Genomic DNA, 282,893 nt, shown 5'->3' on the forward strand with positions numbered 1-282,893 from the left:
GGCAAACATAAATATGGAAGTCCCAGCAACAACAAGTCAACTGGAAAGTGGCTTTCCTCCACATTTTGCTAAAATTGCAGATAGTACAAAGACCACCTTTGGGCTGGAGAGATGGCTCAGCGTTCAAGAGCACTGACTGCTCTTCCAGAGGTCCTGAGTTCAAATCTCGGCAACCACATGGCAGCTCACAACCATCTGTAATGGGATCTGATGCTCTCTTCTGGTGTGTCTGAAGACAGCGACATCATAAAGTCAGGCTTGGAGTGAATGCCTGCTGTCCCTGCACCTAGGAGGCTCAGGAGGCAAGAGGTGCATGGCGGAGGCCTGCCTGTGTAACAGAGTTCCAGAATAACGTATCTTAAGAAGACGGAGACAGGGTGGGAAGAGAAACAAGAGGAGCGAAAAGGAGGTGGAGGAGCAAGAAGAACAAAGGAGGGCTGGAGAGATGGCTTAGTGGTTAAGAGCACTGACTGCTCTTCCAGAGGTCCTGAGTTCAAATCCCAGCAACCACATGGTAGCTCACAGCCATCTATAATGAGATCTGATGCCCTCTTCTGGTGTGTCTGAAGACAGCTACAGTGTACTTATATATAATAAATAAATCTTAAAAAAAAAAAAAGAAGAGCAAAGGAACTTTCTCTGTTTTTGTTTGTTTGTTTTTTAATTTTTGAGGCAAAGTCAAAGGTTTACTTTGTAGCCCTGGCTATCCTGGAACCCAGTAAGTAGACCAGGATGGCCTTGAACTCCTGCCTCTGCTCCTGAGTACTGGGATTAAAGGCATTCATTACCACTGGAGCACACTTTCAATAAAAGAAAGTGTTTCCAAAAATCTGGGCAGGACCAGGACCTGGCCACCCGGGACCCGCAGTAAACACTAAATGGAAGCACGCACTGGGAAACACACAGCTGGATGTAAGTTCAATGCTGTCACTGTCATCCCTTAAGGCGATTAGGAGGCCTTGGAGGCTCAGCTGTGTTTTACGTGACATCTTATCGGGTGCACTCCTGAGTTCTTAATATCAGGAATTTGGGCCAACTGCACACAATAACAGTTTTGGAGAAAACAGCTGGAAGGGAGAAGGGCCGTCTAGAGTCCAGCTGTGGAACAGAGTGAAAGAAACCTAGAAATGGCCAGGAGCCAGAGACAGGAGGTCGCGGACTCCTACAGTGACAATGACTACAGCCAGCGTGTACGTGTGCACACAGTCTGTGGATGCTTTGGATATATGGGCCACATATTTCTTTAGCTCTGTCTACGTGCCCTCTGGACATTTATTTTTGGCCTGGATTTTTGAAACTTGTAAGTTTTCTTGAGTCCAAAGCTACACACATTCATCCTCTACTCATTGCAGACCTCCCAAGGCCGTCCCATATCGCAGACAGACAGAACCAATCAAACACAGCACGGGTTTATAGGCTTGAGCCTGGGTGGGATGCAAGTACAGTGCCCGGAGCTCACAGTTAAGGAAGAGCTCAGCCATTCTGATCCAGGTCTCAATAAAGAAATAAATGGAATAGCAGTAAATACATCGTAGCTGGTGTGTGCTGTGTGGGAATCAATCCTAGCCCTTGAGAGCAGGAGGTAGAGGCAGCAGCTTTCTGTGAATTCGAGGTCACGCTGGTTTTCATGGCAGGTTCTAGACTAGCCAGGGTGACACAGAGATCTTGTGTAAAGAAACGCGCACACATGTGTTACATTCTCAAATAATAAATATTCTAAAATGCCAAGAACAATTTAGTAATAATATTCTTCTTTTATTCTTGTTTTTCATGAGAAGTTTCTCTGTGTAGCCCTGGCTCTCCTGGCACTCACAGAGGTCAGCCTGCTCTCCCTCCTGAGTACTGGGATTAAAGGTGCGTGCCACCACTGCCAGGCTAAGGATAATAAATTTCAATGAGGCCCAGCTCAGTGATTACATCTGATTGTGTCTGCTATCCTAGCTGATGTCTTTGGAAGTGATCAAGTCCCTTGGTGGAGAGGGGAACTGGTGATCCCAATGCTTGGGGCATCTCCAGAGACACTAACACTAATAGTAACACTAAAGGACCCCCTATTCACACAGCACCCACCTTGTGAACTCCTGACCCTAGCTTTGGCGCTAGGGTGAAAAGGATGTGTCCTTTTTAAGGCTAAGATTGTGTCTTTACGCCCGTGTTTGTGAGTGTACGTGCCACGGTGCACCAAGGACCTCAGAGAGAAACCTTTGTAGGAGTCATTTCTCCCCCTTCACTAGGTGAGTCCCATGCATGGAAATCTGGTGCTGAGTATGGGTGGTCAGCACCGTTACTAATAAACTACTCGCCAGTCCTAGTTTGCTTTTTGTGGAGATAGGGCCCTCACTCTGTTGCCTAGATTTGCCTCGAACTCACAGCCATTCTCCTGCCTCAGCTTCCACAAGCGTGGGATTCAAGGGGGTGTGTCAGAGCTCCTGACTCACCTTGAACATCTCTCTCTATGGGGGCCTGAGGACTGCCTCTGTGGCTCTGACACCCTTGAGACCCTCGGGGACGCACTGCTTGTCTAAGGGATAGGGCTGTTGATCTGATTGTCAAGCCCAGGGTAGGGCACCTCCTCATCTAGAGATTCAAGATGGCACATGGGGGCCACAAAGCTGCCTTGGCAGCTCAGATCACCAGCTGCTCTTCCAGAGGACCTGAGTCTAATCCCCAGCACCCACATGGCAACTCACAACGGTCTGTAACTCAAGTTCCAGGGGACACTGCACACATATGTTGTACAGACACATGCAAGACATCTTTAAAGTAAACACAGTAATTTTTGGTTGCTTTTGAGACTGGGTCTTTCTAAGTAGCTCTGGCTGTCCTGGATCTCACTCTGTAGACCAGGCTGGCCCCGAACTCACAGAGATCTGAATGCTTCTGCCTCCAGAGTTCTGGAATTAAAGTCAAGTACCACCATAACACCACTGCTGGCTTTTTTCTTTTCTTTTTTCTTTTTTTATTTATTTTTTATTTTTTTAGCAATTGAGAGGAAGAGACAGGAGGATCACTGTGAATTATAGTCCAGTGAAGGGTACACAGTGTCTCAAACAAACACCAAAGATGAAATAAAAACAAAGTCAAGAAAGATGGCTCGATGAGTCAGCTCTTGCTGTCAAGGCTAGATACACGAGTTCAATCCCTGAGACCCACATGGCAGGAGAGAACCGACTCCCACAGGTTGTTTTCTGACTTCCACATATGTGCTGTGGCATGTGTATGTCTTTAAGGTATGTGTGAACCAGTACAAACACATACCCTGACAAAGATAAAATATAAAAGAAGAAAAGGAAAAGCAAAGCATTCAGAAAGGAACAGCAGCAAAGGAGGGTTAGAGGATGCCTTGGAAGGCATGCGTGCTGGGTGGGAATTAATGGCTGCCCAGGACAAGAGCAGTGGCCTCCATAGAGGGCCGAGTGGGGCCTGTCTACAAAACAATAATCACACAAAACGCAATACCCCAATGCATACAGACTCCAAGGCCTGGGTCCGGGAGGTCTCAGAGGCACTGGGTTCCAGTCAAGCCCAGCCCAAGGCCACTGCAAAGAAACAGAAGTCCACTGGGTTGGGTTGATGATCGATCCTAGGGCTGACAGGACCCAGCAGAGGTTAAACCAAGGAAAGGAAAAACCTGAGGTCGGACTAGGCCAAAACTAAAAATGAAAGCCAGGTTCATGGTGGCGCCTGCCATCCCACCACTGGCTGAGGCTGGAGAGTCAGGAGTTCAAGATACTGGCTAGTGTAGCAAGTTCCAGGCCAGCCTGAACCTCTTGACACCCTGTCTTAAAAGAAAAAGAATCTAGGGCCAGCGAGCTGGGTCATGGGGTTAAGGCTTTAGCTACCAACTACGTTGACCCAATTTCAACTCCAGAGCCCAGACAGTGGAAGAAGAGACTTGACTTTACAAAGTCAAGTATGTACACACACACACACACACACACACACACACACACACACACACACACACACACACACACACACAGGCATGCACAGGCACACACACACTGAAAAAAAATGAATAAATGTAATGGACAAAATTAAAAGACATTTTATTTTAAATGTGCTCTTTAAATAATGCCCTTAGGAGAATTTGAAGGCTGGCCACCTACTAAGAAAAAAATCTTTCCAAACCTGTGGATGGAGCAGGGCCATAGATTCAGACAAAGGATTTAAAGTGCCTCCAGGAGCAAACAAAAAACGACCCACCTGAAACTATTCAGAAGACCTCCGCCGGCAAAGAGCACAGGAGAAGTGCAAAGAAAAGATATGCAGAAAGAGAAAATACACATTTCAAAAGTTCCCCCAGCCATAGGTGATATGCAAATGAGGACAATAAGTACCTGTGCGGAAGAAGAAATTCCCAGATCTCACAGGCAAGAGGTGGTCCCTGCCTGGGAGCCTGCTAGGCACTTCTGGACCCTGACAGAGCTTTGATCTTTTTAACTGTGTGTGTGTGTGTGTGTGTGTGTGTGTGTATGTGTGTGTGTGTGTGTACACGTGCGCGCGCACTCGTGCGTGCACTTGTGTGTGGAGGTCAGATCACTACAGCTCCATGGTGTGGGCCTCCGGGGATTGAACTCAAACTGTCAGGCTTAGTTTGAAAGCATCCTTTTGACTCATCTGCCCAGCTTTGGCTCTGAGCCACTGATCTTCTGACCATGGCCTCAACTCAGCGCTGGGCCAACAGACTCTTGTGTTATTTAGTATGCAGTCACTTGGTGGTTCCCTGAGGGAATCTATTCTAGTGTTCGTGAATACCAGGGTCCCCAGATACTCAAACCACTTAGTAAAGGCCACGAATGCCCTGGAGTTGAGGTTACAGCCCCATGTGGCTGTGTAGAACCACTCGTAAGCACTGAACCAGCTCACCACTGGGTGGGTTATAACCAATGCCACAGGACAGCTTTGATATCCTTATTCTGTGTTAATTAGGAATATAAGAAAAAGACTTCTTGTGTTCAGACTTAGCCCCCTACAGATCCCCAGGACAGGTGGTGTGGCCTGTGATATCAGCACCTTGGAGGCAGAGGCAGGAGGATTACCATCCTGGGCAATATAAGAAAAACTTATTACACACACCCCACAAATGAAAACAAACGGAACTCCCTCCTCATCACTTCCTCCAGAATCCTGAACCTTGGACGAAATGACCCAAATCTTATCTTTTGCTCCTTATGGTAAATGGAAACTGAGGCACACACAGGTGCTCAGACCTGAACACACGGCATGACTTTTGCTCCGAGTGAAACACACGCGGTATTCTCCCCTTTGTGGTGAGGGGCTGAGGTGGGTCCTCAGTCCTAGAGGACTTCTCGTCAGACCTTCCTTAACCAAGCCAGTGTTTCAGTCTCACACGCTGCCTCCACACACGGCCATAGAGATTTGGAGCAGATGTGTGATGTCTGCTCTGACGTTTTGTGGGAAGGACCTGAGGACAGTTGGGGCTGATGTTACAGACCAGTGTCTGTAATTCACCAATGTTGGGAAGAGCAGAGTTTCTGCTCAAAGTCACAGCAGTGGACAAGGGGCTGGGCGTGGGACCTGTTGCCTCCCGTCCCTGCTGGGCTCCTTGGTGTCACTGTACCCAGGTACACAGGCTGACTGCATCCCTCTACCTCCTGGCTTCCGGTCACAGCTTCAAACAATGCCCTTCCTCTCTCTCTGGCTTTCTCCAGATCTTGCCTCAACGTTAGACTCCTGGGTGAAGGTCAAAAATTGCACCACCGTCCCTCCCCAGTCCCCACCACAAACTTCCTCCTCTTCCATTGTTCCCTTTTCTCTTTTCGGGCCCTGTGGGTATTATGCATATTTATTTGATGCGCCCATCCCCCAGTGAGTACCCCTTGCCCTTCTAGTCAGACTGACAACCCTTCCCAGAACCCTGGGCCCAGCTTCCCTGCACTTGAAGGGTCTATCTGAGGTTTATGTGGGAAGTGAAAAGATCCCAAAGACCCAGTACTTTGTTTCTATCTATCTATCTATCTATCTATCTATCTATCTATCTATCTATCTATCTATCTATCTATCTATCATAACTTTTATTACATTGCTACCGTGTGTGTGTGTTTGTGTGTTTGCATGTGTGCCGTGGAGGTCTGAGGACGACTTATGAGAATGGATTCTCTCCTTTGGGGAATTGAACTCTTGGAATGAGGCTTGTAAGCAGACGTTAAGCCATCATGCCTGCCTCCAACGTTTGTTTCTTTTTCGAGCCAGGTCTCTTGATCCTAATGCTTTCAACCTCCCAAATGTTCTGAAGACAAGCATATACCACCATGCCATGGTTTCGGTCGGTCGGTCTCTCTCTCTGTCTCTGTCTCACTGTGTGCGCGCGCGCTCGCACGCGTTCATGTGGGCGTACATGTGTGTATTAAGGGGATACGCTGCTCCAGGCTGGCCTCAACTCCCTTTTAGGCAGGCCCCAAACTCTTCATCCTCCAGTCTCAGTTTCCAAGGTAGCTTAAACAAGGATTTCACAGAGCGTTCCTCGGGTGAGCACAGTAGTGACTCCAGACTCCCCATGCATCGGTCCAGGTTTCCCGGGGCCTGAGGCTGGGGAGACACCGGGGAAGCCTTGTCACACCGTGTTCTCCGCGGAGTGCCAGGTGCCACCCCCGCGCGCTAACTATGCTGTTTTGCCTGGCTTGTTGACGCCGTCGCCAAGGGGACGGACGGGGCGGGGCCCGGGCCCGGGGGCGGGGACTGAGGCGCGCAGCCCGGGGTCCCGTAGTGGCTGCCATAGCCGCCGCCGCCAGGCTTATATACCGCGGCTAAATTTAGGCTGAGCTCGGAGCTCGTCCCCATCCGGGACGCGTTTCCGTCGACGCCTCCTAGCCCCGCCCTCTGTGTCTGCCGCGCCTATAAGGCCTGGGTGGGCCCGGCCACAGCACACACAGTCCCTGCCATGGCGCTCAGCGAGCCTATCTTGCCGTCCTTTGCCACTTTCGCCAGCCCCTGCGAGCGCGGCCTCCAGGAGGTGAGGGCAGCGAGGGTCCGCGGGCGGCGGGGTATCAGGGTATCAGACCATAGGGTGCAGGAGCGAGTACTGGAGATGACAAGGTCCGGGGTGCGGACCGCTGGCGGCGGTGGGAGACCGACCTCAGGGCGCCGGTAGTTAGATTGTCATCCGTGAGGACTTAGACCTCAGGCTGTGGGGCAGGAGGGAGGGTGCAGGGACGGAGGACACGCGCGCCGAGGGATGCCGTGCACTGGGTGCAGACCCCAATGGCCTAGGAGTTAGACTTTGGGGTGCAGGGTAGCAGGAGGAAGCCCCGCTCTCACGTCCCGCGCCCTGTCTCCTGCAGCGCTGGCCGCGAAATGAGCCCGAGGCGGGCAGCACGGATGAGGACCTAAACAGCGTGCTGGACTTCATCCTGTCCATGGGACTGGACGGTCTGGGCGCCGAGAACCCTCCCGAGCCCCCGCCGCAGCCCCCGCCGCCTGCGTTCTACTACCCGGAGCCGGGTGCCCCTCCGCCCTATGGCACCCCGGCGGCTGGCCTGGGAACGGAGCTGCTGCGCCCGGACCTGGATGCGCCTCAGGGGCCGGCTCTGCACGGCCGCTTCCTCCTCGCGCCTCCCGGGCGGCTGGTGAAAGCCGAGCCCCCGGAGGTGGACGGCGGCGGCTACGGGTGCGCAGCCGGCTTGGCTCGCGGACCGCGCGGGCTGAAGCTCGAGGGCGCCCTGGGAGCGACAGGTGCATGCATGCGGGGTCCTGCTGGCCGTCCCCCACCGCCCTCGGACACGCCGCCGCTCAGCCCCGACGGCCCCCCGCGCCTCCCGGCGCCCGGTCCCCGCAACCCGTTCCCGCCACCCTTCGGCCCCGGCCCCAGCTTCGGCGGCCCCGGCCCCGCGTTGCACTTCGGGCCGCCCGCGCCCGGCGCCTTCGGTCTCTTCGACGATGCGGCGGCGGCTCTGGGTCTTGCTCCCCCTGCCACGCGCGGTCTCCTCACGCCGCCCTCGTCCCCGCTGGAGCTGTTGGAGGCCAAGCCCAAGCGCGGCCGCCGCTCCTGGCCCCGCAAGCGCGCCGCCACGCACACTTGCAGCTACACCAACTGCGGCAAGACCTACACCAAGAGTTCGCACCTAAAGGCGCATCTGAGGACGCACACAGGTGGGCGCCTGGCCTCACTCCCCGGAGCTGCAGCAGTGGGATGGATGGGAGCGAGTTCAGGAACAGGCTAGGTTAGAGAGGGAGAGCCTGTCCATCCTCCGGAAGGGAAATGGATACTGTCCCCAGAGTCTGGCTCTGGCAAGGGGGAGCGGCAGTTTAACGGATTGGCTACGGGGAAGGGACTCGGTTCTCAAGAATTCTGGACAGTGCAGGTGTAGTAGGGTCTGTGAGGGACATATTTAAAGAAGCTGGGGAGGGTTGGGCTGGGGCTAAGCTGGACGACTAACACCCCCAGCACTGCATATAAAACCCTGGCATGGTGGCCTGAGCCTGTCATCTCGGCACTGAGCAGAACAGGAATTCAGACCTAATCTCAGAATGTTAGGGAAGGAGTGCGCCCGAGCCTGTTTGTGGTCAGCTTCAGGAGCCCAAGGGTCTCTGTTTGGATTAGATGTGGGTGGGGATGAGATTGGAGAGGGAGGGGGTCAGTGCTATCAGGTGCTGCCCGCCCGGAATAGGCTTTCGGGGAAACTGAGGCTTAATGTCCTTCCTTTCTGCCATAGGTGAGAAGCCTTATCATTGCAACTGGGACGGCTGCGGCTGGAAGTTCGCGCGCTCTGACGAGCTTACCCGCCACTACCGCAAGCACACGGGTCACAGGCCCTTCCAGTGCCACTTGTGCGACCGGGCCTTCTCCAGGTCCGACCACCTGGCCCTGCACATGAAGCGACACATGTAGCCTGGGTCGACTCGGCCAGCCCATGAGCGACTGTGGCGGGTTCCACGCGCCGGGCACGGCCCCCTTGCAACAAACTGACTGTTATTTATTGGACCCTGAGGACGGAGTCGGACAAGAGTGGCCACAGGAAAATGACTTTGCCACCAGTTCCGGCTCCCACCGTGACTGAAGGCTCCAGGGAAGAAGACAGGAGCCTGTGAAGAATGTTTTCAAAATGGTGCAATAATTGACTTCTTTCTCTCGGGTTCCCACTAGAGGATCGAGGCTAGCCTTGTGAGAAATGCCTTTGAGTTTACTATCCCCAACTATCCCCAACGTTGTTTTTATAATATTGTATATAAGTGACCGTGGCAATCTGTATGACTATAAGGGAAACGATGGCATCTCTTCGCCTGCTTCGTTTTTATAAGACTCTTTTTTTAATTAAAAAAGTTTTGGATCTTTGGAGGAATCATGGTAGTGCTGTGGCTGGGGATGGAGGAGGGGCTGCGGGTTCTGTATAAATGTAAACATAGTGTTTGAGGATTGGGCACAGGCTATTTTAAGTCTGCTACTTTGAGCCGTAATTTTCCCCCTTGTATCCCAGAGCTGGGAAAGCGTTGGTTCCACTGATGTGGCCATCCCTTTTTTAGAAAGAAAAAAGAAAATTAAAAACCTTTTCCTGGTATCTTCTCCGGGCTGAGCCAAACTTAGGAGCATGCCGGTGGGGTGTGTGTGTGTGCGTGTGTGTGTGTGTGTGTGTGTGTGTGTGTGTGTGTGTGTGCGCGCGCGCGCGCGCGCGTGTGTGTGTTTCCAGCAGGATTTCTCTGTAGCCCTGACTGACTGTCCTGGAGTTCAGGCTGCCCTTGAACTTACAGAGATCCGCCTGCCTCTTGGGTCTGCCTCCTGAGTGCTGGGACTAAAGACGTGCTCGCCCTCTGCTTCACTCATTACTTTTTTTCTAATATGTAGACTATGCTAGCACAACCTCAGATCCTTACCTCTGCCTCTTAGATATGGGTATCCGTCTTTTTATAGGGGTAAAAATCCGCGGTATAAGCTTTTCCCCCTTCACTTTCAGGGTTTCCCCCCTCCTTGTACTACGCTTATTTTTCTGTATTTTAGAGGGTTGCACAGGTTGCAGTGCAATCCGGACAGAGGATGACGAGAGCTGCGCTGCTCCATAGCTCCTGGGATTCAACTCTGGCCTTTATGCATGGCTGCAGGCACCCTTACCCAGTTGAGCCGTCTCATGGTCTGTGCACGGAGAGCGGTTACATGTGAGCATGGTGACGCGCGACACCTGACTTTCCTTTCTGTTATTTTGGACAGGCTGGGATGATCTGTCCCTTATGCCGGGGGGCACAGTGGTGGTGGTGGTTTTGTAGTAACCCACCTGGGTTGTGTTGGAGAACGAGACCCAACTGCAGCGCCTGTGGGCATCCAGCCCCTCCACCCTCCAGTCTCCCTCTCATTGGCAGGTGCCTCTTCTGCCCAGGGCCCCCGTAACCATGGCTACTGACAATTGCACTTTACTTCCGGAAAGTGAAAATCGCCCTTGGGTAGAGCCCAGTTTTAAGCCACTCTCACCCTAGTTGCGACAGAAGCAGGGGTTTCCTCCATCTTTCCATCCTCCCCCTCCCACGGTGGCCCTGGAAACAGCTGACAACTCTGGTAATCTGTGAAAAGCAGAAACGAGGATGATAATGTGATTCATATTTTGAGAGTAAATACTGAGGCTCACTTCCGCTGCAGAGGGAGGATGGGTGAGCTCTCGGTGCCCTTTGTGAACCACTTCTGCAAAACTCCCAAACCCCAAGGCAGCCCCTCAGCCTGGGCCGGAGCGGGGAGCAGAACTCCTCGCTGGAGCTTGCCCTGGGCTGGGGGCACCTCTCAAGGGAGTTAGTGTTTGTTTTTGTTTGCTTTTTACCTTTTGTGCAATGTGTGTGGGTGCTGCGGTGGTAGTCGCGCCAGGATACTGGCCCTGGGACTGCACCACTGTGTCCCCATGGTTTAATGATCTGGGCTGTGTTGATTTGGCCTCTTTGCTGGGGCAGAGAGTGGTCTGCCCCTGAGTCATACCCTCAGCCTGTAAATAACCACTCGCACAGCCCCGCAGCCTTCCCTAGAAACTGCTGCCTGAAACTAGACTCACGCGCCATTTTTTTTTTTTTTTTCCCTATTTTGCTCTCAGGTAGCCAAGGTTGGTCTCCAATTTACTACATTGCTCTATCCTCAGCCTAAGGGACAGTCAATATTTTTTCTTGGAGAACACCTCCAGCTGTCCCTGGGAGGGTTCTGAGGCTAGTTACAGGCCAATTGGGAAGCTGCACTGCGCAGGACAGTTTGCTTCCTGTGCGCTGCCAAGGACAGAGGGAGAGGTACCTCCTTCGCGCTGATTGGGCAGCAGGGCCACACGGGCAAACCCAGAGGCATCTGGCCTCTCTTCTCCCCACTCAGACAAGGGTCAACTTGTGTGTACTCTGGAAGTCTAGCTTGGGACTCTGAGGGATACCCACTGAAGACATTTTCGATTGTCACCCTGGAGGTTCCAGCTAGATGGTATCTAAATGATGAATAGGGCAGCCCCCTGCCTTCCTCAGAGACTTTCAGTCCCTGCTGTGAGTTGTGCTGGGGCAGAGCACCCTGGACGTCATCCAGAGAGGTGTGAAGAAAATTTGAATGACTATTCTTGGGAATTCCGGGAAAAGATAGGACGTTCGACAATTTTCTTCCCTCTGGAAAAGCTAATCACAGCCTTGAGTCTGTTTTTTGTTTTATTTTGTTTGAGACAGGGTCACTCTATGTAGCTCTGATTGGCTTGGAAGTCACTACAGCAGGCTGGACAGGACAAATAGATCTACCTGCCGGTGCCCCTAGAGAGCTGTGACTAAAGGCAAGTGCACCAGGCAGGGCCATCCATGGCCTTAGAGGAAGTGTGAACTATTGGGTCAGTGAGATGGCTCAGTGGACAAAGACGATTGCTGCCAAGGCTTGTCCTGCCTGAGTTCCATTCCTGGGACCCACGCAGTGGGAAGAGCAAACTGGGTTCTACAGTTACCCTCTGGCCTCCACCCCTATGTCCACACAAAATATATAAAACATAAAATATTAACTATAAAAAAAACCGTCACGCTTTACAACCCACCCGACCCAACAGTTCTTATTTTGTGGGTGGGTGGGGCAGGCCCTGGTTCGTGGCTGAATTGTTTTCACAAAGCTGTAGTTACTGGCGTGACCTTTCTTCCCTTCAGAACGATAAGCAGTTTTTATGTTTTTCACCTCTGTCTCACCCCCCCCCAATCCTTCGTAATATTCACTTAGGTATTTTGGAGAGTGCTTATGCAAATAGACGCTGAGGTTACGTTTTCTTCTTTCTAGTATTCTCTAATACAACCGCACACGCGGCATTTATAACGTGTCAGCTATTCTAAGTCACGTGCACGTGCATGGGGAGGCCTGAGGTCCACGTCGGAATCCTCATATCTCCACCTTCTTCAATGAGGCAGGGTCTCTAAATCAACCCCCGATCTCCCTGTGGCTAGTCTGGCTAGCCAGCTTGCCCTGGGAATCCCCTGTCTCTTCCTTCTGTGGCTAGAACTGAAGGCGGGTTACCACCCCCACGCTGCATTTACACCAGTGCCGGGCATCTCATCGAAGTTAGCTTGCTTTCACCTCTGAGCCATCTCCTCAGCCCCCACGACACCACTTTATAGCAAACGTTTGAGAGCCCACAGGAGGCAGCATGGACAGAGGGGCCCTGCAAACTGACCCTCTGTGAGTATCTAGGGCTGGGTTTGGATGGTTCCCAGGGCAGGGTCACACAGGAGAGAAGGGAAGAATCCTTTAATAGGCTTCTACCTCCAGCTGCATTTCCTGACTTTATGGGGCCCTGAGGGGTGTTGTCAGCAGGGAGAGCCCCTGACTCAGCAGGGAGCCCAGCAACTCTGGAATCACCCACAGCTCAAGCTGGCTGGCTGATCAGAAGGTACAGGTAGTGTCTGGTCGCCTGTGCCTGTCTATGCTAGTGACTCTCCATCGAAGCTTGATTGACAGGGGACTCTATGTTATCTCTGGGACCTGAGTGTTGAGCGGAGCCCCTGTCCCCCTCCCCTAGCCTCTCCCCCAGTCCTTCATCCCAGCCACCTATCAGGTCCCCAACTCCATCCCCCAGACCCCCACAAGCTATCCCCTGCCATCCCAGGTACCAAAAGGTGGCATCTCCTATCCCTTAGGGGTTGGATGGAATCTTCAGGGCTGTAACAGAAGGGTTAGGAGTGGACCCACCATAACTTGACCTGCATAGATGAATGACCAGAGTTGTGAGTGAAGCAGTAGGATTGCTGCAAGTTCAAAGCGAGCCTGGGCTACAGAACCTGTCTCGAAACAGAAGAGCCAGTGTGGTGATCTCACTTTTCCCTCCAACACTTATGAGACAGAGCAGAGAGTCACTTCAGGGCACCCTCAACTGCATAGAGAGGTCCGTCCGTCCGTCCATCCGTCCCTCTGTCTCTCCCTCCCTTTCTTCAGGCAAGGTGTCTCAGGCTTGCCTCAGACTCAGCTATCCGTCCTCAGCCTCCCATGTATGTATGAGGAAGAGCGGCCTCCCTCTCTCCCCATCCACTCACCCACTCTGCACTTATTCCCAAGGCCTTAGCCTCGTGTCTCCTGTAGCCATCCCTGAAAGTCAGGAGTAAGGGCAACCTGTGCCAAGTGCCCTCCTGTGACTGACCAACTCACACCTACCTGTGGCCTCTCCACACTCCTCCTGGCACAGACTTCTTCAATGACCCTACTTCTGTCCTCCCAGCAAGCCTAGGAAAAGGTACACAGCTCTCGCTGTGGAGAATGTAACCCTGCTCTCACTGTGCAGTCCTGAAACTCACCCTGTCAACCGGCCGGCCTCCATCTCCACATCTCTGCCTCTTCAGTGCTGGGATTGAAGGCGCACGTGTGTGTGAGACCAGAGAGTCCAGAGAGAGCACTAGATCCCCTGGACTTGGAGTCACAGATGTTGTGACCAAACCTTAGCTGCCAGTTCATCTCTCTAGCTCCAGTTAATTTTTGAGACATGATATCAGACTGGCTTTAAACTTGCCATCCTCCTGCCTCAGCTTTCTGAGTGCGAGTTGGCAAGTATGTACCACCATATCTGGTCTCCCTCTATTTTATTTTATGGATTTATTTTTGCTTTTCTCTCCCCACCCCTCTCTGTAGGTTTGGCTGCAAGCTCCTCCTTCCAACAGGGCCATCTTGCTGACCCCACTCTAGTACTGGGTTTAGAGGACAGCCATAGGCTGTAGGTGTGAAGGTGGGTGGAAAACCCAGAACTCTGGCTCGGCTCTCAGTCAAGCCCTCTGCACATCCCTTCCCAGGCTTAGAAACATCCAGCTGTTCAGACACCACACCAGTTCATGTCCCCATTTCCTGGAAGCCCCACCCCTTCCCCTCCCTGTGTGCTCTTTCCAGACTCTGAATGCCCAGCAGATGTGCATTTTCCAGGAAATTTTCTACCAGGACGGCACAGACTGAGAGGCCATGATCCTGGGTCCCTGGGGCACCTAGGCCTCAGAGCATTCCCTGGAAAGCAAAACAGTGCAGTGAAGGTGTGACTCAGATCTCAACCCCAGACACCTGCCAGTTCGAGTCCTGGACAGAGCCATCCAAATAGCCCAAAGTTAGGAATGGCCAGAGGGCTCTCTGTCCAGGAATGCAGACACCTACACATCCCAACAGCCAGAACCACTTTTTTCTTTCTTTTTTCTTTTTTTTCTTTTTTTTTTGGAGCTGGGGACTGAACCCAGGGTCTTGCGCTTGCTAGGCAAGCGCTCTACCACTGAGCTAAATCCCTAACCCCCAGAACCACTTCTTTATGACTCACCAGGACACCGTGCCTCAATGGCTCCCCTTGCAAGGATGTGTGAACTTTCCAGCCCCTGGGACACTAGCACTGCCTCCAACCTGTGCCGTTTGTCTGATGAAGTCATGGCTCTTGACTTCTCACCCCAGGACCTTTGACCTCTCACCCCAGGACATTTCTGGTTTCCCCTGTTCTCCATGCCAGTCTGCCGACATATTTACCGAGTACACAGTGGACTACACAGTGGGTCCCGCAGTCTCTTTGAGTCTCTCCGTCCACGGAGCAGTGGTCTGTGCTTCCTGGGGTAGGGTGTCAGGGTGTCAGGGGAGAGGTCTGTTTGTGGGATTTCAGGGAGGGAGGTCAGCTCAGCAGGAATGTATTCCAAGGGAATGGCTGCGGAAGTGGATGGCACTAGGAAGCAGTAGAGGGACAAGGGCAGAGGGTGACCATCAGCTTGGTGTCCAGCTTGGTATTCTGGGATGGCCTTTAGCTGGGAGGGGCCCTGCCTTTCCTCACTGGGCCATGGCACCCTTTCCCTTGTATCAAAGGGTCACATACTCTTGATTTTTGGGAGAACACCTTGTGGGTTCTGTGGAACTCTGTGAGTCTACACCAGGCCAAGTTCCTGCCAACACAGAGAACAACTGTGCAAAGAATTCTGAAACTGGGGAGGAGCTAGCTAGGGGTGAGGACACAGACCTCTCAGCTTGTGCCTATGAAAACCTTCTCTTTTTGAAAATTAATTTATCTATTCACTTTTCCTCCCAATATCTGTCCCCCCTCTCCTCCCAGTCCCTACCATCTCTTGCAGCTCCTCCCTCATTTTTTAAAAATAGACTAGGGATGAACCCAGGATGTTACTCATGCTCCACAGGTGCTCTGAGGCTGAGCCATGTCCATAGCCCCCCACTGGGGGATTCTAGGCAGGGCTCCACTCCTGAGTCACGGCCCCAACTTTTTCACTTTTAAATGAACGGGGTTTATTTTTACTTTTACCCATGGATGTCCAGAAAGTGGGGTCTCATCCCTCAGAGCTCAAGTTACAGGTGCTTTTGAGTTTCCAGATGTGGGTGTTAGGATCGGAACTCCAGTCCTCAGATAGAGCAGAGGTTTACCAGCTGAGCTGCAAGCCTGCACCTCTTCCCTTTTTATCCTGAAAGAGTTCTGGTCTTGAACTCCTTTCCCTTTCCGTTCCTTGCCTTTCTCTGCTGTCCCGGTTTGTAGCCAGTCTTTTGCTACTTGTTTCTTTTTTTCTTCCGCCTTTCTCCACTCTATTTCCTCTACCCTTTCAGCCCCCTAACACTACCTAGAAGAGAACAAAGGATAGAGGGGAGAGAGGAGAGAAATTCCTGAATAAAGTCAGGGGTAGGAAAGGAGGGACATTCTTATCCTTAGACTACTTCCTGCTGACTGGGGCATCGAGTTCCTTAAAGCAAGTCTGGTTTTCAGCATCCTGGTACCTGATTTCTTCTTGTTGTTGTTTCTTCTTTGCACACAAGTACTTAACAAACTGCAACCAGTAACAACAAGGAATGAGTCATCCCTGTCAGGGCCCTAACATTGATACACCCTCCGAAAAGCCCCCAGAATTCCAAACGTCATGCAATCACAGAAACTCAGCTCAGCTGGCAAAATCACACCTGTGCTAGGGCACAAGGCAAGTCATAGTCAAGTGGACAGGATGAAGCAGCCCCAGCGCCCACTCCTGGGATTCAAAAGAAAACACATTCCTATCTCTGTTTTCAAAGAAACAAAAATGGAGAGAGGAAAGGGAGGAAGATGGAGAGAAGAGAGGAAGCTGCCAGGAGGAGGAGGAGATGGTCAATGAGCCCATGGCCAGGAGAAACAGCAAGTATCTAGCTCGCCGACTTTCGGGAAACCATTGCAAAGATGCTAGGATTTAACATGAAAACAGCAGACACGGATGTCATTAATCCGCTGACGCTTGTCGTCCAAATTTTATGAAATCTCTAACAGATCAGAGATGGCTTCTCACCGTGAGCCTGGGCAGGCCAAGCGAGCAAGTTCTGTTTATATATGCTAAGAAGTTACATACAGCTGTTTCCTACAGCACCCAGAACATAGCTACATTGTGAATAAAACTGGAAAGTTTCATTTAAAAAAAACAAAACAAAACAAAAAAAAAAACCGAAAACAAAAAGAAACAAAAATTCTCACTACACTGGTTAAAACCTGTATAAAAAACCCTGCCTGCTGCCTTTTTACTCTTCCCACGCTGGTGATGGAACCCAGGGCTTCCTGGGGACCCTTAACCATCCCCAAGTGCACACTTCCGTGGTGGTACTGAGCTATTATTACACAACCACCACCACCTTCCAGCTCTAAAACATTCTCACCTCCTAAACTGAAACTTTTTTTTTTCCATGCCAACCTTTCCCACAGCCCAGGCTGGCCTTGAACTCCAAGTCTCCCCTTAAGAGCTAGAACGACAACCAAGTCCAGATTCATTCAGTCTACCCCTCTCCAGCCCCAGGCAACCACCATGCTAGCTACTTCCTGTTTTTGTCAACATGCTTCTCCAAGGAGTACCTGTAGGAGGAGGCTGGGTATTTCTGTACTGAACAGAGTAACTAAGCACAAGAGCCCTGGTCTGTGTGGATCGTATTACGTAGACCAGGCTGGCCTCCCAGCACTAAAGGCATGCACTTGCTACCACACCCAATATGCTGAATATGTCAGAATATGGGCGCAGTCCTGGTGATGCACACCTGTCATTCTAGCACTGGGGAAACTGAGGCAGGGAGCTCAGGAGTCCAGTCCCAGCTACGTGAGAACCTGTTTCTAACAAGTCCACATAAAAGAGTAGATTTGGCCAGGTGGTGGTGGTTTGTGCTTTTAATCCCAGCATTTGGGAGGCAGAAGCAGGAGAATCTCTGTGAGTTCCAGGCCAGCCTGGTCTACAGAGTGCGTTCCAGGACAACCAGGGCTACACAGAGAACTTGTCTGAAATATTTTTTTAAAAAAAGAAGAAAGAAAAACGAGGTTTGTTGCTGGGTGAGGTGGCACAAGCTAATCATTTTGGTCACAAGCTCAAGTCCCTACCTGGACAATTTAATGTGACTCTGTCTCAAATTTTTTAATTTTAAAAATGTGCGTTTATTTATGTGCACATCTATGTAAGTCTACGCCCAGCGTGTGCAGGTGCCTGCAGAGGTCAGAGGTGAGTTACCAGACGCCCCTGGTGTTGGAGTCACAGGTGGGTATGAGGTGCCCTGTGTGGTGTGTGTGCACTTTACCCATGGAGCTGTCTCTCCAGCCCACGAACGATAAAAAGCTGAAACTAACTACAGCTTGGAAAGACAAGATGCAGCGCTGAGGCAGCCTGCCTGGGGCTCAATCTCTTCACCACCGACCAAAACACTTTAAAACCCAGACAGAAATAAGGTCCGGGGCTGGCTCGCTCAGTGGGTAGAGTCTTGGGGAGCACGCAGGAGACTCTGGGCCCAGCCCCAGCAGCACGTCTGTAGTTGTGGTGGCACTGGCCCATAATCTCGGCTCTCCAGAGGCAGAGGTGGCAGGGTAAGGAGTTCAAGGCTGTAGGGTGACTTTGCAAGCAGCCTGGGCTACAAAAGACTTAACAACAGACAACGGCTACACAGAGACATCTGACCAATCCTTTACCATTAACACCAAGTGACTTCAGCGTTAGGCCGGTCCCACCGCTCTAGGCCTTGGTTTCCTCTTCTATGAAATGGGGTAACAGCTAGGGAGGGTGTTGGAGGCCCTGGACAGCGGTACAGTTTCTGGGTGCCATCGCTATTACAGATTTGCAGCAGCTAGAGCTGGCGGAACTTGGGAGAGGCCTGTGGGGTAAGTGCTGTTTGCACCCAGCCCACTTGCCCTCCGCCTGCTCAGCTGGGCCACCATGCATGACAACCGCCTGAACGCCTCAAAAGATCAGGGTCACACACCACTGGAGCAACTGAGGGAGGCTCAGGAATACAGGCTGTGTCATCCTACAGCTTGAAGCAATGAGGAAGGAGGGTCACAAGTTCCAGGCTAGCCTGGACTAAATAACTGAGGACTTGCCTTAAAGAGAAAGTGTATCAGTGGCTGGGGCGGGGGCTGAGGCAGTTGAGTATGCAAGAAACCCTGTTTTTGGTGGCTCAGTGGGTATACCCAGTGAGGGGCTGGGGACATGGCTGGGGGGGTGGAGCCTCCTTCCTAGAATCTCCCAGTGAGGGGCTGGGGGCGTGGCTCTGGGGTGGAGCCCTGCCTAGAATCCCCCCAGTGAGGGGCTGGGGGCGTGGCTCTGAGGTGGAGCCCTGCTTAGAATCTCCCAGTGAGGGGCTGGGGGCGTGGCTCTGGGGTGGAGCCCTGCTTAGAATCCCCCCAGTGAGGAGCTGGGGGCGTGGCTCAGGGGTGGAGCCCTGCCTAGAATCCCCCAGTGACGGGCTGGGGGCGTGGCTCTGGGGTGGAGCCCTGCTTAGAATCCCCCAGTGAGGGGCTGGGGGCGTGGCTCAGGGGTGGAGCCCTGCCTAGAATCTCCCCAGTGAGGGGCTGGGGGAGTGGCTGGGCAGTAGTGCTAGGTCCTTTGGAACATTGAAGAAGCGCCTTTGCTAGCTAGTATCCTCCATGCAGCCTCACTTCCCATCTCATCCCCATTTCCGAGCTCCTCTGCTCTCCCCCAGGACCACTGCTCTTTGCACCACAAAGCCCTTCCCTGGGCCCATGGCCTGGCTCTGCATCCCTCACCTGGGAAACTGTGCTAGCCCAGGCACTTCAGGGAGAAGGGTCATGGTTATTTGATTCCAGCAGAGAAGGCTCAGTAGCATGGCCTACCATCGTGGTTTTGCCTCTGAAAGAGACAGAAACCCAGCACTCAAGACTTTTCTAGAGTGACAGCCAAGAAGCCACTGGATGTGTGTGGGAGTACCAGAGCCCTGTGGGGAAGCACCAGAATCCCAGCTTGGAGTAGAGTGGGGGGGGGCACACCAGAGTCCTATAAAAGCACCCGAGTCCCGTGGGAGCACACTAGCGTCCCGTGTGAGCACGGGAGTCGCGCGCTGCGGGCTTTTGGCTGATGTATGACAGTGGCTCACCGCTGCCAGCTGAGCGGCATTGCTTTTCCCACTTGAGAGCAGATGTCGCCCTGCTTGCAGGCTCCTATGACGCCTGCTATGGCACATCGTGAATTGCTCTTCGTTTCAATCAACCTTGCCTTCAACCTTAACCTTGGGTTGGCCTTTTGGGGACTGTCCCAAGATCACGCGAAACAAAGTCAGCAACCAGAGCCTTTGTGTTCTGCGTTGTTCCAGAGTGAAACGGGAAAATCCTGGGACGAGGAGCTGGGGTGACTCTGTCCCTGTCTTTGGCTCTAATGTGGACCCAGAACCATCCACGTGGGTTATGGGAACAAAACTCTCCATATTCCCAGAGCAGTTCAGTTGAACCCCAAAACCTCAAACACATCCTGACGCCTCATTTCCTCAGCATGGCCCCGGAGTGACTTAGGCCATATTGCCAGGGGCTTGGAGGATTGTTCTGAGTCATCCGTGAGTCTTTGAGGGAAGGCTTGTCATCTCAAGAGCTGGTGGCCACAGCAGCAGAGCCTGTTCTCACCAGCCAACAGCAGGGCATCCCTGCAACTCACTCTAGCCCCCACCCGAGAAGGGGTGGGTGTGCGCTGTGATGCGCTGCTGGATTGTGGAGGCATGTCCGGGAAGTAGGGCGATGAAGGGAAAGTGTGGCTGAGGGGGGAGGGGCAGGGGCAGGGGCAGGGGCAGGGGACCCTGGGAAGACAGACGGGCAGATGGGCAGAGGACCAGGGCTCCAGGGCGTTCAGTCTTGGGAGGGCTCCTTGTTGCGTGGAAGCCCTTAGAGTGACTGAGTCTGGGCCAAGCTGTGGAGAGGCTACCGGCTCTGGGGCTTATATATTCCAACTGCTCAAACTCAGGAGATTTTGCCTCTCTCTGAGCAGGACAGGCAGTTAATGGCTGTTGAGGAAGATTCATTTTATTCAGCCCTTTGGGACACATGCATTTGCCGTGTGTGTGTGTGTGTGTGTGTGTGTGTCCGCATGCCCAATAGAAGGAGAGATGGAAAGGGGATAACCAGAAGGGGGGGCATGTGAGGGTGACGAGGATGAGTATGGCCAAAGTCTGTTCCATGGGTGGGAATGTCACAAGCGGCTGGTGAGGCGCACTGGGCAGAGGTGTCTGCCACCAAGCTAGATCCCCAGATCCATAGGATGCAAGGAGAGAACAACTTCCCTCAGGTGTGCTCTGACCCCCGCACTCACGACTAAGGGAATGTGATGGCAGGAAAGTGATGTGAGTGGCCGGAGGTGGAGCCTGCTTCCCCGCAGCCCCGCAGCCTGCAGGAGCCAGGACATCCTACCTCAGGCCCTACTGCCCATACCTTGCTGCTTCCGTGGAAGCTGGTGTTTATGGCTGAACGACTGCTGCAAACTGTGACTTTTCGGGGGGTGGGGGGCTCCTAGGGTGAGAACCCTTGTCTTTGTCTTTACTACAGACATCAAGGCCCTCAAGTCACTTGCAAACCTAGTTTTTTTAAACACACTCACGCACGCGCACGCACACACACACACACTCGTGCACACATGCACACGTATGCACTCATGCACGCACACACAACTGTCTTACACACACACACACACACACACACACACACACACACACGTCTATGTTACGCCCTTGCTTATTTTGTGGGTGCTTTCCTTATGACTATCGTGGGGCTCTGGGGGCTCTGCACTTTCCTGGCAGGTGATGTGGGGTGAATCTGGTCTCTCAGGCACATGTGCCCAACCATGAGCTGCACTTAGCTGGGTTAATGCGTTCCATACACACACAGGGTGTGGGCTGTTTTGCTTTACTTTTACACTTATTTATCATGCGCACACTTGCATGCACGTGGAATGCAGAGGACAACTTGCTGGAGTCTCTCCCCTCTTCTTACCATGTGGGTTCATGGGATCAAAACTAGCCTTAGCAGCGACTGAGGGCCTTACAGGCCGAGCCAGGGTCTCTCAAAGCCCACACTGGCCTCTTGACTTGCTATGCAATTGAGAGTGGACTTGAACTCTGGCTCTCCCGTGGTCTTTTTTTTTTTTTTTTTTTTTTTTTTTGGTTCTTTTTTTTTTTCGAGCTGGGGACCCAACCCAGGGCCTTGTGCTTCCTAGGTAAGCGCTCTACCACTGAGCTAAATCCCCAGCCCTCCCGTGGTCTTTCTGCCTTTGGCCTCCCTTTAATTGTTATTAAAACAATGGACCCCAAGAAATCAGAGTTCTCCCAGTCAGAGTGAGGAGGTGGGGTTGGGAGGGCTGGAGTCCTGGGGCAGCTAGAGGAAATTCTCTCTTCAGGAGAGGCAGGGGGATCGTGAGTTCAAAATTATTCACAGCTATGTGTGTGCTGGGGCTAGCCTGGGCTAAATGACTGGGTTTTTTTGTTTGTTTTTTAAGTTAAAAGTCATAACCAGAATACTCCTCTACTTGGTCAAGCCTCACCCAGGAAGAAGAGCTCTAAAACACACTTACAAGCTATTGTCTTGCTTTAAGCTATTGTACTGGATCACAGCAAACCAGACTGAACAGGGCTGACTGGTCCCCGCCTTGGGAAGAATCCGGACTTAACCCAGTTGACATGACAAAGAGAGTTTCTTCAGTCTCGTGCCTCACACAAAAGAGGCCACCTACAGAGGCCAGGCCAGTCAAGCCCAGAATTTCTTTTTATTGTGTTTCTAGTTTGCAAAAGAGAGTGACTTTGAAATGACTGATCTGCATGTTTGTCCTAAAACAAAAACAAAAAACAAAACAAAAACCAGAAAAACAAAAAACCCAGTAGAAATCGGTATGGGCTGTGGCAGCCTGTTCCTACAGCCTCAGCCTCGGGAGTGCCCCGGAATGAGACTGAGGATGCCTCTCCCTGGGCCCCTATCCCCACAAACTCCACTTTTCTGTTTCTTCTTTTTATTGACTGATTTTTTTTAATTAATTAATTAATTTACTTACAATCTGGTCTTGACACAACCCCTCTCCTTCCAGTCCCACCCTCACAAATCCCTATGCCCATCCCCCCCTTCTCTGAGAAGAGGCTCCTTAGGAACCCGCCTGCCTCAGGACTAAGCACATCCTCTCCCACTGAGGCCCAACCATCAGTCCAGCTGGGGAGGAAGGTCTATGGCAGGCAACAGAGTCAGAGGTAGCCCCTGATCCAATTGTGTAAATTGTGATGTGAAATGAATGTGATGTGAATGAAAATGTGTAAGGGGCCTAGGTTCAGCTCATACATGTTGTTTGGTTGGTCTCTGTGACCCCTATGGACCAGGTTAGTTGACAATGTAGCTCTTCTTATGATTGTTTTTGTCGAGACAGAGTCTGTGTAGCCCCTGCTTTCTTGGAACTCGCCCTGTAGACCAGGCTGGCCTCCAACTCAGAGATCCGCCTGCCTCTGACTCCTGAGTGCTGAGAGTAAAGGCGTGCACCACGGCTGCCATCCACGCCCAGATTAACGTGTGTCACTGCTTTTTTTAAAAAAAGATTCATTTATTTATTTATTATTTATCTGTGAGTACACTGTAGCTGTCCTCAGACACCAGAAGAGGGCATCAGGTCCCATTACAGATGGTTGTGAGCCACCATGTGGTTGCTGGGAATTGAACTCAGGACCTCTGGAAGAGCAGCCGGTGCTCTTAACCACTCCAACCCCTGTCATTGGTTTTTAAACGTTGCATTTATTTATTTGTTTAAGGTATGTGTGTGTGCATCCATGGTCATGTGTAGTCAGAGGACAATGTACAGGGGTCAGTCTCTCCTTCCTCCTGGTCCTCAGGTTTGGCTGCAATCACCTTCACCCCTGAGCCATCTAACAGGCCATATGACTTGTTGTTTATTTAGAGCCAGAGTCTCACTGTGTAGCCCAGGCTGGCCTGAGTCTGCTACATAGACCAGAATGCCTCTGTCTCCCATGTGCTGTGATGAAGGCACGCACCTCCATCATTCGTTAGTCACCTACATTTATTGTCGTGTGAGACAGTCTTAAGCAGCCCGGGCTCCATATCTCCCTGCCTCCACCTCCCAAGTGCTGAGGTGATTGGCGACATGCACTGCTGTGACTAATGCAGATAGGTCTGAGTGAAATGATTGTGTTTACCACATTAAATCTCACCACGTCAGTCAAAGGCAATGTTTAAGCCAATGTTCACACCTCTCTCTCAGGCAGCCAGTGAAGTTAGTCTTGAGTATAAATGTTTGTTTTTAATGTGTGTGTGTATGGAGGGGCGCTTTTTTTTTTTTTTTGTTCTTTTTTTCGGAGCTGGGGACCGAACCCAGGGCCTTGTGCTTCCTAGGCAAGCGCTCTACCACTGAGCTAAATCCCCAACCCCTGGAAGGGCGCTTTTAAGATAACGGTCTTGCTATGTAGTCCAGGCTGGCCAGAGTCTCCCATGTACCCCAGGCTGACTTTGAACACGAGTTCCCCTTTCCTCAGCCTCCCAGATGCTAGGACAGTGTGCACACCACTACCCACTGACAAAATACACATTTAAAAGGTTTCCTCTTCTCTAAAGTTCTTGTTGTTGTTATCACATTGAAGACTGGTTGTGTGTGGCGAAGAATGTGCCACAGCCATAGCTTGTATGTGTGAATACATGTACCATAGCGCACGCGCACGCGTGTGTGACACACATGCCGTGGCTGACTGGATCCAGGCCCCGGACAGCTGTTGCCTTCGCACACTGAAGGAAACAGAACACCAGCCCCGACGAAGCATTTAACCAAGAGGCTAAACCTCAGGAGGTTGAATCGGGAGACTGGGAGTACAGGCCGCCTTAGCTACATGGAATGCTGGAGGCTACCTAAGCCCTCCCCGAGGCAAAACAAATCAAAGCCCACTCTAAGTAAAGTTCCACTCGGTGTGTACCCGCTGCCCGTCATGGCTTTGGGATAAACAGAGATAACAATCCTGTTTCCACTTCCTCTATTTTTTTTGCTTTTGTTTTCCAATCTCCCCTCCTGATACAATTTGTTCAGTTCCTAGGAACTTTTTACTGGAGAAGTTTTTTGGACAGAGGGCGGGCAGCCCACATTTGAAAGACACCAGATCTGATATGAAGTCCATTATTTTTGGTGGCAGCCGTTTATTTTCTGGCCGCTTCCTGTTTGGTCCTAAAATAGCCCTGCAGAAGGGGCTCAGGACATGAATGGCCTTCCCATAAAACCAGCTTTAAACCTGGGAATTCATCTCACAGCAGTCTGACCTCAGGGTGCTAAAAGCCACTTGGCAGGGGCCGTTCTGTCCCTTGACTCTTGACTGAAATCAAAGTGAGCTCATACCATCTGCAAGGAGAATCAGAATTTGCAATGTGAAGTCACCTCTTAAAAGAGTCCTGACTCCGGCCAAGCAGTGGTGCACACTCCCAGCACTCAGGAAGGCAGAGGCAAACAGATCTGAGTTTGAGGCCAGCTGGCCAGCCTGGTCTACAGAGTGAGTTCCAGGACAGAGAGAGACCCTGTCTTGAAAAACAAAACAAGGGTTTGGGGATTTAGCTCAGTGATAGAGTGCTTGCCTAGCAAACACAAGGCCCTGGGTTCAGTCCCCAGCTCCGGAAAAAAAAAGAAAAGAAAAAAGAAAAACAAAACAGAGTCCTGGCTCAAACCTCTGGGGTTGGTTAATTTCCCAGGATACCTTGGCCCAGACAGTGGCTCCCCACATCCTGCAGCCCTGAGGAAGGTCTGCTACCAAGACCAGCCCCCGACCCAAGACGAGACGGGATTGCCACCGGGCTCCACTCTAAGCCTTCTTTTTCCTGTTTGCTATACAATGTTACTTTTCTTGAGTCAGGGTCTTGGGTGGTCCAGGGTGAGTTTGAAATCCCTATCTGTGGGGAATTCTGTGGTGCCGGGATCACATCCCCTGCCTGGTTCTTGTGGACCTAGGGATGGGCTGCATGCTTTTTTGTTATTTATTTTTTTACGACAAGGCATTTCCATGTGGCTGCTTAGTTCTGCCTCAGCTCCTGGAGTGTTGGGTTAGGTGTGCTGTCCTTGGCTGGCTGGCTGTAGAGATTCTTTTTCTCCTGGGTGTGGCTTTCCTGCACCTTAGAGGTCAGATGATGTCACACTGATGTCAGGTTTTCACCAAACCTCGACTCGGCAGGATGAGCTCACTGGCCCGTGTAGCCTGTGAGCTTCAGGCATCCTCCTGTCTCTGCCTCCAGCACTGGGGTACGGGTACAGGTGTGGGTACAGGTACGGGTACAGGTGTGTACCATCCTGCCTGGTTTTATTTTACATAGCTTTTAGGGATTCAAACTAAGGTCTCAGGGCTTCCCGGACAGGTGCTTTCCTGACTGGACCATCTCCTAGCCCTTTAGATTCACTCCCTTCTGGGTATTTTTGCCCACATTTCCTCCTAAGAAGCTGTCACCTTTCTCTAGCCCTTTGAACAGGAATCCCAAAGAGGGAGGGACATGGCACAGCACATGGCTTCTCAAGCCTTAAAAGCCTCAGGGTTGGGGCTGGAGCACCAACATGGAGGCTTGGGCTTGGGACACGCATGCTGCATGAGCACCTGGAGGCCCAGGTCTACAGGAAGAAGGGCTGTGAACTTCCAGGGCTCAGGAGTGAAGGAAGCCGAGTTAAAGGTCCAAAGGGACCTGGAATAGAAAAAGCTGAGGGGAAGTGAAGGCGGCTGGCTGTGTAACTAAGGTGCAGGGAGGGACAGGCAGAGATACAAAGGGCTTCTGGAACTCTCTGTGTCTCTGTGATTCTAAATCTAAACTGGTCCTTCAAAAGGAAAAGTGAGGGGCTGGTGAGATGGCTGGCGGTAGGCTGCCTTCCACCAAGCCCGACTGAACTGTGTCAACTGGTGGGTGCAAGAGCAGTCTCATCTCAAAGGAGCCAGATATGAAGTACACATGCTCAGGTCACCTCAAAGTCCGTGCTTCAAGATGGAAGCCATTTTGTGAAGACTTTACAGTGACAAAGTTACAAACCAAGGGCTTTTCAAGTACCATGATGGAAATGTCCCACAGCTGCTTACAGCAACCTGGGGAGGACTTAGCTGCAGTTGCTGCCTGATGACTCCTGGCTTTCGGGCTGACAGAAGCTATGGAGGTTTCCAGTTTTTCTTTTTCTGTAAGTTGGTATACATCCCAGGAAGTTTGCTGCCTCTTGGTCAGAGGATGTTGGGTCCCACAAGGAGGTGGGCAAGCCATGGCTACTAAGGAGCTAAAACTAGCCCAAGATAAACTGTAATTAGGCTCTGGACCTGCAACATTCCCACCCCTCCACAATCCCTGTAGCTCTAATCAGCTGGCCAACCTCTGTAGATGCGGCTTCTTCCCAGGATTCTCCATCATGGTTAGAACCCTGGACCTGCACAGCAGAGAGTGCCACCCCACACGAAACATAAGGTAAAATATAGAGCTGGAGAGATGCAGATCAGGGGTCAAGAGTACACAATGGTCTTGCAGAGGACTCCAGTTCAGTTCCCAGAATCCATGTTGGGTGGCTTGCAACCACCTCTAACTCCTGGTCCAGGGGATCTGATGCCTTTATGTATCCCCCCATAGGTACTACACACTCATGACACACCACACACGTGCACATGGGCACTCGTAAATAAACTAGAAGCTTGGAAAGAAACTCCCTCCCTCCCCTTTCTGAGACGGGGTCTTACTGTGTAAATGAGGTTAGCCTAGAACTCACGAGACTTGTGTGCGTTTCCCTCTCTGGGGTGACGGGTGAGAGCCCCTGTGCTTAGCTGAGGTCCTTTTGAAATGTCTCACATAATGAGATGCTGGGCCTGGATCCAGGTCTATACCATACCCTGTCATGTTCTGTTTACACATAGCTGGGGGAAGGCCCATGGAAAGGCACCAGCCGGACAGGCTCCAGGCCCTGGCTTAGACCTTAATTCTTAGGACTTTTTTCTTTCTCATTTTTAAGTTTAAAATAGTGGTTTATTGCTTGCCTGTGCCTCTGCTTCCTCAGCACTAGGATCAAAAGTACGCACCACATCACGTCTGGCAAGGTTATTTAAACACTTTTTAAAAATGTGCATGTGGGGATGGCCACCAGGACACTGAGTCTTCTGGAGCTGGGACACTCACGGTTATGAACAGCCTGGGAAGGAAACTTGGGTCCTCTCCAAGAGCAGCAGGCATCTCCCCGTTTCTCACTCCAGCCCCAAGTTAGATTCTAAGGACATGAAGTAAAGTGTGAGCTCCAGGGAAACACAAGGACATCCCCGGCCATGGCCCGAGGCCCTTCACACAGGCAGTCAGCACCCAGAGCATTCCCACCTGCCCCAGTCAGCACCCAGAGCATTCCCACCTGCCCCAGTCAGCACCCAGAGCATTCCCACCTGACCCAGTCAGTCAGTCAGCACCCAGAGCATTCCCACCTGCCCCAGTCAGCACCCAGAGCATTCCCACCTGCCCCAGTCAGCACCCAGAGCATTCCCACCTGCCCCAGCTCTGGATGGTGACCACCTATGTCTTTTCTGCATGTACTCCCAGAGAAAGCTGCATATCCCAGGCACTTCTGACCTCAGGTGTAAGACCCATGTCACTTTGACACAGGGTCTTTCTGTGCAGCCCTGGCTGTCCTGGAACTCATTGTGTACCTCAGAGCAGCAAGCTGCCCTTGCTGCGTTTTGGACACTAAGAGGAAAGGGGTGTCCGGCAACCTGCCTGCCTTTAAAGCATTTCCCCCATGCAGAAGGGGAAGGGTGCAGTTTGGAGAATGGAAAAAAAAAGTGCCAAGCTGGCTTCTCTGTGGTGTAAGTTGCCTTAACATCTGAGTGGAATCTGAGAGATGGCTCAGGGATTAAAAGTGCTGACCACCCTTACAGAGGGCTGGGGTTCAGTTCCCAGTACGCATGGGTGGCTCACCACCATCTGTCACTCCAGTTCCAAGGAACCTGGCATTTTCGTCTGGCTTCCATGGATACCAGGGATGCATAGACAGACAAATAGTCATACACATTAAGTGCAAACAAACCTAAGCCACCATTACCCACAACGCAGTGCTCTGTGACATTCTCACTGGTCACGGTGCTTGCTGGCCTAGACTGTCAGGGTGAAGGCTGAACATGGCAGAGGGAAGAGCTGACCCCTGAGCACTCAGTGAGCCCCACTGTGCGTGTGCACAGCAAGTGTGATGACAACCAAGTAAAGGGAACGAAACGGAGCGAAAGCAGGCAGGCGCACACAAGGGCACTGCTCAGGAGCTGAGCACCCAGCGGTCACACTGGGAGGCTCCTGAGTGCCTGTGACCCCAGCTGCAGGGGACAGGACACCCCCTTCGTCCTCTGCCAGCACCTGTGCATACGTACACCACTCACACACAATTAAGACAATTAAGACAGCTGCTCTCCCCAGCCCTGATGGGGAGGGCCTGGCCCTCAGTGTACACGGCGTAGGGTCCCTCGCTGTTGACCCATGCTTCTTCACTAAAAAGAAGATAAGCCTCATGTTTGTATTAAAATATTTTATATTAATCATTCAAACTTCATTTTTATACAACGAATGCATACATCATGTGTGCAGGGTGTCTTGTGGATGTGAGGAAGGGTTGGGGTGGAGCTTGTCTGTAGCTAGGAGACTGGAGGCCTTCTCCGTCAGTCACTGAATGATTGGAAGGAAGAGCCTGACTGACACCTCAGAGACACCTCAGAGACAGGCAGGTTCCAGGCCTTTTACCGAAGGCCGCCTTCCTGGCCCACCCACAGGGGTGGGCTGTGTCTGCTACCTCTCAACAAGGTCCCTGTGGCCTGAGGCCCTGTGGCCAGCTGTCCTTGGCTGTGGCATGGCTTGGCTTGAAGGGGGCACGCTCTGAGCATGGTGTGGACATACAGACAGCTGCGGCTTCCCCTGTGTCACCTAGGCCGGCATATCGGCCTTGCTGAGGGCGATGGCCAGCTCCAGGTCCTCCTGTTCCTGTCGCCGAAGCCTCGCCAGCCGCTCCTGCTCCGCTTTCTCACTCTCCCGTTTGGCCCAGGCCAGCTGCTGCTCCTCATTGCCAAACTACAAAGGAAGAGGGGTTGGAAGTGAGAGGGGCGCAGAGCGGGAGCCCAGAGGAGCCGGAGCGCAGGCCCCAGACTGGCACAGTCAGAGGCCACCCCATGTAAGAAGAACCAGGGTGCGTCTGACCTGAGCTGCTTACTAGAGGGCCAGGCACCCATCCCTACAGAGAAAAACAGCTGGGCCTGGTGCTGGAAGGTTCTAGCAGGCAGATTCAATAACTCTAGGTGCATTCTAATTCTACAGCCTTTTCTCTGTCTCCTTTAGAAACAGTTTCCTTATGTAGCCCAGGTTGGCCTGGAACTATATAACCAATCCTCCTGCCTCAGTCATCCTACCTGGCTGTCAACACTCCCACACTCCTTAGGGCTGCAGCCTCACCCTACCAGATCCTTACTCTGTTACATGCCCTCTAGAAAAGGCCTCGAGCCCCAAGGAACCCACTGCTTTCCAGGGATGTCCACAGTCCCCTTAACCACCGTCTCTTCCAGGAAACACTTGTGACACTAAAGACAAGGTTCCAGTCCTCAGGAGCAGACAGACACCAGCAGTGAGTGAGACCAAACCTGCAGCCTCCTCGGGGAGGGAGCGATTGCAGGGCAGTGTGGAGGAATGAGGGTGGGTGCTTCTTCAGCCAGAGCATTCGGCCCTCAGAATCATCTGTCAACGACTCCAGTAACTGACAGTGTCCCCTCATCTGTTCCCACAGGTGGTTATAGATCACCCTGCCCCCCTCTCTGTCTTGGAGAAAAGCGAATGCCCAGACAAGCCTCCATCAGTGCCCAGTAGCAAGGCTCCTCCCTTACCCCAACTGTGTGGGGTGCTTCAGAGCTGGAGGGCGGGAGAGGGAAGCCCACACAGACCTGCCTCCTATACTCTACAAGCTCAGCAAGCACGTGGACTGAGAGAAACTTCTCAGTAGTTTACTGACTAGCCTGGTTGGAGGTGCTTGGAATGGGCCACCTCTGGTTCTCCTGGGTCACAGAAGGGGAAGAAGCTGAAACTGTGTGTCTTAGGTACCCCAAGAAGGGCAGCTTGGGTGCTGCTTCCCTTCTGTACTATCCCAGGGCCCAAAGCAGCTACAAGGAGTCCACCTTTTTCAGATACTATTGCCACTGAGAATTTGTTTCACAAAGTAAAAATTTTATTTCTAAAGCCTCTTAGAAATTTGGAGATGTCCCTGCATAGATGGCTCATGAAGGTGCTTGCAAAGCCCAGCCTAGCCAGTCTAATGTCTGCCTGCCTGGCTCTCAAGGAAGCTGTGCACACAACAGCAAGCTGTTCTGTTAAAAAACAAAATAAAACAAAGCACTGGACTGCTTTTAAGGAAGATCATACTAACAGCCTGAGGCTGTTTGCTCTTAGGGCCCTGAATTCCCTAGAACTCTGACAGGCACCACCATGCCCTGCTATTAAGCAGATTTGCCTGGATGTAAAGAAAATTATTTTTTGTTGCTTTTAAGAAAGCTTCTCTCTATGCACCTCAGGCTTCCCTTGCCTGCCGCGCCTCCCACGTGCTGGGACTACAGTGCTGGCTCCTTTATTCTTTTCTTGAGACAGGGTCTCTTGTAGCCCAGGCTTGAACCAGCTGAGAATGACCTTTAACTCCTCATCTGACAGGCCTGCACTACCAAGCCTGCTTTACACGATGCTGGGGATGGAGTCCTGGGCCTCGGGTGTACCAAGTGTGCATTACTGAGCTACAGTCACAGACCAGAAGCTTCTGTGAGTGGTGAGGAGCTGCTCAGGGCAGTCACCCATCACTAGAAAGCTCTGGGGAGCCACAGCAGGTGCCAAGCCTAGCAGTGGCCATCCTGCTTGGACGACATTAGTTTCTGGAAGCCCAAGATAAGCAGGTTGCTTTCCGTACATAATGACGGCTTTTTCTGAGTTTGCACAGTATTAAAGTCCCAAAGATCCTGGAAAGTAGGCTCATGGAGGGCCATCCCAAGTCCTGGGAGGACGGTATATTTATGGCCCAGCAAGGGGAGATGTGAAAGCCTATCAGGGTCCTGTTCCAGAGAAGACCCTGTGTACTGATGGGGACACAGGGCCCTTATAGTGGTGAAGGTGACAACTTCATACAAAATAAGGCCATAGGACAGGTCAGAATTTGGTTTCCCATCTGGAGATGTGGATGTTTAAATCAGAATTTAAACTGGAGGGCCTGGTTGGTGCAGTGCCTGACATCCCAGCACTTAGAAGCTATGAGTTTGAGACCAGCCTGGGCCAGTCCCTTTCTCAAAACCCAAACAACAAACAGATAAACTTGAAAAATAAAACTGAAGCCTGTAGCTCCTCTGGGGAGCGGAGTCGTTAGCCCAGTCACAGCTTGGGACCTGGTGCTCATGATAAAACGGCAGGGCTGGGGTGTTCTGCCTGTGTGGGTACAGGAAGTAAACTGGCTTTTCAGAAAGGCCAGTCATTTCTTTACATTGTGGTTCAGCTCCACCGCCGCTCTTCCCTGCCTGCACTGAGCCCTGGAGTCGCGTGCCAGCAGCTGTGCTGTTTGGTTTTTTAAACGGATTATTTTATTTTTATAGCCCAGGCTGAACTGGAACTCCTGATCCTGCTGCTGAGTGAGAAGGAGGCACAGGGGATGAACCCAGGGCTGGGCATGCCAGGTGCACACTGTACTCCCTGTACCAGCTCTGGCCTTGGTAGTGAGTTTCCACCAGAAAATAACCCTGGTGATGCCCAAACAACCCGTCTCTGGTTTTTACTAATAATGTTACTTTTTTGATGGCATACACTGTAGGTACTGTCAACAGAAATGAACAGACTGCAGGGTCAAATAGTCAGAGGTCCCCAGGGGTCAACATATTATCACTACTATTAATATTTTTAGACATCATCTCCTCTTGTATCTCAGGCTGGCCTCAAACTTGAGATCCTCCTGCTTCAGCCTTCCAGTACTGGGATGAGAGGTGAGTGCCACTGGGCCCAGCTCTGCCTTAGGCAATTCAAATTAAGCCACAGGACAATTGGCTAGGGAGGACCAGGGTATTTACTGTCCCCTGATACAAGTGGTTTTTGTTTTGTACTGGGACTGGAAGCTAGGGTCGTATGCAGGCTCTGCCTGTCCATCATCACTGAGCCACCCACTTCAGCCCTCCAGGCCTCTGAACCCTTGGAAAAGAGAAGGGGCTCTAGGGTGGTCATCTAGGTAGAGATATTTTTTCAATGTAGCTAATAAACAGAAATCAGAAAAAGCACAATGAACAGTAGCCAAATCTCCCATCTCTGGGCATCCTGCCTGGGCTCTTTTGCTCCCACTTCCATGATGCACGTGGGCAGGACCACTGACTCAAAAGGACTTTTTGAAGGCAGCAGAACCCTGGTGAAATGTCTGTAATTGGTCTTGCGAAGTGCCTGCCTGCTCCGCCTCCAGACGCAATGAACCAGCATGACAGTGCACACCTTCAGTCCCAACTAAAGGCAGAGGCAGGCGGCCTCTCTGAGTTCCAGGCCAGCCTGTGCTACTGAGCTAGAACATCCTCTGAGGGACACATATCACAACCCACTGAGCACTGAGGCATGCATGCTGTGTGTGCGCGCGGCATGTGTCTGTGTGTGCACACGTACGCGCAGTTCTCCCCGGAGAAATCTCATCTTCCTGCAGTCCATTAAACCGTGGCTCTCGTCTCTACCCACAGCCTATCTGCCTTACAGAAGCTAGCGCAGAATAAATAACAACCAGCAGTGGAGCGAAGCAGTGTCCATAGCGGCACAGAAATCCCCACCCTGAGAAGCTGTGTCCATAGCGGCACAGGAACCCCCACCCTGAGAAGCAGTGTCCATAGCTGCACAGGAACCCCCACCCTGAGAAGCAGTGTCCATAGCAGCACAGGAACCCCCACCCTGAGAAGCAGTGTCCATAGCTGCACAGGAACCCCCACCCTGAGAAGCAGTGTCCATAGCGGCATAGGAATCCCCACTCTGAGAAGCAGTGTCCATAGCGGCATAGGAACCCCCACCCTGAGAAGCAGCAAGCGAGGGGGAAGGTGGCCAAGGGAGGACTCAACTTACAGAGGTGAAGTCGGCAAAGCCGGAGGAAGAGGCCTTAGGAGGTTTAGCTGAAGAGGAAGGGGCAAATGGATCTTTGCCACTAAATGGGTCCCCAAACCCCTTTTTATTTTGGAACGGGTCGCCGCTGTCAGCCCCGAGTGGCTGGAATGGATCAGGGGATTCAGGGAAGGCTGAAGAACCCAGCTGGCTTACAGGTGTACTCTGACCTGGAAAGGTTAGGGGAAAAACACAAAACAAAAACAGAAAAGGAAAAAAAAAAAACAGAAAGAAACACAAGTTACTTACTAGGACAGGGTGGACTGCAGAGTGGGGACCAGCTGTCTCTCTGGGGAGAGCCGGGCATTCAGAGAAGGGTGGTCCTGGGGGTTCTGACTGGGGGGAGGGTCTGGAGTCCAGGACCCCATGCCCACTCTACTTACTATACAATGGAGTCACATTCTATAATAACCTGGAACAGAGGCGTAACAAGGCCACGAACAGTGCCAGAAGAGTGATTTCTTTTTTTTAAAAGCTGTTTTAAAGACAGGGTGGGCCTTGAACTCATCTTCCTGCCTCATGCTACCAAGTTCAGGGCTGACAGGTGTGTACCACCTGGGCCAAGCTCACTTCAGGTCACATAAACACCGACAGGCGTATGCCACCACACCTCCCCCAAGCTCACTTCAGGTCACATCAACCCACCAGCATCAAACACTGGACCTGTCCTTAGTAGTTATGGACACCTGGCTTTTGCAGTGTTTGGTTCCCAGTACCAACATCTTGGTTCTGAATGTCACTGGCCCACATTTCTCTATAGTTACTATGTATCCATTCAAAGAATACTTACAGAGTGAGACTGGCAGCCTGTTTCCTCATGAGCTTAGCCCAGCCCAGCCCATCACACCTTTCCCATCAAAGCTGAGCAGAGAAACACACTGAAAACTTCTAGGACAGCAAGAGGGGTAGGGAGGACTCCCTGGTGACCAGGCCACCAACTTATGAGAGCACAGGGCATGACTGCAGGTGACAAGCACCAGGAACACACCACAAAAGGATGAAGCCCCAGCCTGGTCTCCTGACTCCTGGTGGTGTGCCTGAGCACCCTGGGTCCAGCCATCCAGCATGGCTGACACATTAATCCTAAGGGCCAGGTCAGCATAGCTCCCTGTGTTAACTGAACTACCCACACCAGCTCTCATGGTTTCAAAGTCATTCAGAAAGAAACTACAGTGGTTGACCCTGGACACCTGGTTGTGGGGACAATGACCCATCCCAGGCACCAACATAGAAGGAGAGAAGCAGCCTGTAGGCTGTTCTGACTTGTTTGTACAATGACACTCATCCCGCCAATAACTGGGTAAACACAAGAAAAGGCCTTAGTATCGTGTTCTGCTTCCCCAAACCAATAAAACACCCCCCCACCCCAATTTCTGAGCTTCCAGACATCTAGGGCTCCATGCTCAGTTTGAACCTGCCACGTTCTGATCTGGGACTCATGGAGGAAAGTTCTGAGGGCTAGCTGGTCTCAATTTCCCCATTTGTGTGTGGTGCAGGAATGGGGAGACTGGGGTAATACTTAGCAGCTATCTGGTGATGGCATGTGCCTGACAGAAGGCTGCAGCTCTCTTCTGGAGGCGGCTGTGGCAGCTGGGGCACAGCTGTGAAGTGCAATAGGTTAGATCCAGGCTGTGTCTCAGCTTAACTTAGGCCAGAGGTACAGCACCACGAGAAATAAGTCTCATATCACAGTAACCTGGTGCCACCATGGAGATAAGAACCTGACAGGGTAGTCAAGGGCACCTGTGGTTGTTATAGTGATATATTTCATATACTCACAGGGACACATCTGGAGTGGGGCACTATGACACCAGAACACAGCAGATGTGTGGCCATGGTAGAGCCTGTCAAGTGTCACTATACTGTCCCTCTATTTTTCTTTTTTTTAAAGGCAGGATCTCACCTCGCAGAGCAGGCTGGCCTGGAATTCACTACCTGACTGCTGGGGTTAAAGGCATGTACCACCACGCCCAGTCTCCTCAGATTTCTGCCCAGGTCATGGTTACAGACCTGCAGACACTGTTAGAAGGGTGGGCACACACATGGCTCCTTAGAGCAGCCATAACCCCATGGCTTCTATTACCAAGTACTCCTGCTGCTCCCTGTCCGGCTGCCAACCTCCAGCCTCCTGCAAGGCAGTCCTCAGCAGGCCCATTCCAACAGTGATGAGGGAGCAGACCACAGACTGGGGAGGCTCACAAACACAGATACAGGTTTAACACCGAGACAGGGTATCGCCGCCGCCCTCAGTCCCCAGACTGCAGTGAACGTAACTATAAGCACATCCTATGTACCGAGAGCCTCAGCCAAGGGAAGCCAGGAGAAGGGACTGTGACATGGGCAAGGTGCCTGTCCTCCTTTGAGTGTGCTCTCTGCTCACTGTCTCTAAAACTTCCTTCCCAAGCAACTCCTCCTGCCAGGGGTCCTGCCAGAGACCTGCCCTCTCCCCAGCAGCCTAGCACGCTCATAGCCTCATCTGTGCTCTGCCAGGCCTCCCCCCATCTGCACAGCCCATCCAGCGCCAACTCACCGCCGGACTTACATAGCTCCCTGTCACTGCTGTGGCACTTGGGACTGAAGCCTGCTGTGTCTTCCCATTTTCTTCTCAGGGATGGAAACTTTGTCTAAGAGTCAGGACTTTGCTCTCCATCTCCAGTCCCCCACCAGGAGGTGGCAGGGAGGGCTTTGACTGAATGTGGCCCTCCATAGCACAAAATCTGAGTTCCCCAGGTATCTGAACATCAGAAAAGCCCAGGACCACACCAACTCTCCTCCTAGACTTCTGCAGTAACCCCCAAACATGGGCACTCTTTCCAAGCAGACGTCATCTTGTGCTACCACGGTTTCTGAAGCCCATCCGTACCATGTACAAACACACATGAACACTGCCTGTGCAGGTCTAGTACTGGGCCAGTGCTAGGTAAGAGGCTGCAGCAGCTGGACCCTGGAGGGTCACGAAGAGTGGAGGGACATCCCCACACATCCCCACCCAGCCTGCTCTCAGCCTGTCTCCACAGCCCACCATCAAGTCCGTACTTGACAGCTCTGACCCGGAGCTATGCAGAAGGTCACTATTAGAAACAGGATTCTTCTGTTTATGGAAAAAAGGTCTCATGTAGCCTTAAATATGCTATGTAGACTGTATCCCAGTACTCGGGAGGCTGAGGCAGGATTGGGTTTGAAGCTAGACTATATTACATAGCCAGCTTTGTTTCACAAATAAAAACAAGGGTAGGGTACTTGCTTAGCCTGGAGTGAAGCCCTGGGATTCATTCCCTACCCACGGATAACTAGGCATGGTCCATCATGCCTGACTCTGGCACAGGGAGGCTGAGGCAGGAAGACTAGGAGTTCAAGTTCATCACTAGCTGCCTAAAATGTAAGGCAAGCCTGGGTTACAGGAGAGCCTGTCTCCAAAACGATGAACAATAATTTAAGACCAGGACATTTCATGCGCTGTGGCAATGCTGGGCAGGTCTGAAGACACCTGAACGGGGACAGGAGATGACTACCACTTCTGAACCTCTCTCATCTTTTTGATGAAGAACTCTTCCCCCAGCTTGGGGGATTAAAAAATAAAGCGAAACAAACAGTTTTGCTAGGAGGGGCGCCTGGGCAGCCAGCTGGCTGCAGCCATGTGAGGCTGGGGCTTCTGAGAACACCGAGGGAATCAGAGATGAAAAGTCTTTGACACCGAGACGCGGTGCAGCTGAAACCGTTATTTAGAAATTGTGACTGCGCTCATGAAACCTGCCAGCGGCAACCGGTGTCTCTTGTTTTCAGAAGAGGATGACGGTTTTCTCTTGGGTGCTTGTTTTGTTTTTTTTCCCGTGCTGTCGAGCAGGCGTACAGGCGCTGTAGGTCCCTGCCACTCGCATGTTGGCATGGGACTTGAGCAATGGTGGAAGCCCCTAGCCGTGGCTTCCCATTTGGCACCCTGAGTTATTTTTGGTGGCTGTATTGTTTTAAGGCTGGGTCTAGTTCCTGCTTTTATGTAACCACTTCTGCTAACTCTGTAATTGCTTTCCCTATTTTCTGAGGTGGAGTTGATTCTGAGTGTGACAAAGTCACTCTGTCCGCCCCAGTCACAGGAGGAAGGTCACAGTGCTTTCGGCTCTCTGATAGGAGCATGGAGAAATGGCTACGGAGGCGGGATCAGAACAAACTAAAAACTGATGAGGGGGGAATCTGCAGTCTAAGGACAGCACGGGTGACATACCGAGGCTGTGTCTCAACGACAAAACAAGAGACTATTGAATGGCTCAGCAGACAAAGCTGCTTGCTCCCAAACCTGATCACCCAGGGTCAATCCCTAAAGTTCACACAATGGGAGAACTGACTCCTGCCAGTTTCTGTCTGACCCCCATCGTGTGCCAACGACTCATGGATGCACAGAGGCAAATAAATACAGTAAATTAGCACAAAGGCAAGAGACACACAAAACTCCTAAGTATAATGATTAATACTGTAACAATGATAAAGGAATTATTTGGCCAGGTATAAGGAATCTCTGAGTTTGAGGCCAGCCAGGGACTGGCTCTAAGACAGCGAGACCACTCTCAAAATAACAAACAATAAGAGTTACACGAGAGCTCCGAGGGCTGGTGCCCCAGCAAGCATGGCACCCCTGGCCCATGCCCTCGGTGCACTGGCTGAGGGACTGAAGAGGCGCAGTAGGCCCGTGTGGAAACCACAGCAGTTTCAACAGCCGCCCAAGCGGTGTACCGAAACCACACACGGCACTGACTTAGGCAAAAACAACACGAACTCCATGGTTTACCACAGCGTACTCTGCTAAAAAAAATTACTCAGTGGCCGGCCCCACCCTGGTAGGAATTTAATTTTTCTATCTCTCTGGTTTCCGAAGCTGTTTGTCTCTTCAGCAACAGGGCCAGCACATCCAGAGACTACAGGGGAGGGAGGTGCCTATCCCTTTCCCAGCTTGCTTTTCAGGGATTCCCCTGAATAGTTCCCAGAGCCAGGCTCAGAAAACGCATTGGAGTCACTAGTCAGCTCCGAGAGGGTAGACTCTCCATTCAAGGGGCTGATGCAGGAGGACAGTCAGAGATCAGGGGTCCTTAGAAATCTGACTACGAAGAATATCAAATGTCAGGACTGGGGCTCACTTAGAACACTCAACATGTTGGAGAACAGGGAGCCCTGGGCTCTGGCCAGCACCACATACATAAGGAATGGTGCACAGCTCAAACCTCAGCACCTCGAAGGCCGAGGCAAGGGGATTGTGAGTTCCAGGCAAGCCAGCCTGGGGTGCAGGGTGAGAGATTCTGTTGGGGTGGGGTGGGATGGAAATGCAAATAAAACAACATATGACCAAGAGAGAGCATGCGCTTGCCCGTCAGACTCTGAGTTCTGTGGACACAATTCATTGCTGTACTTAGAAAAACGCAGCTCTGCAGATGGGAGATAAATACAGGAAAACATCCCCCCAAAGACAACCAGAAAAACAAAGACTAAAGCTTTGTGGTCAGGGCAGCGGCCCCACCCTAGCCATTATCCTCTGCAACCCAGGCAGGACTCCTACACTGCTGCTGTGGACCCTGACATGGGCACCACACGACTGCCAGGTTTCCCAGAGGACACACACCTCCGGAGTCTTTACCCTCAACAGCACCAGTTGCTGACACACCAGGCTTCTGGGAGTCCTTCTGTCAGGAGCTGGGTGTGGGTGCAGGGACACACAGGGCAGGGACATCAAGAGGTCACTAGGGATCTCAGTCCATTCTGCCCTGGCCAACCAGCAAAACAAGATTAAGTGCTTGCAGAGAAGAAAGAGAAAACTCAGGTTGCCTGACTCAGACTTTCAACTGAGAAAGGGATCCTTTCGCCTATACCTCCGTCTTGCCAATGGCTCGTTCTGACAGCCTTGCTGGCCAGCCACTGAGGGCTGCAGGCAGGAGCCCTGAAGACCAGGCAGACTGGAGCACAGCAGAGCAGTGCAGCCCAGATGATACAAAGCTGAGGTCCTGGACCACATCATGGTGCTGACATTTCCCACCAAAAATATTTACCAATTTTTGAGAAGACCGGCTCAGCACACTGGAGGGGACAGGATGAGGTTCAGGTCTGAGCTGAGGAGAAAAGCTGAACAAATATTTGTTATCTCCACCTGTGCTGGGACTATTTTTGCCTGCTGTCAAGTGGGCAGGGGTCATGGGAATCTCTAGGGTTGGCAGGCTGGGTGGACAATGGTGTCACTCCTCCATGGCAAAGGAAGCCAGTGGCGACTTGCTCTGAGTCCACAAAGGAAACATGGATTTGAAGTCAGGAAAACAATTTTCTTTCAGTTTTCACACAAGGCTATGATTTCTGAGGAACTGATGAAGGGCAACATTAGCCTGCAAAAGAAAACGGGCAAGAGCAAGGCTGCCAGAAATCACCTGCTCTGTGTTCTGAAACAGGGCTTCACTCGGCAGCCCCCATGTGCTGGGATCACAGGCATGAGTCACCATACACAAGACACTGCGCCTTGCACCTGTCAGTCTTCACCGTGTCACCGACAGACACTTGCTCTCCAGTAGCACCTTTGTCACGATCCTTCTGTCCCAGTGGGTGCTCAGGGAGATGCTATCTACACAGAAGCCAGGCAGTGAGGGTAGCCCTGGGTTCTTGCATGCACAGCCACAGGGGCTGCCAGTGCCTCCCACTTTACCAGCATAACCAGAATGGTACCTCTACAAAGGGCAAGTAGACGCCCTGCCACGCTTTATAAAGTCTGTTTTTAGAGACTGCGATGTCTACAGTGGGAATGTGTACCCTGTGGTGGAAAGGGTCACAGGTCTGGAGAGGACCCTGGCTGTCTTTAAGGTCTGACCTCTACTGACTACAAGCTGTAAGCATCTATACTGGGGTCACCACAGGGTGAAACATACGTGTGAATAATTTATATACTTGGAGCCCCAGCCGGAGTCCTTCAGGTGATCAAAGGATGGACCTTCAGCAAGTTGTTGTTCTTGCCTACTCACTACCACAGAGGTCAGGTAGGAAGGACCCTGCAGGTCTCCCAGAGCCTCCACTGTTCAGATTGTGACCCACCCCGTTGGTGAGTTGTTTACTCGTTGAGTATCAGGTCACAGGACACCCAGTGGATCCGCCTTGCTGGGTGCAGAAGGGTGGGTGTGCTGAGGTACACACTGCTTCTACTTTCAAACTGTTCAGCTAACTCTGCCCTCAACGGCAGACAGCCTGCAGGCTGCTGAAACCAGCTGGATTAGCATGGGTTCCTCCACAGCCTGGGAAAGCAGCCCATACAGCAAACGGGTGCCTCGTCAGCATCCACAGCTGGGTTAGACCCGGCCCTGGGACAGACCTCCAGAGTTGCCTTGCCAATAGCAGGGCACTGGGTGCACTGAATGTGGGAGTTGGGAGACTGCTTCAATGCCAGAATCTTCCCGAAATGGAACAAGTACGTCCTTTCTAAACTCTCCAGTGTACCCAACGTATTATCTCTTTGCCACCATCGTGGGAACGGAATTAAAGTAGTTATATTCAGGGCAGAGGTGCTAACCACAGGCTCAGACAGCAATGCCATTTGACAATACCAAGTGACAAGCGGCTTGGGCACAGACAGGACTGCCAGCACCAGGGCCTTGACCGGCAGGTTCCGTCCTCTTCCTGGGATCTCACAGAAAGGTTGAGAGCATGGAGGAGTGGGCTGCTTACAATCTCAGCTGTCCCTGTACTGTGCCTGCAGACCAGTGAGACGGAGAAAGCCATGGCCATTCTGCAGAGACTGCACACGGGTGGGGGGGCGACTTGTCTGCTAGGAATGCCTTTTTGCGTCTGCTCTGGAAGAGGCATCCAGTTCAACACAAGGCTAGACCATTTTGTGTGCCTGGGTAAGGGCTGCTCACTCTCAGTAGCACTGTGGGGAAGGGGCAAAAAGCTACCATGACCTTACTCCTGTGGTATATCTTGCCTTGTACGGGGTGGAGAGGTCATGAGTAGTTATAAAGATGATCAGTAACTTAGGGAGAGGTTAAAGGTGACTGGCTGGTGAGTGGGTGTCGCTGGGGCAGCGGGTAGGTTCTGCTGGGAGCCGCAGGGCAGCACTGGCAGGAAGTGGTAGGGTGGGGCCCACCAGGATCCCGCTATCTCAGGCAACCCAATCACTGACGCCCACACAGCCGTTTCCTGAGCTTAAAAAAATCTGTTTCTCTCTTTGCAAATCAACAACTTTTACCTAGAAACTTCAGCGGTGAGTTCTGACTGATCTCCATCTCCGTCCGTTGCAGAAAATACACCACTGTTTACCTGAGGGAGGTGTGTGCTCACTCCAAACGGCAGGTTTCAGGGCTGTTTTGCGTGTGTCTGAAAGCAATCAGTTGCTTCAGTCCCAGACAGACACCTGCAAGCTATTCGATACCTTGATGGACCCTTCTAGAAAAGATCTCCAGGCACGAGAATGCAGAGCTCTCAACACATCCATTTCTGTGCACACCCAGCAGCCTACGGCTCACTATGAAGCTTCAAGGAGAAAACCCTTAGCATAAGCTGCTGGCCAGCTCAGGAGCTAACAGCAGCAGTGACTGTCCAGAGGCTTGGGAAGGGAGACACTGCAACAGACCAAGCTGATCTCTGTGAAGGCCCGGACTGAACTCCGAGACAGAACACGGCAGCAGAGTAGTGCATAACCAACCACACGCTTCCCAGACCCAACTGACACTCATCCCAGGTGATGACTCTCAGGGGACCCAGGGCTGGCTTTTAAGTCTGACACCTTAAACACCAACACTTTTCAACAGAAGACATTTTTCTGAACTATCACCTCATCTGGGTCAGGCCCAGGTAACACAGGTGGCTGTGGGGGGTGGACACACAATACAATGCAGGTCAAGCACAACGTCACCATGCCAATGCTTTACTTACATATTGGACTCAGGGCTGCCTAGGGACATCTGCCTGGGGCCTTCACACCCCTCGAAGCAGCCTGACTGAACAATCCCTTAGAGTTGGACAGGTGGACCACAGCCCACTAGCCACTTCCAGAAATAGGAATCCAGCAGGGTTTCAGCAGTCACTGTCCCTGGGCTAGAAAAGCCCAGGCAGGAAGGTGGTGGCCTAAGACCAATCTCACATGTGGGGCAGTGGGACTGCAGAGAAGTTCCTGTACCTCATGATTCCCGAGTCAGATATATCACAATGTCTGGGGAAGCACTCTGGGGGTGCTTGGGAGCAGGCACCCCCCACCTCCTCTATCCCCTCCTAGCCACACTGGGCCCAGCCCACTGCAGCGCTCTCAGTCTGATATCCCAAGGGTCTGAGCGATGGGGTATGATCAGCTAAAGGTAGTTACTGCTGTACTCTGGTCATATCGTTTTCCCCAATGGAAAATGGGTGGGGAGAAAAGCACCATCCAAAAACAGCCTATGGTGGGGCAGGAGGATGGCTGAGTCCCCAGTCGCTAGAGATCCTGTCTCAAACACCATAAAATAAGATAAAGGTCCCACCTTGGCTTTGCTATGTCTCCTAGTGCCCTGGCTTCTGAGCAAGTGCTGCAGCAGGAGCTGGTCAGTTTGCACTGTTGCCCATCGACCTGGGTAAATGGCTGTGGCTGATGATAAGGACAGGACAGGGCAGAAGTGCATGGCTGCACTCCAAATTCATGCATGAACCAGGGAGTTGGGGCAAAGAGCCAAATGCTTGTCCATCAAACAGGACTAGTTAGCAGGTCAGCTGAGGCAGGGGAGGTTCCTGAGCTGTGCACAGGTACCAAGTGGTGCCTGTATGGTTAGACACTAAGATGAGATCAACACAAGCACACCACGGGATGCTGGGCTGACGTGCATCCACCACACATCTGTACCTACCACCCAGCAGTGTGTACACAACCGCGCCTCTCTGTCCAGCTGCTGCTTCTGGGTAGAGTGAAATGAATAAGGCTTAGGCCCCTACAGGTGCTTTGCTCATGGGTTAGAATGCATGAAAGCCACGATTCTCAGGATGCTGGATTCTCCTGGCTAGGCTCTCCTGATTGCTGATATAAGAGCAAGAGGCAAGTGACAGAGACAAGAAATGGGCAGAATGGGGGGCCAAGGCCAGGTGCAGATGCCATCTTCCCTGTGACTCTCTGTGGTAAGTGGGCATCGTGTTGCCACATCTCATGGACTCATTAGCAGCAGAAGAGATGAGTGGCACCAAGCCTCCCAAGGTCACAATGGCTGTGACAGAGCCCAGCTTTGCATCAACCACTAAGGAGCCATTAGAGCGCCTCAGAAAGGGCTGGCTGATGGCCCTAGGGTCCCAATCCTGGACCTGTTCTTGAGAGATGTGGCTCTGACGCCACTGAGGGCTCACCCAGCATTTTATAGCTGTTTTTACTCTCTAAATCTAGCACAAGGAGCAGACATCAGAAGGCCATGGGAGGATGTGTGGGATGGTGTCCATACTGTTGGAGTGTGTCCCCATGAGAGATACACATGATGCAGGAGTGAGTGGACAGATGTGTTTACAAGCATGTAAGTGAATGAATGACATCTGACACAGGCAGTGTGGCGTACTAGGGGAATGCATTCTCATTTGACACTTGAACATTTGGCACCATGAGCACATATGCAAACCATGCACACAGGTGCACACATGTCCAAGTCTTTGCTTTCGAGGTCCATGTGAGCCTTGAGTGATGAAATATGCATGCAAGGGGCTGGAGAGATGGCTCAGCGGTTAAGAGCACTGACTGCTCTTCTAAAGGTCCTGAGTTCAATTCCAGCAACCACATGGTGGCTCACAACCATGTATAATGGGACCCGATGTCCTCTTCTGTGCCTCAAGACAGCTACAGTGTACTCATATACATAAAATAAAAAATATTTTTTTTTGGGTTCTTTTTTTCGGAGCTGGGGACCGAACCCAGGAATAAAAAATATTTTTAAAAGAGAAACATGTATGTGAGCACACATGTGATGAGAAGGCGTGTACACAAACACTGCCTGTGAATGAGGGGCATGTATATGTGGGTGTGTGTGCTTACATGAACATGCTTGTATTCTACCCTGGGCAGAGTTCCACTGCATGAGGCTACTGAGGTGACAGAGTGCAGGGTGCCATTCATAGCAGAAGGGCTCCCTTGCACTTTGGGGTCAACATCTTTCACAAGCGCCCTTCAGGCTCTTGAGCCTTTCCAGTACTTCACAGAGAATCTACTCTAGTCCCAGTCTGCTGGCCAGACCCCTGGGGACTCATCTGTAAGGAAGGCAGTGTGGACACTGTTCCTGAGAAACCCGGGTGTGCCTAGGTGATAAGAAGGGAGGAGAGCCTCCTCAGGATGTCCTTCTATCCATCCTATGCAGAAAGTGGTGATCATACGGACCGAGCAAGCTGGGGCAGGCTAGGTCCCTCGAAGGGCCACCTGCTCTTATTAGGGACTAGAAAGGAGATGTTGCACATTTGTGTCACCCAGATGTTCCTTCTTCAGTATTGGAGACCAAAGTGAGGGCCTTGGGCACACAAGGTAAGTGCTCCACCACTGAGTCAGTGAGCTCTGTCCCTAGCTCTTAACACAGAAGTCACAAGTACAGGGAGGGCACACTGGCCCTCTCTGGAAAGCAGGGCTCAGGATAGTGAGGTTACAGGGAAGAGGACGGGAAGCCCCTCGGGCAGCCTTATCTCAACCAGCAGAGCAGAATGAAGGAGAACCAGGCCATCCTGCTCATCCAAAATATCTACGAAAGCCACCACCTTACCCCAGTGCCCAGCCAGTCAGGGATACCCTGAGCCCCTGCTGTAGCCACCCCAGGCCCTCCCTGAGCCCCTTTGAAAAAGGCACGAGGCCAGGAGGCTGCTAGACAGACACTGAGGGACCGTGCAGATGGAAAACCACTCATGAGGACACCTTAAGTGGGGATCCATGCGTGGATACTGTCATAGCCTGACCACAGGACAGGGAAACAGCAGAGCACACACAGCACACTGGGGTGGGGGCGCAACAGGGAGGCAACTTGGCAGAGAGGAGGCAGAGAGGAGACGTCCTGCCCTGGGGTTTGCTCTACTCTGGGCTGCTCAATGGAGGGGCCCTGTGCCCGCCGCCCTGTCCCCACGGGCGGGTGCCGCGAGAGGAGGAAGCGTACTGACCGCTGGGCGGTTTGGGCCGTGGAGGAGCGGGCTTCTTCGGAGGCAGAGCAGGAGTGTCCTGTTTACTTTTAAAGGGGTCATCTGAGAATCCTGTGCCTCCCAAGGAGGAGGAGAAGGGGCCAGAAGGTGGGGGCTGTAAGAGAGGACACGAAAGAGGCAAAAATAGACATTAAAAAGAAGGCACTGAGCAAATGCTCCCGCACCAAAAGCCCTGGCAAGACCCGGGTCCTCTCAAGCCCCCGCTTTCCTCCACCCTCAGAAGCAAGGCCCTCTGCATTTAAGGAAAGCCACCAATACAAGCAGCAGAGAGTAACCCTGTCCTCCAGTGGCGTCTCTTGCTACATTATAGGTTCTTTCCCAACTCAACACTGGATATGGGTTCCCGGGACTTCTGTTCATGATCAGAGAGACATGCATGGTCTCAGCCCTCACCGGACTGGTGCTGGGACAGACCCTCTCTATGCCCCACCAGGTGATTCAGGTGATTCTGCTCCAATGGCCGCCCACCCCCATCTGCTGGCATATCCAGTACTATCTCCACCCACTGTTGGTAGCCATGTCAGCTTGTTTCCCTTGTCCAGTGTTCAGTTTAACTAGTCCCCACTTCCCTGCCTGAAATAAGACAGTTGAAATCAGATGGTGAGTAGGAGTAAACACGTGGACTGACAGGATGAAGGGACACATGGTGAGCAGGTATGTAGATGATGGGTAATGGTTAGATAGATGGGTGGGTTGATGGCTATGTGGATTAATGGATACATATGTGGGAGGGTAGACAGATGAAGGGATAAACTGATATGGGTAAATGGATGAGTAGTTGGATGGTTAGTTTAAACCCTCAACTTGACAGAATCTACAATCACCAGGGAAGAAAGTCTCAATAACGAGGGCTCAAAGTCTAGATAAGGTTGGCCTGTAGGCATGGGGGAGAGGACTGTCTTGATTACATGAATTGAGGTGGGAAGACCTGCCCACTGTAGGCGGCACCACTCCCTAAGTAGGGAATCCTGAAAGTGATAGAGCTAAATACAAATATACACGTGTTTATTCCCTGATCTCAAACAGTCGATATCACAGGGATGTGACTGGCTGCTCAAGTCCTACCTTGACTTCCACACAGGGATAAACTAACCTGCCCCTCTCCCTTAAAGTTGACAGAATATTTTATTAGCACAACATGAAAGAAACTAGGGCAGATGGATGGAATAACAAGTAGATGGACAGTGGGTAGACACAAGAATGAACTGATGAAGGAAGTATGGATGGATGAGTCAAGAGAAAGGGAGGACGGAGGGACAGGCGGGTGTGAGAGTAGAGAGGCTGCTGGTACAATGGTGGAGAGAGCAGCTGGTTGGGTAAACAGGAGATAACCAGCACCATGGGGCTGATGCAAGATCACATTCCAAGCACTTTTCAAGGCATACAGGGTCCCATCCTCCTGTGGCCTAGTCTTGGGCCTTATCCCCAGCCCATCTCCACAAACAAACAAACAAACAAACAAACAAACAAGGCTTGGTACGATGACCCATGGAGCTCTGAGAACGCCCCTGAGTACTCAGCCAAGACCTAGAGACCCCATGTGTAGTTCAACAGCTGGAGCCCACTCTGGCTGAGCCCTGCCTGTCGGTCATCACTCTGCCTGGGCCTCCCTCCTGTGGTACAGGCCTCTTCCACTTATGGTTCAGGGTCAGTGCAGAATGGTGGCTGGCAGGGGCCTGTGTGTCAGCATCATAGGGTACAGTGCCTCTGACCAATGGGGGACACAGCCTTGAGAGACAAGATCAACTGAGGTGCTCACAGGAAAGCTGGTTCCTTCCACATGAGAGGACAACGGCTGTGTGGGGAGGGGTGGGTAAGAAACACTGCTTTCTGGTGTTGGGTGGTCCTGAAGTTTCCTGATCCCCCTGCCTCAGTCTCTTGGGAGCTAGGAGGATAGGCAGGTGTTACCACACCTGGTGGAGAGCAAGCAAATAGGGAAGTGAAATGGGGCCGGCATGGACTGTCGCCAAGCCTGCTAACCTGAGCTTAATCCCTGGACCTGTGTGGTAGAAAGAGGAAACTCAAGTAATCACACACGCACATGGGCAGTCGACACATAGAGAAATAAAATAAAATATAGTTTAAAAGAATTAAAGTGAAACTGAGAGTGCTGGCTGCTCTTGCGGAGGTCCTGGGTTTGGTTCCCAGAACCCAAATGGCAGCTCAGAACTGTCTATAACTGCAGCCCTAGGGATCCTATTCTGTCTTTTGACCTCTAGCACAGGCATATATGCAAGCAGAACACTGATACATATAAAGTAATTTATAAACAAATTTTTTAGTGAAATATTTGAGAGGGTATGGTAGCACACACCTTTAATCCCAGCACAGGAGGATCTCTGAGCTCTAGACCAGTTAGGGTGATAGTGAGACCCTGTGATGGACAGTCTGATGTCACCTAGACACAGCTAAAGTCATCTGAGAGGGGAGGGAGCCGGGCAGCTGTGATAGACACCTTTAATCTTAGCACTCTGCGTTTGAGACCAGCCTGGTCTACAGTGCACGTTTCAGACAGTCAAAACTACAGAGAAACCCGGTTTGAAAAACAGATACACAGACATATACAGACACACACACACGGGGGGCGGGGAGGGTGAATAAGATCGGGATGCAGGTAAGTCTGTAGAACATTTTCTTATTACTGATTGATGGGAGGGCCCAGCCCATTGTGGGTGGAGCCATCCCTGGGCTGGTGGTTCTGGGTTCTACAAGAAAGCAGGCTGAGGAAGCCATGGGGAACAAGGCAGTAAGCAGCACCCTCCATGGCCTCTGCATCAGCTCCTGACTCCAGGTTCCTGCCCTGTGTTAGTTCCTGTCCTGACTTCCTTTGATGATGAACAGCAATGTGGAAGTATAAGTCAAATAAAGTTTCCTCCCCAACTTTCTTTGGTCATGGCATTTCATCATAGCAATGGTAACACTAAGACAGCCCCTTTCTCAAAAAGAGTGAAATGTTTAATAAAGTGGACAGCAACACGTTTTACCCAGCATACAAGATAATGAGCGAAGTACAGGTCCAATATATCCAGTGTTGCCAGGCACGATGGCACAGCTGCCATCCCAGGTGTCTACAAACACTGGGCAGAAGTGAAAATGAAGATGACACGAAGCTCCTCAGAGAGTGAGAGGAGTCAGTGTTTTCTGTTTCCTCCAACAGGGCAGGCCAAGGACAGAAAGTGAGCCCGAGAACTCAGGACCCATGGCAGAGTCAGACTGAAGGGAGACTGTGACTCAACCAGAGAAGCAGCCTGGCTCTGGCCACACACCGCCCCCTTGCAGGAGCGCGTGTCAGGGACTTGTAGCTTACGAGTATGGAATCCAAGCTGATAACAGCAGGCCTCTTGCCAGGCCCTTCAATGCTTTCTGGAAGCTCCTGGGCAGGAGATGGCTACTTTTACCTCCTTCCTAGGGGCCTGTGAGAGAATTCTACTACTACCATTACCCCTGCTTTACACACAGGCAGATTAAGGCACAGAAATCAATGTGGCTAGCCCAGATATACCTCGGATCAGTGTTGACCCAATACACCTTGTCCACTACCTAGGTCTGGATACCCTGGCACTGTCTGCAGGGTAGGCATAGGGCCACAACATGGAAACTATCCCTGTTCTCAGTCTGATATGCATGGCTTCAGGGGAGAAACAGCCAGGAGGGGACACAGGGAGAAGGTAGTTTCTCCAAAAGAGAACAGGGTTCTGGGGCTGGAGACACAGCCAATGGGTAAAGTACCTGAGCACCCTTGTGAAGAGCCGGGTGCTGCTGCTTCTGTGGTCTACGTCTACAGCCCTAGAGTCAGGGGGAGAGACAGGACCACCAGGGCTGGCTTGCCCGTCTAAGTGAAGCTGTGAGCTGCAGGTCAGTGAAAAGCATCTCAAACAATAAGATTGGTTAGAAGACATCTAACACGTATACGCACACATCATATGCACATGTGCACATGCATACCCAAGAAACCCGGGCTCTGTAAGCCCCAGATTTACAGGAAGTCTTTTTAAAAACAGATTTATTTATTATATATAAATACACTGTAGCTGTCTTCAGACACACCAGAAGAGGGCATCAGGTCCCATTACAGATGGTTGTGAGCCACCATGTGGTTGCTGGGAATTGAACTCAGGACCTCTGGAAGAGCAGTCAGTGCTCTTAACCACTGAGCCATCTCTCCAGCCCCTACCCCCACCCCTCTAGATTCACAGACCTAACCAGACCCCCCCTCCCCCGCCCCCAAATCCTTATTCTGTAGAGCTAGGAGCTTCATGCAGGAAGGCCTGGCGGGCTGTCAGGCTGCAGAGCAGGGAGGAGTAGAGACTCTACTAAGAACACTCTCAAGTCTTTATACACAAATGGCAGAATCTTAATTCAAAGCTTGTCCATGGAAGTTTCCAGATCATCCTGGTCAGGCTGCAGGCCCCTGTGGTCAGAGGTGAGTTGGGTTACTCAATCTGGGCTGAAATCCCAGTCCAACTGCCTGTGCCTTGCTTGATTTCCCATCTGTACTGTGATGGACAGACCAGCAGAGATGGCACAGTGAATACAGCTGCCCCACCTTGTCATGGTCCATCATGCTGAGAACATGAAGAGGAAAAGGTTCCAGAAAAACAGTTCCTGAGTCTGAAATAACTTTTACTGCAGCATGCTGTAACTCTTCCACTTGCCAACTGTTCCTTGTTTACAAGTCATGCTTTTCCAGAAGTGCAAAGGGAGCAGTGAACACAGGGTCAGGCATCCACTGGGGGAGGGCTCCCAAGATGGGTCCTCACAGGCTAAGAGGACACTTCTGTATCGTGAGGCATGTGGGCGATCCCACCTCTTTCTGAAGCTTATGTCTACAGACTCTCAACTCCTCCTGCCTTGGGGACTGGGAAGAGATAGAACAGGGTCATCTACAGGTTAGTGGTTGTTTTTGTTTTGTTTTGTTTTTTGGAGACAGGGTCTTGCTATAACCTGAGGCTGCCCTCAAATGCATGTTACTCTAGCCTCCAGACAAGACACAGGATGAGAGATGTGTACCACTCAGTATCTTTTGATGCTGGAGAGATGGCTCAATAAACTTGCAAGCAGGCCTAGTGACCTGAATCCCTGGGTTCACATGGTGGAAAAAAAATATTGACTCAAGCTTGGCACATGGGTGCCATGATACCCTGCCCCCAAAGAAATGCAATTTAATAAAGAAAACAAAAAGGTACTCGTTAGCTGACAGTGCGTAAGCCCTCAAGCCCATGTGTACTCAGTCCTGAGTCCAGGGTCTGAAATCCAGGAGCCTGACGGCAGAGAAGGCTGCAGTACAGATGAGGTTTCTTGGTCTTAGGATGTTTCTTGGGACAGGTCTCCTGAGTCACAGGCAGGAGGATGGGGGCCTAAGCAGTTCTACTTTCTAATCCACACAGGACCCAGTGTTGCTTGACTCTCCAGGTGGCTGCAATGTCCCAGGCCAGACAGATGTCACCTCCCCAGGGGGCTTAAGTCCACCGAACTATCTGTTACCTTGAAAGGGACAGGCTTGACTGTGTCAGCCTGGCTCCCCTCATACGGGCTCTGTCCACAACGCCAGGCAATATTCCACTCCAAGTTCACTTTATTATTTTCTTTCTTTCTTTTTTGGAAATGTCTCAGTGTATCCTTGGATGGTCTAAATCATTATGTAGACCAGGCTAGCCTTGATCTCACAGAGATCCACCTGCCTTTGCCTCCCAGGTGCTGAGATCGGGCCCCCTTGGAGCCGTTCTGACAGTATTAGGCTTCTCAGTCTCTGGAACTGGCTCTTTCCTACTCAGGCGCTGGATGTAAGGCTGCTGTTTTTAAAAGTCTTCCCACAGGGCCTGGGAGCTGGGGAAAAACAAGGTATGCTTTCACTGACAGCAAGGACTCAGAGGCAGGGGTGAGCTAACCACTGCTACTGCCTCAAAATCTTATCGACATAGGTTGTTCATACCTTCTTAAGAGCAGTGTCGAGGAATAGCCCAAAAGGACTGAAGGTGAAGCCCCTGCCCAGCATGCAGGGGGACCCTGTGTTCCATCAGCACCAATGCAAAGATTTTCAAAAAAGAAAAAGAAAACAACAACACCAAACCAAACCACATTCCGGCTGAAAGTCACTACTACTACACAGGTGGCCTTTCTTCTGGGTGCGGGTGCAGCGAGGGTGAGAAGCTAATTTGCATTCTCGAGTGCTCTAACACACTTTAGGGAACTCACTCACTTTGATCTCCTTTCTGGCTGCAGGCTGGGATGAACTCAGGGGCCTGACCATGCTCTGCAGGCCTAGGCCACTGACCACACCTGCTGCCAGGGAGCTCATTTAAAGCGAACAAATGCTATAGAGGCTTAGCGAGTGCCTAGAATACTCAGCTGGGAACCCGTGCTGGCCTCTGTCGAGATGATACAAGCTGAAGTCATCATTAGCGAGGAGGGAGCCTCAGATGAGGCAATGGGTCCAGAAGGGCATTTTTTCAATCAGTGAATTATGGGGGAGGGCCCAGCCCATTGTGGGTGGTGCCATCCCTGAGCTGGTGGTCCTGGCTTCTTTAAGAAGCAGAGTGAGGGCTGCAGAGATGGCTCAATGGTTAAGAGCACTGACTGCTCTTCCAGAGGTCCTGAGTTCAATTCCCAACAACCACACGGTGGCCCACAACCATCTGTAATGAGATCTGATGTCATCTTCTGGTGTCTGAAGACAGCTACAGTGTACTTTATAATAAATTAATAGATCTTAAAAAAAAAAAAAAAAAAAAAAAGCAGGGTGAGCAAGCCAGTGAATAGCACCCTCCGTGGCCTCTGCATCAGCTCCTGTCTCCAGGTTCCTGCCCTGACTTTCCTCGGTGATGAACAGTGATATGAAGTGTAAACCAGATAGACCCTTTCCTCCCCAAGTTACTTTGCTCATGGAGTTTCATCGCAGCCGTGGTAACCCAAAGACAGACTCTACCACAGGATGCCTGCTGGAACTAGCCTGCTGTCACCTTCCTCAGCACAGCTGTGCAGAGCTGGGACACTCTAATTCGAGGACTGAGGAACGGTACATATTGTTGCCCCACCCTGCTCAGGTGCGGAAGGGCTGGTGGTGATGGTTAAAAAAAGAAAAAAAGAAAGCTAAGAGGAAAAAAAAAGCCCTTGCCACTCTACTTTCATTTCCCTTCAAATGTATTTATACCGGGTGTTGTTCTTGAAAACTAGCAAGGTAACCAGAGAGGAAAATCAGTAGTGGGTGGGGGTAGGGCAGGCCCAGTCCTTACAACTGTCATGAAGTCAAGGAGCCCCAGGATGGTGCAAATACTGTATGAGACAAGGTCTTCCACAATCCTCCCCAACTCTGTCCTGGCCCAGAGCCTGGCTTTCCTACCCCAGTTGCATGGGGCCTGGGGGTGAGAGGACACCCAGCAACATAGGCTTATATTCCTGGGGAGAAGAGGCTATGTATCTGGGGGTAGCTGGGCAGAGACTGAGGAAGGACTAGGTAGGGATGGCAGCAAGCGCTTTCTCCAGCCTCGAATCTCCGCATATCAGGTGGAGAACAGCACAGACCCCAGCCCACAGCCATGTGCATGGCCACCCACTGAACACTCTGAACTTACTAACATTTTTACACATCTGTGATGTATTCCCATAGCTGTCATTCTCTCCAACTCCCAAGGAACCCTTTCTTCCCATGTAGTCCCCTCCTGTGTGTCTGGTGCTCTGGTTCTTTCTATGAGGTTCTTTCTTTTAAGTAGGGCAGCTTGTATCCATATAACCAGCCAGCCGGTGGCCACAGCACAGCAGAGAAACTCCTCCATCAGAACCTACAGCCTCAGACCCCATGTACACTTGGTCAGGCCTTTGCTGAGTCTGACAATGAGCCTAGAGAGCAGAAAGGAACCCACTGAAGACAGCTTGACACAACCTTGATCACCAGCCCTTGTAGGCTACTGCCCCCATGTGGCCGAAATTTCCTGTGCCCAGCGGCTGCCTCTGCCTAGTCAGTACCAGGTGCTGCCTAGGGGACTGGCTGCCTCTGGATCTGCACACAATGGGCTCCTAAGTGTGCCAGAGGCAAGCCTCCTGCCTGAAGCCATGCCTCCCCATGCCTCTGTGTGTGCTTGTCACTGTGCTGAAAAACGGTAGCATGTCAAGTGTTGCTCTTGCTGCCAGCCTTTGACACCTGAGAATGACTGGGCAGCTGAGACAGCATAAAGAGGGCATGCTGAGAGAGGGCACAGAGCCCAGGTTTGGGTGCTGGCTGCCACTTGTGCTTGGTCTCCATCTCTCGGGGTTCCACACCTGAATTCATTCAACCAACCTCAAACTGAAGAGAGAAAAACACTGACTCTGTACTGAGCACACCCAGGCAGCTTCTTTCCATCTGACTATGAAGGAAATAATTGCATGCAACTCGAGCCTGCAAGGCCCCTGACGCCACCCACAGTCCAGCCTGTCATGTTCACAGTGAACGAGTCATGCCACAGGAGAGATGCCATCTCCTGGGGCACCATGCAACCCATCTTTATGGATAAAGGGAATGTCCGCACCCTCAGAACTCCCTCCCACTGTCTCCTTCAGGTGGACAGAGCCAACAGGGGACAGGATTGCTGACCTATGACTCCCTCACCACCTAATGGCCCCAGTAGGAGGAAGGACTCTGCTGGGGAAACCATGCCCCATGAGGAGCATTTGTAAGGCACAGCACACCATTCTAAGGATAGATCTGTCCCTTGCCAGGAGAGCAGAGTAAACAAGGTGCTGGGTCAGACAAACAAGGGCTGAGACAGCATACCTGTGACACTGTCCTTAACTTACTTTGCTGCCACAGGCTGGCTTTACCTTTTTATTCATTGTCAAAGACGACACCAACATACATCAAACCAACTGACACAACGCACCTGGTGAGTTGGGCTAGGATCTAGGACTTAGTCCCTCTCACCAGGACCAGGTTAGCAAGGTCCTGATAAGGATGAACCCTCCTGCTTTCCTCTCCACACAGGTCTGTCTCCCTGTGGAGCCCAGGCTGGCCTCTAAGGCACAGCAGTCCTCCCACCTGAGCCTCCTAAGTACTGGAGGAAAGCCTACACCCAACCAGGTCGTCTGGGGGCGGGACTACCTGCCGGCTGACTTCTGGCAGAGTTCAAGATGTGGCTCTCTAATCATGTACCTTTCAATGAGTGACGCCAGCCACAGTGTATTCCAGAGCCAGAGCAGACAAGGAAGCCTTTCAGACATTTCTGTTCAAGACAGGGCTGTGGCTTCTGTCCCTAGGTAGTGCAGGCTCTTCCTGTGCATATTCATTCGCACTTGTTTTGCGCTCACCATCCAATACCCTTGAGAGTTTAGTCTATGGAGGCTTCAGGCATTTGTGTGGTCAACTTTATCCAGATACCTCAAGCCTCAGGCCTGTTATCCTGGCCTCCTGGGACCAACGAGTCTATCTCTTCCTTCCCTAGAGCCTTGGCAGACAGAAAAGTGTGCTTGGCCACAGAAATGCCAACTTCATATCCTCAGAGCTGATCCTTGTGTGACGCTAGTGAGAGCAAGATGGGCAATGGCTGACGGCACCTGTGGGACAGCTTGGCTACAGCAGTTTCCAGTGGACCTGTCCTCTCACTGCTGTGTACAGTTGTGCTCAAGAGTGTGACAAGTGCAGGCACACGCACATGTGACAGCACTCATGTCCGCCTACTCACACAAGCAGCATGTGGACACAGGCCATGGCTTGACCTTCTTGGGAGGGGCCTTACCTTGGACATCTGACTGAAGTCAGCGAAACCCTCGGCACTGCTGAAGGAGCTGCTTCCAAAGGGGTCTAGTGTTCCGAAGGGATCTGTGAGTAGCACCAACACAGTTGGGGTTATGGTCTGAGCAGATGCGCCTAAGAGTCAAGGGCAACCCTAAAGTTTGCCCTTGGAAATCCTAGAAGCAAGAGACTCAGGGCTGTGAATGTTTCCAGGAGGAAGGTTCCTATGAGGTCAGTGAATCACAGTGGGTAAAGGACAGATCAGCTCCTGCCTGAATCTGCCATCCCACCAGTCCAGGAGAAGCAGAGGAGATGAAGAGAATGAAGCATTTGAGAATGGCCATTTCTGTGTGTGGGGGCCTCCCTCTGCAGCCCAGGCCTGTCTGGGGCTCCGAGACCCTGCTTCTGACCCCAGAGTAGGATTATTAAAGGTGTGCACTACCACACCGGGTTCTGATGAGACTTAAGTGATCCTCAGTTTCCCAGTGCTAGGAAGATGTGGGTGCCATTAAGCTTGGAAAACTGTGGACTGTCCCCATTAAGAACAATGAGCCCCCACAGCACTGGTTATTAACAGAAAACCCTCCAGTCTGGAAGAAAGCCAGCTCCTGCGGAGAAAAACAGCCCTGTGAGGGGTGAGATGGGGGAGGAGGGCATTCACTTTAGCCTGAGAGTCTCAGGCAAAGACCTGAACGTCTCCCCGAAGGGCACACTTATCTGGGGACTGATGGTATTACTGAGGTGTGACGTGGTCAGGAGGACAGGAGCTTCAAGACTCTCTCACCTGAACCTTTCGAGGAGATGCTGGAGGATGAGAAGGGATCACTGGACTCAAATGGGTCGAGCTGAGGGAGGAGAGAGAAAAAGTTTACTCTGATATCTAGCCTCTAAACCATACTTTCCCTAACAGTTTTAAATGTCATGAACAATACTGCACCTCAGGGAGGGTGGGGTGACTAGACAAATCTGGGCAGTGGAGCAAAATCCTCAACAGATGCACTGATGAATTCTACAGTTCCCACAAATTACCAATGAACTGAAGGCCTGAGAAGCGAACCACAGCCAGACATAGACAACATTAAGATCTGACAGACAGGAAGAGGGTGGAGCCTAGGATTCCCTGGTGAGGGTTGGGAGCATGGTTCAATAAAGTGAGGAAAAGTCTGTTTTCCTGACATAGGCCTGGCCAATTCTAAGATCACTCAACAGGCTTGAAGGCACAACCCTTTACTCACAGCACTGGGGAGGCAGAGGCAGAGGCAGAGGCAGGCAGGTGTCTGAGTTAGAGAGCAGTCTGGTATCCTAGAGAAACCCTGCTTCAAAAAAGCCAAAACGAACAAACAAATAATAAAAATTTTATGTAAAAGTACCTAACTCGTTTAAACTCACACCTGTCATCCTAGCACACAGGATACCAAGGCAGGAGGATGCCTGCAACTTTGAAGCCAGTTGGGACTATCCAGAGAGACTATGCCTCAAAAAGGAATAGAGAAATGGAGAGAGAGAGCTAGATAAAAGGATCAAAACAAGAGTGACAAGGCTGCCAGGTGGGGACACAACAGATTCTCTGAGTCCCAGGCCAGCCAGGGCTACACAGAGTACCTGTCTCAAAACATAAAGTTCTGAGCTGGAGCTCAGTGGTTACAAGCACTGGCTGCCCCTCCTGCTGGCTCACAACCATATCTAACTGGAGGGTCAGGGATCTGATGCCCTCTTCTAGCCTCTATAGGCACCAGGTACTCACATTGTGCACAAACAGACATAGAGGCAAACACCTATACAAGTAAAATAAAAACTTTTTTAAAATCTTAAAAAAAAAAAAATCCCAACAGAAATACAATGTGTTTCATGCCCCAGCATGCACTCTACGGTTGTGCACACATAGTGAACTAACTGGGGATGGGACCCCAGTCTCACCATGAAAATCAGTTGTTTCTCTTGTGTGGGGCTAGGTTTATATGTGAAGGCCAGAGGTACCTAGTGTCCTAGTCCATCACTCTCTGCCTTGCTCCTTTGAGGCAGGGTCTCTCACTGAATATGGAGCTGGGCTGACAGCCTCAAGCCCCAGTGTCCTCTGGTCTTTCTGGCTCAGCAACAGGGTTGGCAGCTGTGCACGTCCAAGAGCACAGGCGGTTTGTTTCATGGGTCCTAGGGTCTGAGTGCAGCTCAGGCTTGCACAGTGTGCTCTTTAGCGCTATCATTCCAGGGCCCCCTCCCTGCCCTGTGGGCTTTTTTTTTTCTTCTTTGAGACAGCATCTCACTATGTAACCCAACTACTTGCTATGAAGACCAGGCTGACCTCAAACTGTTTCTTACACTCAGGACACAGCCTGAGGAGAAATTCACACAGCATTCTGAGTGCAGCTGCACTCTGGCATGTCTGACGCAGGAGATCAGGTGTGGGACTTTGCCTTTGTATCATGACATCATGTCTGGCATGGGCAGACTAGATCCTCTGAACGTTACACTAGAGGGAAAAGCAAGCATGCTTGGTCCCTTCAAGCCTTATCCTTTTTTCCTCTGGCTTCTGCAATGTTATTTTTCACACCAGAACCAGTGGCCATATTAGCTTCTGGAACTCTGAATCAAAAGAAAAAAAAAAAAAGCTCTTTGTTTTATTAAGTGTCCAGCCACTGGAATTATGTTAGAGTAACAGAAACCAGGTCATCACCCTTTAAGTTATCTAACTCAAATCTAATAGACACACCACACGCACACATATACTCACACACAGTATCGGGGATTTGTACTAAAAAGGTCCCAGAACATAGCTAGTGAGACTGTTCATTAAGTAAACATGCGTGTTATCAAGCCTGACGATCTGAGTTTGATCCCAAGAACCTACTTGGTGGAAGGAAACATCGATGTATGTTATCCTCTGACATTAACTTGTACTCTGGCACAAAGGCACGCGTGCACTCATGGGCTGTAGACACTTCAGTGGTCAAGAATCCTTGATGCTCTTGCAGAGTTTGGTTCCCAATATCTATGTCAGGCATTTCACAACAAACTGACCTGCTTTAGGGGATCTGATGTCTTCTAGACACGTGTCCCAGAGCACACGTGGTGCACATAAATTCATGTAGGTACATAATATATTATATACATATATACATATACATAATATATACATATATAAATATATATAAACAATGAAGTATATATCATATATCGATCTTTGAACTATAAATTAAAATAATAAATAATAAAATAATAAAGATGTGATTTGAAAGACAGCCTGTTTGACACAGCCTTACTGTGCTGCCCAGGATAACAAGTGTGGCCACCACGCCCAGCTCCATGAGGCACTCTCCTACATATAGCTGGAGGAAATGGAGCAGGAGTGGGATCAGAGGACCACAGCATGAGGAGACTGGAGAGGACCAGAGCTGTGAGAAGACGCCCTGGTCTGACTTGGTACTGTGTACACTGGCTCAGTGACAGTGTTGGATGCCACCTTTACCAGCCAGGAATGAGACCAGGCTTGTGATGACAGCTCCTGGCCAAGCCAGCCTCACCGGCACCATGAACCAATCCCAACACACGTCAGAGGCCCTGCAGAAACCACTCACCTTTGAAGGTAAGGAAGGGTTCTTTGTGAAGGGGTCTGAGGTAAACGGGTCATTCTTTGTCTGTTTCTTGAAGAAGTCATCACTGGTTGAGCTATGGAATGGGTCACTTTCTTTGAAAGGGTCCCCTCCAAATGGGTCTGGAAAAAGAGGGTACAACTGGTTGACCAATGGCAACAGGGAGAGAGGGCTCAGGATGAGGCAGAAATTGTGGTGACTACGAGGTCAGTTGTCAAGGAGTCAGAATGGGAACAATGGCCACAGGTTAGGGGACTCAGGACGATGGCTGTACTCCAACCTTCCACAATTCTATACATCTGTCAAAAGCTTTACTGGGGCAAGAGGGATAGCTAAGTAGATATAAGCATTTGCTGTAAAACCTGACAGCCTGAGCCACATGGAGAAAGATAACTGACTCCTGTAAGTTGTTCCTGGGCACACACACATGCAGACACATACTAATAATTAATAATTTCTTTAGACACACTTCTGTCTTTTGAGCTACCGAGTGCTGGGATTAAAGGTGTGTGACACCATGTTCGGCATACAAACTTTTTTAAAAGGAGAATTTTGTGGTGTATACATTACGCTCTGTAATAAAGCTGCATGTAAAAATAATAGCCACGGTGGGGGAGGCGAGGACAAGAGACATTGCTGTCACCAGGCACTGGGTAGGGTGGAAACTACTGTGACAGGTGGGGATCTCTGTGGGGAGGCAAATATTCCAAATCTTTTGTTTCTGTGGTACTAGGGAATCCAGGCTTTTAGACAGACTAAGGAAGCCAAAACACAAGAATAAAGGCCACAAAAAAAGCACGGGTAATCATGGCTGTCTTTTGCTATGACATGGGTGGTGGGGAGTCCCACCATGTGTGACAGTCACACTACATACCCAACACAGACAGCTAGGGCACCAGTGACCCTGCCCCCCAAATAAACTGAGTCTGGAGAGATGCTGGGCACTGTCAGGAACACAAGGAAGCTAGCCTTTACCTGTAGCTGCTGTCTGCTGCTCTGAGAAGGGATCACTCTGGAAAGGGTCACCTAGAGCAAAGAGAGAAGCAGTCAGGTGAGTGACAGCAGAGAAAAGGCCTGTTGCCTGGCTGAGGGGAAACAAGTGTCTGTCTCCTTGCACTTGACGCTGCTGTAGCCCAGGCAGCCCCAGGCAGGCAGTCAAGGTGAGCTGGGATGTTTGGCTGGAGGCAGAGAGAACTCACTACCTTACTCAGTAAGAGGACAGCGACACAGCAGCTGTCCTGGTCATGCCATGATGACCTACAATGATGCCAAGGTGCTGGATCTGCCCCTTAGACCTAAGATGCTACAATCAAAATCCAAAAGCTTCCCAGGCATGTACTCAGGAGGCAAAGGCAGGATCTCTGAGTTCAAGGCTAGACTGATCTACAGAGTGAGTTCTAGGACAGCCAGGGCTACACTGCTTCAAAACAAAGCAACCTCTGAAGGTTGGGGGCTGGAGAGGCGCCTCAGCAGTTGAGAGCATCTGTGAGTCCTGCTGAGGACCTGGGTTCAATTCCCAGCACCTGCATGGTAGTTAACAAACTGTCTGTAACTCTGGCTCTGGAGGATCTGACGCCCTCTTTTGCTCTTTGGGGGAACTGTACACAGATGATGCATGTGTAAGCAGACATAAAAAGTATCTTAAAAAGAAACAACAGTCCTTTAATGGGGACATAGGCTGGGGTGTACCTTTGAAGGGGTCAGCTCCTTTAAATGGGTCAGACTTGAAGGGGTCCTCCGCCTGGAAGGGGTCTGGATGCAGCTCTTGAGAGTTGTTGCTAAACAACAAGGCTTTGTTTTTGAAAGGATCATCCTAGGATGGTGAAGAAAGGACAGGCGCTGTTACTTCTCACTGAAGGCAAGTGCAGGATTCCACACTTAACTCAGATCTGCACTGGATGCAATGGGACCCAGAACAGAGAACCTGAAGAGGAGTCTCCCAGTGGAGACTGGAGCGAGCCTGGACACTGGTCTAAGTGCTAAGGTAAAAATGGAAACCAGGTGTGGCACACGGAGACACCGAACCACAACTTTGCAAGTTTTCAGTAAATCTAAAATGACTCTAATAGAGTCTCTGAGCAGAAGGACAGACAGAATCTACCCACCCGTGTGGTGAGACAATACTCAGCCCTGAGGAGGAAGAAAATTCTACCAAATGGAAAAGCCTTAAGGATGTGCAGCCACGTGAAGTACGACGTCAGTGACAGCAATAAACGTGGTGTGGCCCCTCATACCCTGAAGCTGACACATTCACAGGGGCAGAATGAAGGGGCCAGAGCCTAGCTAGGGGCCGGGAACAACCCCCACCCCCATGGTTCTATGTAAAGAAACAAGTGGGCCGTTTCCGCTCAAGTAGGAAGTGGAGCCTGAGGTTGACACGGGTGCAGGAGCTGCTAAAGCATGCAGGACACTTTGCATGTTTGTGAAAAGGCGCTTATTTCTAGAAACAGGCAAATGTACTCAAAAGCAGCAGGGAAAAAGACCGTTTTTTGAAGAGTGCTTTTCCATGGAGGGAATGACCTGAGGAGTGGGTGAGGCCTGCAAACAGAGTGAAGAATCAGGGATCCGTCCGTTCTGCTTAAGAAATAACCATGTACAAAAGGCTCTGGCGGTGGTAGACATGGCTTAAGAAACACAATCCTCCACAAAACAGGGCTCTTTACCTGAAATAGTTTTGCTTTTTGTTTTTTTGTGTTTTAAAGGCAGGGGCTTTATGACCAAGTCATGTCAAAGCTGGGGCATCTCTGAAAGCAGACAACAGTTTGGAAAAATGACATGAATACTCCAAAAGGCTATTAAACCCAAAAGTAAGTACAAAATTCTACTGAGGTGCCAGCACCTGGGCTAGGAATGAAGCCTGGGCAGGTCGGGGGAGGATGATTTAAGAGGAAGCCACCAGATGGGAACAGGAAGCACACTTGTTACCCTTGTTCTGGGAAGCCTGAGCAGAAGGAAGGGTCAACAGTTCCTGGCCAGCCTAGCCACACAGCAAGATTCATTCTCAGGAAATGAAAACAGAGAAAACATAGTAATAATAAGCAGTAATCACTGACTTGGGCTGTGAGTCGGTCAAGAAGTGGGTGGGCCATCTTCTTACCCGGAACCAATTCTTCAGAGCTTCTGGGTACAGGCCTTCCTAGGGAAACCAGGCCTGGTGCTCAGGGAGGTTAAACACAGACGCAGCTAGCACAGCAGCTGCTGACGACACTTGGGTACTGCCAGCCCCGAGATGGACATACCCTAGTGCAGCTGCTGGGGTTCAAGGACGGAGAGAGCCTCAATGGGAGAATGACCTAAGGAACCCCGTGCACTGGGGCAGGAGATAACCCGCTCTGCCACACCAGGGTCAAAGGAAGCACGCACGGCTGTCAGGGTCCAAGGAGAGAGAGACACTGGCAGAAGGGTCATGATCTAAGGAAACCCTGAAGCCGGCAAAAGACGATCCTCTTGTACTAGCCCTGGGCAAGGAATGGACTGTGTTCTAAAAGACAGAGGGGAGAGGGATGGAGTCAGCCTTAGAGAGGAAGCTCAGTTAGCTCTGAGGGAGTCTACGGACAAGGCCAGTTACTGACAACCTAGTGTTTCTATCACTGAAGGGAAGGAAGACAATGAGCAAATAGGCTTCAATGGCACAAACGTGCCTGGGAACTGCACCACCAACCCAGTAATGTCAGGAGAAATGCGTAATTCATGCAGGTATGGCTTCCTCCCCTAAGGGACCATAGAATAGCTGGGTGCAGCTGAGTGGCAAAGGCTTACTGAACATGCGTGCAACTCAGCACCGCAGCCAAGGCCCTGGCAGGACTCACATTAAGAGTAAGGAAAGGGGCTGGAGTGATGGCTCAACAGCTAAGAGCACTGACTGCTCTTCCGGAGGTCCTGAGTCCAATTCCCAGCAACCACATGGTGGCTCACAACCATCTGTAATGGAATCTGATGCCCTCTTCTGGTCTGTCTGAAGACAGCTACCTTGTACTCACATATATAAAATAAATTAATAAAAATCTTTTAAAAAGTAAGGAAAAACAGTGAAGTCCATGCCAGACTCAAAGCTGAAAAGAGCCTCCCACCCCTCCAAACATGAATACAGCCAGGAAACTGAAGAACATGTCACCCTAGGGGACAGAAATACAAGGGTAAGTATAGGCCCGTGGTTCTTCAGCAAAGAAGACCCCTTCTGTCACCATACAGACAAGCTGATAAACTTATTTTTTAAAGATTTGTTTATTAATTATTCATTTATATGTACGTGAGTACCCTGTCTTTGTCTTTAGACACAGCAGAAGAGGACATTGGATCCCATTACGAATGGTTGTGATGTAATGTGGGTGCTCTAGAAGAGCAGTCCCTGCTCATGAGTGCTGGGCCGTCTCTCCAGCCAGCTCTACTTATCTACAAGGTTACTAGTAGATGGCGTTTCCTCAGAGCACTGAGTCCTGTGGCTCCTCGGTGTCTAAGCACTATATAAAGGGAAATCCTACACTAGGGTGAGCCATGAGTACCATCACAGCGGGAGAACATGTCAACTCCTTTTATTTAACTACTAACTTGTACAGCACAAAGGATGGGACCCAGGGCTGAGCTCCCACTGCTAAGCCATACCCAGCTGCAGAAAACACTTTCAAATGTAGGGCAACAGCTAGCCCTAAACTCTGCCTATTTTTAGAATATAGACATGGCCACAAAGGATCCCCAAGAAGTTTCTGTGACATCCCTGGCTTTTACAGAGTGCTGGGGGTTGGTCATGGGGATGAACACCTTTTCACCTCTGCACTTGGAGACAGACGCAGATGGATGTCTGTGAGCCCAAGGCCAGCCTGGTCTTCATGTATGAGTTCCAGGACAGCCATGGCTACACCATGAGACCATGTCTCAAAAAAACAAACAAAATGAAGTGTGTTATGTAGGGCCAATGCTGGTGCTCCCACCAACTGTCCTGAAGTAAGTACTTCTGTCCTAGCACAAGTTGTTGCTAAGCAGCTCTTATTTCAGATCCTTGCTGGGAGGGCGCCCATAACCCTGGCTCCTCCATGTTCCTGGGGCTGGGAGTAGCCAAGTAGCCAATCTGTCCGATAAGTCAGAGTGACAAACTGGGATGGTGTATGGCTTTCTTTCTGCTGTGTGGGCTGGCTGGGAGTCCAGGAAGAGTCTTCTACCAGTCACAAGAAATAAACACGGTTTTGGGCTGGGCGCAAGGGTCAGTGGTGAGTCCTTGCTAACATGTGTGAGGCCTCGCTCAGCCTACAGCACAGTGAAAGAAAAAAGTAATTAAGGAGATACACAGAAGTGAACATGGCCAAGGATCCGATTGCCTCTTGGGCAACTGTACCATGGGAACTTAACATTCAGCTCAGTGGCTCAAGAATCACCTGTAGCAAGTTCCAGAGGTACGACTCTGGCTGCACAGTTCTTCGTAAGCACGGGTCCTAGCTGCACCCCACAAAGAGAACGGATGGACGGAGCACGCTCTGCTCCACAGCCCCAGATGGAACACTGAACAAAGACCTTGCTTCAAACTGTTTATTAAGAAATGGAAACAACCCTTTTTTTTTTTTAAATACAAGATGTGGGTTCCTTCAGAAACAAGTCTTGAGTCTCTAGGTTATCTGATGGTTACACTGTACAAATGACAGTTAGCCATGCAAACTCTACCTGGTTAGACAATGGACAAAAATAACCATGTACAAAAGGCTCTGGCGGTGGTAGAAATGACACCACCTGTAAACTGTCACCCACTGCTAAGATGCAGCCTAGGATGTGATAAAAGCTACAGGGGAACCTGGCACACAGCTTTAATCCCTGCAACTGGGATCTCCGGAGTCCCACCGCAGCCTGGGCTGCACAGTGATGCCGTCTCAGAAAGAGAAAAAGGAGGAGGGGAAGGGAGGAAGGGGAAGAAGAGGAAAGAAAGCAGACAGACAAACCAAGAAAGAAAGAGAGAGAGAGAGAGAGAGAGAGAGAGAGAGAGAGAGAGAGAGAGAGAGAGAAAGGCAGGCAGGCAGACAGACAGACCAGCCCACTGACTGACCGACCAAACAATCCACAAGGGGAGGCTTAGAGGGAGCATTTCCCTGGCCCAGAACACAGTGAGCCTCTGGTAAGCCAGCTGCACAGGGGACAGTGATGAGATGGAGCTGGAGACCGCAGTTGTAAGACGGAAACACGCATTGGCCACAGGCCAGAAAGCAAGGAATCCATGGGAAGTCCATGGACAGATGCCCATGGTAGGCAGGAGCCACCTACTTACGAGTTTAAGAGTGAAGGAGGCCTCCAGGTGGGCAGACACTAGAGACGGGCAGAAGTACAAACAGCACCTCCTAAGTGGTTCAGGGGAAGCACAGGCTTCTCCTGAGTTCTTGAATGGGAAAGAAAGAGAAGAGAGAGGGAAGGTGGCTGTGTTTAGAGTGCAAGGTGAGTGGCGACCACAGGAGGGAAGGGACGAAGAGAGAAAGCAGCAGGGCTAGAGCAAAGCAGAGCCCTGGAAGATGAGGCAGCCAAGAGGTTAAGAGTAGCATAATACCCCAGATACCAGGACCTGCAGGTTCAACCACAGACTTCCCTGAGTTGGGGCTGATGATTGCAACAAGGGGCACTGACAACCTTAGAGAAGGATCACATCGCCTGAGCATCGATGCAGTGTGGCCACACAGTGCTGAGGTCCTCCCAGAGGCCATCCAACAGTTGACCGCACAGCATCTGGAGGGCAGATGTGCTGTGGTGCTCAGTGAGTGGTGCTCACCACCCAGCTGCACATGCAGCCTGTTTCTCCATCTCAGAACCACTTGACGTGAATGACACACATTTACACCCAAGGCTGCATCAGTAGAGCACCGAGCTCCCATAGCATGGGACCACACTAGCTTTGGTTAGGTTTGCCCTCCACATTTGGGCAATTGGCCCAAAAGAAACACTTCTGAGGAGATGGAACTCCTGGGCCTCACAGTTTCTAGATGACAGGAGGAACTTGGCCACCAGCCCTGGGCCCTGCGCAGGCAGATAGCCAGACACTGTTGTGAGCAGATCTACAGCTGCAGCAGAGCCCACGTGGACCTGGAGACTCTTACTCGACCTTTACCATGGCTCCAAAGCCGCCCCTCTCTGCCAGCAAGATGCCTTCATTCAAGGTGGCCAGGTCAGGCAGGCTGGTACCAGAGACCCCATCAGGCACCTGGTCGTACTGTTCCAGGCTCCGGTGAGCTTCTAGGTGGCTCTCCTGTAGCCGGGACAGCTTGCTTCTTGCCTACAAGACAAACACCATGGATATCAAAGGAGCTGCAGGTGCAGCCAGCAAGATGCCTTCCTTCCCTGAGGGGTCAAACACATAGGGAAGAACTGCCCTGCCCAAGCTGTATCACTAGACAGGAGGCACTGGTCCTGTGAAAGGACCCCATGCCATAATGAAACTCACTGTATATATCTGCATGGCTGACAAAAGATAAGAGGGTGAGTAGGAACCAGAAGGCAGCCTAGGAAGGAAGACTGATCACGAGTTCAAGGCTGATGTGAGTTATGTGATGAGACCCTATCTCAAGAACAGTTTAAAAAAACCCATAATCCAAAAAACTGAAACCAAACCAAACCACCACCACAACAAAATGATACTGGCTATGGTCACATGCACCTCTTTCATCCCAGCATTCAAGAGGCAGAGGCAGGTGGATTTCTACGAGTTCAAGGACAGCGTGGTCTACAGTGAGTTCCAGACCTGCAGAGGTTACACAGTTGAGATCCTCTGTTACAACCAACAACCATTCCTTCTATTAGCAATGTCTGCAAGTATCTTAGGCCATCTCCAAGGAACAGTCTCTGAAGACCGGGAGGAAGAAGCCTGAAAATAACCCCATGGAAATATTGTCTACACAACACAACATAAGACATGAAGCCATCGAGATCAGAGAAGCGCTCACATTGCCCAGTCAGCTTGTCGTCTGAAGACAAGCAGACAGTTTCAGTTTACAGGACACTGGTTTCTTTGCTGTATGCTAAGGGCATCGACCCTGTCTGTAGCCTGCATCCCAGAAACCACATGCTGACCAATGACCACCATATTCAGAAGGACAGGGCAGGCTCAGAGCTTCTCCTGGTTTCCTGGAAAGGGCCAGCACTCACAGGACAGGGAGGCGGGCACCCTGAGCCACACTCTACACAGTGCTCAGCAGCTAACCGCACCCGCACTGCTGACCCATCCCTGTCAAAGTACCTGGTTGATGTCATCCTGTGTGCACTTCAGGGACCTGAGGATGGTCTCCAGCTGCGCGCGCCCAGCCTGGATGCTCTGCTCCAGCTGTGTCTCCTCCTGCTGCAGCCGATTCAGCTCTGACTTGGCCCGGTTCAGGTCATCCTCCTGGGACTTCAAGTCTGACTCCTGAGATTGGATCTGGGTTTTCAATGATGAGATCTGAAGTGAGAGCCAAAAGGACTCACAAGTCAGGGCACAGAATGACAGACAGACAGACAGACACCAAGCTTGCTTTCTCACTGTTGTAGAGCTAGGGAGATGGCTGGTGGGTAACGGTGCCAGATCCAAGCCTGAAATAAAACTGAGTGAGCATAAAGCATAAGGAGTCTGCACAGCCAGAGGTCGATGCACGTTTAGAGGAAGCAGATCACGTGTGATAAAAGGGGCCACAGCAGAAGGCGGAGGCACCCGCAGCCCTGTCCCCTACTGTCGGACCTCGGAGCAAAGCTACTAAAGTCATGCAGTTTTGCGACCTGATCCCTAGGGACAGAGGGGCTGACCACAGATCAGGCCTCAGGTGCACAGATGTTTCCCAGCTGGCATCTCGTCACCTGCTGGCAAGAGCTGTCAGGGACACTGGCCACACTGTGGACTCACCGTCTGGGTCTCATCCTGGCATTTCTGCCGCACGTCACTCAGCATGTCCCGCAGCTTAGCCTTCTGCTGGTCCATCTCATCCAGGCGGTCCTGAGCATCCTGTTTCTGAGCCTCAAGTTCCTGCAGACTACTAGTTTCTCGGTCCAGGTCATTTTGTAATTCCTATGGAAATGGGTGGGTGTTGACTGACACTGGTCTTTTAAATAAGAGATTAAAAGCAGACGCTGAGCTGGACTGTGGTTCGGCATGGTAACCTGTGTGGGGAGGGGCTCCATCCCTGTGCCCGCCAAGGGTAAGCATGAGGCCCTAGGTTCTGTTTCTGATACCTGAACACAGATGAGGCTTGGGGTTCTTCTACACTTGGTGCCGACCAGGTATGAGTGAAACCCCTAGTCCTGTGCCCAGTGCCACCAAGGAAGCAAAACACATCACAATCCCAAGGCTGTCCCAAGCACTGTCATGCATCCAGCACACGATTCTGACATTATCCTATTCCGTAGGCCTGAGCTGAGACATAGCAGCCACACCTGTACTTCGCTGGCTTTCTGTCTGATTGCCTCTTCCTTTTCTCTGATGTCTTGTTCCAGTGAATATTTCTCTCTGCAGGTTAGAAACAAGGCATGAAAAGAGTCGGCACTGCACAGCAGAGGTTTCATCCTGACTTTAGGCCTGAACCTACACATCCCCATACAGAATGGTCCCTCAGGCTTGCCACACAATGGTTCTATTTCACCAAGACACCATGTCTGAAGTCCTCACCAGAGGCCAGACAGATCAGCTTCTAAAACTAAGCTAAGGAAGCCCTTCTTTATGTAGGAGCTAGCCTCGGGTACTTTCTACAACAATTCTCCTAGACTAACAGTCTTCCCCACACTAGGACACGGCAGAACCTGCATGAGGCCTCAGTCACAGTGCTCACTGCACTAGAGCACAGCGTCATCACCATCTAACAGTCAAGCAGGAAAATGGAGGCTCCCAGGTAATAAGGGCTTGCCATTGCCAGCCTTTGCTGGCTCTGGAAGTTCAGGAGGCACGGGATGGAGCAAGAGTGGTCACGAGCATTAGCAAGGGGTCCCCAGCTGATATTCATGAAGGAAATGGCGAGCTTGGACCCAGAGCTGCCAGGACCCAGTGAGAAACTCAGGGATGCACCTTCCCCTTGGGCTCTAATGCCCGAAGACGGCTGGCACAGGCACCTGCACCCCTCCCTGTCACCACGCTGCTCAGTTGTGACTGTCACACTGAAACCACTCCCTACATCCCACACCCAGTCAAAGAAAGGCATTCAGTAGTCCACGCTGATGAGCCACTCAAGCAAGAGGGACGTGACACAGGACTAAGAACTGTAGGTGAACACCGTCCAGTACTACAGGGACAGTGGACTGTGAGAAGGATGTCCTGGAGGACAGGAATAGAAAGCAAAACTGGGATGGGGAGCCAGGTGAGTGTGGAGTGTATGGCAGTGGTTGGCTTCTGATAAAGAGGCAGTGAGGAACTGGCCCAGTGTGTACAGCAGGTCTGTCACCTAAACTATGTGCTGGACTCTCCTCTCGGCTGTTTGTATCCCTAGGCAGCTATGTAGCCACAACCTGTCTGAGGCTACCTGCATAATACAGACTCAGAGCAACAATGATCCAAACAGAAGCAATCCGAGACATGTTCTCCCCTCCCTCAAAGGCTTATTATGGGGGCACGGACACAAGGCTGCGGCACTGGACTCACCAGAAAGCAGGCAGCCACGTACCTCTGCAGCTGTGCGATCTCCTGGCTGATGTCATCCAGCTCTTTCACACCAGTGAACTCTCCTGACCCAAGAGCACTTGAACTGTCCTAGGATCAAAACTTCAGAGTCACAAGGTGCAGCGGCTTATACGTCAGGACCAGAGCACAGGCCACTGGCCCAACAATACTCCAGGTGACCCAATCAAAGGATCCCCTGCTCCCAGCACACACCCCCAAATGTGGCCTAGGAGAGTGAAGACTGGGAGGTGGGGGTGGGTCTTGGGGCACCAGTGCCACCTTCTAGTAGGTAGTGAAAGAACAGAAACAAGGATGCTGGACTACTCACTGGAATGGGAGTGCCTCTCTCCGAGGGCGGCACCATGTCAGGCGAGAGGACTTGAGGAGGGTCGATGCCTTTACTGACCTTCTGCTGAATGAAATACATTGCTAGCGCAAATTGCTCTTTGCTTAACTTGCCCGTTTGTCTTGTATCGGCCAGGGCCCTAGGAAAGATGTGGGGTGCAATTACACATCACAATTGCACTTGCCACCTACCCTGAGCCACCCCTGAGTATCAAGCCTAACAGGACCACGGCAAGCCCTGGCTACGCACTGCCTCCATGTTCCCATTAATGCTGATGACCTCCTTAAGGATGGCTACAGGTGTGTGGGAGCGACACTCTGGCCTACAGAACCTGCTCTCAGAAAGGAACCCTCCCCACAATACACACCCCTCCAGCTGACTCTGAGGGTCAAGGCTTTCTTGGTTCATCTTGTTCAAGGTACTCCAGAGATGCTAGTGCCCAGCACAGACCATCAGTCCCGGAGCAGATGGGGAAGGGATAGATACTGTCTCATCCGTATTTACTTTATAGATTTGGAGGCTGTGTATGGCCTCCGGTGAGAGCTGCACTCCAGAGGTCTCAAGATATACTCCCTGCCCACAATGTCTTCAACACTATGAGCTTGCCTCAGACCTCTCTGTGTCTCGTGTTGAACCAGGGAAAACGGGAGTACCCTAGACGAACTGGCAGTGCATGGCCTGGTGAGGGCAAGCACTTTGACTGCTGGTGTTAAACTGCAGTCAGAGATGAGCACAAGGCCTTCACAGGCCCACTCTGCAGCAGCTCCCTGCAGAGGATCATCACAAAGCAGGCCTGGGCTGCTAGCAGAGGCTCCTGCACTTTGGTGCAACAGTTTGTTCTGAAGAAGCAAGCAGCCTGGCTGAAGAGGAGACTGAGTGGCCCCTAACCCTTGGGGCTGGCTACCTACCTGGCTAGGATTACTCAAGATGGTTCTTTCTAGCTATCACGTGACTGGTTCAGTTCCCTGATCCAGTCAGAAAGCAGCCAGGTTTAAAACAAGCTAACAATAACCTGGATCATGCTAGTTACCTTCAGAAGGAGCCCCACTCTGAGATGTCAGCTCTGTTCAGCATTTAACAGAGGTAGGATGAAGGCAGCTCCCTTACCCAGCACCAAGTGTTTGTTATACAATGGCCACCACCTACATTACAACAGCTGTGACTACTTACAAGGGAACCTGGAGATCCAGCCTGATGGCTGGTGACTGTCCCTGTGCTGGCTGGCTTTGTGAATTTTGTAAACCTAGAGATATCTAGGAAGAGGGACTCTTGAGACACTGTCTTCATCAGACTGGCCTGTAGGCAGCTCTGTGGGGGCATTTTCTCCACTAATGACTGATGGGGGGAAATTTCATTATGGGTGGTGCCAACCCTGGGTAGATGGTTCTGAGCTGCATAAGGAGGCTGAGCAAGCCATGGGGAACAAGCCAGTAAGCAGCACTCCTCCATGACCTCTGCTTCAGCTCCCGCCTCCAGGTTCCTGCCTGACTTCCCTCAGTGATGTACTGTGATCTGGAAATGTAAACAGAAACAAGCCATTTCCACACTGTTTTGGGTCACGATGATTTATCACAAAAATAGAAACCCTAATAAAACAGTTCCCCACAGGAGAGTAGGATTTGGAAGAAGGGCCTCTCATCTATACCTCCCAACCCCTGTACGTCATTCTGACCTAATCTCATGTAGTCTGGGGTCTCAAGAGGTCCCAGGGTCCACAGAGTATAGAAAGTTTACTGAAGAGGACCAGCTGTGGGGTCACCAGCACACCTGGCTGACGTTTACTGGCAATGCGGCTGCCCCCCACAATTACACTCTGGTGCCCCATCAACTTCAGTGCGATGAACTTGGAATGTTTGTGGTGCTCTTCCAAGTGGGGCCTCACTGGAACGACCAAGGCCTCACTGAGCTTACTAAAGTGGCAGGCAGAATGACTGTTACAGGTGGCTTGTGGCAAGGTAAGGCTTGTGGAGAAGGCATAGCTCTCCAGTACAGATAAGGGCTGACCCTACCTCCTGTATAGTCACCTGGAAAACAGGAGCCCTCCCCACCCTCTTTTCCAGCCTCTCAGAGCTGGAACATTTCCATCATTACCAGATGTGTGCTAGAAGGTTCTGTGTGAGGCCTGAGTGCATGAAGATCTCCTTAACTTCCTGGCCACTCACATAGCCATCAAGGTCCAGGTCTGTCTTCAAGAAGATCTCGTCAAAGCGCATCTTATCAGCCACAGGCACAACCCAGGCCACTGGTGGCTGAAACAGTTACAACAGAGTGACTTATCTGTGAGCCCTGTCCCAGTCCTCAGCTCTGCTTACAGTTCTCACTGACAGTGTCAGGACCATGCAGCCCTGTCCAGGACCCTGGCTAGGAGCAGAGAGAATAGAAAAAGGTCGGACACACAGACAAGCATACAATGAAGTTCGGATCAGTTAGTTGGGACTGTCTGCTGCTACCATTTTTTGCTCCCTGTAAACCCAGAACCACAACATATGGGATGGTGAGCTGGAGACAGTCTCAGGATAGAAACTTCCAGGAAGAAACTGCAGCTGCTAATCTCTGCACACGCTGACCAGTTCCTGTTATTTTTATTGTTGATTTTTACCAAGATTATCCCTCTGCTCTGGTGAGTCTGAAGCCAGAAGATTAGGAGTTCCTGGCCAGCCTGGAACTAAAGCAAGACCCAGTCTTACTGACCACTGGATACATTTATCTGCTACTGACTGATCTATGCTGCAGTCATTCCCTATGCCGCTCTGGGCCCAAGAGGCAGTCAGTACCTGCTAACTACTGAAGCCTCGTGGACACCAAAGCTCTCACTGCTTTCTCAACATGTACACAGACCCTAAGCACATCCTCCCAAACACTATCCCCATCTTAATTTGACTAAGAACGCCCCACTTGATGTCACAGCTGTGCAGCACATTATTTCTCTGTCCCAAATGTTCACGAGACAGGGAAATAATGTCCCCTCCAGGACAGCCTTCCCAGCACCCAGATCATGATATGTTCTTCACTCAAAGTCCTAGGCACTGTACCACACAATAAGTTCTTGCCTCAGAGCCGGAGCCAGGCACACTGATGTGTGTCAATGCTGGTGAGGGGACAAGCCCGCAGGTAGAAGGTGTTGCCCTGAACCCAGGCCACACATACCTGCTATGGCATTACCCACCCGTGTACGCACATGGTCAATGAAGAAATGCAAATACAGAAAACAGCAGGCAGTGCAACGGCCTCAGAGTAGAAGAGCCTTGTTCTTTCATGAAGCCTCAGGGCATTGAAAACAGAGGACAGGGGCAAGGGCAGGGGCTTCCTTTGTGGTTAAGACTGCTCGATGCATAATCACGAGTGCGGACTCTAGAACCACCTCACAAACAACAAGCAGGGCCTCCTGCAATGCCCGCAGCTCCTGCGCCAAGAGACAGAGTCGAGAAGACCCCTCGGTGTGCTACCAGCCCAGCCAGGAAAGAGAGCCCCAGGACCAAGAAGAGACCTTGCCTCAAAGGAGTGGAGAGACAGTGATGGAGGAGGACCTGATACCTTCTGTGGACTCCCAACAAAGATGTTTGCACACCCTTAAACAAACGCATGCATATAAGCAGATGACAAACGAGGGAGTCTGTTCTCAGTGAGGGGAGGCTAGGGGCATGCCCAGGCTCTAGAAGACACTGGATCACTTCAACGAGGACTTGAGCAATAGAAAGCACTGACAGCCTGGGGTCCTGGAGTCCAGGCTCCACATAAACCAGGGAGCAATTTCACTTACCTGAAAGAAAGCTCATTCTGAATCAGTAATTAAGGTTCTTTTTTGTTTCATTTACTTATTTATTCTATGTGTATGGTGTTTTGCCTGCATGTACCACACACACAAGTGCAGACCTGATGTGAGCTGCCATGTGGGTGCTGGGGATTGAACCTGGTCCTCTGGAAAAGCATTCAGTACTCTTTAACCATTAAGCCACCCCTCCAGCCCCATCCTCTATAAAGTTTTTAAAAAATATAAAAATTGATCAAAGCTTTCTGTCTTTGCTGATGAGAAACCATTCAGAAGCAGCCGTGGGCACTGACCTGAGTCTGCTTGACGCTGTGCTTTGGGGACAGGCTGCCTGTGCTGTTGAGGCTGCTTACACTGCCATGGGATGGTGTGGAGCGGAGGCTGTCTTTGGGCGGGGGGCTGGCAGGCAAGACAGGCACAGCGCCTGCAAATACCGTCTTCTTCCTCTTGGAGGGTGGGATGAGGGGCGGGGGCAGAACGGAGGGCACTGGTTCCTTCTCCAGGGCGCGGTATACCAAGTGCATAGCCTGTGGTGCCAATGAGAAGAGAAAGACGAAGAGGGCTTCATGCAGTCTGGGAGCCATGGGGATTCCTAGAGGCTCTAAGGAAGCTGCTAATCTTTCCTCAGGCATCAGCCTCCTCTGCTTCTTCGAGACATATCCAATTTGGGCAGTTGAAGTGAACGTAGAAGAAAGCCATCCAGACACAGCACACAGCCACTATCTGTTCCTTCCCAAGGTCGGCAAATGTTATGCAGAAAATTCCACAAACAAAAAACCCACATTCCTAGCACTTCTACTAGAGCACACTGCCATGACTGGTGTGAGACAGGATGGCCTCACACTCACCAAGTGGCTGAGGACACTTGGACTTCTGACCTTCCTGCTGTGTCCACAGAATTTTTGTGTGCTGGACAAGCACTCTACTCAGTAAACAGCCCAGTCTTTGCTGTAATTGCCTCACAACCATTACTACTCTATTACCAATCAAAGCCACAACAGCTAAGGATACACAGGGAAAAGTAAAGCGCGCGTATGTAATAGATTTGCCTGGGTCTTTAGACACTCACACCTTCCTTCAGCAGGCGGTATGGCCACCAGCTACAAGGCTTATGAAGTCTGAAGGTATACAGATACTGACACAGAGTGTGACCCCCAAAGGGGACAGTGTGAGACAGCAGGGAGTTACTGCACTGCAGACGAAGGAGAGACACTGTCTACATACTTATTTATTCAGAGACAAAGCTATGGTATGAAGTCAAAGCAGGACCTGAATTCCAAACCTCCTGCTCAGTCTTCTGAGTCCTGGATGATAGGCACACTGGCAAAACCAGATTTTAAAAGTTTATCTTTATATCTATGAGTGTTTTGCCTATCTGTCTGTACACTTCATGTGTATAGTGCCCATGGATGCCAGGAGAGGGCATCACATACCCTGGAGTTGGAGTTAGAGAACAGGAGACCACTGTGAACCACCAAGTCACATGTGGAAGCTGGGAACCAGCCAGGGTTGTTGGGATGACCGTCCTCACACTGTAATAAGATATGTCTCTGCATGTTCAATTGTTGATTACTGTACCAGCAGAGAGAAAATGCTGGCTTCCCATCTGCCCAAACCATGAAGGTCAGGCAATCTCCTTGCTGCCTAAGGTGATCTAAGAAAACTAGGAAGTGTTGTCTCACTGCTGATTACAATAAAGAGCTGACAGACAATAGCTAGGGCAGGAAGAGCTAGGTGGAGAGGAGCCATATGACAGATACAGCTGCCTGGGAAAATTGAAGAGGACAAGGAAGGAAACAGATATGGACTGGAGCAGAGCAGGGATCTCCATGTCTTATTTATACCTCAGGGGGGTTCACAAGAGCCCTGCGAGCCCTGCGATACCAGGTCCTCTGTAGTACTCTTAAGCCTGAAGACATGTCTGCAGCCCCAACCTCAGATTTCAGAATCTATTTTAAAATGTAACTGGAAAGCCAGGTGCTGTACATGCCTATAATTCTGGAACTTGAGAGATAGAGACAGGAGAATCAAGAGGTCAAGACCATCTTCGAGGAGGTCGTGGTGGCTTAAGCCTTTAATCATTTAATCCCAGGACTTGAGAGACAAAGGCAGGCAGAACTTTGAGTTTGAGGTCAGCCTACACAGAGAAACCCTGTCTCAAAAAAAAAAAGAAGAAGAAGAAGAAGGAGGAGGAAGAAGAAGAGGAGGGGGAGGAGGAGGAGGAGGAGGAGGAGGAGGAGGAGGAGGAGGAGGAGGAGGAGGAGGAGGAGGAGGGGAGGAAAAACAGAAAAGAACAAACAAAAAGATCAACTTCAATTACCTGAGACTTTGTCTCAAAAAAACAAAAGTAGGCCAGGCACAGGCCTTTAATCCTAGCACTTGGGAGGCAGAGGCAGGTAGATGTCTGAATTCGAGGCCAGCCTGGTCTATAGATCAAGTTCCAGGCCAGCACACAAAGACAGAGAGGAAGGAGGGTGAAGCAGGCATTGTAAGGTAATCACACTGGATGAGAGACTCTGGAGCTCTCCTGTACTCCTGAACCTTTTCTAAGTACTGGGATGATGTAAAAATAAACATTTTAAAACACAAGGCTGTAGCACCCACCAACATGAGCACTTCCTTAGGTCTCAGCAAGGTAGGAACAAGACACAGAGGACTTACCACAGCAAACTCATCTCGGTCCAAATGTCCATCCTTGTCAATGTCACTGAGGTCCCAGACCTAAAGGAGACAGCCAGAAGGGTGACATAAGAAGGGCCTGTGAGGTTCACCCAGCACAAGCACGAGACCAAAGCCATCACAGGCCCTTATGGAGCTGTATACCTGTCTTCTAACACACCCACACACGTGAACACATACACACACACACATCTCACACACACACACATATCACACACACACGTGAACACATACACAGACACATCACACACACATACACATCACACACACACGTGAACACATACAGACACATATCACACACACATCACACACACCCATACACGTGAACACATACAGACACGCATCACACACACACCCATACACGTGAACACATACACACATCACACACACATCACACACACCACATATACGTGAACACATACATACACACACACACACACACACACACACACACACACACACACACAAAGAAATGAAAAGAAAAGGTATTTAAGAACTAGTCTGTGGGGTTGGGGATTTAGCTCAGTGGTAGAGCGCTTGCCTAGCAAACGCAAGGCCCTGGGCTCGGTCCCCAGCTCCGAAAAATAGAAAAAAGAAAAAAAAAAAGAACTAGTCTGTGACAAGAGGCTGAAGTAAGAGGATTACACACCACAGGCCAGTCTGGGCTACACAGAGAGTTCCAGGCCCGTCTTGGCTGTATAGCAAGATCCTATCTGTGGTGGGCTGAGTGGGAACGGCCCCGCCGGCTCATGTATTTGCAAACCGAGTCCTCAGTTGGTGAACTGCTAAGGAAGCATGAGGAGATGTGGCCTTGCTAGAAGAGCTGTGTCACTGCAAGGTTAAGCTCTGAGGTGTCAAAAGTTCATGTCAGGTCTCTGCCTGCCTCTCTGCCTGTGGACCAGATGTATCTCTCAGCCTGCCCGCCTGCTGCCATGCTTCCACCATTAAGATCACCATGACCATAATGGACTAAACCTGTATGCAAGTCCCAGTTAATGCTTTATAAGAGCTGCTTTGTTTATGGAGTCCCTTCACAGCAACAGAACAGTAACTAAGACCCTACCTAAAATGATCAAAACAAGAAATGGAAACAACAGCCCAGACCCCCTGCAGCTCTGTGAAAACCACCCTCTGACCGAGCACTGAGGATCAAGATCAAGACTGCACCGTCCCACAGTGCGCTTTCTTTCCCAGGCAACCCTTCCAACAGAAACTGGAGTCAAACCTGGGTCCTCTGCAGTGCTCTGAAGCCCCAAGACATCTCTCCAGCCCCAGCAGCATAGACTTTAAAGTCTATTTTGAATGTAACCGGATAGGTATTGTGCGGTTCTAGAACTTGGGAGACAGAGGCACCTCTAATGGGCATTAGAGACAGTCAGAGTCACCAAGACCTGCAGTGTTTGGTGCTTGAGGCTCTACTAGAGGCTAGGAGCCGCCAAATACCTGGTTCCCTCTGTAGCAGCGCCCCACAGGGGACAAGCTGGCCTAACCCACATATACCATGAAGCAAGCTGCCAGGAAGACGTCCTGGGCATGCCCCTCTAGAGGAACAGAGTCCACAGTAGGGGCTGAAGCCACACACTTTGCATTCATATGAACAAATCTGAAGTTCATTTTTGATGAGGGGCTCCTGATGCAGGATACTGCTACACAAACCCGGCTGGCCTCAAACTCATGCTCCTCCTGCCTCAGCCTTTTGGAACTATAGGTGTGCATTGCCACATCCACTAAAACTGAGGCTTTAACATAAATAAATCAAAGGAATGCACTATGGAGGTGGATCAGGAGTTTAAGGTTACATCCTGCCAATATGGGAGACAGGAGACCCTATTTCAAAATGATAAAACCAAAAATGAAATATCTAAATCTATTTCTAAACCTGCAACAGAGCTGAAAGTGACTTAACCTCCAGACTGATAGGCAGGAAAAAAAAAAACATTTCCTTAAAAGCAGAAAAGGGGGCTGGAGAGATGGCTCAGTGGCTAAGAGTGATTGCTCTTCCAGAGGTCCTGAGTTCAATTCCCAGCAACCACATGATGACTCACAACCATCTGTAATGGGATCTGGTGCCATCTTCTGGTGTGTCTGAAAATAGCTACAGTGTATTCATATAAATAAAATAAATTAAAAAAAAAAAAAAAAAGATCCACTTCTACCAAAAAAAAAAAAAAAAAGCAGAAAAGGGCCAATGAAATGGCTCATCAGGTAAAGGTGCCTGCTGGAAGCCTGGAAAGCTGAATTTGGTCCCCACGTAGGAGAGAATCGGATCCTGCAAGCTTTCCTCTGACCTTCATAGATACACAATGGCACACACATACTACACACATATACACACTAAGAGTTTAAATGCAGGCAGCACGGTGGCACACACCTTTAATTCCAGCACTGTGGAAGTACAGTTGAGCAGATTTTTATGAATTCAAGACCAGTATTATCTACACAAAGAGTTCCAAGCCAACCAAGGTTCCATTGTGAAACCCAATAAAGAAAAAAAGAAATTTTGATGTAATTGTTTTTTAAAGCTGGGTGTGGTGGCATGCACTTAGAAACCCAGTACTGGGAAGGCAGAGACAGGATGATGCCTGGACTCCCTGGCCAGTCAGCTCACCTCAGCTCAGCAACTTGGTAAATTCTAGGCCCACTGAAAGACTGTATCTAAGAAAAAGTAGATACAACTTAGGAATGCTTCCAAAGATGTCCTCTGAACCTCGCATATATGCACACTCCTGTGGAGACACGTTTTTTGTTTTGTTTTTTTGTTTTTTTAAAGATTTGTTTATTAATTTTATGAGTACATTGTAGCTATCTTCAAACATACCAGAAGAGGGCATCAGATCCCATTACAGATGGTTGTGAGCCACCATGTGGTTGCTGGGAATTGAGCTCAGGACCTCTGGAAAAGCAGTCAGTGCTCTTAACCGCTGAGCCATTTCTCCTGCCCCACCTTTTTTTTTTTTTAACAAATGGAAAGATGCAAACACACAAAGAAAAGGATGTGTGCTGGGCTCAGCACAGGCTCTCTGGTTGCAGGTACATGTATGTAGCCTTCTCCCTTCTGCCTGCGCCTCCCATCATAGAATGGAAGGAAGGGTGTCAGCATCTTCCCAGGGCAGAAGAGCAGTCCTGATATACAAGGAGCACCTGATGGTACAGTACATGACGGTGGGGGAAAGGTGACTGTTAATAGCCAAACTTATTGCAGTGCAGGATGGGAAAGCACCCATCCCAGCCCCTTACCCTGCCCAGCACATCCAGAGGTAGTTTTGAGTTCATGAGGACCGGCTTGACCTTGTCTCCAGAGAGTAGTCCATTGACTGGTAGAAGGCTTTCAAAGATGCCATCAAACTTTGCCTTCTCCTCCACCTACCAGGAAAGAAGAAGTCAGACTAAATAAGAGCAAGCAGCATGAATCCATTCCCAGGTCTGCCTACCCAGAGCTCAGCTGTACCAGTGAAGCGAGATGTCTGGGTTTCCAGGGAGAATTTATGGTCTGGGAGAAACAGTTCCTTGACACCATGGGCCTGGGGCCCTGGGGAACAGGGGCCAGCAGGGTAATGTTTCCCTCTGGAGTGAGCATGACCAAGGTCAATCTCTAGTAGGACCAATGGCACAGCCTCTCATTCCAGCACTCAACACATAGCTAGGAAAATGGAGGGCTTGAAGTCAGCCTGTGCTATATAATGAGACCCTGTCTCAAATGTCAACCTAAGTGCCAACGTTTGCTTCTCACACTGCAAACACAAGCTGTGATGGGGCTCAGTACAGTAAAGGCTTGAGTGACAATCTCATCACCCAGAAAAAGAGGTTTGGAAACGAGTGCTAGTACTGTGTGGTGGTGGGCAGAGTGCTCATAAAGCATGCACAAAAGCCCTGGACTCCATCCCTAGCATGTACAATCCACCTGCAATTCCAGCACTCAGTTCAAGGTGGAGGCAGGAGAATCAGGAGTTCAAGATCACCCTGTCTCAGAGAAATAAGCTAATGGGGCTAAGGATGTAGCTTGGTGGCAAAGTCCTTGCCTGAGAAGCTCAAAGCTGCCCAAGAGATGGCTAACAGGACCAAGGAGGAAGGGAGAAGAACATGAACCATGGGGGTGGGCTGCCATCATTCTGAGAGCGTCCACAGTCCACACGTGTAGGTCCAACTCTGGTTCAGGAGTCAGAGGTTTTGTAAACATGTATCTCGAGTTTTAGCTTACTTATTGTGCATATACACACTTGAGTGGGAGCACACAGCCCGCAGTACTTGTGTGACAATCAGAGGACATTTCTTTCCTGCCATCAAGTGGATTCCAGGATCACCACACTTGGCAGCAGCACTTCACTGAGCCGTCTTGCCAGCCCATCTTTTTGTTTTTGAGACAGGTTTTTCCCTATATGACCCACGCTGGCCTTGAACATGTGATCTGTCCTCCAGCCTCAAGTTCCCAAGTGTGGGATGACAAGCCTATGGCACTGTGATGAAACAGTGACTGAGACAGAAGTTCACACCAAGAACTGGGGTACTGCTGTGAAGTCCTCACCATGCTGCTTGCTGCTGCAATATGAACTTTGGGACTCTGGATGAGGAAAGTGGTAGAATGACTTAAGCAGGGGTTTAACAGACCGTCCTAGTAGGAGCACAGAAGACAGTGCTGAGGGTGATCTGAACTGTGGAAAAAGAATATTAATATGTGGCCTAGAGACCGTTCTGTTAATATTTTGACAAAAAAAAAAAAAGTGGCCCTTCTCTGAAAAATCCATCTGAAGCTAAATTAAAGAGTTTGGAACTAACAGGGTTGACAGAGGAAACGTCAGGGCCACCGAGTACTGACTCTGCTCTGCGGTTAGTGCTGGTGGCTTTAACTAATTTATCCTCTCCTGTACTGCTGCATCTCCATGCGGTTCCCCCTGCCCCTTCTCATCCTGATCCTTCCCTATCCCTATCCACTCCTCCTCCTCCACTTCCCTTCAGTGAGGGCAGGTCTCTCAGAGATATCTGTAATAAAAAGGAGCGAGCTGAGCAAGGAAAAAACAAAAGGTAGAGCTTGAGGAGAAAAACTTCGAGAAGCGCAATGAGGCTGAGTCCACTGCTTACCAAGACCTCAGGTAAGATCCCACCCAGTTAAGCTTCTAACTTCTGAAAAGGAATTTTAAAAAAGTTCAGGGCCAGGCATGGTAGCGCTGCCTATAACCCCAGCACTCAGAGGCAGGGGCAGGCAGATCTCTGAGTTCAAAGCCAGCCTGGACTACAGAGAAAATTCCAGGACAACCAAGCTTAGGCAGTGAAAGAAGCCGTCAAAGAAAAGAAAGCTGGTGAAGAAGTAACTGAATGAGGAGGCCACATTCCAGCCCAGGTTAAAAAGCAGAACTTGGCAGCTTTGGCTATGAGGTTCTGACTTTGGAGGGAAAGATACAAGAAAGGGGTTATAGAATCTCTCTCCATGACTAAGGAAAGCCACGGAGGCCAGACAGGTAGTAGGGGGTGTCCCTGCATGAAGCCTACAGAGGCCATTGGGTGAAGCTGTGAAGGTGAAGCTTGGACTGCCTTAGAGACCTCAAAATGTTGCAGATGCAGAGCCATGGGATGCAGCTTCAACAGGGAGTGTGAACCCCTGGTTCTCAGCCAGCCCCTGAGAAAGAAGCGAGTTGCAGTCAGCAAAGCAGGATGGGTAAGAGCACTGAAAAGCGCTTTGATATCAGACATGGATGCAGAGTTTGGAGTCTGCCCTGCTGGTTTTCAGTCTTGCTCTTGTCCTGTGTTTCCTCACGATGTTCCTTTTCTTTCCTTTTGGAAAGGTAATGTACATCTGTGCCATCGTGTGCTGGTAAAGTGAGCTCTTTTTTTGTTTTTCATTTTGGTTTTATAGGGGATTACAGTGAAAGAGATTGCAGGAATCTCAGAAGAGACTTTGGACTTTTAAATAGGGCTGAGACTGTGCTAGACTATGAAGACTTTTGAAGTTGGACTGCATGCATTTTGCATTATATGACTACAAGCCTCTGCGGGCCAGAGAATGGAATGTGGTGGTATGAATGAAAATGGTCCCAAAGGTTAGGAGATGGGGCCTTGGGGTAGGTGAGGTCTTACTGGAGGAAGTGTCACTGTAGGTGAGCTATGAAGTTTCAAAAGTCCAAGCCAGACCCAGTGGCTTTCTCTACCACTCTAGCACCAAGCCTCTCTTCCCACCACGATGATAATGAGCTAACTCTCTGAAGCTAAAAGCCAGTCCCAATTAAATGCTTTCCTTTCAAAGACTTGCTGAGGTCACCATGTCTCCTCGTAGCCATAGGACAGTGACTACAACAGCAACCATGCTTGCTTGCTTGCTAGTTCTTTCCTAGAGAACGAGACCACATCACCTCATTCGTGTAAAAGGAACACCAGAGATGCTGAGGAAGGGTTTTTGCAGATAGGTGGGCACCTCAGAGAGGAAAGAGTGGCTGAAAGGTTGCCTGAGCAGGGTATCTCCTGTCTATCCTGAAGAACCAATAGAAGCAACACAGCCTCAAACGCTTGCTGAGAGCTCAAATCCTCAGCTCCTTGCTCCAAACCTCAGTTGCCAGCTATAATAAAGAAATCTGAGAAGCCATTTTCCAAGCTGAACTTAGGCATAGCTACTTTCTCTGTGCTGGAGAGGTAGAAGCAGAGGGTCGGGAGGCAAGAGCAGCTTCAGCTACAGTATGAGTTTGACATCAGCCTGGATGACACGAGACCCTTTCTCAATAAGCAAAGAAACAACAACTAAAGAGATGGGAAGATGGCTCAGAGTCAAGAGCACAAGTACAGTTCCTAACACCCAAGTTAGGTGGCTCACAATAGCTGGTAACTCCAGCTGCATGGGATCCTACCCCCATCTTTGGTCTCCAAGGGCACAAAGACCCACCACAAATATACAAATAATTAAAAATAAAATAATTATTAAAAACTAATAAAATCAAAACACAGCTATGATCCTGCAATACTGTGGAGACATAAAAAGGCAAATGTATTCCAGAAAGTTCTAAATAATATGAATGGCTTGTCCCTGCTCACTTACCCGCACGGCCCAGTGGGCCTCTGCAGATGACTGTGTGGCCATCAGTGGGCTGCTGGTATCATGCTGAGGAAAAAAAGCACATGTGACCAAAAGGATCTTATTCCAAAACGGGAAGGCCACCAAATGGGGATGACCTATGACCCCCCCAGCTCCCCTCCCAGGTGTGAGCCACAGGTATGCACACAGACCCATGACCATTCATAGCTATGCGAGGCTCTGAACAGCTAAAAGTGGACAAGTTAGCTGTACCCAGCAGAGGTCACGACAGTAACACTATCCTGATCCAGGCTACAGTGTGGGCAGGCTGAGAAAAAAATGCCACAGCATCCTGTATGACTCCATGAACAGAAACGTTCCAAAAAGACAAATCTACACAGAAAGACAATGGGTAGCTGCCAAGGACTGGGTGACGGAGAAACAAAGATTAAGGCAAGGCCCAGCGCCCTCCTTTTGGGAGGTGAGAACTGGGACTCAGGCTGATGACTGCGCAACACTGTCATATGTAAGTGCCACCCAACTGTCCACTCTATTTATTCTGTTTTGTTCTCGAGACAGGGTCTCACTCTGTGTCTCCTTGACTAAAACACAGGAAAGACAAGAGAAAACATGGAGCTGCCACTCACATGTACGTGCACATACACGATACCAGGCGTGTGAGTACTCACGAATTTTGGTGGTGGCATGGTGAGGCTCAGATTGCTCAAGGTAACTTCGTGCCCACTCTGTGCACAGGCCACCAATCTCAGTGCAACATAGAAACCCTGTAAACCCAAAAAGAAGAGGCTACAACACCACAACGCAGGCCATAAGGTTCTCAGTCCACTGTGCTGACTGCAGTGCACAGCTGGTTGCCATTAGTAAGTCCAAGCAAAGGGACCTTTCCCAGAGATAACCAGCCAGCCGGCCTCTAGATCAGGAGACGCCGGGGCAGTCGTGCACCGATGGGTCAAACACACCTATTCTACTTTGTTTTTCCGTTTTTGTGGGATTGGGAATAGGACAGAAAGCCTTAAATACCAGGCAAGAGCACTCCTCCAAAGCAGTCCACAGCTCAGGTACTGGATTTAAAGATTTTTAAAGAAACTGCATGTACTTATTAGGGGGAGGGGTTGCGTGCATCCAGTGTACCTGTAAAAGTTGGAGAGTTTGGGGGAGTCAGCTCTCCCACCATGTGGGTCTAGGGACTGAATTCAGGTTGTTGGGCGTGGCAGCAAACACTGTCACCAGAGGAAGTATCTTGCTGACCTGCTTTTTCTTTTTTAATAGTTTTGCTGTTTCTTTTAATCTATTTTTTAATGTAAGAATGTTCTGTCTGCACGCAACCTGCACATCAGAAGGCGGCATCAGATTCCATCATAGATGGCTGAGAGCCACTGTTCAGTTGCTAGGAATTGAACTCAGGAACTCGTTAACTACTGAACGATCTCTCCAGTCCCTTGTTGGGGTTCTTTGCTTGCTTGCTTGGTCTGGTTTTTTGAGACAGAGTTTCTCTGTGTAGCCGTGGCTGTTCTGGAGCTTGTTCTATAGACCAGGCTAGCCTCCAACTCACAGATCTACTTGCCTATGCCTCCCAAGTGCTGGGATTAAAGGCATTGCCGGGGTTGGAGATTTAGCTCAGAGGTAGAACGCTTGCCTAGGAAGCACAAGGCCCTGGGTTCAATCCCCAGCTCCGAAAAAAAAAAACCAAAAAAAAAAAAAAAAAGGCATTGCCACCACCACCTGACAAGTTTTGCTACTTTTAATAACGAGTGTGTGCACACCAGTGTAAATACCCTTAGAGTCTAGAAGTGTCAGGTTTCCTGGAGTCAGAATTACAGGTAATTGTGAGCAGTCTGGTGTGGGTACTGGGAACTGAATTCAGTTCTCTGTCAGAGCAGCAAGCACTCTTAACCACTGTGCCATCTCTCTAGCTTCTTCAATCCTCCTGTCTCAGTGTCCTGAGCGCCTGCATGTTCTGTGGTGACCTATCAACTTTGGACACAAACTAGAGTGAGCTAAGAAAGAGCCTTAATCAAAAAACTGCCTCCATCAAAGTGGCCTATGGGCATGCCTGTGGAACAACTACCTAATTAATGATTCTCAGAGCGCCACCCCTGGGCTGGTGGTCCTGAGTTTTATAAGAAAGCAGGCTGAGCAAGTCATAGGGAACAAGCCCGTGAGCAATGATTCTGATGGTCTGCTTCAGCTCCTACCCCTAGTTCCTCCCCTTGTTTCCCTCAATAATGGACTATAACCGGTAAATCAAATAAACCCCTTCCTCTCCAGTTGCTTTTGGTCATCTTTATTAGTGACAGAGTCTGAGACAGGGTGAGACCCTATAGTGGCAGCTTCTTTTCTGGCCCAAAAAAGTACAAACACTGAGTATTTCATGGATGGCTGACCCATCTCCACGGATGCTGCGCAGGAACACATAGTGTCAGAGGAAAGGTGAGAAGCGCAGTATGATAGTCCACAGAACCGCCAACAGGCTCTCAGGACCTTCACTAAGCAGCTGCATACCCCAATCTCAAGGGAAGGAAGTGCTGGTGGCTAGCAGGTGGCCAGGCTCAAGGACCTGGGATACAAGAACAGCCTCAGAAGACAGCAGCTGGGAGAAGAGCTGGAAAACCTACTGGCACCCAGGGCCAGGGCCACTGCTTTGTCAACTTTGTCAGCACAGCACTGCAAAGCCTGGCAAGGCTTCCAATGCTAGCACTTCAAGGACAGACACAAGTCCACTCAGAATGTTTAAGAGCAGAGCCTGGGGCTTCAGGGGAGCCTGGGAGTCAGGGTGTCCTGCATACACCTCCATGGTAGACTGCACTGGAACATGGCCACCTGGCTTCAGGTCCTGGTTTAGTTCTGTGACAACAGCAGTCTGACATGGTGTTAGAACTGTGCAAATAAGCATCCCTAGGGAGAGCTGGTTACAGACATGGGGCTAGGAGGGGTGCACAGGAACCCACCAAACTACTTTTGGCATCTTTACGTAAGCATAAAATTTCTTTGCTATAGAACAGTCTTTAGGCTGATGCCATGGCTCCATGGTTGAGAGCATATGTGACTCATGAAGAGAACCAGAGCTCATTTCCCATCAGGCAGCTTCCAAGTACCTGTCACCTTACCTCCAAGGGAATCTGCCCTCTTCTTCTGACCTCCATAGGCCACATGCATGCACACACACACATTTCTGTGTTGTGTTGTCATCCTGTGTTGTGTCCCTGTGTGTCCCCGTGTGTGTGTTGAGACAGTCTCACTGTGTAGCCCTGGCTGGCCTGGTGCTCACAGTGATCCATGCCCCCATTGACTTAGTGTTGGGATTAAAGGTGTGTCCCACCTACCAGATACGATTCACTTTAATTATCTTAATTCTTAAAATGTTTTAATTATTTACAGCTTTTGTTTTGTTTAAAGATATGTGTGTGCATGTGCGTGTGTGTATTCTGAGATATCAGAGGAGGGCACTGATCCCTTGAAACTAGAATTGTAGATGGTTAAGCTGTCAAATATGGGGACTGACTGGGGCCTGAACTCTAACGGCTGAACCCACTCTCCAGCTTGCTGGTGTACAGTTCAGTCTGCCTGGCACAGTGAGAACTACTTAGGAAGAAAGTCTCAATGAGGGGCTACTTCAAACAGGCTGGCTTATGAGTTTTCCTGGGTTACCTGAGATGGGGAGGCCTACCTGTGTATGACCACACCACCCCTGGACTGAGGGAACAGGAAAAAACAGCTGAGTACTGGCTTGTTCCATTTATTATTTGTTCCTGACTGGATGGGACCAGCTGCTTCAGGTTCCAGTTCCTACCCCCCCCAACAAACACACACACACACACACACACACACACACACACACACACACACACACACACACACACACACACACACCCCCCTACCCCCAGTAGGTTGTACTTGAACTGTGAACCACAGGCACCCTTTTCCCCAAGTTGCTTCTGTCTACCACAGAAACAGGTAAAGAAGTGGAGACAGGCACAAGACTGTCAAAGGCGTGTCAATGAGTCAGGGGCCTAAGTGTACTTAAAGACCTGCATTCCACAGGGAGAACTCTCACTGGAGCCTGGCAGCTGTGTGGATAATAGACAGTGGAAGAGATGTACAAGTAATCCAGCCTTGGGGGCTCCCAGCCCTCCCCAGCTCCATGCGTGCATATATACCTGTTTGTCCAAGAACCCTTTACCTTCGGGGTCTGCCAAGTCCCATATCTGTGGAGACACAAAAGTGTCCGCGCGTGTGAGTACTGCTCACCAATAATGCACAGAACAGGAGTCCTATCAACCACTTCTGTCGTGGGCACTGCGACCAATGTCAAGAGCCCCGCCAGGCCAGGGTTATTTGGTGGCAGGGCTCAAAGAATCCCTTGTGCCCACTTGGCCCTCCAGGTGAAGGCACCTATTTAGATCACTACACAGCAGCATGAATCTACAGCTATCAAGACACCAAGAGCACTCTGTTCTGGTTTACTGCCTATGCCTTGAAGGTGACTACCACCCGAGACTGACCAAGCTGGCTTCAAACTCAAAGACTCTATCACCCCCTGCCCCGGAGTGCTGGAATTAAAGGAGCACTCCCCATACCTGGCATCGTGGCTTTGGTTCAGTTTGCAAAAACAGGTCATACTATGCAGTCCAGGCTGATCAATCCTTCTGCCTTAACCTCCCAAGTGTGAGGATAGGCAAGGAAAGGCAGATCTAACAGCTTCATCCAGGCCTGTCTTCACACCCTCCAGTTACAGCTAAGAGGCTCCGGTATCCTGGCCTTGCCCCAGGGAAGGTCTGCATTGCTGCTTTCATTCCAGGGATACAGGAGGCTATGCTTTATTTTCCCTACCTTTCCCAGGATGATGTCTGAGAGCCCTGATTTCTTCAGAAACAGTGCAGCCTCGCTTGCCCCAACTCTCCCTGTGTAGGCAGGGTCCACCTGCAAAATGACAGCAAGAGTTAACACATCCACTTAGAAGTAGAGATACCGTCTCCATGTGTACTCAGAAAGCTGCTTCAAATGCATGATCAAGTTCAACTACAAAGATAATGTGTGGCTAGGTACAACTTAGTGGCTGAGCTGTTCTGCACGTAAGAGGCTGAGTTTTGCCCCCAGAGCCAACACATACATGCATACAGAAGTACATACATACACAAACAACATCTATAAAGGCAATAATGGGCTGGAAAATGGTCGGTTGGCAAAGGTGCCTGCCACCAAACCTGACAGCCTGAGTTTGATCCCTGGGACCCACACGGTGAAAGAAGAAAACTGACTCCTATGACTTGTCTCCTGGACTCCACAGAAAAATAAATTAAAATATAAAAAGAAAAAGACGATAGGAGTTAGACATACCTGCTTGTAGTAAGACTCGTATAATGGGTTTCCACTGGGAATCTAAACAAAACAGAAGAGTCACAAAATGCTCACAGACATGTGGCCCACCAACACAGAGGCACCTCCCATCTTGGCCTTTTTCTCTTCAGGTACTATCCAGGCTGGTCTTTTGTCATTTTGCTTCATTTTTGTTGGGACAAGGCACTGCTAGATAGCTCTGGCTGGCCTTAAAGTCCTGGAGATCCTCCAGCTTCAGGCTCTTGACATACATACAGGCAGGGACTGTCACACTCAGTTTTAAGCCAAGTGGTCTGTCTCCTGCCTTAGCCTCTTAAGTGCAGGTGATAATACATAATGTTTTGCCGTCACCAAATATGCCCCAGTTCTAGTAAGAATGTGTGCACCCCACATCCCCAGCATAGAGGGCTCACACAGACAGTGGCAGAAGCAGGGCCCTCTTTCTTTTTGCATCCTTCCAAGCTCCAGGTGCTAGGGGAGTGTTAGTATGTGACCTGGGTCACCAGCATGCACTTGGCTGTTCTCAGGCCCCCTACCTGCTGCCCAACAGCTGACAGTGCACAGACTTAGGCTGCAGGGGTCCTCCAGGACATACAGCCTTGTGCTGAAAGCACCCACTCCCACTGTCAGAAAGCCCAAGGGCACCCCACATTCAGACAGGACATGTCTGGCTCAGTCCAGGCTTCAGTCCACAGGTTCCCACTTATCCCATTACCTCCCTCCCTGGCCTCAACAGGACACCTTTATGGGGAGGAGGGAGTCATCTGGGGGAGGAAGCCACCCCCGTGGGGAAGTGCAGTGCGCAGACACTAAGCAGCAGTGGGGTCTCCAGTCCTGGGGGTAGGGGTGGCAGAAGCAGGAGTCTTGGGAGTCAGGAAAGCCAGGGGTATTTAGTGCTACCCTGTCAAAAAAATAAAATAAGGGCTTTCTCTGTTGGGACTTTTGGAAAACTGAAGTCCAAATACAGGGAAGGGGTGTACCTTCTGGTTCAGCCAGGGGCCCTATACCTTGAAGCTTCAGTCACCCTGGAAGTGAGACCCATGGGAGGGTATTCCTGCCCACTCCCCTCTGCTTGCCTAAATATCTAAATATGGGTGTCCTGTATGGCCATCCCAACCACCAGAGCTCACAGGAAAAAAATCTGTTCTTGATCAATGGCCCAGCCTTGTGCACCCATCACAAAACATAGCAGGGCTGAGTGAAGAGAGTGAGCCAAGGGTAACTTAGAGCAGGGTGCTGTCCACACTGCTGTGGGGAGATGCAGGGACCTTCCGAGCCACTGTGAGAAGTTTATATCAACACTGCCTCAAGGTCTGTGGTACATGTCTTCAAGTCCCAGCACTCGGGAGGCAGAGGCAGGAGGATCTCTGTGCGTCTGAGGCCAGGCTGGTCTACATAGTGATTTCCAGGCCACCAAGGCTAACATAATGAAACTGTCTTTAAAAACAAATGAACACTTAGTCTGGCCTGCCTATGATACTGATGGTCCCTGTTTAAAGACAAAACCTAAACCAAGCAAAAGTGCCAGATCCACAATCAGGAGAAACAAGGCTCAACATTCAGAGAGGCTGCCACAGCCTGGCCCACTCAAGCCTGTTCCAATCCTGGGACTGACTGCATCCTGAGAGGGGGAGCCTAGGGGCAGAGCAGTGCAGATGAAGTAACGCAGTAAACATCAAACATGAATCACGCTTCCTTTTATGCCATTGCTTCCTGGGGACACTGAAGCCACAGCTGCAGGTTGCCTAAGTGTTCACTGTGACACCATCCACGTCTCAGCCCACAGCCTGGGACAATCTGTGGAACAGGGTCTGAACAAAACTGCAGTCACAGCTAGCTCATCCAGGCCGTGGTCCCCAAGACAAGTTCCCAGACTAGGACAGAGCCTTCCATTTGCCCACAGCTGCCACTCAAACTACCCACACAAGTCTAGGGACCAGAGCGAGGACAAGGCTTTGAGGGCAAGAGGCTGCAGGGCATGAAGATGAGCACAGCCCACTACACGGCCAGGACATCACACTTGCCTCTTAAAACCATAGCATGCAGGTCCCTGAGGTCCCTTCACTTTCCCTCCAGCTGGGCCAGATGGCAGGAAGAGGACATGGTACAATTTTGCACACTGCTGCTGAAGTAACTTCAAAACACCACAGCTCTGGAGAAAATCAGAACGTGGCAATACCCCTGTGGAGGGGATGGTCTAGGGATCATACCCTAGCAGCTCCAACCCTGGCAGGGCCTGGCCAGGAGCAGGCTCCTCACAAGCCTCTGCATCCAGGTGGCCCCTGCCATACCTACTTCCTACGTGCTCAGCTGAAACTGAGCTTCAGATATAGTTACATCTTGGACCTCTGGGGCTGAGGAGATGCTCAGGAGGAAAACATGAGAGCCTGAGTTAAGATCTCCAAAGCATGTGTAAGGGCAGCTATAATCCCAGCTGCCCTTCTATGAGAGAGGAGGCAGCTCTTGAACCAGCCAAAGTAGCGTACACAGTGGAAAACACCCAATGCTATCTGTCCTGACAGCTCTGCCGCACTGTCCACACTGCACCCATGCACACTGGCTTTGTTGTTTGGTTTTGTTTAGATTTTTGAATCTTTGAGGAGGGCTTATTTTGTGTTTTATTGTACCCAGGATTGATCCTAGGGCCTCACACATCCTAAGCCAGCTCTACCTGAGCTTTGCCCCCAGCCCCTCACTGGAGGATTCTAAGAGCTCTAAGCCCTCAGATGGCAGGGTGAAAAGATACAAAAGAAAGAATGTAAACCACCAAGGTCTGTAAAATCTGTTCTCCTAATAAATAGCTCACAGTGAAACACAGTAGCACATACCTGTATCCCAACCATTTCCCCGGGGGAGGAGATCAGGACAAGGGCAGCCTCAGGCACCTTGGAATACCTGAGAACATCTCAGCCGCCTGTGAGAGGCCACGCTCCTCACTGCTCACTCAATGTTTCACATCCAGCACTTTCATCTGAAGACTGTTTTGAAACAAGGATTCTGGATATGTATCCACAGCCAATCTAGCACTTGAAACTTAGCTCGGGCTGATCTCAACTCTCAGCAAGCTCTGCCTCTGCTCCTAAGGCTGGGATGACTGGTAGTACACGCACGCCACCACGCCTGGCCTTGAGCTCCTCATTCAGTCACCTACAAGGCAATACATAGGGCAAACAACATGCTACCTCCTGTTTACTGGTGGGACAATGGACCTTCCCACATGCGGGCAGTGAGTGCTGGGACTACAGGAGTCCCAGGCTGGGAGGCCTTCACTCCATTCTAACTTGCTGCAAAGACAGCCCAGGTGTGCAGAGCTGGGCAGAGTTGGACAGCTACGTGGGCTTGTAACCTGAGAAAATGCACTCTTGGGGCTCCACAATAGTGTACTTTATAAAACCAAAGCAGTCAGTGGCAGAGACTGAGTACACAAAGGCACCTGAAAGCAGACGCAGCCTTTCCCCAGGGAGCACACACTGCCCTTGGTATAGGAGGGAGGCACAGTCTCAAGTCCCACAGGGAAGCCAAGACACAAGGAAGAACACGACCTGCAGAGGTGTGCGTGTCAGTCCTGTCATCCCAGATCTTTGCAGTAGGGACAAGCAGAAAGGAACAGATGGTCATGGAAGTATGACCTGCAGCTGTGCTGGGCTCTTTTAAGACCCTGCCTCAGAAACACACAAAAACAAGGTCGAGTAGTTCAGCTGGCAGAGTGCTTGCCTGGCATGCACAAAGCCTGGCCCCATCTCTACAACTACATAAATAAGGCCAGCGCTCAGGCAGGACAGAGGTGAAGGTCATCACTGGCTAGTTAGTAAGTCTGAGGCCAACCTCAGCTACGCAAGAGCCTGTTTCAAAAAGTTTTTTGTTTTTTTAAAAATGGGGGGCAATGATGGTGCACACCTTTAATCCCAACACTAGGGAGGCAGAGGCAGAGGCAGAGGCAGAGGGCAGAGAGGCACAGGCAGAGGCAGAGGGGCAGAGGGGCAGAGGGGCAGAGGGGCAGAGGGGCAGGGGCAGGGGGCAGGGGCAGGGGCAGGGGGCAGGGGCAGGGGCAGGGGCAGGGGCAGGGGGCAGGGGGGGCAGGGGCAGGGGGCAGGGGCAGGGGCAGGGGCAGAGGCAGAGGCAGAGGCAGAGGCAGAGGCAGAGGCAGAGGCAGAGGGCAGAGGCAGAGGCAGAGGCAGAGGCAGAGGCAGAGGCAGAGGCAGAGGCAGAGGCAGAGGCAGAGGCAGGTGAATCTCTATGAGTTTGAGAACAGCCTGGTCTACATGGTTGAGTTCCAGGACAGTCAGTAACACCCTATCTTGAAAAACAAAAGCAACAAAAAACCGGGCTAGCAAGATGGCTCAATAACTAAGCCATCTTGCAAGCCTGATGTCTTAGTCACTGTTCTACTGCTGTGACAAACCACCATGACCACAGCAAAAGGGCTTTTAGTTTCAGAGGCTTAGCCCATTATCATCACAGCAGGAGCATGGCAGCACACAAGCAGAGGCTGAAGCTGTAGCTGATGTGTGTGTGTGTGTGTGGGGGGGATAGAGACAAGACACACACACACACACACACACACACACACACACACACACACACACACACTGGGCTTGGCATGGACCTTTGAAACCTCAAAAATCACCCCCAGTGACACACCTCCTTTAACAAGGCCACACCTCTTTTTTATTAAAATTTATCTTCACACAAATCCAGCCCTACAAAGGATAATAGATGGAAAACTCCAACAAGGAAAATTACACCCTAGAAAAAGCAAGAAGTAATCTTCTTTAAACAAGCCCAAAGAAGATAGCCACACTAACATAATTCCATCTCTAACAACAAAAGTAACAGGAAAACAACAATCACTATTCCTTAATATCTCTTAACATCAATGCACTCAATTCCCCAATAAAAAGACATAGACTAACAAACTGGATATGTAAAGAGGACCCAGCATTTTGCTACACACAGGAAACACACCTCAGTGACAAAGACAGACACTACCTCAGAAGTAAAAAGCTGGGAAAAAAATATTTGAAGCAAATGGTCTCAAGAAACAAGCAAGAGTGGCCATTCTAATAGCGAATAAAGTCTACTTTCAACCAAAAGTTATCAAAAAAGATAAGGAAGGACACTTTATACTCGTCAAAGGAAAAAATCTACCAAGATAAACTCTCAATTCTGAACATCTATGCTCCAAATACAAGGGCACCCACATTCATAAAAGAAACTTTACTAAAGCTCAAAGCACACATTGCACCTCACACAATAATAGTGGGAGACTTCAACACCCCACTCTTATCAATGGCCAGATCATGGAAACAGAAACTAAACAGAGACACAGTGAAACTAACAGAAGTTATGAGCCAAATGGATTTAACAGATATCTATAGAACATTTTGTCCTAAAACAAAAGGATATACCTTCTTCTCAGCACCTCATGGTACCTTCTCCAAAACTGACCATATAACTGGTCACAAAACAGGCCTCAACAGATACAAGAAGATTGAAATAATCCCATGTATCCTATCAGATCATCATGGACTGATGTTGTTTTTAATAACAACAAAAACAGAAAGTCCACATACATATGGAAGTTTGAACAACACTCTACTCAATAACTTGGTTAAAGAAGAAATAAAGAAATTAAAAGACTTTTTAGGGGTTGGGGATTTAGCTCAGTGGTAGAGCGCTGGCCTAGCAAGCAAAAGGCCCTGGGTTCGGTCCCCAGCTCCGAAAAAAAGAAAAAAGAAAAAAGAAAAAAAAAAAAAGACTTTTTAGAATTTAATGAAATTCTAAAACTTATGGGACACAATGAAGGTAGTGCTAAAAAGGAAAACTCATAGCTCTGAGTGCCTCCAAAAAGAAACTGGAAAAAGCATACACTAGCAGCTTGACAGCCCATCTGAAAGCTTTGGAAAAATACACCCAAGAGGAATAGATGGCAGGAAATAATCAGACTCCGGGTTGAAATCAACCAAGTAGAAACAAAAAGAACTATAGAAAGAATCAACAAAACTAGGAACTGTCTCCTTGAAAAAAAAAAAAAAAAATCAACGTGATAGATAAACCCTTAGCCAGACTAATCAGAGGGCACAGAGACAGTATCTAAAATAACAAAATCAGAAATGAAAAGGGATACATAATAACAGAAACTGAGGAGATTTAAAATGCTATCAGATCCTACTACAAAAGCCTATACTTAACAAAACTAGAAAATCTGGATGAAATGGACAATTTTCTAGATAGATGCCAGGTACCAAAGTTAAATCAGGATCAGATAAACCATCTAAAGAGTTCCATAACCATAAAGAAATAGAAGCAGTCACTAAAAGTCTCCCAACCAAAAAAAGCCCAGGACCAGATGGGTTTAGTGCAAAATTCAATCAGACCTTCAAAGAAGATCTAATACCCACACTCTTGAAACTATTCCACAAAGTAGAAACAGAGGGAACACTATTCCTTCTATGAAGCCACAGTTATGCTTATACCTAAACCACAGAAAGACCCAACAAAGAAAAAGAACTTCAGACCAATTTCCCTTTATATTGATGCAAAAATACTCAATAAAATTCTCACAAACCGAACCGAAGAACACATCAAAACGATCATTCACCATGATCAAGTAGGCTGCATCCCAGGGATGCAGGGATGGCTCACTTGGCCCAGACTCCCAGCTCCTATCCCAAGTTTCCAAAACTCTGAGACCCCCAGAGAACCAACCCCAAGAGGCAAATGCCTGCCAGACCCCACCAGAGCACAGTTGCATCTGGGATCCCCAATAGATGGGGGAGGCCAAGGGGGATAATCCCGCCCAGTGGGGGTAATAATGCTGTTAAATCCTACAGTAACATACCAGCCTGAAAATTGGCTTCTCTTAATCCAAAGGGAGTGTGCGTTACAATTTTACATTTCCCAGCAAAGAAAACCATCCTCAGCCTTTGCCTAGCATGTGCGAGTTGATGGCTTCCATTCCCAGGACCAAAAAAATAAGGGCTAGGAGGCTGGAGGAACAGCAGGTTGGCTCCCTGTGATGAGGACCTCTCCATCTTCCAATGGACATCTGTGCCAAAGAGGTAAAGCAGAGGTGAGAAGTGGCCTGTGGCTGCCCAGGAGCTTAAGGGCTGGTCTCAGCCTCTGGTATGTACCACGGCCAATGGCTGCTTCTTTCATTCACTTGTTTACTGGAGGACATGCATGGGCACAGTGCCTATGGAAGTCAGAGGACAATTTGTAAGAATTGAATCTCTCCTATATGTGGCTTCCAGAACTGGATTCAAATCATCAGACTTGGTGGAAAGTGCCTCTATGCATTGAGCCACCTCACAGGCCCACAGCTACTGCTTCCTCCAGACTGAACATCTGACACCGAACACCCACATCCAGTGTGCTCCTTGGCGGTGCACACCACCCAGCCCCACCCAGGGTTTCATGATTCCTCTGACAGCTCCATGAACATGCAGCCACGCCCTGGGATACAGAATGAATAATAAGGCATGGGCGGGAGAGGTAATACAACAAGGATCAATCTACTAAGGAACTCCAAAGCCAGGAACAGAGCTACTCAGGAGGCTGAAGCATGGAGGTGAAAACTTTGAGGACAGCCTGAGCCACACTGGGAGAGCCTGCCTCAAAATAAATGTATTTCTTTTTTTTTAATTTATTTCTTTTTATTTTATGTGCATCGGTGTTTTGCCTGCATGTATGTCTATGTGAGGGTGTCAGATCTTGGAGTTACAGACAGTTGTAAGTTGCCACATAGATGCTGGGGTTAGGGGTAGGTCCTCTGGAAGAGGAGCCAGTGCTCTTAACTGCTAAGCCATCTCTCTACTCCCCAGAATAAATTTCTTAAGGCCAGAGCCATAGCTCAGTTGGTAGAAAACAGTCTCGGTGGTGCGTGCCTGTCATTCCCACTCTGGGACAGAGGGGCGGGGAGATCATACTGCAAAGGTCATCATTTTCTGCTCAGGGAGTTTCAGCCTGGGCTCTATGACAGCCTGTCTCAAATATGTTTTGTTTTAAATGAGACACAGAGAGAGTTTGCAATATAGAAATCACAAACAGACATGTAGCAAGGCACAAAGAGTCCATCCCACCAGCTGTTTATGAGAAAAGGCTCCCCTGAGACAGCCCAGCTGAGGCAGGCAGAGCAGCTGAACAGTGAGAAGGAGATAGATATTCCAGTCAGGACAGTGCAGGTGCAAAGGCCGCGGGACAGCCCACAGAGCAGTAGTGCTAGGAAACCTGGTGTGCCACTTGCAGATGGGGCAGCCATTCTCAGGCAGGGTTTCTGGTGTCTCTCACTGCTTTCAGTCAGTAAGAGGCAACCCCGGGCTGGAATCAGAGAGTGAAAGCTTTCCCATGGAGCAGGCAGCAGGGGCTGAGGCCCAACTGTTGTGCCACTGGAACCTTGCTGGGATCATTGGGGTGGAGAGCAAAGGAAAGCATTAGTCTGGGACACATAAGGGGGCTCTGGTTCAGAGCCCAACACTCCTACAGCAAACCAAGCAGAGTTGCTTCAAAGCCCACATCAGCTACTGTGGCTAATGACTTAAACTCCACAGGGAGTGGAACCCATCCTGCCATGGACCATTGGAGCCACTACCTTGTCCAGTGGCAAGCTGTGGCCCTACCTGAGGACAGTGACTAGGTGTCACTCCCCCTGCAACCACTGAGGCCTCAGGCCAGCCTCTGGACAAGCAGCCACCCATCAGCTTTGCCCAGGATTCATGTGCAGTCCAGGCACACACCAGTGTGCTGTTTACCAAACACCTTCCTCCTGCCATCCCTAAGTCACTCACAGTGACAAAGAGGGGCGGAAGTCAGGTGTGGTCAGCGCTTGGTAGCTGAGGATGGAGGACGGCAAGTTCAGGAGCAGACTGGGTAAAATACTGGTCTTAACCCTCTCCCCCAAAATGCACACAATACACAGAACATAAAGACAGGCAGACAGATGCTCAGCAGGCAGAGCCCAGCCTGCAGACCCACACTGCAGATTCACAAGGGAGGAAGAAGTGACTCCTACAAGTTGTCCTCTGACCACACACAGTAGTGGCATGTTCACACCCACACAAATACACAAATATAAAAATGTTCTTTAAAAGTATAAAGCAACAAGCAGGTGCTCTGAGAGACAGTCACTGCAGGCAGGCAGTGACATCAATGCCATACTGGTACCTGAAAACAATCCTTCCAGGACAGGAAACTGCAGCACAATAGAAAGAGCTGGGTCAGAGAGCCAGGCCAGGTGAGGCTGCCAGGCACAAGCCAGCCAGAGACCAGACGGTTCTGACCTCAGCTTACCCCTCTACATGGTTAGCAACCACAACAATGACCAGGGTGTCCAAGATGATTAACCCAAGATACAGCCAGCCCACAAGTACCCTGTGCTTACTCTCTCATGCTCTCTCTCTTTTCTGTCTGTCTCTGTTTACTGTTTTTGTTTAGTCAGGTTTAACTATGTTGCCCTGCCTCACCTGGAACCATGTAACCCAGGCTGGTCCCCAACTCACAGAAAATTCTCTCTCTGCCTCCCTAATGCTGGATGACAGGCTCCCATCTAGACCCACTGCATAGAACAGCTTTCTATAGGGACACTGGCTGCTCCAGTGAAGTCAAGTGAGGAGGCCAAAGTGGAGCTCAGCCTCCAGAGCCACCTCCTGTAAAGGCAGGTGCTAGGCTCCTCAGAGCAGCTGACCCAGACTCAAAGACAGGCATGGGAACTGGGGCTGAGGGAGAAAGCATGTGATCTTGCTTTGCAAGGCCTCGGGAGTCAGCAAAAAGCAGACACTGCAGGTCAACAAAGCAGCCAGGGACTCTGGAGCTCCAGCAGAGGCCAAATCTGTCCCTACCCTGCTCTCTGTCCATCAAGGCAATGTCACAGTCACTAGCCTTCCAAAAAGAGCCTTGGAAACAGCACAGGCACAAGGGGGACAAATGAATGCCCCCAGGCCCTCAACAAGCATTCCAGACACACTAGCCTGGCCAGATCTCTAGGGAGTGCATTCAGAAAGAAGGCTGTGCGGAAGAATGAGGTTGGAGGGGGCTCCACAGAGGCAATCAATGGTTTAAGTCTAATGTGACACCCATGGCTATGGGACTTTCACAAGTCCCTGACTACTATGGGTCTCAGCTTCTTCTCATCCAATAAACAGATACTTTTTACAGGGCTGGGAGGTATACCTTGCCAGTAAAGCACCACCTGGCACATGCCAAGGGTCTAGACTTCATCCACAGCACCGGAAACAATCATGACCACAACCATGGCATGTGGCTCATGAAAGCGTCATCAAATCCCCTGGACATAAGACATGATACCAGGAGGAAACTAGATAGCCTAGGGCACCCTTACTATGAACAAAGAACCCACAGATGCAAAGGGCAGAATGAAATCTCAGGTCCAGGGAGGTGAAAGGGAAGTCATCAGACTACCATTGCCCCACGGCACCAAGATCAACAGAGCCTGCTGGTGAGTGAAAGCCAGGGGTCAGGACATGAGACCAGAAAAGTAAGGCCAGTCAGGAAGGTCAGGTGGGGCCAGAAAGGAGCAGAATAGACTGTGGGGTGCTAGCTCACAAGCCCAGACTTACTTTTGAGAGGTCAGGCACTTTATCATAGACCTATACACCTAACCCCCTGTAAAGGAGAATGCAAGCCATGGAAGGTTCTTGAGCCAGGGAGTAGTAGTTAGAAGATCCCATGGTGGTAGGAGGAGGAAAAGGAGGAATCAAGACTGATGGATAGTGCAACAGGCCTAGACCCCAGTGCCCTACAGAACTGCCTAGTTGAGGAAGTGGTCGATTCCAGAGTCCAGCAGGCCCCAGAGGGGGAGACAGTGCCAGAGTCTGAAAGAGGCAGGTTTAGAGTACTGATCATGAGGCTGGGACCAGAGAGCAGAGAGAAAGGAGGGGGACAGAGAGATGGGAGAAGCCGAAAAACCCTGAGAGAGAATGAAGCAATCTGGTATGAGAGGTAGGTCAAGATGGGATTGGGGAGAAGAGAGCAGACAGGGCGATAGGAAACATCCCATGGGGCTGCAGAGAAAAAGGAATAGGGACTCTCCCTGGTCCTGTGGCTGGAGGCTCCACACCACAGCCTTCTGTTCAGAATACCTCAATCAAATGGTTTTCCAGAATTCTCCATGCCCTGTTTCCCTTGTGATCCTATATGAGCTGTTAGGCTTGCTCTAAGGGCCTGAGTAACAGTAACATCTGTATCTGAGCTGCAAGTACAAGCACAGAGGGCTGGGCAAATGGCTCGGCCGTTCAGAGTGCTCACTGCTCTTGCAGAGGCTCTAGGTTCAGTTCCCAGCACCCACATCGAGGTCCAGTTCTAGTGGATCTGACATTCTCTCGCCTCCTTGGGCACCTGCACACACTTGGTACAAATAACTCAGGCAGATACACACACACACACACACACACACACACACACACACACACACACACACACAAATATATAACTAAATCTTAAGAAAAGGGGGCAGGAATAGAAGCAGAGCATGCAGCTCCCATCTGTAGCCCCAGCATTTAGGTTGGTGAGGCAGGAGAACTGCCATGAGTTCAAGGTCAGCTTGGGCAAGTTATTACCAATGAGATGATTCAGCAAGGACACTTGTCACCAAGCCTGACAACCTTACTTTGATGCCCAGGACCCACTTGGTAAAAGTAGAGAACCAACTTTCAGGTTGTACTCTGACCTGCACGCATGCACGCACGCGCGCGTACAAAGATTGCTCAGTAAGTAGTGCCCAGCATGTGTGAAACCCAGAACCCAACCCTCGACACATTGCCCCTGTAAAAGGAGGTGTGGGGGTCCTGGGCCAGGAGTTCTGCTAACCAGGAGGTAGGGAACAACCAGACACTGTCTGTGATCACAGTCCTCTAGAGGCTAAGGCAGGAGAATCAGCAGAAGTTTGGGGCCAGCCTGAGCTACACACAAAGATTTAGAACTCACACACAGAGAATACCAATGCAGAATTGTCCTCTGACCACCACATGCACCATGGTACACAAACCCCCACACACAGGAATAAATAAACACAAAAAAGCGGAAGAATCAACCACAAAAACACGAGGGTGGAGGGAAAGCAGTTCGGAAGGCACCTAAACCTGTGAGCCACCACAGGTCATGTCTCCTCAACCGCTGGTTCAGCTCCTGTTGCCATCCACAGCTCCATCCCACACAGGGAAGACACACAGGGAGGCCATGTGGGAGCTGCTGCAGGTGCAGTCACAGTCCACACCCACTTAGGTGACACTTTCTGAGTGTCTTTCCACTGGCAACAGGTCTGACAGACAGCAGACAGACATGCAAGCATGTCCTGTGGACCATGAGAGAGCTGTAGGGCTATATGAGGCACACATGGCTGTGTGCCACAACTAGGAAAGACCTCTGGGAAGGGTGATATCTGAGCTGCTTGTTGAAGGAAGAGAAGGAACCAGGAGCTGAACCAGAGGAGAAGAAAAGGCTGGAGTGCTTCAGAAAGAAGAACAGCCCTCAGGGACACGATAGATGACACAGCTAGGTATGGTAAGGAACAGAAAACTGACCATATCGTGGTACCAAGGAGAGCATGTGGTAGACAAGTCAGAAACTGGGAAGAGAATCAGGATTCTGTTCCGAAAGGTTCTAACAAGGTAAATCTCATGAAACTGACTTGTGCTTTTACATCTGTCACCTCAGTATGACAAAACACCATCCTATGTAACTATTTTACCAATAGCCCAGGCTAGCCTAGAACTTTCTGTTACTGGAGTGCTAGCTGAGGGTCAACATTATGCTTGGCCAAGAACTGCTTCCTTGATATTGTGGTGTTTGAGAAAAAATTGACAGCAAGTAACCAACTCTTATGCACTCAATAACCATCAGCTACTACCATGGCCCAAATTTTTAAAAACCCAAATTATGGCTAGTGTCAAAATTAGGGCCTTGCGCTTGCTAGGCAAGTGCACTACCACTGAGCTAAATCCCCAACCCCGAGCATGTGTTCCTTAAATGGGCTTGAGACATCACTTCCTTCCCCTGAGCCTACACAGAAGTAGTACCTGCCTATTAACAATGACATCTTATGTCCAGGCATGGCCACATGCATCTGAAGTTCTACTTGGAAGCCTGGAGCAGGAGGATGCAGAGAGGCCAGGAATTGGAAGCCAGCCTGAGTTACCCTGCAAGGCTCCACCTCAATACGAACCTCCTATCTGCCTGGTCCTTAATCATTTACAGAGGACAATCACAGGTGCTGTAATTGTTAATAACCACTGGTCTCCACATGTTAATATAGTGACAAGGCTGCTGTGTGGCTGGTTCTTCCAGGACTTAATCACCCTGAATTTCCCTCTCTCCTTCAGACTGTGACCTGCGTACATCAGTCTGCCAAGCAGTTCTTAACAGTTTTGACATTCATACTTGCTGTGGTCTTAGTCCCGAACACCCAAATTTATTGATGTTAACAAAAGAGCTTCCAATGTGTTAGGCAAAATGTGCTTTCCACAGTGTTCCTGCTAATGCATTTTATAGCTCTATGTTTCCAAATGAGGTAATTGGTGTGCTGAAGCTAAGAAGCTTGCTTCAAGGACACTCTCTGTTAGAGTTGGGGCGAAATCTGATTATAAAATGCTTCCTCACTGGTAACCATGATCCTGTGAAAGACGATTCTAGTAAAGTGCTTATCATATGCTGTGGGGACCAAACGGGTAATTTGGCAAATTAGCAGGACAGGAGTACTTTCTAATTCTTATGGGTGTCACCTCAGGAGACCAGAGAGAGACTCTGTCAGTAGGAGACTGCTGAGCTAGCTCCCAAGCACCTGACCTCAAGCACGTTAGAGAGGGGCTGAAGAATGAATGAATGTTTCTGCTAGAAGCACAATGGCCTTCTCACGGCTTTTCTGTACGTCCCTGGGGCTTAGGAAAAGCATCCAGGGACTTTGAGGACGCAGACCGATGCCCACCGTTGGGGGCGTAGTATTCGCCCTTTTCGCCTGGCGCAGAGCAGCGGAAGCAGCGCCCCGGGTAAGAAGAGCTGGGCGGCCCGAGGCGCTGCGGGCGTGCCCCGGATCCTCTAGCGACTCCACTCTGAGACACCACCCGCCCCGACGCCCGACTCTGCGGGAGACAAAGACTGGAGGCTGGGCCCACCGCCCTCGCCCGCCTCCGCGGGGACGAAGCGCGACGCGACTCGCAGGACACCCCCCTATCCTGGCCAGGCTCCAAGCAGAGCAGACACGCGGAGCGGCCGCGCCCCATGACCTCTTCCCAGCCGCTCGGAGGGTCGCCAGGCTCAAGACTACGTGGGCCGTGCCGGCCCGTCACCTTCAGAGTCGCCCGGCCCCCGCCACTCCGCCTTCCGAGCCTTTCAGCACGCGCCTCCGCGGTCCCCTGGAGCCGCGGTTCCGCGACGTCTTATCCTTCTCGTGGCAACCACGGTCCGCACCACCCTGCGGCAGGCCCCAGCACCATACCTGCTGCGAGAGGGGTAGGAGTGGAGCCGCCATCTTCGTGCGGACTCGGCCTCCCGAGCGCCAAAGGAACGGAGGCGGGGCCGTGCCTGCGCACTAGTACGGAGGAGGGATGCGATGCGCGCGCAGCAGTCAGCGCAATGACAGGCCACAGGAACAGAGTACACGTGCGCAGATGGGAATCCAGGGCCTCCCCTGAGAGTTTTGCAGTAAGAAGGCGGAGCCTCGATCACGGTCTGCCCCCCGGAGAGGGCGGGGCGATTCTGGCTGGAGGCGGAGCCTTTATGGGGAAGGCGCTGGCTCATAGCCTAACCCGAGCGGGCTAGACCGGGTGACATCGAGGGCGGGGCCCAAAGCACAAAGTGTGTCTGGAAGAGACGCAGCCTCGACCTCAGTTGTCCGGAGTAGATTTGTTGTGGGGACCGGGGATTTGGACGCGAGCCTCGTGGATGTAGTGAGTCCAGAGTGGGCGAGCTAGTCGGTCTGGGAGCGGGGCCTCGTATGCATCTCCTGATTGGAGTGGACAAAATGAGCCCCCAGCTTCAGAGGCTCCTATAAGGCAGGGACCCCAAGGAACAGTAGGCCTCCCTTCTGGGCCGCTGGGCTCCAGCTCCCTGCATCTCCCAGTCTGGGTCTGTGAATCGAAGCTTGGCCAAACCTAGGCACTGTCTTAACCCCTCTACTCTAGCAGCCCCTACTAATGCCTAGGGTTTGCTGAACTTTTCTCGGGAAGATGGGTACAGTCTACAGGCACACAACAAAGTACTATGCCATGTGCAGCGTTAGTACCACCCCGTATGCTTGTTAAACAAATTTGTGTTCTGATTGCTTGCAGATGTGGGTGTAGCCTGACATTTGGTGGTTTTTTGTTTTTTAATGTGTTTTTTAATGTCTGCTATGCTCATGCCAATGCCTGCAGAAGAGAGAAGAGGTTGTTAGATGCCATTGAGCTGAAGTTAAGAGCACTTAATGAGCCCCTGATGTAAGTGGGAACCGAACTAGTGTCCTCTGGAAAAGCAACAAGAACCCCTTAACCAACTAACCATATCTTCAGCTACCCTACTATTTCTGTCTTTTTTTTTTAAAGCTACATTTCAACTTACATCTTAAAAGATTTGTGTGTTGCCTAAATGGATAGGTGTGTACCACCTTTGTGCCTAGTCCCCACAGAAGTCAGAAGAAGGCATAGGGTTTCCTGGAACTGGAGTTCCCCATAGTTATAAAGCACCACATGGATGCTGGAAAACAAACCTGGGTCCTCTGAAAGAGCAACACGTTTTTTTGTTTTTGTTTTTGTTTTTTTTAAGATTTATTTATTTCACATATATGAGTACACTGTAGCTGTCTTCAGACACACCAGAAGAGGGCATCAGATCCCATTACAGATGGTTGTGAGCCACCATGTGGTTGCTGGGAATTGAACTCAGGACCTCTGGAAGAGCAGTCAGTGCCCTTAACCACTGAACCATCTCTCTGGCACCTACGTATTTTTACTAACCTGTTATTTAGTGTGTGGGTATGTGTATAAATGCATGGGTACAAACAGAGGACAACTTCTCTGGAAGTTCGATGGCCTGCTGCTTACACACACACACACACACACACACACACACACACACACACACACACACACAAGTCCCAGAGATAAGACTCAGGTTGTTAGTTAGCCTTGGTGGCAAGCATCTTTACCCACTGAGCCATCCTGCTGCCCCTTAAGACATCCTCATTCAAACCTCACTACACAGGTGCTGGGGAACACGGTGTACATACACCACCATACTGAGTCCCACTTGCTTTGATTTCTTGAGATGGTTGTGACTGATCCTGACTGCCAGCTGCACAGGATCTAGAGTCATGTAGGAGACGAAGCTCTGGCTTACAACTGTGAATTTCTAGACCAAGCTGAGGAGGAAAGGCCCACCCCCAGCATTCCGTGTGCTAGAGGCCAGGACAATGGATGCTGTGTGACCAGCTGCCTCACCACATGCATAGGCAAATCTTTGTCTTAAAAGCTCTGTGTGTGTGTGTGTGTGTGTGTGTGTGTGTGCGTGTGTGTGTACTTAAGTGCAGACGCCTGCAGAAGCCAGAAGAGGGCATCAGATATCAGATCCTGGGGGTGGCCAGAGGTTGTCCAGTGCCTGATGTGGGTGCTGAATTGAACTGAGATCCTCTGAGAGAGCAGCAAATGCTCTTACTCTCTAGCCCTTAAAATTTTAAAAACTTTCCCAGCTAGGTGTGGTAACACATGCCTTCAGTCTCAGCACTCTGGATGCACAGTCAGATCTCCGTGTGTTCGTAGGCAACCTGGTCTACATAAGGAGCTACAAGCTAGCCAGAACTACATGATGAAACATTGTCTCAAAAAAAGGTTTTTAAGGAAATATAGCCATGTACGATGGCACATACCTGTCATCCTAGCACTTGGTGTCTTTCCTATTGCTATAAGACACCACAAGCAGAGCAACGTATAAAGGAGTCTATTGGGAGTTTAGAGTTCCAGAAGCTTAGAGTTCATGACCATGTTGGCAGGAAACATGGTAGCCATCAGGAAAGCGTGTCACTAAAGCAGTAGCTAAGAGGCAGTCGCAGAGACCCTGGGCCTGCAAGGGCTTTGGAAACCTTAAAGCCCACCCCTCAGTGACACACTTCCTCCAACAAGGCCACACACCTGCTACTCCCTAACATTTAAAAATATGAATCTAGGGCCGGAGAGATGGCTCAGCGGTTAAGAGCACTAACTGCTCTCCCAGAGGTCCTGAGTTCAATTCCCAGCAACCACACAGTGGCTGTAATGGGATCTGATACCCTCTTCTGGTGTGTTTGAAGACAGTGATGGTGTGTGTACTCATGTAAATAAAAAAAAAATATGAATCTACGGGTACCATTCTTATTCAAATTACTACATAAACAAAGCACTTATACAAATAAATAAATCTAAAATAATTTAACAGAAAAATAAGAGGGGCTGGAGAGATGGCTCAGTGGTTAAGAGCACTGGCTGCTCTTCCAGAGCTCCTGAGTCCAGTTCCCAGCACCCATGTCATTACCCATGACACACAACCACCTCAAGCTCCAGGGGATCTGATGTCCTGTTCTGGTCTCCATGGGCAACTGAATGTAGTATTACAAACACAGATATACACAGACACACACATTTTACAAAAAAAAAAAGAAAATCTAAAATAAAACAATATTTTTAAAATTTATTTTACCATCTTTTATTTCATGTAAATATTTAAGAGTTTCAAAAAAAAAAAGCACATTGTTTATAGTCAGATTCTTACAGGTCTCTGGCTTTCCATGATCTGCTCTGTGCAGGGAAAAAGTTTTTTAAAAGTGTTTCACTCTGTGTCCCAGGCTGTCCTAGAACTCGCTACATAGACCAGGCTGGCCTGGAACTCACAGATCTCTGTCTGCATCTGCCTCTCAAGTCCTGAGATTAAAGGATGTGCCACTGCATGCAGTCAACAGAAACTTCTTGTTGCAGACACTGGGGGGTAGGGTGGGGGGTGTCATAGGGGTCTACACAAGACACAGGGGTCTGGGGAGAACATGGGGACCCCATCACAAACGGGATTGTTTTTCAGAACCCAGACAAACGACCACGCAGACATGTGACCGTTCAGATGTGTATTAATGCAGAGTTGCAGCTGGGCCAGTCGTCAGCATGCAGACCCGGGATGACTACAGTTCGCCCTGCCTGTGGAATCTGCTGAAATGGTTGTGCCTGTGAAACTTCCCCATCAGCAGATCCTCATCTTCCTCTCGGGCTTTTTTTACTTCTTCCTTGGCCTGTATGGCATCCATCTCCTTTTCTGGACCCTGGAGGAAGGGACAAAAATAAAACAGGCTGGAGCTGGGGCTGGGGCTGGGGCTCATTTAATAGTGCTTGTGGCTCTATTGGTAGACAGCTTGTGATTGATAATGCTTGCCTGGCATTGGCTTCAATAGCTAACATAGGGAAAAAAAGGGCATGGTGGTGCCCACCTGACATACAGGCCCAGAGGTTATTAGACCAAGGTCACTGTTGACCATACGGCAAGGTTAAGGCCAATCTGGGAATGCATGGGACCCTATCTCTAAAGAGATAAAAACTAACTAGTATAGATACCCCTGCCTGTATGCTGGCATGCATCTGTGAACCCAATACTTGGGAAGCAGAGATAAGAGTGAAGTCCCGAAAGCTGTACAAAAACCCTTCCCTCTAAAAAGGAAAAGGAAAAAACAATGGCTAGAGGGCTGGCTTTTCTCGAGGAGCTCAATTCCCAGCACCCACTTTAGGCAGCTCACATCTGGTGTGACTGCAGTCTAACAGCCTCTGTGGACACTGCCCTCATGTGCACAGACACATAATTACACTTTTTTTTTTTTTTTTTTTTTTTTTTTTAAGGAAGCTGGGTGTACCTAGCACGTCTTAATCCTAGCTCTTGGAGGCAGAGGAAGGTAGATCTCTATGAGTTCAAGGTCAGCCTGGTCTATGTATCAAATCCCTGTCTCCAAAAAAAAGGGGGGATTGGGATTTGTACCTACCTTAGTTTCCCCCCAGGTGGCCTTGCCAAACTTCTCTGCATATTCTTCATCATCTGTGATCAGGAAGTTATCAAAGATGGTTCCAGATCTCACCTGTGGATGGGAGCAGGCCTTCATTAGTGGCGGCAGATACACAACTTTTCGTCCTTGTCAGGGGTACTCAGCTCAACATCACACCCATGATCAGCTGTCATCAACCGACTGTAGCTCAGGATGGCCCAAAGGTAGAGCACAGTCTTAGTAGGCTGGACCATTTGGCTTGTATTGCTAGCACCTAAGAGTGGGTTGTGGGCATCAATTGGAGGCTAGCTGGGACTGCAGGAGGCCAGGCTCCACCCCCACTGTATGTCCCACAGCTGACAGAGCGACAGCTATACAAAGGGACCCCAAAGCACAGAAACGTCAGGCCCATGTGGTCTTCAACGCCACACGCAAGCGCCAGTGATTACAAGGCCCTTGGTGAGTAGATCCAGGCTAGGGCTGGAAGGAGTGCCCTGAGGGCAAGGGTGCTTACCACTCTCAAAGTATACCACAGTTCAGTTCATAGGATCTGTACCAGGTATCTCACAATGGCTGTGACTCCAGCTCCAGGGGACCAGAGACCCTCTAGCCTCCATGGGCACTGCACACATGTGCACATGCACAGCACACATACAGTTTTAAAAAATAATAAACCAAGGGCTGGAGAAATGGCTCAGTGGGTAAGCGTTAAGGGCCCTGAGTTCAGACAGCCAGCGCACACATGAAAAGCTAGCATGTTTGTACGGGTAGCTATGACTCCAACATTTGGAGGCAGGAAAGGCAAAGACAGAAGGATGCTGGGGCTCACTGGATGCCAGGCTGGCTCCAGATTCAATGAGAGACCCTGTTCTCAAGAGCGGTATAGCCAGACATTGGATATCCTCTTCTGGTCTCTGCCCATATGCATACATCGCACACATACACACTGTATACATACACTGACACATGCACACATACACTGACACATGCACACATACACACTGACACATGCACACATACACACTGACACATGCACACATACACACTGACACATGCACCCATACACACACATGCATAATACACACATATACACACACTCATGAAAAAAGAATTGTGTGCCAAATGGGTCACATTAAAGTTCAAGTCATTAAATCAGCCAACCACGATGGCATATGCCTAGCATCCCAGCACTCAGGAGCTGAAGCAAGAGGATCATGAGTTCAAGGTCAGCCTGGGTTACACAGCAAGGCCAGCCCAGACCTATTAAAGAAAGCTTAGAGCCAGGTCACCTGCCACAGCTCCAGACCAATGGCGCCGATGTTCTCAAACTCTGAGAGGTCGTACTGCGTCAGGTAGCCAGCGGGCCTCATCTTCTGGTGGAGCCACACGTCCTTCTCGATGCCCTCAGCTTTCAGGCCATCCTACAAAAGCAGACTCTAGCCAAGCTTGGATCACAGGATGGGGAATGGCTGGCTTGTTTTTCCTTTTTTGTTTTCCTACTTAAAGTGGCTAGCCTACCAAGGACCAGTATTCCATAAATTTCCCTGCAACTCAAAGCTTTATGCAGAGGAATTCAAGTCTTTTCATTCCTCCCACTTGGTAAAAACCCCATGCAATTGTGTGTGTGTGTGTGTGTGTGTGTGTGTGTGTGTGTGTGTGTGTGTGTGTGTGTGTTTTGAGACAGGGTTTCTCTGTATAGCCCCGGCTGTCCTGGTATTCCCTCTATAGACCAGGCTGACCTTGAACTCAGAGATCCGAATGTCTCTGCTTTTTTTTTTTTTTTTTTTTAATTATATTCATGAAAAGCACCCTGTCCCCGTTCCTGGAACCCGATAGACTGCAGTAACTGCCCTCCTCATTCCTTCATTTCCTATGCATCAATTCTTTCAAATGCAGCAAACCTCAAAAGTCAGTATGATCAAACTCCTTAAGACACAGTTACCAAAAAAAAGTAAAAATAAAAATAAAAAAGGGCTGGAGTGATGGCTCAGTGGTTAAGAGCACTGACTGCTCTTCCAGCGGTCCTGAGTTCAATCCTCAGCACCCACCCGGTGACTCACGACCATCTGTAATGAGATCTGATGCCCTCTCTTCTGGTGTGTCTGAAGACATCTGTAGTGTCCTCGTATAAAAAATAAAACTAAATAAATCTTAAAAATAAAAAGGCACAGTTACCAACTGCATTAGAATAAAAACTAAATGGATTTCCCACCCACGTGTCTGCAAGCAGGTTTGGGTCATGGCTTTACAAAGAGAAATTGCCTTGCCAGGTCACTCAGCCTGTTCTTCTCACGTGTCACTGAGAATACCTTTTCTAACAACACAAGTGGGGTAGGAGCAAGGGCCACCCCCAAGGACCCAGAGTCACTGCAGGAAGAAGCCACACACCTCGTATGGTGGCTTCTGCAGCCAGTCCCCATCCAGCTCACTGTTCCAGTCGCTTGGCTTGCTGGGACCGGCATCCAGAAAGTGCTTTTCCCAGTCCTTCAAAGACAGAAAGGAAAGCATGATGTTCAAGGAAATTTTGGTCAAATATTTGTATTGCATCTATTAAGCTTGTGTGCACGTGTGCAGGTCAGAAGATAACTTGCTGGAGCCAGCTATTTCCCTCCACCATGTGGGTTCCAGAAACCAAACTCAGGTCCTCACTGCTTGGCCACAAGCACCTTCTCTTGCTGAACCATCTCGCCGCCCCTTGGAAATTCTTTAGTGTAGGTCATGGGAGAAACCTAGGGAACACACATGCTCAGTGGGGCTGGGACAGAAGATGGCAGGCACTGACAACTACACAGCAAATACTTGGAAACAGATTAGCAGAGCAGGTCCCTATCTCCTGTCACAATGCCCTTTTCCTAGTCACTGGAGTTGTCTCCGAGTGTGCTGGACACTTTTATGTCAACTAGACAGACTAGAGTCATCTGAAAGGAGGGGGCCTCAATTTAGGAAATAATCAGGTGGTAGGCAAGCCTGTAAGGCATTTTCTTAATTAGTAATCGATGGGAGAGGGCCCAGCCCGTGGTAGGTGGTGCCGTCCTTGGGCTGGTAGTTGTGGGTTCCATAAGAAAGCAAGGTGAACAAGCCATGGGGAGCAAGCCAGTAAGCAGCACCCCTCCATGGCCTCTGCGTCTGCCTCCAGGTTCCTGCCCCGTTTGAGTCCCCTCAGTGATAAACAGTGATATGGAAGTGTAAGCCAAATAAACCCTTTCCTCCCCAAGTTGTTTTGCTTACAGAGTTTCATCCCAGCAATAGAAACCTTGACTAAGACGCCAGGCTGTGGATTACCATTCCACCAAGTGGCAAGTGCGTACGGCCTGGCTTTTGTCTGTCTTTGGGTTTCTCGTTATGGCCATGGTAGGTTTTGCTGCCTTGACTAATCTTTGGGAAGGAGCACAGAATGAAGATGAGCCGTATCTGAAGACAAGGAACTAAACTATGGAGCGTTTGAAGGTTGCAGGCCAGAACCAAATTATCTTGATTTCAGTCACTGCAATCTATCACTGCATCTGACCTAACATCTTTGTAACTATCAAAACCCTGCAGTGGGGGATGGGGGATGGTGGCTGAGAAGGGGTGACAGCAATCAGGAAGTAAAATGAATAAATAAAATTAAATTAAAATTAAAAAACAAAAGCCCTGCAATGGCCAGCTTTGGTGTACACCTTTAATCCCAGCACCTCCGAGGCAGAGACAAGCAGATCTCTGTGAGTTCAAGACCAGCCCGGTATACAGAGTGAGTCCCAGGTCTTTCAGGGCTAAGAAAGACCCTGGGTCAAAACCAAAGAAACATCCTATTAAATTTGTTTTTACAGCCGGGCATAGTGGCCGCACAGGTCTTTAATCCCAGTATTCAGAAGCAGAGGCAGAGGAATCTCTGAGTGAGGTCAGTCTGGTCTACAGAGAGAGTTCCAGGACAGGCGGGGACACACAGAGAAACCCTGTCTCAAACAAGAAAAACAACAGTTGTTTTTGCAATACTTTGACATGTGTGTCCAGGTCTCGGGTGTGAGACGGTTGGTGCAAGCAGGCCTTGGGGAAGGGCTCTCTCGGCACACACCTCAGGCTGTGCTCACCTACCTGGGCTTTGTTGCCTTCCACCTGATCCCAGTCCCTAGACTCCAGTGATGTCTTTTCCATTTTCTTCAGCGAGGTCAGGTTCCAGTCATACTCAATGCTGCCAGACTCGATGGACTGGCCATCGACTTTTACCTCGTAAGAAAGATCTGGCCTTAAGATCAGGGCGTAGAGATGCGTGAAGCCATCCACCTGCATAAAGACCACAGTGAGGTACTCTTTCATTTCGTGTCTGGTGTGTACTTTAAAAAAGGAACTAAGATGGGAGACGGCTCACCGGGTGAAGGAGCTTTCCACCAGGCCTGGTGACTTAAGTTCAATCTGCCAGAGAAAAATGACTCCCAAGTTGTCCTCTGACACACAGATACACACATACACACACAGACACACACACAGACACACACACACACACACACACACACACACACACACACACACACACACACACACACACACACACACAGACACACACACACACACGGTGGGGACAGGAGTAAAAACAAACCTAAGTATGTTTGGGGGTGGCACAGGCCTCTCTGCTTCTAGCATTTGGGAGGCTCAAGCCAGGAGATCATGAACCTATAGCCAGCCTTGGTTATACTCCAAGACCCTGTCTAAACATCCAACAGGCCTGTGTGTGGCTCACATCTTGTAAGGCCAGCTCTTGGGAAACAGGGAGGCAGGGGAATCAGAAGTTCAAACTTATTTTCCACTATATAATAAGCCAGCAGGTTTTCTTTGGTTGTTTTCTATGTGTGTGTGTGTGGGGGGGCGCACAGGCTGATGTTCGGTCTCTCCATTGTTGTTGCCCACTTATTCTCACATTCAGGGTCTCTTGGCAAACCTAGCGTTCAACAACATGACCATACTGACTGACTGTCTCCTTACAGCACAGATCCCAGCCCTGCACTTACAGGCTGGGGCTCAAAGTCAGGTCCCCAGGCTTGTTCACCTAGGGAGTCGTCACCCCTGAGCTACCCCACTCGAGCCCTGCTTTTGTCTTTTTTTTTTTTTTTTTTTTTTTTTTGAGATAGAGGCTTGCTCCATACACCTCCAACTCATGACTATCCTCCTGCTTCATTTAGCCTTCTTAATAGTGGATTTTTTTTTTTTTTTTTTTTTTTTTTTTTTTGGTCACTTTTCAAGCTAGGGGACATCCCCTGGGCCTTAAAACTGCTTTTTTTTTTTTTTTTTTTTTGAGCTGGGACCCAACCCCTATTTAGCCTTCCTAGGCAAGGATTTTGGGTACCACTGAACTAAATCCCAACCCCCTGAATTCTTTAAGTCAGTTTGTTTTCTGTTCTTATATTGGTTGGTTTTTGTTTTCTGTTCTTTGATTGGTTGATTTTTGTTTTCTGTTGTTTTGGTTTGGTTTTTGTTTGGTTTTTGTTTTGTATTTTGAGATAGGGTTTCTCTGTGTAGCCCTGGCTGTCCTGGAACTCACTCCGTAGACCAGTGTGGCCTCGAACTCAGAGATCCTCCTGCCTCTGCATTCTGACTGCTGGGATTTAAAAAGGTATGCGTCACCACCACACCACTAGATTTCTTTTTATTATATTTTATTTGGTGGGTGAAGGCCAGAGGACAACTTTTGGACTTTCTCTTCTACCGTGTAGGTCCCAAGAATTGAACTCAGGTCTTCAGACTTGGCAGCAAGCTCTCTTACCCATTGAGCCATCTCACAGCCCCACCTCCAGGTTTTCACAATTGAGAGACTCTTCACTGCAAGCCAGTGGCCCTGTGAGGATCATTCTGGAACTTTCTAGCATTGGGATCTGGGCAGGAAGCCTAGTACTCAGATTCGAAGGATCTTTATAATAAAAAAATGTATATCTGGTATTAGTGTATTTGGTATCTGTGTGTGCACACATATGTGTGTGTGTTATCCTAAGATAGGGAGGTCAAAACAGACCACAAGTTTTGGAAGTCAATTCTCTCTTTCTATCCCATGGGTTCCAGGGCTCAAGCTCTGGTTGTCAGGTTTGGTGGCTTTGCCAACTAAGTCATCTTATCAACCTCTCATTCTTAGATTCTGTTTTTTATTAAAGTGCATGTGTGTGTGCATACATGCTCCTCTGTGTGTGTGTGTGTGTGTGTGTGTGTGTGTGTGTGTGAGAGAGAGAGAGAGAGAGAGAGAGAGAGAGAGAGAGAGAGAGAATGTTTATGTGCATGCACTCATGCATACAGATGCCTGTGGCGGCTAGAAGAAGTCATTGGACCCCACATGGTAAAGAAAGCACTTGTGAGCTGACATATGTATGGTGGGATTTGAACTTGGGTCCTCTATACTCTTAACCCTTGAGCCATCTCTCTTGCCCTAGTCTTCAGCTTCTGTTAGGGCATTTATTGATTGATTGATTGATTGATTGATTGATTGTATATGAGTATGCTGTAGCTGTCTTCAGACATACCAGAGGAGGGCATCAGATCCTATCACAGATGGTTGTGAGCCACCATGTGGTTGCTGGGAATTGAATTAGGACCTCAGGAAGATCAGCCAGTGCTCTTAACTGCTGAGCCATCTCTCCACCCCAGGAGCCACCTTGCCACCCCATGAGCCATCTCTCCACCCCATAAGCCACCTCTCCAGCACCCATTAGGGCTTTTCACTCTTACTAGCTTCCTCGCTGATCTGAGGAAGCAGGCAGAGGGGCATCCTCTGGCAGTGGGTTATAGGGAAAGCCCATAATACTCAGGCTGCTGAAAACCATTCTGTGACAATGGTCCCTTCTTGACTCACCACAACACACGTGACCTCAGGCACCATGTTACACATGACTTCATGTACCACACCACAAGAGAGTTCATGCTCTCACATTGTTGGGAAATTTGTCTTTGAATTGACAGAACACAAAAGTGCTTTTTGAAGCACGTAGAAAGCAGCCTTATACAGCTGACTTTTTTCTCCTCACTATGGTGTCATACACCTTTAATCCCAACTCTCGGGAGGCAGAGGAAGGCGCTTCAAGTACCATGAATTCAAGGACAGGTGGTCTTTACTATGAGTTCCAAGCTAGCCAGGGCTGCATAAGGAAACACTGCCAATAAATAAATTAACTTAGCTAATTAACTCATGCCTGGCACCTTCAGAAGCCAGAAGAGGATTTCTGACCCCTGGAACTGGAGCTACAGTTGGTTGTAAGCCTCCATGAAGAAGCTGTGATCAAACACAGGCTCTCTGCACAAGCAGCCGGTACTCTGAACCATTGAGCCATCTCTCCAGACCCTGCACATTTCTTTTCTTCCGTGGGTGTTGCTGTAGTTGATTAATCTGCTCTAAACTCCCCGGCCCAATGTTCTAGACACACACACACACACACACACACACACACACACACACACACACACACACACACAACACACACACACAACACACACACGACACACACAACAACATACACATACACAACACACACACAAACCACACACATACTCACACAACACACATTCACAACACACACACTCACAACACACACATATAAACCATACACACACACACACACACACACACACACACACACACAGCCTTATATTTAATATGCCTTAATCAGCTCAATGGCTGGACCACTCCCAAGCTTCCACATAGCTAACTCCTCTCCTCTGATACTCGTAAATTATTACTTACTAAAATCTATATTCCATCTTTGTTACCCCAGACCCAATCAGAGAGCCCCCTGGGACTGTCCTTCCCCGGGTCTTACATGATTGATATGCCTTTCTTCCTGCAGTTCTCGAGTCTGGTTCTTATGCTTCCCCAACATGGCAGTACTAAATCCTTCTTCCCTCGGTTCCCTTGCCTGGGAAATCTAAAGCCTAGCCCTGTCTCCCTGCCCAGTCATTGGCCACGAGCAACTTTATTTACCAATTAGAATCGACTGGGGGCCGGGACCCACAGCATCGTACATGCGTGATTCTTTTTTTTTTCCACGTGGAAAGGTTTAATGAGAGAAGAAAAGTAGAAGAGGAGAGGAGTAAAGGCCGGCCATGAGCACGTGGAGGGGAGGGGTCAGGGTAATGGGGAGAGAAGGGACAAAGGGGAAAAGGGGAAGAGCAAGAGAGTGAAAAAAAAGACATGCGTGATTCTTGTGTAATTTTCTGGGAACCCAATTAACATAATACAATCATTAAATCAAATCCACATTTCCCTCTTTTCGTCCATTAAAAAGGCCTTTCAGATATACATTGAATATGGTTATAACAGTTATGTATACTATAAGATATAATATACACTGATCATGTCCAGTCCATCAATTTTGTCAATTTAGGTTCATTACTCTAACATCTATCTTAACTTAAAGAGTTTACAATTCTAGACCTGAATTTTATATATATATATATATATATATATATATATATATTTTTTTTTTTTTTATATTACCTGAATATATGGGGAGCACAAAAACCTAGCTTCCAAATCTTAACTAATTTGTGCAGCCAGCTGACTACCCGTACAGTCCCCCATTCCTCAAAATGTCGCAGCACCTTTGTTTGGCCTTCTGGCCCAGAACCATCTGACAGACCTTAAGTGAGGCAGGAACTGTGAAGGACTAGTTTACCCTGTCTTGGCTGTCGACTATCCCACATTGTGTATCCTTTCCTGGACAGTAGTTTTTGTGTATAGATGAATTAGGGCAATTCTCGCCCAGTGGCTACCTTGCCACAACTGGAGCCACTCCATATGGAGGTTTTGATGCTCAATATCTTCTTTGAACCGTGAAGGGGATACTGTCAGGAGTGGACATGTCTCAGTCAAAAGATCTATTAAAAAGTGAGATGACTCTAAATGTCATGTTCTGTGGATCTCTGATGCTTTTGAAGATTATCTAACTATATAAAGTATATTTGAACTGGTAAGCCTTGACTACTCTTAGCTATTTCTATTCGAATAATATTAAAAACACTCTATTATAATTAAATCAGGATCTAATATTACCATGAGTTTACTATCTACCCCTTAACTTGTGTTCCTTAACCATTCTAGCAGTTTATAATCGCAGCCATAGAAGGACTGGGGCTAAACCTCATATTCTTAAATGAGTTGCATAGGCACAATGCCTCTCTAAGAGTAGCAACATTAATTTCAAATTTTGTAACAATATAAAAAATGAATACCAGTGAAAACCTTAAATCTGTATCAATATAAATTCTATACCAATGTAAGAAATTATAACTTTGGGCTGGAGAGATGGCTCAGAGGTTAAGAGCACTGTCTGCTCTTCCAGAGTCCTGAGTTCAATTCCCAGCAACCACATGGTGGCTCACAACCATCTATAACCAGGTCTAGTGCCCTCTTCTGACCTGCAGGTGCATACATGCAGGCAGAAAGCTGTATGATGTACACATAATAAATAAATATTTAAAAAAAAAAGAAACTATAACTTTAATTTTGTATCAATTATAAAGATTTCTATCAATGTTAGATTATGACTATATAATGATTTGTTTAAGAATAAATTTAGGGGGCTGGAGTGATGGCTCAATGGTTAAGAGCACTGACTGGGGGGTTGGGGATTTAGCTCAGTGGTAGAGCGCTTGCCTAGAAAGTGCAAGGCCCTGGGTTCGGTCCCCAGCTCTGAAAAAAAGAAAAAAAAGAAAAAAGAGCACTGACTGCTCTTCCAGAGGCCCTGAGTTCAATTCCCAGCAACCACATGGTGGCTCACAACCATCTGTAATGGGACCTGATGCCCTCTTCTGCTGTGTCTGAAGACAACTACAGTGTACTTACATATAATAAATAAATTTTTTTTCTTTTCTTTTTTTCGGAGCTGGGGACCCAGGGGACCCTGGGAACCCAGGGCCTTATAGCAAGCGCTCTACCACTGAGCTAAATCCCCAACCCCAATAAATAAATCTTTAAAAAAAAAAAAGAATAAATTTAGTAATCCATCCCATATATCTAATTTCTTATAATAATACTCTGTCCCCCGTTTCCCCTTCGACCCTGCACATGTATGTACTCATGTGTTATGTGCCTGCAATGCAGAGCTTGGCTGAGGTCACATGTCTTCCTTGATGACCCTTTACCCTCCATATTGAAGCAGTGTCTCTGTACTCAGTCACTGATCTGGCTGCTCTAGGCAGCCTCTTTCAACCTGCAAATCCTAGTGTCTGTCTTAAAGGCCACTAGGATCAGCTGGTGGCGTATGCCTTTAGTGCCAGCACTCAGAAGGCAGAGACAGGTGGATCTCTGCGTTCCAGGACAGCCTGGTCTACACAGAGGAATCCAGTCTCAAAAGGCCAAAATAATAAATAGTTAATTTGAAAAACAAAACCAAACCACATTCTGGGACTGAGTATGTGCAGGGGCATTCTGTCCATCGCTGTACAGTCATTGACATGTGTGTTGGGGAGCTCATGATAAGCGTGGCCAAAGGTGAATCTGGCATCTGTCTGTCCCACCCCTCTTCTCCCTACCCACGCCCCCTCTCTCCCTCTCTCTCTCCCTCTCACACTCACTGTTTTCTGAGATAGCATGTCTCTATATAGCCCTGATTGACATGGAACTCACTATGTAGACCAGGCTGCTCTCAAACTCAGAGAGATCCTCCTGCCTCTGTGTTCCTAGTGCTGGAATTAAGTCTGTGCCACTATACCTATTTGTTCTAAATCTGAGTGAGAAATGGAAAGGCCGTGGGTTAAGGTTAAAGAGTCTGGCAGGTGCAGTGATTGGACTAAGAATGGCCCCTGCAGGTGCATATATTTGAATATTTAGTCACCAGGAATTCTTGGAAAGGTTTAGAAGGATTAAAAGGTATGGCCTTGCTGGATGAGGTATGTCATTGTGGGTGGACTTTGAGATTTCAAAAGTCCAAGGCAGGCTCAGAGCCTGCGCCACACCCCGCCCCCATCTACAGATCAGGAGGTTACCTCTCACCCACTTCTCCAGCACACTGTCTGCACGCATACTGTCATGCTCTCTCCATGCTTCTTCCATGCTACCTCCATGCTCTCACCATGCTCCCTCCATGCTCCCTCCATGCTCCCACCATGCTCCCACCATGTTTCCTCCATGCTCCCTCCATGCTCCCTCCATGCTCCCACCATGCTCCCACCATGCTCCCTCCATGCTCCCACCATGCTCCCTCCATGCTCCCTCCATGCTCCCTCCATGCTCCCTCCATGCTCCCTCCATGCTCCCTCCATGCTCCCTCCATGCTCCCTCCATGCTCCCTCCATGCTCCCTCCATGCTCCCTCCATGCTCCCTCCATGCTCCCTCCATGCTCCCTCCATGCTCCCTCCATGCTCCCTCCATGCTCCCTCCATGCTCCCCCTCCATGCTCCCTCCATGTGTCCTCCATGCTCCCTCCATGCTCCCACCATGTGTCCTCCATGCTCCCTCCATGCTCCCTCCATGCTCCCTCCATGCTCCCTCCATGCTCCCTCCATGCTCCCTCCATGCTCCCACCATGCCTCCCTCCATGCTCCCTCCATGCTCCCTCCATGCTCCCCCCATGCTCCCTCCATGCTCCCCCCATGCTCCCTCCATGCCCCCTCCATGCTCCCTCCATGCTCCCTCCATGCTCCCTCCATGCCCCTCCATGCTCCCTCCATGCTCCCCCATGCTCCCTCCATGCCCCTCCATGCTCCCCATGCTCCCTCCATGCTCCCACCATGCTCCTCCATGCTCCCTCCATGCTCCCTCCATGCCCTCCATGCTCCCACCATGCTCCCTCCATGCTCCCCCATGCCCCCATGCTCCCTCCATGCTCCCCCATGCCCTCCATGCTCCCTCCATGCTCCCTCCATGCTCCCTCCATGCTCCCTCCATGCTCCCTCCATGCTCCCTCCATGCTCCCTCCATGCTCTCACCATGCTCCCTCCATGCTCTCACCATGCTCCCTCCATGCTCCCTCCATGCTCCCTCCATGCTCCCTCCATGCTCCCTCCATGCTCCCTCCATGCTCCCTCCATGCTCCCTCCATGCTCCCTCCATGCTCCCTCCATGCTCCCTCCATGCTCCCTCCATGCTCCCTCCATGCCCCCTCCATGTTCCCTCCATGTTCTCTCCATTCTCCCTCCATGCTCCCTCCATGTTCCCTCCATGCTCTCTCCATGTTCCCTCCATGTCCCTTCCGTGCCCCCTCCACCCGCATTCTCCCCACTGCATTCCCTCCCTGCTCCCTCCACAATCCCGCCATGCTGATAAGGAGCTAAAGCTCTGGAATTATAAGCTATCCCCAGTCAAATGCTTTCATTTGTGAGAGTTGCCTTGGGCTTTGTGTCTCTTCACAGCAATAGGACAAAGACTAAGATAACAGAGGAAATCTTAAGACTGTCTGACTTGCAAGCTATGGCCTTTCTGCTTAGGAGTGTGCCACCATGCCCAGCTTTCTTCACATTCATCATGCAGGAGGCACGAGGCACATGTGGGAGGCTGATCATCTAGGGAGATGAATTGTTTATTTCCCTACGTGAAGTGGGAGCTGGAGAGGCGGCTCAGGCTAAGAGTACATTCTGTCTCACAGAGACTAGAGCGTGGTGGCCAGCACCCATGTTGGGCAGCTCCAGGGGATGCAATGTCCTCTTATGGTCTCTGTGGACACTGTACACATGTGCACATGCACACGCACAATTAAAATAATAAAATAAAACTTAAAAGAATAAAAGGGGGGGTTGGGGGATTTAGCTCAGTGGTAGGGCGTTTGCCTAGCAAGCGCAAGGCCCTGGGTTCGGTCCCCAGCTCCGGAAAAAAAAAAAAAAAAAAAAATAAAAGGGGAAGGAAGGGAGGGTAAAGGGGAGAGAGATGGAGGAAGGGGTGAGGGGCAGGCAGAGAGCACCGCTCCCTGTGGCATCAGTGTGCTCACCTTGCATCTGATCGACTTCTTATTTTCATGATATTGATTCTTGAAATATAAGATAACATGAACTTTCTTGATATCAAATCCACAGATATCAGGTCCTACAAAAAGAACAGGAGGAGGAGGAAGGAGGAAGAAAATGTACTCTCAGTTTTCTCCTATACTCGAGTAGGCATCCTCCCCACCGAGGGGACAGTAGCTTCATCTGTCTGACGGTGCTGAGTTCAAACGACACTGAAGCAAAGCTCTGGTGACCAGCTCCCTCCTGCCAAAGTCACCTTTGGCATTCAACTGAACCAGCACAAATGAGGAACAAGGCCAATGGGACGTCGTGTCAGACTCCCACAAGAGCCCTGGGAGGCTGAGCTGGAAGACTGGCAATCCCAGGCCAGCCCGGGCACCGCCACGCACCGGACTCCAAAAGCAACACAGTAAGCTGGAGAGGGCGGGCGCAGGAGATGTTGCTGGCCATCCAGGCTGAGGACCTGAGTTTAATCCCTGGGAACCACAAGGCGGAAAGAGATGGCTGCATCTTGCCCTCTGACCTGCATGTGCACCAAGCCTTCCATAAATGATAATTATTAGAACTGTTCTTTGTTGGGTTTTTGAGGCAGGTTTTCTGTGTGTGGCCCTAGCTGTCCTCATTCTAACCTTGAATTCAGAGATCTACCTGCCTCTGCCTCCTGAGTGCTGGGATTAAAGGCCTGTACCACCACTCACCACTGCCCAACAATAATTTAAAGTTTGTTTGTTCTCTCTGTGTCTCTGTCTGTCTGTCTGTCTGTCTGTCTGTCTGTGTGTGTGTGTGTGTGTGTGTGTGCGCGCGCGCTTTTGGATCTGGAGTTGTAGGTGTTGGTGAACTTGGGTCCTCAATAAGAGCAGTAAGTGCTCCTAACCACTGAACTATCTTTCCAGTTCCCAAGTGTACATGGTTTTTTAAAATGGGAAACAAAGCTAGGTGGTGGCGTCACACATGTTTGGTCCCAGCACTAGGAGGCAGAGTTTGAGGAGGATCTCTGAGTTTGAGGCCAGCCCAGTCTATAGGGAGCTGTAGGACAGCCAGAGCTCCACAGAGAAACCCTGTCTCAAAAAAAAACAAAACAAAACAAAAAACAAAAACAAAAAAACCCAAATAAATAAAAAAAAAAGAACTGAGAGGGTTGGGGATTTAGCTCAGTGGTAGAGCGCTTGCCTAGCAAGCACAAGGCCCTGGGTTCGGTCCCCAGCTCTGAAAAAGAGAGAGAAAAAAAAAAAAAAAAGAACTGAGATAGGAAACAAATAAAAGGAAGCACAAAAAGAACTAAGGCATTCTGTGCTTTGTTCTTTTGTTTTTTTTACAGTGCTAGGAATGGAACCCAGGCGCCCTTACACTAGCCAATCATGCGCTCACCACCTGGGCCTCAACAGAGCCCAAAGGATTTATTATGGTGTGTGTGAGTGTGAGTGTGTGTGTGTGTGTGTGTGTGTGTGTGTGTGTGTGTGTGTGTGTGTGTACGTACTTGAGTGCGTGTGTGGTAAAGGAAGACGGCCCCCTGTCTCTATCAGTTGCCATTGTATGCCCGTGAGGCAGGCAGGGCTCCCACTGAGCCGGAAGCTGCGCCTTTCAAGCTAGACTGGCCCGAGCTACTCTCAGGATCGTCCAGTCTGTGCCTCCCAGGCTTGGGACTGCAGGCCCACACAGCTCGTCTGGCTTTTTATGTAGGTTCTGAGAATCGGAACTTAAATGCGCTATCCACCGAGCCATCTCCCCAGTCTTTATTTTCTACGTTTTGGGGAATGTTGAGACAGGGTGTCACTGAAGCTCCCGCTGGCCTGAAATTCCTGCCTCCACCTCCCAAGAGCTGGGAAGACACGTGCTTTAGTCACAGGATGCTAGGGATGGAAGCCAGAGCTCCTGCATGCTAGACAAGCACCCTGCCAACTCAGCCCAGTCCCAGCTCGTACTTCAAATCTTTTTCTCATAAGAAAGTGTTTATGTAGGGGTTGGGGATTTAGCTCAGTGGTAGAGCATTTGCCTAGCAAGTGCAAGGCCCTGGGTTCGGTCCCCAGCTCTGAGAAAAAAGAAAAAGAAAAAAAAAGAAAGTGTTTATGTATTTATTTTAATTTCATGTGCATTGGTGTTCTATGTGCACTGTATATTTGTATGTCAGAGCCCCTGGAACTGGAGTTACAGACAGTCTCAAGCTGCCATGTGGGTGCTGGGAATTGAACCTGGATCCTCTGGAAGAGCAGCCAGTGTCAACTAACCACTGAGCCATCTCTCAGGCCCCACACTTCAAATATGTTAAGCTTTGCAACCCTTTTAGGAGTAACCAGAAAGTCCACCATCCCTTACCTGACAATCTGGATGTGTTTCAGATGCTAGAGTTTGTCACTTGGGATATATATATGTTGCCTTCATCTGTGCAGTGTCCCCACTGAAATCTCAGACCGTCTCACCATTTGGCTCCCTGGAGGCAAGGTCTTGTTCTTTGGCAAGAATAGCACCACAGTCCCAATCCTCCTGCTGCCCCTCCTAAGTGCTGGGACGGCAGAGGTTTACTACCTGGCGGTAACGTCTCACCCGCTTCAAAATTTGATGTTTTCTAGCCAGGCGTGGTGGTGCACACATTTAATTCCAGCTTTGGGATGCAGAGACAGGAGAACCTCTGTGAGTTAAAGGCTAGCCTGGCTTACATAGTAAACACCAGGATCGTCTGAACTACATAGAGACACCCTAACAAAAAGATTTTTTTTAGTGTGTGTATGTGTGTGAATGCAGGTATGTGCCTGGCTAAATGTGGTCTCAGCGCTCAACGAGTTTCAGGGTCGATCAGGGTCTGTAGATCAGGGTCGGTGTGCAAGGCCCTGGATTTCATATCCGACACACAGCTGCGTGAGACGGCCATGAAAGCAAAGGCTCTTGTCATCAGGCTTGAAGGGCCGAGCTCAGATGGAGAAAGCAAAGAGCTGACTTCCTCAAGTCACTGGAGCTGGAGAGATGGCCCAGTGGGCAAGAGCGTTTGCTGCTCTTGCAAAGGACCCAGGTTCTGTTCCCAGCATCTGCCCGATAGCTCATAGCCATCTGTGATTCCAGTTCCAGGGGAACCAACAACCATTTCTGGTCTCTACACTCATCTGCGATGGCATGTTGCACATAAACTCACCCAGGCAGATGCACACATCCTCATGTAAACTAAATGAATATAAATATATATGCATATATACATACACATATACATACACATACATATATACATACACATATACATACACATACATATATATACATACACATACACATATACATACATATATATACATATACAAATATATATATATATATATATATATATTTAAAGCCAGGTTCAGACTCTAAGTCTAAGGCTTTTTGGGTTTTAGGTCTGAGAATGCTCAGCCTGCATTGATTAGTTTAACAGGGCTATAAACCTTAGGTTCAGTGCTGTTATGTTAGTCCAGTCAGCAGAGCCTCTGTGTCATGTTGGAAACACTTGGCTTCCCCTGCTGAACTTACCAAACATGATGTAGTACTGGGACTTTCCATTCAGATTCTTCTGATCCAGGTCAGACGGGAAGACCTTGATGTAGCCACCGCCGCAGTCGATCTTCTGCTCATGCTTCACCGTGTACTGGATTACCAGGGTCTTCCCTTTGTTGCTGAATGGCTTGAAGCTTGCAGAGATGGCGTAGAATCGGCTGTTCTGGGTGGTCTGCAGGCCTTCCAACAGAAAGCATGCATGAGTCAGAATGACAGTGCACTCAACATCCTGTAGGGACCTCCAGCTCACGTCCCCGCTGACCCCCAGTAACAGATGTCCTGTTTGCACTGAGCCGCTGTACTGAGCTGTGCACAAGTCACTCAGTGGGCCACATGCGCACCACCAACAGGCTCTCTGCTTCCAGGAACCTCTGCTTCACACAAACACACACACACACACACACACACACACACACACACACACACAATGCAAACTTTGCTAGGGCCCAGTGGGGGAGGTGCTTACAGCCAAGTCTGATTACCTGATTGATTACTCTTGGGAACCCATGTAGTGGAAAGAGGGAGACAACTCCCAAAGATGTCTTCTAATTTCTACATGCATGTGATGACACATGTGCACACACGTGCAGACACACACACACACACACACACAGAGCTAATTTACGAAAACACTCTCTTGGGGTTGGGGATTTAGCTCAGTGGTAGAGCGCTTGCCTAGCATGCGCAAGGCCCTGGGTTCGGTCCTCAGCTCCAAAAAAAAAAAAAAAAAAAACCACTCTCTTACTAGTTTCTTATTTTGTTTGAGACATGGTTTACTTGTGTAGCCCTGGCTGTCCTGGAACTCCCTCTCTAGACCAGGTTGTCCTCAAACTCAGAGATCCATCTGCCTCTGCCTCTGCCCACCAAGTGCTGAGATTAAAGGCATTTGCCAACACCTCCCAGCTTGTCATTTAGTTTGAATTGCTCTTGTTTTTTATACTGGGGACAGATGGGACACAGGACCTGGCACATGCTCAGCACTGGCTCTCTCCGGGGCACACCCTCAGTCCTGCCACTGGCACACTTTAAGCGACAAAACTGCCTCCCTGGGGATGTGGCTCAGTTTTAAGGTCAGCTGGTATGCGTGTAGCCTGGGGTTCCATTCCCAGCACCCTATAAAGCGGGGGTGATCGAACACATCCAAGCACTTGGAAGGAACAGGAGGGTCAGGAGTTTGAAGTCAGCCTCGGGTGCATGGCAATTTGAGGCTAGCCTGGGTTACATGAAGCCCTGTCTCAAAATCAACACAATATGCCCATGAGATGTCTCAGCAGGTCAAGGTTCTTGCTGCCAAGTCTGAGCCTGGTAAAAGGAGAAAACTGACCCTCGCCTGTTGTCCTGTGACCCTCACATGTGTCTTGGCTGTACACGTGCACTTAAAAAGCAGGGGTTGGGGGTTGGGGATTTGGCTCAGTGGTAGAGCGCTTGCCTTAGCAAGCGCAAGGCCCTGGGTTCGATCCCCAGCTCCAAAAAAAAAAAAAAATAGAAAAAAAAAAAAAAAGCAGGGGTTGGAGGGATGGCTGAAGATATGAGAGTCCTCACCGAGGTGGCAGGAAGAGGACCTGCGTTTCAATCCCTAGGGCACACTTAAGAAAGGCCTAAAAGCTGGGCAGTGGTGGCCACACAGAAATCCTGTCTCAAAAAACCAAACCAAACCAAACAAAACAGAACAAGCTAGATGTGGCTCTGCATGCCTATAATTCACCGTGTGTATGTGCACATGTATGTATGTGTATATATGTATTTGTCTGTGCATGTGTATATATATATGTATCTATGTGTGCATGTGTATATGTGCAAGTGTGTGTATGTATGTGTGTGTGCATGTGTGAGTGTGTGCAAGTATGTATTTGTATGTGTGTGTGCGTGCCTGCATGCGTTCCTGTGTGGTGGAGATTGGAGGAAGCTGGGGCTCCATGCCCATCGCTCAAACTCCAGGTTCAGTGAGATATCATGTCTTAGAGAGTAAGGAGGAGAGTGATAGAGCCCGACATCAGGTATCCACTCTGATCTCCTCAGTCACTCGTGGGTATGTACACCTGTGCATATACCACACACATCTAGATGTAATGTGCAAAAGCTTGATTTTGCTTCCTTAACAGAGCCAAGAATATACAATGAAGGCTGCATAGCTGCTGAAGAAAACACAGCACTGCTTTTTAAGACAGGGTCTCATGTAGCCCAGGCTACCCTAAAACTCCCCATTTCACCAAATATTTCAGTCAGTTTCTGTTTCTGTGATAAACACTATGACCAAAAGTAACTTGAGGAGAAAAGGGGTTGTTTTATCGGTCATAGTCTATCATGAGAGGAAGTCAGGGCAGGATCCTGGAGGCAGGGGCTGATTCAGAGGCCATGCTGTTTACTGCCATTGCTACTCACGGCTTATCCAGCCTGCTTTCTTATAGAAACCAGGACCACCAGCCCAGAGTGACATTGTCCACAATAGGTTGCCCATCAATCACTAAGAAAATGCCTCTACGGGTTGGGGATTTAGCTCAGTGGTAGAGCGCTTGCCTAGCAAACGCAAGGCCCTGGGTTCGGTCCCCAGCCCCGAAAAAAAAAAAAGGAAAAAAAAAAAAAAAAAAAAAGAAAATGCCTCTACAGGCCAGTCCTACTGGGGCCTCTACAGGCCAGTCCTACTGGGGTCTCTACAGCCAGTCTCCTACTGGGGCATTTTTTTCAATTGTGCTTCCATTGTCTCAGATGACCAAAGCTTGTGTCAGGTTGACATACAGCCAGCCAGAACCGCAAGAATGACCTTGTACCCCTCATCCTCCCGCCAGTGCCTCCAGAGTGTCGCTATGACAGGCGTGAGCTGTGATGGCCAGTTCTTTGTTTTCCTTTGCTACTTGAAGATGGTTTAACTGTGCATATGTAGTGCCACATTCGAACACTCTGGAAGCTCAGGGCAGATGCATGGTGAATTCCAGGCCAGTCAGGGATACATATTGAGACCCTATCTCAAAAAACAAAATAAAATAAAACCGGGAGAGATGGTTCAGCAGCAAGAGCACTGACTGCTCTTGCAAGGACTTGGGTCTGATTCCCAGCATCCACATGGTGGCTCACAACAGGCTGTAACTCCAGTTCCAGGGGATCCAACACCCTTCTCCTACTTCTTTAGGCACCACCCCAATTGAGCCCACAAGCCCGCAAGACATTCTACACATAAAATAAATAATTTAAAATATTAAAAACAGAACAAGACCAATGTGGCTGGTAAGAAGTGGCCTGTGTCTTAAAACCCAGACCTGCGGCGGTGAAGACCTCTGGTTTGAAACCAGACAGGTCTACACAGCAAGTCCAGGACGGTCAGGACTACATAGTGAGACCTGCCTCAAAATATACCAACCGATCAAACAGCCCCAAATTGTCCAAAAATACAAACATGGCATATTTTTTTTTCTTTTAGATTTATTTTATGTATATGAGTACACTGTAGCTGTCTTCAGACACACCTGAAGAGGGCATCAGATACCTTCATAGATGATTGTGGGCCACCATGTGGTTGCTGGGAATTGAACTCAGGACCTCTGGAAGAGCAGTCAGTACTCTTAACCACTGAGCCATCTCTCCAGCCCCATTTTTTTTTCTTTTTTCTTTTCTTTTTTTTTTTTGTTGTTGTTGTTTTGTTTTGTTTGTCTTCCCACCTAGCGCCAGTTGTCCTGAAACTCATATATATCTGCTTACCTCTGCCTCCCATGTGCCGGATCAAAGGTCCCATTGTACCCGGCTCTTTCAACTTTTAAAATTACATTTATGGGGGTTGGGGATTTAGCTCAGTGGTAGAGCGCTTGCCTAGCAATTGCAAGGTCCTGGGTTCGGTCCTCAGTTCCAAAAAAAAAAAAAAGGTAAAATTACATTTGTTTATTTTATATATGTGTTAGGGTAAGGGAAGTATGTGTCATAGCACATATGTGAGAGTCAGAGTACAACTTGGGAGAATCAGGTCTCTACTTCTAACAGGTAGATACCAGGGTTCGAACTCGGAGTGAGATTTGGAGGTGAGCTCCTTTACCCACTGATTCATTTCAGTAGCCCAAACTTGGGTGCTCATCCACACATCCAAGCCTCAGCTCAAGGCTGGCTCCCTACTTCCATCCCGCCTCCTCCTCCCCCTCCTCTTCCTCTTCTTCCTCCTCTTCTTCCTCCTCCTCCTCTTCCTCCTTCTCCCCCTCTTCTTCTTCCTCTTCCTCTTCCTCCTCCTCTTCCTCCTCCTCCTCCTCTTCTTCCTCCTCTTCTTCTTCCTCTTCTTCCTCCTCTTCTTCTTCTTCCTCCTCCTCCTCCTCCTCCATTTTCTCATGGGACTCAGATCCCCCATCCCACTCCTACCTCAAACACCAGGCAGGCCCAAGGGCCCCTATTCTCTCCTGTCATCTCCAGCCCGTCTGAACTCCTTGAATCTTTCCACCTTGACAATGAAGTCATGGTCCCTGGAGACCATGCAGGGGAAATCCAATTTCCAGAACCCAGGTACCAGGCCTGCTGTTCTTCATGCTCAACGGGGTTTGGAGGAAATGGATGAAATACAAACTCTTCGAAAGGGAGACATAGAATTCGGTAGGCAGACAGCAGCCACATCCTCTGGCTCATTCGTGCCATAGCAGGGCTCTTTTCACCCACTTCAGTTTTGTTTCTGAATTATTTTATATATTACTATCTTACTACCCGCCCCCCGCCCCCAGGAGAAGGTCTCACTTTGTACCCCTGGTTGTCCTAGAATTCATTATGCAGACCAGGATGGCCTCAAACTCACAGAGAGTCTCCTGATTCTGTTTTCTGAGTGCTAGGATTAAAGGCCTTTGCCACCAGGCTGGCCTCTTAGAGCTGGATCTTAGAACCCTCACCCTTCACCTTCCTCCTCCTCCAGTCACAGCCGGATTCTGCGGTGTTTCAGCTGCACATGCTAGGCAAGACAACTCCAACTCAACTCTAGATGGTGGATACTTTAGACCTAGGGTGTCACTGGGTCTCTGTCTCAATTCTTTGCTTTGTAACATCCAAGGGACTACTGTGCATAATATGTAAATGAGCAGATGTGACTGCTTCATCTGTGTTAAGACACTTCAATAAAAATTTCCCAATAGGTTGGAGAGGTGGCTCAAAGGTAAAAAGCACCGTCTGCTCTTTCAAAGGTCCTGAGTTCAATTCCCGGCTACCACATGGCAGCTCACAACCATCTATAATGAGATTTAGTGCTTTCTTCTGGCCTGCAGGCATACATGCAGGCAGAATGTTATATACATAGTAAATAAATCTTAAAAAGAAAAACTTCTCAGCATAGTAACTCACACCTGTGAACCAACCAAGCACTGGGCTGACTGAGGCAGTAGGACCTGGAGTTTGAGGCCAGTCTGGGCTTCATAGAGGGAACCTGTCTCAGATAAACCAACTCTTTTTTTCCAGACAAGTTCTTGTGTATCCTGGATTGACACTGAACTTGCAATGTAGCTAAAATCAACTTTGGCCTTTTTAATTCTTTTGCCATTTCTCTTGAATGTGCACTATGGCCCATTTAGGCTGTACTGGAGATGGGATCCAGGACTTTACAGATGTTAGACAAACACATTTATTGACCGGTTTTGTTAGTGTATGCCTTAAATCCCAGCACTCAAGAGACAGAAGGGGCAAGCATTTTTTTAGTGAGTTTCTGGACAGTCAGGCATACACAGAGACCCTGGCTCAAGACAAATAAAACTAAACTAAAATAAATAAAATACAATTTACATTTATTTATTTTGTGGGGTTTGGGCATGTGCCAAAGTTAGAAGACAACTTGTGGGCATAGGTTCTCTCCTTTTACCCTGTAGGTTCTGGGGATCAAACTCAGATCATCAAGTTTGGCTACAGGCCAATCTTGCTGGCCCCACTTTTCATTTTGATTTCCCCTTTTTGTTTTGTGACAAGATCTGGCTGTATCTTAGGGTGACCCAGAGTTCACTCTATAGCCAGGCTGGTCTTGAACTTGTGATTTTTCCTGCCTCATGAAGTCCCTGGAATGCTAGGATCCCAGGTTGTGCTACAGCCTGGTTCCAATTTTCATGGAGTGATCTTGGGCGACTACTGAAAAATGCCAACACAGTCATTCCTGTTGACCCCAGTTGTCCTTCCAGCACTTTCTGAGTCTTTCTGAGCACCTCCACTGTCATTCCAGTCCTTACTCAGGGTTCATACTAATCTCCTTCCCCCAACATACATAGATAAAGAAAAAGTAACCAGCACTTGGGAGGCTGGGACTTGGAGCCATCTAAGGCCACATAAGACTGCTCAAAAACTAAAACCAAAATACCCTCCACTCAATCTTAAACTAATGTAAAACCCAAACAGGGTATCGCAGAGCCTGCATTGTGCCTCAATGTCCTGGCTTGAACGAGGGGTGTGCTGTCAGGATGCCGTGCGGTTTCTAACTCTACTCTTATTTGCTCCCGATTCTACACTAACCTTTGTCTTTCTCTTTATGCCCATAGAACTTCCCCGATGAGACTCGGAAGTGCCCGAACTGGGAGTCATTGGTGGACTGCACCCAGCGGTTCCTCCAGCGCTCTGTGGGGAGACAGGAAGGTTAACGGTGCAAAATGCACGGATCCAGATCACAGATGGTGGACACAGGCCACCAGCCACCACGGCAATCGCCTTCACCTCCGTCTAGAAACTCCTCCTGGAAGTATACAGTGGCCAGTGCCACGCGCAGCACGCAGATGGCCCAGAGCGACACGCGAGCCCGGACCATAGCTGCACGTACGACTTCCACTCTCCGCTTTCAGGCGTCCGTACCGCCTGAGGGGCGCAACTCGGAAACTACAACTCCAGGCATGCCTTGGGATTATGACCTGAGGCCGCTGAATGGGCGCACTGGAATTACAGATCCCGTGACGCCCCGCGATTGTGACCTGAAGCACTTATTGGTGGGTGGAGCGCGGTGGGCGACGGGAAATGTAGTCTCAAGCGGCTCTGGCGTAGTCTCCTGGGGCAACCGCACACTGGGGCCTATACATTGAGGCCGAAACCTGGCGGGCAGAGGACAACGCCGCTACTCAGGTGACCTCACAGTGATCTACTGGATCGACCAGGGGCTGCGGGAAGACGGGCGGCATTCACACACCTGAGTTTCCTCGTTTGGAGGGCGTTGGAGCATGATCCTGTAGGGTTGCTAACAAAAGTGAGGAAACTGAGTGCCGGCAGTGTGTAGTACTTAGCGCCTTTACTTTTTGTGTTTTATTAGTCATGCGAGACTGCATCTCAGTTAGCCCAGGCTGGCCTAGAGCTCCCTGTATAGTAGAGGCTGGCCATCAACTCCTGCTCTTCCTGCAGCACTACCCAAGTGCTGAGATTGCCGCCACGCACCCTCACGCTCATGGATATATAAAACTTTTAAAGAAGCATATATAATAGGTTTTTACATTTATTTACGTGTGGTCAGAGGAATCGATTCTCTTCTTCCACCACCATGTGGGCTCTGGTAATAAATTCGGTCGCTGTGAGCAATGGCTAAGCCAGTGCCCTTCCTCTCCGTTTTAAAAGTTGAGTAATATCCTACCCTCTGCATGGTTCACTCAGTAGTTCGTAGGCATCAGGGTTGTTTCCGTTTTGTATGTTGTGAATGACCTGTGAAAGTTTGCGTACATTTTCGTTTCTCTTGGGCTGCAACTGAGTGGAATTGCAGGCTTACATAGTAACTCCAGGGCAATTGCCCTGTATCTTTTTCTTTCTTTCCTTTTGTTGTTGTTTATGGAGACTAATCTTGTTCAGACTTTAGCATGGGAGTTTTTGAATGCAGGAGAGGAACTTAAGGGACTTTTAGAAGAAACCGTGCTGAGCCTGCGAGATGGCACATTGGAAAAGGTGCGAGCTCCGTTCCAGGAACACACATGGTGAAGGGAGAGAGGCAAATCTGCTGTTTGCCCTCTGACTTCCTTCTGGGTGAACACACAGGCACACAGGCAATAAATGAAATTCTGTCGAGTGCTAAAAATAATTTTGTTTTTGATTCTGTTGTTTTTCTAAAAAAAAATTTTTTTTTAAGGAGGAGCTAGAGAGATAGCTTAGCAAAGAGCACTGACTGCTCTCACAGAGGTCCTGAGTTCAATTCCCAGCAACCACATGGTGGCTCACAACCATCTGTAATGGGACCCGATGCCCTCTTCTGGTGTGTCTGAAGACAGCTACGGTGTACTTATAGATAATAAATAAATCATAAAGAAAGGAGGGCTTCTGAAGACAGTGACAGTACACATATACATAAAATATAAAATCTTTAAAAATATATATTTAAATGTATTAATTTTTTTATGTTATGAGTATTCTGTTGCTCTTTTATACACACCAGAAGAGGGCATCAGATCCCATTACAGATGGTTGTGAGCCACCATGTGGTTGCTAGGAATTGAACTCAGGACTTTTGGAAGAGCAGTCTTAACCGTGAGCCATTTCTCTAGCCTCCCAGAATAAAATCTTAAAACAAAACAACAACAACAAAACACCCTGAGGCCAGCCTGGTCTAGAGAGTGAGATCTAGGACATCCAGCGATACCAGAGAAACCCTGTATCCACCAAAATTTAAAAAATAAGAAATAAAAAAAAAAAAGGAGGTAGAGATGGCTCCACGGTTAGAACAGTGCTTGCTCTTGCAGAGGACCTGGGTTTCACTCCTAGCACCCACATGGTGTTCCACACCTTTTATTAACTAATTTCAAAGGATCCCACACCTCTTCTGACCTCTGAGGGAACGCTCCTTCATGCATGAGGTACACATACATTTCCACATAAATGTTTTTTGTTTTTGTTTTGTTTTTTGGCTTTGTTGTTGTTTTGGTTTTTTTTGTTTTTTTTTTTTTTTTTTTTTTTTTTTTTTTTTTTAAAAGATTTATTTATTTTATGTATATGAGTACACTGTAGCTGTCCTCAGACACCAGAAGAGGGCATCAGATCCCATTACAGATGCCTGTGAGCCACCATGTGGTTGCTGGGAATTGAACTCAGGACCTCTGGAGTCAGAGCTGGACTTCAGAGCAATCAGTGCTCTAAACCACTGAGCCATTTCTCCAGCCCGTTTTGGTTTTTCAAGACAGAGTTTCTCCATGTAGCCTTGGTTAGCCTAGAATTAACTCAGTAGACCAGGCTGGCCTCCAACTCAGACATCTGCCTGCCTCTGCCTCCCAAGTGTTGGGTTTTTTGTTTTGTTTTGTTTTGTTTTGTTTGGCTTTTTCAAGACAGGGTCTCCTTACGTAGCCCAAGTTGGCAAAGAAGAGTGGACAAAATGGAAAAGGTATCAGGTTTTTGAAGAAGAAAGAGCTAACCATTGAAGCTAGGTCCCTGGGGCGACAGTGGGGAAAGGGAAATGGGGAGCCACTGCCCAGTTTGATCATGAACCCCTGCCTCCTAAATGCTGAGAGTAACAGTGTATGGCGTCCCAGCTGACTGTCATGCTGCCTCTGCAGGAGGTTGTGGGGAAGCAGAGAAGGCTGGAGCCTGTGCTCCCCTTCAGGGCATCAGACACTGCTACACTGGACCAGAAGGGGAAAGCAGGTTCTGCTCCGAGATGACGGTTGTGGTTTCCTGTCTCCTTTCTGGATACCAAGTGTACTGCCAGGGGAAGTCAGGAACAGGATCCTCAGTCTGCCTTTCCCCTCAGGCATCTGCAGCCCAGGGAGAAAGGGGGCGGCAGACACTAGTGGGATCTGGTCTGGTTGGGAGTGAGTGCTGAGTGCCCGAGGACTGAGGAAAAGAAAGCCTTCTTCACAGTCTTAGGCCAAGGCCTTCCCTGTGGTGATGCATGTTGAGGCAGCAGACAATCATTGTTTGTTCGTGTTGCTTTACTGGGGATGAATGTGAGTGCATGCACTTTATTCAGGGGATTAGGGATTAGGAAACCGGGAAGGGAAGGTGGCTGACTGAAGACTTAGGTTATCTAGATACCTCATTAGCATGGGGAAGGACTCCAGGTGCTGCAGGTAGAGACAGGTACGAATCTGCTGGACTCCTAGTCTCAGATCTCTGAGGTTCCCAGAGTTCGAGCTCACTCAACCTTACCAGTTCTTACCAGTCTGGTAGCATGGTCCCACACGCCCTACAGCTTACTAAAAGAAATACTTCTCTATCTGGGTGGCGGTGGCATACACCTTTGATCCCAGCACTTGGGACGCAGGCCTGGTCTAAGGAGCTTCCAGGAAAAAAAAATCAAAGTAAAACAAAACAAAAAAGTAAATAAATAAAATGAAATGCTTTTAAAGGCTGAAAACACAATCTTTGTTTTCCTAGAATGGCTTCCACAAGAAGGCCCTTTGGCCCTCCACATGGTGTTTTTGACTTCAGAGATATGTTCTTTGATAGCTCGAAGATGGAAGAGATCAGAAACGTACAAGCCCGAAGTCTTGGCCAAACAGCACCCGGGCAGAGCAGAATCCTAAAGAGAAACCAAACGATGGATGAGAAATATTTGTTGCCCAAAGAGGAGGCCTTGGCAGGGACGGGGGTGAGGCTGGGCTTGAGGCCCCCCACCATCTCTTCCAAGACCAGGGCCAGTGAGGCCCTGAGGAAACTGGCCCAGATTGAGACCAAGATCCTGAAGCGGAGGCAGGAACCCACGGCTTGGTCTGGCATGGAATCTGACTCCACAGCCAGTGAGCGGAGTCTTCCTCAGAGGACAGATACAACCTCTGTTTCTTCCCAGTATCCACTCAGAACTTTCCAGAAACAAGTGTGCAAAACATCTGTGGTAAGAGACGATGGGCAGAGCGGAAAAGGTAGCAGGTTTCTGAAGAAGAAGGAGCTGCCTGCTGAAGCCAGGTCCCCGGTGCTGGCAGCAGAGACAGAGAAGCAAGTCCTGCTGCCCACTCAGAAAGAACCTGCCAGAAAGTATGATGCCCCTGACAGTGACGAAGAGGAAATGAAAGTGTTGCTTGGAAGCTTGATGGAATCTTCTGGAGAAAAAGAAAGAAATGGAAACCAGGAGCTCCCTGGCACCAGGAGCGACCTTGGAAAGGTGTTCTTGGTAACGTACTCTTTTGTTGGTTTCAAGTTTTACATTTTGTGTGTGATTCTAGGGGCGGAGCCCAGGGCTTTGTTCATACCAAGAAGCTGCTCAGCTAGTGAGCTATACCTCAGACCTGACCCCCTTCTGTACATATGTCTGATGTCTGTGTGTACACCCCAGGTAAGCATGGGTGCCTGCAAAGATAGAAGGGGGCATCGATCCTTGAAAGCTGGCTGAGTGCATGCCTGCGGAAGCAAGCCGTTGTTGTGTGACATCATCACTGGCGAGATGTAAATAGACATCTCGCTTCACATACGGAACCAGTGACAAATGAAAGCACAAACAGGACCTAAAACCAACTTGGAGAACCAATCAGTTTATCGGGTTTACGAAAGACACTGATAGATAGATAGTTGTGAGCTGTCATATGGGTTCTGGGATTTGAACCTGAATCCTCTGGAAGATCAGACAATGCTCTTAACCACTGAGCCATCTCTCCACCCCGACTTTTTTTTTAATTAAAAAAAAAAAAATTTATGGGCTGGAGAAATGGCTGTTCTTCTAGCGGTCCTGAGTTCAATTCCCAGCAACCACATGGTGGCTCATAGCCATCTGTAATGGGATCAGATGCCCTCTTCTGGTGTGTCTGAAGAGAGTGACAGTGCATCCACATATATAAAATTTAAAAAAAAAATTATATATAGAGTGTTTTCCTATGTGCACCACATGTGGCCTGGTGCCTATGGAGGTCCAGTCCCCTGGGACTGGAGTTGCAGATGGGTTTGAGCCAACTTGTGGATGCTGGGAATTGAACACTGTCTTCTGCAAGAGCAGAAGTGTTCTTAACTGCTGAGTCATTTTTCCACACACACATCCCATATACTATTTTGTTGTTTTCTTTCTTCCTTTCCGTTTATTCCTTTTATCTATTTGTGTGTGTGTGTGTGTGTGTGTGTGTGTGTGTGTGTGCGCGCACCTCCACAAGTGGGTCAGAGGGTTGTACTCAGGTCCCGTGTCTCCCACTGTCAGTGGCTCCGTGGAAGGGTGAGGGTTGTTATTTAAGTTTGGTAACTTCACATCCTTTCTTTTCACAAAAATAGGATCTGACTCCAGATCAGCCGGGAGTCCTGTCTCTGCTCAGTGCGGACCAGTCCAGCTTAAAGTCTTCTCAGCCCATAAAGTCGACTAGTGTTAGCTTGAGAACTCACTCCCTGCAGACACACAGTGGAGGGGACCCAGCCTCCCTTACGGCCTCACCTTCCATCCTCCTTGATGACTCCTCCAGGTCGGCATCTTCAAAGATGGAATGCATCCAGCTGGCTTCCTCCCCCAGCAAGATGGAGGCAGAGTCTTCCAAGGAGCCAGTCTCAGAAGCTGCTGCTGACAGCCTCCATGGTAACCCATCACCTTGTGGGGAAGGGGAGGCTACCTTCAGTGTACCAAGTCTGTTGTCCCAGGGCACTGGGTGTTTGGGTGGTGAGTCCCGTCGTCACACTGGCAGCTGTCCTGAGTGAGCTTCCAGTCGTTTGAAAGTTTTTCTCAGTCAGATACCAAGACTGACCCCACACACACTCCTGGCTTTCTTGAGTGTCCTCCGAGTGTTGAGAAGTCAGGTATGGATTGCCAGCCCCGGCTCTGAGCCAGTTCTCCTCATATAGCCACTCAGTCATGGTCAGAAAATGGGAAACACCCAACAGCCTAAGGCTGGCTGGAGACATGGCCCAGAGGTCTTGCAGGAGACCCAGGTTCAGTTCCCAGCACTCAAGACTGGGTACTTCAGAGAACAGAGGCTGACGGGGCAGAGGCTTCTGGACCACTGTGGTCTGCTCAGTGGGACTGTCTTGCTGCACTGTCACCGGGTGGGCTGAGGAACGGTGGGAGATATATCATGTTGAGTGGCCTTGAGGGACAGAACTGACATTTTAATAGGTGGCTGTAGTCTTCCCTTCCTTGCACTAACTTGGTAGTTTTGTTCTTTGATAGTCTTTTTTGTTTGTTTGATTTGAGACAATTTTTTTTCTGTGTAGTTCTGACTGTCCCAGAACTTGCTCTGTAGACCAGGCTGGTCTTGAACTCACAGAGATCACGTGTCTCTGTTTCTTGAATGCTATAGTTAAAGGCATATACCATTATGCCTGGCTTCTTTTTCTTTTCTTTCTTTTATTTTTAAAAAGATTTATTTATATATTTTATGTATATGGGTACTTTGCATGTATATATATCTGCACACCAGATCCCATTACAGATGGTTGTGAGCCACCATGTGGGTGCTGGGAATTGAACTCAGGACCTCTGGGAAAGCAGCCAGTGTTCTTAAGCCATCTCTCCAGACCCTGGCTTCTTTTTCTTTATTGAATGTTTTTATGTGAGGGGAGCCCAAGTCCATAGTGCCCATGGGGAGTTAGGGACCACTAGCAAGTTGGCTCTCTCCTTTTGCCCCATGTGGGTCCCAGGGATTAAACTCGAGCTGGCAGGCTTGGCCACAAGCACCTTTACCCACTGAGCCACCTCACCCACTGTGCACTTATTTTTTAATTACAGATTTTAGGATCAATATTTTGTCCATTGATGATCTGGTTCTGGCTGACGGATACAAATCAGATGGGGAACAGAAAGTAAGTATGATGGGGTCCTTTTATTGTATTGATTTACCTTGGTTTTTACTTAAAAATTGGGTCTTACTATGGAGTCCTGACCAGAACTCTCTCTATCCATCAGACTGGCTGCAGACTCGTAGGGATCTGTCTGATCTCCACATTTACTCATTTTGTGTGCATACTGAGCTTGCACTCGCAAAGTGCGTGCTTGTGCACCACAGCCACACTTGGAAAGCTTCAGAGGAGGAAGCTCTCTCTATGTCCTGTGAGTCCTGTGATGAAGCTCAGGTTGTCAGGTTCCTTTATCATCGGGGCTATCTTACCAGCCCTTATTTACTTCCTGTGCAGTGTTGGGGACAGACCAGGTATGGCCTGTGCTGGACAAGGGATCTGCCTCTGAGCCCCACTCCCTACAAGTCACTAAAAGTGTAGCAAATTTGCAGCTGCAGTGTTCTGTTTAGGCCATGGGGTCAGCAGCAGCAGTCTGGTCTGCCCCGGGGACATTGGCAACATTTGGAGACCTGTTGGTGAGATCGGGGGACCAGGGTCTGTAGGACTGAGAGCAGGAGACTGCTCAATGTCCTGCAGTTGTTATCAAAGGCTGTCAAGAGTGCCTCAGCTGCTGGTAAGGACAGGAAGAGAGAGAGTCACTTGGTCCACAAGGGACCCACGCTAAGATGCTCAGCAGGTCATGGTGTCTGCTTCCAAGCCTGGCAACCCCAGTGCAGCCCAGAGGTCCCACTAAGGAAGAGAGAAGACTTCTGGCTTTGTCTGTCTCTGACTGTCACACGTGTTTGCATGTGCTCACACACTGACAGCATGCATGCTCTCATATGTACACACATAGGATAACATACTCTCTTCTGTATGTGTATATACTGTATAGTACAAATGTGCTCACATTTGCACACATACTAAATAACACGTGTGTCCTAGAAGTTTTTAATCTCAATACGGGGTTTTCCCCACCATTGACCATTTAGTACCTGGATAAAACACACACAATTAATTATATAATAATTATTATAATTAATAATAAATAATATTATTTATATTAATAATAAGCCTTAATCATCACTAGAGCTAGGCAGATATCTACCCTTATGTTATTAAAATCTTTTCCTACTGATAACCCAGAATTATTACTTACTAAGTTTCATCTGGGCTGCTCCTAGCTCCAGTTGGCCAGCTCTCCTACCCCTTGGCATCTTCCTTCTCTTCATTCACCTTCTTCCCTCCCTCCCCGTAGTCTCTTCTGACCTCCAGGCTGGGAACACCAAGCCCCACCTATCTCAATTCTGCCCAACTATAGGCTGTAGGCATCTTTATTTACCAGTCAGAAATAACTTGGGGGCAGGGTCACATAGCCTTACTTGGGTCTATGGGACCCAAGCAGGTCTAGGGAAACCAGAGCCCACACTTAGCATTATAACACGTAACAAAAGACCAAAATTCAACACGTATGTACTTGCATATGCATACATATGTTTACTAAGTAAATGTAATAAAAATGTTTCTAAACAAAGTGCCAGGTCTGGTGTGCACTCTACTAATCCCAGCACTCAAGAGGCAGAGGCAGGAGGATCTCTTTGAGTTCAAGGTCACTGATCTACACAGTGAATTCCAAGACAGCCAGGGCTGCACAGAAATAAATCCTTTAACACAAAAAAGAAGTGATCAGAACTGCACCCCCACCCCTTCTCTGTTACAGGGTCTCTCTGTGTGGTCCTGGCTGTCCTGGAGATCACTCTGTAGATGAGGCTAAGCCTCAAACTCATAGAGATCCTCCTGCCTCTGCCTCCCAAGTGATGGGGTTATAGGTGTGGCCACCGTGCCTAGCCAGAGCCACCCCCCTTTTAAGATTTATTTTTCTCATGTGAGTACATTGTCACTGTCTTCAGACACACCAGAAGAGGGCATCAGATCCCATTACAGATGGCTGTGAGCCACCATGTGGTTGCTGGGAATTGAACTCAGGACCTCTGGACTCTGGAAGAGCAGTTGGTGCTCTTAGCCGCTGAGCCACCTCTCCAGCCCCAGAGCCCCTTCTTATGATAGCTTGCACAGCAAAGGCTGAGCAGGCTACAGCCCCCAGCCACACACACAGCCTGGGAGTGTCTGTTTAGAGCCATACAAAGGTCTACCTTTAAAGTTCATAGCATCTAACTGTGCCTGGTGAATTCAGACCCATTACTCCCACACTGTGGAACTGGAGGTAGGAGGACCAGAAGTCCAAGGCCATCTTTGGTTCTATGGTGTCTTAGTTACTTTTGTGTCTGTGATGGACATCAGAGAGCAGCAGCTTAATTGTTTTAAGGAAGGGCTGAGGCCTGGAGGCAGGAGTGAGACAGACGGTCACAGAACATCTACAATTAGGTGCTCAGTTCCCCTTCCGCTTTTCATTCAGCCTGAGACTGCTCACAGGATTGTACTGCCCACATGCAGCAGTAGTCTTCCCATTGTAGTTATGCCCCAGGGCTGTTTCTGGTTTTCCCTTCCATCAAGTCTAATTCCTGCACATTCCAGTTAAGGGCCATCATGAGATGTATATGTCTGTCATAGGTCTGTTGTAGCCGTGGTTCTATGGCTGTGAGGAGACACAGTCACCATGGCAACCTTTTTGTTTGGTTTTTGAGATGTTTTTTCTGTGTAGTCCTGGCTGACCTGGAACTCTGTAGACCAAGTCTGGCTGGCGTCAGACTCAGATCCACCTCCTTTTCTCAGATCACCTACCTTTTCTCACAGCTCTTATAGAGTGAGTTAATGGGGACTTGCTTACGGTTCCGGTGGTTTGACTGCATTATCTTCATGGCAGGAAGTGTTCAGCACGCAGGCAGGCGCTGCAGCAGCAGCTGGGCACTACATCCAGATCTGTAGGCCGAAAGAGAGAGACTGGGCCTGCCCAGGGTTCTAAAACCTCACTGGCCACTCCCAGTGACACACCTCCTCCAACAAGACCATTCATCTTAATCCTTACAGTTCTTTCAAATAGTGCCACTCCCTGGTGTCTGAGCAGTCAAGCATACGAGCCCGTGGGGGCCATTCTTACTCAAACCACCACACTGTCTACAAAGAAACCCGAAAGCTAGTCAGATGTGCTGGCTCATACCTGCAATCCCTACACGTGGGAAGCTACCACAGTAGGACTGCTGTGAGTTTGAACCATACCGATGCACATAACTTTAGGCTAGCCTGGGCTACAGAATGAGTTCTGCCCTTGTCCTCTTTGGACTACAGAAGTAAGAAGCCTTGTGTGAAGTGCTTCATGGTCCCTGGTGCTAGGCTTCAGCAGAGTGGGACAGCATGTGCTAAGCATGCACAAGGCCCTGGGCTTCGAAATCTCCAGCTACATGCCTCCCTGACAACACGGAGTTTCCCTGTTTACACGAATAGAGTATTTTTATATTTTCTAATTGTGTGTTTCTGGAGGTACATGCATGTATGTGAGTGCGGTGCAGCGTCCACAGCGGCCAGAAGAGGGCATGAAATCTAGAGCTGGATTTCAGACAGTTTTGAGCCCCTCGCCATGGGTGCTGGCAGCACAGTGGCCTAAGAGCTGTCTCTCTAGCCTCGTGTTTTCTTTAAATGGAAGTGTACTTCATAAGCTTTTTCATGGCTGTTTTACCTTTTATAATTTTTTTGGTTTTTTAGTTAATTTATTTTCTGAGTCTGTGTTTTGCCTGCATGTATGTCTTTGTAAGGGAGTTTGATCCCAGGCAACTGGAGTCGCAGACAGCTGTGAGCTGCCACATAGGTGCTGGTAATTGAATCCTGGTCCTCTGTAAGAGAAGACAGTGCTCTCAACCGCTGAACTGTCTTATTTCACACACACAAGAGTTTTTCGGTGTGTGCGTGCGGTGTGTGCGTGCGTGCGTGCGTGCGTGCGTGCGCTCAGAGCATAGCTGTGGGAGTCTCCATCTGCATGTGAGTCTAGGAGATCCAGGTTGTTGGACTTGGCAGTGAGTACCTTTACCTGCTGAGCCATCTTCCCAGCCCACAGAGAGGATAGTTTTAATTATTTTCTTTGGGAAGATCAGGGGACAGGGTCTTACTCTGTAGTCTGGCCTGGCCTGAAACTAGACAGTCATCAGGCCTCTGCATTCCAAGTGATGAGATTGCATGTGTGATATACCTTGGCTGTCTTTATTTTTACTTTTTGGTTTTCTGAGACAGTGTCTTATATAGCCCAGGCTGGCCTTCAAATCAGTATGTATGTAGCTGAGGCTGGCCTTGAATTCCTGATCTGTCTGCCCCTGTCTCCAGAGTGCTGGGCTTACAGGTGTGTACTGCTCTGCCTGGATTACTTTTTGTGTTTCTGAGGATCTTGCTGTGTAGCCCAGGCTAACCTAGAATCTGTGGTCCCTTTCCGCCTGAATGCTGGGGTTACAGGTGTCTGCTGCTGTGACTGGCTAAAGGATGCACTGTTAGCTCTCTCCTTCAGCTCTGTCACCCTCGTTCCTTTTAGGAGGAAGATTTTTTAAGGGAAGGAATTTCAGGCAGAAACTCCCCCTCCCCCCCAATCCGCTACTCGACTGGTAGCACAGAGGGCTGTGTGGCCCAAGAATTCTGTGTTTTCAGGGTGTGACCACTGTGGTTGAGGATGAAGAGGATCTTACCACTGAGCATGAGATCTCAGAGCACCCGGGTGCCAGTTCTGCAGCAGCTGTCTGGTCTCACAGTATGTCCAGTGCACGCTCCATGGAGACACCCACTGCACTCTCTGTAAGCCCAGCTTACTCGGAAGATTTTGAGCAGTTCTCTGGTCCCTTGGCCTTGGAGGAATCACTTGACAGGACTCTGGACACTTTGTCAAAGTTTTCATCTGGTGAACAGACAGATACTCTGTCTGTCAGAAAACCTCTGTCAAGGACAGAATGGGGCAGAGGTGCGACCAGAGTCGTGAAGGAGACAGCTGTGCAGACGCTTGACCCTGCCTTTGCCTACCAGTGGACCAAGGGTAAGTCGGGCCTGTGAGAACCTGCGTAGGCCCCTGTGGCGCTGTGGTGTCCTTGGGTGCAGGCTGTAATTTAAGAATGATAGCCTTATCTTTTCCTGTTCTAGATCCCAAATAATTGACACAAAGACCTATTAAGTTTACTAACAAGCTTTAAGCGCTGTGCCTGGGCAGATATTCATCTATTCCATGAACAGTTGTAGACATCTAAGCTGTCTACATCCCAGTCATGCTATCCTTCACCTTCAAAACACGTCTCGCCCTGTCTTGTTCTGGTCCAAATGTGTCCTCATGTCTGTTCTCTCATTGAGACCTCATGTCAGATCCCTTGATGACCTCATCACAACTCCTCATGGCCACCTCCCTATGGTCCTTCCCTTACTTCTCTTGACCTGGGACCCTTGCTGAATCAGCTCTTTATTGAGATGATGGAAGACAATTGTTTCATAACATTGAGACCGAGATGCTTGACCACATCGTAGTCCAGACTATAAACAGAAGTCGGCATAGAAGTCAAGACCAACTCCCAACACACCCTCCAATCTGGGCTGTTGTCATTGCTGGCTTAGGGGGAATTTTGGCACCCCATTTCCATTTCCTCTTCCCAGAAAAAGGGGTGGTAGCTATGGTGTTCCCAGTGGCTTCCAATCAGGGGAAGGCTTTGAAGTCTGAACACAGTTCAAGATGCCAGCACTGAGGCAGAGTGCTGCTGGCACCCAGGAGCCTGCTACAGGGAACACGGGGCCCTGGGGAAAGGGCGGGGGATACCCACCAGCCTGTCTTTAGCCACCCTAGCTTTAGGTCCTCACTAGCTGCAGTCAGGACTTCACAGAAGTGGCAGGGGCTGCGTTGTTACAGGCCACATGTCTGACCTTAGTGGCGAACATATTCTGAAAGTAGCTCTTCTCATCATGCCCAGGACTTTCCAGATGTTTCCGTCCTTTCCAGTTGTGGTCTCTGGCTCCTCCTTTTCTGTCCAACACTGCTCCAGGCCTTTGTCTTAGCTGGTCAGCTGCTGATCCCACCTTCTCCCCTGGGGACAATAGCTGCAGTCCTCACCTGAGAGCTTGTTTTGAATTTGGCACTTGTTGATCTTAGGGTTTGTCTGTTGAGACAGGGTCTCATGTAATCTAGGCTGGCTTCAAACTGCACTGGTATGAAGATAACCTTGAGCTGATCCTCCAGGCTCAGCCTCCTGAGTGCTGGGATGATGGGGCTGCGCCACCACTCATGGTGCACAGGGTGCTGGGGATTGAGGGCTTTGTGCCAGGTAGGTGAGCTCTGAGGACTGAGCCACACCCAAGCCTGTCTTTGGGGGAAAATCTGAATTAGCTATTTAGAAAGTCAGCAGTGGGGATGGAGAAGACAGCTCAGTGGTGGGGTGCTTTTGTTCAAAGTATGAGGACCAAGGTTTGGAACTCTAGACCCCATGTAAGTGCTAGGTGACTGTGGTAGCTTACCTGGCCTCTCAGCCCCAGAAGGCAGAGTGAGAGGACCCAAAATAAAGTAAACATTTGTGGGGAGATTCCTCTCTCTCTCTCTCTCTCTCTCTCTCTCTCTCTCTCACACACACACACACACACACACACACACACACACACACACACACACACAGAGGAAATTCATAGAAACAGCATGGATCTACCTGTGCACAAGTGGGCCTGGAGGCCAGGAGGATGAGGCAGGAGGATTTCTGGATCCCAGGAGGTCAAAGCAAACCTGGGTACCATGGTTTCCAGACTTGTTTCCAACAAATCAATAAGCAATCCATCCAGGAAACAAACTGGGCAGATACATTGTCATATATGTCATTGTCATGTGTATGTTCTAGAAGTCCTTGTAGCACCCTCAACAGCCTCTTTATCTTGGGCCAGCTGGTGGCATGGCAGCCATTGGACCTGCTCTTGGAGGTGGTTATGTGGACCCAGTACCCATCGCCAGTCACATTATCAGCGCAGACGCTATAGAAGGTAACAGACCGCTGGGGGCCCATTCCTTCTTTTCAGTGCCTGGTTGTTCTAAGGGTCACCTCGAGGAGTCCCTGGGAAGGGTGCTTGTCAGCAGCTGATAGGATCTTGTTGGTAGCCGGAACCTCTGTCTCTGGTAAAGGGACAAGGTTTAACCAAACCCATAAACCCAAAAGCAATTCAGGGCTAATGGTCAACTCAGTGGGGGAACCCTGTGTCTAACTAACCCTGCCCAGAGGGACACTATTGGATCATTTTGCCCATGTCCAGTTCTGTTCCCTCCTTGGCCAATCCTAAACCTATAATCAAAGCTACTTAGGCAGTTGAGTCAGGAGGATCACTTGAATGGACGAGTTTCTAGTGAAATTCCATCTCTTTAAAAAAAAATGTTTTAATGTTTCTGTGGGGGTGGGTGTAGGGTATGAAGTTGCAGCACATAGCCCAGCCCCCTTTACTTGAGTAGCAAGCATGTGACACCATGCCCAGCTACAGAGTCTTTTCCTTATCTTTAGTGGAGCTAGCTTGTATGTGGTTAATTCAGAGTGGAGACAAAGGAAGAGCTTCATTACTACTGAAGGCAGACTGCCCCAAAAATACCATGTCTGGGAGGCTGGGCCACTGGGCCAAGAGGGCACAGGTAGCATCTGAAGACTCATGGCGCTGGGCAGCCACTGAGTGACATGGGTTGGATGTAGCCCTGACAGCCTACAGCCCTGCAGTGCTGGCGTTGAACGACATGCTGAAGCAGCAGCTGAGCCTGACGCAGCAGTTCATCGAGGCCAGCCACCACCTGCACCACTCCCTCCTGCGGTCCCTGGATGAGGACTCATTTCACTACCACACCTTGGAGGAAGCAAAAGAGGTAACTGCTGTCCAGCTACATCTCCCAGCCCGGAGGAGAGGTCACATCAGAGATCACTCATGGCTGGCAGTGAGCTTGGGCTGTCTGGACTCTTAGGCTGCGGCTCCACAGGGATGTGGACACTGGCAGGAACGGGTCCTGTGCCCTTCCAGTGTGGCAGCTGCCTCTCTTAGGACTCTGACTGGAGTTTGGTCTCCTGGGGATTGAGGTCAGGTCATTAGGCCTAGTAGGGAGCCATCTTACAGGGCCCACATTATTTCTGGGGGGTCTTGGCTGGCTCAGAACTTTCCATCCCCTGGGCTCAGCCTTCCAAGTGCTGGGATCCCAGTATGTGCAGCTTCTAAAACCAGTTCACCATAAGATGTTTAACGTGGCATCTCCAGCCTCTTACCCTAGACTGCCCTCTTTCCAGTCTGACCATGTTATCTGTTATCTGTACCCAGTGTGGCTTTTCACCCCAGGACATCTTGAGTGTAGCACCATGGCCTTTCTTGGGCCACTGTGCGTGAGGGCACCCTGGGGCAGTATCTCCCCGTTTCCCGTGTGCATGCATCATGTTCTTTATGCTCTATGTCCTACAGTACATTAGGTGCCACAGGCCTGCACCCCTGACCATGGAGGCTGCCCTGCAGGAGGTGAGGAAGGAGCTTGAAGTCCACCTCGACATCAATGACAGCCATGTGGAGGCAAGCAAGGCTGCGGCTCTCCCTGCTGAGCCCATAGACGGACTCTAAGCTCCCATCTGCCCAGCTGGCTGCTGAGGACACAGCCGAGGACCCACCACAGGGCAGTGGTGCAGGATGGGGCCAGCCATGAGCCAGTGTGACAGACAGACAGCATGCCAGGCATATCAGTCATCCAGGACGGGACCAGCTGCCCCATGGTAGTAACACGCCATGCAGGGGCTGAGCACCCTGGGGCACCTCACCCACAGCTGGAGGAAATCTTTTACAAAAGGCTTTATTGGAAGGCAAAACAGTAAAATCCACAATCAATTGTTAACAGCACATGTGTGTCTGCTTGTTTATCCTGAGTCAGACACATCTGAACATCATAGCTATGAGAAATCTAAAACAAAAATCAAGTGTCTTAAATGGTACTGAAAAGTTGTAGGACTCTGCATTTTATTGAAAAGAATGTTTCAAAAGTTTGTGTACAAACAATGGCACCAGGCTGCTCCTTAAATGACAGCACAGGAGGTGCTGGCTGGCTGGAGCCCAGCACCCCATGCTCTGCGCTGGTATTGGCTTCCCCAGGCAGAAGCCCCAAGCTGAGGTGCTGCACTAGGTGGAGGGGCTCCGGAGGCCATCTTCCCCTGACCCACCAGAACTTAGCCCAGTGTCAGAAGCTATGTCCAGGTAATAGAGGCAAACAGCTAACATTTATGGGAATGGATGGTAAAAATACAACTAAACGATGAACTGAGTGGCAGGAGTCGGATGACCCCTGCCGCAGGGGTCAGTACTTGTTTTTCCTAACACAGAACCAGGTGGAACCTTCTGACCTCTGCAGCTCAGAGGCCAGGCTATTCTGGTTGCCACGCTCAGTGCAAGGCAGCCTTCTCACTACTGGGCTCTAGGCTGTGCAGCACTATGGGTGGGACTTGGGCTCTGGGCTGGGGGGTGGTGTTGAGTTTTGCTATCTGGGCACTGCGAGTGGTATCTGCAGCACCTCCTCCAGGGCAAACGCAGGACAAGCCCTTCCACACTGCGAAGCTGAGGCCTGTGGTCAGTCTTCCTTCTCTTCCTTTCGCGCCCCAAACGTGGAAACTGTATGAGAACAGGGCTGTCACCCCCACCTTTCCCACAGAAAGCTAAGCCCGCCGTGCCCACCCACACCCATACTCACATTCATCTCGGGCCTTCATTCGAGCAATGAAGGAGTAGCTCTTGTTGCGGCGGTAGTTCTCATAGGGGTCATCCAGGGCCACGCCCACACCCTTGTACTGGTCCCATTTATCTCGGACATCACCACCCTTAATGGGGTCCTGGATGCCCTGCTCCTTTGCACCGAGGCCACCAGACCCGCTCCAGCCTTCAGAGAAGAAAAAACACATGAGGTGGGGTGTGACCATGTCCCCTGAGACATGAACCCCCAGCAGTATCCCAACATATGGTTAGGCAGGGAGCTGGCACTGGTCGGGTCTACTCACCCATCTTTACCAGCATCTGGTGGCCTTTATTCTCTTCTCCAAGCCTTGAGTCTGGTATGGGAGGTGCTGAGTTAGAACCCAGGCCGGCTGCAGAGCTGGAATGAAGAGCCACTCTCTAAGCTTTAACCTCTACAACAGGCCCCTGAGCACTGAGAGCAGTCAGTCAGTTAAGCATTGAGGGAAAAGGCTGTGGGTTGGCCCAGTGGTGGGAGGGGTGCCACCCCACTCTTTAGCAACAGGGGTATATTTGACAACTTCCACACTTGTGGCTTACGGTGGGGTGGGGCTCCGGGACCTGGAGCGACGCCGCCTCCCAGGGGAGTATGACTTGGACCTGGACCTAGACCTGGAGCGTGAGCGGCTTCTGGAGGAACGTGACCGGCTGCGGCTTCTGTGGGGGCAACAGGACAATGGGGCATGGGCAGGAATAGTGCTCCCGGGTTTTCTGAGGTTCCCCACGTGCCTACCTGGACCTGGAGCGGGAGGAAGAGCGGGACCGAGACCGGGAACGTGAGCGGGAGGAGGACCTTGAGGACTTGGAGGATCGTGAGCTGGAGCGAGATGAGGAACGGCCTCGGCTCTTGGACCGGCTGTGTGACCTGGAGGGGCCACTGCAGGGAAATGCCACAGTGAGGACGGCAGTGAACAGCAACCACATGCCACAATGGCAGCCCCATGAAACCAGCACAGCTCACCTGTTCCTCTTCTCCTGGCCCTTGCGCCGCCGTGCTCGCATCTTAGCTCGAAAGAACTCATAGAGGCCATTCTGCTCCCAGCCCTCGCTGCATGACATAGTCCCCATGAGAGGCTTGCGTCAGCCCCCAAGGGCCACAGTGGCCAGGAAGGGGTTTCCCTTGCACTAGGAAGCTAACCAAGAGGTAGCTGGGGTTCTGCTGGGTCTCCAGCCCTCTCCCCAAATCCCAGGAGACCTCATATCATGCCCACTGCTGTTCTTAGTGTCTGCTGTGGCAGGCTGGGCCGAGGCTGGATGGTACAAGGCCATCACTCCAGGCCCAATGCAGTGTCCAGAGGAGGCAGTTCCTCATCTGCAGGACAGACTTGGTGGGTGGGGGCTCAGCCAGGCCTTGGGGTAACCAACTTCCCTACCTGTTCCTTGGTCTGTCATGGGAGGGTGGGCTGTAGAAGGCTTCCACAGCTGCAAGTAGCCTCTCACTGGGAGGCATGGGGGGTGGCAGGCGGATGTCTTTGGGGTCCAGAGGCTTGTACTCATGGTCCTCCAGCTGTAGGAGAACATGGCTGTTGCCTGGGTCCTGAGGAGTCCTACTTGGCCACCCAGTGGAGTTAGCAAGGCAGGAACTCAGCCTGACAATAGCAGTATGCCCCACTCCCGTGTTCACCTCCCGGGTCAGGGCCCAGTCACCTTCACAAGGGGAGCCATTAGCCCCGCTGGAAGATCGAAGTAGGGCACATTGGGGACCAGGCTGGGGTCGTCATGGTTGATGTGCGGTGGGCCCTGTCGCCGCATGTGGGGGGGCTGGCCATTGAAGCCGTGGGGAGGAGGGCCAAAGTCAGGGTGCTGGGGCCCGGCCCAAGGCGGGTGCTCATTGATCCCAGGGTGTGGCATGCGGTGGCCAGGATGGTGATGAGGGGGTCCCATGTCTGTAAAACAAAACGTCATCTCCAGCTGGCTAGGGTAATCAAATCAGGCAAAAGGGCCATCAGGATTCTGCAAAGGAGTAAGACAGAAGCTGGCTTGGGGGTCTGGAACTCTCACAGACACGGGTGTAGCTAAAGGGACTCAAGCAGCTTGAAGGACCTCTACAGCATGCAGTGGCAGCAAGCTGAACAAATGTGCTGAGGCCTTCTTTACCAGGACCTGAGCACCGCTGAGCTAGTATCTGGCCTCAAAGGGTAGCTTTAAAGCTAGGTCGCTGATGGACGCCAGCCCAACTGCCTGGGGTCCTTTGAAAGACAGCAATAAGGACACAGGCAGAGGGAAGCTTTTTTGAGGAAGGCCAGCCCTGAGCCCTGTGGAGTTAGCACTGAGATACACCCTTGTCTGTGGCTTCCATGTGTAGCTCAGGCTGCCAGCAGCCCAGAGACATCGGCAAAGCCTCAGGCAAGCAAGCGGCCAGGCCAGCACGGCCAGGGTACAAAACTGGTAGTTGAAGTACTGACTGGCAAAGTCTGTCTGGCTGCTCATGGCCTGTGTGCCAAGAGCACCAGGGATGCCTTAGCACCTCTGGCAGGGGGCCTGGCTCCTAGCACATGTGGGTGCAGAATGGAGGCTCACTCTCCCTCTCTGCCCATTCCACACCCGCCCTATGCTTGTCACCTCCACGGCACTAACAGGCAGATGCAGAGAGGCAGGCAGGAGACACCCACAGGGGACTATCCTACACTGCCTACTCACCTGCGGGGAAGTCTCCCTGGGGATAGTCAAAGCGGTGAGGGTAGGGTGGCCGCTCAAAAGGGTGACGAGGGGGGAAGTCATCCTGCATGAAGCGGGGCGGGAAACGGTTGAAGTTGTGGGGATGTGGAGGCTGGTTGAACTGTGGGTGCTGCTGGTGGGGTGGGAAGGGCCCACGGAAGTGGGGAGGTCGCTGCATCCGGAAGGGTGGCTCACGCTGGGCACCACCCCAGGGTGGTGGCTCATGTTGATTGTTCCATGGTCCTTCAAACTGGTTATTCCAATTAGGGTCTGGCTGGTTGTTCCACGGAGCATCTCGCTGCCCATTCCAACCAGGGTCCCCTCGCTGCTCACCCCACATGCCCTCATGGCTGTTGTTCCAGGGTGGGCAATGGGGTGGTCCACCTTGGTGGTGTGGGTATGGGGGTTGCTCAGGGGGCTGCAAGGCAAAGCACAGATGTGACCACTGTGTGGTCTGGAATTAACTACCTCACCCCAGGTCCTAACTGCACATCTGTCCAAGGCTCTACTGTCCTTCAGCCACTATGGCTGTGCCCACCTGCTACCCCACAGGACCCCACTTAGGTACAAGCAGCCCCACTCCCTCCAGCCCCTACCCCGAGACAGGGCTTTTTTGTGTAGCCCTGGCTGTCCTGGAACTCGATCTGTAGACCAGGCTGGCCTCCAACTCAGAGATCTGAATGCCCCTGCGTCTTGAGTGCTGAGATTAAAGGCATGTGATACCACTCCTTAACGTGAGCAGGCTTTTGACTCAGCCAAGCGTGTATACCCCAACAGATTTTAGGAAGTACCTGTTGTTGACCCCATGGAGCAACCGGATGAGGCTGATCAAACCAAGGAGGCTTGTTTGGTGGGATCTGCTCATGAGGGCCAGGACCTCGAGGGCCAGCAGCTGCAGGATCCTGGACACCTGCTGAGGTGTCATACTCTGAAGAGCCAGGCATCTGGATGGGAGGCTTGTTGTCATCTAATACAGGTGAGGTGACAGGCAGTGAGAGGAGGCCAGTCAGCAGGACTGACCCTCAAGCACCCCCAAGCCAGCCCAGGACAGGGCTTAATAAGCTCACTGGAAGCCACCACTGTCAATATCACCACCACCACTACCACTACCACCACCACCACCACCACCACCACCACCACCACCACCACCACCACCACCACCACCACCACCACCACCACCACCACCACCTTCTAGAGATGCAAGAGGGACATTCTCCATGCTCATGACGTGTCCTGTCTGTCTTGTCTATTATTCACAGAATTACTATTACTTTTAAGTAATAGCTGTGTGCTTACAAGCGTGCACCAGTGCATGCATGGTGGTCAGAGGGCAACTTTTGGCAGCAGGTTCTCTCCTGCCTCCCTGTGGACCCTAGGACTCAAACCAAGGTTATCAGACCCCGGAAACATGTTTGTGCCTGCCGAGCCATCTTCTGGCACACCATCTGTTTCAGAGTCTTTCCATGAATCTGGAGCTCAGTGACCATCCAAATGAAGTCCTTACGTGTGCACAGGAAGCACTTTACTGACTCAGCCATCCCTGTAGCCCCAGTTAAAATGGGGAATTACGGTTCAGGCTGGCCTGGAACTTACAGGTTTTCCTGCCTCAGGCTCAGGAATGAGGTAACAACCATTAGCTGTCATACAAGCTAGAACTCTTCTGAGATACCGATTCCTGATCTTCATCCCAGTCTGGTCTAAAGTCTCCCTGCCTCAGCTTCCTAGCTGCTCACTTCAGATCTTATCCAGGTTTCTTCAGACGTGGTCCTTTACACACATACACATGCACACTACAAACACTAGAGACAGACATGTAACATATGTGTATGTTTAGGACTCTGCTGAGCCCACCAGCCCTGGACCATGCTTTTAACCATGCACCAAGTGTGGATCAAGGCACAAACCCGTCAGGAGTGTTTACCTGGCCTGGACACAAAAGCAGATCAATCTCGGCCCAGCACTGGGCAGGCCGTGGAGCACATGTCCAGGAGGAAGAGTGCTCTCTGCCATTGAGGGAAGTTAGTGTCAAGAGGCAGAGGAACCTCATACCTGGCTGGGTAGTTGGTGGGATGGCAGGGGCAGGTGCTGAGGCTGGTGGTGGTGCTGACGGTGGGGGCGTGGCCTTCACGTCGGCTTCCATCTGAGGCAGCTGAATCTGTGGCTGTGGCGGCTGCTGTGGCGGCGGCTGCTGTTGCTGCTGCTGCTGCTGCTGCTGGGCCAGGCTGCTGACAAACTCCTCATGCTGCGTCTTGAGGCTCTGGATCTGCTGCTGGAAGGCCAGCTGCACAGGCTGCACCACTGATGAGTACTCATTGATGAGAGTCGCCTGGTGGGGAAGGACAGGAGCACTGCCACTGAGAACCAGCCACGGATCCCCAGAGCCAAAGGCTGTGTGAAACGCAACCAGGCTCAGCAATGAAAACATCAGTGGGCAGTTTCAAATGTCCTGATGATGGGTGGCCCCTGCTGTGTGGTGCTCACCTGGTATTGGCCAAGTCCCAGGGCGGGGCTCTGCAGCTGCTGAATGATGGAGTCATCAAAGTAGCCGTTCTTCTCCCAGAGCTGTAGGAGCTGGTGCAGAGGGAGACTTGTTAAACAGAGCTCATCTCACCCAGCCGCCTACTTGCCCAAGCACCCAGACCCAGCAGCTCCATACCCGGGCAATCTTCTGCTGTTTGTCCTCCTCCACTGCCAGGAAGCTGGTGCAATAGATGGGCACTACCACCTTCTGCAAGGCAGCCAGCAGCTCCCGGGCCTGCTTGCGCTGGCTGTGAGGGAGAGACCTTCCGCGCGTCAGGGCCCTGGGGCAGGACCCAGCCACGCACCCGTTACCATGCGGCTGTGGCCACAGCACCCTCTCCTTAGGAAATGGCCCCCAACCCAACAGGGCAATGGCTAGATTATCTACAATGTAGCTGCCTTGTCTTGGGAAACAGAGGGAGAGTGTGCACCCCAGGGCTATTCAGAACAAGACCTTCACTATCAGAAGGGTCCATCAGAGCCCTTGCATGTGTGTAAAGGATGAAACTGGGCTGCTGTGGTTAGGACCTGGTCACCACCATGCACAAGCAGGTTCAACAATCTGCTCAGTAGGGATTACCCAGCCTCATAGAGCCACTGGGAAGGCTACCTGGAGTCTAACCACCCATGAGGGTTGTGGCCAACCCAGGGCACAGCATTTGCCTGCCATGTGCAAGGTCCTGGCTTGCATGCCCAGTGTCACTGAGGGGGACAAAGGGGAAGAAGCAGCCAAAGGAGGCCCTTTCAGCTGTGCAGTATGGTAGATCCAGGCCTCTGGAATGGTAATGGCTCAGCGAGACAGCCCATATGCAGGCAGAGGCTAGAAGCTTCAGCTCCCAAAGCTGAGGTCAAAGGGCAGCAAAGGTTGGCTAGGAAGTAGGCAAGAGAAAGCTGAGGAGGCCAGAGCTTTGTGTGAACCCAGTGAGGAGTGTCCCAGGGAGGAGGAGAGAGGTCATCTGCAGAGGCCCTACCGTAAGAGGCAGGAACAAGACACCACTAGAGGAAAGAGTACAAGGCAGAAGGGTGTGGACCGCAACACTGCTGCTCCTCTCCCAGCTTGACAGGGAGGGGTGGCATGGAAACAGGGAGAGAAAGACCAGCTTCTCCTAATCTTGTGGGAGTCATATACATTTATCCTGCCTTCATGACCATGCTGAAAGGCAGAGGGCGGCCAGCTTAGCTGACTGTCAGCATGTGTCACTAGGGTGAGACCTCTGCACCTGTCTTTGACCAGAGTTCTGGACTCCAGTTTCCTTCATCAACTTCACCCGCTGGTCATGCAGAGACACACCTACCAGGCCCCAGGAGTCTGGAGCCATACACAGTGCAAAGATAAGTCTGATGGACAGAGGATCAGCAAAGGTAGCCCCGAGGATAGGGAATAACAGAGTCACCATAGTGCATCAGCCAGGTGTCTGTCTGTGCAGATGAAAGCAGGCACATGATGGCTACAGAGGCAGTAGAGCCCAAGGTCTGCCTTGTGGGGGTGCCAGCCACTGTACTGGGAAGGCAAGCATTTGACCCGTGTGCAAGTGCAGCAGGGTGGGGACTGGGTAGGCTGGAGGGACCCTGACGGGGTGGGCTAGGAACCGAGTGGTGAAGCACTTACCAGTGGTGCAGCACGTCGTTGATCAGATAGATGAGGTGCAGCCGCAGCTCAAAGTGTGCGCCATCAGCAGTGATTCGGTTGCGCAGGTGGCCCGCCATTAGCTCACAATGTGGCGGGGACTTGGCATTGCTGAACATCCAGTTCTTCCCAGCCTGAGAGTCACGCCAGGGTGAGTGGGTGGTCAGTCAGGCAGGTGACAACACCCCCACCCCACACTGAGCCTCACCGAGATGGCGTCCTTCGTGCAGGTGTCAATGATGGGCTGCAGCAGGTTGTCAAACTCGCTCATGTCCAGCTGTGTCTCTTCCAGCAGCTTCTGCATCTGCTGCTCTACTGCATGTGCCACGGCTGTCGTTACTTGCTCCTGGGAAGACCATGAGGGACAGGTGGTATGAGCAGGGCCCTTGCACAAACACTTACGTCTGTCTTTACCTACACCAAAGCCTGTGACAGTCCACCGTCACAGCAGGCAAGACAGCCAGAGGACAGAGCTCTCCTCAGCTAACAGGAAAAAGTGAAGTCAAGGAGGCAGGGTGCTCATGGATCACTTAAGTGGAGCAGACGAGGAGGAAGGGCTAACACATGTAGTAGATGCCTGTGACCCTTGCACTTGGGAGGTGAGAGCAGTCTGGGGGAGATGCTGTCTCAAAATCACACCAAACTAAACACAAGTAAATGGTAGGTATTGGCCACCAAGCTGGTTAAGAGTAGAGGCCAGTTCTGCTGTCCAGGACTTTGCTGTCCAGTCTATGACTTGTGGCAAATATCCATACGTGCTGTGTGAGGTGGTAAGCAAAGAAACCCTGAGTGGGGCTGGCACTTCCTGTGTCTGCTCCTTTCATTTCAGGTAGCTCATCCCTATAGAATTAAGCAACCAGCCTAAAAGACAGGGCCAATAAGGTCCCTCCCTACTCATTAAGACTGGGAGGTACCTAAGCCACCATGTGGTGGCATCCACAATGGGTACAAGTTCACTGAGTGACGCCTGTGGATGACCCACAGACCTACTGGAAGGTGAGTGACTCCAGGGTCACTGGCACCACAGGCAGGCATACCTGGCGCAGGGCCAGCAGGTGCTGCTCCTGCTGCTGGAGACTCCACTGGCTCTGTTGGATGAGCTCGTCCATTGATGGGGTGCCCTGAGCCGGAGTGAGGGACGCGGTGGGAGCCAGTGGAGGTTGTGGCAGAGGGGGCATGGCTGAGGTGGGCTCCAGTTCTGGGGCCTGCTGCTTGCAGATGACTAACAGGAAAGAGATGGGCCCTATGAGTTCAGGTTCTCCTCTGTAATGCATCAGGCTTGGCCTCCAGAGAGGGCCTGATGGAGGAAGCCAGATCCCACTGTCCAGCTCACAGGGCTACCCTGCCCCGACACTGCCCGAGCTTCCCTTGTTGTGCCTGGTCTCCATGGATACCCTCAGAGCTGCTGTCTCACTGTCCCTAGACAGGTTGAACCTTTCCATCTTCCCTGACCAAGCTACTATGGACTGCAGGCCATGACCAGTGTTAGAGATGTGGCACTTCTCCCAAAGGTGTGTCTGTCTTATGCCACTGGCTCTAAATCTCCCCTTCACTCAAGACAGTCAGCATTCTGGAGGTCTGGCCAGCATACATAAGGCTGAAGTGCCCCAAGACCAGTCCTATCTCCTGTGGTGACCCTCCCAATCTACAGTCTTTGGACTAGCCCTTGGACTAGCTTGAACCACCAGCAACACCCTGGTATGACAGTATCTGAGGTTGGCATGTACCCAGACAATGTATCAGTGTGTCTTACCTACTCGCAAGTAAGGCTTTAACAATATGGCCTCCTTACTCTCTACTTCTGAGACCTGCCCAGAGTCAACTGAACATAGCCACGCGCTTCAGGAGCCCCTGAAACTCATCCAAAACAAATGACCTTTGGATAAAAGCAAAGAAGTAGGGCTTGGGGACAGGTGTCACTTGGGTCTTAATAACACCCCACACGTCTGCCTGGTTTAAGCTCAAGATCCCATACTCCTTCGGGAGCCTCCACTATGGAGAAGTTGCCGAGGGTCATCGCTTTCACAGTCTTAGGCTTCTCAAAACCACTGCACTGCTTCCCAGCCTAGTACAGCAACCCACTCTGATAAGCGGTATACATACCCCTTACATGCAATGCCAACCACATGCACTCTTCCACATCACTGCTATCAACCTGCCTTTGCCTGTATCACAACTAATAAGAAACTGTGTCCTACACCAGAGTGGGCCTCTACCACAGCAGGCAAAGTGGCCTGCGAGCAGCCTTGAGTGTCAATTGCTATGGAATAAGCAACACCACACAGCTCCCATTTTTATTGTACTCTACAAACACAAGACCATGGCAGAGGTGGACTAGAATCCTTTTTTTCCCAGAGAAGGTTTCTCTGTGTAGACTATCTTGGAAACTCTGCACACCAGGTTAGCCTTGAACTCACAGAGATCCACCTGCCTCTGCCTCCCTAGTGCTGGGATTAAAGGTATCTACCACCATACCCAGCTGGACCAGTCCTTTACTACAGTTCTTGCAAAGTGGGTTTAGTTGACCTGTAGCCCTTTCTGAGTCTCATTACTTCTAAGCAGGGCTCATAGCTCCTCAGCAAAGCAGGTTCTCTCTATTCTATGTCTCCCTTGTGCCAAAACCCAAACTGTCTTGACTTCCACCACGCACCATGGTCAGCCCACCCACGTCCCTGTCATGTTCAATATATCCCATTACGGTTTGGCTGGCAGAATGTCCTCTTGCCTCTTAATCCCTAATGTGCCATAGGTTACATGTACTCTCCCTTTCCTGGTATAATTTTGTCTACCACCTGAACTGTCCAGGGTTGGGCACAGGTTTCCTGTGCAGCTCTCAGGGATATATGCTAAGGCACTGTCTAAACTCCCTCCGCTTACCATCTCTTACCCATCCTCAAAGGCTCTACCTTTGACCCCTCCTGCCCTCCATGCTCACAGTCGCCACCCTTCCTAACTCTAGCCTGGCCAACCTAGCACACACTGTTGCAACTTGTTTCAGCCTCCATCTGCTTTAGGATGGCTATGAACTTGGTGCTCTGGAGCTAGGAAATGACCTCTCTAAACATGCACGAAGACACAAACACCCGGATGGTGATGTCAAACTGCCAACTTCTACAACTGAACAGGAACCAAAACCTTAGGACTGACAGACTCTAGCCCTACCCGACCTTGGCATACGAAAACCTCCTCAGTTCACAGATGTGGTGCCTCCTCTCTGAACACACATCTTCTTCAAGTCCCTGCGCTCCACGGGCTGTCCGTACTACAAGCTTTCTATTAACCACTCGCAATATGTTGTTAGAGTCCAATAAAGTGTGCTTGGCATGAGAGGGCTGAGGCTCAGCAGCCATCACTTTGACTACCCATTGGCTGTGCAAGTCCAGACACTTATTTCCATAGTTTATTCAGAGACCAGAGAGCTACCCCAGATCTAACAGATGTGAGTTCTGCTATCAGGACTCATAACATCTGCTGTTACTAATTCAGAACTGGTCTACGCTTGCAACCTCACCGCCTGAAAAGCTGCCGGAAGGTCGCTTTGTTTGGAAGATAGGCTGGATAGCATACTGCCGGGCTAACCTGGGTTACATGTGAGGCCCTCAAAGACCTGCAGTGCTGCTTTGCTCTTCTGCCTTTGTTTCTTTGAGGCAGAGTCTATGTAGCCTTGCCTGTTCTGGAACTGTACAAACTGGCCACAAACTCAGAGACCCACCCGCCTCTGCCTTCTGAGAGCTAGGGTTAAAAGGGCGGTCCATTGTGCCTGGTTCTAAATCTTTTATTTCTATTTTTTATCACGTTTTTCTTAATGCTCAATTCTCCGAGACCGTAGCCAGCCTAGTTTACAAAGCTAGCTCCATGGCAATCAGGGCTACTCAGAGAAAGCTTATCTTGAAAGTCGAAAAAAAGAAATGGGAAAACGTTGCAAAAACTAAAGGGGAAGCTTTTTGATCTATGCATTGGAAACGCAGAAAACTATGATCTCAGCTTGCAGAAGGCGATGCACAGTTTGAACAGTTCCTACCTTCCTGCAGATCCAAAATTGCTTCTGCAAATACAATCCAGGGACCAGACCGCCCCGCCCCCCCTCCCAAGCCCAGCAAGAGAATCTATGATAATCTCCTTATAACACACAGACCCAGCAGTCTATCTTGGTACAGGACTCCGGGAAGGACAGAAGGAACAGCCGCTCTGCTCTGCAGAGGAAACATGCGACTCCAAAGAAATTGGCTGCGACTGGGTCCTGCATCGAACCCCTAGGTGGCCGAGGACCGGAGGGGAACTCACGCTGCTGCTGCTCCAGCGCCAGCTTGCACTTGTAGTAACTGTAGAACTCGCCTCCGAACAGAAACGAGAATTTAGGGTTGTCCTTCTGCTTCTCCATCGTCATTTTCTCAAACTCCGGTCCGTTACGAGCCACAAACTGAGCGAGCTTGTCGATGACATTTCGAAGCTCCTGATCTGCAGAACAGAGGAAAACGTGTCAGTGGGGGCAGCCCGACCCGGGGACTGGGCAGGGGTCCTCTAGAGCTAGGCGGTGGTGTACGGGTCCTGACTAGGGCCAAGCGCGCGCCAGGAATGCGGGGACCCACGGAGAGGCCGAGGGAGGAGCGGCGAGGCCGCAGCGCACTCCGTCACCAGCACAGCAACGCGGGGAGGCACGGCCGGCCGGCCGGGGTACACGAGAAGAACCCAACGATCTCCGCTCAGGAATGGGCCTTACCGTCTGGCGGCAGCGGCATCTCCATGGCTGCAGCCGCTGGGAACGTCCTCCGCCGCCTCACGATCGCCTACCAGCACGGGCCGCAGAAGCCGGCCGGAAGTGGCGCGAAGGGAGACGTTTACGACGGCCTCGCGGGCCGCTTCGCGCGCCATTTACGGCTGTCGCTGGGAAACACCGGAAGTGAGGACTGGAAGGAGGGCGGGAAGAGACTGCGTGAGGACTCAGAATCGTGAGGGCCTAGCGAGGCGCATGCGCGGGAGCCTCTTCGTGCACGCGGCAGGTCGACCGCTCTTCCCCGATGCGCTTGAACCTGTGGAGCTGCGCCTGCTGTAGATTGGGTTTCTGTGGCGTCCTTGTGAGCTTGTGCACTCCTGGGCCCCTGCATCTTTCACAGCCTTCTGCACCACCCAGAAGGTGGGATCGGCAGGTGGTGGTTTTGGCGAATCACAAGACCCTGGCTCGGCTCCTGTTCCGATCTGCTCCTTTTGGGTAAGAATTTTGAGTATTGGGGCTCCCGGCTCCCCAACATCGGCCTCAGACCGACGTGGAGCAAAGACGTCTTCTGAAGCGACTATACAGGCACGTGCCGACCTATGGAAGGAGAACCGGAAGCAGCGTCGACATCCAGCTCTTCTGTTTACTTATATTATTACTTACTCCAGCTTTTTGGACATTAGGTCTTAAGCGCCCAACCTGACCTTCTCTAACTCCCCATTCAGCCTTACATAATCTTGCACTCCTGATCCTCATCTTAGCTCATGAGTACTGAGGTGACAGGCGTGTCAGTTACGGGATGCTGGGGATGGAAGCCAGGACTGGGTGCATGTTAGGCAAGCACTGAGATATACCATCGGCCTTAAAAAAAACAAAAAAAAAAACAAAAACCGATTTATCATAATTTGCCGGGCACGGTGGCGCACGCCTTTAGTCTCAGTACTTGGGAGGCAGTGGCAGACAGATCTCGAGTTCAAAACCAGCTTGGTTTACAGAGTTCCAGATTAGCCAGGACTATACAGAGAAAACCTGTCTTGAAAACAAAGATTTATTTAATTATGTGTATGTGTCTGGTGGGTTTGTCTGCTTCTTGGTCATGATGTTTGTTCATGAATAGAAACCCTGACTAAGACATCAGGCTTTGCAAAAAGTGCCTTTAGCCACTGAGCCCCCTCAGCAGCCTGCATCACACATCCATCCCCAGCCCTGCACAGGGCCTCGGCCTTCCCAGCACTGGAGTTAAAGGTGCACCCCCACACCTGGCCCTCAGATGCTCATTTCCCAGCGTGCCCCAGTGTCTTGCCACCTCCCTAATAAGTCTGGGCAACTAGGTCCTGCCTAGCGAGGGTGCTCCTCAGCTGGCACTTGCCTGCCTCCTACTGATCTCCTTTGGGAGTCTGAATGAATCCTTTTTCACTGAGGCTGAGACCAAAGCTTTGCAACACATTTGGTCCCTCACTGTGGTAGCTTCCCTGACTGCTCAGAGAATCCTCCAAAATACAGGGGAAACCTAAAGAGCCAGGAATTACAGGGCTGGGGCTGTGGATCAGTGCTTCCCTAGCATGTGTGAAGTCCAGGGTCCCTTTCTAGTGTTTTGACTGCCAGCTACAGAACTCCTAAAACAGAAGGGTGTGACTTCAGTTCAGTGGCTAGCCAGCTGGTATCAGGCATATACACAGGGAATTCAAAGCCAGCCTGAGCTCCACGAGGCCAGCTTAACACGGCAAGATTGCCCAGGAGGTGAAGGCTCCCAAGCCTGGTGACTCGAGACTCATACAGTGGGAGAACTGGCTCCTACAGATAGCCTTCTGACCACCACACATGCACCGTAGCATGCTTAACCCTCCCTGACCCCCATACACTAAATAAATGGTTAACAACGAAAAGGGTCAGGCTGGGCTGCGTGGCTAAGAGCATTTGCTGTGGAAACGAGCATGAGGCCCTGAGTTGGATTCTGCCCCAAACCCACTGAAGCTAGAAGTGGCTCTTGACTGTTACGTCTGTGCTGTGGGAGCTGAGACTGAATGACTGGGGCTTGCTGGCCTCACATCCACTGGAGCTACAAATCTTTGCGCTCCAGGTTCAGTAAGTAACCCTGCCTCAAAAAGTAAGATGGGAGACCTATCGGTACCCAAGGACACTTGAGGCCAACCTCTTGCCTCCACATCCATGTACAGGTGCCTGTTGTCCCCTAACTAGAGGTCTGACTCAGTGGGTAAAGTGCTTGCTACAAAAGCATGAGGCCCTGAGTTCAAGTCTTCAGCACCCACATAAAAAGCCAGGGGTGGTTAATCTTAGAGCGGGAGAGGCAGAAGTAGGAAGAGCCATGGGGCTCACTGGCCCAGCCTCCTGAGGCTGAGGAAGAGGATCAATAGAGGTCAGCCTGGGCTGCAGAGGAGGTTAGATAAGGAAATGGGTGCCCTGACTGCCCTTGAGGAGTAGCTGGACCTGGCGTCTTGTAGGAACTGAATCCTGGTGCAGCATAAGCCAGCGTAAGCCATAGAGGTGCTCCAGGAGCCTCAGCAGCAATAAACTTACACGTGAACATTTATGCACATGTGTGTATACACATGAAAGCTGACAAACATGCAGGCAAACACAAAGCTTGTTAGACATACAGGCATGAAAATAAAGGCAGGCAGAAACACTTTTTGCCTTGCATATATATGTGGTCTATATACGTGTGCAGACACCTGTTTGTTTATGTGTGTGGGTACCCATATACATCTATAGGAGCATGCATGTGCATGCAGAGGCTGGAGGTCAGCATCCAGTCATCAGGCTCTTCCTTAACTGCTCTACACACACTTATATTTTTCTTTTCTTTTGGCTTTTTGAGACAGGGTTTCTCTGTGCAGCCCTGGCCGTCCTTGAACTCACTCTGTAGACCAGGCTGGCCTCAAACTCAGAGATCCTCTTGCCTCTGCCTCCTGAGTGCTGGGACCAAAGGTGTGTGGTGCCATGCCCAGCACACTGAAAATTTTAAGATACTTATTTAGGGTATTTCTGTATAGGTGTGTGCATGCCACAGCAAAAGTGTGGAGGGCGGGGGACAACTTAAAGAAGTCGGTTCTTTCCTACCAGGTGGGCTCCAGAAGCTGAACTCACATTGCCAGGCTCAGCAGTAATTGCCTTTACATACTTAGCATCTCACTGGCCCTCCGCCGCATACACAAGGCAGGGTTCACTCTGTACCTGGCCAGCAGCCAGCCCTTGCCCATGATCCTGGGACCCTTACCCGATTCTCCCACTAGGGTGGCAGGTGGAGCTGGATCTGCCCAGCTTTTTTGTGGGTCCTGGGGATCCCGACTCTGGTTACCATACCTGCCAGAAATAGCTGACCAAGCCGTCCTCCCAGCCCGGGATTTTCAGTCTTTTACTCCTTGTGGGTTGTACTGCTGGGAACATAGAACAAGACCCTGACAAACCAGAACCAAACTCAAGCCCCTGGAGACCACCATTTATTTTTGGTAAATGCCAACCAGGAACACTACTCCCGTAGTACAGTCTGACACAGGATCCTCAGGATGATAACAATGGAAAGCAAGAGCGCGGCAGGTTTCCTGTTTCAGACCTGAGGTTTGGGGGCTTGGGGTCTGGCCATGAAGAGCCCACTGCTCGTAATCCTCCCAACACACAGAGAAATCAAGTCTCAAGTACTTCCCTTCATCTGCCGCCTCTCTCAAGGGAGTTTTGGGTTTCCCTAGAATAAATGACAAAATAACGTGCTGGGTATGGCGGCTCCTCTAGGCACGCAGGCCAAGGCTGGAGGAGCGTCTTCTACTGTGCCCAGCCTGGGCTAAATAGGCAGATACTGTCACAAAGAAATAAAAGCCCCAAGTGCTCTAATAATGGACAGATATTCACAACTCTAAGCCTCAGTTTCCTCTTCTGTAAAATGAAGGAGCTGGGTAGGTCAGGATCAGTATTTTGGCTAAGGGTATGTGGGGACAGCAACATAAATTCTATAATCAACCGCAGCATAGGTGGACTGGAGAGGTGAATCTAGTGGGGTAGGGCTGGTAAGACAGGAGTAGGGCGAATGGGACTTTGAGTGGACAGAGGTAAGCTGTATGTCAAGTATGTTTTGTTTGTTGTTTCTCTCATATAGCCCAGGCTGGCTTCCAGTTCACTATGTAGCCAGATTCTACACTGAACTTGATCCTAACTGCCCCAGCCTCCTGAGTATTTGGGTGACAGATGTGCCACACTCCTTCATGTGGTGCTGAGGGTGGCCAGGACTTCATGCACGCAGGTAAGCACCATAGCCAGAGCTGTCGCCCCAGCTGTTTGTCTTTTGATCTGAGAATCTGGCCTACCCTAATTGTCTCATCCATTCCAGGGTTCACACTTGCTGCGAGCCTATGAACAGAACTAAGTATATCCCATTTATTAATTTATAAACCATTAAGAAAAGTAAGACAGGCCTTTTTGCTCCCTGGAAAAAGAAAAATACATTAATACACAAATTACAGGAACATCTTGGTAATCCAAAAAGACATAATTCATTCTGAGTCCAGATCACCCACGGAGACCTCTGCAGTGCCAGGTGTGTCAAGCCAAGTTTCCCCCGTGAGGAAAACCCAACAGACTACCTTACGAAGGTCCTCCTCCCACTCTTCAGTGGGGGGCTGAACATCTGAAAACCAGTAAGCGAGGCAGATGGGACTGTCCCGAGGCTGGGGTTGCCGAGTCTCGGGCAAGCAGGAGGCTAAGGTAATAAACTAACCTTCAATATAAAAACTCCCAAGTAATCAAAAGCTGAGGGACGCAAAGAATCACAAGTTAAGGACTGAGGTGCCATGACTGTCATTTCAGTTCTTAGCAATGGAGGAGGCACAAATGCTAAGAATCAAAGGTCAACCTGGGAGGCTTAGTGAGGAGGACTCCATCTGGCTGTGGTGCCCATGCTTTTAAAGAATCTGAGCACTCGGGTTGCAGACAGGTATGTCCCATGAGTTCAAGGCCAGCCTGGTCTGTATTATGAGACCCTGTCTCAAAACCAAAAACCCTGAGACCCACTGATACCCCCAGCTGAGCCTGATGCCTCTTCAACCTACACTTCTGCTTGCCAGCAGGTTTTCCTTGAATTGTCACACTTATGCTCACAGGCTTGGGAAAGCCTGCTGCTTCTGCTTCATGAGTACCTAAGTACCTAGGCTGCCAGGATGAACCCCTAAACTGTGCTTTTCAGAGAAAGCCTCATTATGTAGCCTAGACTGACTTCAAACTCATGGCCATCTTCCTGACTCAGCCCTTAGATGTGTACCACTAAGACAGGTTCCTACACTGATCATTTTCCTGAGACAGGCTTTCATTGTAGCCCAGGCTGTTCTGGAACTTACTAGGTAGATGAGGACGTTGTCCTCCAGATCCTCCTGCATCTGCTTCTAGAGTGCTAGGATGGCAGGCCTGTACCACTATGTGGTATTCTGTGAATACCCACTCACTCTAGGCAGGCACTCTACCAACCCAGCCTCAAAGTGATTCTTCACTAAAAAAACCAAGGCCTTCCTGGTGTCCCATTTACTGGGCCTCAGTTCAAATTCTAGCACACATGTGGTCTCCTCACTGACAAGCAACACTCTACTTGGAGCGTGGATACCTCCTCCTGCTCCTGTGGCTGCCACCATTGAGCTGGGAGGGACTGGCTCTAGCAACAAATATCCCCTATTTTAAAGTGAGTCAACATGGTTCCCTCCCGCTGACTAGCCATGGCATAGTGCATGACTGACGAATGTCCCCCAGAGAAACTTAGGTTCTGAGGAAACTGTCATCGCCACCACTTGGCCTTCTGTGCCATCAGAAGGGTGGGGCAGCCAAACAGCTCCTCTAGAGTCCAAGGTACCCCCGAGGCCAAGGGCTGTGTCCTACTTTGGCACTCACAAAGCAGAAGGTCACAGCTGATGAGCTGATGGTCACTGTAGGTTTGGCCCTGGGCAGTACTAGTTGCAAGTGGCCAACTGCCTTGGGGCATTCTGGAACTCTGTAGCATTGTTGGGGACAGGTAATGCCACCCATGTCAGCCCTCCATCCCTTTGGGCTATAGACCTGCTGTCCTTTCCATGAGCCCCAGATGCCACCTCCTGTTAGCTTTCACGATTGTAGTCACAGAGATAGCAGTTCCACAGAGTGTCCCTACTGTCACCAGAAGTTCAGACCAGACCTCTGAAATACGCCAGGAGCGACCCTGTGCACGAATACAGAGCAGCCTCTCGCTGGAGGCAAACCAGGTCTCTCTGTGGCTCTTTTTTTCTGCCCAGAGCTTGCAGCTGTCCATACTAAGGTTACGTCCTGCAGCCCATCAGGGGCCAGGACCCAGAGCTCCCCTGATGGCCTGTCATGTGTCACATGCTCAGTCAGGCTGCCAGAATATTCTGAAGCTGCTGGGCTTAAGAAGGTGGTGCAGGAGGCCTGACCTGGCCTAGACATCATGTCGGCTGAGAGCATAGGAGTTTGGGTGGCCCTGGCGGCTGTACTGGAAGTGGTCCGTGAGGAGGATATTGCGGTACTGGAAGTCACCCTGCTGGGGGAACAGTGCACCATTGTGGGGCTTTTCCATCGGGCTCCGCAAGTGCTCTCTGCTGCTTAAGTCTGACGTGGAGACAGGAAGGAGATGGCGCCGGGCCTGCTGGTTCGCATCATACTTGGTCTGTGTGAAGAGAACAATGAAAGCACAGGGAACTTTGGGTGAGGAGGACATACCATCCCAGAGGCAGGAAGGGCAGGACTACCAGGCTAGCTATGTCGTAAGTCTGACGCTATCTTAGGCTACATGAGACTTTAAAAACCAAACTGAAACAAATAAGAATGAATGAATGAATGAAAACCAAGGACTAGGGGTGCTCTTGTGGTAGAACACTGTATAAGACTTACGCTCGGGGTTGGGGATTTAGCTCAGTGGTAGAGTGCTTGCCTAGCAAGTGCAAGGCCCTGGGTTCGGTCCCCAGCTCCGAAAAAAAGAAAGAAAAAAAGAAAAAAAAAAGACTTATGTTCTAGGCTCCATCTCCAGCACTACATAAATCAGGGTACAGATCTAAGTACAGACACTTGTCATTCCACTCTGAGGGAGGTGGAACAGGGGTCAGAATCTGAAGGCCACTCTGGGCTACACAAGACTGTTCCAAAACCAGTAAGACACAAAGAAGGCTTCTGGTCCTGCCCCGTGACCCTACAGATCAGGGTGTAGAGGCTGGAAGATAGTGAGTTCTAGAGTAGACTATGCTTAGGATCCTGCTGCCATATTCTTCTGTCTACCACACACAACCAACTCACCCTGTAAGGTACCTCTGGAACCTACAGCCAGAAGCCCCAACCCTCTCATTCCCTTGGCTCCTTGTCCCTCCCTGAGGCTGTGCCTGCTGGGGGGCAGTGGCACCCAATGCTCACCTTGTTGTACAGGAAGACACCCAGAATGGCGGTCATCATGCCCAGCACATTGGTGCTGGTCACTGGGTTGCGCAGCATGATGAGGGACACAGCGATGACCATGATCCTCTTGGTGGCATTGGCCACTGAGTAGCTAAGTGGGCTGATTAGGTTGAGAATGCTGAAGGCAATGACATTCTGTGCAAAGTTGCAGAAGCCACTAACCACCAAAAGCAGCAGTGTCCAGGGCCACTGAGACACATAGGCCTGTGGAAACAGACAGGAAGCGTCAGTGGGGGGGGAGGCACATTTATATTTAGGCACTGTTACCATGGGCAGCAGGTGGTTAATTCTTTTTTTAAATAGTCTCACGTAGAGACTATTTTGTCTGGCCTCAAACTGATGAGCAACAAGTTTGGCAACAGGAACCTTTATCCTCAGAGCCATTTCAGCAGTTCACATGGGGCTTTACACACATGACCTCTAACTGGCCTGACTACCCCACTGCATGGTGCAGTGGTCGAGTACCATCTCTCAAGTGAGAGATGCAAAACCAGCCACCAAAGGGCTGCAGAGATGGCAGCAGTTAGAAGCACTGGCTGCTCTCCCAGAGGACTGGCTTAGATGCCCAGCACCACATGGCAGATCATAATCATCTGTAATCAGTCCCAGGGGATCCAATGGCTTCTTCTGACTTTTGAGGGAACACAGGCACACATGTTGCATGTGGACATACATACAGGCAAAACACCCAAACATAATATTTAATAATTTTTCTTAAAAGGGCCATCAAAATTGTATGTGTGTGGCAGGGTACAGTGTGCTACAGGGATCCCACCCCTGCCTCATAGTGTCTATCTAAACTGTCCTCACAGCTCAGTGGTGGAAAATTCTGAGCATGCATGCAGCCGTGGATCTCAGCCCCAAACCCCACACAAAACAGAAGTGAAAGCATCAAACCAGACAAACCCAAGGATCTGAGTAACATTATCAACTACTGCCACCTTCCCTGAGAGGTGTCAGTGGTGGGCAGGGCTTCTAGAGAGTAGAACACAGCCCCAGAGCACACCCATCCTCAGGAAGAACCCGGGGACACTGGGACACTGGAAGGCCCTGGGCATCAGCTTCCTCAGGATCTTACACTCACCCTCCTGGACTCCTGCCAGTCCTTGGCCATCCTGTGGGGCCACAGGTCCCAGCTGGCTCCGTGCTGGACACGGTGGTTAGCAGGCATGTCAGCTGCCACCAAGGGAAGGGTCTTGGGAGGAAGACTCAAATGGATGGCCCACAGAACCCACCAAATCATACTGAGCTTCCAATCCCAGTGTGGTGGGTACATGCATATTCCATACTCAGGCGGGGGATCAGGAGTCTCAAGACCCTAGGCTACCTAATACAGGACACGGGCCCTGTCTTAGAAGCACCAAGGTGAGGCTGGTAAAGTGCCCCAGTTCCAAGCCCTAGCATCCATGCGAAAAGAACCGTGGGCAGAGCTGCATGTATGCAGAGCCTCACTGCTAGAGGCAGGAAGCTCAGGTGACAGAAACTGGCAGATCATGAGGGCTTGGCAGCCATCCTAGCCAATCAGTGAGATCCTACTTCAGAAAGACAAGGTGCAGCTACTGAGCGAGATGCAGGAGGATGGATTCTCTTCTCTACCTGCATAGCACAAGAGACACACTGCTGGTCCACACCCACACCCACACCCCAAAGGGAAGGGAAAGAAAACTGCAGAGCAGAAATTGGGCGTACTTTCTGTTCCTGTAATAAAGCACCCCAGTGCTTCCTAGGGGATGGGGATTGCCCTATCTAAGTTAGAGCCCCAAGGTGCTAGACAGGAGCTGGCTGGGGTCACCTGGGATGCTGCTCTGCTCCCAGGAGCCCTGATCTGGCAAAAGACTTCAGCTTCATAGAAGAAGCTTACAGTGACCTGCCTAACCAACTTTTCTTCATTTGTTAGAGGCTGTTCCCAGTCCAGCTAACAGGGTTGCTGTAAATTCTCACACATAGGCTCATATGGAGTCTCAATATGCAGCCAGGCTCCTCTCATCTCAATCTTCCTGGTCACTGCTGAGCCATGGCACCACAATGCACTTGACAGTCTCTACCGACCGACCTTCAAGTTGCTGATTCTGCACTGTTATGGCCACAGGCCGCAGTCACTCACAGGCCTTGTTGCCATTCTAGGATTTCCATCTGATTTTTCCTTTTGAGAAATGTTTCCAATTGAAATGAAACTGCTTCACTCCTGTCCGCTTCCTTCCTCCAGCCCCTCTGATATACCCCTAAGTTGACAGCCCTTTATTGCTGTTACGTATGTACGCCTGTGACCAGCTCACACACATGGCTACAGCCTGCTGAGCCTGTTTCTGTTGTTTGTGTGTCCCCAGCCCTGGGAGAGGCTCTCCCTCTTCAGCTGTCCTTCATTGCCTGTAGTTCCATGTCTAGGGTGAGCCCTGTGCGGTCTTCTTCCTCTCATGTTAACGTGTCCATTCACATTGACCTGGTTCCTGTCTTGTTTCGGAAGCCATTTCTAGGGAGGCTGTTTCACAGCAGACTTCCTGCTAGTCTGGCTCTTAAATCTCCCTGTTGCCTCTGTGCAGGTGATCCCCGAGCCTCGGATGCAGGAGCTGTGATGTGGATGTGCCCCTGGGGCTGGGTTCCCATCTGATCTCTGCATTGTTCAGCTGGAGCTTGCTGTGATAATGGATGGGAGCTGCAACGAGGAGGGTGGCTCAGCACAGAGGGTTTAAGGGAGAAGGGTCCAAAATACACACACACACACACACACACACACTCTCTCTCTGTGTCTCTCTCTGTGTCTCTCTCTCTGTGTCTCTGTCTCTGTCTCTGTCTCTGTCTCTCTCTCTCTCTCTCTCTGACTCATGTGACCCAGGCTGGTCTATTTAGCTAAGGATGACCTTAAGCTCTTAATCTTCCTCTCTGTATCCCCAAGTGCTGGGGTGACAGGTGCACACCACCACTTCTGTGTTTTAAAACATCATTGTGTCTGAGTATCTGTGAGGGCACCCAGGGGCCTGAGGAGGTCAGCAGACACCAGCAGAAATCGGCTCTGCCTATTATGTGGGTCCTACGGATGGAGAGGTCTTCAGGCTTGCATAGCAAGCACCTGCACCTGCTGATCTGTCTCCTGGTCCCTGTAATTTGCCCAGGACCAACATGGCAGAAGACACAGGGTGAATTCTGTATGGAATGCTGAGGTTTCCAGGCTTCAAACTCTAGCACCATGGAGAACAGTCTTTATTCTGAGTGCTTACTACCGAGTGGCTCCATCCAGCCTCTGGGTTACTGTGCTTACAGGTCCCACTAGCTGGTTCCTGGATTTCCCTTTGAGACAGGGTCTCATGTAGCCCAGGCTGTCTTCAAACTTGCTATGTAGCCAATGACTGATTTCCTGACTCTCATCTTGTAGTGCTGGGTGGAGCTTGGACCTTGTGGGGTCAGGGTAAGCGTTGTCCTGTCATAGCTAGCCCTAAATCACAATTCTGGAGATACAGTTCAGGACCATATGGTTCAAACCTATTGGCTTTGGCAAAAAGCTCTTTTAGCAGAGGTGACTTCATCAACAGGAAGCAGAGGCAGAGTAAAACAGGAAGAGAGAGGTCCCCTCCAAGGACATGTCCCAAGTCCTTACTTCCTCCTACCAAGTTGTACCTCCTCCAGGTCCCACCACCTTCAACAACTTTTAGAGGGGGCCACACACATAGGCCCTGGAGGACAGTTAGATCCAGACTGACCAGCACTACACTAGTAAGAGCATGCGTGCCTGTGTGTGTCTGTGTGTGCTCCTGAGTATGCGCACATGGATGTGCAAGTGTGTGCATGTACTGGGGGGGTAAGGTGCTTGTGTATAAGACTGCAGGGGTTCGGCCTCTTTTTCCCAGAGCTTGAGTTCCTATAGCTGCTCACAGGATTTAGGGTTTTAGCCCACCTACTTATATTCATATTGTGAATTAAGGAGACTAAATGCTGAAATGAAGCTCTATTATAGACAGCTGCTCCACCAGTCTTCACAGAGACATTGTCACCTATGTGCTCCTACCACAGACCCAAGGCATCAGGGCCAAGCACACACAGACGGAAATCCTGAGCCAAGATAAACATTTCCTCTCCCCAAACCAATAACCTCAGGCACTCCGGCATAGTGCCTAAAAGCTGACTGGTACAGTCAGGCTGATATTCAGAGACCGTCTTCTCCCTCCACGTAGGCTCCTATCACTGTCACGTGGTATGACAGGAAGAGCCCACTCCGTGCTGGACATTCGGTCTCCATAGCTGAGAGCTAAAGATTCCTATTCTCTTAAGACTCAGGTCAGGACTCACACCTCAGGTACTCTGTTACAGGAACAGAAAACAGACTAGCACAGATGCCCAAGCAATGCCTCAGGATGGACAGGAGGGCTGCAGCTTCCAACCGAGCACACGCTGAAGAAGCTGACAAAGGCACACTCACGTTCTCAGCAGTCCCAACTCACCAGGTCACTGCTGACCAGGAAGGTGGAGAGGTCCACCAGAACCCACGTGGGGATCATGAAAAACACGGCGTGGCAGCCCAGGATGTTGAGCAGCCGCAGGTGGTGGATCCTGGAGTCCCTCAACACCTGAGGGGAGAGCGCCTTGTTAGAGCTGTTGACACTCCAGCATTAAGGCCTGGGTTTCCAGTTCCCGACCTGAGACTGGAACCGACACCTGAGCTCAGGCATCAGATCAGCTAGCTTGCATATAAAGGACACACAGCCATGCCTAGACACAGGACTCTGTCCTATGGGTAAGAAGCTGAGAGAGAAAGACCAGAACCAACCCAGTAACCTGCCAGGGAGGGTATATGTGACCCAGGTACTATGAAACCCCAACCCCGCTCTTTTTTTTGCATCTGTCTTTGGGATAGGGTCTTGCTCTGTACTCCAGGCTGGCCTGGCACTCAGAACAAACCCATTTTCATCCCAAATAAGCTCATGACAGGCAGGTGCCTCATACCTGGCTGAAATCCCTGTGAATAGAATCTAGATTAGTTTAGCCTGTCTGAGCACTACCAGGCAATGCCAGTCAAAAGCCAGAAATAGATCCTACCCCAAACCATGGACTTCAGGCCTAACAGAGGGAGATGCCCCAGTCAACAGGATGCTCAGCAACATGTCATAAGAAATGCAGAAAATGTATTTCTTATGACAAGTGGAAACAAGCCACATTGCCAACAAGCAGACCCACAGTACTGAGGTGGTGTTGAGCCTTAGTCATGACTGAGAGCTCTGCAGTGAGGTTAACACCACACGGCAACAGCCAATGTGCATGGCCAGACAAGACAGGGCCAGTGAGCACAGCTCAGCGCAAGGGCACACACAGGACCCTGGGAAGGGAAAGGAGGCACAAGGACCCCCCCAGAAGCTGGCCATGGTATCACATTTGTAACGCAAGCACTTAGTGGCGGGGACAGCGGGCAGATCCAGGGGGATCATGGGACAAGAAAGAGTTGGGTTCCAGATTTAGTGAGGGATGATGTGGAGGAGCCAGTGAGATGGGCCAGTGGGTAAAGTCCTGTAAAGACTTTCCACCAAGCCTGATGACCTCAGTTCAGGTCCCACATGATTCCTGTAAGTTGTTCTCTGACCACCACACTGAGGCCATGACAGGTGCCCTTGTATACACACACAACAAATATAAACAAAATGAAGCAAGAAAACAGAAAAGAAAAGGAACAGGAGATAGAAGAGCAGGTTAGGTTGAGGGTTAGCTTTCAAAACAAAACAAGGGACAGAGACCCAGGCAGACAGTAGGCATAGGAGGGTCTGCTCTGATCAGTCTGCCTGAAGCCACCGCCCTCAGGCGACCTGCGCCAGGGACAGGGCCAACACACCTTTTTGGAGAAGATGTTCTGAAGGGAGAAGCATAGCGTGGCTGCCAGGGCGCTGACCAGCCCCCACACGTCGAAGGACAGCTCTGTGACAGTGGCTAGCAGGACTCCGCTGATGATGGGGACCAGTGACAGGTATACCTGCAGGAGGTCAGAGGAGCTCAGGTGGGTGGGGGCTACCCACCATTCAGAACTGCAGGAGAGCTCAGGGCCCTGTACCCTGCCTGGGGACCCCACCTTCTACCCTGGAAAATGCTGCCTGCACCTCACATGGTATAGCATGCCCGGCACCCTGGCACTCAGAAAGCTGAGGCAGGAGGACTACTAAGAGTCTGGGGCTGCTGAGACGGCTGAAAACTAAAAGCCACTAAGCCTGACGACCAGAGCTTGATGCCTGGGACCCACATGGTGGAAGGAGAGAGCTGACTCCCACAGCTATCCTATAACACCACACACAGACACAGATACTGACAGACAGACATGTACACAGGGGAATAAATAAATAAATGAAAAAAGGCTGAGGCCGGCCAGAATGATTTCAAATCCTGTATCAAACAAACTAACAAACCCAACCAAACAAAACCTAACTAGGCAAAAACCCAAGAGGCTTTCCAGTCTTAGGTCAGCCTGGACTACACAGTGACATTTGTATCAAAAACAAGCAGTTAGTTGAGTCAGCTGGAAAGTCCTTCAAAACTGACTAAGTTCAATCTCCAGGACTCCTTGGTAGAAAGAGAGAACCAACCTGTGCAAGTTGTCCTCTGGCTCCATGTGTACCCACAAAACAATAAACATAGAAACAAAGCAGCGTTCAGGAGCAAAAGGGCAGTGGCTGCTGGAACTTGAATTCCTGGCCCTGCACTCCTGGCCATAGCCCAGTGTAGGACTCCTTGTCCTATGTCTTCCCCTGAGAGCAGGGATTCCCTGGCCTGACGTATCTGCCTTGCAGGGCAGGTCTCTGCCCAAGAGGAACAATCTTCAGATCCTGCACTTGTGAGGCCCTGAGCTAGGTACGATGTCCCCAGTGACCAGGAAAACTGATAAACACAAGGTGTGCTATCAGGTGACACACCTGGATGCCTCCCCAGCAACCCTGACTCCCCAGGAGGCTAGTCCTATCTAATATCACCTGGCACGGAGTGCAGACAGGGCTCACCAGGATAAAGTCGGGCCTGAGGACAAAACTCAGCCAGAGGTGGCCCAGTTTCTGCACTGATCCAGGTGCATCAATTATAGCACACAGGGAGCACTTGTACACAGTGAGATACCTTCCAGCTGAACATTGGCAGCCCCACTGCATAGGACACAGCAAGTCTGATTCTTCATCTTTAGCCCCAGGCCAGAAAATACCCTGGCCTGGCACCTTCTCTAGGCAGCTCTGAGCTCTGGGCAATGCATATGATCCACATCCAGATAACTACAACCCAAGGTTCCTTGGTTCAAAACAGGGGTCACACCGTGACCTTTGAGTTCTTAGTAAGGGCTCCACATGAGCTACAACAGTTTTCTCTTTCTCTTTCTTTCTTCCAATTAATTAACTAACTAACTAACTAATTTTGAGGCAGGGTCTCTCTATGGAGTCCTGGAACTCACCATGTAGACCAGGCTGGCCTCCAACTCAGAGGTCCTCCTGCCTCTGCCTGCAGAGTGCTGGGACGACAGACCCATGTCACCATGCCAGGCTTCGTAGTTTTTAGTTTCTACGAACTGGCTAGATTCTGCCATGGTCAAACACCCTTTGCCCAGCATCTCACATCAGCTCCAGACAACCCCTACCAACCATTCTTTTCTGGTGACGGGTTCAACAGGCAAGATCATCACGGCCAAGCCTGACAACTCGAATCTGATCCCAGGTATCCACAAGGTGAAAGCTGTCCTCTGACTTTCATACACATGGCAAGGTACAACATACATACGTAAATAAACTTAAAAATAAAAGAAGAAAAGCTTGTCCCAACTTAATTTGTTTCTTGGTGACTTGCTAAAATGGAACCAGACAGACATCACCTACAAGCAATCCCGGAGAGGGAATCAAAACAGAAAAGAACAGTGGACCCCAGAGGGATGTGGAGCTCAGGGACAACAAGCAAGAGATTAGTTGGTGATATCTCCCCTTCGCGCACTCACACACCTGCTGTCTGAAAGGTGAGTGCGGGACACTAGTGAGGCCACAGGAGGCTGACACCTTTACTTCCTTTTTTGACAGGAAGCCAGAGGATGCCACTGTCCAACCACGTCATCAACTTGTCTAGCCCGGTTAGGAATCCCGCCTAGCCCAGGGCTTCTGCCAGGGTTACCTTGGTGCTCTGTTTCTCCTTCATGATGATCCGGGACAGGAGGACCACCCAGATGGGCATGGTGGCCTTGACTGCAAGAGAAAAAGGCATTCAGTGGGCAGTCCCGGCAACCTGCACACCGACGCCGGACCTTCTTTCTGTAAGGCTTCCACCCGATCCCAATAGGAGAGTCAATTCTGCTAGGCTCGGTAAACTCCTCAGACCTTCTCCAACCTGAGAATCCGCCGCGCCTTGGCGGGGTCTCAGTCAGACGGCCCGCGCATTTGTACCCATACTTCGAAGTCCCAGACAACGCGCAGCCGCGTCAGCACCTACCGGTGTGCGCGTAGGAGACCGGCACCTTCCAAATGCTGACATGCGCCGACACCGACGCGAAGTACTTGCCAAAGGCAAGCGGCAGAACGTAACGCGGATAGAAGCGCGGCGGCAGCAGCGGGCCGGACGCCGGATGCGGGCCGGGTCCGGGACCCGACACGGGCGGCGCGGGCGGCACGCGCCAGGCGCGCAGTAGCGGCGGCAACCCCGCGCACAGCGCTAGGATGTGGCACAGAGACACGGTGACTGGGAACGGGAAGGCGCTCAGAATCACCTTGTTGACCACGTTACCGCCCGCGCTCAGCGCGTACCATAGTAGACACAGCGCCGCCACCCGCGCACCCTCGCGCGCCCCGCCGCCGCCACTCGCGCCCGGGATCCCCGCGCCCGCGCCGGGACCCGCAGCTGCCGCCGCCGCCATCCTGCCCCAGCGGCCGCCCCTTCGCGCCGGACGACCGCCGGACCCGGGCCGGGGGCGGGGCAGCCTGGGCGGGCACGCCGGCAAAACCTGCTTACCATTGGTCGCTGGCCCTGTGCGTCATCGCCGCTCGCCATTGGCCACCGCCCCGAGCGTCATCGTCGCGCGCCAGCCAACGCGCCCGTACTCACGTCTTCGGTAAGGGCTCCACCCTCACTTGAACGCCTCCCGGAAGGGGGCGGGGCCGAACCCGGAAGACCGGCCTTGATTCCCGCGCATGCGCCCAGAGTATTTCGTGCTCTCTGGTTACTGGGGGGAACCTCCGTGAGAGGTGCGGGGCGATGCGGCCCCTCCCACCTGAGGCTGTGGAAGCGACGTGTCTGGGGTGCAGACAGGACTAAAATCTTTTAGGACAAAAAGAAACCGATTGTGGTAAATCCTCTGGACAACGCCGGGTCCTCGGAAGCGGTGCGGTAGGTGTCACCTTCCCCTCACAGACCAACCGAGCGAAACCCAGGGCTAGGCGCCTCCTGCGACAGTGTCTTAAGAGCTCTGCTGACCCGTACGATGCCGGGCGGAGGCTGCTGGCCAAAACACACAAAGGCAGGACAAGACTTCAGCACCGTGATCCTAGACTACAAAAGTCGATTCTGAAGATCGTGTGCTTTTAAGTGTTTGTGGGAAAAGTTGGTCTCATTCCTCAAAATGTATTCATTTATGGAGGCGGACACGAGTGTGTGTACACATATGGAGGTCAGAGGACTTGATTCTACCATGTGCACCCAGGGAACCAAATTGACTCTGGCCCCGTTTATCTGCTGAGCCATCTCGCCGACCTCAATATTCTCCTTTACAGTGTCTCCTTGAATGCTGGGGTGTCTTTCCACCTCACCCGTGTTTTGTTTTGGTTTTTCGAGCTAAGATTTTTCTGTGTAACATCCCTGGCTGTCCTGGACCCGATTTGTAGATTTCAGTGGTCTCAACTCCTGTTTGCCTGCCTCTGCCTCCCGAGCACCATGCCGACCTACTCACCCTGTTCTTGAGGGTAGGCTTTGTATACTCTGGGATTTGCTGGATACTCAGCACAGAGGTGGCAGTTCCTGCGAGTTGGGATCTGAGTAGTAAATGGCCTGGTCCCAAAGCAGGTGTCAGTCTTAAGAATCCGGTGACAGGACACTGAGCTCCCCTTCAACTTGGTGTACAACCCTTTGTCGTAAACTAGACACAGACGAACTAGAACTTTGGACAGAGCAGTGTGAGATGGCTCCACTGATGTGTTGTGGTTGCTTTTCTCTCTTATTGGATTTGGGCCTGGTCAACTCTGGAAGCCTTTTCACTACAGTTGTGCTCAGGAGTTAACACTGCCCCAGGGCCACCCAGCTGGGGTTTTACCTCCTCAAATGGCCCTGTAATGGGAGTGGGGCCATTCTGCAACACACCTCAGAAATTCCTACTGGCTCTGAAACTGATTCTGGGCTGGCTGTGGTACTGATCAGACCAGAAAGTATGTTCTAAGGCTCAAACCATGAAGCAGCTGTTTTATGAGTAACTTAACTCATCTGTGAAATTAAGCAGATATGGATAGTAAGAGTGAAAAAATACTAGAAACCCAATCTTGGCTTATTAACTGAGGGAGAAGAGAAAGCTAGATCATTACTTTATAACGAGGTGACATCTTAGTGGGCACCTGTCAGGTATGGAGGCAGCCTCGAGCCTGCCTGCAGCTGCTAGCCCAGGGCTGAGGCCAGAAAGTAGTCCTGTACATCTGGGTCATGCAATGTCAGCAAAGTACTGGTGGGCAGGGAAGGTGCACACCATGTCACTAAGAGGAGCTATACTGCCTGCAGCAGGGGCTATTCTAGGTGGGTGACCCAGGGGATGGGGTTGACCATGAATCAATGAAAAGCAGGTAGAGGCAGACCCTGGCCTGCTGCTACAAAATTAAAGCTAAAGGAATGTCACCTAGTCTGGCCCAGTAGGTATGGTTGTGGGCTCCAGTGACTTCCCCATAGTAGAATCTAGTAAAGGCTAGATTTAGCTGTTCATGTGCAAATGAGAAATGATTCCAAAACTGGTTTGTGCAAATGTTTTTATTTCCACATTTATATCACAAGTTGTCCACTTACTGGACCAAATAGCAAAGTTGCTCCCTTCTGCGTGAACACAGAAGTCTAGGTACTGTACATTCACTAAGGCTCCTTGTTTTTGCAAATCGAGTTTATGACAACCATAAGGCAAACGAATCTAAAGGAATGGTTATGAGTGTTTCCAGCAAACAGACGGCTCTCCCCTAGCCCAGCAGGGCAACTCACACCAGTAGCACCCTCGGGAACTTTGTAGGGTTATAAAGACTCTAGAAAGATGGCATTTCCTAGAGTTGTGCAGAAAAGGAAAGAAGGGAAGGAAAAGTCATTTGGCTGGTGGTAGGGGAAAAAGAGGATGAAATAAACGACAAAACTTAAGTTTCTGCAGCATTTCTTTAAGAACTGGGACTGAACTGAAACCATATACAAATGGGTGGACGACTGTGCAGTGTGGGTGAGGCTGGCCCACCCACACAGTGCCAGGGTTCACCACAGCAGAGAAGCTTCCAGCACACAACACGAGGGGGACAAAAAAAAAAAAAACAAAACCAAAACCAAAAACAAACAAACAAAAAAAAACCCACTGGCTCCAGAGTGGCCCGTGCCTCAGAGACACCATGGCCAAAGAGCAAGAGATGCAGAGATGAGATGTGCGTCTGTTGCTGTTAAGGTAACCTCTCCCACAGGGTTCCTGTGCCTGCCTGCCACTGAGGTCCCTCCTTCGGTGCTTAAGAATGGCTCTGCACCTCTTCTGGGATGGGGGAATAACGCTTCATAGCTGACTTACTATAGAGTTCTAGACTCCCTCAGCCATCTGCCCCTCCCCCGAGCGGCCCTTCCTTTGCAACGTTAGTAAACTGGTAGCAGCATTTCAAAAAAGGAGGGTGGAGAGCGAGCCTCATGCTCGTCTTCCCAGCTGGCCAGCCTAATCCCTGCGAGGTGGGAATGCACATGGTGGCCAGGTCAGGTGCTCAGTCCAAGCAGACATAAGGCAGAATGTTCAAGCGCCCATCGTCGCCATGAGGGTCGAGCGATATACATTGTGTCCAGTCATACCAATTACCCTGTGTGTCTTCACACCCGTTAACCCCCGGCCATTGCTGGGCCTGGATTCTGTCCAGATCATCCTGGGTGACCTCCCGCGTGAGCCCTGGTAGGTCAGTTGGCGTGGGCAGTGGCAGCAGCACATGGGGCTGCCGGGCCCCTTGCCGACTGCTCTCCTCCTGCTTCAGGTACTCAGCCATAAAGTGGTGTGCACCTGGGGTCTGTGCGCCTGAGGATGAAAGCAGGCTGCTCTGGCGGCTCAGGTAGGACTGTATGATCTCATTGCGCGACAGCTCCTTCCAGTTCGTCTGCTCAAAAGGGCTCTGGAGGCTGGCCTTGGCCTCCTGCTGCTCCAGCTCTGTCCTAGGCAGCTGCTCTGTGGGTACGGGGCTGTCAGCCCGAACTGGCTCTTTCTGGGTCAGAGGCCTGATCTGTCTTGTCATGGGGTCAAAGGTGAGCTTCCGCTCTTTTAACCTCACAGGCTTGACGCCTGCATCAGCCACCTGCCCATCCAAGTTCACTGTGTAGTCTCGAGGTCGGTACCTTTTTTTCTTTTTGCTGTCCGAGCCACCCGAAGAGGCAGCATCACTGTCCGCCTTGGAGGAATCTGGGGACAATCCAGCCCTGCAGGCTGGCCCCGTTAGCCGTGGGTGGCCCTCGGGCTGCTCTGGCCAGTGCACAGGGCTCTCAGCATTAGGCAGCAGGTCCAGCCGCCGCACAGGGGGCGTGGGCGGCTGGGCCAGCGGGAGTGGGGATGGTACCTGTGTGGTGTCCAATGGCTGGGGCCGGGGGGAAGGGCTGGACACTGGGCCCTTGGGTATATACGAGCTCCGATGCCGGGCAAAGGAGCCTTCGTGCCGTGAGTTCCGGGGGCTGATGGAGCAGCGAGGGGACCCCCTGGGATAGGGAGGGCCTGGGGGCTCATCCGCCCTGTCCAGTGGCTGCAACTGTGCAGCCTTGGTCTGCAGGCAGGGAACTGGGGGCTTGCCCAAACCAGGGGAGCTGGGACGTGGCCGAACGGCGTTCACGGGGATCTTGGTGCTGTGCTTCTCGTTCTCGCTGAGCTCCAGACGGCTGCCATCAGGGCCCAAGTGCCCACTCCCATCCAGGGGGCTGGGTAAGCTCTCTGGGCTCCCGCTGATCCCATTGGTGGGGAGAGGGGATGCATTGGGGACCAGGGGGTCAGGACTGCCTTTGGAAACTTTGTGGGGTGGCCCTGGGTGGCCCAGGTCACGCTGGTCCCCCCTGCGCTTACGGCTGCCCAGCCTATCTAGCCGCTGCCCAGGGAGCCTTTGGATGTCGTTGCGATTCTTCAGGTCATGGATGCTCTTGGGTGCACCAGCCACTCCCAGCTCTGGCCGGCAGTTGTGTGCACCCCCATTGGCAGAGCCTGCAGCCCCCGCCAGTGCCCGTAGTGCCACTTCATTCTGGTGTACGGGCTCGATGAGCTTCTGCCAGCTCCGCAGCAGCCTCTTGGCCCGCTTGGCCAGCTCCTCATTCTTGGTTTTCTTGCGGACGTCGTTGATGAGTTTCCCTAGTCGTGTCTCCTACAACCAAGAGAATGACATACTTATTGAGGGCCAGCTTCTTGGATAGTAGCTTGGGTATATCCAGTACTCTGTGGCAGCACGAATCTTTAGATCTAGAATCCGATAGCTTTCTTAAAAAGAGGCTGGTTCCACGTACCTGCAGAATCTGTGCTACCAAGGCCACAAGGCTGCTCTGCCAGGGTACCTGGGTGAGCACATATACAGCCTGAGACCTGCTACCCACTGAGAGGACAGGGCCACTAACCAGTTGTCTAAAGCACAGTTCAGGCTGTGTCAACAAAGGCTATGAGGTGTGCACAGTGTGGGAAGGAGCCCGGCTGTGAGATTTGAAGCCTCCACTCTTGGAAAGTCCAGTAAGAGCCACAGGAAGAAAAGTTGGCTGGGGCTACCTTCACCTCCCATTCCGCCCAGGGTACAGGCAAGGGCTCTCACCTCCAGTGCCTCTTTGGTGATAGGATATCTCTCCAGACTGGAGATCACTTCCAATACTGCCACCATGTTCCGGATCTGAAGAAAAAGAACCATGTATCAGCTCAGGGGTTCGCCTGCTCCCATGGAAAACCCAGCAACCCAGGGCTCTGCAAGGTGCCAGCACCAGGCACCACCAAAACTCCCATTACACTCTCCCAGGGTTCAGTATTATCCATGCAGGTGCACAACACACACACACACACACACACACACACACACACTCACTGCCATCAGGGTGCTCATGAAAGGGGACCTGCCCCTGGTCTGACAGACAGCTCTGCTGTGAGGCCCTTAGGTTAGAGGACTTACCACATACAAAGCCTCAGAGGAAAGGAAAGATAGGAACAATAAGCCAGTCAACCTGATGACTGTATCAAGGTCTTCATAAAGACTCAACAAAGCAAGATGTCACAAATTATAAAATCTGTATGTCACATGGCCAGGAGGGCCTCTGGAACACCACCTGAGCAACATGCAGCCCCATGAAGCCATATGAGAGAAGACCAGAGACACTAAGAGGCTCTATGCACAACAAGAAGTGTCAGCACTAGTGCTGAGCTTCATGGTGACAAGAAGCTAACGATCGACTGCCAGCCCTTCCACACATCACTGACACATGGGGAGGGGAGTCAAGAGGGCAGTAGAGGCAGAGAAAGGCAGAGAAGCAGTAGAGGCCAGACATAAGCACATGGAGGGAGAGGGGAAGAGAATGGGGAGAAAGTGGGAGCAGGAAGGGAAGAGCAAGAGAGCATCGCTGACTTCTTTCTTTAATCACAACAGACTCACTGGGCAGGTGCCAGGATTGTTGTTCTGGAAACAGTAGGACCAAAAAGCTATGCTAGATATGACTGGACATCCCAGCAGCACAGCCACACTGGCAAACACAGCAACATAGAAGCAAAGCACGAGTGGGAAGGTCTGAAGAAGAGTCTCCAGAGCAAGAGGAAACAAAGCAAGATGTCATAAACTATAAGATGTTTGTGGCTGGGCTGGAGAGATGGCTCAGTGGTTAAGAGCACTGACTACTCTTCTAGAGGTCCTGAGTTCAATTCCCAGCAACCACATGGTGGCTCACAACCATCTGTAATGAGATCTGATGTCCTCTTTTGGTGTGTCTGAAGACAGCTACAGTGTACTTATAATAAATAAATCTTAAAAAAAGAAACATATTAAGATGCATATGGCTAGTGAGACTGGCCATGTTGGTGAGTTCCAGGTTTGATTTAGAGACCCTGTCTCAGTGAGCAGGCGGAAGTGATGATTCCCTGCACCGACTTGAGCTGCACACATGTGTTCCATACACATGTACATGGCAAACTACTTCGGTGAACCCCATACCGAAATGTGCAAGTTAAAAGTAAGCTCCAAAATGGGTGCAGGAGAGGATCTACACTTGTGGAATAATAGGTGTTCCTCAGAAGTTCAGAGCACAGGGGATAGTACCATGGCACTGCAGGCTCTTGGTAGACAAGTTGGCCGGCTGTAGCTCTAAGCACCCCCATCCTCTCTGTGCCACATGTTGACAGCATATAGTATCACCTGCAACCCTACGGACTGTTTCTGAGGAACAGCCCCACAGTGGCTCCAGCAGGTGTCAGCTAGCCCCCAGGAGGTTGCTCCATAAGGCATACCACAAGCAACAGCAACCCAGTAACCAGAAGATGACCTTCAGGTCTCCTGCTGTCCTGATCTCTGCTGGCTGAGTCCCTTCATGTTTTGATTGTCTCACCCACCCATAGCCTAGGGCTAGAGAACCTACTCATAAGAGACACCAACAGAATTCAAGTCCTAGTCCCTATTTTCTTACTGACTGTCACCTAAATGCTGTTCCTAGCTTCAGGAGCACATCATGTCCCTGGGGTCCCAGACCTCTCTCTTCAATACCAGCCCCAGAATCCTGATCATATCAGAGAGCTGACTCACATGGATAACCCAGAATTATTCCTGTCTCTAGTCCACACCTTAGCCATATCTTGTCAGGTAAGGTACCAGGCCTAGATTGGTTCCCAGACCAGGAGGTAAATAGCCTATAGGCCATGGATACCCCCAGCTTTTCTAGTCTGCCCATTTCCACTGAAGGCAACCACCATACCGCCCTTGCTTCAGGGCTCTGCCTTCTGGGAGAGAAGCTGTAGTGAGCCGAGAGCAGTCAGCAGCCCTTGTACTGTCCCACAGCCTTTCACTAAGCCATCCCTCTGTCAACAAGGCAGGCCCCTCCTTGGGAACAAAGGCCTCCACATGTGATATTTCATCTGGGGCTGGGGCTGTAAACACATCCACATTACAACAACTGACCCTGTTGCCCCATGGGTGGGTAGCATACCTAGAGACATGGCTCCTATACTCACTTCTGACATGGGATGGCCAGAGATTCCATGCAAAGAGTGTGCAAAGAGATCATTCCCAAGAGAAGACAAAGACAAGTGTCCCCTGGCCTGGGATCTTGGTACCGCTGGGCTCCTGAGCTTACTCCATGGCTTCATCTCCACCCAGTGACCTCACCCTGGTATATTTAGAGCCCTGGGTTCCCACATACTCCTAATCCAGCAGTCCTTGCTGATCCAAGCCCCAGTAGCCTGGCAGCACAGAGAGTCCTTGTCCTTGGACAGACACCATTCTGCTCCAGACAGGAGGAGGGGGCAGAACACTTAGGGGAACCAGGTATTAGGTTGGCACATAGGAAAACACCCCTCCCCCCAAAATGCTGAGCAGCGCACAGACCAGCCATAGTGCCTTCTGGGGACTATATGGATCAAGGTCTGGAGGCAGGGGGCGCCCTGCCTAGGTGCTCAATGTCCCATGGCAATGTCCTGCCTGAAGGGCCACCTTAGCAGTGTGGGCTTCCAGGAGACCCTGAGGGAAATACCAAATCCTTGTGTTCCCCCTGCAGCTGTAGGTCATTCACCTAAGGAACTGCCTGCCACACCTACAAGGTCCACACTGCTGGGGCCACTCTGTAGTCAGTATAAGTAGCCCAAGCATTAAAGCAGTGGTTAAGGTGAGCTAACCTGCCTAAGTAAAAAGCAAAAAAGAGAAGAAGTGAGCTGTCAGGTAGGCTCAGGTGCCCAACCAGTAGGACAAAGCTGTTAAGGCTAATCCACTGCCACCACCATAACAGACACCCTATCTTTTCTTGGTTGTTCTTCTTACCTGTAGGTCAACACCCACCCACTCATCTCCTGAATGCTGTTCTGATTCTGCCTGGGGAGTTCTAGGCAGTGCTCTGAAAGACAGCTTCAGGGCAGGTCTGTAGCTCAAAGTCCTAGCAGCAGGCCTGGGAGCTATTTACAACTTGCTGCTGTCAAGAATAGCCTGATTGGGTTCGGTCCCCAGCTCCGGGGGGGTAAAACACAAACTTTAAAAAAAAAAAAAAAAAAAAAAAAGAATAGCCTGATACTTTTCTACTCATTCCCAGTGCCCAAGTATTCTTGCACCCTGCCAACTGTCGAAAAGGAGTGCTCCGGCACCCGGCCTCGAGCCATGCACTTGCATACAGTGCTGCCTGAATAGACAAAGATCAATCTGTATCACCTTAGCAAGCAATATAGCCAAGCTTGCCTCCCCTCCCTTCCCCATCAGTGACAGGCTCTGCCTACTCATTTGCATTGCTGGACATTCAGTGTGGTAGTGCATGCCTACTACGTACAGTGGCTCCACACAAGGGTGCATCAAGGAACCATCGCAGGCCCTGATGGAACATGAATATTAATAATAGAGCATTAAGAAACAGTGGACAAAGTCAGGCCACTGCGTGCGTGCGTGCGTGCGTGCGTGCGTGCGTGCGAGAGAGAGAGAGAGAGAGAGAGAGAGAGAGAGAGAGAGAGAGAGAGAATATTTTCCTACTGTTAAATTGATTGTGCTGGGCATTTTTGTCACGGTAACAGGAAGGTACCACCCCATGACATGTACTAAGTATTAGGCAGGGACCTACCTATCTATACACAAAGATCCAAGGGCCCAAAATAGTCTCAGCTTCATTCCCTACTAGGCTACAGCCTGTGCTGACTCACGATTCCTGGTAGGCAAACCCATGACACCTACAGCTCAGTTCACTGTGAGTCTGAGGAAGAGAAGCAAGCCAGGCAGAAAACACCAGGTCTGGCATTGCTGAGACCCAGACATGGCAAATGACACCCCTCAGGAAGCAGTGACTATTCTACTAGTGACTATTTCCTTTCATGCTTAAATCTGGCTCGAGGAGACTCTGGGAGGTGGAGGTACAATGAGTGTTTTTCTGCCAGTGCCTCCAGGGCTGGGGACAGTCAGCAGGACTTCCTAACTTAACTCAGAGTACAAGGTCTTCTATCTTCAGACGCTCCTGAGCTGCTCTGACAGACCTGAGCCAAAAAGTATACCCTAGGAGCTATAACACCTCACCAGGGTTGAACACCAGGCAGGTCTCCTGCATCCCTCTGACAGCATCCAGAGTCCCAAGTGGAACAGGAGAGGCCTGCCAGAGGATGGCTACCCATGGGGAATTTCTGGCCCCAAGCTGAAACAGGGAACCAAGACACCAAGTCTTAGAGCCCTAGTCTCCCCACAGGTCAGCTCATACATTGGCTTGCCATACGTTGAAGTGGGAACATGTGGCAGGGATATCTGCACAGCTTTGGCCAGGTTTTGGGGGCTACAGTAGGCTCAGCAAGGAGGAATGGGCAAGCTGAGGAGTAAAGGAGCCATCATTTCCGACCCAAAGGATTTTGAATATTACTATTGTGTGGTACATGAGGCAAAGTGGAGGATGCCAGGTTGGTGGCTTCTCATAGATGGGTGGGGTAACCTTGTCCTGCCCAGCACTGCCTTGTGCCATCCTCTGGCAGGGAAGGCCCATTCAGTGGCCATATCTGGAATCAACTCTCATCTCTGGCCTCTCCAGAAGACCAGACTATCTTTGCAAACTCTTCCCAGCAAAGGCTTGGAGTCCTCTTTAAAATGAAGCTCAGCAGGAGAAACTAGACATCATGGTGAATCTCAGTTCTGTGAGTAGAACAGCACCATCAGATTCCTCCTTCTGGACTGTGCTCGTAAACCCCTGGGGCCTGAGAAACAACTACCCATGGGGAATTTCCAGCTACAAGCTCAAACAGGAAACCAAACCAAGACACCAAGTCTAGTTCCAGTATCCCCACAGGTCAGCTCACCACTCCCTCTTCTCCCCCAGCTAACCAAAATCCCCGACGCTGGCAGTTCCCATTGTTTCCCAGAGGCGTCGATGCTAATGGGACCCAAGTATGTGCATTTTACAGTGAGGAGACTGAGTCCATGCAGGACAGGAAGGTCCACATGGACCACAGAAGGCAAAAGCGTGGCGCTTTCCTGTGTAGGGTGGAGTAGTAAGTAGCATGTAAGCATCCTGTGATGTGCTTGCCCCAGCTGGCAACAGCAGAGAAACACACAGGTAACACAGCTACTTGAAGTTGGCATTCCAGATGGTCTCAGTGTTGTGTCGTCTGCCCTTTCTCAAGGGCTGTTGAAGAACCATCTCAGCACAGTTCATGCCCAATGGTAGGTATCCTGAAGCTGATGTATGGAGTGACTGCCAGAGCTCCTAGGCACTGCCTGCCAGTAAACCTCAGCCACATCTGTGCAGCATAGTCCTCAGGACCTACACCAACATCCCTTGAAAATCCAACAGTGTCTTGGTGGGTTTTAGGTGTTTTTGTTGTTTTGTTTTGTTATTTTTTTTTAAAGGAATAGTCTAGACAAAAATTTACAAAGCTCACTGAACCTAAAAGACTCTAGAAGTGTTGATTGGCAAGAAAGCTGTGCTTTTCAAACCAAAACATGCCACAGATGGCACCCGCAAGCCATCTGTGAGACTTCAGTGTGCTGTGCACTGCCTGCAAATTGTTAAGGAACTCATGAACAGAATGGGTGCTGCAGGGCATGCTCGGGGGAAACAGTCTCTTCGTCTTCCTTGCTGATGCCTGGATAAGTCAGGGAGCCTGGTGAGGTACATGTCCCCGGTGCCATTAGCCTTGTGGATCATGTGGTCTCCTGGTTAAGGCAGCTTTCCCCACCAGTACCCTGTGGATGCCTCAAACTCAGTGTGGCCAGGTTTGCCACTCACAGTGTTCTCAGACGAGGGACAGTGGGGCAGACCCCACAACCACTGCCACCGCTTATACAAAGCATTTCCCTATAAACAGGACCTACTGCTCCCTGAGGAATACACAACACCTAAGGTAGCCTGTCACAATCCAAGTGGCCCTGCCTGCCCTGAAATAAGCCAAGACAGGCAGAACGTGCCACCACATGCCACAACTTGGCCCAGGAGATGAGAAACCCAGCCTGGGTGCAAGCAGCATGCAGACCACTCATTGTGCCCCGTAAAGCACTCCAGAGCATGGAGCAACAGCAGAAACTGATGTCTGCACACACAATTAGCCTCTTCAGCAACACAGGCTACCCGAGAGCAAAGAGAATGGCTCTATACAACACCCACACATGTGGGGGTCCTTTTGCTTTTGGTCAGGAGCAGAGTAGCAAAATAGACTCTGAAGACTCTGTTCAGTGCACAGCCCTTCTTGAGTGCATGCAGCTCCTACAAGTGTCATCTGTGAGTTTGCCATTGCTCCACCCACATAACTGGAAAACTTGCAAGCCAGGCACAACTTTCCATTTCTGTCATCAATCCTCACAGAAGGGTCTTGGTGACCAACTGTCTGAAGACAGCAGGTTGGTTGGGGCTCCTCCACCTGGCCTCTCTTTGACAGAAGAGCTGCTAAGAACACCAGCTACAGGAGACTGGAAATGACCCAACACTGGGGGAGGAAACACAGTACTGTGTCCACACCTTGTGCAGAAGGCACATCTCAAACAAGAGCAAGCCAGCTTTCCAGGAACTGTTAAGAAGCAGACTCCCGAGCCAGCTGAACACAGACAGTGAAGCTGTGTGTGTACTCAGGCTGATTAAGAGCAGATGGTGGGTGCCACCTGGCATCCTGCACCAGCACAAAGCACAACCAGGTGCCCGAGCCCAGCTCCTCTCACGGGAGCCTGGGAAACCACAGACAACATACTGTGTACTAACCAGGCCATCTCCATCATACAGAAAGTCTCTACATGCCTGCCCATGTACACATCATACACAAAGGTAAATAAATATTTATATAAATAGTTTTACAGCTTGTACTTTTTGAAGGATACTGTATTTTAAAAAAAGTTGTGTCAAATAGCCTATTTAGGAGCTAGAGAAAGAATTCTTGGCTTTTGTGTGCAGATGTGTGCTTCTATCCCAGTACTAGAGGTAGGGTACAGGCAGGTCCCTGGGGCTCACTAGGCCAGCCGGTCAAGCCTACTTGGCAAGTTCCAGGCTAGTGAGACATACTGCCTTGAAAATGAAGAGGACGACAATGATAGGCAGCTCTTCTCCGACTTAACATGCATGTTCACACTAACACACATCTTGGTAGTTCACTTGGTGCTACATGCCTGTCATCCCAACACTCAGAAGTACAGTGAGTTTAAGGTCAGCCCAGACGACACAGAGAGAACCCCACTTCCAAAACAAAACATGGAGTTAGGGAGTGCTAGAAAACAAATAAAAACACAATAGCAAACTGGAGAGATGGCTCAGCAGTTACGAAAAGAGCATCTGTTCTTGCAGAAGGCCAGGGTTCAACTTCCCAGCACCCACTTGGAGGCTCACAATCATCCATAACTCAAGAAACTTTTTCTGACCTTGGAGGGCAACTGGCATATATGTGGTACACAGACATACACATGAGGAAAACACTTATACACATAAAAATAAGTCCCAAGGGAGACAGAGGCAGGAGAACATCAGTTTGAGGCCAGCCAGGATTACATATCAAGTTCCAGGTTACTCAATCTCAAAAAATAAATTTAAAAAGTTAAACTGAACATAAGCTATTCTGTGAGAATCCTGCACTCTAGAAGGCCACATATCTCATGGAGATGGAGGCAAGCAGCTTCCACTCCTGTGGACCACGGTCTCAACAGTATCAACATAACCCCATCTGCCTAAGACCAGTGGCATAGAACGCACTACGCAATTCACCTGGAACCGTCCACCACATCTGCTGGGATCAGAGCAGCTGACGGTAACCAAAGCACTTTGGAGGCACCACACAAGGAGCTCTCTGGACAGCTCCCTGTCACCTAGTGGAAACAACCTGGGGACAGGCAGGCAGTGCTCAGGGACCAAGTACCATGAGCTCTACTCAGCATGACATATGTCTCTACACACACCAGGGTGCCAGCTAGCCTGGCTCATGACCAACCTCATCTCCCTGTGCTGTTGGCACATACCTGCTTCCACACTGCTAGTGTCACCAGTAAGATGAGGACACTTTTGAATAAGCAAGAAAAGAAAGCATCGGAGAGGAGACAGGGCAGGTGGCTATCATCTGAAAAGGAGGGTAAGTGGGTAGAGTAAGTAAGGCCAAAAGGGAAAGCCCAATCACTGAGAGCAGAGAACCTGTCCCAGGGCAGCAAGATCACACTTGTCTCCTCCCTGAGAACAGTCATAAGAAAGGGGCAGTCAGTTCTACTCAGCTCTGGACAGGAGGTGCTGGCCAATGCAATTAGGCAAAAAGACAGAAGAGGCCTTCCAAACAGGAAAGAGGGGTGAGTGCCACACCCTGCGTTCATGTTAGTTCTTGTGAAGCTCTTAGGGCATTTGAGCAGAGCTATAGGACAAAGTATTTCCAACACAGGTTCACAAGTTAAAGACTCCAAGCCAATCCCCTACTGACAAGAGCAAGTAAAATATGAAAGGCCCAGGAGATGACTCAGTGAGTAAAGGTAAGCACAACCAAGCCTGACAACCCAAGTTTAGTCCCATACTCCCAGGCTGTCCCATGACCTCCACTTATGCACAAAATAAATTATGTTAAATTCTTTAAAATTATCAAGATAATTACATATGGATGAATCTCACTACATATAAAACCTCAGCACTGAAAACTTACAAACACAGCTAAGAAAATAGACAGATGTCAATGCAGACACCAAGGCTTTGCACTCCACTGTCTAAAACCAATCCAGAGTGGACTCGGGCAAGATCAAGGTCAATTCAAGCAGATACTTTTGGAGAAAGTGGCAAGCTGATTCTGAAATCACATAAATCATATTGAGACAACACATAACGCCTTGTCATCAAGTGTGTCCCTGGGACACGCACAGTACAAGAAAACAGAGTTCTACAAATTGTTCTCTGACTTACCCCCTCTTCCACCTGCGCGCGCGCGCGCGCACCCACACACCCACACACCCACACACACACAGAGTTGCATGCACACATATGCACATCCCACAGAAACCAACAAAACAACAGTAACAAGATCCTTTTAATTTAATAACCAGGCAAATGAGGCGGGTGGTGGCTGGCAGTGATAAGCCCATTTACCCCAGAAAGATACAAAAGAGCAGACACACACTCAGTGTATGTCAATACTATCTATCAGTCATTAAGAAACTCATGAGAAATCACCACATACTCCCTCAACAGCTAAAATTAGAAGAACTAACCTTATCAAGGTTTGAGCAAATGGTTTGCTCGCTTGTTCGTTCGTTCGTTCATTCATTCATTCATTCATCTGTATGACATCAAACTCCTAATCCTCCCTCTCCACACCTAGGAACACTGACATGACAAGCATGTGCTCCAACACCCCTGGTGGACATTACAGCCCAAGGGGCTAACAATATGACTCAGTAAGTCAAGATGCTTGCTACAGAAAGCCCTGCCACCTGAGCTGAGCCCCAAAATCCAGACTCCAAGAAGTGGTCTTCCGATCTCTAATGCATATCCACACAAGCATTCGTGTAAGGAAACTAAGAAACCAACCAATCCAAAGTGTTAACAACATATACACAAACTGTGGCTAGGAAGATGGCTCAGCTGATAAAGGTGTTTGCTGTTGAGTTCCACTCCCTGGAACTCACGTAAAAGTGGAAAGCAAGAGATGATTCCATAAAATTGTCTTCTGACCTTCACATGCACACTTTGACACATCCTTAACTCACACTCACACTCTCTCTCACTCTCTCTCATTCTCCTCCCCTATACTTACACATAATAAAAAAGAATGGATTTTACTCAGCAACAAAATAAACCATGACATACTATATCACGGATAATCTTCAAAATCAATACACTGAAAAGGACTGTCCCCCACTTAACCCAAAAAGGAGTGTGTGCATGGATATTGCACGATTTACACAATTCTTTTTTTTTTTTTTTTTTTTTTGGTTCTTTTTTTCGAGCTGGGGACCGAACCGAGGGCCTTGCACTTCCTAGGCAAGCGCTCTACCACTGAGCTAAATCCCCAACCCCGATTTACACAATTCTAATAAGGGCAAGGCAAACCCAACCTACAATGGCTCAGAGGAGAGCAGCAGTTGCCTGGGGGTCGGGAAAGGAAAGGTGAATAATACCGAGGGCCAGGAAAAGGCTTCTTGGCAGTGATGTGTTTGTCATGTCACATGCCTATGGTAAAGGGCACACAAATGTACCTAGCTACAGACTTCAAATGTGAAGCTTAGTGTATGTCAATTATAGTTTAATAAAATTGGGGAAAAAATGGGGGCAAGGCATAGCAAAGTAGGTATGGCACAAATGTAGGAGCGGTGAAGCCAAAGCAGGGACATTTCTTTGTTGCAGAAGACAGGAATGAGCACCCCATACCCCAGAAGGAAAAATCCCTCGGGCTTTCTCTCTCCAGTGAAATGAGGAAGGACAACAGTTCAGTCTAAGGATCCAGAACCTTGGGAGTCTAAGGACCAACAACCAAAGACACAGCGTACACTCCCAACTTCATATCGGACTCCCCAGCACTGACAAGCACCAGCTCCTCCTCTGGAACTTAGCACATCCCTACAGATACCTGTGCACTAGAGACAGCATGTCCACAGCAGAATGGGAATGAATGGGAATGGCTAACCTTGGGTCAGGCAGGTATCAGCACTCAGAAGCTGTGCGGTAGCTATACTGGTCACGTCTCAGCCAGGTGACTAGTCTCTAGCCTGCCTGTAGTGTCTCCACTACACCTAGAACCCAGGCGTAGGAGCCAACTACCCAGCTTCCCAGAAAAGGCAGACAGCTCTAACTTCCAGACAAACATCAGAGCTCCCCTTAACAGCACCTGCAGCAGGTACTACGGCCACCCTGGGAAAGCAGCTCAGTGCCTGGCACACTGCCCCACCCTGGGTGTGCAGAGTCTGTGTCTAGCCATCGGGAGTCCCAGTTTCCACACCATACTTCAAACAAGAGACCTAGGATCTTGTTTAATAGGACTTTTTAAGGGATTCATATGCCCTCTGGGGCAGGCACACAGCAGTTCTGGGAAAGGTCCGAGACGCAGCACCAGCGTCTGTGCTCAATAGTGGTCTGAGGGCTCCTGTTTCAACCCCACCAGATCTCCATGACAACCCTAAATGTACAAGGAGTGTGCAGAGCTCAGGTTCATATGCACTCCACAGAATGCCCTCTCATGTCAGCCTCAGAGTCCTCCAGAGGAAGGAGGGTGTGACAGGTTCTGAAGAACTACCACAGGATGAAAGGCAAAAGGGTGCCTAGGGTAATGGGAGAAGAGCCATAACCATCCAGCAGTGCCCAGTCAAAAACAATGGCTCCTGACAAGCACAGGCCCTCAAGCCTACATGCTTGGCAGCCAAAACCATTCACTCACATGTAGCAAGGAACTAGCTGGTCACCTCCTGGTAAGTACTGTTCACACCTGTGGCATTCCCCAGCCTCAGCACCCAGCTCCAGAGCTCTAGGCCGAAAGGGTGTCTCCTTTCTCCTGTCCCCTCCCCCTGCCAGTATTTCTAAGAGCATTTGCCTAGGTTCCAGCAGGGATGCTGGTAGCTACTGTAGGTGGGACCGGTTACAAGCCTTAACACAGGGCGGGGGTGTTTCATAGGGCCCAGTCAACTGTTTACTAACCATTGCCTCACATCACTACAGATCCCAACTTTAAAATGGCAAAGACTCAAAACAATGGCACAGACGTGTCACACACTGCCTGCCTGCATTAGGGCAGTCAACTCTGAGGGTGGGTCATTGATCTACTGGTGCCCATCACAAATGAGCATGAGGCATGGTACAGGGCCTCTAATCACAGGCCGCAAGGAGAAAAGAACAAATTACCCGACACTGGCCCCAGTGACATCTGGCAGATGTCAACAGGATGAAGTCTTGGCCATTTCACCAGCATATCCCCCAGGCTGGGCCCAAGGCAAAGCCAGTACACTACCTCTCCATTCCTATCCACCATGAAAGCTTGCTGTGTGCAGCAAGGGGGTAGCACACAGAGCCTCTCCCAACAGACCCACCTTTTGATTCTCTGTCCCCCCAGACCCCTCAGCCTGCCTGTCACAATGACGCACAGCAGGGATTCCATCAGGTTTACTCCAATATTAAAATATTCGGGGTCTCTCTCTCTGGGGCAAGCTGAGCCCTGAAAACACCAAGTCAGTATCTGGACATCACACTTTCTCCTGTACCCAACTGCTGCCCATGAAGGGTGACAGGAACACAAGAGATTCTCATGAACACAGAGATTGCTGTCCCGGGTGGGCTGGGGAGACCTTAGCCAGGCACAGTGAGGCCACTTCTGTCCCACTGAGGCCTTGGTCAATCATGCGGGTTAGTGCTCTTTCAAGGCACACTTGCTCAGCAAGGCCAACTGGCTTTTGGAAGTCTTCATTTCAAAGCAGTGGTCCTGGCAAGACCACAAATATGCTATCTTTAGTCTACCTTCTTGGAAATTATGGGCAGATTCCAAAATGTTATGTAATGAGGTAGGAAGTACAAAGCCAAGCATTGGAGCAGGTACAGACCAAACATCACAACCACTGCATGAACTTGGTGACAGGGAAGTCTCAAGGCAGTGGACAGAGAAGCTTGTGTTACACCAGCAAGTCACTACAGCTCACCAGGCAATGTGGCACTGAGAGACCAATGGCACTGGACAGCTTCTGGTGGACCAGGACAAAACTGGCTCCTACCCCTGTCAGACTAAGAAACTATACCAGCACTCTGGTTTGGTCCAGAACCAATTACATGGCCAACAGAGTTAGGGCTGCAAAGCTACTCCAAAGACATGTAGCACACCATGGCTAAAAGCTGGAGGACAGAGCCCTGTGAAAGATTTGGGATTCCTGTCATCAAGACAAGACAGCCTGCAAAAACCTGGGCATGTTAGTGTAAAGTACACTGTGAAGAGGCCAGCATCAGGCCTAACCTCAAAGGCCATGCTGGGTAGGGAACCAAGTCACCAGGGGCCTCCCATGTCTTAGTGCAGGCACGGCAACGATCTTTCACTGTGTGTCCTAACCATCTAGGTCTCACAGTATACACACCGCTCTCCTCCGTCTGCAGGAAGACAGCCAACCCTCACCGTGGCTCCATTTGGTCCCACTTTCACAATAGCCGGCCAGCAGCACAGCCACCTTGGAAAGTGTGCCTTCACACTTCCTTCCTTTCTTTAGTTTTTCCTTACAAATCTGATCCCGTGGGCTCAAGTTGGCTGGAAACATCCAAATTCTTTTCTGGCAACTGCTAGTGTTTCAAGTGTTTTCAAATCTCAGCTGCACAAAGTGCTATGATCCCATTATGGGGGTTGGGGTATAAATGTGTTGCCTTCTAAAAGGACCCCAGGGAGCTAAGCCCTCTGATTTGGCAGGACTGTCAAAGCATCTGGACTACCCTCCTGTCCTTGTCACTTGTCCCTGATGCAACAAAGCATAGCAGTATGCATCTAACCACCAGTAGGGGATGGAAAAGCAATGCCCAGAAACTCCTACTTCAGTATTTCTGACCCAGCCTCAACCAAACAGCACCCAGACAAAGAAGGGGAGGCTCAGCCACCTGTCCAAACTAGAGGCCTTGCATGCCAATGCCATGTCTTACTAAACCATCCATCCCTTTGGGGACATGAAGACACGGTGTGGGGCTACTCCTGGGATTTGGGACAGGCCAGCAGGCTTAAGTAAACCCACTTCTCTCCTAAAGGAAAAGGGTGACTAGGCCTAATTCAGTCTCCTGAGACCTTTCTCCACTGTGCTGGTTAAGTGAGGCCTAGGATAAGACTCCATAGCTCACTGTCTGTCCCTTCCCATCTGCCCACCCTCTTTTGGTGTGGTCCTCCTGAGTCTCACTCTATGCTGTAGCCCTAAATCTGTAAACTAGTCATGAGACAAGCTAGCCCAAAGGCTGACCAGACCAGTCCTACATCTTGTCCTGAAAGCCTGGTCTTCCTCAGCACAAAGTCATGGTGGCAGAGCTGTGAATCCACTAGACATAGCTAAGACATGGAGGTGCCTAGACCTCTCTCAAGGACAGCTGGGTGATTTCAGAACATCTGTATGGAAAACATGACTGAGGACTGACTGGTGGCTGTGACCTCCAATGGAAAGCAGGGTCTACTTCCCCCACTTCCCAGGGAAGGCTCTGTGGCCCCAGCTATCTAGCACAATCCTATGTGCTACACGTTCAACACAGTCAAATTATTTGGCAGCTCCTCCTGGATGGGAGCAGCTGTCATTCCTGTTTCCCACTGTCCTTCACAATAGGAAATACTGAAGACGAAACTTAGAAACAACCAGCAAGGCTGGTTGGTGGTGGCGCAGGCCTTTAAATCCCAGCACTCAGGAGGCAGAGGCAGGCAGATCCTGAGATGGAGGCCAGCCTAGTCTATAGAGCAAGTTCCAGGACAGCCAGGGCTACACAGAGAAACGCTGTCTTAGAAAATTATCCTAGGCCAGCATGGTTCAGGAGACACAGTGCTTACTATGCAAGCCTGATGATCTGTGTTCTATCCCCAGATGGTAGACTAGAACTAATTTCCCAAAGCTACCAATATATATACATATAAAATTACTGTAAAAAGGGAAATAAAGCCCAAATCATAAAAATACAATACATTCATTAGGAAATAAAATAGAAACCAATGTCCAGATTCCATTTAAAACTTCTGAGCAAATGAGGGTGACAGTGCCTGCCTTCTCAGGTTGGAATGCAGAAGACTGACTGCAGTGCATGCACATCCCTTGCTAGTTAATCCTTGCCTGGTACTCAGTCATGTTGCCTCCATCTGTTTAAACAACCCAATCCCCCGAGCCTCCAGTTTTCTGAAATTGTGTCTATGCTATGTATGTATGACCTCCTGCTATAGTATCCAGGCAGGCACCTTGAGGCCATCCATGGAGTAGGGAATAGCAATCCTCAAGCCCTGCCTCCCTTGCTGTTGGTGGAGACAAGTACAGTGTTCCAGGGGGTAAAAGCCATGGCACCCACAGAACCAGGTCAGGGGGAGGAAGGTAGAAAGCAGGGCTGAAGAAGAGAAATAAGAGAATCAGAGAGCCTGTGGTGTGCCAGTGTGTCATAGAGGACCATAATCCATTTAGTCCTGAGGAAGCAGGGTACCTCAAAAACACACAGTGCAGAGGATACAGTGAGGTGAGGTGGGTTACAATTCCCATCCTTTCTGAGAAGCACTCCAAGTACAACCAATTTCCTTGGCTCCAGGTAACCCCAGCAATGCCCCTCAAAGCTCCCTTTACCTACATCACTGGGCTGACTAGACAAAGGTCTCCTGGTAGCACCTGACAGGGTGAGGGTGGAGTTCCTGGGCTATTCTCTTCCCCATAGTCAGTGCCCCAGGCCTCTAAGCACTGCAGAGAAAATAGTGCCCCAGGCTGTCCTGGAGCACACACAAGAAACTCCCACCAAAGCACATAACTAAATCCCCAACACAGAAGCAAACTCTTTTCTGCCCTCAGCTGCCCAAGACTACTATCCTGTGGTAGTAGCAAGCACAGCAGCTCTAAAGCACCTAGACCAAGAGACCAAGACTCCTTCCCTGGCACCCAGAGGTCTGACTCCCTTCTGTCTTCAGTATCTTACCTCTAATCAACTTGTGTCTGGCCTCAGAATGCACCTCTCTTTACCTAAGATACACACAGCTGGTGGAAAGACTGACCTCTCATCAAAGTTAACAGAAATCTTCCAGGTTCTTAAAATGCACAGTGACCCCCATACCTTCTGAACAAGAACTGTCCCACCCTGTCATCAATCCCAGAAACTTCTTTCTAAACCCCTAGTCACTCCCCAGGCCCCTGTCAATGTATTCAACACTACCTTCTTTTCACATCTCTGCACTAGCCAAGCATGAGCTGAGAGGTCTCTGAGGTCCTGCAGTGAGGGCTCAGCCTCAGTGGAAGCAAACAAGCACTACTTTACTCTTAAGCACTTCCTCCAGAACTCCACAAACGACAGTGCCTTCTTAAAGTAGCCAACCACGGGACTGAGGCTACCTGACCGATCGGACTGAGATCACACAGCTGGGCTTGGGGCACAGGCAGTCTGGTAGCCAAACATTGGTTCAGTCTATGGCCTTGAAGCACAGCTCAGTGCTGACCTCAAAGGGCACAGACACCTATTTAAAAGCCCTTCAAACAGTGAGGCAGAGGTGGGATGGGAAGCTGGGGTGTTTTGAGAGCTACAATGAGAGGGAATCTCATGAGTACTAGAGAAAAAGGAGGAGTGTTCCAGCTATCCAGCAAGGGTGGGTGGGCAGCAAAGATCACCAGGCAAAGTGGGATTCAGGATTCAGGATTCAGGAAGAAACCGGGGCTATGGTCCATCTGGGAAGTGACAAGCTCAGTCTGAAATTCTAAATAGCTCACTCTGGCTGCCTAGTAGAAAATGCTGGGCTGACTGCTTCAGGGAATGAAATGATGAAGGGCAGGAACGGGTTAGGGTATGAGCAGGAACAAGGTTCTAGGCACAGGCCACAGAGTCCATACCACAAAGGCTGCTAGGATACTAGGCTGCATATTCAGGCCACTCTGGGAGTGGAGGAGTGTGACTTGGTTACCACTTGCCCCCAACTGTGGGACACTGAGGAACTGGTGTAGTCCTTCACTAAATGAGGCTGAGCCCAGGTTACTTGGGGGATGAGGGACACCAGAATATTATTAAACAAGAAAGACTGCACGGTCCTCACAAAGCACAGAAATGTCACCAGAACAGAGCCTAGACCCCCTCCTGTGTGTTCCCTGTGTGTTCAGGCCACCTCCAGGAACCAAGTTTGCTACTTGGAACTTCCCTCAACAGCCATGACTGAATAGGGCCTAAGATGGGTAACCTCTTCTCATGCTCTTCCCCATCATGAGACCCCACACTCTGTGTGCACACTAAGAGAGCTCACGCACCACCCCACACCCTTCCTTGTGCTTGTAGTTTAAAATATGAGCCTTTAACTGCTATTCTAACCATGCTAGCCATCCCTGGTCCTTCTGCTCCACCATAACGGACTCTAACCCTCTGGAACCACAAAACCGAATAAGCTTTCTTCTGTATGCTGCCATCGTCATGGTGTTTTACCACAGTAAAAGTAACAGATAAAGTTGGTACCAAGGATCGAGTTATTGCTGTGACAGGCCTGACCATGCTATTTTTGGGAGGAATATGAAAGACTGAAATTTCGGACTAGAAAAGTGGATGAAGGCTGTTAGCGGGACTTATGGGTCACCCTAGTGGGAGGCATGGAAGACAGCAGTGCTCAGACTGATAGAGACTGTGAAGTCCCAGCTCAAGAGGTCTCAGGGGGAACAATTACAGCAACTGAACTGGAGACCATCTTTGGAATGTTTTCACTGCCTTCTGTCTTGTCCTAAGAACTCCTGGGGCTAAACTGGAAAGTAGTGGTCTCCGTTCTTGGTGGAGGCAATTTCAAGGCAACACTCCATGCCTGTCTGCCGCCATGCTTTCAGACCATGATGTCAACCCACCTCTCCTAACTTCAGCCCCACCCCCCACCCCCAAGATTTTTCAAGACAGGGTTTCTCTGTGTAGCCCTAGCTATCCTGGAACTCACTCTATAGACCAGGCTAGCAAACTCACAGAGATCCCCCTGCCTCTACTTCCCAAAGGCTGGGATCAAACCTAGCTGGACGGTTAAACTCTTAGCCCTTTGGACAGAAGGGCCAAACAAACTTCTAGGATCACAGCAACAGAGATATGGGATGATGTCACAGGTGAGGCAGGTACACAGCAGAATGAAGCTTGTCACTGGACGAGAAGGATGGATGGGTGGGAGAAAAGTTTGAAGGAAAAGGAAGAGATGGGAATAGAAGAGAGGAAGGAGAGAAGCCATGGCGGGACAACATGGAAGCTGATGTTAAGATTCCACGTTTTACCTTTACAGGTTGTCACGAATGTTCTTAAGGATGTGTACAGGGCTTTGTATGTTTGGGTGTGCAATTATATCTATCAATTGGATCAAAGGTTATTGTGTTGTGTGGCTTTTCATGTGTAGATTTAAGTGTAAGGGAGTGTGGGGCGGCTGGTCTGGGCTGCCACGGAATTGGAATGTGTGCTTCTGGCAAGATATCCAGCAGACATCTTGGGGCACTGCGGTGACAGACCTAGTGGGGGATAAAAGACAGCATTTTATTTTTTATAATTTTACAACAACTCAGAGAAGTAACTAATACACTACACACTGAGCTGAAAGAAGAAACCCATCCAGGCAGATGATTACATCTCCACTCACAGTGGTACCATCCACAGCTGCCAACCTATAGATATAGCCAGCATCTATCCAGACTGATGAACAGACAATGGTCCACTCAGATGGTGGAATGCTACAATTCATCCTGAAAAAGGAAGAAAATGGGGAGATAAGCTATGCTGTGGGTAAATCATGAGCACATTCTGCTAAGTCAAACAAGTCATGTGTAAAAAACAACAAAAGCCAGCCTCTGCGATTCCACTCATGTGATACACCTGAAGGGGCAAGGTCACGAACACCAGAAATAAGAAGAATGAGGGTGGCTGTTGGGGCTAGGCAGGAGGATAAGGAGGCATATTTAGCAAGCACAGAGTTTGGGCTTTACAAAATAAAAAAGAGCCAGGCCAGGTGGCACACAACTTTAATCTAGCACTTGGTAGGCAGCAGCAGAACTTTTGTGAGTCCAAAGCCAGCCTTGTCTACACAGTGAGTTCTAGCACAGCCAGGGCTACAGAGAGAGATCCTGTGTGGACGGGATGGAGTTGGATGAATAGTATTTATGGCTGAATGTTACAGTTGGCAATACTGAGGTGTGCATTTAAAAATACTTAAGAAGCCAGCCTTTGTTCCCAGCATACGGGAGACCCAGGCTGTCAAATCTCTCAGTCTCTGTGACTTCAAGGCCAGCCTGGTCTATGGAGAGCCAGTTCCAGAAGAACCAGTGCACTCTGCCTTGAAAAAGAAAAAGTGTTGAAGAAACCAGGCCTTGTATCCAATGCCTTTATCCCCACACTGGGGAGGCAGAGGGGTAAACAAATCTACACAGTGAGATACTGCCTCAACAATTACCTTAAAATGTAAACATGCTTGCAGTCAAGTTTCATGTGTGGCACGTGCATCTTATCCCAAGTTAGACACACGCCAGATGTGGGATCCTTAGCTGTGCCTTAGTGCCTGAGCACTACAGATTCTTCTGTTAAAACTTTAATACCGGGGAGAGGGAAGCAAGGGGGAAGGAGGGAACACCCATAAGGAAGGGGGGGGGGGGGGGGATGTTTGCCTGGAAACAGGGAAAGGGAATAACACTCAAAATGTATATTAGAAATACTCAAGTTAATAATAAAAAAACAAAAACAAACAAAAAAAAACTTTAATACCCTGAATGGTATGGTCCCCAAGTCACTCCTGGGCTCTCTGCTCTTTTGCAAAGGGAACTGCAACTGTTGGGGGTGGGGGGTCATCACATGACCCCAAACAGGGGCAATCAAAAGAGGGTGCTGGGCCCTGAATCCTGACAAAACCAGCTCCTGCTGTGAGTGCCTGAGCAGGTCATGTTCCTGGAAGCATGTGTGTCTGCTCCCCTATCCAGACCTGGACAGCCATGAAAACATAGGATGGGAGGCACAATTAAGCAGGGGTTGTGAGCACTACACAACTTAGCAGGAACTATAGATTTGGGCAGTGGACCTCTGCCATAGTTACAATCTCCACACCCATGTTCAAGACCCTAACTGGAGTTGCCTTGGTGTCTGGGGGACATGGACAGACATGCTTTCCAAAAACCACAGCAGCTCCACCTCTGAGTTCCCTCCCAGACCTGACCATGCTGACTGAGTAAAGCAGGTGGGATCTGTGAGGTGGGGCCCCTATGACTTGGTGATGGTGACAGAATCCAAAGCTTCCTGTGCACATCCTGCATGCATAGCTCTGAGTAGAGAGATGTGAAGGCCACACACTGTGCTTAAGGACACCAACACTAGCTGTCCCTGCAAATCTATTTCTGCAGAATCTACCACTGAAATGGAAATGTAAGGGTTCTTTGGGAAGTGAGCTGTGTTGGTTGGTGTTTTGCTAGGGGAAACACATGAAGGAATGTTTTCCCAAAGTGGACACAGGTGAAAGACAAAGGCAGACTTGTGAAGGAACATTTGGCTGAAGCAGACACAGAAAGGATGTTCTGCTAAAGCGAGCACATGAAAGGACACATAATGAAGGATTCTTCACTAACAACACACACCTAGTGGTTCACCTTTATTGTATAGTTGAGCTGCATTTGTCTGGACTCCACAGAAAGAAACACACCAAAAAACTTCTGGAGGTGTGCTGCAGTTTCTTGTTAATTCCTCGGACTTGGGCTGACTGGCAGAGTGATGTCAGCTGAGACACAGACACATGCTGAGGCGAGACACATGGAGGACATGTGAAGTTTGGGGTGGTATAAAAAGAACTGAAAGAAAGCGAAGTTTGCTTATAGAGCTAGCTGTGCAATGCTTGTGGGTCTCGCGTCTTTGCTGATCTTCACTTCCTTGAGAGAGGTACAGCTGGGACACGTTCTCCTAGCGTCCCTCTGGGTCCCTCGTGCCAAGGCTGAGGTCTGGCTGTCTCTGCTAGGTAGCGCCACTGCTGCTGATTCGTGTTTGCTATCCCGACTCCACCAAACTGGACTTCGGCTGTTGCTGACCTGTGAACTCAACTGCTGATTTCCAAACAGGAATTATTCCAAAGAACCTTTCTAAACAGGTCTACTTCCCCTGTATCCTTTTTTCCCAATACCTCTGGTAGGTAGTGGGCTACAAGTGTGTCAAAGCATTAAGAACTTTCCTTAAAAATTAAAATTAAAATTTGAAAAAAATTAAAGTTACACACCACCAGACATTTTTTTTAAATATTTATTCATTTATTATATATAAGTACACTGTAGCAGTCTTCAGACACACCAGAAGAGGGCATCGGATCCCATTACAGATGGTTGTGAGCCACCATGTGGTTGCTGGGATTTGAACTCAGGACCTCTGGGAGAGCAGTCAGTGCTCTTAACCGCTGAGCCATCTCTCCAGCCCACCACCAGACATTTTTAGTGCCCACAATGCACAAGAGACTCCATTCTGTCAGTTTGCCTCAGGAAGTCACTGCAGGAAAGTGGCCTTGCTCTCGGAACTGTGAGCCACTGGAAGTCTGTCCTGAGTGACCAGAGCTTTCCCACAGACAAGGCTACAGAAGGTCAGGAGGCCTGGTTTGCTGGGACTCACTGCTTCCATCTGTAGCTCATCTATGTAAACTCTACCTAGACCTCGTTCTGCTAAGAAAGAGGGTTCTGGGGTGGCTTTCCCACAGGAAACAGAAACTACTCAGTGCCTTGCCTTCCTCACCTTACCTATCCCAGGAAGAACACAATGGACCACCACTGCAAAGACACGGTCCCAAATCCACAAGGAAGGTGGCTGAGTTTCACAATGTACAGCAATCAAGGCCTGCTCAAGGCAACGAGTTTACATAGTTACTGGGGTGGGGGCCTTGGAAACCTGTCCATCCAGGACCACTGTCTCTTCTCCAGGAAAACACACTTCACTATGAAATAGAACCAGCTGCCTGGATAGGATGTTGCCAAGTGGGGTGCTGACTGGGATTTTTAGGGAATGGGAATATTCTCACTCTAGACAACACTAGGCACTCAGGTGTCAGGATGTCAGATGGATCAAAATGTAGATCAGAGTCTTATCCTAGGACTCAAGACATATATCAATATTCTATCACAAAGTCAACCTGAAACAGATGCCTGTGCTGTAAGGAAAGATAACAGGTCCACAAAGGCAACTGTGGTAACTGGACAGACAGACTAGGAGAACACAGCGAGGGAAGCCCTCCTGAACATGCATTCTTTTTTTTTTTTTTTCTTCTTTTTTCTTTTTTTCGGAGCTGGGGACCGAACCCAGGGCCTTGCGCTCTGAACATGCATTCTTACTTATTTCGTGTGTGTGTGTGTGTGTGTGTGTGTGTGTGTGTGTGTGTGTGTGTGTGTGTGTGTGTGTGCGTGCGCGCGCGCACGCGCGCGTGCGCCTGCATGTATTTGTGTGTGAAGACCAGATGCATGCCTGGTAAGGCATCCTGGAACTACACCTGCAGATGGTTGTCAGCCACTAGACAGGTGCTAGGAACTGTCTGTCCCTAGGTCCTCTTTCAGAGCAGCTAGCCTCTGGCCTCTAGCCCCATATGTGTTAGTTTTGGGAGCACTGGAGTCAGGACCCTGCATAAGCTAGGTAAGTGCTCTATCGTGGAACCTCATCTCCACCCCCACCCCCAAATATAGCTTTTACCACACAGCTTTGGACACAAGGGTAGTGGCTAAGGCAGCAGTGAGGCCAGAGGTCTCAGACTGAGGAGAGCTGGCAGAGATAAGTGACCACTGGAATAGTGAACTACAAAAAGAAAATATGTCAGACACAGGCAATGGAGAGCTAAAGAGCCAGGAGCCTGCTTACAGGGCCTCTCTGCTGGTCCCCATACTTTGCCCATAGTGACTGGGGGCACACCACCAGCTACACACACACACACACACACACACACACAGATGGAATATCATGAATAGTAGTGTAGTAGTAGTGGTCTTGGCTACTTTGTGAGTTTCCTCCTCCTCCTCCTCCTCCTCCTCCTCCTCCTCCTCCTCCCTCCTCCCCCTCCCCTCCCCCCCCCCCGGAGCTGAGGACCAACCCAGGGCCTTGCGCTTGCTAGGCAAGTGCTCTACCACTGAGCTAAATCCCCAACCCCTACTTTGTGAGTTCTTTTTGCCACTCTTTATACCCCACCTCCTGTTTCACTCCCATAACACTAAATAGGAGAGAGAGGAATTAGGAAAATTCCTGAATCTAATTTCTTTCCTTTTGTTTCTTCTTTTATGGCTTCAAACAAACTACACCTGACCTCCCTAAATGACTAACAACTACCACTACCCTCTCTCAGGGCCCTAGCATTTCTAAATTCTCTGAAAACCTCCCAGAATTCCAAACGTCACACAATCACCAGAATTATCTACAGCTGGTAAAACCACACTTCTGCTAGGACACAAGGCAAATCATAGTCAGCTACTGCAGATATTTGAAGCAGCCCCACCTCCCTGCACCTGGGATTAAAATGAAAGCACATTCTTATTTCTGTGTTGTAAATGTAACTTTTATTCACCTGAGGTAATTGTTGTCTCAGAGTCTAACTGCTTCTATCTGCTACCCTAGTCCTGGAAGCTTCTAGCCTACATACAATCTAATCTAGGCCTAGAATGTTTTCAACCTCTACGACTTACTTCAGAATTAGCTCACCCTTTCTAGTTCTTTCTGAACTCTGGCTAGCTGATTCAACTCAGCTGTTCTGGCTCAACCTCCTCTCCATGCTGACTGATTCAATCTAGCTTCTCTCAGCTTCTCCTAAATTGCTCTACTTGGCTTCAAACTAACTCTAGCAATCTGTTCTAATCGTCTGGCTCCTTCTCATTCCCTGGCTCACTCTGCCTTTATCTGTGCCTAGCTTGTGCTCTCTTCAACCTGTCTCTGCAAAACTGTCTCCTCTTTTTTTTTGCACTGCCCCTTAACTAGCTTCTCTTTCCACTCCTTGAGAGAATTAGGCATATCCCATTCTGTCAAATCTTTCTCTGATTTGTAACTTTGTCTGCCACTCAATTAAACATCACTTTCAAACATGGGTGCTTCCTTCTACAAACTTTTCTTCATTGTTTGGGATTAAAGGTGTGTAATAGGGATGTGTCTGTATTCCAGCCAGAGCCATTAAAGGTGTGTGCTAAGGGCTGAGCCACACCACAACTAGAAACAAGTTTTTTTTTCAATAAATAAAATCTCAGGGTTCAAAATTCGGCCAAATATCCTGCAACACTGTGTTTTTTAGAAACCAAAATTCCGGGTTGGGGATTTAGCTCAGTGGTAGAGCGCTTGCCTAGGGAAGCCAAGGCCCTGGGTTTCCCCAGCTCTGAAAAAAGAAAAAAAAAAAAAAAAAAAAAAAAGAAACCAAAATTCCCAAATTGTCACCACATTCCTCTTTTCTGTTTTAAGCCTTTTATTATGCTGGGTGCAGTGGGAAATTATAAAGAGACATTTTCAGTGAAATAAGTGCTTTTCAGGTCAGTGGCCAAGGTTTTCAGGAGACCTTGCCTGCTATTTCTACTGGAGTGGCTTTGCCTCCGACGTAGGGAGACAATAATAGCTGAGGAATCCTATCACCTACATCAAATTATCTCTCTTTCTACATCAGCCAAAATTTATTGTCTCCTTTGAAATTTTCACTTTCAACTCCTTCCCAAAATCATCTCTACTGTCTCTGAGGGAAAAGGACCATGAACTCCAGTACTTCTTTTATAACAATGAGTTTTGGGGAATAGGGTAAGATTCTATCTGTGGCCAAGTCTAGAGCAGCATTTGCCTGCAGTGTCCTGCATTGAATCTCCAATGCTGATTGGAGATTTTTCAGTCTGCATATTACCCTTGGCTGAACTGGCTCCTAGAATTTGTTGTGGAGCCCTGAGCCAGGCCTCCAAGGCCACTTCTTATTAGAAATTACTTTGAATATCTCTTTTGGATTCACACTCATTGGTCCGTTCAATAGCAACTCTTGCTACATTGCCTGTATGCTCCTGGATGCCTAAGCCTTCTTTCTAATTCATATTTAGAAAAAAAACATTGTCCTTAGAGATGCCTTGTTCACAATTTTGTTACAAATGCCCATATTTCCCACAATTAAAGCACCCTTTTGAGATCTGAAACCTTTGGGGGCTTAGTCACTTTACTTTGCATATTTTATGCAAGTGAAGCACTGGGCATTTTGATATTGGAGACCTCTAGCTATACCCTGACCTATAATTTTAGCATAGTGCCTGTTAAAACCAATATTGGTTGTATCCTTTATCCATTCATCTATAGGCATTGCTCATACCTTTAATGGTCTAATAACCTTTTTACATTCTACATTCACATTTTCAAACTCCAAGGTCTCTATCAACACCTGCCTTGCTTCAGGGTCTGATACGGCTTTGTTCACAGCTAACACTAATCTGTTAATTAATAAAAAAATCAGTGAAAGCAGGCTGTGGCTGTGGCTCAGTGGTTAAAGCACTGACTGCTCTTCCAGAGGTACTGAGTTCAAATTCCAGCAACTACATGGTGGCTCACAACCATCTGTAATGGGCTCTGATGCCCTCTTCTGGTGTGTCTGAAGACAGTGACAGTGTAATCATACACATAAAATAAATAACTCTTTAAAAAGAAAATCATTCAAGGTTTCTTCTGAGCCTTGCATAATCTTTGTAAATAAGATGGACTTTTCCCCAGACTCCTTAACTTTGTCCCAAGCTCTCCAAGCCACTAAGCAACATCGTTCTAGTAGCATCATCAAAATTAATCTGTTCTTGTATATCAGAGTACTAGCCTTAATATAGTAGCTGGTCTTTTACTACATTCCCCTCACTCTATTTCATTGTTTAATATTGATGACTTCTTCCCTCCACCATGGTAACCATTGCAACTGTAGAGCAGTCTCTAGTACAGCCCTTACCAATCCCTTCCAGTCTTCGGGAATAATTCTAGTTTGAGTAGCCCAGTAGAATTTGTTTCACATAAGGCAAGTGCATCCCATATGAAACCATGGCCTCTTTAAAACCGCCTTGGGTCTATCATTGCTATAGGACCATCCGATCTCGTCATAACCTTGTTCCACACCATTAGCAGGCATATGCTATATGACTACTGGCGAAGTGAATGGTGTTGATCTCCTGACCCTGGGTCACCTCTCCTTCCTTCCACTCTGGTGGTTCAGCTGGTTCAAGATTAACCCTTTCTCTGGAAATAGGCTGCTTCATCAGATTGCCCTGTCACTTTGTCAGCTGGAAGAGTTTCTTCCTCTCTTCCAGCAGGAAACTCCCGCTCTCCTGCTCAGTCACCAGGGCTGACCCATTTGTTCTTTCTTCCCCTGTGTTTCCTTCTCACAAGTGCTTCCATCTCCTCCCCAACCTCTCCAGTTGCACAGCCAACTCTGCAACCCTTTAAGAAAGGAGGAAGCAGAGTGACCTCTTTTGTTTTCCCATTTCAGCCATTTTTGTTTCTCAGGTCTGTCCATTTCCACCCACAACTTTCCAACTGCTTAGTCATTCTCCCAACCTTTTTTGAAACAGAACATACAAAGAAAAAGAAAAATTTCTCTGGGAACAAAACAGGGGATATCCCAGTGGCAGCAGTCATAATAAATTTTTTGTTGGCGTCTTGTTAAAAAAAATTTAAAAAAGTCATTCCTTCGTCCCCTGCCATTTTTTCTATGGCATCTGAAATCTAATTTTCCATTTTAATCTTTTAACTTCAAGCCTCATGGTAGGGGCCACCTGTAAATGGTCTTTGCTACTTTGTAGGTTCTTCTTCTTACCCTTATTCTCCTTGTTACAGTCCCTAATTAAATATGAGGAAGCAAATATAAAGCAGGGAAGGAGGCAGAGAGGCGGGGGATCCCTGAATCTAATGGCTTTCCTTTGTCCCTTCTTTGACCACAGCTACTGACAAATAAATGGCAACCAACATCTCTATATGACCAACTACCACCCATGCCTCTTTTCAGGGCCCTAGAATTTAAAATAACCTCTAAAAAGTTTCCAGAATTCCAAATGTCACACACAGTTGCAGAAATTATCTGCAGCTGGCAAAACCATGCTTCTACTAGAGCATGCCCATACCTGGGATTAAAAGAAAAGTACATTCTGGGACTGGAGAGACGGCTCAGCAGTTAAGAGCACTGAATGCTCTTCCAGAGGTCCTGAGTTCAATTCCCAGCAACCACATGGTGGCTCACAACCATCTATGAAGGTATCTGATGCCCTCTTCTGCTGTGTCTGAAGACAGCTATTGTACTTATATAAGTAAAGTTGGGGGTGGGGGAATGCACATTCTTACAATATACATACATACATACATACATACATACATACATACATACATACATATTTTTAGGAAACCAAAATTCCAGAATTCTCACTACATAGCAGCTCACAGATACAGTCAAATGGGGAGAAGAGCAGGTGCAAGATGCTGTGTGTGGAAAAGGGATAGGCACAGGGCAGATGGAAACTCCTCAGAATTCATTCATTCCAAATGCAAGCCTGCCAAAGTTTGGGGCATGCACCCAAGAGCCCACGACACAACTGGGCAGAAGGATGCTATAACTGCACCTCTCTCAGATCACACCATTCAGATCCACCGTCCTGAGCCACGTCAAGGAGGAGCACAACGAGGAGCATAGCTCCCAGAAGGAAAGGATGCCATGACTCTAGGCATTCAAGACTAACCAAAGAAACCCATGCTGTCAGCACAAAGCACCCTGAAGACGCAACGAGGATGGGTTTTCTTTCTATAAAGCAGGAGAACATATGGCATGCCTAGGCCCAGTCAATTCTGAGTGGCCCAGTGGTGAGGTCAGTCACCTGGGTGGAGTGGCCCAGGAAATAAGCTCCTGACTTCCCAGGGGGAGGCACCTAGCTCTCCAACATGGAGGAAAGCTATCTACAGGTGGAAGTCCAAAGCATCTGGGTTATACACAGCACAGTGCCGACAGATGGCTGTTCAATGATAACAACGAGGAACATCGAAATACACCATTCCTGTTTTGAGAAGCAAGCAGATACCCAAATCAATCTGTCCTACCCCTTCCTTGACGGACTTGAATTCCTTCTTTGGCCAACCATGTGGATGCACTAAGAGTTATGCTGCTGGGCTAGGACAGCAGGTCACCGTTTAGTCCCAAATCCATAGATCCTCAGTGAAGCTGCAAAGCAAGCACAACCAACACCCCGTGCCTCAGCTTACACTCTACAATGAATGTGGTCAAGAAGAAATGAGAGAAACATTCCAGGAGACAACTGTCCTACCACCTACAACCCAGCTACAGACAAGAGGCATCAGGGCAGCCAGTTCTCCACCTGCATACACAAAGCTTGTGCTAATCTTTAGTACTGTGGTGCTGGAACCTCGGGACTCAGTATGAAGAATTAAATTACATAAACTTAAAGTAAATAAAACTCAAAACACTACTTCCTGTTAATTTTACAGTATTTACCTCATCTTTGTTTCTGTATGTAGGTCCTAACATATACATTTGGAGCAAACGGTGTGGAGCAGGCAGGCTTCCCAGCCCCACTTAGGGCTGGGAGCCATCAACTGGTAGAGGATGGTGGCAGACAAGATAACAGGGCTGTACCTTATGACCTTGGAATCTGAAAACTCCTGTGCAATAGCCCTAACAATGTTATTTGTAAATGAAGCTAGGCTTGGTTTTTATTTTAGGCATGTCTGTCTGCATGTACACTATTTGTATATGTATGAGGTTGGAGGAGAACTTGCAGACATCAGTTCTCTTTTCCAATATGTGTGTCTAGAAGGAAGCAGTCAGGTTATTGGGTAAGCACCTTTGTCAGCATTTCCTTATTACAATACAGCAGCCACTCATACTATTTATCCTGTACTACATACAAATCACTCAGATGACTCAGAGAATATGTGGCTAGCCATAGTGCTGCGTACCAGTCACCACAACACTTGGGAGGCTAAGGCGGGAGTGGCACGAGTTCAAGGCTAGCCCCGTTTCAAACTTCCAAATCCATAAATCAATTCCATGTGGGTATTTATAGATGTATACAGACTACTCATTTTATATATGAAACTTCAGAATCTATGTACTTAGTACTCAAGGTTCTGGAACCAAAAGGGGATGCCTGGACATAGGTGTGAAACTTTGTCCAACAGGGTTTCTCTGAAGAGCTCACTACTGTTACACTAATTCCACACTGAAATACTAGAAATAAGTCTGAATGAAATTAAAACCCATTTGTGCTAGCGTATTTCACATTTAGACAAACGAAGACAGCAAGACCTAGAGTCTTTAGATTCAACTCTTATCATTTTTTTTGGGGGGGGGGCAAATTTCACCACCAGGCTGGTCTCAAACACAGAATCTGCTCACCTCTGCGATTAAGGTGTGTGTCACCATGCCCAGCTCCAACGCCTATAAAACCTCCAATGCTGACTAAAAAGGCAGTTCTTTTCTTTTTTTTTTTTTTTTTTTTTGGATCTTTTTTTTCAGAGCTGGGGACCGAACCCAGGGCCTTGCGCTTCCTAGGCAAGCGCTCTACCACTGAGCTAAATCCCCAACCCCTAGCAGTTCTAAATCTTATCCTCATTTGAATATTACTTCTCTACAATATCATCAAAGCCACATCCTAACACAAAAGCGATATTAACAGACACAATTTTCTTACCAAAAACTCTGTCGGGGGTGAAGGTGGCACAAGCCTTTAACTCCAGTACTGAGGCAGAGGCAGGAGGATCTCTGTAAGTTCAAGGCCAGCTGGTATAACTGGTCTTTTGCTACTTTGTGGGTTTTTTTTCTTTCACACTTTAACACCCACCCCCCACCCAAGAGAGAAAAAGGTAGAAAAGAGATTCCTGAATGAAGTCAGTGGTCAGAAATGGGGTGATGTTATCATTAGAATACTTCCTGCTGATTGGGGATGCTGAGTTCCTTGGGGCAAGTTTGATCTTCACAGTCAGGATATCTTTTTAAAAAATTTTTTTAAATTTATTTTGTGTTTGTGAGTACACTATTGCTCTCTTCAGACACACCAGAAGAAGGCATCAGATCCCACTACAGATGGTTGTGAGCCACCGTGTGGGTTGCTGGGAATTGAATTCAGGACCTCTGGAAGAGCAGTCAGTGCTCTTAACCTCTGAGCCATCCTTCTAGCTCCACAGTCAGGATATCTATTATTATTTCTTCTCCTCCTCCTCCTCTTCTTTCTTTTCTTCCTCTTCCTCCTCCTTCCCCTCCTCTCACCTCCCTCTCTCCCTCCTTTACACATGATTACTTAACAAACCATGACCAACAGCAACCAACAACAACCAACCAACCACCCAACATCCTCTCTGTGGCCTAGTGTTTAAATAGCCTCTAAAAGGCCCAGAATTCCAAATATCACACAATTACAGAAACTATCTGCAGCTGGCAAAATCATACCCCTGCTAGAGCATGAGGCAAATCATAGTCAGGTGCTGTAAAAATATCTATGTGTGTGCCAATGGCCTGATCTTATGAAGTTTTTGTTATTTTATTTTCAGTTTTTCCAGACAGGTCCTGACTGTTCTGGAACTCACTCTGTAGACCAAGCTGGCCTTAAAAAGCAGAGATCGCCTGCCTCTGAGTCCTGAGTGCTAGAATTAAAGGTGTCTGCTATACCCAACATGGAAGCATTTTCTTAACTAAGGTTTCTCCTTTCAGATGACTTCAGTTTGTGTCAAGTTGGCATAAAACTATCACACATCGTGTCTCAACAGCCCCCCCAAAAAAACTCACCAAAAAAAAAAAAATCAATATTGTTAATACTGTTGACTACAATCTCAGGAACAATACACTCCCCAATAAAGTGGTTTTCAACTTTCCTAATGCTGCCACCCTTTAATACAGTTCCCCATGTTGTAGGAACCCCAACCATAAAATTATTTCACTGCTATTTCATACATAATTTTGCTGCTGTATGAGTCATAATATAAATAAATGATATGCAATCCCCATGGAAGTGTTGTGACCCAGAGGTTGAGAAGCACTTCTGTAGAAGCAGTCAACTGTCTTGCTCTATCACTCAAGCAAGTGTGCTGGGATTTGAAGTCTCTTACCCATCCCTCACTGCTCCAGCTTCTCCCATGCCAGCAATGAACACAACTGATGATATGTTTATCCCACTGCCCCCACTAACACTGCTACTGAAAACACTCCTGCATAGTAAACACATTTCCACTGGTAAAATTATGGGGTCAAAGGACCAGAATATGGCTATGGCTCTTACTACATACTTTCCAAAAGAGTGACAGTAGCTCTGAGCTGCAGGCAGGCTAACTAGGAGATATAGAATGGTATTCGAACTGCCTGCCAATACCAATCTTCCCATGTGTATGAATAAGTATGTTTTTGGAGTATCAATGTTACCAACATTCCTCTGCCCATGATCTCTTCAACTGTTAACTGAATATACTCTCAACACAGAAGGGAACTACTTCCTAAAAACCCCCTTCTATTTTAATCTCCTGTCTGCTGCTACAGTACAAAGGCACTGAGAAAATTCCAGTGAGGTCTTCAACCTTCGTGTACCCACCACCTTTCAAAGAAACACGCCTTGCCTGAATCAGTGAATACCACCCAAACAGTAAGAGGCTTGAGGCCTGAGGTTTCAGGCCAGCCTGGACTAAAGAGCAAGCCCTTGTGTGAAAACAAGGTAATGAAGAGCATCCTGTGATGGTTTGCATATGCCCAGGCACTATTAGAAGGTAAGGCTCGGGGTTGGGATTTAGCTCAGTGGTGGCGCTTGCCTAGGGAAGCGCAAGGCCTGGTTCGGTCCCCAGCTCCGAAAAAAAAAAGAACCAAAAAAAAAAAAAAAAAAAAAAAAAAAAAGAGGTAAGGCTCTTTTTGGAATTGGTATGGCCTTTGGTGAAGTAGGTGTGGGCTATAAGACCTTCATCTTAGCTGCCTGGAAGTCAGTCTTCTGCTAGCAGCCTTCAGATGAAGATGTAGAGCTCTCAGCTCCTGCACCAGGCCTGCCTGGATGCTGCCATGCTCCTGCCTTGATGATAATGGACTGAACTTCAGAACCTGTAGGCCAGCCCCAATTAAACTTTGTCCTTTTTAAGACTTGCCTGGGTCACGTGTCTGTTCCCAGCAATGGAAATCCTAAGACACATCTCTCCTCTCTTGAAGTCTTAGTGTCTTCCTTTTCCAAGGATGGAGTCTCCCCAGTGTGTGGAGCTGTGTGGCAGGACTGGTACCCCTAAATACTGTCTTTAAACAAGCAAACATGGCACCTGTAGAAACCAATCAGGCAGCTGCCTATACTCTTCCTAGGGATTGATCATGTTCCTGAAAAAATGGGAAGGGGCTGCCCTGGTTCAGCTCCTATTTGGGGAACTACAGGACAGGCTTGCCCTTCCCGTTTGCAAAGACCTGTGGTGATGCAAACATATCTGATGTCATTTGCTCAAAGTGCACAGCTAAAGAGATTCAACCTAGGCTGAACCCCCAATATTGCATATTAAATGTTTCCTTCTTCCCATCTGTCTTCCTTTATCAGGATAGGGTACAGCTTCAGAGGATTTCAGCTGCCATCAAGCCCCACCATCAACCCATACTTAAAGAGTAAATTCTCATCATGAGACCCCACTGACTGGCTCAGGAGCTCCTAGATATCACAAAGACCATATTTGGCTAAAAGGGACAGCAGACCCTCTGCATCACACAAGCCTAAGTAGCTCAAGGCCACAGAAGTATCTATCCAGCTCAGCACACTGGTATCCTGGCTACCTTTCTGGGTGAACAGATGTACCTGTTGAACTAAGGCTCTGAGGGTGGACAGGTCAGGCTCACAGCCCCACACTGGAAAGTGGTCAGCTGCAGAGCTTCACTACGTCTCAGTGTCTTACACCTGTAAAGTGGCCCGCCTAACACAAGTGAGCACATTGTGGGAACTGACACTGTCCTCATGGCCATTTCTCTCCTGTCCCTTAAAAGACTTCTTAGCAAGGACCTAGCTGTGGTATCTTCTAAAGCCGCCCCTCCCCCACCTAGGCACTCAGGCCGAGATAGGAGTGAATATAAGTTCCAGGCCAAGCATGATCTACACCCCAAGGTCCTGTTTAAAACCAAGAGTTTCAGGAAGCATGTGGGGGATTTGGGAACAGAAGTCCATCCTGAAAGTCTACTTGGCACACGTAGAGTTGGGGGTCCTACCTTGGACTCTTCTGGCTATCTGATCTCTAGAAAAGAGGCCCTAACTCCCTTCCTCATGGAGAGGGAAAGGCAACAGATCTCTCATGAGCACGATGACTTAAACAGAAGCCAGGCACTGCTACCACCATCACACCTAGAGTAGGATGATGTCATTATGCAGCAAGGTAAGCCCAGGATAAGGCATAGCCTATCACTGGATGAGAAGGAAGGGTAAGCAGGAAAAAGTCTAGGAAGGAGAGGATTCAAGATGGAAACGACAGAGGAAGATGATAACAATTCAGGTGGTCCAGGTCAATTTTATCTTGTCTAGGTGGGTGGTTTCTATCTTTATTAATTGGTAGTGAATTTATTCTGTGGATGTATTGTGGATTGAATATTTAACATGTAAATCTTGATTTTACCTGGTGGGTGGCTGGAACCAGAGAGTTCCTAGCAATGGGAGCAGAGAGACCGCTGGGGCTAGAAGATAGCTAGGCTAACACTAATGTAGTGCCACACTGAAGCCAGCCACTGCTGAGATAAATTAAGGTTAATTCTATATGGCCCTACAGTGCCAGAACTAATGCCAGTTGGGGCCCAGTGTGGAGAGGAGAGGCGCAGGAGCCCTTTTTTAATCTTACCACAACACCTAGGACCCCACAGGATGATACTAGCCCCATATCACAATAGGCACCAAGCTTGGAAACATTAAGACATTCCAAGGTCACTAGAAGGTAAGTGAGATGACTCAGAACATGTGTACTCATGGACTCAAGGCCCAAGAGGTTCAACATGTCAGGTCCTGCCCAAAAACATGCACAACCTCAACACTCAGTGAGAGTGAGTGACATACACAGGTCAGTCAAACTGCAGGAAGAACCAAGGTAGTGGGTCCAAAGGGTCTGCCAGGTTCCGCTACTTCAACACCCACACTGCCAAATATACGTATGCCCAGGCCTCATGAAAACTTAATTTCCACCCCAAACCCAACCCTCAGCTTAGACACTACTGTGCTCAGAAGAAATGAACACATACCTACCTGTGACTTGGTCACAGGATGAACAGGTTCACTCCACACTAGCAAGACAAGAGGCCAACCACCATTCCTTCCCTCAACAGGAACTGAGGAGGGAAATAGCAGGCCTGTCAGAGGTTGAAGGAGCACAAGATGGATCCAATTGCCAAAAGCAACTTGCACACTGTGCTGCTGAGAACTCTCAACCCAAAGCACAGGAGAAAGTAAAAGAGGGAGAAAAGCAAAGAGTGCAGTGATAGGGAACAGAGCAAGAACTCAGGTGCTAACCACTAGCCAAGGACAGTAAGAGGCTGCTCAAGTCAGAACCTGGGATCCAAAGTACTCTTATAATTCTGTCCTGATTCTCATTGCTTTGGGAGAAGAAAAGCCAGCTCCAAGAGGGGATGTGAGTTCAATGAGCTGGCCTGACTCAGCAGCAAGCATCTTAAGTCTTTCCCATTATTGACCCCAATCCCACCAACAAAGTGCACAAGTGCCTGTTGGGTCATAGTGCTTCCCTGCACTAGTTACTGACCAGGAAAATAAAACCCTAAGATTGGCCAGACTGGACTGGACTGGAGAGAGATGTTCCTTCAGGAAATCCAGGATGGCAGGGGAGCTAGATGAACCACTGCCTTGTCACTTGTGTGTTATTTACATGTTAGCTACTAAGATTAAGACCACTGAATCCTAATCTCAACAGCCTCCAGAGTCAGTGGTGTCTGCATCCTCCTGAGAAGAAAATCTCTGAACCTAAGCTTACCCAAGGCAGAAGGCAAACAGCAAGGCCAGGTTATAAGAGAAATAGTGTCTTCCCTGTGTGCCACCCAAGGAGCTGAGTGAGGTTCCTTGGCAGTCAGCAGCAGGTTCCATCAGGTAAACATCTCAATCTCGGATTGTAGCAACTGGCTCTGAGATAAGATAAGAGGAGATGCAGACACACACAACTGGCTACTCTAGATGCCCTGAGTTTCAGCCTCCCGGAATATGGGAGCCCAGGATAATTGCAAGTAGCCCAGAATGTAGAACACAGCACCAAAGAACACAGCCCAGCACATCCAAGGCTGAGGTGAAGAGGAACCTGTTCAAGACTGGGCTGCGTGAACATGGGTGTCCAGGAATAGTGCTGGACTGACGGGGCCCAACAGCACAAGGACAGCTTTGAAGTCAGTCAGATGAGTGTATAAATGATGCTGGTAAAGCCAAAATGGAGCCAAAACATCTGGCTGGTAAAGCCAAAACAGGAGACAATGGGTACCCTGGAAGAGATACACACAGAAAGGGAAGACCAACATAGTAAGAAGACAAGGGTCAAGGCTCACTGTAAGGCTTCATCATGATGGACACAGGAGACAATGTAGGAACCCAGGAAGGCATTCTGGGTGACCAACACAGCAGGCACTCCAGTGCCCACAGATAGCTCACTCTACAAAGCAGACAATGCCAACTTTGCATTCCATATCCCCTAGGATTAAAACCACATCCAAGACAGGAGCCTGGACATGTCCCTAGCCTCTGGAAGAACTGGTACAGTATTGAGTTCCAACCTTCCACAAAAGCACCCCATGCAAGCATAATCAGCCAAATGCACCATGGTGTGGTCCCCTAATCCTGGCCAAGATCAGGAAGGACAACCTGTTGGCTCTAATGTCTCCAATTTCATGACTACCCTGGGGCACCTACTGTTTCTATCTGTACAGTAGATCCTGCTTGTTTTGGAAACTTCTGGAAATTTCCTATGGGCGCAGGCATTTATATCACATCCCTCCTATTCACAATTGCTTGGTCTGGCCTGGAGAGCCGTTGTCTTTGCCACAATATGGAAAAAGCTTGCACATGCTCAAGCACACACATGCACACATACACATATATACATACATGACACTGAGGGCAACATAAAAAAAGTTCTCTCCCTTTCTCCTACTGGAACATTAGCCCCAAACTCAATGATGACTCAGCCTTGGTAGGAGGGAAAAGGGCAGCCTGGCAAAGCAAGAGCTTGGTAGCTTAAACAGGGGATACTTGTGCACTTGTGTCCTGGGAAGTCAGCTCCAGATTTCTTCTTAGTGGCCACCTACCGTCAGTATGGAACTCAGTTCCTTTAAAACTAGTAACAGCAACGTCCATTCACAAACCTTGATGGTACCAGCTAACCCCAGGCTGCCAACACCTAGGAAAAGCAGAGAGCCACTGGCTGTCATGCTGCCCAGTGCATCCAGAGCACAGGAAAAGACAGTGGTCATTCAACAAGCAACCCTTGGGCCTGTCAATTGGTCAACCGAAAGGAAGCAGCATCCCAGAAACACAGAGACCAGTTTCTGGTTCCCCAGGTTAACCAGAGGGATGGGATAGATAAGAGGAAACAGTCAAGACAGTCAGGCCAAACCAGACTTCCTAGTCCCAAATCTGTAGCCTCTCACTCTACACAAGCGTGGGCTCTGGCCTGGGACCCTTGCTTGTGTGAACAGTAGGTCTGAGCAGAGACAGTCTCTCAAGCATAAGAGGAGATTACTATAAGAACCAAGGAAGACTCACCCACAATGAGGGACAAAAGTGCAACTCACCACACCTGCACCAGGAGAGGCTAATAGCTCAGCACCAGGGGGTGATAGTAGGCAAATCCAGAGCTTGAAATGAAACCCTAACAAGTAGCACTTAGGGATCTCTTCCTGCAAATCACTCAACACTTACTCTGGACTTTCTATCATCAGATCTCACTGGCCCTCTAGGGCAGCTCTCCAGACCCGTTTCTGGGCCCAGCTAATTGGTGGTGATATCACATCAGATTTTGGGGTAAAGCAATCAAAGTGCTGTGCTGAGGGGACCTCACCCCACCCCAAGGTAGAGCAGCAGACTGCACAGATGAATTAGCCAAGGATGTAAGGATGGCTCAGCCAGAAGCCAGCCAAGTGAACGCTGGAGGAAATGGTAAGAACTAATAAGCCAAAGGCTATCTTCCCATCTAACAACAGCACATTAGTCCTGCAGGCCCCACGACAGACACCATACAAGTAAAGCATTCACCCTACATAGATTCATTCCAGGAGGCCTAGCCCTAAAAACAGGCAAGCCTTAGTCACCTGTTTGCTAGCCTGACTACCTAAGTTTGATCCCCTAAAACCAACATACAAATAGGAGAGAACCAATCCCACAAAGCTGTTCTCTGACCTCCACACAAATATCATGGTATACCTGCCCCCTGCACACCCAGTAAGATTTTTTTTTTTTAATTAAAAAGAAAATGTTGGGCATGGTGGTGCATGCCTTTAATCTCAAGGCTCAGGAGGCAGAGGCAGGAGGATATGAGTTGAAGGGCTGTCTGGGCTACAGAATGAGTTCTAAGACTGCCAGGGCTACACAGAGAACCTTCTCTTTAAAAAAAGAAAGAAAGAAGGAAGGACGGAAGCAAGAAAGCAAGCTTGAAGGAAGAAAGAAGAAAGAAAAGTAGGCAAGCCGACCCATTACCATAGTAACTAGAGGTCACCCCAAGGAAAGATTTGGCTACCACAACGTGAGCCAGGCCAGGACTTAATGAAGGATGAAGCCATTCAAGAAACAAAACTCCAGCCCCAGTCAAAGGGACTGTGTCAGATATATAGAGTCCCTCAATAACTTGTTTTGTTGTCGCTGGTCCAGCTCAGATTGGAATGGCTACATCTTTGTCCCTCAAGCAAGACTCAGCACATGTCTACCCAGAGAGTACAGTGACTGACCACATGGAAGGGAAAGGAGACTGTGGTACCATCACTATCTACAGCACTCTCTCAGCAACTTATCAACCACTGAAGCACATGAAGCACTGAAGGCTGCTAGCACCTGACCTACCTGCTCAGATGAAGGCTGAAAGGCAGCTCCAAACTAGTCCTTTTCCACTAGCCAGTAGGCCTGGGAGGCGCTTACAACTAGGCACTGGGAGGAGCTTATAACTAGTCCTTTTCCACTAGCCAGTAGGCACTGGGAGGAGCTTATAACTAGTCCTTTTCCACTAGCCAGTAGGCACTGGGAGGAACCTAGTCCTTTCCCACTAGCCAGTAGGCACTGGGAGGAGCCTATAACTAGTCCTTTCCCACTAGCCAGTAGGCACTGGGAGGAGCCTATAACTAGTCCTTTTCCACTAGCCAGTAGGCACTGGGAGGAGCTTACAAGCAAATGGAAAGGCAAAAATCAAGGCCCTTAATCAAAGGTAGGGGTGTGTGTGTGTGATGAAGGCCACTACTTACAGGTGGTTAGAAGGCTGAGAAGGATCAATTGAGCTTAGAGAGTCAAGGCTAGCCAAAACTCACCAACAAGTGGGAACAGAGATTGGCTCAGTGGTTAGGAACACTTGCTGCTCTTTTAGTGTTCTGAGTTAGGGACCAGCACCCATGTCAGATGAGTCACAACAGCACGTAACTCCTCTTGTATCTTTGTGTGTGTGTGTGTGTGTGTGTGTGTGTGTGTGTGTGTGTGTGAGAGAGAGAGAGAGAGAGAGAGAGAGAGAGAGAGAGAGAGAGAGAGAGAGCTGGCAAGCAGTTTGCATACTGGCCTATGCCTTAATCTAAGCAATATAAATGAAGAGGCTAGCCTGGTCTACATAATGAGTTCCATGACAACCAGAGCTACAGTGAGATCTTATATACATACATACATACATACATACATACATACATACATACAAAAGCCAACAATGGAAACGTGCTATGACCTTGGCAAGGTTTTAAAAGATGTAACACAAGCCATATGGACTTTACAAGGAAATTTATCAAAAAAGGGGGGGAGGCTATGGGGATAAATGGGGTTTCCCACCAAAGGGAGTACCAAAGGTGATTCCCAGGTGTCAAATACAGGTGAGACCAGCTTTCTCATCTAAGACTCCCGCTGAAAACAAAAGCCACACCCAAACTTGAGAACTTTAAAAACAAACAATGGAAAACCCAGCTACACTTAAAAGCACACCAAAAGAACAAAGACTGACTGGAAAGCTACAACAAAAACGGGTTCTTGCATCTAGAACAGTTTGGAGCCAGAGTTAAAGTAAATAAAAGGGATAAAAGCCAGAAAGAAGTTCCCAGGACTCAAGTCCTGCTCCAGCACAGCCCACACCACCTTGCAGCTCCAACTCCAGGGCGTCTGATACCCTCTTCTGGCCTTCTCAGGCACCTGCACCAATGTGGCATACACCACTCTGACACGTAAAAAGAAATTAAATTTCTCTTAATATTTTTTTCAAGTAAAAGGGGAAAAGTTGCATGAATAGGGAAGTGAACAGAAATGCAAACTAAACACTTCAGAGCTTTATGGTGGGAGCCTTTGAAATAGAGTTCAGCTCTCACTGAAGGCCCACTTGCTTCAGGGTCACCCAGCTCTGGTTTGAGACCCACAGATTGCTTAGTCTTTCCTGGCCCCTTAGTTGAAGACAAGTGCCCACCTTCAGGCTAAAAGAGCAAGCAAATGCTCTCAGTGCATGGAAGCCACTAGTGGCACTGGCTTGTTAACTGCTTCTGCCAACACAAGACATCACGCCTACCTCTGAGCTCAAGGGAAATCATTTTTTTAAATGTATTTATTTTGAGACTAAGTTTGAGTGTAACCCTGGCTGGCCCGAAATTCACTATGAGGACAAAGATGGTTTGGAACTAAGAGATTGGCCTGCCCCTACCTCTCAAGTACTGGGATTAAAGGCATGCTTCACCAAGGCCTGCCAGAACTTTGATGGCCCTGGGCTTCCCTGTGGCTCCAGTAGCTGGATCTAGGAAACTGCTGAAACTCCAGCAACTCAGAAGCTGGAACCAGAGCTGCCTGGCAAGCGTGCATCCCCAGAGGGCACATCACCTCACCTGAAGTGATGCTCTCTTCAACAATCCATAGAGAACCATGGAAGATTAGGGAACTAGATGGCCACCACACAATCCAAGACAACCCTAAGAGCAGTAGGGCTTTCTCCCAGAATTCCTGCCCTTCCTTTACATCCACACACTATCACACCATTTCAGATGCAGGGCTCACTTATCAAACGGAAGGCTGAGGCAGGAGCTCCAGGCTAGCCCAGGGAGAAAAGCAAGATGCCAAAGTAAAAAAAGAAAATGCAGTATGACCCTTAGCCATATCCAAGCTTTCCAGGAGCTCGCTCCAAGAGCTTGAATTGAAATGTACATGAGATAGACTGCTCAGTGACTGACCAACCTGACTATTCCTTCCAAGTCTGTTCCCCTCATAGTAGAAACAAACCAAGAGCTAACCGCATGCACCTGCTATAAAGCACTGAATTCTGAACTTCCAGATGACAGAGTATTCCAGAGAGCCATTTCATGCTCTTGAGAATTCTAGCTTGGGTCAGATGATGGTGGCACACACACTTAAATGTGAACACGCAGAGGCAGAGGCAGAGGCAGAGGCAGAGGCAGAGGAGGCAGAGGCAGAGGAGGCAGAGGCAGAGGCAGAGGCAGAGGCAGAGGCAGAGGCAGAGGCAGAGGCAGAGGCAGAGGAGGCAGAGGCAGGAGGCAGAGGAGGCAGAGGCAGAGGCAGAGGCAGGCAGAGGCAGAGGAGGCAGAGGCAGAGGCAGGGGCAGAGGCGGCAGGGGGCAGGGGCAGGGGCAGGGGCAGGGGCAGGGGCAGGGGCAGGGGCAGGGGGCAGGGGGGCAGGGGCAGGGGGGCAGGGCAGGGGCAGGGGGGCAGGGGCAGGGGCAGGGGCAGGGGCAGGCAGATCACTGTGAGCTGGAGGCCAGCCTGGTCTACAGAACGAGTTCCAGGACTACACAGAGACCCTACCTCAGAAACAAAACAAAAAAGAATTCAAACTTGGACTAGAGAGATGGTTCCAAGGCTCTCCTTACACGGGAGCTGAGTTCAGTTCCCAGAACCCACATGGTAGCTCACAACCCTCTATAAGCACATGTATGATGAATATACATATACGCAGGCAAAACACTAATCCATATAAAGTCATCTTTTAAGAAAATAATTTGTTAATAAAAAAAGTCTAGCCAGGTGATTAGTGGTTAATTTCAGCACACAGAAGACAGAGGCAGAGGCAGATGGATCTCTGAGAGTTCCAGAATAGCCAGGGCTACAAAAAAACCTTTTTTTTTTTTTTTTTTTTTTTTTTGAGGCTGGGGAGATGGCTCAACAGATAAGAAAGCTTACATCCTAGCAGAGGACCCAAATTTAATTTCCAGTACCAACATCAGCACACCACTCTAAGATACCTGATGCCCTTTTCTGGCCCCCTGCACACATATGGCACGTGTGCAAACACACACACACACACACACACACACACACACACACACACACACCTTTTTAAAAGAATTCTTTGATTGGCAAGATGGTTCAGTAAGTAGAAGCACAAGTCTAGCATCCCCCGGAACCACACAAGCATGAAGGGAGAAAACTGACTCCTCAAAACTGTCCTCTGATCTTCACAGATGCGCATCATCACTTGCAATTTTCCACCATCAGGCACATAGGCATGTACACACATACACACACTTTTAGACATCCACACACAGCACACCATTCTGGCCCCCTTGGCAGACTGCACATTCCCAAGGGCAGAAACTGGGTGCACTCAAGTCTGCCTACCACCCCAAGTACTATAAGCACTACAGAGAAATGGCTAGGCAAGTACTCAGCCACCTCTCAGTGGCTCATGAAGATGTGTAACTGCATGGGCTTCCAGGCCTGAGACTGGAAGGAAGTTTAGGCGTAGCACAGGTTCACCTCACTCAGGAAATGAGCCCCACTTCCTAAGATCCTATACGAGGGGACATTTGTGCCCTGAGAATGAAAGGAGTGCAGACTTGGCCAGGCCACCAGAGAACACACTGCCTGCTTACTGCTTAATGAACCTCAACCGCAGCGGCCCATTCTCACAACCAATTACAGAGCCAGGCTCATGACAGTACACTCCCAGGAAATGAAAAGGAGCGGCCCCCAGAAGCAGCTTCAGAAGGAGTCTGTCATGAGAAGCAGAAAGCCCCCCCACCCCCAGCACACTCAATCTGGGGCCAGTTTGGGGTCAAGAGGTACTGAGGACTGCAGGAGTAGGATGCCGGGTCATCAATTCTGATCCTGGCACCTTGAGGTGTCTGTCTGCCACAACCAGCAACATCATTGATCAAGGGATAATACATACTCCCTTTGACCCAGAACAGGGGCTCTCTATATAGCCCTGATTTCCAGGAACTCACTCTGTAGACCAGGCTGTCCTGGAATTCCCCTGCCTCTGCCTCCTGAGTGCTGGGATAAAGGCCCTTTTAGATCTATGTCCAGGACAAAAGTCCTCTCCTCTAGGCTAGTGTTGGGACAGCTCTCCAGGGCTCAAGAACAAACTCCCAGCTTTGAGACCATCTAAAAACTCACTGAGGACAAAGTCTACCTTCCTCAGGGAGACAAAACATCAAACAAAACCTGATTCCCAAGTCAGAACTGCCACTCTGCTGTTCTCCTGAATGCTGATCCCAGCAAAGAACAGGGATACCAATGTGGAGGACCCAGCAGAGCTAACACACTCAACTCCCGTATCCTTTCTGACAGGATCACTGGCATTTTAAGTTAGTGTCAAAAGAGCTGTCACCTTTCAGCAGAAAGCAAGACACAGGCAAAGTTCCACACCCACTGACACAAAGACAGAGCCCCTGCAATGCTAACAGGAACTCTCACCTAGCTCTGATCACCTAAGACTAGCAGGTCAAGCCTACTCTACTTAAGCAATGCCATCAGCTCATGACACCCTTCTACACCCTGACAATGACATAAGTTGGCTGCAAAGAGTACTCTGAGCCAGGGCATCAGCAAGGCCAGCATGAGAGCACACTGCCACACTGCATCCCTCCCTCTTCACACCAGCTTACCCCTGCTTCATGCTTTGTCCAAGGTCATGTCTTCATTTCTCAACCATAACCTGATACTATTCCATGTCATAAGTGCTGTCACTTAACTCGAAGTACCTAACTCTGGGCTAGTCACCTTACATGAAGTCACTAAGAAACAAAAGCATCTTGTCCTCTCCTAGCCACAGCATTATGCTGTCAGAAATGGAGACTGGCTTCATCTCACCTCCCTTTATGGGGCTACTGGGAAGAACAAAACACACTGTCAGGGTACCCCGAAAATTAATTAGGGGTGTACATCTCTCCTTAGCAAATTAAGTAGGGATGTAGACAGCTGAAAAAGTTCATACAATCCACCCTGCACAAATTCCTGAAGAAATCCTTCCAGAACAACTCATGTAGGCCACTGCAACCCTTCCAGAGCTGAACCTGGGTCTGTAGAGAACTCTTCCAGGACTGTCCACCAGTCCCAGTCCCTTTGCTGCAAGGAACTTGCCGGCCAGCAGAGGCAAGTGATTCCAAGTAGAAAATGATGGCCATGGTGTCTGCTTCTGGAAGAGTGAGAGGAAGACAGCAGCTCTTGACATCTGTTCCAGAACCCAGCAGTGGTTGAGTCCTCCTTCACCAAGCCTTCTCTGTCCTCCCACTGCTCTGTAACCAGGGCTACAAAGCTGCCTTTGGCAGGTCCCATCTTGAACCACCACTTCACTATTTAGCTATGAGACTGTACTGTCTTCCCACTGTCTTGAAAAGTGAAGTATGTTAACCATAAGGTCACACTCACATTCCCCACAGACACATCTCAAGCCACCTGTGATTTTCTCAGTCACTAATGCTCCCATTAGGCCATTCCACAGCTGGCCTTCAGGACTGGAGCACAGGACTTCTTGAGAAAAAGGGGACTTACAGGCAACTCCTGAATCATAGGCTCAAGAGTTGAAAACAAAATTCAGAAAAGGAGGACTCTTCTCTAGGAAAGGGGGCAAGACATGGAACATATATGAGGAGCTGATCTCTCAGGAAGACATGGCCCAGACTTTCTTCAAACAGCAAGGGCACCACAGGACTAAGAACCCTGTTACTGGCCAAACGGGAACTCACTATGATTTTTGCATAAGAGTAAGTCATACCCTTCACCTTTATTCATAAGACAAACAGATGTACAATATAGTTCAGAGACTGTCAACATGTTGAGCTGAGCAAACACACTGAGGTGCGTGAAGCCTCCACAGTTCTGGAAGTCCGTTAGCTGCCTTTTGGAAAGGAGAGAGGGGCCTTCCTGAAGTACAGACTTGGCAGGTCAGTGGTTGCTGCTGCTGAGGCTTGAACACAGACCAAGGATGGCTATCTTCCTGAGACTTCCTTGGTCAAGGAGCTGGTCAGTCAGATGTTCCTAACCTCAGAGACTGTGGACTTTAGGTCAGCTGCCTGGCACTTATTTTTTTAAGCCAATAGCTAAATTTGTTAGCCATAATTGCATACTCATAAAGATAAGCATTACATGACACCATTCTCTGTCACTTCTCTCTAAAGAGGGTTAATTTTAGTGTTGACTCTTCAACTCTGTCCCCGTTTTGTATTTTTTCCATGAACATCCTAAATATGTGTCAATTACCAAGTGGTGGAGCTCATAACTGGGCAGAGCAGAGCAAGAGCAGAGATCTCGGCACCAACATGCGGCTCTTACCTGGGCCCTGAGCAATCACAGAGACAATGCAAATGGCCAGGCACCCCTCAGCAAGAAATGGAGGACAGTGCTCCAGGCTGATTCTACAAAGAGATTCTGCAAAGCTAGCCCCTAGAACATATACCTAGTGTTTTTGTGGATAGTCACTGACACATTGCATTTAGGGAAACACTCCCCTCCTCACTCAGAGATAAGTTCTCAACTCCAGCCACAACAAGGTCTCCTATCACTACAGCCCTTTGAGATACACACTCCAAGCAACTTACTCACAGGCCAATGAGCACTTAGGACCAAGGGAAGATTCAAGAAACTAAAGTTTGGAGGCCAAGCATGGTGGCACATACCTTTAATTTGGGATTAAAGCAGGTAGAAGCAGACAGGTTCTGTGAGGACACCCTGCTTTACATACATAGTGACTTCCAGAGACGGTCTCAGAAAAAAGAAACAAACTAAAATTTGGGCCCTCTATCTTCCTTCTTTTATCCCCAAAGGGTCTTTTAGTCAGACCCTTACCTAGCACTTGGACCCCACCTGATCTACAACATCATGACTACCTGTCAAAGCACTTGCTGATTCCAACACTCTCACATGCAAGCAGTCAGGATCTCTGAGAAGATCTCAGCAAGGAGTTACACAGGTGTAAGATTTACACTGTGGAAGAGAGGAGCAGTGATAGTGCAAGCATTTAATCCCAGCACTCAGAAGGAAAGGCAGGAGAATCTCTGAGGCCAGCAGCATGGTCAAAGAGCAAGTTCTAGGATAGCCAGACCTACACAGAAGAGGAACCCTTCTTGAAAAACAACATCAAAAAGATTACACTATACACTATAGCTTCAGCAAAGATGCAAAAGCCATCAAGGCTATGTTTTCCTATTACTTATTTTTACCTTTTAATATCCTAATATATCAATCATGTGATTAGTCAGCTATTACCAATCACTGGCAAAAAACAAAACAAAACAAAAAACCCTTAAACCCGCCCCCCAAAAAAGAAAGAAAGGTTTTCTAGAAGATTTTTATCTAGCCTGTCTCTATTCCACCACAAAAAAAAGTCTACAATATTTACTAAATTACTATCGACGTGATCCTAAAGACTAGGAAGAGAATAATTTTGAATCTGGCAAGCAGATTCTCATAGAAACTAGAACACCTCTATTTCTACCAAGACCACACAATGTGAATTATTCTGAACACACAATACAGCACATTGCTACAAGTAACTAGCCAAGCATAGGCAAGGGAACCCAAAAAGGTTCAAACCTCTGTTACCTGGTCCAAGATGATTTTTTTTTCTTCCATCCTGAGCATATTAAAAAGTGATCTCAAAAGCCACTTCCTGGTTTCCCAGCAAACACTTCATATCTGAATGCCTGTGCATCTTCCCATGGCCCTGCTCCTGACAGCAACAAGGACACCCGCCCCCTGCACTGCCAACAAACCTTTGGAAAAAATACAAGAACAAGTAAAATTAGTCTACACTCACACAGGAAGAAAAAAGGCGTCCTACTGCTCACAGGACTCTTGACAGAGGAAAGTGTGATCCCTTACAATTAAATCTTGACAGCCTAGAGTCCAAAGCACCTCAGGTGGAGCAAGAGAGATGGAAAGAGGACCGGAAGATAGGGATAAGAGAACAATCAACTGTGATCGGCAGTATTTCAGTACTAAAATCCCAGGCTTTAGCTACTGGTCAGACGCGCAATGGAGCATTTAGGCCAAGAGAGGTGACAGGAAGGGTCCCAATCTCTGCAGAGTCGTCTTTTCTAGGAAGCGACCCACTATCAGAAGAGAGGATACTCTCCAGGCATCACAGGAAGACAGACTGAGGGCAGAACAGGCCTAGGGTTCCCTCCGAATCCAAGAAGGGGATTCGCTAGAAGACCGAGGGGGAGTTAAGGCCAAGACTCCGGAGACGCGGGCTACCCGAGTCATCGCGGAGACACCAGTTGCTTTCTATCTTGCCCCCCGGCAGGGAGACCTTTCCGGGGGATTCTCAGTTCCCGGGGTTGGGGTGAGGCAAGAAGGGCACGGTGGGGAGCACCAAGGGCAGCCGGACTGGGACAACCGAGGAGAACCAGCTCTGATCAAAGCTCCGAACGATCCCTCAGTCCAGGCCGCGTGAAGCCTCGGCCTCAGGTACCCTCAGCTGCCGGGGTACCCGCCTTGCCTTCGGCCCCCGGACCCAGGAGAACGAGACACCGAGATGGCAGCGGCCGTGGCGGGCAGATCACCGCCCGGAGAGAACCCCTGGCAGGGGCGCGTCGGAGGGGGAGGGTCCCGACACATGCGGCCTCGGTCCCCGATCGCGCGGCAGTCACTTACGTTGCTCTGGGAGTCGATGGCCTGTAGCAGCCGGTCCCTCATCTGCTGCGGAGACGCCGGAGCCGCTGTCATTGCCTGGGCGAAGCGGGGGGGAGCGGCCGGGCCGGCGGGCGGGCAGGCTGAGGAGGGGGGACGCAGGTCAGTCACTCGCCGGCCTCCGGGAACGGAGCCGCATGTTCCCCGCGGCGCCAGAGGAGGTCGAGGCGCTCGGGGAGATGGCGGAGGACGGAGGAAAGCGGAGGGGACCGGAGCTCAGGCCCCGGACCGCCGCCGCCACCGCCGAGCAAGGAGGAGGAGGAGCCGACGGAGAAGCCTCCGCCACTACCGCCGCCGCCGCCGCCTCGAGAACCAAACTCCAGTGAGCTGCCCCCGCGCTGAGCACTCTGGGTAACCCGCGCCGCACGCAGCGTCGGCGCCACGCTGAGGAGGTTGGGAGATGGGGGCGGGTGGAGACGCCGGGTTTGGGAGGGGCCGGCTTGCGAGCCCCGCCCATTGATTCTGCGCACGCGCACGCATGCGCACTTATCAGGTCCTGCCGCCGGGTTCTAAGGCCGGATCCAGAGAGCCGTTGGGAGACGGTTGGGCGTGGCAACGGACGCTATCCGAAGGCCACGCCCACTCCGGACTAGGGGGCGGGGCTTCTTAACGGAAGCTCACATGCCAAGTCCTGGAACACCGGCTCTTCCTGCTAACTGCTTTGGGGTTGCGGAATGGTAAGACCCTCCACCGGATGAGGACCTCCAGCTTTTAGGAATCAGAGGATTGGAGCGGCCATAGGGACACTAAGAAGGGCAGCGGTTGTCTGCGTTGAGACCCGTGCGGCGAGTGGCTCGGAGAATCTAGGCGCAGCCGTCGCCGCTGCAGAGGCCCCAGGCGCGGATCTGCAGGGCAGTGAGTGTCCCCATGTGACCCGCGCGCTGCGGGGACCTAAGGGCACGTCTGGGAGCTGCCGCTTCCGCAGAGGGCGCGAGTCTGCAAGGCATGCGCGACGCTGACACCTTGGCTGTGCATCCACGAGGGGCTGGAACTCAAGAAGAAGCACCGCTCTTGTAGCCCTCCTGAGAGGCGGACTGGAGGTGGCCAGTCTTTGTCTGCACAACAGGATGCGGAACCATCGCCCAGCATCGTCCCCTCCGCGTTCGGAGCGGACGGAACGATCCCTGCTTTGCACCTCAGCCACTGGAAAACAGGAACGCCTCATCGAGGAGGAAGGGAAGCGCCAAGGTCACCGTGAGTTTTAGGTCAAACCAAGAAACGAAGGATATCAAGTATAAGGGCTGTGGTCTCCCGTCCTTCGGTGACCCCTGCAGATGGGCAGATGGAGTGGGAGGGCGGGCTCCGAGTTTAGCGCACTGTATTACAGTGGCTTCGGGAGAAATAACTTTCGTTTTGTGTCGTAACCTTAAAAATCCAGACATGAAACGGAAGGGAAACAGGTAATGAAAATCACATGTACTCCTGAGAGCTGCGGGACACCTGTTAATTTTAATTTGTTATACTTCTAGAGAGTGCTGGAGGGAGGCGGGGAACCAGGCATTTTTTTCCAACGCTCGGGAGGCTGGAGGGTTTCTGGAGTTCAGGCCAGCTTGGTCTACACAGTGAGTTCCAGACTAGTTCTCTCCCACCCAGAAAATAAAAGCATGGCTGGTTTTTTGATTCTGTATGTGACAGAAAACTTTGCATTACACCAGTACAATGAACACGAACAAATACACTCTCTCCCTGGCACGTGTTTGGAGTTCATGGTCCAAATTGGAAAGCAGCCCATTTTGAAGACTCACTTCTCACCAGATAAGCAAAATAAACAAGGTCATCCATCAACATTGGCTCCTAGTTCGGTGCTTTTCGGCAGGGTTTATGAAGCCTGAACTGGTCTCAAACGTTTTGTTCCTATCAGTGTCTCCCTGGTGCAGGGTTTCGTGTATGCCATTTTATTACTTAATAGTTGATTTTGGTTTTTTCCTCCCCTTATACAGGATCTCACTGTGGCTGGCCTGGATCTCACTATTCAGTTCTGGCTAGTTTGAAACGTGCTGTGGAGACCAGGCTAGCCTCAAACTCACAGAGATCCACCTGAGTCTGCTGCCCAAGAGCTGGAATTAAGTGCATCATCCTGCCCTGCAGACCTGCTATCCTGTTTATTCAGTGGTAGAGTATGCCTTTTATCAGAACAAGTATAGATTAAGCTGGCAAGTAGTTTTGCATGGATCAAATCAGGAAAACATCTTGGACAGTATTAATTTACCTGTTGACTTTGCTATTTTAGATTTCTCCCCAGATTTTGAGACTATATGTAGTCTAGGCAAGCCTTGAAACTTTTTCTTTTTTGATATTAATGTTTTGCCTGCAGTATATCTGTGCACCATGTGTACCTAGTGTCTACAGAGGCCAGAAGTAGTTGTCAGGTCCCTGGAACTAGAATTATATACAGTTGTGAGTGCATACTGGGAATTGAATCTTGGTCCTTCTTGGACAACAAGTGCTCTTAACTGCTGCCTCATCTCACAGCTCTGGCCTTGAGCCCCTCATGCTGCCTCCACCTCCTCAAGCACTAGAATTATAGGCACGCACCACCCACCAGACCTGGCACTTCTCTTTTTCTCCCCTTTAAGATTTATTTATTATCTATAAGTACTATGTCCCTGTCCTCAGACACACCAGAAGAGGGCATCAGATCCCATTATAAGTGGTTGTGAGCCACCATGTCGTTGCTGGGAATTGAACTCAGGACCTCTGGAAGAACAGACAGTGCTCTTAACCGCTGAGCCATCTCTCCAGCCTCTCATTTTATTTTCTTCATGGTTAATTTCTATGCTTAGCAATAGCCTTTAATAGCAGCACTCAGGAGGATTTCTTGAGTTCAAGGCCGTCATATAGGTATGGGGAGTTGAATTCTGGACAAGCAGCTAGCATTCATAACAGTCAAGCCATCTCTCCAACCCATTTTCTTGATTTGTTTTTTTCAAGAAAGGGTTTCTTTGTGTAGTTCTGGCTGATCTGAAACTCATTTTATAGACCAAGCTGCCCTCAAACACATGGAGGTCCACCTTCCTCTGCCTTCAGAGTGCATGACTACAATATTGTGGAGTCCTATGCACACAACTTTATTCTACTTGTTCATTTACTTAAGTTTGGTTGTTTGTGTATATATAATAGTGTTTGTGTGTTACACCTATGCAGGGGGACTACTGCCAAGAGTCAATTCTCTTCTTCCACCGTCCTGGGGAATCATCTTAGGCTTGGCTGAGTAAGTGGCTGTACCTGCTGAACCGTCTGGCCATCTGGTTTTGCTTTTTTGAGAGGGTCTCCCTCTGTATCCCAGGCTAGGCTTGAACTTGTAATCCTCTTGCCTGAGACTCAAGTGTGTTCCTGTTTAAAAGTGACACTAGCTGGACCTATTAACCCACTTCTGTGATCCCAATGGTCAGAAAATGGAGACAAGAGAACCAAGAATTCAGGTGCAATATGGCTTCATGTTGCATTTGAGGCCAGCCTGGGCTTTGACTATGAAACTGTCTCTGAAAGTAGGAGTGTGGGGGCTAGAGAGATAAAACAGACGTTAAGAGCACTGGCTGCTCTTCAAGAGAACCCAGATTCTATTCCCAGTACACACACATGGTGGCTCATAACAATGGAACTCCAGTTCCAAAGATTTGAAGCCACCTGGCCACAAGGGCACTAGACATGCATGTGGTACACAGACATACATGAAGGTAAAACCACTCCTACATATAAAAGGAAAAAACTTATAATGGAAGTAATTAAAGTTTTGATTAACTCCGAAGGGAGTTCACAGACATCTAGTGCTTGTCCATATCCAAATTCAGAACGTACAAGCTTGCTCTTTGGTCTCTAGTTTTGAAGCTAAGCACTCAGCCAGACTGCCTGGCCCTCAGGAAAACAGGACTGTAAGCTGGGTGTGGTGCACACCAAGGAAGAGGAGGACAGTGACTTGGGAGGCCTGTGGGGCTACGTGGTGAGACCCTATTTCAACCAAGGCTATCTTCAAGGGACACAGACAATTTCTGAAGCAGAGTGCAGCTGGAGTAGCAGTGAAGGGAAAGATAACCCTATACCAGACAACTGTGGCAGGTCTGAAAGGCATTTCAATTGAGACCTTTCAGTGTTCTATAGACTGACCCAGTTTAAAATTCCAAGGATTGGTGCTGGAGAGATGGCTCAGAGGTTAAGAACACTGACTTCTCTTCCAGAAGTCCTGAGTTCAAATCCCAGCAACCACAATGGTAGCTCACAACCATCTGTGATGGGATCCAATGCCCTTTGGATGTCCAATGTCTCTGAAGACGGCTACAGTATACTCATATACATAAAATAAGTAAATAAATTTTTTAAAAGGGGATATAGAACAAGGGATAGGAAAAATAACTCAGCAGTTAAGAGCACTTGTTCTTAAAAAAAAAAAATTAAGGGATTTGTAAAGAAAGCAGCTAGAGCAGACAAATGCATTCACAGCACAGGAATCAGTCCGTGGCACACTGTCAGAGCAGAAGTCAGCAGTAAGCTAGGTGAGTATCAGACGTAGAAACAAATAGGACACCTAGGGCTGCAGTGAACTGTCAACACCAGTGAGAACTCGGCTTCTTTAGAAAAGCAAAACGAAAGGCAGAAATACTACAAGAGTATGTTTTCATTTTAATCCGAGGTATAGGGTTGCTTCAGACTGTGCTTCAGGGGTGTGCGTCCGACCGGCCACAGCGGCCAACTATGATTTGCCTCATGCTCTGGCAGAAGCATCATTTTTGCCACCTACAGATAGTGTCTGCAGTTGTGTGCGTTTTGAATTCTGGGGGCTTTTCAGAGGGGGTGTAAGTGCTAGGGCCTCAGAGGGGTAGATGGTTGGTTGCTAGGCTGGTGCTTTTTGTTTGCTGTTGGTTGTGGTTTCTTAAGTAGTTGTGTGCAAAGAAGAAATTAGATATCCTGACTGTGAAGATCAAACTTGCCCCCAGGAACTCAGCACCCCTAATAAGCAGGAAGTAGTGACATGCTTCCAGAAAGACAGCCTCCTGAGCCTACCCAAACAGCACCGGGAATCAGGGACCAAATGCTCAAACATCTTTTAAGAATCCATTGTCATTCAAACCACCACATTCCACTTGACTCCATAGCCATAGCAAACTGCAGTCTACATTCAGATCCAAAGTTCCCATAGTCTTTCTCAGTCTCAACACTGCTCAAAAGCCCACAGACGCTTCTGAGACTCAAAACAATCTGTTAATTGTAGTCGCCTGTAAAATCAAAAGGCAAATTACACAGTTCCCACATACAGTGGCACAGAATATATTCCCATTCCAAAAAGAAGGAATGGGGGCTTGGTGAAAAACGACTAAAAGACCAAAAGCAACACGTGAGCTCTAAAGCCTGTGTGTAGTTCTATGTCTGATGTCAGAGGCTGAGATGGCTCTGTGTGTCCAGTCTTGCTGCCCTGCAGCACAGAACTCAGGATGGTTTCAGTTCCTGTGTGCGGCGCTCCTTGGCGGGCGTCCCATGAATCTGGCATCTCCGATAGCTTGGAATTTTCAGTGCAGCCCAGACTTCACTTTCACAGCTTCACACAGTGAATTAAGGACTTCAAACAGGAATTCCCCTGCCACAGGCTACCTTTGCCTTGCAGAAAGAGAGCTTACCTGGGTGGATTTGCTTGGGGGACCTCATTCCCTTTGTTCTCTTGGGCAGAGCAGGCCTGTCCTTCCTGGTGCTGATCTCAGTTCCAGCCTTCTGTGTAATACTAAGCCTCCAGGGTCTTTTCCTTCTCTTCAATATATACACGTTATGTTTGTTTCTGTCCCATTGCCCCTTCTCATTGAAGACCTACATAAGCATTGGCAACAATAACCACAGACTCAACATATGTTTGGAATTCCTCCACCAAAGAAATGTTAATCTCTGCTTTTAAGTTTAGACTCAGGCAAGTTCTCCAGACAAGGGCAGAAGGCAACCACATCCTCTGCCAAAGCCGTCCAGGGATGACGCCTGCCCAGTCGCCACTGCTGTTCCCTCTGAGACCTCTGGAGCTAGGCCGTCACAGTCCACATTGCTCGCTGGACTACGGTGATCTTTATACTTTCTTTCAGGGGTCAAGGGGTCAACTGCTACCTTTAGTCCGGAATTACTAAGTCTTCCACGCTCTTCAAAAAAACAAGGTCAGGTCTATTACAGCAACAGCCCACACTCTAGTTCTAACTTTTTTTTTTTTTTTTTTTTGTGGCTGTTTTGTTTTGTTTTTTCAAGACAGAGTTTCACTGTGTGGCCATGGCTGTCCTGGAATTTGTTCTGTAGACCAGCCTCAGAGATCTCAGAGAGCTGCCTGCCTCTGCCTTCCTCCCAAGTGCTAGGACTAAAAGCATACACTGCCACCACCCAGCTACCAACTTCTAGTTACTCTTCTGTTGCTGTGATAAAACACCATGACTACGCCATGCCACTGTGGTGCACAACATTAATCCCAGCAAGTAGACGAATAAGTTCAAGGCCAGCCTGGTCTAAGTTTGAGGACAGCTGGAACGGGGTTCTCTAGAGTCACAGAGGTGTGGATTCCCTTATACATGTGTAAAGGGAATCCGTTGGAATGACTCACAGGCTGCAGTCGCCCTCATCCAACAAAGCCAGCTGTGGATGGGAAGTCCAGGAATCCAGTAGTTACTCCATCCCACAGGGCCGGGTATCTCATCTGCTCTTCTGTATCTGCTGGAGTCCTGGAGAAGTAGGCTCCAGTGTTAGTAAAGGAATGGATGTGCTAAAAAGGCAAGAACAAGCAGGCAAAGAGCAAAAGCTTCTTTCTTCTGTGTCCTTATATGAGCTTCCAGCAGAAGGTGCTGCCCAGGTTAAAGATGTGTGTCTTCCCACCTCGAGATCTAGATCAAAAAACCTGTCTTCTCTCTTCAGAGGTGCAGACTATCTGTCATAGGTGTACCCTCCATTTCTGGATGTCAGGTTGACAACCAAGAATAGTGTCACAACTAAGGCTACGATGAGAAACCCTGCCTAAAACAAAAAACACCAGGACTAAAAGTGACTTCTGGAAGGAAGAATTTTCTGGCTCCAATGCTACTTCTTCATGAGACCACACCCCCAAACCTTTCCAAACATCTCAACCAACTGGGGACCAAGTGTTAAACTCCTGAGTCTATGCGGTCTCATTCAAGGCAGCACGGAAGCCCCAGCTGCAGTTAATCATTTCTCCAGCCTCACAAGGTCTGAAACTCCAGGCCTGCACCACTACAGGCCTGGCTGTTTGTTGAGTGTGTGGGGCATTTTTTGAGGGATGGTCTCACCACCTAGGCTGGCCTATAATAAGCATTAAATGTCATCAAGGAGAGACCTGCTCCACCCTGGAAAAAAGAGAAGGGTTCCCTCAGAGCAGGACTCTAAGGGGTTTTCTGGCACAAGGGTATCCTGGCAGTTGGGAACCAAGAAATAGACACAAAGTCACACCACACAGCAAACCTCACAGAAGATTTATGGAGAGAGACAGAACAGTGGTTGCCTCTGGGTGGAACAGCTACAGCAGAGGGCAGGGTGCAGGGGAAGGGTTCTCTAGGCTTTAGGAACATGCACAGTGCATGAAGAAGTAGAAAAGTACAGAGCTGTCCTAAGCATTGTTCGATATTAATGCTGAACCCCAAGGAAAGGGATTTCCTAGTCTCAGGAGCCGGGGTCAAGCCAGGGGCAGGCTATTCCTCCCTTTTATGTTTGGTATTGATAACTAATCAGGAATCAGGAAAGAGGACATTATCATTAAACTACTTCCTGCTCTGTGGGGTTTTAAGTCCAGGGGGCGAGCATGATCTTCACCATCAGAGCATGCTCAAGGGTTATAGGTCTCTGGCCCCTACAGTTTGGTGGAGAAGCGGGGTTAGGGAGGGTAGTATCCAGTTCCATACAGGACCACCAGTGATCATCCATCAGCCAGAGGCGTGGAGCTGTTCTTTATTTAATTTTTGGACATCTGGCATTGTCAGATCTTGGCATTACTGTAGCTAACAGACTGACATGGAAACAGCACTCCCCCTTAGGAGGCAGCAAAGGCCACTTCTCTTCACTGTTGGTAGATCTAATCCTCATCGATTTTCTAATGGTTTTTAAGTTGTTTGCATGGGAGCTGGAGAGATGGCTCAGTGATTAAGAGCGCTGACTGCTCTTCCAGAGGTCCTGAATTCAGTTCCCAGCAACCATATGGTGGCCCACAACCATCTGTAATGGGATCCAATGCCCTCTTCTGGTGTCTGAGGACAGTGACAGTGTGCTCCCCTACATTAAATAAATAAATCTTTCAAAAAAGAAAGTTGTTTGCATGGAAACAAATTTCTTTTTTTTTTTTTTTTTTATTAACTTGAATATTTCTTATATACATTTCGAGTGTTATTCCCTTTCCCGGTTTCCGGGCAAACATCCTCCTCCCCTCCCCCTTATGGGTGTTCCCCTCCCCACCTCCCCCATTGCCGCCCTCCCCCCAACAGTCTAGTTCACTGGGGGTTCAGTATTAGCAGGACCCAGGGCTTCCCCTTCCACTGGTGCTCTTACTAGGATATTCATTGCTACCTATGAGGTCAGAGTCCAGGGTCAGTCCATGTATAGTCTTTAGGTAGTGGCTTAGTCCCTGGAAGCTCTGGTTGCTTGGCAGGAAACAAATTTCTTAAAGTCAGACAATAGCTTATGTGTCCTGCAAAAAGCAGGTCAAGTACCCTATCATGTTGCAGAATGTTGTAAGTCAATGAATCTACCTATTGATGGATTTGGGTCTATTTGGTTGTAACAGACACCTTTTCTGTGGTGGTTTGAATATGTTTGGCCGGGGAAGTGGCAATATTAGGAAGTGTGGCCTTGTTGAAAGAAGTGTGTCACTGTGGATGTAGAATAGGACCCTCGTCAGGAAGTCAGTATTCTCCTAGCAGCCTTCAGATGAAGATGTAGAACTCTCAGCTCCTCCCGCACCATGCCTGCCTGAATGCTACCATGCTGATAATGGGCTGAACTTCTGAACCCATAAGCCAGCCCCAATTAAATGCTGTCCTTACATGACTTTCCTTGGTCATGGTGTCTGTTCGTGGCAGTAAAACCATAAGAGAAGTTGGTACTAGAAGTGGGGTATTGTTATGATAGGCCTGACCCTGTTTTTATTTGGAGGAATGTGGATTTGGAGACTTTGGGTTTAGAAAGCAGCGGAATGCTTTAAGTGGGACTTAATGGGCTATCCTCATAGGAATATGAAGACTTTGTTGCTGAGAGTGATTTGAACTGTGCAGACCTGGCCCAAGTGGTTTCTGTGGAAAAGAGTTTCAGTATGTGGCCTAGAGCCTGTTTTTGTGGTATTTTGGTGAAGAATGTGGCTGCTTTTTGCTTTTCTCTGAAGAGTCTTCCTGAGGCTAATAAATAAGATAAAGAGATTTATATTAATTGCATTGACAAAGGAAATTTCAAAAAAGAGCCCAGCAGAGACCTTGTTCTCTGGTTTAGTCTGATGAAGAGCATTTTAATGAAAAGGAGGAGCAGGCTGAGATAGAAGTATAAAATGCATAGCTCAAGTAATAAAGGAGCACCAGCAGATTAAGGGAGTGGGGACCTTGGGGCAAGATCCTATCCAGATAAACTTAGGTCCAAGCTTGGTGGTGCACACTCCCAAGAGGGAGAGGCAGACCTCTTGAGTTCAAGGCCAGCCTGGTATGGAGCAAGCTCCAAGTAGAGAAAAGCTTAGGCTTAATGTTGTGCCTGTGTTTGAGGCCAGTGTCCAGGAGGCAGAGCCATGCAGATCTCTGAGTTCAAGGTCAATCTACAGAGCACATTCCAGGACAGCCCAGCTTAGGCAGTGAGGGAATTGGAAAATAGAAAGCTTGGTGATAGAATGAGGGGAGCCATGTTCCAGCCCCAGCAAGCAGCAGAACGCGGCAGTTTCAGCCATATGTCTCTAGAGTCAAAAATAGAAGGGACTACTGGGACAATTGATGCTGGTCAGCTGGAGCTGAGACATTAGTGGTGGTTAAGAAGAGACCAGCATCACTGAGGTAAGATTTCAGTGTTTTCTAAGAGCACAAAAAAGAAACTTTTCTAGAGATAACCAAGGTAGACTTGGTAATGTGTAAGAATCCTGTAGGTGGTACTATTTGAAGGTACCACTTTCAATGACCTCCTTGAAGAGGTCATGAAGAGCAACTGAGGTTTGGCACCATGACGAGAGCCTATGAGTGGCTATTGGTGAAGCCTAGTTGCAGCCAAAGACTCCAGCATATTGCAGATGCCAGTACCATGGGATGATCACCAAGAACAGCAGCGGCGGTGAAGTGGATCAATCAACCTGAGCTCAGAGTGCTACAGAGGGCAGAACTGGAGATGTGACCCAAGCCCTTTGGAACCCAGATCATGTGTGGATCCCAGACATTGGAACAAGAAGCTGAAGCACTAAAGTTGCCTTGGAGACTCCAAGATGTTAAAGATGCCAGAGCCGTGTGATGCCTGCTGAAGGAAGCTGCTAATGGAGTGGAACCAGCCCAAGAGAAAGAAATTTGTTGCAGTCAACAAATTTGAAAAAGGAGGTGGAGATCTGAAGACCACTTTGACATCAGACATGGAGATGCAGAGTTTGGAGTTTGTCTGGATGGTTTCCTGTCTTGCTTTGGGGATTACAGTTAAGTGATTGGATGAATCTCAGAAGAGACTCTGAACTTTGGACTTAGAACATTGTTGAGACTGCTATAGACTAAGATTTTTGAAGTTGAACTAAATGTATTTTGCACTATGTTGTGTTTAGGTGTGCCCCCCCCCCCCATAGAATCATGTGTTTGAACAAGCCTATGGGAGCCAGGGAGTAGAATGTGGTGGCCGGAATGTGCTCGGCTCAAGGCGTGGCACTATTAGGAGGTGTGGCCTTGTTGGAGTGGGTGTGTCCCTGTGGGTGTGGGCTTTAAGACCCTCATCCTTAGCTGCCTGGAAGTCAGTCTGCTAGCAGCCTTCAGATGAAGATGTAGAACTCTCAGCTCCTCCTGCACCATGACTGCCTGGACACTGCCATGCTCGTGCCTTGGTGATCATGAATTGAACCTCTAAACCTGTAAGCCAGCCCCCAATTAAATGTTCTCCTTATGAGAGTTACCTTGGTCATGGTGTCTGTTCACAGCAGTAAAACCCTAAGACATTTCCTGTTATGCCAATAGACATTTTAGGTAGCCATTTTGTCCTCTCTGCCAGGGAGTTTTTCTTTTGCAGAGGATAAGAGGTAACATGCTCTCATCTGTAACTACTTTCTGCTGAAATTAGAACATTATAGTCAGGACCAAAAATGCTAGTCAAAGGCTGGGAGGGCATTCAGGCAGTAAAGCATTCATCAGAAGCATCTGGTTTACTGACTTAGCTGAAGAGACCAGGAGAATCACACCGGGTGGACCAGCTTCAGCAGGTCCAGGGCTCACAGCCATTTGGAGCAGTTTATAGTCAGCGGCTGATTTCTGGATGCTATCTGTCAGCTGAGAGGAGATCTGCTGAGATAGATACAGACTAGGGACAGAGGTTAAAGTTTAGGAACTTAAAATCATACACGTGGGAATTTTCAGTCCTGGTTGTGGGGAAGGGGAGGTCCTACCCTCAAGAGTAGGCAGGTGGGGAGACTTACGCTATACTTATCTGGAGTCTGTTTGACTGTAAGAGGTGGATCCCAGTCTTATGACTTTCTATATTCCCTAGGGCTTACATGACTTTTTCTGTTTACAAGAAGACATGGAAGTTTTAAGTTTGTAATCTGTCCTGAAGAACACATTGTCGCAAGAGCAGCTAACAGGTGTGACACCTCTGAGTCATAGCAAAGCTTGGGGTTAAAAAGCACACAGCTGGGGGCTGGGATTTAGCTCAGTGGTAGAGCCGCCACCTAGGGGAAGCACAAGGCCCCTGGGTTGAGTCCCCAGCTCCCAAAAAAAAAAAAAAAAAAAAAAAAAAAAAAAGAGTGTGTCTCTGCAAGGTAAAAAGCATGACAGCTGTCCTCTGTCCCGAGAGCTGGACATGTAGACTAGACAGAGCTTCAGCACTGATGAGAAGCACCGTTAAGTCTACTTAGACGACAAGCAAAGGAAATCTAAAATCTCCATCTTTTGATTGGTAATAGTTATCAGTGCTTTATCAGCTTATCAGTACTCCATTAATCAATCTTAAAACTTTTGAATCTTCAAAGGGCTGGAGAGATGGCTCAAAGGTTAAGAGCACTGACTGCTCTTCCAGAGGTCCTGAGTTCAATTCCCAGCAATCACAGTGGTGACATACAACCATCTACAATATGATCCAACCCTCTTCTGGTGTGTCTAAAGACAGCTACAGAGTGTGTGTGTGTGTGTGTGTGTGTGTGTGTGTGTGTGTGTGTGTGTAAAATCTTAAAAAAAAAACAACAAAAAACTAGAGGGGGAAAGGAATCTGAACAGTTATCTTACATTACTTATATCTTTACAATGCATTTACATAACTTCAAATACTAGTTCTTACACGCTCAGACAGTCTTAGACCCTCAGAACTTACGCTTTTACTTTTCCCATTTAAACAATTACCAGAGAGCATTCATTGCAAAGCATGTTTCCTGAAATATTTTTTTCTTGTTTTACACTCATGTCATGCGCCTCACTTGATATGGAAGAAATTTTGGAGGAAACCTTTAAGCGAAGATGCTTGGCTCTGGAGGAAGGGGAGCCTAACCCAGCTACAGAGCTAGTTTTCTAAGCTAAGCTGAACAGCATAAAACACTTTTAATATTATGCACACTCAAAAGACATCAGAATCCCTGCTAAACTGAATCCAGTGACCAGAAAGCCTAGAGATAAATTCTGAGCCCTGGTCCTCAGAGCGTCCATGGCAAGCATCATTAGAATTGGTGGCTGAAGCTGGCAGCAGCAGAGAAAGAAAAAACAACCAATAAACACATCATTCAGGAAGCCTACGTACTCAATGGAGACCAGTCAGAAACAAATCCTGCGGTGGCTACCCTCATTCATACATTCAGCTGAGCCTGATCCATTTCCGTCTTAGCGCCCACGTTTGCCACAAGACTTAAAGACCAGAAAAGATACCCATCTGCAACCAGCAAAACAGATGAAACTTTCTAAACAACCAAAATGGGGGCAGGTAACATGTCATTTTCTGCCCTGGACAGGAGAGAAAGGGTTCTGTAGTTGGAGACTGAGGAGAGGATGGTGTTTGGCTGTAGAGGGTTTGGGGTGTCCCATGCTTAGGGATGTACCTGAAATACTGTCAAGTGAAAAGCTGTCAGATTGTGGGATTTGACGAAGGGGAGCAGCCAGGGCTCCCTCTTCAGTTAGAAGGTCCTCCCCAGCAAGAGGACAGGACAGGTTGATATAGGTAGGAAGGAGTGGGTAAGCTCTCTTACCCACTGAAGATACCACTAAAGACAAAGCCATGGTGAGGTTGCTAAAGCTGTCTCTCTAACCTGATAATAGAGGAACAAAAAGGGGAAGCGGACCCCCAAAACTCTGTAACCAAGTAAATGGCTCCAGTGCCCAGAAGGGAGGAGACGGACGACCCTCATACTGTGATGACTACCTGGGGTTCCCTGTCAGAAATGGTAGTGGTCAGGCCAAGGAAGCCCAGGCCCCCTTAGTCATCCATGGCCAGGCCTAAGAGATTGGCTAGGTGGCAATCTGGGCCTAATGTCCCAGCACAGTGAGGAATATGGGGGCAGGCAACACGCCAACATCCCCTTTGATGACACCTTGGGTTTGGTTGAGGTGATTTACGAGTGCTCAGGCAGGCAGGCCTAGGCCCAGTGACCCTCCTGCTGGCATTTGAAGTAGGGCCAGGAGGCTCTCGGGCTTTGGGAGGTGAGAGATCCTGGGCAGTTGCTATGGCAGGCAGAAAGGCCTTAGCCAACATCAGGTTTTGTTGTTTCTGCAAGACAAAGTTTCTCTGTGTAGCCCTAGGTGTCCTGGAACTCACTGTGTAGACCAGGCTGGCCTCAAACTCAGAGATCCACCTGCCTCTGCCAAAGTGCTGGGACTGAAGGTGTGCACTACCACACCTGGAGTTTTCAGGCTTTCATCCCTCCCATGGTACAGCTTGAAGGCCAGCACCAAGACTAAGCCTGTGGAGTAGGGGGCCTTTCTCTGGGTGTTTTAGTCTGGCACTAATATCAGGGACAGTCTGGGACGAGTCAGTCAGGAGTTGTTTCCCATATAGGGTCTTAGGGTCCACATTGTTACAGTGTAAGAGGGCTTTCTAACACAGTCTAGGATTGAGATGGGTTTTCATGTTTGTCCTAGATGACCACTTGGATTTTTTCATAATTTACCACTTTACAGACACTGGCAGAGGCAGGTAATAAATTGATCTCTAGCTAAAATGCCTCCTGGGATATTGCAGTTTCTCCCAGGACCCCAATCGGGGACCGCGTCAACCCAGCCGGTGAGCAGCTACCCTGGTGGACTTCATCTGCATGCACCTCAGCCAGGTCCCAGCCTTGCCTGTGCTCCTTGGGAGATTGATGGTGAGAATCCTGTAAACATCAGGAAAGGAAGTTTGTATGAGTTGGCAATGTATTGGAATTCCTTAACAGACGTGCAGGGAGGGATTAGTGATAGAGGACTCTAATCTTTTTCTTTTCTTTTTTTTTTTTTTTTTTTTTTTTGAGCTGGGGACTGAACCCAGGGCCTTGCGCCTGCTAGGCAAGCGCTCTACCACTGAGCTAAATCCCCAACCCTTTCTTTCCTCTTCATAGCCCTGGCTGACCCGGGACAAGCTCTGTAGACCAGGCTGGCCTCAAACTCAGAGATTTGCCTGCCTCTGCCTCTAGAATGCTGGGATTACAGGCGTGGTGCCTGTGCCACTGCTGCCTGGCTCCCAGTCGTTTTTCTATGGGAGAGAGTTCACTCAGAAGGGGACATGTACCCAACCCTGTGACATCCACCCTGTCACTTCCTGCAGAGGGAGAACCGTGGCCAGGTTGGGCTGGATAAGGGGAGTTAGAGAGAGGGCTCCATCATAGGTGGGAATGACTAGCAAACCAAGGGCCACCAGTGGCTGAATGTGAGAGATCTGACTAGCATGGCCTGTAGCTTGCGAGGGAGAAGGGAGACAGGAGGGGCCAGAGAAGGAGCTGTGGGCTGAGGCCAAGTGAAAGCAGTATTTTGGGCATCCAGGGTAGGAGGAGCTGGGTGATGGGTCTGGAAGAACAGAGAGAGGGCTTGGAGCAGAAATAGGAGAAGGTTTGGACATAGGTAGTCTCTTTCCCTTTCCCCAGTCACGCATAGCAGTTGTAAAGGTTCCAAATAACATTGGAAACTAGGTTGCCACTAGGCAGCCCTCTGGATTGGTTATCTGAGGAATACTGACTGCAAATGCAACTAAGCAACTAAGGTTGGGCCACTGAGGTCAGGTGCCAGGTGGAGAGGCTGGAGGTTTTCTGAGAGGCATCCCAAGGGGGAATGGACGTCACTGCTCTGTGGATGAGAAGGGTGGTGTGGGAGAAGGTCACAGCAGCCTGTAATCAGGCATCCCCAGGACTCAGGGATGACCAAACAAGATGAAGCTGTTTAGTGGGTCCTCAATACACTCCATGGTGTCAGGACTCAGTGTCTGGTACCAGAGCTTTGGATGGGGCCCAAGGCTTCCCAGAAGGCAACAAGAACAAGTTTAGGAACAAGGTCTCATCCAGGGGAAAGGGATGGAGAACAGGATCACATAGTATCATAAAAGCCACAAGAGCACAGAGAAGCTCTGGATTACATGCAGCTTCGATGGGGAGATAGAAAAGAGGAGGAAGGATTGCAGTAGCCAGCTGGGCCTAGGGAAGCTGCAGGATCTTAGCTGCAAGCGGGGACGGGGGTGGGCGTGGGCGTGGGGCTTCAATGAAGAGGGTCAGCCATAGCCTTAGAGACTGCAGGAGACAGGGTGGGTGAACAGGTCATAGCTGCAGGTACTGAAGCAACCTAGGGAAAAACATCCTCTCTAAAGGGAAGAACAACCCAAGGGTTAGTAGTAGTACACAGGTTCAATGTACTGTAAGGAAGGTACAGTGACAGGAAGGAAGTGGCTTGTAGAATTCTAGCTGGGTCACACCTGCAGGCAGGTCTATTATTTCAAACTTTAAAAAAAAAGCAATCTACTGGTATAGGTCAAGCTAGCTGCTTTTCATTGGCCCCTATAATCTGCCTGCTTGCCCTTGCTTGCCCAACAACATTTATATAAAAGACTGATGTTCTCTGCAAACAGCACACATTTCTCTCTTGAGTAGACACGCCTCCCAGCGTGAGTTAATGTCCGACATCTTGCCATCTGGCACTTGTTCTCTAACTGGGTTTGGGCTTGGTACTTGGTCCACTACTGAGCGCTGATGCTCAGACTCACAGAAGGGGACGCTTACCAGGGGTAACTGGAGGATGGGATGCTGAACAACCAGTGAGCCAGAAGGTGACTCCATGCAGGGGAGCAGGAGAGAGCTGAACAGCAGGCTTACATAAGGTTTCTTGGGGAGGAAGTGCTCCAGGGTGGGGATTTTCAGAGTACGGACTGGTGGACTTTCAAGTCCTGAGCTTGTAGTGAGCATAGATTGCTGGGATTTCAAGCCCCTGAAATTGAGCTTTTTAACCCTAGAGTGACTCCAACCAGTCAGGTTTCCTACTATCCTACTCAGGCAAAGGTAGTGTACGGCAGGGAGTCCCTGCATGAATTCTAAAGACTATGAGTCCCCTGCCTCATTCATACAAGGGCTAGGCTGACAGGTGGGCCCCACCATGCTGAGCTCTGAAGGCGATTTTACACAGTACATTTAAATTGTTTTATTTTACCTGTGTGGGTGTTTTGCCTGCATGCATGCAGTGCCCAAGCAGGCCAGAAAAGGGCACGGCTCTCCTAGCACTGGAGACAGTTGTGAACTGCTGTGTGGTTGCTGGGAATCAAACCTGAGTCCTCTCAAAGAGCAGCCAGTGCTCTTAACTGCTGAGCCATCTCTCCAGCCCCGTTTCCTCATTTATCCCCTGTCACACAAACAGCCCTGGCCACATCCAATCTGATGGCCCTGTTCAGACTGCTCCACTCTGTCTCTCTCTTACACAAACACACACACACACACACCTACAATAAAAAAAAAACCTTCCCTTTAACCAAACCCCTCGGTTGTGTGTCAGCTTATACAGGAAGGAGGTGGATTCTCCACCCCAGACTCTGGCAGGAGCCTGAATGCTGGGGACCCCCATCATGGGCTTCTCAGTTCTGAACTATCAGAGAACACATGCACATTATTGTGAGGCAATACAGGAGAAGCAGAAGATCCAGCAATTCATCAGACTCAGAAGTCCAGAAAGTTCTGAGCTGAGGAGGCCCTGCCCCAGTGTTGTAAGGCAGCAGAAGTAAGCTATGGGAGAGGACCTCCGGGGCAGCAGCCTACAAACTGCACAGGAAGCCCACTTGTTGGTCTCACACCCCTCCGTGCAACCAAGAACCTCGCCAGTTCTCCCCACTAGATTGGGTGGAATCTTTTCTTTGGTCTATGACTGGTGATTTGTCGGGGGGTGAATAGACATTTGATCATTACCCACCCCCCAGGGAAAGTCACCGAAACCATGCATGAAGCCCCAAGAATGGAAAGAAGGAAAAACTGCATGGGTACATGTGTCCGTCTCCTGTGGGAAACAAGATCCAATCCTGCAGTAATTGATTTACAGGGCTCAAGTGGCAAAGGTGGCCATTAAGGCTATTTAAGATAAAGGATGGGGGTTGGGGATTTAGCTCAGTGGTAGAGCGCTGCCAGGAAGCGCAAGGCCCTGTTCGGTCCCCAGCTCCAAAAAAAAAAGAACCAAAAAAAAAAAATAAAGAATGGGAGGAAGGAGGGAGGGAGGAAGGAAGGGGGAGGGAGGAGGAGGGAGGGAGGAGGGGGGAGGAGGGAGGAGGAGGGTCCTGACTTAGGCTGGCGGCCTGCACTGTCCATCTGGGCTTTGCTAGCACTGAGGTTTAAGGGCTGGAGTGGAAGCTTTTGTCTACCTGACACCCTCATCACACTGGGCAAAGGACTAAGCAAGCTTTCTCTGAGCTCTCAGGGCCCCTGGGTGTGCCAACTCTTGGTTTTCTGAGTGAGTCTCAGGCTGGGTCCAAACACTTCTAAACTGGATGTGGCAGCACTGGCCTGCCATCCCCACAAGAAAACAAACTAAGCCAAACAATGGGCCCAGACAGTTCCATGCCACCTGGGTCAGAGGACAACTTGGGGAGCTGGTTCCTTCCTTCCTTCTCACATGTGGGTCCCAGGATCCACTTGGTCAGGCTGAGCAGTAGGCGCTGTATCTGCTGAACCTTTTCACCCATTAGACACTTCATAATGATTTAATTATATGCAAATGAGTGTCTTGCCTTATGTTTCTTTTGTTGTTTTTGAGGCAGGGTTTCTCCGTGTAGCTCTGGTTGTCCTGGAACCCACTCTGTAGACCAGGCTGGCCTCGAACTCACACAGATTCTCTTCTCTGTCTCCCGAGTGTGAGGATTAAAGATGCATGCTGCCACCACTAGCTTTGTCTGTTTTTGAAAGCATGGCTCTGCTTCAGACATATAGTGCACATCTCTCAAACAGGAGACTGTAAGCTACCTTCAGATACTTTGCATATGAACAGAAAATGCCTGGCTGTAGAGGGACCCAGGTTCTATTCCCAGCACCCACATGGTGGCTCACAAACATTTTAACTCCAGTTCTAGGGGATCCAGCACCCTCTTCTGGCTTCCATGAACACTGCATGCAGACATACGTACAGGCAAAACATAAAAAAAATATTAATTCTTTAAAAAATTATCTAAGACACTAAGGTAATACTGCACAAAGAAACCTCATGCAGCACAGCCATTTCCCCAGAGAGCAAGCCAGGAGGCCATGTTCCAGGTTAGCTCTTGAGCAGTGACAATGGGTGGATGACGCTAGCCTGCTCACAAGTCTGTATGCTAGCATTCAAGCATCGACACGTGCAGGTACTAAGAAACTTAACAGTAAACAGAAGCTTTGCTGCTGGGGCGGGACCAAGCATCCCAGAGCTTCCCCAATATGCACACCACCAGAGAAGGACCAAAAACCACAGCAAATGGCAGCAGTGTAACCTTGAGCACATTGTGCTCTCAAAGCCAGGAAGACTTTGCCCAGGATTTGCTGATGGAAGAGCTAGGAAGTATCCCTTAGCTCAAAGCGTCTGTGGGATGCTAGAGTGGAAGGGGCTTACTATGCCTGCCCAATCAGATGGCTACAGTCTGGATGAGAAGCCCTTGATCCCACTCCTCACATAACAGGGCCTCTTCCACATGCTCTTGTTGTCTATGCTGTCTTGGGGACTCTTGTACCCTTCAAGATGGGCCTTGCTCACCATGAAGGCCCTCTGGAGTGGACACTGCCCTTGTGAGCTGCTCAGTGATCTACAAGCCCGCCCTCATCTGAAGCGTCAGAGGATCCTAGGTGATGAGTGGAATACTTTCATGAGGCCACCGGGGTAAGTGTAGGAGTAGACACATTTGGCAAGTTTGTCATAGTGACCCTTTTGGTTTTTTTTTTTAAAGATTTTATGTATATGAGTCCACTGTCACTGTCTTCAGACACACCAGAATAGGGAATCAGATCCCATTACAGATGGTTGTGAGTCACCATGTGGTTGCTGGGAATTGAACTCAGGTCCTCTGGAAGAGTAGTCAGTGCTCTTAACAGCTGAGCCATCTCTCCAGCCCCCGACCCTCGTTTTTTATTTGCACACAGCATCTGCCCGTGGCTGTATGTGTGGCGCTCTAACCAGGCAGGCACAGTACAGCCCTGTCCCCCGCTTTGCAGCATCCCAGTGTGTCAGTGTTGTAGAGAAGGGATAAAAGGGCTTACTTGTACAGGCTGTGCTGGGTGGTACAGGAGGCAGAAGACAGCACTTCACATCTTGTAGCTCCAAACTGAGAAACAACTGAAATGAAACTCCACATCCCAGTGATAAGGCTGGGTAACAGGTTTGACCTTCAGGAGCACAAAATGGGGTTGTCACTTCAGGTTCCATGTCTGCTTATAGCAAGGGAAAGAGCTATTGCTTCCCACTACAGGAGGATCATAGCTCCTGGGACCTTTGACTTGAGACACTCAACTGTCCCTGAGTCCCAGCCCTCACTGGAGGATTCTAGGCAAGGACTCCACCCAAGCCAGACTCAAAAGTCCTTCCCCGGTAAATTACAGGACATCACTCCCTGAGCTACATCTCCAGCCATGAGAACTTTCTGAACAACATTCTAAATAGACACATCTATGGCATGGTTGTGGTGGCACACGCCAGTAGGATTTGCTGAAGGAGGCAGAGGCAGGATCATGAGCTCGAGGCCAGCCTGGGCAACACATCTAGGGAGTGAGGATATGGTTCAGTGGCATCAAAAGGCCCTAGCCCGGAACCAAAAAATAAATGAATAAATAAAAACTCATGTGTTTCAATTTTACACACACAGTAGTCCAGAAATACTTCATCAGAACTTAACAGTGAGATAATAGTTCTCTGGAGGAAAATCCTACAGCTGAGTGCAAACCCTAGGACAGCATTCTATTTTTCAGCACAATTCCTCTCCAGAATGAACGGACCCCTTTTCCTCTGAAACTACAGTTAGACTGAGCAAGGCAGAAAGGCATCATAACTATCCGAAGCCAGGGATCCGCCAACAGAGTGGCAAGTTACAATGCCAGGCAAGTGGATAGGCGCAGGCATGCGGTGGGTGTGAAGGAAGAAATCAGCAGTGATGTCTGCAACAGCTGTGCAGCCTGGACTTAAACTTGACCCGATTCCCACATTAACAGAGTTAATGGCTAGGGTTGGTGGTACACACTTGGAATTCTAGCACTGAAGAGGCTGAGGCAGGGGGATGGAAAGTTCTCAACCAGAACAGATTGCATCAAGATGGTCTCAAAGACCAACCAACAAAAAACCTGTGATGTGGTGGTACTCGATTGGGATCTCGTCTCAGTATTCAGGAATTCAAGGTCATCTGCTACACAGTTAAGTTTGAGCCTGTCTTAAGAAAAGCCAGGGGGTTGGGGATTTAGTTCAGTGGTAGAGTGCTTGCCTAGCAAGCACAAGGCCCTGGGTTCGGTCCCCAGCTCCGGAAAAAAAAAAAAAAAGAAAAAAAGAAAAGCCAGAAAGGGGCTCAGGGCACAGGTTACTCTCCAAAGACACAGCACCCACGAGACAGTTCACACCTGGCGGTAAGTAATTCCAGCTGCAGACCGGAGGACTTCTGGCCTCTGCAAGCCCTGCACCCACATGTGCAGACACGCATGCAGGCAAAATACCATACACATAGAACCTTTAAAAGAGATCAAAAAGACCGCAAAGCAAACCAGCTGTTACTGCCTTCAAATACTGATTAAAGTCCCTCCTCTCAGCACTGAGGGCACGGCTACCTCTAGATCAAATGCATCTCAGAGCTGATGTATAGTCATCTCTGAACCTCCTGTACCTCAAGCTTGACCATGCCTCCTTCAAATAGAGATCCAGAGTGTGCTGCCAATATCACAAGCAATGAAGTCACGGTCACCAAGCAACAATAAAGGGGTGACCCCAAAGTCACTATTTTTTTTTTAAAGATTTATTATATATAAGTACACTGTAGCTGTCTTCAGACACACCAGAAGAGGGTATCAGAGCCCATTACAGATGGTTGTGAGCCACCATGTGGTGCTGGGATTTGAACTCAGGACCTCTGGCAGAGCAGTCAGTGCTCTTAACCATTGAGCCATCTCTCCAGCCCCCAAAGACACTTTATTGACAAGCGGCTTGAAAGCACAGAGAGGTGTCTGCTAACATCACCACAGCACCTCTTCTACAGGCCTCTTCTGAAGAAGCATGTTATGGCTAACGCTTAGCGTCTAAAGAGGCTGGTGTCCCAAGGGTGGTGGACCTGCTCCTTCGAGTGCTGGAGCAGACTTTCACTGATCCAGGTAAACCCTGTCACGGAGTAAGAAGGAAGTGTTTGGAAGTAAGACCTCACTAGCCCCAGACTGTTGGGTCCACCAGCATGGACCTTGTAGTGCAAAAGAGGCTGCTAGACTTTCATGGCTGGCCCTGCAAGCCGGTGCCTGATTCACATCAATTAAGGAGTGGTGGCATACACCTTTAATCCCAGTACTTGGGAGGCAGAGACAGGTGGAGCTCTGTAAGTTTGAGGCCAGTCTGGTACCCAAGTCCAGGACAGCCAGGGCTGCAGAGAAACCGTATCAATAAAAAAAAAACAAAAACAAAAAACAAAAAAAAAAAAAAAAAACCAAAACCCTCAAACCCAAATCAAAGCAAAACGATCACTAACAAGTCAACCAAGAAATAGCCTAGGTCAGGTTTCTGGAGAGGCTGGGCCAGGAGAAGATAGAATGGCAGAACAAGGGAAAGATCTAGGTCTTTCTCCTAACAAAGCCTGACTTTGTCACTGTGGCTTACAGATCTTCCTGAAACTGCAAAAGACAGATGGAACTGTGGCTGACAAGGGTCAAGTGCCTGGGAGATGGACGTTCTCCACCCAATGAGCTGGAACCTTCTGGGAAGGTCCCTGGTTTTCCAGTGAGCATTCTTGAAGTCATCAGAAATGGAGCCTCGATGTCCAGCAGGTGGGCTCTGGGTTCCATGCAGGGCTCAAGAGCCGAACAGTCTGGAAGTCAGAAAGTGAAATGGCCATGAGGACAGGAAGGGCCTGCTCTGCATGCCGGTTATGCACGCCAGCTATCCCAGCACTCTGGAGGCCAAGCAGGACTACACAGTTAAGACCAGCCTGGGCTACATAGCAAGGCACTGGCTAGCCTGAGCTACACAGGAAGGTGCTATCTCAAATGCATTGTTGAGGACTATTTTTCATGAGAGTGCTTCACGGCTCTGCACTTTCTGAGCTTAAACAAAACTGTCGGCTGAGAAAGATACCTCAGCAAATAAAGGAGCTCGCTGCCCAACATAATGGTCTATTTGAGCCACAGGACCAACAAGGAGAGAACCGACTCCTGAAAGCTATCCCTTGCCGTCTACAAGCACACTGTATAACATGTGTGCGCCCTTATGTAGACATATAATACCACAAAAAACAAAAGCTCTGTTGGCTGGACACCGAGGTACATGCCTGTAATCCCAAGAGGCGTGCTAACACAGACGCATGACTGCCAGGGTGTGAACTCAGATCCCTACTTCACACTATCTGTATGCGCCATCTCGGTGGTCACATGTGTGTCCCAGGACTCACAGGTTTGAGGCAGAGGCATAAGTCTGAGGGCAGCCTGGCCTACAACCAGACTATCTCCAAAAAAAAAAAAAAAGAAGCCAAGTTGGGGATTTAGCTCAGTGGTAGGCGCTTGCCTAGCAAGCTCAAGGCCCTGGGTTGGGTCCCCAGCTCGAAAAAAAAAAAAAAAAAAAAAAAAAAAAACCAAAACAGAAGCCGATGGTGAATCCTACTAAGGTTTGCGAGGCAGGAGCAGTCTGGTGGACTTCGAAGCCACCATTCAGTACAGGTTAATACAACATCAAGCCAGATTGGACTTGGAGACCACCCTCCAACGTTGGCCGCAACCAGAGTTTTTATTTTGGAAGCAGGGATAGCCCTTGACCGTGGGGCTGGCAGGATGGCCTAGTAGGCGCCTGCTGCCGAGCCTGATCCCTGAGTCTGACCCAGGACCCACACTGTAAACCAACTGTGAAAAGGGCAGGAACAGGAAATGAATTTGAGCACCAAGCAAGGCCGACTCACACGATCATGCAGAGCATCATGAACACATTCCACAGCGCAATGAAGATCCGGAAATACCTCAGGCTCAGTAAAAACTCTCGGATGTTGTCGCCTGCAAAGCCAGAAAGTAAGGTTCATGAGGCCCTCACCTGGCCAACCACCCAACGACTGCGGCAGCCTCTGACCAATCATGGTGCAGCTCCAATCCCCAAAGCTTCTGATTGGTGCTGGAAAGGGCACGTGACTCATCTGTTCAATAGGTGCCCTTCCTGAAACATGGGTCCTAGTTATCAGGTCTAGGTGGGCTAGACTGGGAACTTGCCAGCTCTGGGCTTTGTGGCCAAATTCAGAGCACTGCATGTTCCCCAGAACACATCATCTGCCATCACTCTGGTTTGTTTGTTTTTTTTTTAATCACTCTGGTTTTTTGTTTTTTGTTTGTTTTTTTTAATGTTGGGTGGTTCTCTTTTTAATAGAGCAAAGCATGTTTAAGTCAGAGGACAAAGTGTCAACTCTCTCCTACAATGTAAAACCCGGGAACTGAACCCACGTGGTCAGGCTTTGCCTCTTGGGGCCCTCGCAGCATCTGTAAATTGGATTTTGAGATCAGGTCTCACTGTGGGGCTGAGGTTGGCTTTGAACTCCCATAATGGCCACACTGGTCATGGAAGGGGCCTCTGCCACGCCACATCGACCCACGCTTCCAGCAGTAGCAGCACCACCGCCTTCCTGACACCCACATTCACTACCCCCTCGCCCCCAGAACACCCTCTGAATTGCCTTGAGGTGAGTCCCACACGGCAGGACCACTTTCTTTACCCACACAATGACAGAGCAGGCAGCTAAGTGGCTGGCAATATGGCAATAAAGCCGATGAACAGAGCATTCAAACACCTGCAGAGGCAGGGGGATCAAGGCTAGTCATGGCCCCATAATACCACATCTCAACAATAAAAAGGAAGATGAGAGAAAAGCGCAGGTTGGAGAGAGAGAACAGGCATCAGACTGTGAAAGTGTTGGAGCTAGGGAGACATGCTTACCTGTGCTAGGTTCCCTCGATTCCTCCCCAAAGCCTTGCGTGTCCTTCTTTTTCCTATAAAGAACAGCAAAGAACGCCAGCTTTCCGTGGAGCAGAAACATCATTGGATTTCCTGACCCTGATACCCAGTTAGGAAGGGCATGGTTCAACTCTGCCCCAGACTTGCTGTGTGACCTGGGCAGTGATACCACCCTCTGTGAGGTACTCTCAACCAGCCTAGTCAATCACAGCGGGGTGTACAGCCACAGGATAGAGTGGTTCCAACTGCCAGAAAGACATTCTCAAGGGATGAGCCTGAAGTTCTTTAGAGATGCGAGCAACCCCAGGAACAGAGGGTGCAGATATTAATTTGCAAATGAGAGGAATGAATGTGTCATGCCGCAGCAACTTGTGAGGAGGTCAAAAAGACAACCCATAGGAGTTCTACCATGGGGCTCCAGGTATCGGGCTCAGGTAGTCAGGCTTGGCAGCAAGCGCCGCTGAACCATCTCTGGGTCCAGAGAGTGCAGATTTAAAATCCCTGGAGTGATACAGAACTGTCACAGCCTGGTAAAGCAGCTCAGAGGCATAGCTAGAGCGAGGACTAGTGGGGCGTGGAGCATGCACAGGGCGGGGCTAGCTGTGACCAAGGGTGTGGGCAGGGCCTGGCTGCCCCGAACACGGCCCGCCGCGGCCTACTCACAGTTTAAAGTTGAGCACAGCCCCGGCGTTCATCAGTAGCGTCCTGTGGAGGGACAGTAATGGTCAGTAAGGCCACCCCCACCTCGTCTGGCTGTCACCCTCCGACCTCTAACACCCCTCATATTACCCGAACAGCAGTATGTCTCCGATCATCCTTACAGCCAAGGCATCGGTCAAACCGGAAACGGAAGCTATGAAGCCGTAATGCCGTGATGAGGGGCGGAAAGTGGAACGCGAACTGACCAATTCTGAATCGACGTTCGTTGGGTTCGAGGGAGGATGTGGCGTGATGTCACCTACAGGGCGGAGCTTGGGTTGCACGCGCATGCGCAGTGTCGCGTGTCACAGCTGATCCCTGCTGTTGCTTCTGATCTGGCGTTGACTGGGCTTCAGGTTCGCCATCTACAGAAATTGCGCCCTTGACCCCCGAGCCGCCCGGAAACGGCTTTGATAGGGGCGCGGCAGATAACTGAACTCCAAAAGGACCCCTGTTGGGTCCCCACGGAGAACTGCGATCCCGGCTCAGTGTGCATAGAGTCAGGATGTACCCCCGGCCTGGGTTGTACCCGCACGGACCTCCCTGTTCTGACTCGAGTAGCCCCCATGGAAAATGAGGGTCCTGACCAAACAGACCTTACAGAACATGAGGCCTGGGTTAAGGTCTATAGAGGATGGATCCTAACTTGTGGAGTTCCGTGAAGCGGGAGTGTCCCTTAACCACGGTCTGGGCTGGGGTCCACAAAGAGGAGGGCTCTGACTTGTGGAGCCTCTTAAATAAAACCAAACAGGACGTGAGGGTTTGAATTAAGGTTCTCTGTGGGAAGCAGGGTTCTTGTGGGAGACACGGGCTCCTCAGGAATGAAAGATGATATTAGCTGAGATCTTCCGAGGGCGTGGGCTTTGAGGGGAATAGGGATCCTGATTGGATTAGTCCCGCGGAAAAGGGACACGGTTCTAACTAAGTAGATGTACAAAGACAAGGTTCCCTCTGTGTGCGCTGGATGCACGGGATAGATCCCTTTTGGCTCAGTTGACCAGGTTCTAGCGTCCCTGCAGCCCGGTGCCTTGGGCTCCAGGGTGCTAGGCGTCCCCACCGCCCCTCCTCTCCTGGGGGGCAGGCAGGGGGCGGTGCCTGGCAGTGAGCTAGGTTCATTGGCGAGGGAGCAGTCGCCGGGCAGCGGGGCGCGGGACGCACGGGGCCGCGGAGGCGCCCTCCATCGCCATGGACCTGATATCATCGCTGAGCCTGGGCGAGCTAGCGCTCAGCTTCTCGCGGGTGCCGCTCTTCCCTGTCTTCGACCTCAGCTACTTCATCGTCTCCATCATCTACCTGAAGTATGAGCCAGGTGAGTCGGGGGTAGTAGGAGTTACCAAGAGGGAGGTTGCTCATGGCTTGAGGACCGAGGCGAGAGGAGTAGGCAAGCTAGATCCTAGGATAGGGGAGGAGGCAGTGGTTGAGATCGCGGAGTGCTCCCACGCACATGCAGGTGGAGGAGGGGACCTCGGAGACAGAGGCTCTGTGGAAAGGGGGCTGCAAATGAGGTGGAAGGGAAGAAGAGGAGCGCACTTGTTTACTGTTAGGAGGACAGGTGCTGCGGGGTGGGTTGCGGGCGGGGCGGGGAAAAGACCAGAGTCAGATTAGAGTAAGGCTTCCTGAACTTATTTTTGGGCAAGGGGGATTGATGGTGGCGAAGGTTCCAACCAAGGGTCGGACCTGCCTGGGCGAGGGTCAGATGTTCTGGACGTCAGCTGCCATGACCTCCCTTAACGCCCTTGGACTGACTGCCGGGTGACTATATAAGGACTGGCCGTGCTGGGGGCTGCGATCAGGTTCGGGTAAAATGACACCCATGTCCCCTCTGTATTGCATCTTTTGGCATCTTTCCTTCCCGCTTGCCTGCTGGGCCAGCTCGGGCCTGAGATTCTTCCCACTGACGGAGCCGAAAAGGTTCCAGGACAGGGCAACTTCGGGTCATCTCGCTCTCAAGAGTCAGGGGAGAAAAGACCCTACTTCTTTGATTTAAATTTTTAAAAAGTTAATTACTTTTATTTACATATCTGTGCTGTGGGTATATGTGGAGGTCAAAGGACAGTTTACGGGAGTCCCTGGTCAAACTCCGGTGGTCAGATTCGTAGACAAGCTCCTTTAGCCGCAGTCATCTTGCTGCTGCCTCGCCCCTCCTCCAAACCTTCTGCTTTAATGAGGACACATGTAGCTCACACCTATAACACCAGAACATAGGAGAGGCAGGAGGAAAACAAGCTAATTCCAGGACAGCCAGGGCTATTGGTGAGTTCTTGTCCAGTTTGACTCCAGACTATCTCAAAAACAAACAAACAAACGAATAAATAAATAAATAAATAAATAAATGCCTCTCTGGAGTGTTCTATTTTTATACAAGTTCAGTGTAAGCAAATGGGTCCTGTTTGTCTTCTGTAGTTCCAGTTATTCTACTGAACCTGCAAGCGAGGGGTAGGAAAGTTTCCTTCCAGGAAAGCTAGGACCCTTCTGTGGGTGGATATGTAAATTAATTACTTTTGAGGTGACAAAACCAGACTGCTATGTTTACTTAGGAATGGGGGATGGGGGCTTCGAGATGGCCCACAGGTGGAAAGGAAAAAAAGTCAAGTTTAAAGACAGTTTCTGATAACCTCGGGAGGGCCGGTTTCCAGAGCTTTCTTAGATGAAATTGTGCACGTGTCCTTACAAGCATAAATACATGGTCTCATGCAAACGGGATTAGCGTGGCTGTCAGGCATGTGTGTTGGGTCTTCCTTCCCTGTGCACAAGCAACAAGGCTTTGCAAGGTGAAGTTCTTGTTCATTCTGTTGTTTGGAGAAACTGAGTTTCCTGCAAGGGGAGAATTCCTGGTGGCTTCCCAACACACCCCACGATCCACTGTGAGGAGGTGTGAACCCCCTGGAATGGACTTAGTACGGAAGTGTGCTGAAAACGGGTGGGTATGGGAGGGGTAGTCTGTATTCTTATTTTTTTTTTTTTTTTTTTTTCGGGGCTGGGGACCGAACCCAGGACCTTGCGCTTCCTAGGTAAGCGCTCTACCACTGAGCCAAATCCCCAACCCCTGTATTCTTATTTTTAACTCTTTTCATTACTTGTGTGTATGTGGGGGGGCACAGGACCACTTTTTAAAAAAATTCTTTTGAAGATTTGTTTATTTTACGTGAGTACACTGTCACTCTCTTCGAACACACCAGAAGAGGCATTGAATCCCATTACAGATGGTTGTGAGCCACCATGTGGTTGCTGGGAATTGAACTCAGGACCCCTGGAAGAACAATCAATGCTGTTAACCGCTGAGCCATCTCTCCAGTCTAGGACAGGACAACTTGACAGAGTTGTTCTCCCTCCCGTGTGGTACTTGGGCATTGAACTCAGGTAAAACTCATCCCTCCCCATTTTATTTTACTTATGTTTAAAAATATTTTCAGTTATCATCATTGTCATTATCAGTGTCTGTGTGTACATACATGCCCCAGAGTGCATGTGAAGGACAGACGACAACATCCTTCCATCTTTACATGGATTCTAGGCATCAAACTTGGGTCAACAGGCATCACTGGGCAGCAAGTGACTTTACCTCTGAATCATCTTACCAACCCCTATTTAAATAAGAAAACACAGCCAGGGTCCTCCTGTATACCTCAGGCTAGCCCCAAACTCAGATCCTCTTTCTTCAGCCTTCCCTGTGCTTGAACTCTAGATGCTCCATGCTTATTCTTGTCTGAATATCTCTGCAGGAGTGTCTTAATAACCATCTGTGCTACGAGGGTAGGAGACAGGATATTCCGGGTTTTGGTTTTCTGCTTTAGAACTTTACCAGTTCTCCAGCCCTAGCTGCATAGATTTCCTGGGGTCTTTTAAAAAGTCTGTTTCCCCCTGGGCGTATTGGTGCATGGCTCTAATGCCAGCACCCGGGAGACAAAGGCAGAGAGAGGTAGGTGGATCTCTGTGAGCTCCAGGCCAGACACTAAAAACTCTACCTGGTCCTGCTTCGATGGTGCCCACCTGTTGTCCCACCCACTCAAGAAGTAGAGGCAGGAGGATTGCAAGTTCAAGGCCAGCCACTTAGCCAGATACTGTCTCAAAATAAAATTGTTTTAAAATGTTTTATTATCTGTTTATTATTTATTTGCTTTGTTTACTTATTTATTGTGTGAGTGTTAAGTGCTACCATAGCACATGGGTGGAAGGCAGAACATAATGCAGGCTTCAGGTCGCGCCTGCCAGCATGTGGGTTCCAGGGATTGGATTTAGGCCGTCAAGCCTGATGGCAAGTGTTATATTAATGGCCTCAAAATGTTTTCATGGGATAGTGATATGGTTAGAGGTCCTGCCTAGACCCTGCCAATGTGGGCCGGGAGTATGACTCAGCCTTAGGGTGACAGCCTAAAATTCCCCAGTGAGGGGCCAGGGGCATGGCTTGTTGGTAGTGTTTGCTGAGTGTACAGGAGTCTCCAAAACCAACCAACCAAATTAACCGAGATGAGTTCCATCAGAATATCTCCATGTTTGCATTTCAAGCCCGTTTCCCCAGTGTTTGCTGTAAGACATCTGCTGAGGCTATTCCTCCAAAATTTGGGGAAGATGAAGTAGAAGGCTGAGGTAAATATTTGGTGAGCCTGCAAGTCCCATGGGTTCCTGTGACAGCCAGAGTGACAGATTAGGCTGCAGGAACCACTCATTTCCCTCAGGAAAGCAAGGTGACTGGGGAGCTGCTAGGCCAGGCAAATCTGTAACATTGGCAAACAAGAAACTGAGCCAAAGGCCGTATGCAGGCCAGGCTGGGCTACATACCTTTAATCCCATCACTCAGGAGATCAAGGCAGGCGGATCTCTGTGAGTTCAAGACCAGCCTGGTCTACACAGTGAATTTCAGGACAGCCAAAGGTACATGGTAAGACTACACACACACACACACACACACACACACACACACACACACACACACACTCAGTAATAAAATAAAAAAGATGGTGAAGTATTCAGGAAGACTGGGTCCTCAGGGCAAGCTGGCTCCATGTGCACAGACACACATGTGTGCACAAGCCTTGCACACAACGTGTTGTCCCCCCAAACCCGCGCCATTCAAACATACATGCTCAATGCACACGCATAAACAGGAAACAGAAGGAACAGATGAGGGAGTCTGAGGTGGGAGCTGGTCCCTGTACTAACTCAAACCATCATTCAGTCCCCATTGCCTCCACACGTTTTCCCTTGCCTGTCTGTGGCATGGGTTCATTGGTAAAATGAACCAGCTCCCCTCTTCCGACTACTGACGTGTAGTCCACTAATATGGATATCTGGGTTTTAGGCTTCTGCATTCTCTAAGAAGTGGTTCCGTTCATTTGGAAGGCTCTAGAGCAGTGGTTCTCAACCCCCCTCTGGGAGCTACAGATCAGATATTTACATTATGATTGTGACAGTAGCAAAATTGCAGTTATGAAGTAGCAGCAAAATAATTTTATGGCTGGGAGGTCATCACAGCATGAGGGGCTGCATAAAAGGGTGGCAGCATTAGGGAGGTTGAGAACTACTGACCTAGAAGAGCATGTCACTAGGGTACTGGCGTTTTGTAGGTTGGGCTTTACAGAGAGTTCTTTTACAAGAAAGCTCAGAGTGTTCGGGAGCTACGCAGAAATTCAGGATGCTGAACCAGAACTGCCCAGGAGAGCCTGATCCAAATCCCTCCCCAGTGTCTAGAAGGGAGGGGGTAAAATAGGCCCACGCTGCCTGTTAAAGCAGGTATCCTCTAGAGTCTGACTGCCTCCTGGGCCCCAAGCTCTGTTCAAGGAGAGGGGTGGAAGAAATGGCCCCTGACAGTCTAGATTCCTTCGGGTTTCTTGATACGGTCTCTTAGTAGCACAGGCTGGCCTTACCTTATAGTCTAGGATGACCTTGAACTTCTGATCCACCTGCTGAGTTGACTGGTGCCCCTCCCACCCCCCGTCACACCTATGTGTTTGTCATGGAACCCCAGGCTATGTGCATGTTAGGAAAGCACTTTACCCTTAGAACCAACCTCCGTTTGTTTGAACTAAGCTGGTCTTGTGCAGTGCAGGTGGGACTAAACTCACTACATAGCTAAAGAGAACCCTGACTTTCTGAGTCTTCTGCCCAACAGTGACCTTCTTCAGTTTTGGCTTTTCAAGACAGGATCTCTCTGTGTAGCCCTGGCTGCCCTAGAACTCACTCTGCAGACCAGGCTGGCTCAAACTCACAGAAACCTACTTGCTTCCTGAATGCTGGGATTAAAGGCGTGGGCTGCCACTGCCCAGCTAGACTCCATTTTTTAGGCTCTTACTAGTGGTCCAGGCTGACCTCAAACTCATGATCCTTCCGAGTCTTGACGGCTGTGATTTCAGGCCTATGCCACCACATAGGTCTCTGCGTGGTTTCTGTTGTGCCGAGGCTTCAGGGACAGCACGTTCCCTGGTTCCCTGTGTTACAGCACCAAGTTCTTCCTCAGGCCAGTGTTACGTTCACAACAAACATAAGTTGAAAAAGACAAAGCTTTGTAACTTTGGTTGTGGCTCCTGAGATACGCCGTGCATGGCGTAGCACTAAAAAAGGAAAAGAGGACAATTCTATCCCCCACCCACCGCCGTTAATCTTTGATACCAGAAGACACGGGGAAATCTGGGCAGGGATCTTAAACCAAGCCCCTCCTTGTGGGATTCTGGCAGGGTGCTAAACTGGTCTGCTCCTCCAGCCCACAGTGGGTGGGTTTCAGATGTATGTGTGAAATTTTACGCCCAGATATTCCAGTCTCATTCTAGGCCCCAGAATATCTCTGGTATAATTGCTAAGGGCTAAGCAATTTTTTTTTTTTTGTCCCTGGTAGGTAGCCTTTAATGGGGCCAGTAGAGGCAGGGAGACTGGGCTTCTTCAGATTCAGTGACTGAAGCCTGTCATCTCTGCAGTGGAGAGGTTGAGACAGGAGGATGGTAAATCAAAAGCTAGTCTGTATTAGAGTGAGACCCAGGGCTAGAGCAGTAAGGAGTACCAGCTGCTCTTACAAAGGATCCAGGGTCCCTCACAACCCCAACTGGGAATTTGATACCCTCTTCAGGCCTCGGCAGTCCCAGCACCCTCACTATGCACAGACACGCATGCATGCAAACACTCATTCACAAAATAATCTTTTAAAACTAAAGGTAGAGGCTGGAGAGATGGCTCAGAGGTTAAGAGCACTGACTGCTCTTCCAGAGGTCCTGAGTTCAATTTGCAGCAACCACATGGTGGCTCACAACCATCTGTAATGGGATCTGGTGCCCTCTTCTGGTGTGTCTGAAGACAGTGACAGTGTACTCATAAAATAATTAAATCTTAAAAAAAAAAAAAAAAAACCCTAAAGATAATGAGTTGCGTCATTATACCTCAGGGGCTGTAAACCCATCCCTCTGCCTTTTGACACCCAAAGAAACTGAGGCTCGCTGGAGACTCATGACAGACACTTGGGCTCTGGCAGAGCCAGGAGGGGACATAGTTCTTTATATTGGAGGTGCTTGTGAAACCAAGCCTAGAGCCGGTTTGTCATGGGTCATGCACTGAAATCTCAGCCCCCTCCCCCACCTTACGGTGGTGCCAAAGAGCAGGAAGACCCTGGAATAAGACCGCCCCTGGTAGCTATTTTTAGACGCGCATGCGAGTGTCTTTTTCTGTGGAGCGAGGGGGATGTTTGGTAGCCTTGGCTCAGTGGACCCAGCAGCTGGTCCCGGGGATCACTTCTCAGGGGAAGTGTGCTTTAAATAGATACAGGGTGGCTTGGGGATGGAAGGATCCTTTCCCTCCCTTCTTCCCTCCCCTTCTCTCTTCCTCCTCCCTCCCCCTCCCTGTACCCCCCCCATGGTACATTCCAGGGCACCTGACAAGGCTGCTTTTTCGTTTGTGTGTTCTTTTGTTCATAGAAGTTGAATTACGTGTGTGTGTGTGTGTGTGTGTGTGTGTGTGTGTGTGTGTGTGTGTGTGTGTGTGTGTAGGGGATGACCTGCATGTATGTTTGTAGGAGGGTGTCGACTTGGAGATACACATAGTTGTGAGCTGTTACGTGAGTCCTCTTCCTCTTAACCACTGAGCCGTGTCTCAAGCCCCAGCCTTGAACGTCTGATTCTCTTGCCTCACTTCCTGTGTGCCGGGATGATAGACCCGCATCAGCCACACCAAGTCTTTGTGGTGCTATGGAGGGGGCGCTAAGGCTTCCAGCACTCTAGGCAAGTACTTTACACTTAGATAAAAACCTTTCCACCGGGGTTGGGAATTTAGCTCAGTGGTAGAGTGCTTGCCTAGGAAGCGCAAGGCCCTGAGTTCGGTCCCCAGCTCCGAAAAAAAGAACCAAAAAAAAAAAGAAAAAAAAAACCTTTCCACCAACTCAGCACAGCACAGCTGTCCCTTTTAAAACCATATTCTCCCAGGTCCTACCTCCAGCAGGCTGGCCTTGGCACCCCCACCCAACTACCGAGCACTGCACCCAACTCTTAAAGGTCCCCCACCTGTAACTCTGACGCCTTGGGGACCAGTTTCCTGTGAAGCTTGGGATCAGACCCCATTCAAACAGTAACAAGGGCCTTTAGGTGGCTCAAACATGGAGCACTGCAGCTGACAGCTTGCTCCTAAAATTGTTCTCTGTTAATGAAACTGGTCAGAAAGGGAGGGGTTCTGCATGATAAGCAGTTACACCCGGAGATACCCAGTCATGGCTCTGGGGTGTGGCTTTATCAGATGGGGACAATAGTAACGTAAAGATAGAACCTGACCATTAACAAAGACTATGGAGATTTAGAAATATTATCTTATTTACTTATCCATTTGTTTACTTGAGACGGGGTTTCTCTATGGCCCTGGCTGTCCTACAGCTTGCTCTGTAGACCAGGCTAGCCTTGAACTCACAGATCTGCCTGCCTCTGCTGGGAGTAAAGGTGTGCCGGGTCACTTTCATTGTTCCTGTGAGTGTACTCAGTCACACGCAGCAGGTCTGAAACAAATGCTTGTCAGGAGGCAACCTGCAGGAATCAGGCGGAACCTTCATTCCCACCACTGGGGCCTGGGAGGGAGCTCAGTTCATCAGGCTTGGTGGGCAAGCTACCAGCTCAGTAACCCCTAATGCTTTTGCCCTGCCCTGCCCTGCCTGGAACCTGAAATGGCTTCCTCAATGGGCACCGGCAAGTCTGTGCTTGGTAGAGAGCCGGCTCAGCATGCAGCTAGACCGGCTTCCATCCCAGCATCCGATGAGAACTTTAGAAGCCCTGAACTTAATCTCTAGCACCCAGGGGGTTAGAAGGGTAGCATGCAAGCGAGTGTGACGTGATCCCCAGAATTCATGTACCCTCGCAGGGTCTGTGGAGCTGTCCCGGCGTCACCCGGTGGCATCCTGGCTGTGCGCCATGCTGCACTGTTTTGGGAGTTACATCCTGGCCGACCTGCTTCTTGGGGAGCCCATCATTGACTACTTCAGCAACAGCTCCAGTATTCTGCTGGCCTCCGGAGTGTGGTGAGGACTTGGAGGTGGAGAAGGGCAGAGCCTGGGGTCAGGGAGGACCGCAGCACCAGGGCGGTGGGAGTTTGAGGGAGCAAGGACCCCCAGTCACAGTCTGTGTGGTGCTGCCATCCTTCCTACTCTCCTCATCTACCTGTGCACGAAACTCGGCAACCGGTGAACGCCCCGCCCCCTGACGCTGCACCTTCTCTGCTTCCGCTAAGCTCAGCTCCCGGTGTACCCGACTGTCCCTCTGACCCTGGGCCTTCTGTCCTCAAGGTACTTGATTTTCTTCTGTCCCTTGGACCTCTTCTACAAGTGCGTCTGCTTTCTGCCTGTGAAACTCATCTTTGTGGCTATGAAGGAGGTGGTGAGGGTCCGAAAGATTGCTGTGGGTATCCATCACGCACACCACCACTACCACCATGGGTGGTTCATCATGATCGCCACCGGATGGGTCAAAGGTAAACAGAATTATGACAAGGATGATAAAAAAAAAAAAGTCACCACCATGAGATGGCTCAGTGGGTAAAGGAGCTTGCAGCCAAAACCTGGTGACCTGAGTTTGATTCCTGGGGCCCACACAGTAGAGAACTGACTTCCACAAGTTGCTGACTGATCGCCACCTGAGCACCATGGCACATGCCACCTACATACACCATACACAGAAACAACAATGTTACTAATAATAGAAGACAGCAAGATGGCACAGTGGGGGAAGGGAGCTTGAGGCCAAGCCTGATGACCTGAATTTGAAGCTCAGAACCTACATAGGAGGAGAGACCCAGCTCTCGAAAGTTGTCATCTGATCTCCACACGTGTGTTCTGGCGTGTGCATGCACATGAACACACACACACCACCACTACCACAAAAAGTATAAATAAAATGCAACTTTTTTTATTTTCCAGACAGAGTCTCTAGGCATCCCTGGCTGCCTTGGAGCTCATTATGTAGACCAGGCTAGCCTCCAGCTTACAGAGATCCCCCTGCCTCTGCCTCCCAAGTGGTGGGATTAAAGGTGTGTACCATCATACCTTCCACTCTTGGGCCCCATGGGGTGGAAGGAGAGAACTCGCTCCATAAGTTGTCCTCTGACCTCTACACTCATGCCCTGGCATGCTAGCACCCCATACACAGACTAAACAAACTATTCAAATATAAAATAGAACTATAAAAAAGAATCATTAATTTTTTAAATAAATAAAGTAAAAATCCCAGCAGTTGAGCAGGTGTTGGGGTGGGCTCCTATCCCAGCACTCGAGACAATGAGAATTAGGAGGCCTGGGCCAGCCTGGGCAACACAGTGAGACTCAGGACAGTCCCTTGTAGTCAGGGACACTTCCGAATGCTTCCCCTGACTGCCTGTGATACTGGGGAAGGAGCTGTTTTGAGCCTCAGTTTCCCATATGCAATGGATGATCGATCACCCCTAGCTCAGAGTCTTCTCAGGAGAAGGTCCTGCGTTTCCTCGGGAATTGAGGCTGGAGGAAAGGAGGGTGTGGGAGTGGCCAGCCACCTCAGAGGTGCCCTGCCTTGCAGGCTCTGGCGTTGCCCTCCTGTCCAACTTGGAGCAGCTGCTTCGAGGCGTCTGGAAGCCAGAGACCAATGAGATCCTACACATGTCCTTGTGAGTACCCTGCCTGCTGACCTCTGTTCTGCCTTGCCTGGCCCTACAATATTGATCTATAGAGATGCCATAAGGTGGGGACAGGAAGGGCTTCTGCAATCAAAGAGGTGATATTTGACTGGGGTTTTGAAGAGTGAATAGGAGTTTTCTGGCTACAAAACACCCTCCACCCAGAGGATAGGATCATGGCCAGTTATCAGATTAGAAAGCTACAAGACCAAGGTGAGGATGTGAGTGGGGTGCAAGGAAATGGAGCAGGAGTGAGGGCCACAGGCAGGCAGGCCCTGTGGCATGGAGGGCCGGGGGGGACAGAGGACAGGACCACAGAGCAACATTCATGACCCATGTAGCACCACTTCATCGAGCCTGATATATCTTTTTTCCAATTTCATTTATTTCTTTGTTCTTTTCTCAGTTCTCCTGTGTGTCTGTGTGATGTGGGGGAGGGGCACATGTGTGTGCATGTGCATGCGGAAGCTGGGGGTGGCGCTTGGGACCGCCATATTATTTGAGGCAGGGTCTCTCAGGCAGACCTCGAGTCCCTCACGTGCCTGGGTTTGCTACCCGGCTGGCTCTGAGCAAGCGCTTTAACCACGGGGCCACTCCTCGGCCCCCCTTGCTCTAGCGTTGGGGCGAGCACCTAAGGAAGCTGGAGAGCAGCCTGCAGGAGCCCCTGCCCCTGTGCAGGGGTTTCCTGAGGCTCCGTCTCATAGGCCTCATTAGTCCTCTGCATGGTGGCTTTAGCTGCCAGCATCTGGAGAGGCGAGCGGTGGAGACCACTACAGCCAAACCCCTGCCCACCACACTCCTGTGTGAGGTGACCGGCGGCCACCCACACTCTCTGCACCTAGTGTTCCAAGGGCTTGGTGGCTTTTCCTGTTGCTGTGGTCCCATACGTGACTGGCGGGAGCATTCCAGCGAGAATGGACTTGCATAGGCTCACAGTGTGGGGTACGGGTCATCATGGTAGGGAAGGCATCAAGGCCCAAGGCAGCAGCTCCCAGCCGGTACCCAGCAGAAGGAGGAGTGTAGCTCAGCCAGCTTCTCCTTCGTGTTCAGTCCAGACGGTACCCTGAGGCCATCCACAGTCAGCAGGGGTTGTACTGTCTTAGGGGTGGGGTGTTGCTTCACCATTCAGGGTCCAACACCCACAGTCTGCATCTCAGCCCAGAGGTGAAGCTTCTGGGCTGGGGAGACATTCAGAGGTTAAGAGCACTGGCTGCTCTTCCAGAGGACGGGGATTGGATTCACTGCACTCACACAGGCTGGCTCACCACCATTTGCGGCCCGGTTCACAGGGGATCAGATGCCCTCTCTGGCCTCTGCAGGTATTGCTAACATGTGGTTTACAGAGACGCATGCAGATAAAATGCCCATATACATAAAATTAAATGAATAAATAAAATGTTAAAAGAGAGAGAAAGATGCTGGGACCAAGAACCTGTACCGATCAGTGTGGGAGCCACTTTTAGAAGCCAGGTGTGGCAGCACGCCTGTCCTGCTGCTGGTCTCTTAGCTACTGTTGCCCGCATAAAACCACCATGACCAAGCTTCCTCGCCAGTGGGCTGAGTCCGTGACGGGGAGGAGACTCTGCAGCAAGCAGCAGGTGTGCAGGCAGGGACAGGGAGCTCAGGGCTCAGGCCCCCAGCAGCCTACTTCCTCAATCTCCCGAAACAGCAGCACCCACATGGGACCAGAATGGGGGACATTCTTATTCAAACCACCACAACCAGAAAGGAAGAGACAGGATCCCCTGGGATTCACTGGCCAGCCCCTCAAGCAAAACTGGTAGATTTGAGGTAGGGTAAGAGACTTTGTCTCAAAGAGAAGGTGCAGGGCCTGGGAGATGGCTCGATGGGTCAAGGGGCCTTGTGCCAAGCCTGGTGCCTGAGGCTCTGCATGGTCAAAGGAAAGAACCACGTCCTCTACCTAGGCCCCTGCACATAGGTAGCAGATGAACAGCTTGGTCCCCAACAGCAGGAGTGGGGGTGGGGTGGGTAGGAGGGGCTCTCCCCGAGTCTGTTGCCTGCCTGTGGATCCTGTTCCCCTAAATGGACTGCCTTGTCTAGCCTCGCTGGAAGAGGATGTACCTAGTCCCACAGCAACCGGGTGTGCCAGGGGGAGGGGTCGTGTGTGGGTGATACTTGGAGGGGGGCTTCCCCTTCTCAAAGGAAAAGGGGAGGGAGGAATGAGGGTTGTGTGTGAGGGGGTACTGAGAGGAGATGGGGAGCTGATATTGGGATAAGTAAGTAAGTAAAAAATAAAAATTAAAAAAGGTAATTTTTAGGTTATTCAAACTTAAAGGGAAAAAAAAATCAACTTCCCCCAAAGTTGCCTACAGGAATGCCGGAAAGACAGAGACTGGGACGCCCACTGTGTGGGAACAGAGGCAGGGTGTGTGGCTGAGGAGAGGCTCAGCTCCCAGCGACAGTGCAGATCCTTCTGTCAGAAACTGTGAGCAGCACCAGGGACTCCAGAGGGGAGAGAAACAATTCACTTCATAACCTTGGGAAGCCAGGGGTCAGCCTAGAAGGACAAATGACCACACGTTACCACCCTCCAATTTCCTCAGTGGCTGAGTTCTTCCCCTTGGCAAAGCCTGAGATCACCCAGCTCTGTTCTCACGTGTGAGTTCAGACTGAACTTCTCAACCCAGCGCCAACCAGTGTGCTCTCAGCCTGACAGACAAAGCTGTCAGCCGGGGAAGACAGGTCTGGCACCTCCTGGTCAGTCAGCTGTGGCTCTGGTGAGCTTTCCATGAAGTTCCCACTGGTGATTTATATCTCGCCCCCCCTCCAGCCCCACTAAGGCCAGTCTGTATGGAGCCGTCCTGTTCACCTTGCAACAGACCCGCTGGCTCCCGGTGTCCAAGGCCAGCCTCATCTTCGTCTTCACCATGTTTATGGTGTCGTGTAAGGTAAGCCACCACCTTTACCTCCCTGGGGTGGGGCGGGGGCGCTCAGCCAGGAGACATGATTCACTTGAGGTAGATGGAAGAAATTCATCAGGAAATTGAGCCATGAGGGCCAAGGGGGTGGGGATGGGATTGGGAAGAAGGGACTTTTAGGCACAGGCTGGGGGTGCCTGTGTGGGAGACTAGGGGAACAGGAATCTGACCAAACCAGAAATGAATCTTGGGTCTTCCCTATCCTTCCACGGGGCTGAGGAATGTTGTCCCCGGGTCCCCAAAGCATAGAAGGTCCTTGCCTATGGTCCATTCCTAGAAGAAGACCACAGCCTTGGAAAGGGAGTAAGCTCTGCTGTGGAAGCTGAAGCAGGAGGATCCATAAGAGTCTGAGGCTAGCTTGAGCTACATAGTGAGTTCCAAGCCAGCCAAGGCTACTTAGTGACATTCTGTTTAAAAAAAAAAAAAAAAAACAAAAAAAAACCAGACCTTGTGGCAGGAAAGTGGGCCGAGGGTTAGGAGTTCAAGGTTACATTCAACTTCATAGCAAATTTGAAGCCAGCCTGGGCTACGTATGACCCTGTCTCAAAACAACAACACAAACAAAAAGCAAGCAAACAAAATCAAACAAGGAAGGAGAAAAGGAGGGAGTAAGAAAGAATGAATTTATTGTTTAGAGTCCTGGGATGTGAGGCACAAAGTAACAGGAGTGGGTGTGGTGGCAACAGGGATGGGGTAAAGTGAAGGACCTCTTCTAGCTTCAGATGATTGACACCTTCCATGGCCAGACTTGGCTACACAAGGAGTAGGAGGCTAGCCTGGGCTACATGTTACCCTGTCTCAACAACAACAGGACGTAAACCTGAAGTCCAGGTGTTGGGAGGTCCTGTTGTCATGGGTGACCACTGGTCGCAGCCTCCCTAGATGGGTGTAGACACTGGAAGTCATGGCTCTCCAGAGTCCAGGATAGGGGTTCATGTACTCGGAGGCATGGGAAGCTGGAGGGCTGGGGCTAGCCCAATCTCTCTCACCGTTCCTTTGCTCTCCTCTCTCCCACCACTGTGCTTCCTTGTACTCCCCTCAGGTGTTCCTGACAGCCACTCACTCCCACAGCTCTCCATTTGATGTCCTGGAGGGTTACATCTGCCCAGTGCTGTTTGGGGCAACTTGGGGAGGCGACCATCACCACGACAACCATGGAGCACCACATGGCATGGGGCTAGGCACCCAGCACTCTGGCTTGCCTGCTAAGGCCAAGGAAGAGCTGAGCGAAGGCTTCAGGAAGAAGAAGACCAAGAAAGCGGATTAGGGTTGGCCCAGGGGTCCACTGGGTGCTTGGGAGAAGGATATGAACTCAGAGAAACTCAGAACTTAGGGCATTCAGGGCTCGGAAACCCCCCTTCCCCCACCAGCCTCACCTTCCCCAACTACAATTTGGAGCCATCAGCAACCCCAGGGCTGATGTGGGGTTAAATTAATGTGGAGGAGTTCGGTAGGAGTGGACAACCCTGCCTTCTGCCAGACTCCTCATCAGGTCACAGGCTTTGGGGGATACACAGTCCAGGCCTACAGGCTGGTAGGTTCTTGGTTTTCATTCTGCGTTCTAATTATATCTTGAAACCAAAACAATTTAAAGTCCCGTGGAGACTCAATTATCCAAGTTCCTCCTGAGAGCCAGGAGCTGGGGTCCTGCGTCCTTTCCCACCCTCCCTAGAATTTTATGACTCTTGCTGGGCATCTTCAGGCAAATGGCCTCCCTTCTCTGAGCCTTCTGTTTCCGTTCTGTAGCACCAAGCCCCCAGGTCCTCCTGTCCGCAGGAGGTCTTTACAATGTCAAACAGTTTAACAGTGCTATTACGGAGGAGACTGGAGCTGGCATGAAGGGCAGTGGCAGACTGCTTTGTATGTCAGGCCGTTTGTGTTGGAACCCAGGTCATCTCACTAGATACTCAGCTGAGTAGACTCATCTAGGGCTGTCTGTTAACGGGTGTTGGGAGTGGGGTGTGTTGTTGAGTTCCCAGCTGCCCACAGGCAAAAGAAGTGTGTGTGCCGGGCAGAGGGTCCAAGAGCCAACAGCCTTGAGTGCTCACAATTGGGCCCCGGGTGTATCAGGTGTCCCTCGTGTCCGATCAGCATAGTTCACTCAGTCATTCAACAAACACACAGATCCACACATGCTCCCTGTACAGTGTTGTGCGGCTCGGAGGAGCAGTGAGCCTTGTACAGGGCAAGGGCCATGGTCACCAAAGTCTCCAGGACGTCTGAGAGAGGTGATCATGGGGTGCTGCTGGTCTCAGGCTTCTGTGAGGCTCAGATCTAGTTGGAGTACCCAGTGTTGCCCATTTGTTGAGAAAATGCTCCTCACAAGTTTTCCTGGAGGTAGGTCCTGAGGCTGGAAGCTCCCGGGTTTCATCCCCTTGGTGTCAATCAAAGCTCTGTGTGAGTGATCAGCCAATAAATCTGGTGCGAGTGAATCAAGTTCTTTTTTCTTTATTCAGCCTCAAAATGCAGCAGAGTCTGTTCTAGAGACGGCCCAGGCCTCCAGGGATCTGAGACGGGGCCGAAGCCTGGGAGGCAGGGCCAAGCATATCTGACTACTCCAAGATAAGTGGGAAGGTACACACCTGTGCGGAAGCTGAGGCAGGAGGACCACTGGTTCCAGGCCTGCCTGAACTACCAGAGTGAAACCAAAAAGAAAGGAAGGAAATGAAGAAGAGAGGAGAGAGAGAGAATGGGGAAGCAGGGGAGGAGGGAGGGGAGGAGAGGTAGGGATGTGGAGAGAGGAGGGAGATAAAGGGGAGGAGAGGAGAGAGAAGAGGAGGGGAAGGGAGGGCAGAGGAGGGGAGGGGAGGGCAGAGGAGGGAAGGGGAACCCCTGTTGCTATTCAGCCTCCTCCACTATCAGGAATGTGCTGCCAAGAGGACCAAGTGATCCTGGGGCCCCACATTCATCCTGACTTTTCACAGTAGCTAAAATTTGGAGGCAGGAGGAAAGGCCATAAGCCCTTGATCGTGGACAGGCCTGGTGTCAGGATTGCAAACTGTCTATAAACCTCAGTGGTTTCTGGTCTGGAATTGGCTCCCAGAGCAGCTGGATTACAGAGAAGCGGCCTTTTGCGCTCCAGCCCAAGGCATGATAGGTATCACACATTCTGGCCGGACGGACTTAATGGAAATAAAAATCCTCCCAGCCTATTTTGGGAAGGAGGTGTGACAGCTGCTGGCTGGCCTATGGTTCGGGGGTCATTGCCAGGACAGGTTGCCATGGCGTCTGCAAACAGGTGCCAGAACTCTGACGACGGCCTGGTCTTAAATTCAGGCTAATTTTAGCAGGATTCAAGTTTGGTCACTTCTATTGTCTGATATTGAGAATGGGGTTCTTTATATTGTTTTAAAAATTATGTTTAGCATTGGGGGAAATAGTTTAATGGTAGAGCCTCTGCCTAGAATCCCCCGTGAGGGGCTGGAGGCATGGCTCAGGGGTAGATCACTTGTCTAACATTTGTAAGGCCCTGAGCTCCATCTATGCCACACACACCAAAAGATAAACCTCCACACTGTGAAGCTCAGTGACAACTGATTTGACTTTTGTTGTTGTGTTTGTTTTAGGACGGTGTCTCACTGTGTAGCCCTGGCTGGCCTGGAACTATGTAGACCAAGCTGGCTTTGAACTCTCAAAGATACAACTGCCTCTGCCTCTGCCTCCTGAGTACTGGGAGTGAGGCGTGTGGCCCCACTGTCTAGCCTCACTGTGTAGCCCTGGCTGGCCTGGAACTCTGTGGACCAGCTGGCCATTGACTCGGCACACTGAGAAGCCCTCACCGCCTGCTTCCAGAACTCTCTTCCTTTTAGAGGGAGCGACGGAACCCTGGACCTTGGCATGCTCAGCTAGTGTTCTACAGCAGAGCCCTGCCTCTACAGCTCGCTCCATCGAGAGAACGAAGTTGTTGCTCCATCGAGAGAACAAAGTTGTTGCTCCCTCCCTCGCTCCATTCCTCTGCCCTTTCTACCTTATTCCTTTGGCAGCTCTATAGATGTCCCCGGAGCTTATAGTGTGTTTCCCCACAGCCCTGTTTCACTTGGACGGATGTCCTCCAAGGTTAGCTGACTTTTTTTTTTTTTTTTTTTTTTTTTTTTTTAGCCCAGGTTGGCTCCAATTTGTGGTGGACCTGCCGCTGCCTCCTAGGGCCGGGATGACAGGTGTGCACTCTTTAAAGATGAGCAAGGGACACACACGGGAGGATTTGGTTCAGTTCCAGCCAGCCCTACACCTGGCACACAGTACACAACTCCCCTCCCTGTTCCAGGCCCCAATCCAGCAACACTGCACACGTGGGTGGGTGCCAAGCCTGGCTTCTGCCCGGAGGCGGCTGGGAAAAGTCCCAGCTCAATTAGCAAAGGAAACTAACTTCTAATTGAGCTGCTGGAAGCTAGAAGAGAGGTCAAAGGGAAGGTCAAACACTGGATGTTGAGGGGGTCCCTGCGGGCAGCCTGGGTTTGCTCATAACCAGCAGTGACCTGGTGAACTCCTAGGCAAAGGAAAATACTGAAACGGGGAGAGACTCTGTAAGCACACACCCAACACATCCAATCTGGTTCCCAAGTCTGGGGTGCTGCCTGCCAAATGTAGGACAGGCTGAGTTCTATTCTAAGGGCCACAGAGCACAGATACCCAACAATATACTCAGTATATGTGGAGCCCAGCTTCTGTCCTCAACAAACACACAGCGTGGCTTCTCACTTTTGTCTTTAAATGAAGTAGTATTGGCACACAGCCCCTGACTACTACACCTTGTCTAGATCACAACAGCAGGCTTCAAACATTTCAGTTTCGTGTGTGTGTGTGTGTGTGTGTGTGTGTGTGTGTGTGTGTGTGAGAGAGAGAGAGAGAGAGAGAGAGAGAGAGAGAGAGAGAGAGCATGCAACAGCCAACCATTTTTAACTCCAGATCCGAGGGATCTGGTGCCCTCTTCTGGCCTTCTCATGTATTGCATGCATATGAAGCACAGGCACATACGGGCAAAATACACATAAAATACAGACGAACCTGGGTTGGAGAGATGGCTCAGTGGTTAAGAGCACTGACTACTCTTCCAGAGGTCCTGAGTTCAAATCCCAGCAACCACATGGTGGCTCACGATCATCTGTAATGGGATCCGATGCCCTCTTCTCGTGTGTCTGAAGACAGTGGGGCTGGGGATTTAGCTCAGCGGTAGAGCGCTTACCTAGGAAGCCAAGGCCCTGGTTCGGTCCCCAGCTCCGAAAAAAAGAACCAAAAAAAAAAAAAAAAAAAAAAAGACAGCGACAGTGTACCCAATAAATAGGTAAATCTTAAAAAAAATAAAAACAAACCTGGATATCATTTAAAAAGATTATTTCTCTTTCTTAAAAATGAAATTTAAAAATGTATATGGGTGCTTTCGCCTGCATGTGTATCTGTGCGCCATGTGTATGCAGGAGGCCAGGAAAAGGCATCTGATACCCTGGGATTGCAACTATGGATAGGTGAGAACTGCCACGCAGGTTCTGGGAATTGAACCCAGGTCCTTGAACCCAGGTCCTCTGCAAGAGCAGCGAGTGTGTGCTTAATCACCAAGCTACCCTTCAAACCCCTCTTTTTTCCTCACCTTTTCTTGGATTTCTGGGAATAGAACCTAGGGACTCATACATGTTAAGGATCGTCCCACACCAGCATCCCAGCTCTCTCCTTGCTTTTAGTTTGGATGCATGGTCTCACCCAGGCTAACTTTGAATTCTTTAAGTTTTTTTTTTTTTTTTTTCGAGCTGGGGACCGAACCCAGGGGGTCTTGCTCTAGGCAAGCGCTCTACCACTGAGCTAAATCCCCAACCCTAAGTTTTTTGAATTAAAAAAGTTGTATGTGTGCTTGTTGAGTGTGCCGTGTGTGTCCAGAGGAAGACGTGGGTGTCCTCTATCTTTTCCTGTTTTATTCCCATGACACAGTCTCACTGAACATGAAGCCAGGCTGCCAGCCTTGGGGCCTCCTGTCTCTGCCCTAGACGGCACTGGCTTATAGGCAAAAGAGACTGTGTCTAGTTTTTTTCCTTTTAAATTGGATCCAAGTTTATTTTATCTTTTATATGGAGCAAAAGAAGGAAATAAGTGTCTATAAGTTATTTTAGGCACATTTCTTTTTTTTTTTTCTTTTCTTTTTTTCGGAGCTGGGGACCGAACCTAGGGCCTTGCGCTTGCTAGGCAAGTGCTCTACCACTGAACTAAATCCCCAACCCCTATTTTAGGCACATTTCTAAGGAAACTTGGGTAAAGACTGCTGTCTAGCTTTATTGCTAATGTGATAGGATTTAAAATCACCATGGAAACAAACATCTGGTCACATCTGTGAGGAAGTCTCCAAGTCGAAGACATGGGAATGCTTACCTTAAACATGGCCACCACACTGCATGGCCTGAAGCCCTGGACTGAGTAGAGAAGAGGCAGCCCGAAGAGCACAGGCTCGTGCCCTGTCCTTCCTGACTGTGGACACCGAGTGACTGCCTGCTTCCGGCTTCTGCCACTGGAATGTCCCCACCACAGTGGGCTGCACGCTGGAACTGTGAGCCGAGATAAATCCTTCCTCCCTTAAGTTGCTTTATTGGTATTTTGTCCTAGCAGTGAGACTGGTTATAACTGCAGCCTGGATAGTAAGAGATCCTGATGTTTCTTCAGTGTGACAAGATCGTGATAATGTGAAGAATTTCCTATTTATTTTATTTTATTTTATTTATTGAAAATAGATTTTTCTCCCTCACTCAATATATCCTGATCACAGTTTCCCTTCCTCCTGCTCCTCCCACTTCCTCCTTCTCTCCACTCCCATCCAGATCCATTCCCTTTCTGTTTCTCTTTAAAAAAACAAACAGGGGGTTGGGGATTTAGCTCAGTGGTAGAGCACTTGCCTAGCAAGCGCAAGGCCCTGTGTTCGGTCCTCAGCTCCGGAAAAAACAAAACAAAACAAAACAAAAAAACCAAAACCAAACCAAAACAAAACAAAAAAACCCCAAACAGGTGCAGGACTGGAGAGATGGTTCACTCAGTGGTTAAGAGCACTGTTTGTCCTTCTAGAGGTCCCAAGTTCAATCCCCAGCAACTACAGGGTGGCTCACAACCATCTGTGAATGGGATCTGATGCCCTCTTCTGGCATGGAAGTGTACATGCAGATAGAGCACTCATACATGAAATAAAAATACATAAATCTTAAAACAAACAGGTGTTTAAGGGAGAATAATAAAATACAACAAGGTAAAAACTATCATCTCAGACTTGATCAAAACAGAAGCCAACAGAAAAGCCCAGAGCCCAAGAGAAAGCACAAGAATCAGAGACCCATACTTCAACTACACTTAGGAATCCCATAAAAACACGGAACTGGAAACCACAGTAGAGGCACAGAGGGCCTGGTGCAGACCGGTCTCTGCAAGTTCCTGTGAGCCTTGCAAATGTTAACCAGAGGGCTTTGCTCTCTGGTGTCCTCCAGCATCCCCTCTTCATCCTCCTTTTCCACTGGGTTCGCCGAGCTCTGAGGGAGGATAGCCCACTGTAGGATATCTCAAGGTCTCTCACCCTCTGCACACTGTCTAGTCGTTCGTGCGTATCAGTCCTGTTCTCATCTGCTGCAGGAGGAGCTTCTCTGGTGATGGCTGGACGAAGTACTGATTGATGAGGCTAGCAGGTGTCATTAGCAGTCATTTTACTGCTACTTTTTAAGGTCAGGGTAAAACCAAATACTACTAGACATTATGCAGTGAGCAAGAGACCTGGGAACATTTGACCTAAGATGGGGTGCCCACACTCTCGGGTTCATGGTCACCCAAACAGTGTCAGTTATGGGCTCCAGCTTGTGAACAGCCTTCGGTTAAGTCAGACGTTGGTTGGTTTCTCCCGCAAACCTTGCGGCTCTTGCCCTAGCATGCTTTTTTTTTTTTTTTTTTTTTTTTTTTTTTTTGAGCTTGGGACCGAACCCAGGGCCTTGCGCTTTCTTGGCAAGCGCTTTACCCCCGAGCTAAATCCCCAACCCCCCTAGCATGCTTTATAGGCAGGACACCACTGTAGATCAAAGATCGGTGTTCGTGTTTCTCCTTTGGTAGCCTGCAGCGTACCTCCCAGTACCAGAGACTCCGTCACACCGTGAGGGAAGGCTTGGTGCAGGCTCCGGATCCATGTCACCACGTCCAGTGAGTTGGGCAGATGTTCTCTTCAGCAACGGGGCCTTGCCAACACTTTGTTTAGCGCAGCCTATGTCTTAGCAACAGGTTGGGCTGTTCAGGGATTTTCATGAAACCCCTTTGGCTAACAGCTCATTTAGATGCAGCCAAATTCCAGCACTGGAAGCTCCATTTGGTGACAGTGTCCCATTTGGCTCTGTGTCCCCATTGTTTGAAGATTTCATTTAGATCGCCTTCATGTATGAACATATTTGTGAGGCTTTACTGTATTAGGTTTCACAATATGCCTCAAAGACCCTTAATTTTAGCTGTCCTCCCCATGTTCCCTCCCTACAGCCCTCTCACTCCCCACTCCCCATTCAATCCTCTCACTCTAGGTCCACCCCATCCATGACTGTCCATTCTAGCCCCACCCCATCCATGACTGTCCATTCTAGCTCCACCCCATCCATGACTGTCCATTCTAGCCCCACCCCATCCCATCCTAGCCCCACCCACCCATGACTATCCATTCTAGCTCCATTCTAGCCATTCCTCCACCCCATCCATGACTGCTCCATCCATCTACCCATTCTAGCACCCCATCCATTCTAGACCCATGACTACCCATTCTAGCTCCATCCATCCATGACCCCTAGCTCCACCCATCCATGACTGTCCATTCTAGCCCCACCCACCCATGACTGTCCATTCTAGCCCCACCCCACCCATGACTATCCCTTCTGTCCATCCTAGCCCCACCCCACCCATGACTATCCATTCTAGCTCCACCCCATCCATGACTACCCATTCTAGCTCCACCCCATCCATGACTGTCCATTCTAGCTCCACCCCATCCATTCTAGACCCCCCATGACCATTCTAGCCCCCCACCCATGACTGTCCATTCTAGCCCCACCCCACCCATGACTATCCATTCTAGCTCCACCCCATCCATGACTACCCATTCTAGCTCCACCCCATCCATGACTGTCCATTCTAGCTCCACCCCCTGTCCTTGACTGTCCATTCTAGCTCCACCCCACCCATGACTATCCATTCTAGCCCCACCCACCCATGACTGTCCATTCCTGACTGTCCATTCTAGCTCCACCCCACCCATGACTATCCATTCTAGCTCCACCCCTATCCATGACTGTCCATTCTAGCTCCACCCCCTGTCCTTGACTGTCCATTCTAGCTCCACCCCACCCATGACTGTCCATTCTGCTTCCATTTCTTCTTCTTTTTTTTTTTCTTTTTGGAGCTGGGGACTGAACCCAGGGCCTTGCGCTTGTTAGGCAAGCGCTCTACCACTGAGCTAAATCCCCAACCCCTCTGCTTCCATTTCTAAGGAGGTCTATCTGTCCCTCCCCTCCGAGTCTCTTACTCTCTACCTCACCTGTCTAGTTGAATGGATTGAGCTTGGTTCTCATTGACCCAAGAGCTAACATCCACATATAAGCAAATGCATGCCGTATTTGTGTATTTGTCTTTCTGGACCTGAGACACCTCACTCAGGATGATTTTCCTCTACTTCCTCCCATTTATCTTTACATTTCATTTTGTTGTTGTTGTTGCTGTTGTTGTTATTGCTGTTGTTGTTTTGAGACAGGGTCTCACTGTGTAGCCCTGGCTGACCTGGAACTAGATCTGTAGGCCAGGTTGGTCTCAAACTCACAGAGATTCTTCTGCTTCTGCTTCCTGAGTGCTGGGACTAAAGGCATGCGCCACGACCCGCTTTTTTTTTTTTTTTTTTTTTTTTTTTTTCGGGCTGGGGACCGAACCCAGGACCTTGCGCTTCCTAGGCAAGCGCTCTACCACTGAGCCAAATCTCCAACCCACGACCCGGCTTTTTTATTTTTTACTTTTTTTTTTTTTCCGGAGCTGAGGACCGAACCCAGGGCCTTGTGCTTGCTAGGAAAGCGCTCTACCACTGAGCTAAATCCCCAACCCCTATTTTTTATTTTTTAATGATGCCATTTTTTAAAACTGCCGAGTAACTCTATTATATAAACAGACCACATTTTCTTTATCCATTCTTTTATTGAGGGACATCAAAGTTGTTTATGATTTCTGGCTATTAAGAATATAGCAGCAATGAACAGATGTCCTCGTGGTAGGGTGGAGCAGCCGTTGGGTATATGTCTAAGAGTGGTATAGCCGGTAGAGAGGTAGGAGGATTACGCATTTTCTGAGAACCCAGTATATTCATTTCCACACTGACTGCACTAGTTCGCACTCCAGCCATGAGGGAGGGTGTTCTCCCTGCTCTGCAGCCTTGTCAGCATGAGCTGTCACTCGTGTTGCTGATCTTAGCCTTTCAGACAGGTGTGAGGTGGAATCTCAGAGTCGTTTTGATTTGCATTTCCCTGATGACTAAGGATGTTGAGCATTTCTTTAAGTGCTTCTCAGCTGTTTGAGGTTCCTCTATTGAGAATTCTTCATTTGAACTTTTACCCCATTTTTAAACTGGGTTATCTGTTTTCTTGATATCTGGCTGTTTGTTCTTTATATATTTTGGATATTAGCCCTATTTCTCCTTCTGTGGGCTGCCACTTTGACCTGTTACCCTGTCCTTTACTGCACAGATGCTTCTCAGCTCAGAAGGTCACATCTATTAGTTGTGTCTGTGCTATAACCCCAGTTAATTTTTTAAATTTATTTTTAGTGTCTCACTATATATACCAGGCTGATTTGGACTCCCTATGTAGAGCAGGCAGGCTTCGAACTCACAGAGATTAGCCTGCTTCTGCCTCCGAAGTGCTGGGATTAAAGGCGTGCGACACCATGCTCTGCCTTGGGTTTTCGGGGGTAGCAGAGACCTATCATCCCCTCAAATGTGCAAGCGTGGCGATGTGCCTCTTCCTTCCTGAACTTGAGTGGGCGCTGGAACAAGGAGCTGTGTCCGTTCGCGCACAATTCCCAGGCTTAACTCCAGAGGGCGCCACTGCCCTGCTTGCACGGAGCCCAACCCACCGACTTCCCTGCTCAGCAGCCAACTGTGCCTTGACGTCACTCAGCCTTGATGCCTGTTCCACAAGGTGGGGGATGTGTTAGGCTTGCAAGAGATGGCTGAAGGCGCACAGAAATGCCCTGGAGCAGCACAGTGGTAGGTAAACCAGTCTAAGAACCAAAGACCTAATGTTTCCCCAAATGCTACTCCTGCAGTCCTGGAGCAAGGCAGAGAGAGGCAGGAGGATGAATTCAACGCCAGTCCAGCTACATGAACTTGTCTCAAGCACATGTAAGCAAAATGTATCCACATGCCTTTAATTCTAAGGCCCGGGAGGCAGAGGCAGGTGAATCTCTGAGTTTGAGGTCAACCTGGTCTACAGAGCAAGTTTCAGGATAGCCAGAAGTACACAGAGAAACCCTGTCTCCGGAGGGGAAAAAAGCCTTTTTGTTTTTTTAAATTTATTTATTTATTATATATAAGTACACTGTAGCTGTCTTCAGATACACCAGAAGAGGGCATCGGATTCCATTACAGATGGTTGTGAGCCACCGTATGGTTTCTGGGAATTGAACTCAGGACCTCTGGAAGAGCAGCCAGTGCTCTTAACCTCTGAGCCATCTCTCCAGCCCTAGTTAGTATTGTTATATATGTACGCCTGTAACCAGCTCACACACATGACTACAGCCTGCTGAGCCTGTTTCTGTTGTTTGTGTGTAGATGGTTTTAGAGCTGACTGCACTGCACTGGACAAGCAATGAGGGTCCCCAGCCCTGGGAGAGGCTCTCCCTCTTCAGCTGTCCTTCATTGCCTGTAGTTCCATGTCTAGGGTGAGCCCTGTGCGGTCTTCTTCCTCTCATGTTAACGTGTCCATTCACATTGACCTGGTTCCTGTCTTGTTTCGGAAGCCATTTCTAGGGAGGCTGTTTCACAGCAGACTTCCTGCTAGTCTGGCTCTTAAATCTCCCTGTTGCCTCTGTGCAGGTGACCCCCGAGCCTCGGATGCAGGAGTTGTGATGTGGATGTGCCCCTGGGGCTGGGTTCCCACCATCTCCTGATCTCTGCATTGTTGTCGCGGAGGCTTCTCTGCCGAGGGCTGGGAGCTGCACTCGTCTGCAGGTCTAAGGTGTGATGTAGTCAGAGACGACGCTAGTCTAGCAAAGTGGCTATAGTAGATTCTTTTCTAAGATCCGTGACCTTAGCCCCGAGAACCCGGCTAGGTTTCCAGTACCAGTTCAATCTCCTTCCTGTTGAGTGGGTCTTACGTCGAATTAGACAGCCGTATTTTCTTAGTGACTGATGTGGGAGGGCCCAGCTCACTGTGGGTGGTGCTCCTGGGCGGGTGGTCCTTGGATGTCTAAGGAAGCAGGCTGAGCAAGCTGTCCCGGGCAAGCCGGTACGCAGCATCCTCCATGGCTTCTGTTTCAGTTCCTGCCTTGAGTGCCCTCAGTAATGGGCTGGAGGTACAGGTGGTCATGAGTCACATCCAAGATAGTTGCTCAGTACAGAGTACAGGTCGGCAGGAAGAGCAACGATTGCTCTTAACCTCTGACCCTTCTCCAGTCCTGAAGCACATTTCCTGTGGCCCTGGGATGGCATGACAGCCAGCGCCAGATGTGGACCAGACAGCATTGGGTACCGCTGCCACAGAGAGCTCGGCTGCTGTGAGGTGTCAAGCCTGGTACACAACAGTTAATCGCCATGCCTGGCCCGGCGCCCAGCCTGGGCTGAGGGCACAACCAGTTCCTTTTCTTTATCCAAGTTGCTGGGGGAAGTCAGCTGGGTGACCACAAAGGAACTAAGACAAAAGTTTCCAGGAGAGGCAGAGCCTGGTTTCCACTGTGGCTCTGAGCCCAGGGAACTCTCTTCTTTCACCCACATCTCTGAGAGACTTCCGAATGATGCCTTCCATGGCAGTGAGAGGGAAGCTGGCGTCCTGGAGAGCCGGGAGCGGGTGCTGCAAAGGGCCCTGAATGTGTGGAAGAAACCCCACGCTTGCTGAGGTGTTTGCAGTAATATACCGGAGCCAAAACTAGGCAGCTCCCCAAGCACCCACTGAGCTCAGATTTGTCGGTGAGTCCTACTGTGCGTTGGGCATGCGGACCCAGGTTCCCAGGACGTATGCACCTGTGGGACCCACACTCCCCAGGGAGCAGGCATTGAACGCGGAGAGCTGTAGGAGCTGAGGGTGAGTACCGCACAGAATATGGGTGGAGCCCAAAGGGAATGGTTGAAAGGATACATTGAATCAAGGACCTTCAGGAGAGGTAGCATTTAAACTGAAATAAGAACGGGAAAGAATGTGGGAAGGGAGGAGGTAAAGTAGGGACGGGTCCTCTTCTTCCACCTCCCCTTCCTCCTCTTCCTCCTCTCCCCTCTCTCCCCTCCTCATACCTTCTTATTTATTCTTTATTATTTTTTATTTTTTAAGATTTATTTATTTATTATATATAAGCATACCGTAGCTATCTTCGGACACACCAGAAGAGGGCATCGGATCTCATTACCGATGGTTGTGAGCCACCATGTGATTGCTGGGATTTGAGCTCAGGACCTCTGGAAGAGCAGTCAGTACTCTCAACCGTTGAGCCATCTCTGTAGCCCCACCTTCTTCCTTTTTGAGGCAGGATCCCCTATAATCTAGGCTTGCCTCCATTTGTTATGCTGACCCAGGCTGATCTGGAATAATAGTTTCTCTGTCACACATAGCCTGAGGGTTGCCCCACCCCCACCCACTTGGTGTCTATGACAGTCTCATGATGTTCAAACTGGCCTTGAACTCACCATGTATATAAATAAGGATGACTTTGAACTCCTGATCCTCCTGCCTCCACCTTCTGACTCATGGGATTATAAGTGTGCACTCCCATGCTAGGCAAACACCCCATGTGTGAACTACCATGTCCAGTTTAGGCCAGGGGACCTTACAAGGGGATCCTGCCTCCAGGGAGACACTGACATCTGGAGAGATTTTTTGATTGAAGACTTTGGTGGCAATGGGGGGAGGGTGCTTTTTATCTTTAGTGACTACAGCTAGAGACCAATAGGAAAGATTACACTCTCCCCCTGCGTCCCCTTTCACAGAGTGGTTCAGTTTCATGAAGAAATTGAGTAAGCCAGGGTCAGAGGGCATAAAGACCTGGGGTCTTGGGGCAAAGATCAAGACCAAAATGTCTTGAGCCTCCTTTAAATATCTGGAAGCGATCATCAAGCGTACATGTTCGCACGCTGAGTATGAGGCGGTCTTATGTGTATGAGTGTGACACAACCTGTGTGTGGACTGCACAGTATGGGCCTGGGATCAACTCAACTCATGGGGCTTAGCTGCAAGCTCCTTTGCCCTCTGATCCATCTTGCCAGCCTTGTGGTTTGGTTCTGTTCTGCTTTTTAACTTTTGACTTTATTTTTAGTTTTTCTGGACAGGGTCTCTCTGTGCAACTTTGGCTGTCCTGGAACTCACTTTATAGACCAGGCTGGTCTTGGACTCATAGAGATCCACCTGCCTCTGCCTCCTGAGAGACTTCTGGTCTGTGTACCATGTGTGTGAAGTGCACCCTCCAGCCAGAAGAGGGCGCTGGATTCCTAAAATTGGAGTTACAAGTGGTTGTGAGGTACCATGTGGGTCCTGGGAACTGAGCCTGGATCTTCTGGAAGAGTAGCCAGTGTTTCTCTCCAGCCTCCTCAGATAGGGGTTGCTACAACCTAGGCTGACGTGTGACTCATAACCTTTTTGCCTCACCCTCCAGAGTGCTGGGGTCTCAGGTATGCACCACCAAGCTATTCCTTTAACATATTAATATTTCATGTAACATATATGACATAATATAGTGTATATATTTATATATGTATCTGCCCTCTCCCCCCGCACTCTGTGTGTCCTCAGTGCCTAGTTCATATTCCTGTCGTGTGCTACTCACATTCATTCTCCTGTTGACCCATGATGCTGCCTGACAGATTTCTTGTGGGGCAGGGGTCCCGAGGGGCTTTTGCTCTCAATTCTCAGAAGACAGAGGTGATGCCTGAACCAGGAGGCTTGAGTCTTCCATGCTCCAAGAAGACAATGCAGGAGCCAGTGCTTATGCTGCGTGAGATGACACACAGGTTCATTCTGTGTCTGCCACTGGAGTCGAGAAGGCTGAGAAGTGGGGAGCGTCAGACACAGCCAGGGAGGTTTCCTCCCTCTTTCCCTCCCCATTCTCCTTCCCAATTACCCACATCTGCACTGAGAGTCAGTCTAGGGCAGTGGTTCTCAACCTTCCTGAGGCTGTAACTCTTTAATACAGTTCTTTATGTTGTGGTGATCCCCAGCCATAAAATTATTTCCATTGCTGCTCTATAACTACTTTCGCTGCTGTTATGAATCACGACATAAATATCTGTCTTTTCTGATGATCTTAGACAATCCCTGTGAAGCTGTCTTTTGTCTGCCAAGGGAGTCATAGCCCATAGGTTAAGAGCAACTGATCTAGGATTTTGTGCACACTAGAAACTAGACCACATCTGAGCCATCCATACCACCGGTCACTGGGGGATTTTAGGGAGTGGCTCCACCCCTGAGTCACGCCCCTTGCCCCTCACTGGGGGATACTAGGCAGCAGCTTCACCCCTAAGCCTTTCACCAAGCCCTCCACTCACTCGATGTTCCTGGCACCCCTAGCCCCAGTTCCTCCTGAGGTCTGCAGACATCGATGTGTTCTGGGTCAGCATACATAATGCTCCAAGAGACAACTATGTTGTAAAACCTTCACTGTGCCTGAATACTGGTTTATGACAGAGGCAGAGAGAGAGAGAGAGAGGAGAGAGAGAGAGAGAGAGAGAGAGAGATCTACTCAAGGCTCCCAGCATCCCTTCCTTGGACTCCCTCTGCATACCTGGGCTCAGGCTCAATTTACATAGAGTCCTCAGGGAAGCCAGGTATTAGAAAAATTGTCTGGTCCCTGGGCTCCAGCACCCTGTGCTATGAACCACAGTTGCTATGGTGATCACTGAAGCTTCCTTGAGAAGCTCT

At 49.7% G+C, this 282,893-nt stretch overlaps 9 protein-coding genes and 2 long non-coding RNA genes across 26 annotated transcripts in view; 5 read left to right on the top strand and 6 right to left on the bottom strand.

The window, feature by feature from the left end:
- The first annotated feature begins 6,890 nt into the window (after positions 1–6,890).
- On the top strand, positions 6,891–9,302 carry Klf2 (Kruppel like factor 2). The gene is made up of 3 exons (XM_032919260.1): positions 6,891–6,976; positions 7,305–8,112; positions 8,676–9,302. Exons 1-3 carry the CDS (start codon positions 6,905–6,907, stop codon positions 8,849–8,851), a joined length of 1,056 nt encoding a protein of 351 aa, XP_032775151.1. The 5' UTR covers positions 6,891–6,904; the 3' UTR covers positions 8,852–9,302.
- Positions 9,303–29,148: 19,846 nt separating this feature from the next.
- Positions 29,149–103,443, bottom strand: Eps15l1 (epidermal growth factor receptor pathway substrate 15 like 1). Of its 11 annotated transcripts, none has more exons than XM_032919407.1 (24): positions 103,346–103,443; positions 88,900–88,941; positions 88,393–88,482; positions 87,720–87,767; positions 84,231–84,326; positions 83,566–83,628; positions 79,785–79,910; positions 76,530–76,589; positions 74,162–74,395; positions 72,191–72,348; positions 70,082–70,238; positions 69,758–69,843; positions 68,541–68,613; positions 68,014–68,175; positions 67,378–67,554; positions 66,247–66,417; positions 60,867–60,990; positions 60,153–60,203; positions 59,163–59,299; positions 56,375–56,435; positions 55,595–55,677; positions 45,849–45,981; positions 33,726–33,931; positions 29,149–29,699 (listed from the first exon to the last, which is right to left on the bottom strand). In XM_032919407.1, the coding sequence occupies exons 1-24, from the start codon at positions 103,376–103,378 to the stop codon at positions 29,556–29,558; spliced, it is 2,715 nt and encodes a 904-aa protein (XP_032775298.1). In that variant the 5' UTR covers positions 103,379–103,443; the 3' UTR covers positions 29,149–29,555. The 11 variants fall into 11 exon arrangements, 10 of the variants coding, with proteins under 10 accessions (XP_032775298.1, XP_032775299.1, XP_032775297.1 ...); XM_032919408.1 differs by having other exon boundaries at positions 66,346–66,417; positions 67,378–67,575; positions 103,346–103,442; XM_032919406.1 differs by having other exon boundaries at positions 66,253–66,417; positions 67,378–67,575; positions 103,346–103,442.
- Positions 103,444–106,535: 3,092 nt separating this feature from the next.
- On the bottom strand, positions 106,536–131,202 carry Calr3 (calreticulin 3). The gene is made up of 9 exons (XM_032918539.1): positions 130,923–131,202; positions 130,725–130,826; positions 124,257–124,460; positions 120,749–120,843; positions 111,947–112,135; positions 110,261–110,356; positions 109,162–109,293; positions 107,873–107,965; positions 106,536–107,164 (listed from the first exon to the last, which is right to left on the bottom strand). The coding sequence occupies exons 1-9, from the start codon at positions 131,011–131,013 to the stop codon at positions 107,027–107,029; spliced, it is 1,140 nt and encodes a 379-aa protein (XP_032774430.1). The 5' UTR covers positions 131,014–131,202; the 3' UTR covers positions 106,536–107,026.
- Positions 131,192–146,741, top strand: C13H19orf44 (chromosome 13 C19orf44 homolog). 3 transcript variants are annotated; one of them, XM_032918537.1, is made up of 8 exons: positions 131,192–131,321; positions 134,541–135,273; positions 136,356–136,650; positions 137,797–137,870; positions 142,431–142,809; positions 144,681–144,776; positions 145,469–145,635; positions 146,217–146,741. In XM_032918537.1, exons 2-8 carry the CDS (start codon positions 134,542–134,544, stop codon positions 146,367–146,369), a joined length of 1,896 nt encoding a protein of 631 aa, XP_032774428.1. In that variant the 5' UTR covers positions 131,192–131,321; position 134,541; the 3' UTR covers positions 146,370–146,741. The 3 variants fall into 3 exon arrangements, with proteins under 3 accessions (XP_032774428.1, XP_032774429.1, XP_032774427.1); XM_032918538.1 differs by lacking the exon at positions 131,192–131,321 and adding an exon at positions 131,583–132,125 and having other exon boundaries at positions 144,638–144,776; positions 146,217–146,640; XM_032918536.1 differs by lacking the exon at positions 131,192–131,321 and adding an exon at positions 131,588–132,125 and having other exon boundaries at positions 146,217–146,640.
- Positions 146,725–159,150, bottom strand: Cherp (calcium homeostasis endoplasmic reticulum protein). 3 transcript variants are annotated; one of them, XM_032918535.1, is made up of 18 exons: positions 159,047–159,150; positions 158,611–158,784; positions 155,364–155,548; positions 154,535–154,672; positions 154,309–154,460; positions 152,836–152,947; positions 152,661–152,750; positions 152,229–152,505; positions 150,971–151,146; positions 150,162–150,597; positions 149,169–149,407; positions 148,895–149,028; positions 148,483–148,569; positions 148,255–148,398; positions 148,062–148,178; positions 147,788–147,882; positions 147,484–147,669; positions 146,725–147,404 (listed from the first exon to the last, which is right to left on the bottom strand). In XM_032918535.1, the coding sequence occupies exons 1-18, from the start codon at positions 159,069–159,071 to the stop codon at positions 147,364–147,366; spliced, it is 2,808 nt and encodes a 935-aa protein (XP_032774426.1). In that variant the 5' UTR covers positions 159,072–159,150; the 3' UTR covers positions 146,725–147,363. The 3 variants fall into 3 exon arrangements, with proteins under 3 accessions (XP_032774426.1, XP_032774425.1, XP_032774424.1); XM_032918534.1 differs by having other exon boundaries at positions 152,836–152,980; XM_032918533.1 differs by lacking the exons at positions 154,535–154,672; positions 155,364–155,548; positions 158,611–158,784; positions 159,047–159,150 and having other exon boundaries at positions 148,255–148,386; positions 152,836–152,980; positions 154,309–154,502.
- Positions 159,151–162,485: 3,335 nt separating this feature from the next.
- On the bottom strand, positions 162,486–175,387 carry Slc35e1 (solute carrier family 35 member E1). Of its 2 annotated transcripts, XM_032919508.1 has the most exons (6): positions 174,893–175,387; positions 174,578–174,648; positions 172,284–172,421; positions 170,905–171,030; positions 166,430–166,675; positions 162,486–165,692 (listed from the first exon to the last, which is right to left on the bottom strand). In XM_032919508.1, exons 1-6 carry the CDS (start codon positions 175,311–175,313, stop codon positions 165,465–165,467), a joined length of 1,230 nt encoding a protein of 409 aa, XP_032775399.1. In that variant the 5' UTR covers positions 175,314–175,387; the 3' UTR covers positions 162,486–165,464. The 2 variants fall into 2 exon arrangements, with proteins under 2 accessions (XP_032775399.1, XP_032775400.1); XM_032919509.1 differs by lacking the exon at positions 172,284–172,421.
- Positions 175,388–177,382: 1,995 nt separating this feature from the next.
- On the bottom strand, positions 177,383–227,730 carry Med26 (mediator complex subunit 26). Its single transcript, XM_032919507.1, has 3 exons — positions 227,340–227,730; positions 180,421–180,495; positions 177,383–179,985 (listed from the first exon to the last, which is right to left on the bottom strand). The coding sequence occupies exons 1-3, from the start codon at positions 227,409–227,411 to the stop codon at positions 178,366–178,368; spliced, it is 1,767 nt and encodes a 588-aa protein (XP_032775398.1). The 5' UTR covers positions 227,412–227,730; the 3' UTR covers positions 177,383–178,365.
- A 644-nt stretch (positions 227,731–228,374) lies between these two features.
- Positions 228,375–229,160, top strand: LOC116914870. The gene is made up of 2 exons (XR_004389781.1): positions 228,375–228,937; positions 229,031–229,160. It is a non-coding gene; the product is annotated as an uncharacterized LOC116914870 (long non-coding RNA).
- Positions 229,161–248,890: 19,730 nt separating this feature from the next.
- Positions 248,891–252,986, bottom strand: Smim7 (small integral membrane protein 7). Its single transcript, XM_032918741.1, has 5 exons — positions 252,866–252,986; positions 252,740–252,781; positions 252,059–252,111; positions 251,040–251,130; positions 248,891–249,959 (listed from the first exon to the last, which is right to left on the bottom strand). Exons 1-5 carry the CDS (start codon positions 252,889–252,891, stop codon positions 249,944–249,946), a joined length of 228 nt encoding a protein of 75 aa, XP_032774632.1. The 5' UTR covers positions 252,892–252,986; the 3' UTR covers positions 248,891–249,943.
- A 24-nt stretch (positions 252,987–253,010) lies between these two features.
- On the top strand, positions 253,011–269,247 carry Tmem38a (transmembrane protein 38A). Its single transcript, XM_032918739.1, has 6 exons — positions 253,011–254,084; positions 262,094–262,250; positions 262,515–262,699; positions 263,776–263,863; positions 266,664–266,781; positions 267,854–269,247. Exons 1-6 carry the CDS (start codon positions 253,961–253,963, stop codon positions 268,076–268,078), a joined length of 897 nt encoding a protein of 298 aa, XP_032774630.1. The 5' UTR covers positions 253,011–253,960; the 3' UTR covers positions 268,079–269,247.
- Positions 269,248–279,690: 10,443 nt separating this feature from the next.
- LOC116914607 overlaps positions 279,691–282,893 on the top strand; it is a 12,172-nt gene continuing 8,969 nt past the window's right edge. Inside the window, exon 1 of the long non-coding RNA XR_004389756.1 lies at positions 279,691–280,073. This is a non-coding gene — a long non-coding RNA (uncharacterized LOC116914607). The remainder of the gene's footprint in view (positions 280,074–282,893) is intronic.

Source organism: Rattus rattus, chromosome 13 (assembly GCF_011064425.1).
Source record: "Rattus rattus isolate New Zealand chromosome 13, Rrattus_CSIRO_v1, whole genome shotgun sequence".
Lineage (NCBI taxonomy): Eukaryota > Metazoa > Chordata > Mammalia > Rodentia > Muridae > Rattus > Rattus rattus.

What these genes read in the sequence shown, in the direction of transcription:
- Eps15l1 (XM_032919405.1), bottom strand. Translation starts at nt 103,378, where the DNA reads ATGGCGGCTCCACTCCTACCCCTCTCGCAGCAG. An exon ending in AGGCCCACTGGGCCGTGCGG is followed by an intron (nt 79,911 to 83,565) that starts GTAAGTGAGCAG and finishes CTTTCCTGGTAG; the next exon opens with GTGGAGGAGAAGGCAAAGTT. An exon ending in AGAAAGCCAGCGAAGTACAG is followed by an intron (nt 68,176 to 68,540) that starts GTGTGGCTGCTA and finishes CCATTTCCATAG; the next exon opens with GAATTACAAAATGACCTGGA.
- Tmem38a (XM_032918739.1), top strand. Translation starts at nt 253,961, where the DNA reads ATGGACCTGATATCATCGCTGAGCCTGGGCGAGCTAGCGCTCAGCTTC. An exon ending in CTGCTGGCCTCCGGAGTGTG is followed by an intron (nt 262,251 to 262,514) that starts GTGAGGACTTGG and finishes TCTGTCCTCAAG; the next exon opens with GTACTTGATTTTCTTCTGTC. An exon ending in GAGATCCTACACATGTCCTT is followed by an intron (nt 263,864 to 266,663) that starts GTGAGTACCCTG and finishes CCCCCCCTCCAG; the next exon opens with CCCCACTAAGGCCAGTCTGT.
- Slc35e1 (XM_032919508.1), bottom strand. Translation starts at nt 175,313, where the DNA reads ATGGCGGCGGCGGCAGCTGCGGGTCCCGGCGCGGGCGCGGGGATCCCG. An exon ending in AGGAGAAACAGAGCACCAAG is followed by an intron (nt 172,422 to 174,577) that starts GTAACCCTGGCA and finishes GACCTCCTGCAG; the next exon opens with GTATACCTGTCACTGGTCCC. An exon ending in GTGTCTTCCTGTACAACAAG is followed by an intron (nt 165,693 to 166,429) that starts GTGAGCATTGGG and finishes CTCTTCACACAG; the next exon opens with ACCAAGTATGATGCGAACCA.
- Smim7 (XM_032918741.1), bottom strand. Translation starts at nt 252,891, where the DNA reads ATGATCGGAGACATACTGCTGTTCGG. An exon ending in GGAGACATACTGCTGTTCGG is followed by an intron (nt 252,782 to 252,865) that starts GTAATATGAGGG and finishes GTCCCTCCACAG; the next exon opens with GACGCTACTGATGAACGCCG. An exon ending in GCTGTGCTCAACTTTAAACT is followed by an intron (nt 252,112 to 252,739) that starts GTGAGTAGGCCG and finishes TGTTCTTTATAG; the next exon opens with GAAAAAGAAGGACACGCAAG.
- Cherp (XM_032918534.1), bottom strand. Translation starts at nt 159,071, where the DNA reads ATGGAGATGCCGCTGCCGCCAGACG. An exon ending in TAATGGCTCCCCTTGTGAAG is followed by an intron (nt 149,029 to 149,168) that starts GTGACTGGGCCC and finishes GTTCTCCTACAG; the next exon opens with CTGGAGGACCATGAGTACAA. An exon ending in CATGACAGACCAAGGAACAG is followed by an intron (nt 148,570 to 148,894) that starts GTAGGGAAGTTG and finishes TATGTCATGCAG; the next exon opens with CGAGGGCTGGGAGCAGAATG.
- Klf2 (XM_032919260.1), top strand. Translation starts at nt 6,905, where the DNA reads ATGGCGCTCAGCGAGCCTATCTTGCCGTCCTTTGCCACTTTCGCCAGC. An exon ending in GCGAGCGCGGCCTCCAGGAG is followed by an intron (nt 6,977 to 7,304) that starts GTGAGGGCAGCG and finishes TGTCTCCTGCAG; the next exon opens with CGCTGGCCGCGAAATGAGCC. An exon ending in GCATCTGAGGACGCACACAG is followed by an intron (nt 8,113 to 8,675) that starts GTGGGCGCCTGG and finishes TTTCTGCCATAG; the next exon opens with GTGAGAAGCCTTATCATTGC.
- C13H19orf44 (XM_032918536.1), top strand. An exon ending in AATCAGATGGGGAACAGAAA is followed by an intron (nt 137,871 to 142,430) that starts GTAAGTATGATG and finishes CTGTGTTTTCAG; the next exon opens with GGTGTGACCACTGTGGTTGA. An exon ending in CAGCGCAGACGCTATAGAAG is followed by an intron (nt 144,777 to 145,468) that starts GTAACAGACCGC and finishes GGTTGGATGTAG; the next exon opens with CCCTGACAGCCTACAGCCCT.
- Calr3 (XM_032918539.1), bottom strand. Translation starts at nt 131,013, where the DNA reads ATGGTCCGGGCTCGCGTGTCGCTCTGGGCCATCTGCGTGCTGCGCGTG. An exon ending in AGAAGTCGATCAGATGCAAG is followed by an intron (nt 112,136 to 120,748) that starts GTGAGCACACTG and finishes GTCTTTATGCAG; the next exon opens with GTGGATGGCTTCACGCATCT. An exon ending in TTGGTCTGGAGCTGTGGCAG is followed by an intron (nt 107,966 to 109,161) that starts GTGACCTGGCTC and finishes TCCCATCCACAG; the next exon opens with GTGAGATCTGGAACCATCTT.
- Med26 (XM_032919507.1), bottom strand. Translation starts at nt 227,411, where the DNA reads ATGACAGCGGCTCCGGCGTCTCCGCAGCAGATGAGGGACCGGCTGCTA. An exon ending in CCATCGACTCCCAGAGCAAC is followed by an intron (nt 180,496 to 227,339) that starts GTAAGTGACTGC and finishes CTTTTTCTTCAG; the next exon opens with ATCCGGAACATGGTGGCAGT. An exon ending in TCACCAAAGAGGCACTGGAG is followed by an intron (nt 179,986 to 180,420) that starts GTGAGAGCCCTT and finishes TCTTGGTTGTAG; the next exon opens with GAGACACGACTAGGGAAACT.